Here is a 288,358-nt window from a genome sequence, read left to right on the forward strand (position 1 = left end):
TCCCTCACTACTTCATCTTTCTTTTTTTATGTACATTTCATGTCATTATTACATTTTACAATCATTTTTAAAAATTAAAATAATTAATATCCACATTAATATTTCAAGACACAATTATATTATTTTGTTGAAAAAAAGTGCTTGCGAAAATAATCCTCCTGTTCTTCAAGAGTGAAAATTGGTGAAAGCACTACTCAATATAAATACTTTTAACCCATTTTCTCTCTAGTAGATAAGGAGTATTTTCCTTTATTACACAGTATATTCTCGAAAGCTTATTTATTTTACATTTTTCAATCATTAAGAAATACTTGCATACTAAAAAAAATATATACTCGGTTGCAAGTCATCCAACTCCAGTTGAAGGATCATAAAGTTATATATAAATTAAAATATACATTAACAATATGATCCCTCTGTGGAAATGGAAGATAAATTGAAGATCATGACATCGCTCCTAATCATTACTTTGCACGTAGTAATTCCTTAAATAACCTTTATTTCTTGTAATGTTTTTTTTAACTAAATTCTATTTAAACGTAATTATACCACATTCTATAATCATTTAAATATTTTTGCTTTATTTTCTTAAATATATAAAACATTTACCCATTAAGATAATTTACCTCTCTTCGCTATTCTTTCCTTCCTTTCATAATGTTTTATGTATTTTAAAATATACATTAACAATATGTTCCCTCTGAGGAAATGAAAGATATTGTCTAGATGCTTCTACAGTCCCGAATCATTACCTTGCTCGTAATTTTTTCGCCGTATTGATTCTCTGAAACAAAACTATTTATCCAACGGGTGTGGTTTATATACTTTTTGGTTACTTAACAGTCTATGGGATCAAGTTATTGTTCCTCCCACTTTTAAGTCACATTTTTCAGTTGACAGGTGTTCTCATTTGCACTGTTTTAGTGCGTCACGTGTTTATGTAAACGTGCCTCTTTCAATACTTTTTAACTTTCGTTTAATTTCTAAAATGCTTTATTTAAACTCATTTTTCTTATTAAAGCATTTCTATAGGTTACTTTTTTTAATACGAGTATTAACATTCATTCCCTTTTTTTGACTTATTATTCTAGTAACTTCCCCTTTTTTGTAAAACTATTTTTAAAATTCTTCATTACTCTAAACCCCTATTTTACCTACATCCTGTGTAAGAGATACTTTCTATTAAACTTTGAGTATTCTAATTTATATCCGAGTATTAATTTAAATAATTCCATTACTACGAGTTTTAATACATTTATTTATCTAATATTTTTAATATTTCTTTATAGACTGCAAGGGATACTGTTATTTGTGTAGAATAACACTATGAATCGGTGTCCATTTGGAAAATTGAGAGAGATTGATTTGGTTGGTTGATGTGTTTGCAGTTAAATAAGTATATATACTCTTGCAGTAAGCCAGGCTTCAAGGTATGCAGTACTTCAAACTCCTATGCATTATGCATGTAGTTGTGTAACCACCATTACATTTGTGCCTCAGGACTACAATTCCACCAGTCAGTATCTATATACTCCCTCTAACATAGTGTGACTGCTGTTGCAATTTGAAAATGACTCTTTTGGTACCATGTAGTAATTCATTCAGTAAAGTAAAAGTGAACCAATTAAGAATTCACTCAGTGTCTTTAATTATATTAATGTAATCATTCACTCACTAAGCATGTACTCGTGCAGTGAGGCTTTAGGGAATGGCGTGCTTTAAAGTGCTATGCATTATGCATGTAGTGGTGTAATGACCTTCACATTTGTGCTTCAGGACTGCAATTCCCCACTCACTATCCATACCAGGGGTCTCCAACTAGTAGCTTGGGAGCTACTGGTAGTTCATCAGCACCTTGAAAGTAGCTCTCAGAGGTGAAGCTAAACCAAACCAATCGCAGAGATTCTGTGTATATTAAAGAAGATACCAATGCTCATTTCACTACCCTTAAGAGTTACAGACAGCCAAACAAAAGGCAGGGCCTGTTGATAACACTCAAACACACACTGTGGTGGCGTATCAGTCAATCAATCAGGGATGTATAGAGCGCACTACTCACCTGTGATGGTTTCCAGGCGCTTGGGAAGTTTGTGGGGGGGGGGATTTGTGCAGCTTTGGTCATTCAAAAAGCGAGGTCTTACCAATTTTCATTTCTCCTCGTTTTTTTCATTCAAATATACGCTACAATGCACAGCATACATTGTAGGAGAAAAATGCCTTTACTGATTGTTTATGTGCAGGAAGGTGTGTCTTCCTGCACAAAAAGAAACTTCACACGAGACAGATATTCTTGCACCATGGTGCAAAGGTGCCTGTATCACCCACCACATGCGTGCAGTTTAAGCAGCAGTGGAGAGGGAAGGACAGATTTCCAACATATTTATGTACATATGTTGCATCTGTGTCCTTCGGAAGTAGCTGAGCACACTGTAGCTAAAGAGCTTACAGTGTCATGGTACAACACTTCCTTCTAGTTCTGCAGTTATACAGTCATCATATATGACAAATGCATTCTTTAGTCAATTATGCAGTATGTATACATTTATGAAAATGTTCACACACTAGCATATAAATTTAGCTCTTTCTTTAACCAGAGTAGTTAATTCTGAAAATAACTTTTTTTTGTTGTTTGTACTTTTATATATATATTTTTTGATTTTTTAAATGTTTTTTGTTTTTTTTGTTTTTTTTTAAAGAAAAGAAAAGTGAACAGGATGAAGAAAACCATGAACTTTGAGGGAATTAAAAAAAAAACTAGCATTAATGGTTATCAATTGCTCTGCAAACTAGGTCTACTGATTGCTCCCCATAACAAATTAAATGAAAGCACTTCACGCAGTGCATTCTAACTTTCCCAAATTGGGGACGTATGTCTGGTGGCGATGTTAGAGGTGATGCCTCAGAGGTACTTGGTATTGCCTGTGGTGGAGGTGTATTTTGGCGCAGTCTTCTACATTCTTCATGAGCATAGTTTACAGGATGCTGGGATTGGAGGTGCTTGCGCATACTAGCAGTGCCACAGGAGTATTTCTTGTTTGGATCTCCTCTGGACAGCACTGCCTGGCAAATCTTGCATGTCACCTTAGGGGCATTACATTTCTTTTGTCCCTCCAGAAAAGTAAAACATTTCCATACAATGAAAGTGTATCTTTTGGGAGGGTGAGGGTCTGGTAGAAATTGTTCAGTAACAAAATCATCAGAACCAGATGATTCTTGTAGTGGTGTAGCCATTTTCGAATCAAAAAAAGAAGTTCAGGTTTGCAATGACGAAAAAGTGAGGTTTTTCTCAGAAAAGGTATTCTCCTAACACCTTGGCTGCTAATGGTTTTCCCCTCCTGTGCTGATCCTCATCGAACCCCATTGTTCTTGACGTGCTGAGCTCGTCATAAGCACAGCTCCACTGTGCCTCATGATGAGCTGAGCTCGTCATGAGCATGGAAGGGGTTAAGGAAGGTCTAAGAAGAGTGATTATAATAGGTGGGGTTCTACAATAGTTAGAACAGTAAGTATTATAAATCAATGAAATCTCTTTTTTTTTTGGTTACCTGGGATGCGCTGGGTGCACACATCTAGCGCGACTTCTCAAAATTGCATTTAAATGTAAGATACGTTTATTAAAACTAAAAGAATATTATTTTTGTTATCCTTAATATTTATATTAAGTGTGTATGTATATATATATATTCACTGAAAAAACCATAGGTTTCACACCAGTTATAGTTAGCTGGAAATTTTACTGATATAAAACCATTGAAATTCCCACGTTATAGTTAGATGGACTCACTATAACTTGCGCGTGCAATGCACTGCTGATGACATCACATATTACATCACTCATGACATGGTCAGTGACATCACTCATGACATCACTGATGACACCATCCAGTGAATGTGTGTCTTTCTGAAAAATAAATATATTTTATATATGTATATGTAAAAGTTGATGGAAGAATAAATGTTTAAATAAGTGTCTAAATGGATGGTTTTTAAAAATTGATTGGTTAACTGGCTTAATAAGACATCATCAGCAGTGCATTGCACGCGCAAGTTATAGTGAGTCCATCTAACTATAACGTGGGAATTTCAATGGTTTTATATCAGTAAAATTTCCAGCTAACTATAACTGGTGTGAAACCTATGGTTTTTTCAGTGAATTTAATAGGTTTTTTAAATGCTAATTCCTAACTATAACTGGTGTGAAACCTATGGTTTTTTCAGTGAATTTCATAGGTTTTTTAAATGCTAATTCCTAACTATAACTGGTGTGAAACCTATGGTTTTTCAGTGAATTTCATAGGTTTTTTAAATGCTAATTCCTTTGTATATCGAGTTTCTAACCTTTTTTTTTTTTACAATTTGCTGTTTTTTTTTAAGTATTCATTTTTTTTAATAATTTTTTTCTTTTGCGCTCTGGGTGCGCGCTCCGGGAAGCTTTCAGCTAAGCTCTCCTGTAAGCTTCTCCGAGAGCTCATCTGAAAGCGCACCCAGAGCGCAACTGTCGTTCGTGAAAAAAAAATATGAATGAAAAGTTAATAATAATGCAAAACATTTCGTACCATACAAATAAAATTTGTTTTTTTTAATATGGAAAATGATTATGCATTTCTATAAAAGATTGATGACGTCACTTCGGCGCGCAACGTAAGTGCCCTCGGAAGCGCATACGTGCGCGGCGCCGAAACGCACGGAAAAGCGCCTACGATCGCGCCACGTTTGCGCCCCGGAAGCGCCTACGATCGCGCTGCGTAAACGCACCCGGAAGTGCTCCGGAGCGCGCAGCGTAAACGCGTCGGGTCATGTGACCCTAAAATAACACTTTTCATTGGTTGCTAACAGTTTTTTTTTACAATGAATGAAATCCCCACCCATTTCCTTCACTTCTTCTTTCACTTTTGTGACTGAAAGACCTGCCTTTTTTGCTGCTCCATATTCCTGGATTCATCATGGCTGCCAGACCATCCAGCAGTGAAGATGACTCCAATGATTTCATTGATGAAGAGCCTCCTACCCCAAAGGTGAAGGAACATTTCATCTGGAAATTTTTTAAGTTTCCAGCAGGCCAGAAGAAGGTGAATGCACCAAAAGTAGAGTGCAGGATCTGCAAACAGGTCCTGTCACGGGGTAACCCCCCAAAAAAATACTCTTTTGGCAACTTCACCATGATTCGCCATGTGGAGAGGAGGCACCCCCAGAATTTTGCCCGGGAAAGTGTCAGGGCTCTGGCACAGGAGGTTCCCAGAGATGGGGCCTCTACATCAACAGGAGGAGCAACTTCTTCTGGAAGAGAACAATCTCAGGGGCAGGTAGCAAACATTCAACCTGCATTCAACCATGGGGTCGTCAGATGCAGATACTGCAATCAACTCCTCACCTATGGGGAGCAAAGTGTCCTGCTCATGGTTCGGGCATTGGAGAACCATCACTGCCCTTCCCACCCCTAATTTTTTTCTTTTCTTTTTGCTCCTGTTGAGCAGTTTCTATTCCCTGTTTTTGTTCCTGTTCAGTTAAAAGAAGAAAACCAAAAGTTCTTTTCAGAACTACCTCCAATTCTCATCAAAGAGCTATAATCTTAAAAAATGAAGAGTAAGTGAAATATAGTGCATTGATAATTGAAAGGAGAATGAGTAAGAAAGAACAGAAAGGTATGAGAGGTGAAAGGAAGTGAAGTAGGAGGAATGAAAGAAGGTGAGTGTTAGAAAAGAAAGTTATGACACAGTGAATAAACTGGAGGCCTCATTTCTGAAAAGTGACGCATCGCTACGTGAAAATAGCGATGCGTCACTTTTCTGGATGCACTCCTTATGACATTCCAGATATGTCATATTTAATATATGACTAATCAATTCGCAAGGAGTTACAGATATGTCAGTATTTCTGACATATCTGTAAACACAAAAGTAACGCATTGCAGGAGTGCGTCACAAAAGTGACGCAACTCCAGTAATGTGTCCTTTCACATGGAAAAAGCACCATGTGAAAGGTTTGCTGTGAAGCAGGCGCAAGATTTTGGCGCAACTGCATCCTAAAAGTGACGCACTGCGTCATTATTACCAAGCTTTTTGCAAGGAACACCCCCTCTGCATGCATTATACCTGACACTATTTTTTAAAAAGTGACGCATCTAGGTACATGGGTCACTTTTTAAAACTCTGCGCCATATTGTATCTGCATCAGGTATAATGTATGCAGAGGGGGCAATCCCTCGCAAAAAGCTTGGTAATAACAACGTACTGAAATCTATGAGATTTCTCTGCGTCACTTTTAGGATGCTATTGCGTCAAAATCTTGCGCCGGCCTCGCATCACTTTTATGTTTACACATATGTCAGAAATACTGACGTATCTGTAACTCCTTGCAACATGATTCGTCATACATTAAATATGACACATCTGGAATGTCATAAGGACTGTGGACAGAAAAGTGACGCATCACACCAGCAGTGTAATAAAATGTGCCTCGTTGCACTATATTTAAAGGATGCAACAGCATCCTAAAAGTGACGCAGTGAAATCTCAAACATTTCACTGCGTCGCTATTACAAAGCTTTTAGTGGGAGAACACCCCCTCTGCATGCATTATACCTCACGCAGATATAATGTGGCGCTTGATTTTAAAAAGTGACCCATCTACCTAGATACCTCACTTTTTAAATATAACGCAACGAGGCACATTTTTTTACACTACTGGTGCAATGCGTCACTTTTCTGTGCGCACTCCTTATGACATTCCAAGTAACGCATTGCTGGAGTGCGTCACAAAAGTGACGCAACTCCAGTAATGTGTCCTTTCAAATGGGGAAAGCAGCATATGAAAGGTCTTGCCTCAGTCTAACACCTGCTGTAAAGCAGGCACAAGATTTTGACGCAACAGCATCCTAAAACTGACGCAGTGAAATCTCAAAGATTTCACTGCGTCGCTATTACAAAGCTTTTTGCGGGAGAACACCCCCTCTGCATGCATTATACCTGACGCTATTTTTAAAAAGTGACGCATCTAGGTACATGGGTCACTTTTTAAAACTCTGCGCCATATTGTATCTGCATCAGGTATAATGTATGCAAAGGGGGCATTCCCCCGCAAAAAGCTTGGTAATAACGACGTACTGAAATCTATAAGATTTCTCTGCGTCACTTTTAGGATGCTGTTGCGTCAAAATCTTGCACCTGCCTCGCATCACTTTTATGTTTACAGATATGTCAGAAATACTGACGTATCTGTAACTCCTTGCAACATGATTCGTCATACATTAAATATGACACATCTGGAATGTCATAAGGAGTGCGCACAGAAAAGTGACGCATAACACCAGCAGTGTAATAAAATGTACCTCGTTGCACTATATTTAAAAAGTGACGCATCTAGATAGATGCGTCACTTTTTAAATATTGCATAACAATGCGCATTTTTTTACACCGCTGGTGCGTCACAAAAATTGACGCACAGGAAGCGCAAAACTAACAGCGCAAGGCCTTCATAAATATGGTCCTGGATTTTCCCCGTGCTTCGCCGGTGCGCGTACCATGCGCTTCCCCCGCGCAAAACGAAAAAAATTTTTTAATGCCCTGCAGGACCCTATTTTAGTCCCTACATCAAACCTAGGGGGTCAGAGGGGGTCTACTCTTCCCCCTTATGGTCATTTGCCCCTTTTTTTTTCAAACCCCTTGTGTCTCGATTTTACCGAGACACAAGATGGCGGCTGCTCCGCACTGTTTAGAATGTTTACAGACAACTGAGAGCCAATCAGCTTCCTGCGCGCAAGTCGCGTGTCGCGCCTGGAGCGCACTCCGGTGCGCGCACGGGAGAGCGCCTATAGATATATATATTTTTTTGAACCTAAATTACTCAAAATCCACTGGAGCACATATCTTGAGACATAGCAAAGGCACATCGGGCTACCAGTCCCTACAATTTTGCCAAGTTTGGTGGAAATCCATTCAGCCGTTCGGGCTAAAAGTGAAATGGACCGCCCTATGGAAATTAACATGGGGAAAACGCGTTTTGGGACCCCCCTTTTATCTCGGCCCCCGCTTGACGAATCCCCCCCCAAACTTTCAGGGAAGGACCGGACCGCCATGAGACCATTTTCCTGAAAATTTCAGGCAGATTCGTCAACCGGCGCCAAAGTTATTCAAAATAGAATGTTGAGATTTAACATTGAAAATTATCCTAACTATAACTACCTACTGGCGACCGCCAGTAGGTAATATATATATATATATATATATATATATATATATATATATATATATATATATATATATATATATATATATATATATATATATATATATATTACCTACTGGCGGTCGCCAGTAGGTATATATAGTTAGGATTTTTTCTCTATGGAACTTTTGAAAATTCTATGTCTAATAACTTTGGCGTTTGTGGACGGAATCGGCTGAAATTTTCAGGAAAATGGCACATTTTGTTTCTGATCAGCCCCTGAAAATTTGGGGGGGTTTCGTCAAGGGGGGGGGCTGAGAAAAAAGGGGGGTCCCAAAACGCGTTTTCCCATTCATTTTTCCATAGGGCGTTTGGCCTCACTTTTAGCTCGAACGGCTGAATGGATTTACACGAAACTTGGCAAAATTGTAGGGACTGTTAGCCCGATGTGCCTTTGCTGGGTCTCAATATATGTGCTCCAGTGGATTTTGTGAAATTAGCGTTTAAAAAAACAGATATATCTGTGACAGCGTCCCGGATAGCGCTCCAGTTCGCGTACTTTTCGCGTAACGGAGCTTTGCAAAGCGAAGCTGATTGGCTCTCCGGTGTCTGTCAACATTCTAAACAGTCCGTAGTGGCCGCCATCTTGTCTCTCGGTAGGATCGAGCGACAAGAGGAGGCCAAAGCGAAGGGGCAAATGACCATAAGGGGGCATAGTAGATTCTCCCTGACCCCCTAGGTTTGATGTGGAGGCTTTAAAAGGGCCCCGCGGGGCAAAAAAAAAAAAAATCTTTTTTTTTCATGGGGTGCGCCCGGTACGCGTACCGGAAAGCAGTCTGGGGAGCGTACTATAAGGAAACAAGAATGATTGACTTCTAGAATTCTAGTAATTTTTCATAAAGGGAAGGTAGTTCTTAAAAGAACTTTTTTTATTATTTTTGTTGTTTTTAATTTTTTTCATTATTTTTCTGAACATTTTTATACTTTTTTGTATTTTTTGAACGGTTTTATATTTTTTGGGGTTTTTGTCAGGGGGAAGAACGAAAAACAGGCATTAGAAACGGCTCAACAGGAGCAACAAAAAAAATCACTTTCTGGGGCGTTTTGAGCACTTGTGATTTTCAAATGCTCTGTTCAGTAATGGAAAGCTCATTTCGCCGTGACAAAGCAAACCCCCACAATAAATGCACACCAGCTTGATATGTTGAAAATTAGTTTGAATAGCGGGGACCATCTCCCTCGCCTCTGGTCCCGAAAAACTTTCATACTTTCATGGGATGAGGTGGTGGCCACAAGAGTTGGTGGATTTTCACTTAGGTTACGCACCTCCGCCATACTATAATTTATAGGATGCCACCTTTGCATGTGGCGATGCATTGTATAGTTTCCAAAGCTATACTTTTTATCCGTGCCTCCAGACAGAGGTTCTTTAAATATCAGGCATGTAACATAACGTGCATTCACCTTTTTTTGGCCTGCAGGAAATGAAAAAAACTGCCAAATAAAATTGGCCTTGCGGTGTGATTTCCGGGGCTCTTCAGGGAAAATTTTTATTTGATGTACATCTTGTTCTTCTTCTTCCTCCTCTTCTTCAGGGTTGGGAATAAACTGGGGAGGTGGTCCATCCTTCCTAGGAGGTTGTGGTGGTGGTGGGGGTCCACCAGCTGCAGCTACAATTGAAGCCATCTTCTAATAATGATAATAGTTCTTTCTCTCACAAAGTTGAAAGTCAGAGTGAGAAAAATAGGAGGGGGCTTTCATCATTTTGGAGAAAAAAAATGTTCTAAACCAATGAAAAGTGTAATTTTTAGGTCACATGACCTAGCTTTACATCATTCAGAAATAAAAAATGAAATCAACCAATAAAAAGTGTTATTTTCAAGTCACATGACCTGTTATGCTTACGTTACGCATCCCGTAACGCGACCCGGATCGCTTTCGAGTAGCTGCGCTTCGCTCTTTGGTTCGCGTTCCAGAACGCTTCCGGGTGCGCTAATGCGGCGCGTCATAAGACGTATTACGCGGTAACGCAATACGTCGCGCTTACGAGACGCATCACGATATCGTTTTCTAACGCGGTGGTTGCGCTAATGGAACGTTTACCGGTTCGTGGAGCGGGTCGCGGAACCTTATTAAGCTAACAAATAAATAAAAAAAATATTACAAAAATATAAAATATATTTTTGAATTAGAATAAGAATACATTTTACAGCTTTTGATATTTGCTATTAAAAAACCATTGAAATTCACTGAAAAAACCATAGGTTATAGACCATATATAGTTAGGGATTAGCATTTACAAAACCTTAATTTACTCGCACAAAACCATAGAAATTCGCATATATAGTTAGTTGCAATAACTATATATCGCGCACCGGCAATCCACTGCTGATGATGTCACATATTACATCATTCATGACATGGTCAGTGACATCACTGATGACATCACTGATGACATCATCCAGTGTTTGTATGTTTCTGTAAAGTTAAAATATGTCTTACAATTTGAAGAATGAGTGGATGTATAAGTGCCTGGATGAAGGATTTAGTAGGTGCATGACTGACTGTATGAGAGAGTGATTAAATGTGTTTCACTGAGTGCATGGGTTAGTGACTAAACTGTCTTAATTTGTGCATCATTATGTCTGTTGTTCTGTAAACTGCTGCATGTGTTAATCAGTACCTATATGAGTAACTGTATGGGTTAATGATTGGTTGCCCAAGTATTTGTATGGGAGACTGAGTATGTGTGTGGGTGGCTGGGAGGTGTATGACTCTGTGCATAGATGTGTGAGCAGTTGATTCACTAGATGTATGGGTTCAAACGTGCATGTGGAAACAGCTGTATGGGCAGTTGACTGTGTGCATGAGTGTATTGGTGAGTGAATGGATATCTCAGTGCTACATGTCAAAGTAAGTACATATGTAAAACACAGTACATGTGAGAGTTGACATATATAAATAACTGAGCATAAGAGCCAGTGAATGTGAGAGTGGCTGTATGAATCATTGTGAACTTGTATCAGAGATTGTATAAGAGAGTAAATATGTGTTAGAATATGTTTGAATTAGTAAGGTGTGTATAACTTTATAGTTGAGGAAATGGAGGAGTGATTGATTCTTTTCATGACTGACTAGATGTGTGAGTAACTCCATGGATGAGTGACAATCTGTGAGTGTCTGTTTACACTGATTGTATCTAAGGTTATATTAGAGTTTGAAGAGGTTCATCGTATTATCACATGAATGATATTATCAGTGATGTGATCAGTAATGTCAAATGAGATGTCATCAGTGATGTCATCAGTGATATCATTTGAGATGTCATCAGTGATGTCATCAGTGATGTCACTGACCATGTCATGAATGATGTAATATGTGACATCATCAGCAGTGGATTGCGGGTGCGCGATATATAGTTATTGCAACTAACTATATATGCGAATTTCTATGGTTTTGTGCGAGTAAATTAAGGTTTTGTAAATGCTAATCCCTAACTATATATGGTCTATAACCTATGGTTTTTTCAGTGAATATATATATATATATATATATATATATATATATATATATTCACTGAAAAAACCATAGGTTATAGACCATATATAGTTAGGGATTAGCATTTACAAAACCTTAATTTACTCGCACAAAACCATAGAAATTCGCATTATATATATATATATTCACTGAAAAAACCATAGGTTATAGACCATATATAGTTAGGGATTAGCATTTACAAAACCTTAATTTACTCGCACAAAACCATAGAAATTCGCATATATAGTTAGTTGCAATAACTATATATCGCGCACCCGCAATCCACTGCTGATGATGTCACATATTACATCATTCATATGTATATATATATATATATATATATATATATATATATATATATATATATATTCACTGAAAAAACCATAGGTTTCACACTAGTTATAGTTAGGAATTAGCATTAAAAAAAACTATGAAATTCACTGAAAAAAACATAGGTTTCACACCAGTTATAGTTAGGAATTAGCATTTAAAAAACCTATTAAATTCACTAAAAAACCATAGGTTTCACACCAGTTATAGTTAGCTAGAAATTTTACTGACATAAAACCATTGAAATTCCAAATTATAGTTAGTTGGACTCACTATAACTTGCGCGTGTAATGCACTGCTCATGACGTCACATATTACATCACTCATGACATGGCCAGTGACATCACTCATGACATCACTGATGACACCATCCAGTGAATGTGTGCCTTTCTGAAAAATAAATATGTTTTATATATGTATATGTGAAGGTCGATGGAAGAATAAATGTTTAAATAAGTGTCTAAATGGATGTTTTTTTTAAATAAAAAATGATTGGTTAACTGGCTTATTAAGTGTATCTTAGTGAATACATATATTAACGAGTAATGTTTAAATATTTAAATGTTTGTATCAGTGTTTCACTTTGTGTATAAATGGCTGCATGGGTTGGTGAGTAGCTACATGTGTGTGTATATGGGCTATTAGATGCTTTTTTTAGTATCAGTATGAGTGTCTGTATGGTTTGGTGGGAGTGTTACTTAGCACATAGATGCATCAATGACTGATTCACTGTTTGTATGGGTTTTGAAGATGGCATATGTGCAGGACTGTATGGGTGGATAGGTGTGTATATGCGTGTGTTAGTGAGTGAATAACTGTCTCATTAGTGTCTTTATCAGTAACTACATATGTTTTAATCTAGTATATGTGAGTATTGATGTATATGAGTGAGTATATGTGAGAGTGAGAGATTGAAAGAGTTCTTGTTTAAATAAGCATGTGTTTCTATAAGTGATTGTTTAAGAGAGTAAGTATGTGTAAGTTTCCTTAGAAGTAAGGTGGTAGTGTGTGTATAGCTTTATATGCAAATAAATGGATGTTCAATAGTTTATTTGCATGTGTGAGTAACCTTTGGATGACTGTCGGTGTGTAACAGGATGTATAGGTGTATCACTACATATGATGAGTGAGTATATGTATGAGTGACTATATAGAACTGTTGGTGAATGAGTGAATGTGTATATAGATGGTGGAATTATTGAATTGGTTGTTGTAACTGGTATGGGTATCTCCATTAAAAAAATAATAATAATTTATATTTTTCAATATGTGTTTCATGGGTTACATTACAGTGAAAGGAGGTCTGTCACTCTGTCACAAGGATGATGTCATCAGTGATGTCATGAGTGATGTCACTGACCATGTTATGAGTGATGTAATATGTGACGTCATCAGCAGTACATTACACGCGCAAGTTATAGTGAGTCCAACTAACTATAACGTGGAATTTCAATGGTTTTATGTCAGTAAAATTTCCAGCTAACTATAACTGGTGTTAAACCTATGGTTTTTTTTAGTGAATTTAATAGGTTTTTTTAAATGCTAATTCCTAACTATAACTGGTGTGAAACCTATGGTTTTTTCAGTGAATTTCATAGGTTTTTTTAATGCTAATTCCCAGCTATAACTGGTGTGAAACCTATGTTTTTTTCAGTGAATTGAACTATAAGTCTCACTTTATGAGTAAGACTGTTAGCGCTCTAGTTGTTTAGAACACTCTGGTACATTCTGTCATTGGGCTACAGTTGGGCTACATCTGGCTGATATTTGGGCTACATTTTTTTTGTCTCTGGTGGCCATCTTTGGGCTACATTGGGCTACATTGGGCTACATTTGGGCTACATTTTGGCTCTAACATATATATAGCCCAATGTAGCACAATATATATTTTTTCAAAGTTAATTTTCGTAAAAACCACTTGAGAATAGGGCTACCAGTCCCTATAATTTTTCCCATTTTTAAAAAAAAAAAATTATTTTATTTTTTGCTTTGGAGCGCTCCCGGTGCGCGCCCCGGGGAGCGCCCCGAAAAGCGTACTTTTATAAAGCGCCCCGGGGCGCGCTCCGGGGAACGTCCCGTAAGCGCCAATATCTCGAACGAAAACATGATCGTGACGTATCGCGTAGCCGCGTCTGCGTGATACGCACGGCGTAAGCGCACCCGGAAGCACTCGAGTGAATACGATCACGCAACGTAAACATCCAACGCGCTTACGCGGCGCGACCCGGGGCGCGCCCCAGCACCCCGGGGCGCCTAGCGTAAGCGCGTCGGGTCATGTGACCTGAAAATAACAATTTTTATTGGTTCATAACAGTTTTGGTTTCATAATGATGAAGCCCCTGGTCATGTGACCTGAAAATAACACTTTTCATTGGTTCAATACATGTTTTTTTTTCAAAAGGATGAAAGACCCCAACTTTTTTCCTTATTCTGACTTTGTCCTTTGACTTAGGAAGACCTGTTTGTAGCTCTCTCTACTTTTTTGCTCAAAATAATGGCTTCAGTAGTAGCAGCAGCTGGTGCATCTGCACCACCACCACAACCACCAAAAGGACCTCCTCAAGATATCATTGGTGGTCTTCAAGAAGAGGAAGAGGAGGAGGAGGAGTAGGGGACTTCAAGATGGCTGGAAGAACACAATACCCCATACCAGCCAAGACCACACATTATTTGGGAGTTTTTTACTCTCCCAGAGGGGAAAAAAAAAGTAAATGCACCCAAGGTCAGTTGCAAAATTTGTGGCATGGAACTTTCCAGGGGAAACCCAAATAAAAAATATTCATTTGGGAACTACACAATGATACGCCACATGCAGTGCAAACATCCTATAAACTATTCTGCTGCAGAAATGAGGAAACTGGCCAGGAACCCTCCCCGATCAACAAGAACCAGCTCAAAAAGGAAACAACCCACTGCGTCTGCGCCAGAGGAAAGTGAGACGATGCTGTGCATTCAGCCCCGATTTGCAGATTTCAGAATTATCTGTAAATATTGTGGGAAGACCATCTCCTATGGAGAACAGAGCGTAAAGCTCATCGTCCTTGCTGGGGACAGCCATAAATGCCCCAATCAACCCTAATTTTTTCTTTTAGTTTTTTGCTCCAGTTGAGCCATTTTCAATTCCCTGTTTTTTCGTTTTTCCCAATGAAAAATAAAAAAAAATCTAAAACTGTTCAGAAAATCCAAAAAAAGCATAAAAATGTTCAAAAAAACAATATAAAAAATATAAAACAACAAAAAGAAGAAAAAAACAGTTCTTTTTAGAACTACCTCCAATTTCTAAAAAAAGGCAAAATTTTTTAAAAACTCTATCATTCATTTTTCCTCATGGTATGCTCCCCGGTCCGCTCCCCGGTGCGCCTACCGGGCACGCCCCCGCGCCAAACCAAAAAAAAAAAAATCTTTTTGCCCCGCGGGGCCCTTTTTAAGCCAGTAAAACACAAACAATTGAAGAAGGGTCTGAGGGAAATTTAAAGACCTGCCCAGTTCGTATCCCCCTAACTGTAATCCTAACAACAACAGAAGCTCGGGTCCTGCAATGAGACAACGCCGGACAGAGCGGGCCTCCTTTTTCCTGAGCTGGGTTCCAGGAGAGGTGAGGTACACTCCCTGTACTATTCAGATGTAAGAGACACCGTTTGGTACAGAGGAACACGATTTTGGACTATTTATGTATATCCTTTACAGATTGTCGTTACGTTCACTTTATGTATGCAGTAGCTAATGCTTAGAACTCTGGCCCTGAAGTAAGCCATGGGATCTTGTCCCTACCGGCTGAAACATGTAGGGCCATTGGTATACAACACATATATATATATATATATATATATATATATATATATATATATATATATTGTATACCAGTGGCCCTAGAGCTTTGGGAGGGCTCACAACAGCATTCTACCAGCAGACAGTGTGATGCAGCCTGTCTTCCTTCCCCACCTTGCATTAATCTGGCTGACACGTTTCAAGGAAAACCTCTACTTCAAGGGCCCCAAACTTCACAACTCAGGCTTGTATTACTTTCATTTCTGGTTTATTTAAATTGAATCCAGCCCCCAGTGGGCGGCAGTAAAGTGCGCAATATCCTGATGCCTTATGGGACACATAGTACGTAATACGAGAGTCTATGTTTCATTTTAGTAATTGAGTTGATAGTTTGCTTTTAAAACTTAATTCTCTCCTGTAGTAGCACGTGAATCAGTAGGACAGGTTAAATTAGCAGTTTCTGCGTTTGCCTTTATCAATTTACCACCATTTTGTTTTCAAACATATTTAAGTCCGTATTTCATGAAAGACGGACCTAAATATGTTTGAAAACAAAATGGTGGTAACTTGATAAAGGCAAACGCCGAAACGCGTCGTCCTTGTTCCATAAGTGCACAATAAAAGGATTTGTGCTGGATTTTCCTGGTGTGCCGTTTTCTGTGTCCAGCTATTGGAGGTGGATGGGAAGCAGGTTCAAATAAAGTGTGGCGGCTGCTGCCATCAACGGCGCCAGCGTTGTGAGGTTGAGGATCATTTTTGCAGCAACTTGGTGATAATATATATATATATATATATCTTTATTTTGTACCAAACAATTTCGCGGAAGTCGTGCGCCCACCGCACTGAACACGTATATGACGTCATGCTGAATGATCAATACTGTCATACTGTCAATGATCAATAGAACACTATCAAATATACTTATACACCTATATCGACATAAACACTCCCACACATCCTATTCACTTATGCAGTCATCTTACTTACTTATGCAAAGAATGGATCATACTTACATTTACTCAGCTACTCACAAACACCACTTAATTTATTAATTTAGATAGTAACTCATACTTACTGTGTTATAAAATCACTATTACAAGTATACAATTATCCATACAGTCAGTCATACAAACATTGAGTCTTATGTATACTTTTGTATATAAAAGAACTGTCACATACACTGCCTTTTATTTTTCTAGTTTGTTGGACATGTACCATTGACAGATATATTTGCTCATCACCACACTCATAAAGATAATCACTCACCCAAACAATTGTTATAACATGTAGTCTTAACCTCAAATACCTGCTGAATCAACTATTCACACATCTTTCTCAGGTCACACTCTCCCCACCGAACCACACACACACATTCACTCTCCCATCCAAATACTCAGTTAACTAATCAATAACTAATATAGACTTTCACACAGCTAGTAGCCAACTTGTGCAGTAGTTTACACAACAACTGACAAAGTGATACAGATATTCACACAGTTCAGTCAATATCCAATATATTTAGTGAGACACTATAAATTAGTCAAGTAAACAGTTTATCACACTGCTACTAAATTCCCCATCCAGATATTTATATTTATATATCCGGTCATTCTTCAATGCAGATTGCTATATATATAAAACATATTTAATTAACAAACCAAACCACATTCACTGGATGATGTCATCGGTGCTGTCATCAGGGATGTCATTTGATATGTAATCAGTGATGTCATCAGTGATGTCACTGACCATCTGATGAATGATGTCATATGTGACATCATCAGCAGTGGATTGCGGTCACCGAGTTATAGTTAGTGGAACTATTTATAACAGAGAAATTTCATTGGTTTTGTACGAGTGAAATGTCATGCTAACTATAACACTTATATATATATATTGCTTCACACAGCAGGCACTTCTTTGGCTTACAAAATGAAAGGCACACTAGCGCCATGAAACCGCTGGGTAAAAGTGCGCTGAATAAATGCTTTTAGATTCAAATTCAAATACACACGGAGCAGATTTTAAAGCTTAAGAATGCTTTATTCGGTGCATTAATCTTCTCCCCCCTATCGACAGACGCGTTTCGCCTCGCGGCTTTTTCAATGTCGACTACCATTGTGTAACACAACCATTTTTAACCCTCCATGCGTCATCATAGCCATGAAAACAAATGATGGACATTTTACCAACCCTAATGATGTAAATTGTACGGTGGCCATCCTGTAGTGGGTTAATATAGTACAAACAATATATTCAGTTCGTTTTTAAAGTGCAAGTGCAAAATCAAACATAAATTTAAACCAAAATTAAGGAGTTAAAAACCATTTCATTAACAGGCATGTTTTGGTATGCAAAAAATTCATTGCTTGCCATATAAGCTGCCTGTTATAATTCTTGACCACAACAGGGACTGAGAAAAACCTGGACAGTATCTACACCATTCGTAAATAAAGAACAATTTTTCTGTCACAAAACCTGTTGCTGTAGCAAAATTGTGCCCTGGATGGGCTTGTTATTTTATCTATGTCTGGAAAAAACGTTCTGCCTATAGAAGTCTCCTATTTGATTATTTCATATTAAGCAGCAGTTTTTGTCGTAAAGGAATTCCGGGAGTGAAAATATATATATATACACATGTACATTTATGCATAATTTTTACAATGAAGCTGTGTCTTTCATCTTGATATAGCCTGACACTTTTTACTCAAGGTGAGTCCAAAGTTCTTCCTCATTATTGAGTCCAGCCGGACTCATACTTTGGAGCTCTATAATGTAACGGGACTCTTTAGCTCTACGTTTTTTCAGCCTGTCTCCACCCCTTTCATGCTTTTCTACCCCATCAATACAGTAGTATTGCAACAGATCCCTGTTACTTTGGTGATATAGTTCAAAGTGTCTTGCGACGGGGTAGGTTGGATCTTTGTTCGAAATGGCCCACATGTGTTCTAGTATTCGTTTTTTGGTGGGGTTCTTTGTGCTGCCAATATATATTTTTTTACATGGACAGATGAGACAGTATATGGTGTATTCAGAGTTACAGTTATAAAAATGTTTAATTGTTCTTATAGGCCTAGGGTCCCCTGGCCTACCTTCAAAAGTGGTAACTTTTTTACTAAATTTACAGGCTTTGCATTTCTGACATGGAAAGAAGCCGTTTATCCCCAGTTTATTCTGTATTGTATTGGGTTTACTAAAATGGCTATGTATTAGATGGTCTCCGATTGAAGGACATCTTTTATATGTGATGGGAGGGCGTTGTGGAATGTGATCTTTCAGTATGTTATCGGTTTGGAGGATGTGCCAGTTCTTTTGAAAATTTGAATTATTTGGGCAGATTTGTCATTGTACATAGTAATCATGCGTACAATGTTTTCATTGGTTTTGGTTGTTTTATTTTTGGAGGACAATAATGTTTTCCTCTCAATGTTCTGCACCTTTAATTCAGCAGTTTTTAAATATCCTTTTCTATATCCTCTGTCTTTAAAGCGTGTCAATACATCATTTTTAGCACTTATATAGCTTTCCTCGGTGGTACGGTTGCGCTTTAAGCACAACAGTTCCCCGTAGGGTATGCTTTTAATCAGGCTGGTAGGGTGATGACTGCCTGCGTGCAAAACTGCATTGCCCGCAGTCGGTTTTCTGAAAAGATGGCTTAGTAAGGCATTATTTTCAATATAGACTTGAAGGTCCAGATAATTGACCGTACTATTGCTGATATCCACTGTAAAAATCAGGCTCAAGTCGTTATTATTTAAAGATGCGATATACTCCTCCGCTGAGGGTCGATCGCCTCTCCATATAATAAACAGATCGTCAATATATCGCAACCAAAGTGCAATCCTGTCCAACCATTGATCAATAGCCTCCCCCCAGGCTAAGTGCTTCTCCCAGCAGCCGACGAAGAGATTCACGTAGCTGGGGGTGAAGCACGTACCCATCGCTGTGCCACGGTTTTGTAGGTACAGTTGCCCACCAAATATGAAAATGTTATTATGCAAACAATATGAGACCATATGTAAAAGCATTTCATTGTGTTGTGTACATTTTGGATGTTTTTGACCCAAAAACCATCTTATTGCTGTTAAACCATCCGAATGACTAATACAGGTGTATAAACTTGTGATGTCCAAGGTTATAAGCAGTAGATCTTCTTCCCATCTAACCCCTTCTATGTGTCTGAGAAAGTCCTGTGTGTCCTGTATATATGACGCCAGATTTCTCACAAAAGTAGATAGAAATTAGTCTACATAAATCGCCGTGTTCTCCAAGAGGCTGTTGATGGAGGCCACAATAGGTCTTCCTGCTGGATTTTTGTAGTGTTTATGAATTTTTGGCAAATGGTAGAAAGTTGGTAAAGTTGGTTCATCACAAAACAGGAAGAGGTACTCATCGTTGCTTAACATGCCTTCCCCTTTCCATTGCCCAAGTAGTTGATGGTATTTGGTTATGCTTTTCACATATATGCTACGGTGGATTCGGGTGTAACATTCAATATCTTCCAGTTGCCGCATTGCTTCCCTTTGGTAATGTTCTTTATTAAAAATCACCATGTTTCCACCTTTATCCGATGATTTGATCTCAATGGTTTTGTCATTTTTTGATGTTTGTAATGCTTCCCAGTACTTCCGAGGGATGTTGTAGTGTTTAATACCTTTATTTGTATGTTTGGCCAAGGTTTTTAAATCAGTGATGACAGCCTCATTAAAAACGTCTATAGCATCAAAGGATGTATGTGGTATTTTCCTCGATTTTCTTGTGAATTCACTGTTTCCGCTTACTTGTCTAATGCCTGCCTGTTCTAGATATTGCTGAGTGCTGGGTACTGTTGATTCTCCTGCGCCCAGACTTTCCAGTGCTTGCATAGTTGACAGTGCTCGAAAAGTATTTACTGTAGATTGTGTCTCCGTAAATTCCTCATCATTAGTAGCGGAATAAGATGTTAATGTCTCATCCTTAGGATTAATCAGAAAAATCTTTTGAAATTTTTATTTCCGTATGAACTTGAATAAGTCTATGCGAACATTGGCGTAGTCATATCCTGTGGTTGGACAAAAGGTGGGACCTAGTTCCAAGACTTTCTGTTCTTCTTGGGTTAATGTTCTATTAAAGAGATTGACCACGGTTTGTGCCGATTTTTTATTTAATGTTTGTTTTTGGCTTTGTTCCGTTGACTCCTGGTTTCTCTCTGTGTTGGCACTTCTTCTGCCGCCTTTCTTGCCCCGCCTTGTTTTCCTCCTTTTTGGTTTTTCGATTTTTGCTGTACCGGGGTATGCGTCTGTTGTGTTGTTCTTTGACGACTTTCCCTGATAAGTTTGTATTCCCGAAAAAACGGGGGGTCTGTCTCAGTCTCCACATTCTGTCCACTGGAGCCAGCTTCTCCAGTTGGTCGTTCATCTTGAGATAGCTCTACTTATGACTCAGATGTTTCCTGACCCTCGATCTCAATTGCGCCAGCTTTGTTTAGTTTTTTCCGCGCTGTCATATTTTCGTGCGAAAGTCAGTATGCGCCCTGTTGCATAATCCTGTTCATCTCGATCAAATTTACTTTGTTTTCTCCGTCTGATCGTTTGTTCATAGTGCTTCAATCTTTTGAGCATTGTGGTTTTTAAGTCAGCTGCGTTTTCAGTATCCTGCTCTTTTCCGATTAAATCCTCTAGTCTTTCAATTTCAGCGAGAGCTTTCTTCCTGTCACTCCAAGCATAGTGAATTAGCATTTTCACCATGCCCTTCGCTGATTCAGCAGTATACACAGCCCAGTCTTTGAGTAGTTGAGGGTCCGGGTTTTCATAAGCCAGTACTGTGTAGATTCTAAGGCCCCTTGGTATTCGGTCACAGTCTACATAACCTTGTAAAGAGGTGGCCTCCCACCACTTTCTTAACTCCCTCTCGTGGGCTTTTTCCAGTGCTTAAAAGAGTATTGTCAGGTTACTGGCCAAAGTCGCTGTAGTTTGATTAGTTGTAGTTTGTTTGGGCCGCCCTCCGGAGTTTGGTTTAAACATCCCCGTGGCAATTTCCTCCCGCTCCATTACGCTAGACATATCGCCTTCTATTTCGGCGTCGTTCGGCGTGATTTTAATTGCCCCCTCAGTTGCACTTGAACTGGTTGTTGGAAACAAGGGAGGGAGAAGGCTATCATGCACCGTTTTTTCGCTCCTCGGAATAGAGGCTTAGAGCTTAGTTATTAGCAGTCATACAAACACGTGTTGGAGGCAAAAACTCACCAAAGTTCGGCGCCGCAGCTCCTTCACGGAAGTCGTGTCACTTTCCAGCTGGTTCGTCAAAAAATATATATATATATATGAATTAGCATTTAAAAAACCTTTGAAATTCACTGAAAAAACCATAGGTTTCAACCATGTTATAGTTAGGAATTAGCATTTAAAAAACCTTGCAAATTCACTGAAAAAACCATAGGTTTCACACATGTTATAGTTAGCTGGGCATTTCACTCAAACAAAACCGTTGAAATTCCCCCGTTATAGTTAGTTCAGTTAACTATATCTTGCGCGCCCGCAATGCACTGCTGATGGAGTCACATATTACATCACTCATGGCATGGTCAGTGACATCACTCATGACATCACTGATGACATCTCAAATGACATCATCCTTGTGAAAGAGTGGCAGAACTCCTCTAACCCTAATATAACCTTTGATACCCACATTCAAAAATAGAACCTAAAATTTTCAAAAAAATGGAAATACCAATACCAGTTAGAACAACCTATTCAGTAATTCCAAAAGAATTACTTTTCAGGCTCAGTAGTGCGCTCAAAGATGCAGCACTGACGTTTCTTGTGATAACAGGTGAGTAAATCGGAATTCGTAGGTCGGCTGATTTTACTGGAATATTTTGCTCAATAGTGAAGGAAGGGGGCGGGGCCTGAGGTAATATGTGTGCAAACAAGCCCTGTGGCGTGTTTTAGATTAGAGAATTATTTCCTCTTCAATCCTGAGGTCCCCTGTGAGCCAACTAGCCCACCAGGTACATCCAGTATGCGCCAGGCAGCTGTGTTGCAGAGGGGTGTTCAGAGGACATGCCCCCTTTTTACAACACTCTGCAACACAGCTCAGTGGCATTTACTGAAGATACCTGTTGGACTAGTTGCCCCCTAGGGGACCTCTGGATTGAAGAGGAATTAATTCCCCAACTTAAAACGCGCCACAGGGCATGTTTGCACTCACATCACCTCAAGCCTCGCCCCCTACCTTCCCCACTGCACAAACGCACCCTGTAGCATATTCTAAGTTGGGGGATTAGGTTCTCTTGCATACTGGGGATCCCTGGGGGCCAACTAGCCCACCAGGAACATCCAGTATGCGCCAGGGGGCTGCGTTGCAGAGAGGTGTAAAAAAGGGGCATGGCCTCATTACACCTCTGGCGCGTTTGCAGAGGGGGAACTAATTCCCCTTGCTTACTGGGGGTGCCTGGGGGCCAACTAGCCCACCAGGAACCTCCAGTATGCACCAGGGGGCTGTCTTGCAGAGAGGTGTAATGAGGCCACGCCCCTTTTTACACCTCTCTGCAGCGCAGCCCCCTGGCGCGTTTGGAGAGGGGGAACTAATTCTGCTTCAATATTGGGGGTCCCTGGTGGCCAACTAGCTCACCAGGAACCTCCAGTATGCACCAGCGGGCTGCATTGCAGAGAGGTGCAATGAGGCCACACCCCTTTTTACACCTCTCTGCAACTCAGCCCCCTGTCGCGTTTGCAGAGGGGGAACTAATTCCCCTTGTATACTGGGTGTCCCTGGGGGCCAACTAGCCCACCAGGAACGTCCTGTGTGCGCCAGGGGGCTGCATTGCAGAGAGGTGTAATGCGGCCACGCCCCTTTTTACACCTCTCTGCAACGCAGCCCCCTGGCACGTTTGCAGAGGAGGAACTAATTCCCCTTGCATACTGGAGGTCCCTGGGGGACAACTAGCCCACCAGGAACTTCCAGTATGTGCTCAGGAAGGTACAGAGTACGGTACATCGTACCCCACGATTTTTTGAAAGAAAAGGGGGTCAGGGTGTTTCTACCCTGCCCCCTTCACGTGTTTTGCACGTTTGTTTCACTGCTTTCTTGTACTTCCTGGTTTGGAGTGTTGACAGACAGTTGACAGCCAATGACCATGCAGCTCGTGCTCGGGAAGGTACAGAGTACAGTACAGAGTCCGGTACTTTGTCTCTAGATATCACTATGATTTTACTTTTAATTTTCTCAGGAACTACTGAACGGATTTACACCATTTAACAAAAAGCACAATCTGCTAACTGAACTCTATCTTTTTGCCACATTTGGTGTAATTCCGTTCAGACGTTCGGGCTGTAGCCCTGGCTAAAGATCCTATGGAAAATTGCATGGGGAAAACACGTTTTGGGACCCCTTTTTTCTCAGCCCCCACTTGACGAATCACTCCCAAACTTTTGGAGAAGGAGCGGAGCAGGCCATTTTCTTAGAGAATTTCGCGAAGATTCGTCCACCAGCGCCAAAGTTATTCCAAATAGAATGTTGTGGATTTCCTATGGAAACTGGATCCTAACTATAACTACCTACTGTGAATAGATTTGATGTGATATATATATATATATATATATATATATATATATATATATATATATATATATATATATATTCACTGAAAAAACCATAGGTTTCACACCAGTTATAGTTAGGAATTAGCATTTAGAAAACCTATTAAATTCACTGAAAAAAACATAGGTTTCACACCAGTTATAGTTAGCTGGAAATTTTATTTATATGGATGGTGTCATCAGTGATGTCATGAGTGATGTCACTGACCATGTCATGAGTGATGTAATATGTGACATCATCAGCAGTGCATTGCACGCGCAAGTTATAGTGAGTCCAACTAACTATAACGTGGGAATTTCAATGGTTTTATGTCAGTAAAATTTCCAGCTAACTATAACTGGTGTGAAACCTATGGTTTTTTCAGTGAATTTAATAGGTTTTTTAAATGATAATTCCTAACTATAACTGGTGTGAAACCTATGGTTTTTTCAGTAAATTTCAAAAGTTTTTTAAATGCTAATACCTAACTATAAGTCTCAGTTTATAAGTAAGACTGTTAGAGCTCTAGTTGTTCTTTAGAACACTCTGGGACATTCTGTCATTGGGCTATATTTGGGCTACATCTGGCTGATATTTGGGCTACATTTGTTTTTTTTGTCTCTGGTGGCCATCTTTGGGCTACATTGGGCTACATTTGGGCTCTAACATATATATAGCCCAATGTAGCCCAATATATATTTTTTCAAAGTTAATTTTCGTAAAAACCACTTGAGCATATATCTTGAGACATAGACATCTAGGCACATTGGGCTACCAGTCCCTACAATTTTGCCAAATGTTTTTTTGTATATTGTTTTTTAAAAAAAAAATTTGCCTTGGTGCGCTCCCGGTGAGCGCCCCGGAAAGCGTAATTATATGAAGCGCCCCGGGGCGCGCACCGGGGAGTGCCCCGTAAGCGCCAATATCGCGAACGAAAACATGATCGTGACGTGTCGCGTAAGCGCACCCGGAAGCACTCGAGCGAATACGATCACGCAACGTAGGCGTCTGAAGCGCTTACGCGACGCGCTCCTGGGAGCGTAGCGTAAGCGCGTCGGGTCATGTGACCTGAAAATAATACTTTCATTGGTTCATAACAGTTTTGGTTTCATAATGATGAAGCCCCTGGTCATGTGACCTGAAAATAACACTTTTCATTGGTTCAATAAATTTTTTTTTCAAAAGGATGAAAGACCACACCTTTTTTCCTTATTCTGACTTCGTCCTTTGACTTAGGAAGACCTGTTTGTACCTCTCTGTACCTTTTTGATCTTTATAATGGCTTCAGTAGCAGCAGGAGCTGGTGCATCTGCACCACCACCACCACCACAGCCATCAAGAGGACCACCACAAGATATCATTGGTGGTCAACAAGAGGAGGAAGAGGAAGAGGAGGAGGAAGAGGGGAGGAGAAGATGGCTTGAAGAACAAAATACCCCATACCAGCCAAGACCACACATTATATGGGAGTTTTTTTCGATTCCACAGGAGAAGAAAAAAGTAAAGGCAGCCAAGGTGACTTGCCTAATCTGTGGCATGGAACTTCCTAGGGGGAACCCTAATAAAAAATATTCATTTGGAAACAACAAGATGATTCGCTACATGCAGCGCAAGCATCCAATAAACTATTCTGCTGCAGAGATGAGGGAACTGGACAGTAACCCTCCCCAATCCACAAACACCACCTCAAAAAGAAAGCAACCCACTCCGTCGGCACCAGAGGAAAGTGAGACGATGCCTTGCATTCAGCCAGTATTTGCAGATTTCCGAATTATCTGTAAATATTGTGGGAAGACCATCTCCTACGGAGAACAGAGCGTAAAGCTCATCGTCCTTGCTGGGGACAACCACAAATGCCCCAATAAACCCTAATTATTTCTTTTCTTTTTTTTTTTGCTCCAGTTGAACCATTTTCAATTCCCTGTTTTTTCGTTTCTCCCCATGAAAAATACAAAAAAAATATAAAAGTGTTCAGAAAACCCCAAAAAAGTTTAAAATGTTCAAAAAACAATAAAAAAATATAAAACAACAAAAAGAAGAAAAAAACAGTTCTTTTTAGAACTACCTCCAATTTCTAAAAAAAGGCTACATTTTTTAAAAACTCTATTATTCATTTTTCTCCATGGGACGCTCCCCAGTCCGCTCCCCGGTGCGCGTACCGGGCGCTCCCCCCGGGGCAAATAAAAAAAAAAAAAAAACTTTTTTGCCCCAGTGGGCCCTTTTATGGCCCTCACATCAAACCTAGGGGGTCAGGGGGGGTCTATCCCTGCCCCCTTATGGTCATTTCCCCCTTTGATTTTTCCACCTCTTATGTCTCGATTTTACCGAGACACAAGATGGCGGCCGCTCCGGACTGTTTCGAATGTTTACAGACACCCGAGAGACAATCAGCTTTCTGTGCGCAAGTCGCGTGGCGCACCCGGAGCGCTCCCCGGTGCGCGTACCGGGGCGCTGCCATAGATACATATATTTTTTTTAACCTAAATTAATCAAAAACCACTGGAGCACATATCTTGAGACATAGCAAAGGCACATCGGGCTACCAGTCCCTACAATTTTGCCAAGTTTTGGTGCAAATCCATTCAACCGTTCTGGCTAAAAGTGAGTTCGACCGCCCTATGGAAATTAACATGGGGAAAACACGTTTTGGGACCCCCCCAAACTTTCAAGGAAGGACCGGAGCTCCGCGAGGCAAATTTGAGGACGTTTTCAGGCAGATTCGTCAACCGGTGCCAAAGTTATTCCAAATAGAATTTTGAGATTTTGCATTGAAAAAAATCCTAACTATAACTACCTACTGGCGACCGCCAGTAGGTAATATATATATATATATATATATATATATATATATATATATATATATATATATATATATATATATATATTTTTTTTTGCGTAGATTATAGTGGTGTAGAGTGGAATAACAGAGTGGCGTAGCATAGAGTGAAGTGGTGTAGAGTTGAGCATTGTAGAGTAGTGGTGAATAGCAGTTCACAAAGAGTCTATGTTCTCACAGTTGTTTAAGTAGTTTTCCTAGGCAAAAGGATATTGAGAATCTGATTGCTAGGTTGGTCTTGCCTGTTCTTGCTTGGGGTCATGGGTGTGGTGCCATGGTAGCTGGTGTGGGGTTGATGTGTCACTTCAAAGTTTTCTTCAGCACCATGACATGTTATAACCTGAAAGTCAATTATAGGTCTCCAAGGACCGCAGCTGCTGAAACTGTTGCATTCCTTTAGAAACTCCCCTGACCTCTCTTTTGTGACCTGTTCTTTCAGAACACACACAGGTTTAAATCAATGGAAATCGAGGCTGCAAGACAGCCTAGATTTCCCAGACAGGATGCTAGCTGGCCCTCAAAATTCATTATTGCAATTGTTTGCTGATTAATTCAAACATGGTGTGGAGGAATAGAGTATGGCTGGGAAGAGGAGTCAGGAGGTCTTGGTGTGGGCTATAGCACTGACTTGAAGCCTGGATTGGTCTGGGAATTCCAACAGCCGAATGGAGATCACACCAGCATCAGCAACTGGACACACAACCATGATTTTAAAATCTGTGTTTTTAATTCTGCGCTGTACAATTTTCTAAATAAAACTTTTCAGGCACCCCAGTCAGACTAAACCCTGTATATTAATGCAGATGTTTGAAATGTACATAATGTGTTATACAATGCACTTTCAAGCACCCCACAGCCATCCCCCTGCTGCACACACTCTCGTATTCATTTGGTGGAGTAGTTGAACAGGGAACATTTGCTGGACACAGGTGAGAGCAGGAGTGGCGACAGGTGAAAGTAGGAGAGAGCTAAAGGACATGAGATGGTAAGAAATTGTAGTTTTGTAAGAAGTGAGGGGGGAGGAACAGTGGGCTGTAGCCTGTGAGCGAAATGAAAATGGAGGACTGCAGAGGGCAATAGGTGACAGAAAAAGAAAGGCTTTAGGAGAAAGAGAAGGAACGTCTGCAAAAGGTGAGAAGGCGTAGCGTTAGAAGAGAGGTACTTGGCTAGATGAGCAAATAAACAATAGAGCTGCAGATGAATGAACAAAGATGAGAGAGGGCAGAAGTGGCTGCAGTTCAGAGTTGAGAGGAACAGAGAGGAGAAGAAGAACAGCAAAAAGTGAGATGGGAAGTAGAAGGTTGGAATGCAGAAGATCTGAGTGACAGAAAATGGAGGGCTTCAATGAGTGAGGGGAGAAAAAAAGGGGCTGCAGCGATAAAGTATATTTGTAGCATGCAAAGCTGCAGAAGGTGTGAGGAATAGTGAGGGGAAGCTGAAAGAAGTGATGCGATCAGTTGGAAAATGCCAGCCTTTGACACTGTGTCGCACAAAAGGCTGCTCACCACGTTAGAAAAAAACGGGATCCGTGGTGATGCCTTGCAATGGATTAGATCCTTCTTGGACCAACGGACTTTCCAAATAGCATCATCCGTTGCGTGCTCTGGACCTTTCAACTCCCCCCATGGAGTGCCGCAGGGCTCTATCCTCAGCCCGCTTTTCTTCAACCTTTATCTTAGACCCCCTGGCGGATCTAGTGGAGAAATCAGGACTTACCCTTATGACGTACGCAGATGATTCACAGATTATCTTCTAGTTGTCATAATCCCATCCATTATCTCCGTCCCTCCTCAAACAAGGTCTCCTGAACATCTTCAGCTGGATGACCACCACCAGTTAAAATTAAATGGAGACAAGACGGAGATTCTCCTTCTGGGTAAGCAGCCAGATCTTTGGATTGCTTCACACTGGCCTTCCCAGATGGGAAATCTCCCAACACCAGTCACCATGCAAGGAATTTGGGGGTAATTTTGGACAGTTCTCTGTCCATGAAACAACAGGTCAGCAAGGTGGTAGGCCTCTGTTTCACCATCCTAAAGTGGCTCAGAAAGATCCTATGGATGCTGCCCATCTCCATGCAGAAAACAGTAGTCAATGCCCTAGTTACATCTCGGCTTGACTACGGGAACATCCTGTACCTAGGTGCAAACCAAAGCAGTTATAAAGAGGTTACAGCTTGTACAAAACTCGGCTGCCCAACTTCTATGTAACATACCAAAAACCACCTGCGTTTCCCCCTACTTGCGTGAACTACACTGGCTTAGGGTGGAAAACCGCATCAGATTCAAGACCCTGAACTATATGTTCAAAATCAAAGCAGGCACAGCACCTAAATACCTTCAGGCATTAGTTCATCCCTACATTCCCAAAAGAAACCTACGGTCACAATCAGCAGAAAAATTCTGTGTGCCCAGATTCAAGCTCTCCAGGATGGGAGGGAGATCCTTTGCCCACCAGGGTCCATCCGTCTGGAACGCAATTCCACCCCATATACGCAAGGAGGGGAGTTACTCCAGGTTCAGAAAAGAAATAAAAACCTGGTTGTTCGATCAATAATCTTGAACGACCTCAGTGAACGCTTTCCATCTTCTGTGCTGTGTTCTAGGCACCGGGAAACCCTTTTTGGGTAGCTGTTTGCGCCCTACAAGTTTAAAAAATAAAATAAATAAAATAAATAGAAGACGCAAGAGGAGGTAGTTAAGGAGGGTCTGCAGAAGATGAGGTGGTGCAGACCAGTGGCTATTGGCGATGAGAGGGAAATATACGGCAGGGCTTCTGTCACAGGTCAGAGTCTGAGAAGGGATGTCTGTAAATGCTGGGGTAGTTTTGGAGAAAGAAAGGTGGAGTAGAGAAGAAGTAAGGGCTGCATGTGGAAAGAGAAGAGGAGGCAGCATGGGGTGAGAAAAGGGACACATGAGTGGAAGGAACAGGCAAGAGAACTAGCAGAGATGAAAGATTTACTGTTGAGAGGGGCATCATATGAAAGGACTAAAGGGATTCTAATTGCTAGTGAGAAGTGAGTGATAAATTAGATGGGATGAGCAAGAAAAGGAGGGCAGTGGAGGCAATCATCGCCAATAAAGACAATTGCAGAAGAAGCAAATAGGGATACTGAAGGAAAGGGTGTAAGAAAAATGATGTCGTCAAAGAAGGGAGTGTTTCATGAGTTGTGAGTGGTGTAAAGCGGATCATCTCTCATTTGGAGGTATTTGTCCATACACATGTAGGCCTCCGCCAAGGTGCTAGGCGTAGAGTGTATGCTGTCTAAGTAAACAGATGGAGAGGCCTCACTTTGACATCATGGTGGGTATCTGGACTTAAATTTCTATCACTAAATTGCATTCCTGTAATTCAATGTGAATCTCTCAATGTTAGTGTAACTACTCAATACCAGGTGTGCCCTTGTAGGTGTCTTCATGTCACCTGTCTGGGCCATCCAGGTGACTTTTTGTAATGTGCCAGCACACTGCTCATAGCCCTAAGCACCTATACACCATCTCTAGTGTTGTAGTTGTGAATAGTGAGAGGTCTTTCTTCATATTTGTAACCCTCAAACTCACACATGACTTGAGTGTACCATGCTGCCTTTATTTAAACCATACTGTAGCATTTTACAGTAGAACTGCTGCTCTGTCTAGACTCAGTATCTTTTTGGGCCTATGATGGCTTTAGAAGACAACAGTGGGCTTGTGAGTCAGTCAGTCAGTCAAAAATTAACTTTATTTGGTTTATCACAACCATAAAGTATACATATACAAATTTCAATTTAGTAGAAAAAGGATAAAATTAATTTTCTTAAAATATATTTTCCAATTCTTAAAAAGTAAAACATTATTTTCCAGACCCCATTTTTAGGTTGTTTCGGCTTTTAAAAACAAAGTCTCTACTATTTTCATAAATTTTACCCCGCGACATATTAAAATGTTCGAACCCGCTCCCATCCAGCTGATAACAGCCTGCCTGCAGGTGTGGATCTGAAAGGCATTTAGGACTGGTTTCAACAAAGTTCTTCTCTCGTCTTTTATTGACTCGCACGTACACAGTAGGTGACACAACGTTTCCGTATGGTACCCGCATAGTCTACATCTTGACCCCTAGTGTGTATCTTTCCATGACGGAATCAAGTCTTTGGAAGAATGGTCGCCCAGTCTAAAAGCCTGTGAGTCATAAATTAACAGTTAACCTTCTAGCCCTCATTCGACATTGGTAGGTGTTTCCATTCACTCCTGAGTTCTCCGATCGATTCACAGATTTCCCCACTGACAAGTTGCAACAGTAGTGGGTCTGCAAAACATCGTCTAAGTTCCATGTACACTTCAGAACCAATAGGTAGCTTTCTTTTCCGCAATTAGCTCCTCATGAATGGGGTCTAATGCATCCTGTTTGGGTATTTACTCTTGGTTAGTTTGTGAATGTTAAGGAACTTACATTATCGTTCTCCCCTGAGCCTGATCTGGGCTAGGCATTAGAAAACCCAGTGCGTTCCCCCACTTAGACTACTGGTCTGACTTCTCTCAAAGTGTCATAGTTAAAAAAAAAAGCTCTGTGAACGGTAAGTAACTCGATCTGTTCCGAGTCGTGGTCTGATACTGTTTAGGAGTGTCATTTCTTTGAGCCTTTGGGGCTCCAAAACATGTTTTGAGTTTTTGGACACTTTACACTATTATATTATCCCTCCTCTTCTCAGGTGCTTCACCTGAAGCGAATGCTCTGTAGCAAAGGAAGCGCTATCCTACTCCAGTGGTTCTGTGTCCTCATTGCCTAGGACTAAATTGCGCGAGACTATTTTACATCCATTGAGGTGGTAGTAAGTCTGTCTGTAGTTTCTACCATGAAAATGAATTGGATGCTATAGTGCCCCGGCCCCTGACAGGGAGCGATCCACCTTTATTGACACCTTCAAGCCCCATCCCACGGCCTGTCAGTTACCAGTGTGCCAAGGAGCTCACTGAGATAGCGATACCTATGATGGTGCTCATAGAGCACCTTGAAGCTTAGGCTTCCAGGGGCAGATTTACAATCCCTTTGCGCCACTTTTGCGTCACTTTTCCCATGTTAAAAGTGGCGCAAAAGTGGCGCAAGGGCTTGTAAATCTGCCCCTCAGTGTTTGCCTCACACGGCTGGCCATATCCTATGCCAAGGAGTGGCTCTTCAGCTTTAGACCTGAACCGAGAGCTAGCAAAGGGGCCCTTTTAGTGGTACCTACAGGAGGGGTGCAAAGGAGTGCTTTAAGGCAGGGATTTCATTCCTAAGAGACTACCTCCCTTTGAGAAACCAGTTTTAACTAGCCTCGGCATTCTGCTGTCACATAAAACGCACTGGCCTTTGTGAGGGGGTTAGATTATCAGTTAGTGTGCACTGAAATATTACATTCTAGCACAGTCATACTACAGCCATCCTGGCCCAACCCTAAAATAAAGCATTTTAGGCTCATACCAGATGTCCTCGAAACAAACCATACGGTGGCAAATGTACCCATGGTTGGACTAAGTATGCTAGTGAGGCCTCGAGGGCTTGAGTTGGCATGGATTGGTGCCTGCATACCATGACGGCGAGCATGTGACAGAGGGAAGGGCTCAGCTGGTTGCAGGAGGTGAAAGGACTAAACAGAGAACTGATTGGATAAAGGCAGTTGACAAAATGGCGTGCTGAACAACCTACCTGGCCGGGGGGGGGCGGTTCTATTTAGATGAGAGAGCGAAGGTGAGAAATTGAGAGTTTCGGGAGGTTACAAGAAAAGGAGAAAGGAAAGGATGCTCTACAGGAAAGGCTGGAAAGGTAGAGATATAATATCAGACTCAGGGGTGTCCATTTCACTGATTTAAGACATTTCAAATTTTTACATGCGAACGTTATGCCGATTTTACTGGTGTAAATTATGTAGTGTAGGTCAAAGTTGAAGTTGTATCACTTCCGGTGACATAATTAGGTCAAATGTCAGATGATGATATTTCCTGTGACGTAACTGGAGAGGGTAGTTCATGTAAAGGCACTTCTGCTACTCTATACTTTTGGCCGCTGCTGTTTCACACAGCAGAAACGAGGGGTTGATACAGTTGTATCCAGTAGATGCTGGGCTTCATATGACTCTCGGACTCTCCCAATTTGCTGTCAGGCTCCTCGCACGTTGTAGTCTAAATTTACAAAAATGTGAGGTGGGCTGGTGCTGCTGTATAAAACAGCAAGAAGTTCTTACTGCTAAAAAAAACACGCTGAAACATCTGGAAGCAAACCACAGAAACGGTAAAGACAAAACATCTGAAGGAATAGGCTCTTGCAGCTACCCACTCTGCCAAAAATACTCCCAGGAATGCATATATAAGGCCAGGGCTTTACGACACTTTAGACTTACTAACCTTCTACTTCTCCGACAAAAATATTGGTTTTCCAAAAATAATTCCGTAGTTTCCAAAAATAACACTAATAAAATTTAGCGTATGTGGCTAAATTGCAAAAATGTTGCATTCACACGTATTCACTTCATAAAGAAAAACAGCTTGTAAGACCCTAATGCACACACATGAACTTCATATTCTTTGTGAAAATCAGAAAAAGCAAAGACCTTTAATGTTGACATATTGATAACAGTTTGTGCGATAATAGCATGGAGTCTGAACAAAACGACATGTGCCTGTCTGGGGATTAAGCGCTGTTTTAAGGAACGGTTTGGTAAACAACAATGGTGTTAATAACAATGACCGGTCCTGCAATGGCTGTGATTGGTGTGACATTATTGAGTGCAGGCTGGTGTTAAAGCCGTGAACCTGTACTTTGTTTAATTGGTGCTTTGCTGACACACGAATATGTATTTTGGAAGAATTCGATGATCTAAGTAGAAGCGACAGGCACTTTTTGCCCTGGCCACGAGAAGTAAGTATAACTTACTGTGCGCCTAAATTATATTTTCCTTCAGACGTGGCCGCTCTTATGAAAACAGCTTGGGTGTGTCCACATGCTAAACCATTTGGAAACATGAACCTTGCACATGTGTTCTCACTTATTCTGTGCAAGGTCTGCGGGAATGAATGGACCCGTTCAAACACAGCGCCGGGACTGAATTATTCAGTGGAGAAAAAACTCAAGGGGCTCACTCTTTCAGGTGAGTTCGGCGTCTTGTACAATGAATGGGCATAAACATTTGAATATTCTTTTAGGTGGGTTCTTTTCTGCAGTTTCAATATTTTAACTTTTCCTTCGTATGCCTTTCCGCTGTATTGTTGTGCTGGTATTGTGTGTTACAATAGCGTGGAAATGCACCGTTAAGTGGTTTTCTGTGTGTGCAGCTACTGTGTGCTTCCTGAATTTGCTTCAGTTGTTCGCCGAGAATGGTAGCGGGAACTCAGACTTACGAATTGAGACAGCCAGAATGGAAGCGTTGTGTTTACGGTTAAAACAAGTTCGCTATAACATGAACTAAAAAAGGTGCCTTTGAACTCTACAGTTGTTTAAATGCGAACTGAATAGCATTGTCACTGGAGAGCCCAAAGAGCTGTGTTTATTGACGTGCCACTGTGCCCTGACGCCCTTTGTGTTGTCGGTGGTGGGGCGCGTGCCACCGAGCGCATCCTAGTCGGTAGCAGTGTGTTCTAGGGGGATGCTTCTTGAACTTCCGGGATGCTTCTTGGACTTCCGGACCATTAATGACAAGAAACAATACATCAGTGCAAGTAACTGCTTATCTATAATTCAAGCAGTGCCTCTCCATCGGTTATCTGTGTATTTTTTTTATTTAAGAGATATTAATTATATGAAACAAGTTTACACCCGTAATTACTTTTAACACGCTTCATTTACTGCATAAACAGAACGGAACAAATGAGCGTGAGCGGGGAGCAGTGGGTCTGTTCCTTGGCCAGACTAAGGTGCATATTTACAAGAACTGACGCATCAACACCATTGCATCAAATTTCTTGCACCTGCTGCAAATGCCCAAACTACGCCATGGATGCACTTTTTTTGCAATAAAGTTCGCCATGGTGCAAGCATTCATGGATATGTTAGAAATTCTGATGCATCTTTTGGCGCTAAAGTGATGCATTGCTGGAGTTGGTCGTAAGACTGATGTATCTTCAATAATGCGTCAGAACACAGAGGATAGAAGGGCGGGACCCACCCCTCTAAGGGGCAGGTGCACAGCACTTGGCGTAGGATACCCAGTTGCGAGATGCAAACCAGATGGTGTTCCTCCCTTAGGGTTGGGAAGGTGATGGGGGAGTCCCATGTTAAAAGTCCTGCATCAATCCTTACACCTGGTTTGAGAAGGCGCAGGGATTTTTACGCAGTCAACTCGTAGAGCAGTAGCGGCCCGTGGAGGGAGTTCCGTGGGGCGGCGAGGCAGGGGCAGGGTGGGGGGTAGTAAGTACCGGAATATGGATGAACGGAGGTAAGTAAACAATTAAATAATTAAAATGAATTCATTGCACGTGCTGCATCGCATTTTGCACAACAAAATTTGTTTTATTTATATAATTGTTTACTTACCTCCGTTCATCCATATTCCGGTGTTTACTACCCCCAACCCTGCCCCTCCCCCACCCCGCCTCACCGCCCCACGGAAACCCCTCCACGGGCCGCTACTGTCGTAGAGTGACGCAGTGAAAAGGTAGTCATTTCACTTCATCAGTTCTACGTGGCTTTTAATAGGGGAAAGCCTACCCTGCATATATTATACATGATGCAGGTATAATTGATGCAGGCCTCTACAAACTGATGCATTGGGCCCTATGAGTCAGTTTGTAAATATGGAGCAGTGAGGAGCACTTATTGTGCCTTCTCTTCGTAAAAGAAAATATGCTGCGGTGATGCTAGCTCCTTAGAAATATGCCCCTGAGTATTTTGTTCATACAATTGCCCATAGTTTGGAATTTTCAGTGGACCTACACATTTCAGGCATCTATGTATCTGCCACCTAACTCTGAGCATATGTGTTTTGGCATTTTTAGGGCAGGAGTCAGGCCATTGACATGTAAGAGCGCTGCATAGCAGCCGGAACCATAACAAAAGCTACTATGATCACTTAGGTTTGCAACTACAGTCTGTGAGATTAGTGGATGTACCCAATTAGGATGTTGGATTTAGCAAGAGTCTGCAATCTATTTACCAATATGACATCACAACAAATAAAGTTGATGTTTACAAATTGTGTACCAGATGATTGCCTTCACACATCAGAATAAATTAATTTAGTCTCCCAAGGTATAAAGCATTACCATTGCATAGAATATCATATTTGATTCCAACATTGGTATTGGGGTTCAACAACATTTCTTTAGTAAATAATGTGCACAATGCAATAGGCCCATGAATTGAGAAATAGGTTTACTGCATGTCAGGTTAAAGTACAGTCACCCTGGTACGACAAGGGTAACATTGCAATTTGTGTATCATATAAATATCATAGAAACCCCAGGGTATATTTTTGGGAAATGTGTTTCCTATTACATGTCTTTGTCCTATTAACAACAAGAGCAATATGTATGCATGTATGTGGCATTTCTATAGCGCAAACGAGCTAAAAGGCAGTGAAATGCTGTACACGGTCAAAGACAAGAATTATGCCAACAGTAAAAGGAGAGCTAGCTGGTTTGTGGACTGTCAATGTATTGTGCTGTGGTGTTCTTTGAAGAGTTGTGTATTTAACTCTTCCCTAAATTGGAGCAGCTTTGGGTTGGTCCATATGGATATAGGGTGTTGTTCCAGATCCTGAGTGCATTAATGGAAAAGGCCTCTTACTTGTTCTATCATTGTTAATATTTTTAGTCTGCAGTTTGATGATGTCCTGGCTGCAAGTTTGCTGAGAACCTTTGGAGATGTTAAGCTTGTCTGCATGATAAACGGGGTGCTGGTGATGATGGCTTTGTAAATGATGAAGCTGGTTTTGAATATGGTGCAGGACAGAAATAGGAGCCAATGGAGTTCTATCAGGATTGGGGGTAATATGATCATATGAGATGTGCTGCAGTGCATGGGATGCCTGTTTGGAGTGCCAGTGTAAAATCTGGGAGGCCATGGAGAAGGGCATTACCATCATCCAGATGTGAGATTTCGAGGGCTTCAGCGTTACTATCTGAAAAAAAAACTGATTCACATTCTATAGAAGAGAGAGCTGGTAGAAGGTCATCTTTTTTTGGCAGTGTGTCCCTTGAGGATAAGGTTCATGTCCAGAGTAAATACAAGCGACTTGGCATTCCGTGAAAGTTGGGCTATGAAGTTGTCAAGCATGTCATTGAGCCAGGATTGTACTGTTTCTTGTTTGCTGTTCTTTACAAATGACAGTATTCTGTCTTGGTCGGGTAGCACTTCATGTAGACACTTGATAACCAGATCTTGATGATGTGCAGTCCATGCTTAAGGTGGTCGATGTCTGAAACAGGGAAGACATTTAAGCAGAGTTGAGAATCAATAACCTTAAGGTATGTCTTAAAGACAGTACAAATTTAGCTTCTTCACTAGATAATATTTATTTGATTAAAACAAGAAAGCATAGGTAGAAAGCCATTTTGTGGTAGAGCATTAAGCAGATATTGTGAGTGTAGGTCACAAGGAAAATATATAAATTCACTTTTTTCTTATCCTGTCGAGATAGCTATACGTAAGATCATCAGATCGATCCTGGAATTGATGCCTTCAGTGTTTGGTGGTCTCTGGTCCTCAGAATTTCTGGAAAAATCGGCATTTGCTGAGAAAAAAGTTGTCACTGCTTGAAACCGTGAAATATTTTTCCCAAATAGTTTGGCATATTCTGGTGTAGGACCTTTTAGGTTAGATTAGGCAGGCTATCTTTAATATGGGGAGCAAGGGGAAGGGCTTGGCACGATGTGTCATGAGATCATTTGGGCATGTACCCAATGTGACTCATGCTGCTGCAGTCTGTTTGACTTTCAGAGCTGCTGTCCTATTTTTCGGAGACCTGCAAATTTCCTATTTCTGTTGAGGATTCTAGACAGGATTTGTACCTGCATTAGCGGAATGCCCATAGGGGCAGTAGGGTGCTACCCTGTTAACATTTGCCTGCTCTGCAACTCCCTCTATAAATACCTGCTCGAGGTGATGGCACAACTTTTACATGAAAGCAAATAATCTCATCTATCTTTTGTTTTGATGTAATAGCTGCAATATCATGTCAACATAAGAGAGGGCCCCACAAGCTCCATAAGTGTTCTGCATCTGTGAGGGTGCTGGTTGGCATAATACAAAGCTGACATGCTGCACTAGTCTCAGGCACTGCAACATGCCAGCTAATGCCTGTCTTGTCAGTAAAAAGCCCTGAAGCTTTATCAAAAGGTAGGGTAGAGAAGGAGAACCTGTCTCCAGCCCTATGCTAGTTTGGGATTGTGCAGAAGCTTGTGGACCTTAAAAGGACCCTACTGAAGCTGTCAATTATGGTAACTTCCGCTTGTTCCTTCCGGTGAACCGTATGACGCAATCAGGAGGCCCTTAGTCTGGGAATCCGGAGACTGGAAGAGTGGGCCCTGGGGAGATTACTGAGTAAGAGCCAGGGCAACTTTCACCCATCGTGTCCCATGGCAAGTTTCAACACAACTTGTGTGTTTGTGCATGTGTGTATGTGCGCACGGGAGTGTATGTTTGAATATCAGTGGCAGGGGTGTCCCGGAAGGTCGTGTCAGGTGAAAGCATACTTCTGGTATGATTATAAGTGAACCAAATGTATTTTAGGCAGCAAGCAGATTCTTGTATGAAAACTATTTTTTTTTTAAATAACCTTTATTGAATTTTGTAACATAAAGCAGCAATCATGTTAGCATGTACACACAGGTATTTTTGTATTATCCCTCCACAATCCTCACTCATTCGCACTGTAATGTTTCTCCTTCACATTTCAAGAGTTACTGCTGCCTCTTGTTATTCACTATTCTCTGGATAATTCATCATTACCAGATTATTTCCTTCTGTACAACAACCAATTTTACATTTATTGGTGTAAGGTTGCCTATTGTTTGGACCTTCTTTTAACCCAGCAAGCATATCCCCCATTTCATCTTGATCCTCAGTCAGTTTCTCATCACTCCTTGTATTTTTCAGGCGTTGCTCATCCGCTTATGCCCACTAAGCATATCTTTTTTCCATGCATCATGTCACAGAGCTCTTGCAGACACCCAGTGGAACGCAATTCTACACTTGTACATCTAGGGGCGCAACTATACTCAAACTTGGGAATTTCATCAGGGCTGCAAAGATACATTAACAAGTAGCCCTGATGAAATTCCCAAGGCACGAATGGGAATGAAACGCGTTGGCTGTGCCGCTGTACATGAAAATAAAGAACACTTTTTTAAATAAGAACTGAAGATCTGAAACTCCTTTTGGACTCTCTTATAATCATTGACTTCATTGTGTGCGCCTCTCTGCTCTTATACAACCATTGGTCTGAAATACATCCTTGGCAGCGGATGGTGAGAGTAGCCGCACCGTCTAATAATTTTGAAACAGATGAAGTGGATGTGCGAAACCTTGGTCAGCTGCTGATTGCTTCTGTCCTATATTCTGAATATGATGTTACTATAGTAAACAGCTTGGTAGCTGTTTGGGAGAAGCTGCCACACATCCTAGCTCTATAGCACAAAGAATGTTGAATATATATTATTTGGTACTCTGTGACAACTCTCACCAAATGTTTTTGAATTTGAAATGCTTGAGTAGTCATTTAACAAGATGCACAACCCATGTTTGATAAGATTTGCTCTAATAACATACCTTGAGGATAGAAACTAAGCACACAAGCTTGATTATAGATGATACACACACATCACAGATAGGTGTCAATCTGGAATTACCAAGGGTAAGAGATGTTGACCTAGTTTTCCATTTGGTACCCATCGTACTGCACTCAGCACCCACTGTCTAACTGAAAGGATCAGAAAATAAACAGAGCTTTAAAAGTCATATGTATATATACATTCCAGTCCCTCTGTCTAGCCACTGGGCAGCAAATAAGTAGTTATTGTAGCACTAAGCATGGTCAAGGGTTCAATCTTTGATGCCCTACAGCTATTGTTGCCATTTAGGTAAATAAATGTGAATGGGTAGGCGGGGTAGTTTTTAGGACTGGGGGGTCGGGGTAGGTTTCGGGGTAGTGGAAGGGGTTGGGGTAGTTTAAAGGACAGCATGGGGTGGGGGGTAGTGTAAGTAAGGGGCAGGGTTTTAGGCCTTAGGGCAGTGGGAGGGGAATGGGTACTCAGGGTAGTTTTAAATGCTGAGTGTTGGGGGTAGGTTTCATGGCAGTGGAAAGGGTTGGGGTAGTTTAAGGGATAGTGTGGGGTGTTGGGGGGCGGTCGGGGTAGCATAAGTAAAGGGGCAGGGTTTTAGGCCTTAGGGCAGGAGGAGTTGAATGGGCAGAGTCAGCACTGGGTGGGGAAGTCAGGGTAGTGTTGGTAAAGGGGCAGGGTTTTAGGAACAGTACGTGGGGTGGCGGGGCAATTGGGGTATGTGGGGGGGGGCAGTCAGGGGAGTGGGGGTGTCAGAATAATGGTGTTGTTAGCCACACATACCCCTTTACCATTCATGCCTATCCACGAAAGTGTGTGGTTAAGGCATGAGTAGTAAAGGAATGGATGGTTAAGAAGTGTTTTTGGCTTGGGCTGTGTGGTAGAGGCACGCATGGTTTAACCAGGTTGCTTCTATCACAAAACCTGTATTTGTTTTAACTCATGTTGTACTGCACTGTATGATTGGTCTTGGGCCACTAAGAGAATAAAAGACATGACTACAAATATGTATGTTGTAATGCCATGCACAATTCTAATTACCTGCAAGTTTTCTTCCCAATCATAAATCTTCAGGCATATCACTATCTTTGTCTAAATTGCCCTGTGAGTAGGCGCTTGCTGTTCAGCTTTTATTGCAATGAGAGCGTTAAAGGGCACCCCTGTTGTTTATCTGGGGACGGGGCAGAGTCTGATAACAGTTGCTTTGATCACTGCTGCTGCTTTCGCACCTCCTCCATGGACCCATTAACAGGATGTGTTTTAAGGCAAGGTGAATGCCTTGGAGTGACCGATTTGAAGGCCAGGCTGGAAGGCACTAACCCCAGTCTGGGAAGCACAGCCTACGGAAGCTGACGGGGGTGGGGCGGCTGAAGCCCATTCTGCCCTATGGGTGTTACGCGCCTGTGGCCAACACTATATCCAGTGATGCCATTCTTACCTTCATTTTTGATGTGCATATGATAGGGATATGCTGGGAAGCATTGTTTCATTGAATGTACTGGTAAACCATTTGGCATTAACTACAATTGTAAACAAATGCATCCTAAAATTCAGCCACCCGTGGCCAGTCCCAAACCATATGCAAAACGTCTGCCCCTGAACGTGATATCTAGAGCATGCCAAGGTTCTGCCTGAGTAGATACTGGCTAGTTTTTTTGGGCTTAAGGTAGTTTATCTGAAGGTAATGAAAATGAATCAATTTAAAGTGTGCGTATAAAAACGTTGAGCTGACGCCCTACTTCGGCAGAGAAGGGCTGTTCCTGCCTTGTTACCAGAACACATGTACTGGTTTTCTCTGTAATGACATGCGGGTAAGCTCCTTTTAACCCATTAACTGATTCAGGAGCCCTATAAATGTGCCTTCCACTGACAGCCTCTTTTCCTCCATTAGATGAGATCCCACACCACTGCTTGGTTGCTTACTTTAGTCCTGATGAAGACCCGCAGGCCAAGGTCCAAAACACCCTCTGCGTCACTAAGTCGGGTCAAAACTTCAACGATCATACCCCTGTACTTGGACCCAACATACACCAATCTGTGACGTGCCCCCACAAGATACAATCTGTGATTGCAAAATGTTGTAAATAGGCCATGTAAAGTTTTTTTAAGCCAGGTCACCATTGATTGATAATTATTTATCAATCCAACTATCTCAAATCCGAATTCTTTCTCTTTTCCATCCTACACTTGGGATTACTCCCACTCACCACCTTTGAGCACTCTCTCCTTTGCACGTTCGTTTAGAGCAACCTTCTTTTGAAATTGTTTCTTGGATCGCTAAAAAATCTGAAAAAACCTTCATATAACGGAATAAAGTTATGATTCTCCGTCTATATTTGGCTGTTGCACAATTTTATTTTCTCTTGAGCAATTGTTTTAACACCCGGAGCTGTGTAATTGATTAGCTCTGAAAAGTGTAAATAACATAATTGACTTATATTTGGTAAAGGATTGGTTTAAGGACCATTGTTTTCTATATAGAATTTTACCCAGGTCCTCAAACTGTTGGGTTACCCCATTGCTTGTAATGGCCTCATGTTCTCATTGATCATCTCTGTAGGCCTCCTTCCTGTCCTGTCCATCTCCAGACCACCATATTTCACCTGGGGTGTCTCCCCTGAGTGACCCCATGCATTTCAGAGCTTCAAGTTTTCTATTTTAGAAAATCTAAGTAAAAATTGTTCTGTCAATTTCAGTTTTGGGCCCTGTTTTTTACATTGTCTTTGTAGAGTCCCTCGATTCATATAAAGTAGGCCTGGATCAATTGCTTTGTTTACTCATTGTAAATTAATGAATTTATTTAAACCCCATCACTCTCAAAATTACTGCGATGTGCGTTACTGAAGTGCACAGCCGGGCCCCTGTTTGATACCTCCAAGTTCACGAGAGAAGCATGAAATGCTCCTCAGAGCCAAGCCTCAGTCTCTTCTTGTCCCACACTTCCTCCTTAGATTGACCGGCAGCCCCACTACTCGAACTGAGTCCCTTATCCAATTCACAGCCAGATGAGAGCAGGTGGCAAAGGGGGTTAGAAATGATGCTCCCCATGTGGTTCTGACCTGGTAAAAACCAGCTTTGCTTGTTCCCCTAACTTGGAATAGACACATTTCGGTGTGGGGATACTATGTGGAATTATACATTTCTCTCAGCTCCGAGCCCCTTTCACCCATATGAGGTAATGAGCCTGAAACGATTTTTGCTGCTCAAAAAGCCACCCTCATCGATTAATCAGTTTGGCCCCAAAATGTTGTGGCTCTGCATCTGTAAATCTGAATGTTCCATAATTCCACTAGTTAATGTTGTGATGCCATTTACCTAGTGGCAATTAGTGACTCCCTCAACACCATTTTTAGTGAGGGCAGCAGTGCAAGCATGCCTTGGTTTGTTTTAGTGCTCTATTGTAGTGGTCTATCGGCATTGAGTAATTGTATTTAACTTTCCCTAGTCTCAGTGTGTTTTGTAAAATCAACTAGTGCTTCCCCACTTTGTGACTCCTTCAATTTTCAAGGCATACTATAGACCTTTGCCTTTATGGTTTTGCAAACATATCACCAGAGCATAGTGCTCTAGTGTGAACACATTGGACCTACTTAATAAATTCTTGACCCTTACTATTGAGAACAGAGATTTTTTTCTTTGAACATACATACATGGGAACATTAAATGACTATACACCTACCACAAAAACCATTCCCTAAGACGGACTTCTCTCGGATGAAATCAGCAACTACTCTCAACCATCTTGAGTGTGCGTTTTTTTTTAACGGACCGATGACTGTGAGGTCAATAATACATGCCTGGTTCATGCAATGTACAAGTGACAAAGCCAGGTGCACTCCTAGCAAAGTTTGATTCATAATTGGCAGAATATTATGTTTCAACTGATAAATGTTATAAACCACAATATGCAGCAAATCTCATGCACTCTTGATTAACCAGATCATGTGGATCAGGTTTAATGGTGGAACAGAGTCTTGTAATACATTTTATTCATGTGTTACATTTGAAAGGGGATGTGACTGTGTTCCCATAGAGTAAGCATGCAATTTGGCGCTTCCATCCAGCCGCCCCATCCAGCAGAATCTTTAATTTTTTTCCGTCTGAGGGAGCTTATGAGTGAGGGGGAGCCTTTCCTCACCTCTGTAGTGCAGTGAAGGTGGCTTAACGACCACGGAGACTCTGGATCAGAACTTGCCAACGTGACCAGAGACCACACAGCCGCACTGACAAGATGACGGTTGAGCAGATCTGTCAAGTCCTGAGGGACAGCGCTGTAAAACAGAGTAAGAGGCACTCCTGAACTGCTGACCCTGGGGAGAGTGGTGGGGCACAGCGGAATGACCACAAAGTCAGGGAGATACCTGGGGCGTGTCGCAGGAGTAGCGGGAGTGACGAGGGCCCGGGTGCAGCACGACTGAATTGCGACATTCCCTTTCTGTGGGCAGACTTCCGAGTGCAGCCCAGACCCTCACAAAACTCCTGCAGCTCTTACGTTGGGGGTGTGAGGCTGAACATAAGGCCCAGCTTGATCAGCTCTGACCTCAAGCAGCGGAGGGGAAGACGGTGACCCCCTGGGCAAAATGAGTTGTGATTTGAGACATCTGGAGGCAGAGACCACTCTTTTTTGAGGAGATAGTGGCTACCTTATGGAGACCTCCTTGAAATATAGGTTTTGTGTCCTGGAATGTCTGGGGGTTGAACAACATATCTAAATGGTACAATATACTTTCGTACCTTAAGAGGAGGGGGGTCCAGGTAGCCCTACTACAAAAAATGCATTTCACTGCTAAAGAAAGAATGGCATTCCGCAGGCAGTGGCATGGCCAGACCTTTTTACACTAGATATCCTTTGTGAAGGGTGTACTTATCTGGTTGTATCTTGGGGTTCCCTTTAAAAAAAACAAGGAACTTATGGAGCTGGCAGGATGCTATATGGTGGTGACCGTGAGGTTGGCAGGGCAGGACCTGGCAATAGAATCTATGCCATGAATACAGACCAGGTATTCTGGAGGAACTGTCACAGGTTTTGACACCCCATGCAGTGCACTTTGTACTGATTGGGGAGGACGACAACTGTGCCGCTGACCGAACTCTGGATATGTCACATCTACCATTGGGGTACTTGCCAGTCATCAGGGTGGCCCATAAGTTCACAGGTTGGAAGCTACAGAGGGGCCCGGCAGACTTGTCATGTCGCACACACCCAGCCATGAGAAACTATTTCATTTGTTTTGGCCTCCTCAAGTTGGACATGTGCCTCAACACCTTGCTTTGTTTTCCTGGGGCACCCGGGCAGTACATGATGTTGAGTACTTAACAAGAACTCTTTTTGATCATAATCCGGTGCTATAATATTTGAATTGGGAGGTGGAATGTTCTACATTTCTACGTGGATGGTGAGGGTGGAGACACTGGAAGACTCATTTTTTTAAAATCACTCAACTGGGGAAAGTATCGACCAGTATATCGAGGTTAACAAGGACACGACATCCACACCACAACTTGAATGGGACACCTTCAAGGTGGTGATTCAAGAGAGATGTATAGCAGAGGTGGTGGAAGTAAGGTGTGCCCTGCTGAAGGTGTCAAAATCCTGCGAGGTAGAGTTGAGCAATGTGGAAAAGTGAAGTCGTGGGTGCCCTAAGCTGCAGCTGACGCTACTAGTGTCCAAGGAGCTCCTGGCAGGCGAGGCTGGGAAACACAGATATTTTGACTATGAAGAGTGTATGGTCTGGGTGTATGCTGATAGGATCTCAAGAAAAGGCAAGTTCCTCCTTAGCCAAAGGTGGTTACTAAGGGTTTAACCTAATTGACTAATATTCCTGTCGCAGGAAGACCTGTAGGTCAGATCTTGGTGCCTCACACACCCGTTAGGGTGTCATGCTTCATCATTGGGCGCTCCTCTTCTGGCCGGCCCTGCAATGCCTGTCAGGCCTCAGGGCTCTTTGTCGGAGATCTTTTAGATCTGAGGACGCCGTATTGAGTGAGTGGGCTAACGAACCGTGTAGGTACTAAAGTGAGTAAGTGGTGGCTAAAATAGGCTCTGGTATCAAATGGATGAATTTTTATAGAAAATTGATGCCAGGTCTAAATAAAAATAGTGGTGCTATCATGTGATCTTAAAGTACCAGGATAGCTTCTAGGGTGAAATGGTCAACATGCGTCATGCATCGAGAGTCCATAGTGCGGGCTGCACTTTGTCAGAACCAAGGGTTAGTGAGGTATGCCCTTTCCTCGGGCGTCAGGTCTCCCTCTAATAGGGGATGACCCAGGAGGTTGACCTGCTTACCCCTGAGTGTATGCCGGCCTATTGTTCCACCTAGAAGAGAGAAAGACATAAGGTGGAAAGATACATACGACAGGTGATTAAAAGCTAAATTCTCAGTCACCCTAGCAGTACTCAGGTGAATCCATCCTAGTATCAAGGGAAGGTGACATGTGTCTGATCACCCATTCAGTGAGGTGACCAATGCTCGCTGATCGAGGCTCAGTGATTAAAACTCAGAAAGCATGGAGTACAAATCAATATATCTAAGTAAAAAAGGATTGCGTGTGTTGATCCACTTGTAAAGGAATCGCAGCTTGCTTCATCTCCCCTCCAGAAAATTATAATGTAGTCAATGTAGCAATGCCAGATCAGGATGTTGGATGAGTAGGGATTGTTATTATGGACATGTATTCTTTCAAATTCAGCCACGTACAAGCAGGTCAGAATATGGGCAATGGTGCTGCCCATTGATGTACCCTGGATTTGGTGGTATATGGTGTTCTGGAACAAGAAGGAGTTCTCACGGATTTCTATGGTGGCACAATATATGATGAAACTTATTGGAGTTTGAGAGGTCCAGCTTTCTGCTGACAGGTGACAGGCATGACTCTACAACAGTCAATGTGGCTACCTGGGGGATGTTGGTGTATAACGCCTCTAAATCAAGAGCCATCAGCAAGTTGATCTCATTACTCATTTCGATCCCAGTGATCATATTAAGGGCACCTATAGTATCTTGAAGATATGATGGAATCCTCTTCACGAGGGGTTGCAGTAAGTGGTCCTGAAATTTGCTTAAGGGTTTCAAGAGGGACCCAATGCCTGGGACGATGAGACGGCCTGAGGACGGCAGGATTCCCTTTGTGGATTTTGGTAAAATGTAAAAGTAGGCGGTCCTTGGATCCCTGTTAATAAGAAACCCTGTTTCATTTGGTGAGATCCATCCTTGAGCCTCGGCTGAGTCCACCAGGGACTTAATCCTTGTAGACAAAAAATCAGTGGGATCTATGGCGATGCGTCTGTAGTATTTGACTTTGGACAGCTGACATAGGCATTCATTGATCTAGTCCGTGGCCTGGAAAAACGATTGCTCCTCCTTTGTCTGCTGGCTTTATTGTGATTGAACTTTTATGCTCAACTCACAGGAACATTGATGGGTTTGTCGGGAGCACTTGTATATGCCAACATTTTTATGGCACAGTTTGAAGACCTTTTTTCAAAACAACAAAAGAGCGTCAAAAAGTTCCATAAAAGACACTACTCCACCAGCAGATCCACCCGGAACACAGTCTTACCAGGAGGAAAAAAGGAGGGGAGTAAAGGAAAGACACAGTAGGGAGAAATGAGATAAGTGGTGAGAAAAAGAACCCTCAAACACCAAACAAGTAGGTGTTTATTCTCATTATTGGGTTCTTCAAGTATGAAAAAGAAAAGGGCCAGCCATAAGGCCCACAGAGAAAGTGCAAATTTAAAAGGAAGTATAGCAGTTCCTAGTATCGATTTTAATAAAGGGATAGCTTACTTCCATTAAAAACAAGTGAAAAATCGGACATGATAAGGAAATAACAATGAAACCCTAATGTCCTTTACAAAAGAAAATTAAAGTGTGGTCAACATGTTTCTGCTTAAATTGAGAATCATTCACTCAAGCATTCGTCAGGACCAATGAAAAGATACCAAATGAAAAGGTGTAGACAGCCAAGCATAGGCACACAATCTAACGTGAGTCCATTCCTTGCTGTCCTAAAAGGGTTATTCACCCAGTCACGGTTCTTCTTCCATGAGTTTCCTTAGTTGCTCTTAATACGCCTGTATCTGTAAAGAGAAAAACAGATTTCTAATAACAACATGGCCCGAGTAAGGAGTAACACGAGTCCTTTGGTGATCTACTCATGTCAATAATCGATGAATTGACTGGGTGCTCACTTATAACTAAAAATATTCCTCATTTCTTAAGGGCCATGCTTCAGTATTCCCACACACCACATCCAAAAGTCACAACACCAGTTTGAAGACCAACATATTGTGAGTAACTCACGGTGGCAGACAGAAATAGCCTTGCACTTTAGGTTAATTGATGAAACATTTGTAATTTGGACCAACACAAGAGATGAACTGAAAATATGATATCATTTTTGAACACACAGAACCCCAGGATACAGTTCATGCATACCATTGATGATAAACAAATACATTTTTTGATGTATTATTTATGAAGAAGCTAACATGAACAGATCTTCAAAACCAGATATACACGAAGCCCACTGATAGAAACAATGCATCAGTATTCATCAGTTTTCACCCAAGAAGCCTTATTCACAACTTACCATTCTCACAGTTTTTGAGAGTCAAAAGGATTTGTTCGGATCAAATCATGAGTACGCTAAAAATCGCAGAACACAAACAGAGGTATGTTGGAAGAGGCTACCCGGAAGAAATAATATAGGAATGCATTATGAGGGTGGACAAGAAAGAAAGGATGGAATTATTCGCCACATCCAGCAGACCTAAGAAGGGCGCAGTGGTGTTTGTTTCTAAATTTTTCGACATGCTCGCAAGCCATCAAAAGAATGATGAATGCAAGGTGGGAACTTCTAGAAAATTAACCTGATTTCAACAATTTATTCAAAGAAAAGCCATTACATGCTTACACAAGAGGAAAGAACTTACGTGAACTATTGGTGATACGAAATAAGCAACACAACCTGTGTGAATAAAAAGGGAACTATCAAATGCCTTAATTCCATACATTGCAACAATGTCATCATGGGGAATAAGTTGAAACACCCTATTTCAGGAAGAAATATACAGTTAAGGCACACAGCAGAGTGCATTACCCCCAACGTCGTATATTGCATCAAATGCCCATGTGGCAAGGCCTGTGTAGGTAAAACAGAACGCAAAATCAAAGTAAGACTCACTGAACGCAAAACTACGATAAGGACAAAGAGTAAGACCTCTAGTCTAGCAGCACATTGGCAGGAATTGATCAATTCTCTCTCACAATTGAGATATCAAATAATTGAGACTGTAAATATAATACAACAACAAGAGGCTGCTCTAACGTGAGATCTATTGTATACATCAATTGGATACATTACTACCAAAAGAACTGAACAATAGGATTGATATGACCTTTTTCATATGAGTATTTGGCTGTTTCAACAGCCAAACTACATAAGGAATTTGATTGGGTAGACAAAGACCATATGAGCTATAATCACTATAGTGGACATATACCATATCTATATAAAGTACATAACTCACTACACCATTAACACATTATTTAGACTACAACCCAGTTGGTTATATTTTGGTGGAGGGCTCTGTCATCACATTTCTCTGACAACTTGACCAATAAAGTTCATTGACATTTTTTCAATGTTTCAGTTTGTCACTATTGTGCAAACCGGGACACAGTTTGAATAGAGGACAGCACACGGTGAGGCATGTCTATTCCACCTACTGGATCATGGCAAGTAGATAGCAGGCGTAATAGCAAGTCATACTGATGCACTGCGCAGGAACGTACATTCATGTGTCATCACGATGTGTACTACATTTGTTATCAGCCCACACATCATTGGCACTGTGGGTAAATAGACTATCAATGACACCATTGGATAGTAGTCATTTGCATTTATTGCACTGTATGGTGGATTTTCATGCTATTGTCACATAATGATTTCTAATATAGTCGGATTAATTAGGTCAATAGTTCGGGAAGTTTCATTATAGAATTTATTATTATTCCCTTTGATTTCCGATAGTTCGCTATTATCGTGTTTATAACAGTCAGCATATGACCCCCTGAGGCATCTTGCACTCGGGTTGTTGGAGCGTTCAACTTGTAATGTACACTCCAATATGGCGCCCGTTATCAGGGTAGGGACTTGATTAAACAGATGAAGTTGCCCAACTTGATTGTTTACACCAAGGACTTACTTCAACGCAGTTTAGTAGTAGTAATTTGCATTTATTGCACTGTCCGGTGGATTTTCATGCTATTGTCACATAATAATTTATAATATAGTCAGATTAATCGGGTCTATGGCTCGGGTAGTTTTATCACATTAATAATTATTATTCACTTTGATTTCCAGTAGTTCGCTATTATCGTGTTTATAACAGTCAGGATAGATCCCCCAGAGGTCTCTCGCACTCAGGTTTATGGAGCTTTTAACTTGTAACGTACATTCCAATATGGCAGCCGTTATCTGGCTAGGGACTTGGTTAAGGGTCAAACGTTGTCCGTCTTCATTGTTTACACCATGGGCTTACTTCAACGTGGTTCAGAACCCACAAGACACTTCGCCGGTCTGAGGTGAATCGGCTCGTGGAGACTATATATTGCTAATACTGGTAAACGGGCAATGGGCAGTTTGCCTTTAGGCTTTGTAATGTTTATTCACATTGATAGATTTGCATACAAACTGAGTTGCTATTGGTTAAGCATGGGTTTTGTTTGTCTATTGGAGAGACAGAGACTGAGTAAATACTAGGATAACTTCTGATTGGAATACGCTCACACTTTGAAGGTGAGCAAGCAAACATTTACTGTGACATGGCTGTTTTTGGAAACTCTGTTGCTTGAAAGAACCTTTTTCAGCAATGTTGAATCACCTTTTGGCATATTTTGATTATAGATTGTTTTATACTGATGGGCACCGCTATTATCACTGATCTTCCACTGAGTAGTATTACATGAGGTAGGATTGGTTAGATGATAAGTAATTTCTTTAAAATAAGAGTGACATACACTGGGTGATTTAAAATAACGCTAGCTTATTTATGGTCACTAAGGCATGATTGTTTTTTTGCATGAATGCCTAACACATAACTGACTGTGCATACCTGCAGGCTTGAATTGATCGGGTGAGGCATGTACCAAGAAGTGAGATGAAAAACAGTAATGATTCATGAGAACCTTTAGCACATGAAGGGTTGTTGGCCGTATGTGATACTCCATGTATTCTATAATTGTTTAACCTCTTCGACGCTGATGATGGCTCCCGGCCGTCATGAGTCACGGTGAGCCTGTGCTGATGATGGCCGGGAGCCGTCATGACAATGCCCGCGATCGGAATGTTCAGCACTGCGGCGGAATTCGGGCCACAGTGATGAGGTTAAACAGTGATATTTTGTTTGGGTTTTCAGATATGCCCCCGAGGAAGGGAACTCATCCCAAAATGCATCGGGCAAGAAAATTAACAGAACATAAATATTTTGTGTAATGCATAAAATGTTAATATTTCACATTTCTGTCATATTATGTATCAAAGAAATTCATGATATAAAGATTTTTTTGTAAGGAATAAGTATGAGGTACTAGTAGTACGGTACCAAATGCAATGAAACAACAATATAAAATTAACAAATAAATAGATGCTTTAGAATGTAGTAACAAGCCGATTGTATTTTATATTGTGATTAACAAATTCATGAATTTGGTTCAAAGTGAACAGTGCACACTGCATCCAAGTCTGTGTACTTTTTATATGTTGCTAGTTTATGTACTGTTTGTCGACAGCACACGTAGCGTTGCAGCACCACTTGATAATCTAGAAAAAAAATTAATTTGAGAAGGCATAGGATTAGAAAATAGGAGTGCACCCCTCAACAAAACACTGTTTATCATGATTTAGTCACCTTCCGTCAATTGTTTAATGGCTCTCCTTTCCTGGGATTCGAAGGAACTTATGACCTTGATGACAGCTTGTTCAAATGTCAAGACCTCATGTGTCATCATACCTTCATGTGGTGTGAACTTTATTGGGGCTCTTAGGCCTGTGTCCTCATTGGGGCAGGATTCTTTGTCCTGGAAATATGCTATAAGTCACAATTTTCTGAAGAACCTGTGGAAATATCTGTCGAGTTGGAAGCGATCTTCTTGGCGAGTTGGTACAAATCCAGGCCTCTTTCCAGAACTTTTTGTTCAATCGAGGTCAACCCTTTAGGTGAAAGATGCACCAATAGCTTATTTGGTTGTTCTTGATCCTGAATTCCATTTGACGAGATGATTGCAGTCCCGGCGGTCTTCCCACTGGACACGTTTGTATCCTCCTCTTCTTCTGCCTCTGCACGACCTCTTCCTAAAAAATATTGCTGTTGCGGATTGTGTGGGTACATGGGGTATGTGTGGTTGGGGCATCTGGAACATCTGATTCCACAGTGGTTGTTGGCCAAAGAAGGCACCCATTGGGTATCCAAACATTGGTTGCCTCTGTGGTTTCTGTGACGGTTCCAGCTGTCATTACTTGAAGTACTGTTGAATGACCCTTATGTGGGTGACTGTTGGAGGAGCTGTCATCTGAGGAGCTTTCACCCACTGAGGCTTGAAAGCAATTGGCCAGGGTCCAGATCATAAGTTGCCACCAAGTAATTTGATGCATAGGGATAGACTTTCTCATTGTCAAACCTTTTGATGTCTTTCTATAGCTTGTTAATCTTCTGATGCATCAGATGGTCTGTGTGTTCTTCCATCTCGGAATTGATTTCGGCTAGTCTGCTCTTGAAAGTGGAGATATTAACTAACCACTGGGATCTGTATTAGTAGGTCATCAGAGAGGTGTGACTGTGCTAATGATTAATATCAGCCAATCACGGGTACACTTCCATGCAATCTGTGACCACTCTCTTCTAAAACCGATATCTTCCAAGAAGATGTGTGGTGCTGTGGTGACCAGGAGCCCATTCGGAGCTATTTTCGCTCTGAGATATTCAGTCATCATTGCGCCATGGAGTGCTATCTTAGTTTGTAGCTTCTTTTGTGCTGACACTGAATTCCAATAGTCGGTTCTGAAACCTAACGGATCATTTCCTTCATTGTTCAGTAGTGATAAACAACGTTCATGCTGAGTGGGACACGTACATGTCACTACTAGCTTGGCTGGCCAACCCTGCTAAGAGAGGCTCTATTATTTTAGAGTTGGAAATAGATCAAGGGAAAAAGCTCTATAGACAGGATGATATTAATGATAACCTTAGGGAGTATTACACCACCCATTATACAAGGCCACCTACCCACTCTCAACACAAGGGGGATACCTTTTTGGATCCACTCCAAATGCAAGCACACATGAAGGATGAAACTGTGGACTTGGGGGGGTGACATTACATTGTTGGAAGTTTGAAAGGATGTCAAAGTAGAAACCCTGGGACGGATGGGTTGCCAGATGTTTTTATGCAACGTTTGCGGAGGCACGAGAACCCAAGCTGGTAGAAATGTACAAGGCAACACGAGATTTCATGCATCTACCATTCATTTTTACTGAACTCAGTTGTTTTTTTTAAAAAGACCACAAAGTCCATAATGCGTCATTATTGTAAATGTAGAGCCATGTCCCTTTACATCACTGATTGGCATGTTATTGTTATTATCGCTTTATTGTGATTCTCGCTTATCATTCAATACTTCCACAGCGCCTTTAAAGGATTAAATTCCATCTGTGGCACAGTCGTATGCCATTATATCGGTATCAAAGACTTTGTAGTCTTTCAAAAAATGAACTGAGTTCAGTGAAAATTAATGGTATATACAAACAACATTAAATGAAATTGATTAATCCATTCATCAAATTTAAAAGCAAGTGTTCACTGACTTCGATTTAAAACCTCACTACTAATCTACTCGGATGACTATTTCTATCATGAGTCGCTCTTTGAACATTGAGGCATTCTGTGTCCGTCTTTACTGTTGATAAATTGTTTGCATAAATATTGAACAAAATACCACCCTTCTAATTAGCATATGATTAAGACTTGTGTTAAGTTGAAACGTGTTATGCTACATACTCTGCTGCAATTAAAGAACTGTGACTAATGCTTAGCTGGAGGGCTTGTTTTCACAGTACAGGAAAGTGCAGTGCATGTTTTATTTTGGAATATAGATAGATAGATAGATAGATAGATAGATAGATAGATAGATAGATAGAGATAACCAGATAGATAGATAGATAGATAGATAGATAGATAGATAGATAGATAGATATTTTATGTGTGCGTGTGTCAAGGACAGAATTCAGTAAAGGTCTGTTAAGTTTACTTCTTAATTACTTCAATGAAAGGCCAATTCCTTCCAGCAGTAGCGGTCAGTGGTAGGAGTAGCTGCCGGGCGGTGACGTGGGGAGGGGGAGGGGCAGGTTAGGGGTAGTAATCTATGGATTACTGAGGATTACAGGTAAGTAAACATATAAATAAATAAAACAAATTTTGTTGCATGCACTGCATCGCATTTGGGGACGCAGTGCACGCAATAAAATTTGTTTTATTTATTTATATGTTTACTTACCTGTAATCCTTCGAAATCCATAGATTACTACCCCCACCCTGCCCCTCCCCATGTCACCCCCAGGCAGCTATTCCCACCACCAACGGCTACTTCCTTTCCAGTAGTCTTGGTGTCGCCCTGGACAGTAATACACATGTGAAAGGTTCCAGGTGTCGCCTTTAGAGGATCCCAGTTAGGAGGAAAAAAGACATTAAGGTAAAAAACCTCCTTGGCAATCTGATAATGTTTTATTGATGATAGAGAGTTAATTTGTAGTAAATAAGCCAAGTGCAAAACTCCCCCTGATATCAGAAAGAGAGAAGAGAGCATTTTCTTCTAGTAATAGCCTCTGAATCAAACAGGAAATGCTCATGCAAAGGCTAATACTTCAACTTGGATTGGGAACCCCCTATGGCCTTGGTAAGGGTATGCCTTGCTTTTAATATCTTTATTTTTTTATCATAGTCTAACGTGCATATCACAATAGAAGCACTGGTGCATATACAGTAGGTGGCATAAAGTATGACTGATCATTTCATCTACCATTTACCCCCTCTGATTACTGGTGTACATATCCCCCATTTGAGGAGTAATCAACCAGGCACATTATATCAAAGAACAAAACAAGAACTCAACTATCTGCTGCCCTTCCCCCAACTGCATTCCTGATATATGATTAGTGTACGGTCCCCTCCAGTATCACCCTTACTCCTCCACTCTGCGCCATGAAACACATTCCCTGAGCATAGCACATGGCAACTTCTCAACCCGCAGCATGCCATCACCCAATTCTTCCCCAGCCCCAACTGCATCTAGGTGGCAGTCACACCACTCCTTTTGGAATACCTACGCGAGCTGGCTGTGTGCCCGGTATTTGGTACAGTCTTGCGACATAAACTTCCCTCTGGTCTATTAAACAGAACCTCCCATCTCTTGCTATGTTGTCTGTCCGTAGCGCTAACACACTTGACGACTACCTCAGCATCTTTGTGCCACAAGTGCATCAATGGACCTGTAGAACATTTTCACATCATTCCACATCATTCTATTTGGCACTTAGTGAGCACTAGAGCCAGGCTCTGAAAGCCGGCAAGGTCCCTCGTCTTCTCAGCACGCCCACCCACATTAAGCAAACGGATCACTGACATAACATCGACACACAAATATCGATAACATAAATATCATATACTGTACTTATTAAAAAAATACACAATTATCGACACAAAAATATCGTCAAACATTAAGATCAATATCACTAATATCGATAAAAAAATATTGTCATAACTAATATCGCAAATATCAAATAAACATACAAAATGACATAAATATAGAAAACAAAAAATAGAACACACAATTATCACCCCCCAAAAAAATTAGCAACACCTTAACCCCTTGAACACTAGTGGAACTCCCCCACGGTGCGGGCGAATTCCACATGTGCGCGATTCGGACATCTCCCGGCCATCCGATGCTCATGCCCTAAGTGACGTAAGCATGGAAAAGGTTAAAAATATTTAAAAAAACACAATACATAACAAAAAATATAAACAATATCACAAACACACACAACATATTAAATAAATAAAAGAAAACTTAAATGAATTATCATTAAAATAAATAACTTTAACTTAAGTAAATCCACCCAATTAGTTACTCTTTAAAAACGAAATATATGAAATAAATAATAATTATTATACATTCAATATAATATAAATTACAATTTATATACTATTATACTTTTAAATAAGGTAAGAATAAAAAAAAGTTCAACTAAACTTTAATTAGTGTTTCCCATATAAGGAAACAACTGCCAAAATAATTGAAACCATTAGTAACAACCAATGAAAAACACCTACAACTTAAATAACCCAATAAGATTTAAAAAACAATTAAACAAACACTATAGAAACTGAAGAAAATGTAACATTTTCTTCTACAAAACAAAACCAAGAATAAGGGGAATCACTGCCATAATGGACTTCCTCACTGAAAACACTGATTACAACTTCACAAAGTAAGTAAAATATCAATTTATTGTTACAACTGAATAAAATCTTCATAAAGCACTTTTTAAAATAAATGAATAATTAATGTAATATTTTTTTTAATTATATCGCCGCTATAGAAAGTACAAAAGACACTCAACTAACTACAAAAGTCATCAAAAAACCACCTTTCAAAAAAAGTAAGTATTCATTACAATTAAACTAATACAACAGCTAAAAATCCCAACCCAAAGTGCCCACTAACCACACAAACCTCAAAATACAGAAAATGCTGTTAAACAAATTTATTAAATTAATATGTTTTTTCTGCAGAAAATAAAAAGAAACATTAAAGCCACAACTCATTGTCAAAAATCATCTCATTGTCAAAAAACAGAAACATCTCATTGTCAAAAAAAGTTCAACATATTGAAGCATGTAAGTATAATTTTGTGTATGGAAATCTGTATTACAATCTGTATTACAATCAAAACAATTACAATATTTTTCACATACATTTATCATAGCATTTCAAACATCACCGAAGGTGCAAAATTCATTACTTCCCAAAAAGGCAAACATTTATTATGCTATATGGGATATGTCTACACACCAGAAAAATAGACAGGCAACAACATAAATTGGAAATGCAGCAAATATTCAGCAAATGCATGTTATGGGAGGGCTACAACAAATACAACTACTTTATTACATGTTAAGGAACATAATCACCACCCTAACAAAGCTGAAATAGAAGTGAGAGATGCTTTAGAGACAGAAAGAAGCTAGCACTAGCTCTCAAAAACCTACTACTGAAAAATACTAAAAGACAACTGGCCAATTACACTATGTCTCAACATCAAAAAGGCTAATAGCTAGAACAAAAAAATCAACTTTGACCACCCCACCTGCCCCAAAACCTTCAGAGAAATTCAAATACCACCTAAACTCACTGTAACTCATAATGACAAGCAATTTCTTCTTTATGACAATAAATCTAACTAAAAAAGGATTTTTATATTTGCAACTCCCACAAACTTAAACTACAGAATTGGGAGACATGGATATTGGATGGAACATTTAAAATGTGTCCCAAACTATTTTACCAATTACACCCAATCCATGGACTGTATCAGAATAGCAGCATCCCCTGTCCTGTTACAAAACAAACAAACCACTACCTATGTAGAACTCTTAACAAAAGTAAAGCAAGAAACTAATAATGACTATCCTCAAAAAATTATCATAGACTTTGAACAGTCAATGATACAAACCATCCTGAAAACCTACCCCCACCCAGCAATACAAGGTTCCTATTGCCACTTTAATCAATCCATATGGAGACACCTTCAAAAATCTACACTTAGGGGCCAATTCAGATCTCGATTGGCAAGCCATCCATACAAATCGGACCAGGATGGCTTTCCAAGTGAGACGCGCTGTCCGAGTCCAACCGAGCGAGTATGATACAACCGCATGGTTACAGATTCGGTTCGGCCGGACTCCCATAGCACCCTATGGGAGCTTGTGTACGGATGCGTACACAGGCTCCCATAGCTAAAAAAGGTGGGTGGGGAAAAGCGTACACACAGTGGTGGGCACCACATTTTACCCGCTTACACTCGCTGAAAAGATACAGCTGTCCTAACCGTGCAGTGAATTAATCATACATCAGGAATGCAGTTGGGGGAAGGGCGTTTATAATCTGGCACCATTGCGTGCCAGGATTTGGCTCCATACGAGTCGTATGGAGACATTCGGGCTCGTAAACGATTCGGTCGGCGCGGACGCGATCTTTGCATCATACTTGGTTATTTGCAGGAGGGATGATTCAGACAGAAAGATATACTCTGAATCGAATTTGCTCTTTTCGAACCTCGTTTGCAGGCTTTCCTTACCAGATTGGAATGGGCCCCTTAGGGTAGAAAATGCAACTAATACCAATTTTGCATATGAAATTAAAAAGCTAATTGCACTAGCATACGTCCCAACAACCGATGTAAAAGAACACTACAAGTTATTAATAGAAAGCCCCTACTACCAAACAAATGAACATAAACTAAGTCCCCTACTCAACTATTTTGAGTAAGGGTGGGCGTAGTTCGCGAAGTAGCACTACGCGAAGCTACGCAAAGTGCACTTCGCACTACGCGAACTTCACGTAGCACTACGTGAGCTGCGTAGTAGCATGTTCGCACTGTGCAAGATGTGTTTTCAATGATTGCACAGTGCGGACAAGCATCCGGTACTGTGCAATCATTGAAAACGGCATCTTGCACAGTGCGAGCTGTAGTTTTCTGCTGCTCGAGTAGATTATTACTCGAGCTGCAGCTTTCTCAACGCGAACTGGTAGTTTCTCATTGAGAATGGTCGCGAGCATGCGCAACCACTCACAATGAGAAACCTTACCTCCCCGCGTTGAGAATCTCGCCGGGATGTCATTTTGCTTGCTCGCGGTCGCGAACATGACGTTCAGGACCGCGAACAAGCAAAAAATGACCGATGCACTACGCTACGCTACACTACGCGTGTTCGAACTGTGCTACGTGCAGCTAGCGTAGTGCGAAGTTGCGCAAACTTCGCAAACTCCGCGAGCGTAGCGTAGTGTTTCGCCCAGGCCTAATTTTGAGGATACCTGGGTGGGATGGCAAAACAGATCTGGACACAGGAGTCAGCCCAAATACGTGGAATGCATACACCAGTACCCTAAACAAAGAAGCACCAAGCATTTACAATGCAACGGTCTCGCCTTTGCAAAAGTCAGAGCTATTGGCATTGCAAATGACAATTTGTTTTATTTATGTGTTGGTTTTGAAAACATAAATAAATGGCATTGTCATTTATTATGCCAATAGCTTAATCTCTCGCAAATGTGAGACCTATTGCATTTGCACCCACACACACACACACACACACACAGCCACACACACATACAGAGCCACACACACACACACACATGGATGTGGTGGATGTGGTGGATCTGGTGGTGGTCGTAGTGGATGTGGTGGTGGATGTGGTTGATGTGGTGGTGGTGGCGGCTGTAAATGTAAATGTACATGTATTTATATAGCGCAAACCGCCCACATCGCAGGCATCTAAGCGCTTGCTTAGGGAACCCGTCCTGGTATTCCCCTGTGAGATAACCCCGGCAGGGTATCCACAAGGTGAAAGCCAGGCATCCCGCCGCGAGGGGCCGTTGTGGAGATTAAGCAAGCTATTGCCCAGAGTCGCAGAGTGTGAACCCGTGAGTCGAGTAGGCACCGGAGCGAGAATTATCGAGTCCGTGGAATTATTGAGCCCAAGACCCGTCGAGGCGGGGAATTGAACCCTGGTCCAGGGCCGATCTCAGCTTCCGGGTCTGCCGCCTCTAACCCCTGAGCCACACTTCACCTGTGGTGAAGGTGGATGTGGTGGATGTGGTGGATGTGGTGGTGGTGTATGTGGTGGTGGTGGATGTGGTGGTGGTGGATGTGGTGGATGTGGTGGTGGATGTGGTGGATGTGGTGGTGGTGGATGTGGTGGTGGGGGTGAAGGTGGATGTGGTGGATGTGGTGGTGGTGGATGTGGTGGTGGTGGATGTGGTGGTGGTGGATGTGGTGGTGGTGGATGTGGTAGTGGGGGATGTGGTGGTGGATGTGGTGGTGGTGGAGGTGGATGTGGTGGATGTGGTGGTGGTGTATGTGGTGTATGTGGTGGATGTGGTGGATGTGGTGGATGTGGTGGTGGTGGATGTGGTGGGGGTGGTGGATGTGGTGGATGTGGTGGTGGATGTGGTGGTGGTGGATGTGGCTGTGGTGGATGTGGTAGATGTGGTGTGGTGGATGTGGTGGTGGTGGTGTATGTGGTGGTGGGTGTGGTGAATGTGGTGGTGGACTTGGTGGATGTGGTGGTGGATGTGGCAATGGTGGTGCATGTGGCGGTGGAGGTGGATGTGGGGATGGTGGTGGATGTGGTGGTGGTGAATGTGGTGGTGGTGGTGGATGTGGTGGTGGTTGATGTGGTGGATGTGGTGGAGGTGGTGGATGTGGTGGTGGATGGGCTGGATATGGTGGATGTGGTGGATGAGGTGGTGGTGGTGGATGTGGTGGTGGTGGATGTGATGGATGTGGTGTTAAAAAAAACTTCTATCTTTAAAGTAATGACTGTCAAAAGAGCCGTGCAAACCATCATCATAAAAGCAGGGAACATGTTTACAATGAAAAAAACGTCAGAAACAAAACAAACCTCATGCTGCACCCTTTATAAGGCCCAGATCATAGGGATGCGTAGACTCCGCATTTTATCCAGAAGTGAATACCGTTTACTGCTAAGGCAATGGAGAGCGTAGAGCGCGCTGTACACAATTATTAATACTTTGACATGTCCTAATCTCCCAGGCGCTTAATGGCTCATGTTTTGTTGTGACCCTAGCTGCTCCCTTTGCTCAAATGGAGACGGTTGAGGAAGTCGGGTACCTTTGCAGGTACGCAGACTGTTGAAGAGGCCTTCTCAGCTTTCCATCCTCCCGAGGTCGGTAAAATGAGTACCATTAAATTGGTGAACATTAGCACCCGGAATTTACAGTGATTATAAAATGCATAAGTGCAGCAAGAGGGGTAAAATTAAAAATAGAAATCCAACAGCTTTTCTGTATGCTCAGCTTCCGAAGTTAAATGAAAAACAAGCCTGTGACGTTCCACCTCTTATCTCCAAAGCTGGGGGAGGGGTAGTGAACAGCACACAGACCTCTGAAGGAGCATTGTTATGACAATGCTCCCGCTCAACTTACCTAGCACTGTTTAAACTCAATACAAGTTAAAAGTTATGACTGTCAACAGAGCCATGCAAACCACCATCACAAAAGCAGGGAACATGTTCACAGTGAAAACAAGGCAGGCCCGTCTGGGCACCAATGACCCTGCTGGCTTTCTTTAAGAAAACTCCTCCCTCGTTAAATTAGGCTGCGCAACAAATTAACAGTCGAGCCACATAATTTTATTAGGAACGGGAGAATAAGTGCTTTGCCCAGAATCACAGGATGTTGAGCGTCCCTGCCGAGACTCGAACCTGGTTCCCCAGCTTTGAGTTCCACCGCTCTGGCCGTTATGCCACATCCTCTCCCTGAAATCATTACTTCAGGTGCAACTATCCGGCCGTTTAAATCTGAGCAAACCATACCCATAGCTCCTGGGGTGCCGTGTGCTGGCTGGACAAACCGGCTTCTGTCAACATACAAGCCTGGCACCCTGTCCTGGCAGTGTTTAATGCCACTCTCGCACTGACCACCACCAGAGTCTCGTTCGCCTACTTAAAGTGCTGCTGACCTGTGCACTCGTCCTCCAGGCGCTGTGCAAGCTCCTATTACATGCCCGGTCTGTTAATGCTGGAAGGGGGTTGGTGAAGCTGCTCCATAGGTGCCCGTCACTCATGAGTGTGGTGTGACCTGAGGTCCGGTATTTGGGAACCCATGTGAGTCGAGAGAGGTAATTAGAACGAGTTAATGCCCAAGGCAGGCTCGTCTGTGCACCCATGCCCCTGGAACATCAGGATGTAGCACACACAAAAAACACACCTTAACATTGCCGCCCTAACACGTTTATTACTTTTCCTCTAAAAGGGTCCGTCTGTCACGGGCTGGTGCCCTCCGGTAACATCTGTTAGAAAATGAAAGCACTCTAAGGGCCCCATTAGCCATCCTATCAGAAATCGGGACTGCCCGCCCTAAGGGCGGGGGTCCTGCACGCACCATTAGGATGTGCCCGCCACAGTGGCGGGCACATCCTGTATCTATAGTATTCGGGCGGGCGGAGCTCTCTGCTCCGCCCGTCACAATACTAACAATGCTTTGCATCATTTACATAATCAAAGCGGCAGGCACCGCGCGGTGCCTGCCCTTTGAATATGCAAAGTCAGGGGGGTACCACAGGTACCCCCCCGTGTGCCACCCCCCTTTGGTCTTCACTCCGGGGGCCACCAGAGTGAACACCGCCTGCCTTTCCGTGGCGGCATTGCCGCCGCGGAAAGGCATTGCACTCTTGCCATTGTAATATGGCTGGCGGTGTCTCATAGACACCGCCACCATATTAATCATTTTCCGCCCCAGCCGCAATGCGACGGGGCGGAAAAGTGACGGATGCCGGTGTTTCCCTCCGTTGCAGTCTCCCTCACCATTGTAATGTGGCGGGGGGAAAAGGGTGGCGGGCGGGCATTTCTGTCGGGCGGATCGCCACCGCCACCATGGCGGTGGCGATCTGCCCGACATCGGAATGGAGCCCTAAGTGTGGCCCTCGGGTAACATCTGATAGAAAATGAAACCGCTCTAAGTTTGGCGCTCGGGTAACATCTGATAGAGAATGAAACCACAGCACGCAAATTTTCAGGTTTTTGTGGCAGGTATGTATAACCTATGCAATGACTGTTCGCCAATTTTAAGTCAATCAATTAATCCTTAAAGCATGGAGTGTTTATGTTTTTTAAAAAAGATATTCCAAAAAAGTCAAAGTTGGAAATCCACTTCCTCTCTACCAAACTTCCCATCCAGGCAGGCTGTATTCAGTCTGAAAAACGAGACTTTTACAAAACTGCATAAATGTTTCATATTTTTAGCTCTTTTCTTTGGAGGCTCGGCGATGCAAATGTTCAGGTCTTTTAATTTTGAAGTAAAAAAACCTCATATCATTATATACTCAACCTACTGAGTTAATTCCCTTGAGCTGCAGGAGCAGACTTGGACAAAGAGGTGCAGCACACGGTGCACCTTATCTATCGATCCATTACAAATCTCAGTGTGCGATGGTCTGATGGACACTGGGGTATGTCAAGGGAGCCTTCAAGCCCTTTTGCCAAACATTCTATGCTGACCATGCATGTATCAGCAGGTTTCAAATTTGAATCTCAGTAATGCAGACTCAGTTCTCCATCATTCAGAGGTCGATAAATTAAGTACGATTCAAACTGGGTAATACAATGTACCTATTATTTAGAGCGCTTACAAATGTTGAATTGTGGTATTAATCTCTTTATAGAAAATTATTATTATTATCCATAACATGGGTGTAGGTTTCTGCAGGACGTTTCAAGGGGCTGCCCCATTGATGCACTCTAAAACCTGAGGATCGCTTTGACACAAATCTGCTTAGCTTCATGCAGCATCTCTGAACCATTCCCGTCTCTGGAGTTGAGAACAAAGAAGAACTGCTGGAAACTAAGACATAAAACACACTTAATTACCACCACGGGAGGAAAAAAACAGCATGTGCATAAAAAGGACAAGGAATCCTTCATTGTACGGAGTTCTGTGACAACACAAGGAGCAGGCAAAGCATGCACAATGGAGAGAATAACAAACGGTGTGGCGGCCCATGAAGCAGCACAGGAGTGGAGAACACAGAAGAAGGGCTGGAAACTAACACAAACAAGCGCTCGCCATGACACAGCCTTTTGTCTCTAAGCCCCGTCCTTGTCAGACTGGGCGCCCCGACTTCCTGCTGGGGTAAAAGGTTCCTTATCTCCTTTATGGGGCCATCTGGACCCATAAAGAAGATAAGAAACCTTTTACTTCAGCAGTAAGTCAAGGAACCCAATCTGAAAAGGACGGGGCTTAAAGAAAAAGAAGAACATCACTAGGACCTCTTCTCCAATGGCTGGCCATCGTTTAGGAGGCCAGCCAATGCAGAAGAGGGCCAGGGCTTAACCCTCGCTAGTGAAGTTCACTCTGAAACATGAAATCCCGCGAGATCGACTGGGCATGTGCGCAGTACGCCACGCGAGACCTAAAAACGAATAACGCTATGGAAGAATGGCATAATGCTTTCCAAGCCACAACAGGCAGAACCCAACCAACCCTACATAAATGATTACAATCAATACAAAAAGAGCAAAGCTACCAACAACTAAGACTTGAACAGTCTGTAACACAGCAAGGTCCAAAACTAACTAAACAAACTAAAACAATGTTCGAGCACCTACAATACAAAGTAAAACTCTACCCAAACACTAAAGTGCTAGAATATTTAGAAACAATAGCTAAATCCCTACTTTAAAACAGTAATACATAAACATTAAAAAAAAATAATTGTAAACTGAGTTCTTAACGAAACATTTCTTTTCGAACATCTAAAATATAAATATTATATCAATTAATTTAAACTTTAAAAAAAATATTTGACATAAATATATTTTAGATATCCCAAAACTTAGTTAAGAGTCCACCAAAAAGTTTTTTTTTTAAATATCGGAGGCAAGATGGCGACCGGCTAACCAGCACCTTCGTGATGCTCCGCTGAGCATCATCCAGTAAAATCAGAATTCAGCTATAGAAAAGAAAAACTCTATACCGATCGAAGTCAGCCTAGCCATGCCGCAAATATCACAAGCCAAACTGCAGGCAAAACTCTTATTCTTTAACCGGATCTGGTGGCAGCAGGGGGGGAGAGAAGCAATCGCCAGACCTCGAGGACCTTGAACGGGCTCTGACATCCCGGATTGTCGCTGCCCTGCGCATCTGACCTGCGAGATCGGAGAAACTGGAGAAACCTGCAGCTATCGGCGAAGCTCAGAGGGACGCAGAGGAGATGCTGCCACTCGCTGGATGTGCTTGGTGAGCCTCAGGAAGGTTCCCCTGGGGCAGGATCACTCGCTGGGCCACCCGTGGGGATTGTCAAGGAGCACCTGATCAGGCCTCAATCTCCAAGGTGCTAAGAGGGGACATCCAAAATCGACAGCGCTGAAGCACCAACAGACTTCTCTCCGTGCCAATACTCCCTCTTTGCAGTTTCTACTAATTATTCAGGATACTCAAGTATGGATGGCTAACAAGGGGAGCCACAGCGCAAAAATCAAAAGTGCCTTAAATATCACACAGGGAAGCACAACCCTGGCAGCCCTACGTCAAAGGAAGCCAGAACTCCCGGGGTCTAAAGACAGGAGTGTGAGTGCTAAATGCGGGGTGAAAAAAGATGTGGCGGAAAGTCCTGAGAAAAGTGATCTTGCAAATAATACTCTGGCGAAAAGAACACCCGCCCGCCTTACTAAAGAGACAGACTGTAGTCAGCCATTGATTACTAGCAGCTTTGGCTCAGTGGCAGCCTCGAGTGGGGAGGTAAGCGATCCCAAAACAGGGTGTGGGTGCGCTGATGTAACAACTGCTGTGACGAAGTCAAAGGAAGGGGTAACCACAGGGCACCCCAATCCGGCCAATCCAATGCTGTACTACTTCCCGAGCCTCCCTTCCCCCCTATCCTGGCTACTACAATTGGGCCAGCACCTCGCACTCACCTAGCAAGCACTCCCTTGGACAATAATAGTGGCATCAATAACAGCGCTCTCCCATGGGACATGCCCAATGATATAGGGATAGATGGCCCTGCTGCTGCAGCTGCACGATCACCTATGGTCCCAAACACCACCCAGCATGAGTTCAAGCCAAGAACACCTGATAATCAGGATCAATTCTATTCACTCACAGATGAATTTGAATTATCGGATGTGAGTATCTCTCTGTCAAGTGGAGAGGATGAAAGCAAATAGGGGCAACAGCTCTAACTCCTAACTCCGAAGCACAGAGCCACAAACATCGCTCTAAGAAAGTGCAAAAGAAGAAGATAAGGATCATCATAAGAGGACAAATGAACTTTCTGATAAGGAGGATATCAAGTTGAAATCGGATTATGACACATCCTTAACGATCTGTTCCAACGCTTCCGGAATCTCAAGTGACAATCAAACCACTATTGACGCTGGCACTGGTGCTGCCCATGGGGGGGCACAAAAGAGCGTACCCGCTTTAATAGACATTTTACAATTGATTAAAGACTTTCAAGCTGAAGTAAAATCAGACAGCCGCAAATCTCGACTTGCAGCTAAAAAATTGCAAAGGAGCAGTTAGAAAGGTGGGGAAAACATGTGCCGAAATTGTTGACCGTATGGCATTAGTGGAAGAGAGAACTGAACAACTAGAGAAGGATGTTACCTCTCTGAAAACAAAAACAGAGGAACAAGAGGGGGCAATAAAAGGTTACCTGTGGAAAATGGAGGAGCAGGAAAATCGACAAAGGCATAACAACCTCTGCTTTTTAGGGATTCCAGAAGGTGTCGAGAAGGATGACCCCAGAAAGTTTATGGTCTCTTTCCTTAGGGGAGCATTCCCTGAATTTCAATCATGGGATTGGGACAAGGAAATCCAAAGAGCACATAGATTTCCTCTAACCTCTGGAAAGCGCAACACCTCAACACAGCCACACCCCGCGCGATGCTGTTATTTTTTGGTAACTTTTTGCTTCGGCAAGCCCTGTATGATCTTGCCAGACCTACAAACAAGAGAGTAGTTTGAAGGACTTACGTTCTTTACCAGGCCTGATTTTGCACACGCCACAGTTGAGCGCATTTGGAGACTTAGACAGCTCTTTAACCCCTTTCAAAAACTTGGGGCTACAGAATATCTTCAGAGCCCGGCGAGACTGAAAATTGTTCACCAAGGGAACACTCGCAGTTTCATCTCTGAAATACAGGCCAAAAAGTATTTGGATGAAATCTCAGGACATAAGTAAAAGGGCTATGTAAAAGGTGTTGGGGATATCTTGTCTAAATGACATGTATTGTGAGCTTGTGTTGCCGAAGATAATAACTACAGTGCTAGGGCAGGGCCTGGTGTATATTTGGCAAGGTGTGCAGTACCCTTTAATGTTTTGATGTTTTGGCTTTATGAGCAGTGTCTCAGACTCGGGTTTTTTTGGGGGGGTACCTTTTTATTGACGTTTGAATTTTTTTTTTTTTATAGGCACTACTTACGGGCTGGCCAGGTAACCTCCAGTACAGGTGGGGTGTGGGGAGGAAGGGGGTGACGGAGGAGGTGGGGATGGCTGAGGGTCAGGCAAGTTCTCCATACAAGTAAGAAGCAAGAACAACCAAAGCAGGGTTATTCGGTATGCTGGAAATATCAGAGTATGGCACGAGGAGGGGTCTGTGCTAGATCTAGAGTTAGCAAATGGGGTAGACGGAACTTAAAAAAATGGGGGCACTAAGGGTGTTATCCCTAAATATCTGCGGTTTAAATGATGTAAAGAAAATGTTGCTATATGTTTACAAACAATGAGTGCTAATGTTGTTTGTTTGCAGGAAACCCACATTGAGGGCTCTCAAACATACCTCTTAAAAACACTAGGCTATAAATTGGTGTGTGCAACGCAACACGGGGCTCGGGTGAGGGGGGTTTCTATTTTAGCCAAGGGTACAGGATACACTTTTTCCCGATGTAATAATGACAAATTTGGTCGTTGGGCAATTACAGAATGCCAGGATGGAGAGGGGCAAAACCTAACGATTTGTGCCATTTATGGGAGCAATAGTGATGACCCGTCTGTTTTCAATGGCATTTCTAATGAGCTCTCGCACTGGCCGTTACCCCTATTGATCTGCGGGGACTTTAATATAAATCTCCTCAGCGACTGGTCTAATAAGGATGATTGGCTGTATAAAGTCAGAAAGCCCAAGGTGTTTAAGGCGATAAAACACATGTGCTATACACGACTGGTCTATTATGGATGATTGGCTGTATAAAGGCAGAAAGCCCAAGGTGTTTAAGGTGATAAAACACATGTGCTATACACACAGCAATATAGACGGGTGGCAAAGTTCCAATTCTAATGATCCTGGCTATACTTTTTTTTCCAATCCACATCATACACACGTTAGAATAGATTTTTTTTGGTTGTCCAACTCATTGAAATCTAGTCCCAAATCATGAAATTGCCTAGAAATCTTTCAGATCACAATATCCTTATCTGTACACTTAATTTTGCTCAAAGCTACTCCACACCCAGATCATGGACATTTGAGAAATCCCTGTTGTCGGATCACTTGCATTGTACACAAATGCGAGAATGGATCCCCAATTTTTTAAAAGACAACCTCGGGAGTGTCTCGATAGATGTTATGTGGGATGCCCTAAAAGCAGGGATTCGTGGTGAAACGCTGCAATTTTAATTAAAGGCAAATAAAATTGCCAAAGAAGCTATGAGGGAGCTACAGGAAAAACTTAGACAGGCCGAGGAAGGGTTAATAAGTGCCACTAGGGGGAGCCAAGGGATAGAAGAGATTAAGAGAAAACAGAACCTAGTGGCCATCGCAAGGGCTACTATCACCGATATCTTCACCGCTAAAGCAATAAAAAAAGCGACAGCCAATAGAGAGATGGTGTATGAGGTTAATGAGATTCAAAGCTGTTTAGATAGCAGCAATAGTAACCATAATTACAAATCTACAGAGAGGAAAAGCAACAGGTGTAGATAGTTTACCATCTGAATTCTTTTTAGTTTTTTTTGACCAGTTGAAAGGTATTTTACTTTATTTATTTGTCTACATTTTCAAAGGAGAGCAACCCCCCAATTCATGGTCTAGGGCAAAGATAGTAATTTAAAACTATGGAACGTACCTTTTCCAGTTTCATGTGGGCCTACGCACAACCTCGGCGCGCCTATACATTTCTGACCCTTGCAAATCTTAAAGCATATGATTGGGCCTCTGTACTGCTCTATAGCTAGGAATTGTTACAAAATACGAGGGATGAGTGGAGCCCCGGGCATGGCCAGCCTCCTATCTATCAACTAATTATAGGAAATCAAAATGTCGGATACTTATGGCGACTTCTTCACGATAGTTATCATAAGAAAGTGAAGTTCAAGACGCTATTTAGTGGATTTAAAACATGGAAAACTATGAGAAGAATTCTGGGCATTGGGCGAGTCTCATTCTATACCCCTTTAAGGGATAGCACTGACCTGCCAGAGATTTTTACAGACAACTGTATGAATAAGTGGGATGCGACCGGAATAACACATTTTGGATGTTTCTTCTCCAACGCTGGGTATTTATTGTTTGAACAACTAAGAGAAAAATTCCAGGTGGACAGGCGGGATTTTTTTTAAATATCTCCAAATTCGAGACTATATTACACGAAGAGCGGCGGGAGGGGCTACATCCGAGAAAATTGCACTAGTAGAAACATTGAGTCACGCTTTACAAATGTGGATTATAGTAATAAAAACACCATTGGAGGGATATACTCCCTTGAAAATATGATGTTTCCAGATGATCTAGAGAAAACCGCCCAATAGTGGCAGGGGAAAATAGGTATATCTCTGGAGGAATTCAATAATGCCTATTCTATGTCACAAGCATGACTTATGTCAACTAAACTTCAGGCGCAATTTTATAAAACCTGTTTTAAAAAAATTGACAAATGGGGGTCTGACAAAGGGACTTGCTGCGCTAGATTTCAATTTTTCAAGGCTGATTGCGTACATATTTTCTCTACATACGACGGATTAAACCTGCTGAAACAAGAGATCTAGAAATTTCTGTCCACTGTATTAAAAAGACCTATGATTTTGTCTAATGAAGTAATCCTATTGGGGGCCGCAGATCCTAGCTTTCCCTCCTCAGGGGCAGAATTTATTTTTATTTCCATGGCTGTCTTAAGGATTTGCATAACCTCAGAATGGTTGGATCCGATTGACCCTTCATTTCAGCAATGGCTCGCAAAGCTATTGGCTATCTTTAAATTGGAAATTGCTATTTTTAAAGGAAAGGGCAAGAAAAGACTTAAACAGGGGATGAGAATTTGGGCCCCGCTAATAGATTGGTGTCAAACCCAGAGTAATAATTTATGATTTATGAAGAACATTATCTCACTGCATACATTGTTTTGGTAAATTTGAACAGTAAATGTGTAAATTGCTTCTGACAATACTTTTTGAAATGATGAATTGTGGACTCTATGACTATGTATAACATTTAATGTATGTCCACTTGTCTGACCAGGAGGGAGGGGGGGAGTGTGCTTATTTTGACAAAACCAAATAAATATATTTTAAAAAAAAGTCCACCTAAAAAGTGCATAATACAACTGAATAAAATATAATCCGCCGTCAATACATCCATAGGGTTGAATCCATAAAAAAAATCTGAGAAATTTTATCAAAAAAAGAAATGCTCCAGGAATACTAAAAATATATAGGAAATGTAAAATAATTCTTAGTTTACTAGGAACTAACACACAGTTCCTTAAATAAAACATATTTCTCCCAACAGCAACTTCTAGGGGGCAATTCCGATCTCGGTTGGTAGGGCACTGAATCGGGCTTGGCATAGCCGATCCGATTTGGAGGCTGAATTTCCGTCCGAGTCGTACACGGGTCCGGACGTCAAAGTACGATGCAAACACGTGTGAAATCTCCAACCGAATCGTTTCAGGGTCCGAACCTCTCCATACTACTTCCATGGCGCGGAAAGGAGACGTTTCACGACCGAGCTAGTACGATGCTCGATTCGGACAGCTGGATCGACTCGAAGTGTCTGGCTCACAATAGCTCCTGGAATTGGACTTCAGGGATCCACGTTGGACCCCTTGTTACCCGCAACCTTACGACTTGCACACAGGCATGTACGGTACAGATGGCACCGACGCCTACCCACTGTAGGGGGCGCACTTGTGTGAGACGTACCCATTCAGTCAATGGGAGCGCTTGTACAGGTCGTACGACCGGCTCCCATTGACTTCCGACCGAACCGAGTCCGACAGCATACAGCCGCATCATACTCACTCGGACGGACTGCAGGAGTTGGAATCGGTGGAAAAACACCCTGGATCCGGCTCGGTCGGAGTGCTTTCCAGATTGGAATTGGCCCCTAAATGTCAAAAACCTGTGGAAAAAACATTACAATCCCTCCCGCACAAATATACTGTAAAATCATTAAAAACACACATAAACAAACTAAGAACACCATACTCTAAACATAATTAAGCATAAATAGCAAACCCTAACACCGACCTATCAAAGAAGCAACCGCATTCCGCATACACAAAACTACAAACTAAACCTCACAAAAAACACAAAATCCAAACATTACATACACTATATACTACCTAACTACCTATTCCTAAATTAAGCCTAAAAGCAATTAAATTAAACTTACCTTAACCGATGCGATGCAGCTTCCAACTGCGAGCTTCTCCCCTCAGAAATGACCTATAACAACACAGATAACAAAATAGTACTAAGGTTAAAAAATGGCTGCCAAATTGAAATAATAAAAATACTTTTCTACAACAAACTCAATGTGCATTACAAATTTAATACAATTTTTTTTCGAAAATACTAATTAAAATTACTAATGTGCATAATGTTTTTGCTTTGCTGTTTAAAATTGTTACATTATAATAGTAAATATTAGAACACAAATAATATGTATTATTATATGTTGAAAATAACTATGTTAACTTACCAATGTAAGAAAAAAAACTGTACTGCATGCTAAAAATGTGAAAAACTGTATTAATGTTAAAAAATATTTTTCTTTTACAAAGTGCTTTCTCACCTTTATAATATTTACAGAGACAGTTTAAATATTATTACTCAAATTATAATTTTATTTATTAGAAATTATGCAAACAATGTAAAAAAAGTATACATTGGAACATTTGAAACTAAGGGGTCAATTCTGAATCGGGAAAAAACCGTCCGTACGATTTGTATACGGAGCCCTCTCCGTATGAATCGTACCCGTCCGTCCGGGTCGCGTACTACGATCCGTATTCCGTGAATCCGTCCGAATCGTCGCGATCCGTACGTATTGCAAAGCTGAAACCGTGAACCGTACGACTCGTACACATGCCGTACGACTCGTACACATGCCGTATGACCCGACGAGTATGATCCAGACCGGGGTATGAGTACGCGATTCGTACGGTCCACGTCAGGTAAGTGCGAGTCATACGGAAAAGCACACAAACACATACACACCGTTCGGTCCGTACCCCCCATGATTACAGGGGTACGCACCGTACCCCTGCGATCATGGGGTGTACGAGCCATACCCCATGCACGATGGGTGTATGAGCCGTACCCCATGTACGATGGGTAAACCCATCGTACATGGGGTATGGCTCGTACACCCTATGATCGCAGGGGTACGGTGCATAAACCTGCGATCATGGGAGGAACACACCGTACCCGGGGGGGGTCGTTCCGTACCTGTTTCGGTGCAAACTTTGCTTTTATGGCTGTTTTCAGCTCCCGTAGAAAAAGGGTCATGCGGTGCGTACCCGACACGTATCGTACTTACTGGGTCGTAAAAACCAGCCGCGAACCGTACAGATGTCGCGTACAGCGGGTTCCGAGGGAGAATCGTACCGAGATTAGAGTCGTACTGACCTCTGTATGACTCGTAAGGAGTACGGCTCCTGGTACGAATCGTACTTCGTCGTACGTACAGGGACTTTGCAGGGTACGATTCATACGGGAAAACGCTCCGAACGGCTATTCGGAGCGGTTTTTCCCGAATCGGAATCGGCCCCTATATGTAATTATATAATGCATGTTTACAAATATATATATACATATATATAAATAAATATTCTACAACTGTATTCATTTTTTTTATAAAAAACAGTGGATAATTGCATCTTTTATTTGTAAAAAATGTACATATTTAACAACTTCTCCATTATATAAAACAAGAAAATGTTTCATACTTACTATACTTAAAAATTGTATGTTTATGTTTAAATATGTACTAAATATGTAATGTATCCAAAAATAAAAAAATATGATTCCTCTTTATAACAATATATATATATATATATATATATATATATATATATCAAACATTGTAAATTATAAAATGCATATTTTTTTTGCTTAATTTTTTGAATGAAAATAAAGACATAAATAAAATATAAATATTGTTCTGTATTTAATTCCTGCACTTTTTTATTTTCTATATTAACAAAAAATAATTATCTTTCATTAACTTTCTGTTATAAATCTATTTTTAATACACATATATAACATACTATTACCACTCAAACATACATTTTTATCATTAACATTGCTCCAAAATAAAGAATTAGATTTTACTATTCCCACTCCAAACTGTATTAACTCAGGAAAAGTGCTGGACACTAAACTTATATAATTTACTATTCCCACTACAAAGTACTAAAGGTCAACTATTACCTCAACATCCCGCTCCTAAAACACAATTTTTAATTTCTTTAATATTAATAAAAACATTGAAATTCAAAAAACTTTTTTTTTAAACACTCCCCTTATCCCCTACAACACGAACATCCTGCTCCTAAAAAATAAATTAAAATGTATTTAATAACAACTAAGAAAAGTCTTTTTTTTAAAAACACTCACCACCCTTATGCCCTATAAACCCAATATCCCACTCCTAAAACAATTTATCAATAAAACATCTCCTATTTATTAGAAATTATAATTACATTTACAAATTGATATTTTTGAAAAACAATATTTTCAAAATCAATATTTTTAACAACAATATTTTATACAACACACTAAATCAATATTCTTGACATTGATATTATAAACCACAATATTTTTGACTATCGACATTAAAAACTCAATATTATAATACAATGAGATTTAAAACTCGATATTATGTCTACTTACCTAAGCAAACATCTAAGTGGATTCTTCGGAAATCTCCCTCGTACATTTTTCCTATCCTGTCTGGGGATAGATACTTATGATGTACATATTAGAACTGGGTGAAGCAAAAGCGAGCATTCCGAGATACCATCTTAATCGACTCCAAACTTTGCTCTCACAAATCTCTGGTATTTCATCTGCTAGTCAGTTTTCCCACCACTCCTTGAGGGCCCGGGTTTCCATGATAACAGACCCTTTCAGCAGTGCCTAGTACAATCCTTTGATCACTTGCCTTGTCCATCTCGAATCACATATCATCTTCAGCTGAAATGCAGCCTGGGGTAGCTCATGCTCAGTCCCTCACATCTTACCCACAGCCTCACAGAGTGTTGAATACAAAAGCAATTGGCCAGGGTCTAGATCACAGGTTGCCACCAAGTCATTTGTTGTTTGCAGTATCCTGCCTTCTACCACGTCCCCCCACAGCTTAAGCCATGCAGCAGTCCAGCCCTCTGTGTGGAGAAATTCTCCTAACTTCCTGCAGACAGGCAGGGCCCATAGCGGAAGACTGGGGCACTACCTTCGCACCAGCATGCACATATTTTTTCCAGCATCATACAGCCACCCTCAGCAGCACATTCTGAATGCCTCTCGGAGATAATCTGCTCAGAAGCCAATTCAATCAAGTCCGATTTGGACCATAGTATGAACTCAGAAAATCCCCCAGCCACTGCATCGGCCACTGGAGTTACGATGCAACAGAATTCTTAATTAGGCACCCCAATCCCTACTCCTGGAGTGGAGCGCACAGAGTGGTAATTACCACCCTAAGTCGCCCAGTGCCCTATCTAAGGGATGTGAGTAATTGCTGAAGCTCTTTAAAAAAGGCTATGTTCAGTATGACTGGCAAAATAAGGAAGTCTAGGAAGGACCAACATTTTTGCTATAGACACCCTACCCATGGTGGACAAAGGTAACTGCATCCAAAAAAAGCTTGGACTATCTTATCGAAGTCAAAGATTTCTTTAGGTTACCATCAATAAAGTTGCACTCTGTGTGATAAATTTGGACTCCTGAGTATTTAATAGTGTCAAACTTCCACCACAACGGGTCCTCCAGACCCGCATGGCATTGCATTCTGGGCATCTGGAGAAGTGGGAACAGGCATGATTCATGCCATTTAATATTAAGACCAGATACTCGTCCAAACCCATCCTGTACGTCCATCACATCGGGCAGTAAACTGGGGTTTGGCCCCAGTTATATCAATGTCTGCATACAGAGGCACCACTTGAGGTTGCCCTGAAATAAAGATACCCCTTAAATGCAGAAGGCACGCCAATGACTCCATGGTCAAAGCCAACAGTAACACCCCTACTAATAAACGACCTATGGTACATTTTTGGGAGGGGGTTCAATGACATTGCCTCTGCACTGCCCAAGACAACCGGACCAGACCCCCAGATCTTCCAATCACAAAACCGAGAGTACAGACACGAGCAAGGACAAAGGAATTACACAGCACACCAAAATAAGGCTAAACAATTGGTGATTATTCTTTCATTGACTACACTAACTGATACTCATGACCAAATTTTAAATAAAGGATTATCCTTCTGTCCTACAGAACGCTGGGACCTTGTTCAAACAAAAGTTGACTTGTTTAAATTTACAAGGAAGTTAAAATTGAAAACCTTCTTCACTGACAATCCTATTAGGCACACTTCAGTACCTAGAACACAACAAAGCAGTGATCTCACTGCATGTGATCTTGAAAATATTAACCTTTTGGCAAATCTGTCAACGGACGTTAAACCAGATAATTTGGAATCTTTAACCACAACTGCTGAGGAATTAGGAATAAACAACTTTCACTCAAGACCTAATCCTCTAAAAAAGAAATCAAAATTCACTCCATCTCTATCAATTCAATAGATATGTTTTTTTAATATTGTCAGCAAAGGCTTGGATTAACAATTTGAATAATTCAAAAGAAACAGAAATACGTACCAAAAAACATAACAAACCATGAATGAATGAATGAATGAATGAATGAAAATGCATTTATACAGCGCGATTGCTGCCCTGGGGCGTCCAAGCGCTAGGGAACCAGAGGGGGGTGTAGTGAGGCTGACAGAGACTGGGAGGAGGGGAAGGGGGCTGAAATGATTACGGGGATTTGAACAGATGGGTTTTAAGTTGCTTGCGGAAGGAGGCAAGGTTGGGGTTAGATCTCAGGTGAAGGGGAAGGGAGTTCCAGATTTTTGAGGCGTTGAAGGTGAACATTCTTCCGCCTGCTCTAGACCTTTTAATTCTGGGGACTGTTGCCAGAAAAGCCTGACTAGAGCGTAGTTCTCTGCCTGGGTGGTATTGGCTAACTAGGCTACGCATGATTTTTGGGCCCGAGTCCCAAAAGGCCTGATGGGCGATACACATTGCTTTGAAGGTGACTCTTTTACGTACTGGCAGCCAGTGAAGGCTGGTCAGTGCCTCTCTGGCTGGGGTTCTTCGAGGAATTTGCAGTAGGGTACGGGCCGCACAGTTCTGCACCAGGTGCAATCTATTCAATGAGTACTCTGGGGCTCCCAGATAAAGAACGTTATTTGAGTCCAGGCGTGATTGTATTATGCCCTGAATAGCTGTTTGTTTAGCCTCCATTGGGAGCAAGGGGAGGACCTTCTTCAGTGTCCGGAGGAGTCCAAAGCAGGTGGCGGAGAGCTTTGTGGCCTGAGTGTTAAGAGTAAGATTCCTGTCCAGCCATACCCCCAGGCTTTTGATGTTATCTTTCGGAACCGGGGGGGCCTAGACAGGTGGGCCATAATGATTTGAAGAGGGTCGGATCGGCCGGGCCTAACAGCATGAGCTCCGTTTTGTCCCCATTCAGCTTTAGTGAGGACAGCGTCATCCAGGACTTCACCTCCTCCAGGCATTTGGTTAGGCCCCCCGATGGAGAGTGTTGGGCTTCCTGCGCTAAGGAGACCACCAGCTGTGTGTCGTCCGCATTGGAAATGATCTTAACTCCATACGGACGAACTACCTCAGCCAGTGGCCTCATATAGATATTAAAAAGCGCAGGGCTTAGAGAGGAGCCCTGGGGGACTCCACACTTGAGGGGTATGCTGGAGGAGACTGCTTGTCCGTCAAACACCTGGAACGACCTTTTGCTTAGGAAGGATTTTATCCAGAGCCAGGCCTTGTCCACGATGCCGACGTTTGATATGCGGTTCAGTAAGGTGTTATGACTGACCGTGTCAAACGCCGCACTAAGATCAAGGAGGGCCACTGATCCTCCTTGATCAATGATTTTCCTGGACTCCTCGACGACCATAAGGAGGGCAGACTCTGTTCCATGCTTAGGCCTGAATCCTGTCTGGGTAGGGTCTAACAGCTGATTGCTTTCCAGATAGTTGACCAATTGGAGATTGATGTATTTCTCCGCAATTTTGCTCACCCAGGGGAGTATTGAGATCGGGCGGTAGTTGGCAAAGTCCGAGGGATCTAGATGAGGCTTTTTTATTAGTGCTCGAACCATTGCCCGTTTCCAGGCAGGAGGAACAGTGGCAGAGTCAATGGATGCATTCACGAGATTCTTGATGATGGGTAGAACCGTCTGGGATGCAAGTAACATTGTCTCTGGGGGGGGCCGGGTCGGTTGGTGAGCCGGATTTCACTTTCCGAGCTGTAGATTCAACTGCTTCTAGGTCCATGCAGGGGAAGTGGTCAAGTGTGGGTGAGAAGGTTAGCTCAGGGTCTGACCCTCCGTTGTTGTTATGAGGTAACGGAGAGGCAGTGCTGGTTGGGAAGGAAGTGTATATCTTATTCACTTTGGCCGAGAAGAATTCTGCCAGGTCGTTACATTGGGCGGTTGATTTCTCCTCGTGAACACTGGAAGGGGGTGGTTTGATCAGGGTCTGCAGAGTTTAGAAAATTTCCCTGGGTTTGGAATTTGAGGTTAGGATCTTATTGGAGAAGTATTTTGTATGGGCAGTTTTTATCTCCTCTTTATAAGTTTTTATTTCTTCCCGATATCGGGTTTTGTCCTCCATAGAGTAGTTTGAGCGCCATTTTCTTTCTGCTTTTCGGCAGTGTCGCTTTTTGTCTCTGAGGGCTTCCGTATACCATGGAGCTGTTTTGTGGGAACGTTTAGCCGATGATTTCTTGAGGGGGAGGATGGTCTCAAGGGAGTGCAGAATCCAGCTTTCGTACTCCTGGTTTGCCAGACAAGGGTCTTCGTTATTTGAGGGGAGATTTTCCAATAGTTTGTTTGTCCATTCATCCACTTGTATCCGTGCCCACGATCTCGCGTATCTGGTCGAGGGGGTAGGGAGAATGGGTTTCTCAGTAAGCCAGGTGAGGGGCACCAAGGAATGATCAGTCCAGGGGAGGGGGAGAGGGGGTTCGGTTGAGAGCTCCGCGCAGTTGCTAAATACTGGGTCCAAGAGGTGTCCCTTCGTATGGGTAGGAGTGTTCACTCGTTGAGTAAGTTGTAGTGCGGCCAGGTGGTCAGTCAAGGTAGTGGCCGTTGCGTCTGATGGTGAGTCAAAGTGTAAATTAAGGTCGCCTAACACAATGAAGTTGGCAGCAGCGCAGATGCGAGGTGCTACTGTTGCTAAGAGACCACTATGAAATTGTTTCGGGGGGCCGGGTGGGCGGTATATCAAGGTGCCCGAGAGGCAGTGGTTGGGGGAAAACTCCAGCGCGAAAGCTAAGTTTTCACAATCTGGAATGTTTTCCATGATGAGTCGGCAGCGATATTGGTCTTTTACTATGATTGCTAGTCCTCCCCCTCTGCCGTCTGGGCGGTCTTGACGAGTGATTTGATAACCAGCGGGGAGAGCAGCAACCACATCAGGGTCGGAGTCAGACGTTAACCATGTTTCAGTAAGAAACAGTGCGTCTGGCTTGCGTTCTTCTAGTAAGAGGGATATTTCCAACCTATGTTTGGGGAGGGATCTACAGTTTAAAAGAAGCATGCGGTATTCATGGCGTAGGGGTTTTCTCTGCCTTGTGGGGAGGGGTGCGCTGCATTTTGGACAGGTGGCTGGAAGGGGTGTGGTGTCAAGAGCATACCTTCGACAGTCATGTTCCATGGGTCTCAGGTCGTGGAGGGCGGCCGAGCTGTAGGCTAGGGTCTGGTTTGCCTGGGTTGTAAGTGGTGTGGCCCCTGGCCCGGACTCGGCGCGGACGAGCGCAGACGAGCTTGCCTTATGCGCGCCTTCGGCGCGCATTCGTCGCGCCCGCTGCGCTCATCCGCTGCGCTTCCTGAATGGACACATTTTTATAGGCAGTAAATCGGGAAGTGCGTGAGGGGGCGTGGCCTGTCCGGTGGGCGTGGCCTATGTGGTCACAATGGCGGCGAAAGTAAACAAACACGCTCCGGTGGCAGCGTATTGCTCAGCTGGCTTCCCGGGGGTTTGTGCAGCGCAAGGTGCTCAGGGGGGGTAAGTGCAGCGGATGGTGTATTAAAACACAAGCAAATACAGTTTTTAAAAAGTGGTCAGCCTTTCCGCTCTACTCCCGGCTCAGGCCTCAGGAGGTTCCAATACAGCACTGGCAGAACTAAGAAACAACCCTGACCTTATTATAAAGGAGGCAGATAAAGGGGGAAATGTGATTGTCTTAAACACCACTGACTACTTAGAGGAGGCCCATCGACAACTAAGTGATGCAAGCTGTTATCTAAAAACTGACCACAATCCAACAACAGAAATTCAAAGCAAACTTCTCCACCTACTGTATGAAAAGAAACTTCTAACTCTGGAAGAAAAACAACTTCTATATATTGATCAATTATTTCAACTCTATACCTCCTTCCAAAAGTACAGAAACCAGGAAGAATACCTAAAGGTAGCCCAATCATTGCTGGAATTGATTCAGTTTGCTCAAATGTTGGTGCATTTATTGATGCTGAGTTACAACCCCTTATGCGTGATCTTCCCTCCTTTATTAAGGATACCAAAGATGTGCTACAAAAACCTGAAAATATTGTCTGGCAAGAGGACTATATACTGTCTTCAATTGACGTCACTAGCCTTTATACCTCAATAAAACACACGGATGGGATTGCAACTACAAGGAACCAGATCAATTCGCCTAACAGCCAGAAATAATATGATCTTGGAATTGCTTGAATTTTGTCTCCATAACAATTACTTTCAGTTCAATGGCAATTTCTACATTCATCTCCAAGCTACGGCTATAGGAGCAAAATTTGCACCACTGTATGCTTGTCTCCTAATGGGAGAGGTAGAGAGATATTGGTTATGGGCTGAAAAAATTATCAACTTTACTAGTAACATCATACTGTGGGGCAGATACATCGATGACATTCTGCTTGTTTGGCAGGGCCCCAAAAGCCTACTGAAACAGTTAATTGATTCACTCACACCAAACAGATGGGGAATCGACATCACCAATACCATCTCAACAGCTGAAATTGAATTCTTAGATCTTACCATCTACGTTGAGAACAATCAGTTACAAACTAAAATACACAGAAAACCAACAAGTGCAAATTCGATTCTGCACGCTTCTAGCAGTCATCCACATCACACCATCGCAAATATTCCAGCAGGAGAATATCGTCGAGCCAGAATGAATTGCAGTTCTACTGAAGAAGATATGATCAATTCAAATGAAATAACGAGTTGACTAAAAAGTCGAGGATACAAGACAAGAGTTCTAAATTCAGCTCAGAAGAGATATGCTAATACCGAACGACAACAGCTGTTACACAACAGCCGAACTGAAGAAAGCAGACCGGTGGTTTGCTTTTGCACACATATAACAATGGTCACCAACATATTCGCAAAATACTTAACAAAAACTGGCATCTTCTAAAAGAGAATCTCACAATATCGGGAGTATTACATGAGAAAGCTCAACTTAGTTTCTCCAGAAGTAGAAACTTGAGGGATATCCTATGCCCCTCCTTTTTGGATATAAAACAAGAACCCACTAAGCTTCTACAACAGCCAAAGGGCTTCTATATCTGTGCCAACTGCTCAATATGCAAGTTGGGTAAATCCAAAACAAAAGAAATTGATATCAACAACAATATGTACAAAAATAAATGAATTTATCAGCTGTGAAAGTACTAACACAATCTACCTGATTACTTGCCATTGTAATCAACACCACATTGGGAGTAGGATTAGGCCATTGAAAATTCACATCCAAGAACACTACCGGAATATCCATAAATCTGATACCCGACAACTGCTGGTGGAGCATTTCCTGAGACACCATTACCATCAACGCAATTTCACTTTTGTTGATTTAAAAAACTGAAGCAACATAAACGAGGTGGAAATCTGGAATTACACCTTTGTAAGGAGGAGAGAGCACTCATAATAGGTTTTGGAACAGTGGAAAGAGGTCTGAATATTAAACATTAATGGCTTCATTGGCTCTGAGATAACCAGAGGAATCTCCTGTACGTTACAGAGACTGTTATATACCTACAGGCCATCTGCCCGGTGTTAATTTGATCTGAACCAATGATGAACACTAAATTTACTTATAGCTTCATAATGTTTACTAAAATATATTGATAATATAGAAAAGAAATTCTGGTTTAAGAGACTTTCAAAGGTTTACACTGTGTATATTTTGAAATCCACTTATTCCATTTAGCTATGAAAATAGAACAATTTCTGTCAAAAGCGTTATCACAGGTATTAGATACAAAATAATAAATCATAATTACTTTATGGAAATATACTTTGTCTCACACTGAGTGACAATTAGCATCTAGCTTTATTCAAACTATAAGGCTCAAAAAGACATATGAACTACATTGACTAAATTCAGAGTTTTAAAATTGCTTTGGAACACAACACACACTTGGCTGAGACTTAAAATCCATTTGGGTAATGACCATCATGCCCATTCTAACATGGCGGCTGCGAATACACAAACTAGAGAACCTTTTTTATTTCCTGTAACTTTTTAAACAATGTTTCCAGTAATTAATTCATTTATGACTATCAACTTTTTTGAGAGTTTTAATGAATGCATAGATGCTGAATACGGTCTATATTCCATGTTATTTGTGATCTATAACCAATTCCAGTCAATCTTGACTCCTCTTTGCCTGTTTAATCATGGCGGGTGTGAAATTACCCTCCATAAAATTTTCTTCGCAAACATCGGGATCCCAATATTTTGTCTTCCCATTCGATTTAATCATGTTTTGTTAAAAACGCTTTTGTTGACCTGTAAGATTTAATGAGCATAAGATGGGGCTGTGGTCTTTTCGCTTAGTTTTGCTCTTTTGCATGTTTCTGAGATTAACAAACTACAATCACGTGGTTGAGTTGTTCCGGTTCAATGAGGTCAATTAGGGTATTTAAAAAGGTCACCACAAAATTAACCTCAAGCTCAGCGGATTTACCTGTAGATACGGAGCACTATTCTTCTTTGACCATGACTTAAGTAAGTGACTCGTCGTGCTATTGAGATTTTGAGAGGTGTATTAACACAACTTTTAACTCATAAGACCAGTTTATGTGGTACACACCCGTGGCAGTAGTGCTATGCCTTTTGTAACAATTTTGTTTCGTTAATAATGTATTTTACGACCCTCGGCTTTCGAACACAGCTCTAGCGAATATCATCTTAATATGAATATCATCTTAACAAGAATACATATCTTTTCGAATATTGACGTTTCACTCAAGTGCCCTCTCGACACAAAATGCTGAGCCCGGCATAAACAGTGACTAATGGGCTATACGCCACATAACAAACCAAGACAAAAGCTGGTTACCGATCCGTGTTGGATTCTGGGTGTTAGAAATTCTGCAATATGTTTGAAAAAATTCCTTCTTTTTGAAAACACTTTGTGGACTATTACCTCTGTCATAGCATAAAGCACAATTACGCCGTATGTGCTTACATTAAGATGTTTATTTTTCGCATGCTTGGATATAAGTTCTTGACTGAATATGTGGAAATGTTAGAAAATATCGCTGACAAACTGCAAATTGGATGATTTAAACTAGGTAGATCTTACCTTGCTCGGTGCCCCTCTCTATGCAAATCCTGTCCGAGATAATCTTGCCCCTATGAACATTATCTAAGGGACACTGAGACATGATCACAATCCATCAGCGGAACTCCGACCTCACACGCATTTTAGTCAGGACAGTCTGTAGCTACACCCACCCCAGAGTATCGATTGTCTTTTCAATGTCCGGGGACACCACCTAACACTGTGTGTCTGTCTTATGTGCCCAGTCCATAATCTAAAACAAGCAGCGTGAGTTCAGAAACGTCTTCCTGTCTGGGAAAAAAACTGTTTTGATCTGGATGCACTGTGGTCTGTACTAGTGGTTCAGTCTAATGGCAAGCACCTTTCCTAGGATTTTGTAATCGAGGTTGTGTAATGACAGGGGACAGTATAATGCAACGTGAAGCGGGCCATGACTCTGTTTCAGGAGTACCATTCTCATAAACTTACAAAAGACTTGAGGCCAGGCGAGTCTGGTACATGGTATAAAACTCAATGGGCTATACATCTGTGCCTGGGCACAGCAGATCTTCTCAAAACTTGATCTCCTCAGAAGTAAATGGGGCATCCAAGTCCTGTCTCTTCAGCGGGTTGAGGTTTCATTGAATTCTAGGTAATCTAATACAGTTGCCTGATCCCTTTCCCCATCAGACTGGTAGAGGGCCCTAAATAGTAGGTCTTGAATTCTCTACTTTTGTCCAATTGACTGTTGACCACTAGCCCCCTACTAGTCCAGATCTCCCTTATGGGAACGCATGAAGTCTCCTCTCAATAACTGAGCCAACAGACTGCTAGCTTTATCTCCATGATCATGTTGGTGTTTAATGTATTCGTTTTACTCCAGCGAAGATAGACCTTGAAGCTCCTTCCTACACTCCACCTTAAGGTCCAGTAAAAATGTGTTTGTCTCCTGGTTAACCATCTATTCTCTTTCTGCTGCTTTCATTTGATTCTCCAGGCCCAGTATTTCCTCCTGCAGTCCCTTCATCATACCATACTGCATTGTCATACACAGCCCCTGAGCTCCACTTCAAAGGTGTCCCATTCCACCACAGTATCCGATACAGGATCTTTATTGTCAGCAAAGTATCAAGTATCAAGAAATGTGATAACCTACATGAGTCTTCACTAGGCCATCAGTTAAAGTCAGAGGTTGCAAGCGCCATGTAGGGATTACCAGGCATTGCCGGCCCCAGGAGAAGGTTACTGTAGTACATGGAATCGGGATTGTTATCGCTCTAGTCTTTATGTAGAATGCTTCATATTAAGAATGTATTCACTTCAATGTTCTTTGTATTCTGATGCTTGTGGGTTCTGCTCTGTGGCAGTTTACTGGTTGCTGCTGGAGAGAAGTGGTTTGAGTTTCAATGATGCTTCCGATCTTTCTTCTTCCACTACCGTTGGTTATCTTTTGGCTGCTTATTCTCCTATGGCATGTCAAACTCAGGTTTCTAATCCTGCTGGTGGAGATGCTCCTGTGATCTTCCCTGTACTCAGGATCTATCTGTTTCTGGTTTGCCGAGTGTACGCTCTTCAAGGTCCCGCAGACCACCTGTTTATTTGCAAGATTTTGTTTGCTGATTTGTTTTTGCTTTTCTTTTATTATTTGTTTTTTTTCTCGTTATCTTTTGAAAGAAAGGAAGAAGATGTGTAGTACATGGTATGGGGTTTGTTATCGCTCTAGTCTTTATGTAGAATGCTTCATATTAAGAATGTATTCACTTCAATGTTCTTTGTATTCTGATGCTTGTGGGTTCTGCTCTGTGGCAGTTTACTGGTTGCTGCTGCAGAGAAGTGTCCGCTCTTGTTCTTCTACTCAACTAAATAAATAACCTGCTTACCTACCTACTTCAACTTGGGAATCTATTTTACCAACAAGGGTGTAGTATGGCCTAAGGCCTGCTTTGTGCGCATGTTATGTTAGCATGGCTTATTAGAAGTTTAAACTCCAGTTTACCTTTTGCAGCTTTTGCACATGATACCGCATTGCTGTTTTTGTAAGTTAGCCTTCGTGAAGGTCTACACATGAGAAAGGTTTTTTTTTCGACATCGCTAGACTTACATCATGCCCCCAGTCTGCACAGTGAGTGCTGAAGCCGTCAAGGTTATCAAAACATGTTAGCATGTTTTCGACATGTTCAAGTAACGCTTTCCAGACACAACAATTTGGCAGCTGTGAGCCAACAAAGATTCTGGCACCCTTATTATTGCACACTTGCCATGATTTCACACACTTGGAAGATTTTCCGTTTCCAGGGATGCAGAGAGCTTTGGCTGATCCGAATTTGATTTACTCTTACTGAGCGGAAAGGTAATGGGGTCCCCCAAACAAGCCTAAGAGACCTTCTTTAGTTTATAATACATAGTTCCTATATAGGGAGTGTGTTAAAATTAGGCTCTATAAGACCTGTTTTCACCATCATTGCAATATGATTTCTCCTTTTGTATTTTATGGAATTGTAACAATGCTGACCATATTATTTTTAATCATATGTCTGCTTATGTTGGCTAAGATACTGCATTTGAGATCACATTGTTAAAATAAATATTTTAACCTTACAGTGCCTCTTCTTTACTCCTGTTGTGGACTGGTATGAGAGTATAACGAAAGAGTGTTCTCACTTCCCACCATTCCTGAGTTTGTACTAAGTTGCATGTTCTAGGTTGTCTAATCATTGGTTTCTTTGCTATATGACAAAGAGCTAATGTGACACTGATGCTAGCTATTTGGGGTTTTTCTAGGTACTGAGGTGAGTTTCTGGTACACCACAATTCATTGATGTCCTAGGTCTCTGTGCAGAGTTCTGTGTATGAGCAGGATCCTTGCAACATGGTGCCCAACGATTTGGTCTTGTTGTGAGACTCTTGAGTAGTGCTTGTATCAGTCCACAACCCCCTCACTATTGTTTCTGGTTGACAGTGGTGACGGATAAATCTACATATAGATACATAGGTCTTTTCAAGCTTAATAATATAAAACGATTTTCTATTGAATTACTACCCAGTTGTGCTTTTTCTATTGCATTCTACTTATCTTTCACTGTGTCGTTGTGGCTGCAGTGGATATCCCAGTACACAGTTGGTTGGCTGTGCGCAATCATCTGCTGGATTTCCTAGTCTCTTTGGAAGGACAGGCAATGGTTTTTGTTGTATCTGCTGATGCAGCATACCCGTTTGAGCTCTTTTACTCATGGGTCACTGTTCCTGCGGTTGATGCTGGTACTGGTGTGTTTCACACTTACACTCCATCTGCCGTGCCTGCAGGGTACGCTCCATAAGACACAGGAAGTTCCGCTTTCTGTTTGGCAGCATGCTGTTTGGTTTAAGGGTGCCCTCCCACGCGTAATAACAGCGGTCAGACAAGGACCGTTGTTGATTGCAGACACTTCTTAGCCTGTTTTAGATGCTTATACCCCGCATCCTATTGCACCAAGGTTGACAGCTCCTGAATTGAGCCCCCTTTATGCCTCTGATGTGACAGTTATAAGGGGTCTGGTTCCTTACATTTCCCGCAACCTCCCGGGTGGTGCGGCGCATCCAGTTCGGACAAACGGGCTGAAGCTTAGTTCCGTTATGGTTAATGCGGTTATGGGCAAGCGTCCCCAGGATAAGGATAAGATGCCTTTTTGGCTTGCCGAGAAATTTGATCAACTGGAGGTAGTATTCCTGAATACTTCTCCTGTGGAGAAACACAGGATCCTTACCATTAGTTTGCAGAAAGACTTAGTGCCGGATGTAAATTACTGTGCCACTTGGGGTGTGATTTTTGCAGCAGTCTATACTAGGTGCTTCGGCACCCCGTCAATGGCTGTTTTGGCCTCTGTCATTAAGGGTGTTCAGGATGAGCATGGGCCGGAGGCGTCTGTGGAGTTGGGAATGCAACTCGTGGGAGCGTTTGACATGGTTCATGATCTCTTCCTTGGAAGTGTTAAGGCGGATGCAGTAAGTTTCCAGGTGTCTAATGCTTTGCGCGATATTCCCAAGGCTGATAAACCCTGTCAGTTACCGAGAATTATTACAGAAGCTTATAAGACCGTTGGCCCTAATAGTTTGGATGTTAAGCCTTTTGCTAAAAACAAACACAGCAGCAGACTCAGCAGGCGTCATCTGATAAAGATGATCGCCAGAAAGTCCTGAAACAAAATTGGAGTAAGAACAAAAAACAGGGAAAACAACAACAAAAACAGGGGTCCCATCCTGCTTCACTGACACCTGCTTCTACTGAGCGTACATATGAGTTGCGCGACCGCACTACAATTAAGTCACCTGATAGATTTTAGGTTCCTGAACAACGTTCTCCTCGCTTTTTGCAGGAAACATCGGTCTCACCCACCGGTGGAGGAGGCGGCGGCAGAGGTCAAGGTGCCCAACAGAGCTGTGAGCAGCCAGCGAGATATGCCACAGATAGTGAGAACGCAGCTTGGGAATCTGGCATGGCCACTGACACTGTTGGACAGCGCAGCGGAGATTACCATATTTCGAGAGGCGTTGCGTCCACTATGAAGGTGACAGTGAATGACACCTTCGTTGTAGTTGAGACAGCGGACACTAGAATGTCTCCCTCTCAAAGACTTTATGAAATTGTCCTTATAATTAAAGGTGACATAGAACGTACCATAAAAGTTTTTTTTGGGGGAAAATCTAACTACTACCTATGATATTTTGTTGGTGGAGGTCGATTGGCCCCCACCCTTTGTCTTAGCTGCTCCCCAAGGTGAGGAGGTAATCCTCCCTAGTTTCGCACACACAGTCCCGAAAGAGCAGGCGCTGCATTTTGCAGAATATTGGGCTAAGGCGCTTGCGCCAGCTTTGTACCGTACTCACTGTGGGTGGGACAAATTTTCCCCTAGACATGAGATTCCTTTGCGGTCAATGCCACAGCCTCAACCCCAATAACCCATGCGGCGAGAAGCAAAAGCTTCCATTGCGGAAATCCTTGAAGAATTAGAATATCAAGGTGTAATAGATACGTATGTGTTTCCCTGTTGAATAACCCTCTTTTTACTGTTACCACACTAGATGGCTCGTACCATTTGGTGTTGGATTACCGCCACTTAAACTCACATTGTCGTGCATGCGCAGTGCAGAATAATCACAGTTCTGCTCTTGTGGATAGTCTGGTGCATAAAAGGTTCAAAACCACTCTTGACAGAAAGGGCTCGACGCAGATGCATGTTCATATGAGGATGACATCTATCTCACAGACGTCGAATTATGGCCGCATCTGTGCCATGTGGACCCCCTAATTTGCAATTTTGCAGATTTTAGTAACAAGTTTAACTTTGCAAAATCTCACATTGCAGAGTACACAGTGTTGTTCCTGGGCTACGAGCTCAACAATGAAGGGCGAGGTTTGGCTCCTCACTTTCTGGAGAAATGCGCACTTTTGCGCTCTCCCACAACACTGCCGAAATTACAATCTTTTCTGGGCTTTTTGAATTTCGGGCATACATATATTCCCAAATATGTCCAGGGTATCAAGCCTCTTTACACTTTGATACAACCTACTTTTTCCAAATCGTGCTGGCTGACTGAACATTCAGCCATCTTGCAATCTTTGCAGGCTGATCTTCTAGAATCTAAATTCTTGTTGACCAGTGATAACCACACCAACCTGGTGATAAGAATCGTACCAGGGGGGGGTGGTTTTCACGTACCTCACCTTTAATGAGGGTGACACAGTCCCTATCACTTACAAGTCACACTTGTACACTTCGGCTGAGTTGCGGTTTTCCACTGTGGAAAAAGTTTTAACAGCAGTGCAAATGGCGATTCTTAAGGAACGTGCACTGTCGCAGGGAAAGCCCATTTTGGTAGTTACTCCGTATCCTGCCTTGGATGCAGTGACGAAAGCCAGTGTACCAAATTCCAAAGCTTTGCACCCGCGGTGGATACAATGGGCCACGTCCTTGACATCTCTGAATGTCACGTTCATTTTTGATTCTTTTCTGCAGACTCAAGAGTACTTGCAGTATGAAATTGTTCTTCCTGCTGTTCTGCACCCATTGGAGGATTTCTGTTGTAATAATTTACACTGATGGAAGTGCGCAAGCGGCTACGGGTTCAAAGCACGCATATTCTTCGGCCTGCGCAATAGTTGTTGGTACTATGGTGGATGGTGAATTCAAGTCTGATGTCATAAATACACAGACATTAAGGGACTGTACAGCCCAATTGGCTGAGCTTTGTGCTCTGATGCTTGCATTGGAGTACACTAATCCCAGTGTGTCTACTCTTAAGTGACTCTTACTACTGTGTTCAATCATACAAGGGTTGCACAATAAAACATAAAATGATCTGGGTTTGAGTAGCTGAGCTTAAAGAATCACTGCCACTTGTCTTTGTAATTCATACTCTGTGTCACCAGCGTGTTGGAGTTCACGCTGTTGGCAACTGTCTCGCGGACAAAGCCGGTAAGATAGCAGTTGCAATATATGCAGTAGCAGTGGTTACACGTTCCAAAAGTAAGACTGATGATGACATCTTAGCAGCTATTGCTACTACAGAGAAGGGAGGTAATTACCATAGAGGTTTCCCTTCTAAGTACTGTTATCATTTAAGTCCTGATTAAGTTCCTTATGTGAGAATTAACGGCGTTGGTGACAGGTTAATACCCAACGCAGACCGCAGGCTGACTTTGATTACAGCGACCCACACTGGGATGGCCTCATCGCATGCTGGCGTGTCAGCCACTGTATCGCTTCTCCAGCAACGATATTGGTAGCGGGGTTTGTACAAACAGATGCGTGATTATGTCCTTCAATGTGGCATTGGTCAGCAAATTAAACCTTCTACTGCTGTAAACCCGCCCTAAACTCAGTTGTACATATCTAATAAACCACTTGCGCGTGTTTATTTAGATCACTGCCATCCTTTCTCATCTGATACTGCGTATAAGTTCATCTTAGTAGCAGTTGATTCTTGCACGCGCTTTTTGTGATTGTGGCCGCAACGTAGTGCTGATTCCAGAACTGTCGTAAGGGATTTGCGTGACTTTGTGGGAATTTTTGCTTGGGGTACCTTCCATTCGGTACAGGGTCCAGTGTTTCCTCTAAGGCATACAAGGATGCATGAGTTCTTTGGGGGTCCAGGTAAAATGTTTGTCTCCATACCGCCTGAGGGTAATAGTGTTGTGGAGCGGATGAACCGTGATTCAAAGCAATCCATGACAGCTAAGGTATTAGGTACTGGCCGAGACTGGCTGACCCATCTCAATAGCATACAGCGTGCACTAAATAATCTCCATAGAAGGTCACTAGGTGGGCAGACCCCATACGAAATGCTCTTTGGCATCAAAATGTTTGTTCCATACCTTGAGAGTCTAGACATGGTGGCGACAGCCGCATCCTTTGACGTAGATGAACATTCTGATGTTTTACAGAACCTACAAAAGACCAGAGACAGTCTTGCAAAGGAACATTTGCCCTCCACATCTGATGCTGCGTTGCAGATTCCGGTAGTCGGCTGGCTACCCCAAGTTGGAGAACTGGTCCGAGAGAAGATCGAGAACAAGAAGGAATTTGGTCCCTCCTATCGAGCTCCAGTTCCTATGCTTGGAGTGCAGGGTACACGAACAGTCATTTTACCTCATCTTCCTGAGTGAAAGGGGAACAGGTACATCTCCATTGACAATGTCAAACTACACAGGGTGGTCGATTCTTCATAGTATGACTCCTGCCGTTTCGTGTCCAGCAATGGTGCTACACTCTGTTTTGGTCCCGGATCCTGCCATCAGGCCTGATATTGTCATTGAAATTAATACAGTTGTGAACACTTTATTGAATTCAACTGCTGGTGATCCTCTTAATGATACTGAAAAAACTTACCCCACTGACTTGTCTATGCCTGATTTGGAGACCCGTGTGGCTAATCAATCACGTTTTACATTTGACATTGGCTCTACAACATCTAAGGCCCCTTCAAAAGTTTCGATTTCTTGTTACCTGGTTTAAAAAACATTTCTTGATTCCCCCTTGGACTTACATTTGGCTGGTGCTTTTTTCAAATTTTTTGATTCATGTCCATCAGATTTGTGGTGTATTTTTTTCGGTTTGTGCATGGACACTATGTTCAAGAAAGAACTTCAATTACACTAATTGATTGAACTTTGGCCCCCCACTCCTCTTCGCACATCATGAAGAGGGACCAGACATTTGGCCCTTTTGATGCTGAAGATTTGTATCTAGATTCTGCTAACTATGGCGATTTGTTCTGTTACCAACATTTTGGAAATCACTTTCTGCATAAGAAAAATACATTTAGAAATGTGGTTTACTACACACAGTGGGAACATTGTCCCACACCTGTTGAAGGCAGTTCTAACACTCTTTTGAATTTTTTTTCTTATTTTACTGACTTTGATCAATCAAACCCTGATGCTTTTTATTTTAAAATGACAGAGAGGTCCTCTTCCAAGGTTAGACTTACCCACACAAAATTACTGTATTCAAAGTCCGTTATTGACCAGTTGGTTGTTGAGGGCTATGAGCTGTGGAAAGATACAGTTGATCTTAAATCAGTTTGGGGTTGGCAAGTGCAAGGCACAGAGGCTTTGCATCGCGCATGTCTCATCCCGAACCATATGTTGTTTCTGAATGTTACTATTTCACAAACCACCTGCTTTGGATTGGCTACTTCTAAAAAATTAAATGCTCCTTCATGTCCTGATTGGGATGAATACCGACATTGGAATAATTACACCAGTACTTCCCTTAGTGATTCACAAGCCTTGTTGAGAAATTCCTCTTCTAATGTTTCCAGCATTAATCCCGAAGGCTGGTTGCTCTGGAAAAAAAGTGCAGATTCCTGCCAGCACCGTTTTCTGGGTCTGACCCCTGGCTACACAGAGGTTAGAGTTGATCCCCATTTTCAGAGTCAACATTCAGTCACCACCTACTCTGTAGGCAAATTGTGTCGGAGTTGGCTCAAACACTATACCTTGGCATTAGATAAATCGCATTTGTCTAAACTGACTGACGGCGTTGTTTGAATTGTTTTGTGAAAGGTCCTGCCGCAGGCAGATCAAAAAGATGGATATAGGCGACTTACAATGAAGTTCGGAAGCTGTCCCAAATTGAAGCTGCTTCTAGGCTCAGGGCTATTGATCAGGCCAATTTAGAAAAAGTGCTTGATGTTGTAGATAATAGCATTAACACCTTTTTTTCCCGTATTTACACATTAGATAATATTGTTTAATCTGTTGTTGATATTGTATAAGAAGATGTTGCAGTTCTGTACCATGGGCAAAATCAATTACGCTCTATAATGCAGTTTGCTTGGACTCTTCAAATGTTAAAATTTGGGAAGGTGCCTTGGGATTACATGAACACGACATCTTTATTTTTGCCTTTTAATTTGACTGTTAAAGAACAATTTATGTCAATGAAAGATGCCACGTTTTTACTGCTGTATATTGAAAAACTGGAACCGTTACCTTTTTTAGTAGCCGAGTCCAATTCTGCAGTTTGGCTCATTCATGGGTTAATAACTCTACCTTTCCCCCTGTTTAAATTTGAGTCATGCATGAAACACTATGCCATAGGCAGATTTGAACCTTTAGGTAATGCCTTTTTACATGAAGTGTGGAATCTCCAATTTACATATGGGTGCTTGAGAGAAGGAAAATAAGTTTATTTGAAAGGTGAAGACTGCACTTCCACACCAGATCATTCTTTAGTTTGTAGAATTCTGCAATTGCACGGTTCATTTTTTTTTACAGCACCGAATCTTGCGTGTGTTTTGAAAGGCACCCCCATCCCGGCTATTACACCAACTTTCGAGTTGCTTGCAAACAGTAGTTATTTGTTATTAAATCATGAAGATTGCTGTGGTATACTTGCTGGTATTCCGTATATTGTTACAGTTTCCCAACGTGTAGTTGCTGTAGGAATGTCCTGTTTCCTCCTCCACATGGGAGGCTCGATGTTTCCATCTGGCCTTCTATTCCGACCCTGAAAGCAGAGTTCAACAAGATGAGTAGAATAAGAGTTCTTTTGTCCCAGGAAGAAGTCGCCCTACAGCTGCGCGTGAAACATTTGTCCTTCATGTTGCAAACACTCGTACTGCGGGACATGCCTTATCAAATACTGATCTGCCCCTGCATTTTGGTGCTTTGATTAACACTATCTTTAATGCCTTGTCTATAAGCATGGGCGAATTTTGCGAATCTCACGTTCGCGAATTTTGCGGATTTGCGAACTCGCAATCCGCAAAATCTGCGAATTCTCGCGAATTTGCGGATTTTTTTTTGTGTTTGCGCGGGTTTCTGCCAGTTCGCGAGGGTTTTGTACAATTTCGCAAATTGCGAACTTACCTGTCGGGTCGCAAGTTTCGCGAACTTGTTGTTTCTACGTGTCCAGCCTGTTTGGGACACTCTTCTTCATCACTGCCACTCTCTGTCACCACTGCCACTCTCTGACTACTCATGCCACCCTCTGGCCCACCCATGCCACCCTCTGTTTCATCACAGCACCCTCTGGTTGTCCAGGCAGTGTACATTATTGTGGCAACGCAAGGACACCTTCCCTGCCTCAAGTGACCTGAATTAATTTGGGGCTGATTAATGTGTCACAGAATATTTTTTTAGCTGGCACCTGCTTCCTTAGTGCTTCCTGATTAGTGATCTTTTGCACTTGCTAAGTGCTTTCATTGTTGCAAAATTAGTTACAACACCTGCCCTGCCCCAACTGACAATAATGAATTAGGGGCTGATTAATGGATTTGAACTTCCAGCCTGGCTCCTGCTTGTCTCCCTTAGCTGTAATTCAGGACCTTTGTGGCATATGTGTAACTATTCTGAGGTTCAGAGCAGGGTCACATAATAGTTGCAACTGGCAACTGAACTCTGGAGGGGCCCCTCAGGAAGCACTACAGGAAATGGCTACTAATGATGAGCCTGAACTTTTGAACCTGGTAAGTAGTTTCAGTTTTGCTAAGATCGTATTTCTGCAATTTTGCACTTATTCGCGGGGCGCGAAGTTGTACTGGGAAGCCGCGAACTCACGCGAACAGTGCGAGCAGTGCGAGCAAAATCCACTGCTCGCGGATTTACGGATTTTGCGGGAGATTCGCGAATCTCGCGGATTGCGAATTTACCGAAAATCCGCAAAATCCGCGAGTGAAACGGATTTTCCGCCCATGCTTACTTGTCTACCACGGGCCTGGCACACTTTTTTAAAATAGTAAGTTCTGGCCTTGTGACCTCATTCCAAACTATATTTGGTGTGATCCCAGCATTTTTTCATTCGATTTTTTTGAGTGTCTTCGGCGGTTTCCCGTTAATTCTTGTCTTGGGAGCGGGTGTGCTGCTGTTAATTTGTTTACTTCAGAATGGATGCATAGTCTGTGCCCCACGACAATCTGTCCCGGCTGCTCCACCTTCGTAACCGGATGCTAGAATACTATGGATCGCTTCCTCTGGTGACCCTGAGTGTGGCGTATGATTTATCTTTCCGGTCGTTATGTTTTACTTGCTTTCAGCCTGTTTTCCATTGCCTGGATTGTGGATTTGAATGGGCCCTGGATTTGTGTCTCTGCAACACGGTGTCTCCTGACCTGGATTTTAATCTACTAAAGTAATGAGTCCCTTAGTTGCTCATGAAATTGATTTTTCTGGTTTCGGGATTATGGCTTGTGCAGTGGCTCATGATGTTCTAGGCAATTGGAACATATGGACTACGGCCAATGACTTGCTGGCATGCAGTTATCTTGAAGAAAGCCCGAGTTGTCCTGTGATGGTACAGTCCCCGGCTGTTGAGGAACATGTATTTTCATTTCCGTTACTTAATTGGATGGCTGAAACAACTTCCTATTGCAGGCGGTTGCTACGTACGGTGCATACACGCTGTTGAATTGAAGTGTGAATTTTTCTGCTTCATAGACACGTATTGAACTGATGAAAAAAAAATTCTATAATGCCTTAATGTTTTTCTTGATTTTTTAGGTCTTTTTCACACCATGGCCACCCGTGATTGTTTTCACTGAATTGGTTTCTTTTTTAATTTGAATTGTTACTCCCAATTATCAAGTTTGGCAAAATTCCTGATCTTGGTTCTGTCTCATTCGAACTTGAACTCTGCTTTCTATGAATCTTTCCCCCTTTATTGTGCGTTCCCGATCAAGGGAGGGTGTGGTATGGCCTAAGGCCTGCTTTGTGCGCATGTTATGTTAGCATGGCTTATTAGAAGTTTAAATGCCATTTTACCTTTTGCCGCTTTGGCACACAATACTGCATTGCTGTTTTTGTAAGTTAGCCTTCGTGAAGGTCTACACATGAGAAAGGGTTTTGTTTTCTACATCTCTAGACTTACATTGTGCCCCTAGTCTGCACAGTGAGGGATGAAGCCGTCAAGGTTATCAAAACATGTTAGCTGTTTTCCGACATGTTCGAGTAACGCTTTCTAGACACAACAATTTGGCAGCTGTGAGCCAACAAAGATTCTGGCGCTCTTATTATTGCACACTTGCCATGATTTCACACACTTGGAAGATTTTCCCTTTCCAGGGATGCAGAGAGCTTTGGCTGATCCGAATGTGATTTACTCTTACTGAGCGGAAAGGTAATGTGTTCCCCCAAACAAGCCTGAGAGACCTTTTTAGTTTATAATACATAGTTCCTACATAGGGATGGTGTTAAAACTAGGCACTATAAGACCTGTTTTCACCCTCATTGTAATATGATTTCTCCTTTTGTATTTTATGGAATTGTAACAATGCTGACCATATTATTTTTAATCATATGTCTGCTTATGTTGGCTAAGATACTGCATTTGAGATCACTTCGTTAAAATCAATATTTTAACCTTACCATGTCTCTTCTTTACTCCTGTTGTGGACTGGTATGAGAGTATAGTGAAAGAGTGTTCTCCCACCATTCCATATACTTTTACTGAATCAGAACTTGGGGGCATAGCTCAACCCACTGAGCAATGATTCCTTTGGGAGAGGTATCATTCAGGGGAGCGTCTACCATTTTTATTGTTACATCTGCCCAGTGGATTCCTGCTTGGGGATTGCTACAGACGAGCGCTCCCCAAGCAGGGATCCACCCACTAGCCATCAGGGATGGGGGAGCAATCCCCTAGACAGGGCTTATGATCCCACCGTACAATTAATTACCCCAGTCTTTCTGTCCATCCAGGAGGGCAAATGGTGGTAATTACCTTCATCTGCCCACCAGAAAGCCCACCAGACAGCAGAGAAATATATTTTTTAATATAGGGGTGGGGGCTGCACAGTATGGGCATGTCCTTGCCCCTGAAAATGGGACATCAGTCCTTCTACCACCTCCCCGGGGAGCAGATGGGGAAATTACCTATGTCTGCCCCCCGATGGGAGGACATAAAGCTCACTAGACTCCAGGGAAAGCGTATTTTTAAAAACATATAGGGATGTGGCTGCCCACCATGGGCATGGATTCCCCCACCTCAATTAATTGGGGCATTAGTGTTTCTGCCCCCTGGGGGGCATGTGGGGATAATTTCCTCCGATTTTCTCCCCGGGGCAGAAATCCCACTAGAAGCCAGGGAAAGTTTTTGTTTTTAAACATAGGGGTGGGGCTCTCCACTATGAGCATGGCCATGCCCCCACCACAACTAAATGGGGCATTGGTCTTTCTTCCCCCTCCAGGGGAGATGGGGTATTTACACCAGATATGCCCTCAGGGGGGTAGAAAGTGCACTAGACACCAGAATAAATGTTTTGTTTTCAGTATAGGGTGGGGGCTTACCAATATGGGCATGCCGATACCCCCACCCCAGGGCAGAAAGTCCACCAAACACATGGGAAAGCATTTTAAAGAAAAGATATAGGGGTGGGGTTGCCCACCATGGGCAAGCCCATGCCTCCACCCCAATCGAATGAGTCCTCATCTTTCTGCCCGCTTTGGGGGGTAGAAAGCCCACTACATGTCTAGGAAAGATGTTTTTCTAAATATTGGGGTGGAGACTGTCCATGCCTCCATCCCAACTAAATGGGGCATCAGCCTTCCTGCCCGCCGGGGTGGATGGGAGGAATTGAAAGCCCCCTAGATACCAGGGTTTTCTAAATGGCAACAAAACAAACAATAGAATGCAGCGATCCACTCTGGCATCAAGCCATATGCCTGCCTCAGTGGGGTCAATAGTGTCTTTCTGCCCCCAGGAGGGCAGGTAGAGGTTTGTCCAAGTTAGCGGGTTGCCCCAAACTTGGGAGGGAAGAAAATCCACCTGACACCAGGAATTTTGCCTTTGGGGCAAAACATAGTTCTTCGACTCTTGCACTCCGGCATTGGCCATACATCCACCCAAAAAAGTACAAACCAGCCTTTTTTCTACCTCAGTGTGCTTCCAATTTACTCTAGGGTCAGAAAGTCCACTGTATGGCAGGAATATATATTTTTTAATAAATGAATGTGTTAGATCAGGCCTATTCTAACATCAGGCTCCACCCTTACCACTATAGCCTCAAAAGGCTTTCAGCTCCTCTGCGGACTAAAGCATTTCATCCCACTTTTGATTATTTTATTTATTTGGGTGCTGTTTTTACATATGGACCAGGAGAGTGCAGCTGACTCCAAAATAATGAATGGCTGCATGTTTTAGGTGGACCCAGACAAGTCTGAAAAAGAGACAGGGTAGTCCAGGGTGGTGTGCTTATCAAGGGTCCCAAACCATGTTCTTACCGACAGTGCCTTACACACCTCAAACCTTAGCTAAAAATACAGATTTTCCTCACATTTCTGTGAGGAAAATGTCTGTAATCAGTTGGGAGCCACAAACTTCTCCTACCACACAGCATTCCCCTAAATCTCTCCATAAAAATGGCACCTCACTTGTGTGAGTTGGCCAAGAGACCTTGTCACAAAAGGCCCTAATGCACTACAAGGAGAGATCAGCATTAGGGGTGGCTGAGAGATTTGAGGCCTTGCTTGGCTGCCACCCGTGGAAAACCTATCAACCAGAAACATTTTGGAAAAGTAGACAACCAGGGGATTCCAGAGTTAGAGATTTGCAGAGCATTGTGGGTAAAAGACCTCATGGGATCCACGCAATACACACCCTGGAATTCCCTGGTTGTCTAGCTTTCAAAAATGTCCATAGTTCACAGGTTTTCAAAGGTGGTGCCACAGCATGGCCTCAAATACCTTAGCTACCCCTATTGCTTATCTATCAATGTACCGCTGTAGGGACTTTTTGTGCCCTGGTCTTGTGGGCCACCACACAAGTGGGGTAACGTTTTTATCAGGAGACATTTGGTAACTAAGGGCCCGATGTAGGTCGCCAATTACCGGTCGGTAACGTTACCGACCGGTATTTGGGAATTGACATGCAGGTGGCATTTAATTTACAGAATCGGTATATTTACCGATTCAGTAAATTGACCGATTCTGTAAAATACCGAATCGGTAAATTTACCGAACAGGTAAATACAGATGTAAGTGGCACTGGAAACAGTGCCACAGGCCATTACCGATTCGTTATTTACCATGTAATACTATTACATGGTAAATAACGAATTCCAGTGTACATGCACATCTGTGCATGTACACCTGTTCCATGTGGCACACAAACATGCCCTAAGGGCATGTATGTGTGTCTTATGGAACACAATCCAGTAACAGGGGTGCAACAGGGTGTCAAAGTGACACCCCATCCCCCTTGTAAAATCGGTAATTTTACTGATTCGGTAATTGAATCTTACCGATTTGGTATTTTTTCTGAATTTTTTACCTACATAGCAATTACTGAATAGTAAATACCGAATCGGTAAAATTCGGTCTTTACCATTCGGTAATTTGCTATTACCTACATCTAGGCCTAAGGGTGGTAGGAAATGTGTGGCTCTCTGCAGATTCCAGAACTTTCTGTCACAGAAAAGTGTGAACATTTGTTTTCACCAAATTTTGACATTTGCAAGTGCTTTTGGGTAAAAATACTTCCTGTAGGACTCATCAGACGTGTACTCCTAGACTCCCCTAATTGTTTCGTTTTCAAAAATGTGCAGATTGGCTAAGTTTTCCCAGGTGTCAGCTGAGCTAGGTCCCAAACTCCACAGCTAAGGAAGTGTGTGGCTCCCCCCAAACTCCAGAAGTTTCCATCACAGAAATTTGAGGAGAATATGTTTTTTGTCAAGGTTTGAGGTTTTCAAGGAATTTTGGGTACAAAAGTCTGTCGCGAGCCACTCAAGTCACCCCACCTTAGATTTCCCCAGGTGTCTAGTTTTAAAAAATTTGCATGTTTGCTTGATTTCTCTAGGTGGTGTGAGAGCTCGAGCCCAAAATCCACAGCTACCCACTTTGCGAAAAAAAGGTTTGGCTTTGAGTGGAAAAATTTATGTATCCATGTTGCATTTTGGGTGGTTTCCTGTTGCGGGAACTAAGCCTAACCAGACAAGTGTGGTACCATTTTTTGGAGAGACTTGAGGGAGTGGTGGGTGGAAAGAAGTGTGTCCACCCCCCCTGTGAGAAGTTGGCCTGGTATATAATGCTCACTAATTCTTAGTGATCACTTTGTACCATGCCAAGCAACCCTTATGATGATTGATTGTAATTCAACCTTGTAGACCAGTTATCCTAGTGGTAACGTGGACAAAGCAGTCTTAGGCTAAACTCTGAAAGGCATGTGAAGCCAGCTGTAATACCATACACAACCCCCTTGAATACCAAATGAAAGGGACACCACACAGATATATATTTAAAATATATATTGATTTATTAACTATCAAATCCCCTGGACTCTTTATGAGCACAGAAGCACAAGCGTTAAATCACAAGACAGTTTAAAATACACAAAAGTTGCACAATATGGATGAGCCCTAGGGGCCACCTAAACCATATACTAAGAAAGTGGTATAAGAAAGGCCCGCGGGGCTCGGTGCAGTGTTCAAAGTGCACGCACTTTCCAATGTAAAGTCTATGGTGCGTAAAAAGTACAAAGTTAAAGAGTTAGGAACCTTCCGAGTGACCTAGAACGCTGAAACTTAAGACACACGCCCTTGAGATGTGTACCAGTGTAGGAACACTGGCGGAGCGTAGTTACCTCACCCACAGGAAGCGGGTGCACAGGGTCGAAGTAGTGTCGGGTTTCGTCTTGCTGGTCGATGGTGCTTGGAGCTGAAAATGCTGCAGGCGGCTCGATGGGAAGAGTTCCGGTGGATCCAAGGGTGGATCTGAAGATGTGAAGACCTGAAAGCAGAGGGGACAATGCTCAAAGTCACTAGCCAGTGACTACCGTGGAACCAGATTGGAGCCAGGCGATGTCGGGTGCAAACAGGCGTTGTTGGGTAGCTTCTCTCTGCAGTCACGTGGACACCAGGGGTCGAGGATGTCCAGGAGTCGGTCACGAGCTGTCCCACGCAGGCTTCTCGCTGTTGGCGGTGTCGGCGACCTGATCGGAGTAAACAGGCCTTGGCTAATGCAAGCCACGCAGGAATCAAAAGATGCTTAACACTCGGACCAGCAAGGTCAGAGCGAGTGCTCCTTTTCACAGGAGCTTGGGTGAGTCTAGAGCAACCAGACCCACTGTGTAGTTTGTCGGTTTTGTCGCCAAGATGGCCGCTGACCACGTGGCTAGTGGCCGGGATGGCGCGTCGAGTGGCACAATGCAAAAGGGCCCCACGCAGATCGTTGAGATGCTGGGGGGCTGATCTTCGGTGCAAGGGCTGCTCGATGGTGGGGGTTCTCAGTCCCCAAAGCACAACGTCGAGGATACCTCAGAAGCTGCGCAGTCAGCTTTTGGAGTGTCTTCCAAGAGGTCCGGTCCCACGTCACTCGGTGCCTCCACGGTCCCTTCTTTGCAGGGACTGTGGATCGGGCTCTGAGAGGTCTGGGAGTCTGGTTCTTGTCGGGCTCTGGGCTCGGGCTCGGGCTCTGGCAGGAGGCGGCGGCAAAGCAGACGTCGAGTTGCTGGTTGGTGCCTGTGTTCACAGGGTGGCCACTCCTAGGCCACAAGGGAGATTCTCTTCAGTCTTCTGAGCAGCAGAATGTCGAAGTCCAGTCGTCTTCTTAGTTTCAAGTTGATTCAGGATGATCTCCTGTGCAATGGCACTGCTCCCACTCTTATTCCCAATCTGAGGGGTGGATCACCTACTAGGTCCCTCCTCTGGGAGGAACCAGGAAGGGGGCGGTTACACCCCCTTTCCTTTGTCCAGCTCCTCGCCAGCCCTGGGTCTGGAAAGTCCCAGGACCGGCTTGGACTGGCCTATGCACGGCACACACTCGACCCAATCTTCACCTCCAGCAACCATGTCTCCTTCAGCCACACCACGGACCTCCTCTGGACTGACCACAGCTGCGTTCACTTCACCTACAACAAACCAAAACCCAACATACTCCTCCAACCTACCCTGCAAAGAAACTGGAACAAAATCACCACGGACCAAATCTCCGCATCGCTCCTTCGAAACCCCCCAGCCCTATCTTCTGACACCAACGAAGCCGCCGCCAACCTCACCCTATGGTTATCCAACACCGCCAACACCTTAGCACCACTGAAAAAACGTCAAAGCAAACCTGGCAGCAAGAAGGCCTCATGGTTCAACGATGATCTCAAGAAGTCCAAGAAACTCTGCCGTTCCCTTGAAAAGACTTGGAAAAAAGACCCAACCACCAGCACCAAGGACGCCTTCAAAAGCGCCACCCGCACTCACCACCAACTGATCCGAAAAGCCAAGAAAACAGCATTCAAAGATTGACTTGACAACAACGCCCACAACAGCAAGGAACTTTTCAACATCGTCAAGGAATTTTCCAATCCCTCGGCCAACTCCAACGACATCACCCCATCTCAAGCCCTCTGCGACTCCCTAGCCTCATTTTTCCACAACAAGATCGCAGACATCCACAACAGCTTTGACAACCAACCCAGAAACCAACCCACCCCACCATTTGCTGTTCATCTTCCCCCCGTGAACACCCTTAACAACTGGAACCCAATCTCCACTGAGGACACCATCCGGCTGATGAATTCCATCCACTCAGGATCCCCCACAGACCCATGTCCTCACCACATATTCAACAAAGCAGACTCCGTCATAGCACCACACCTCCGAGACGTCATCAACTGCTCCCTCAACTCCGCCACCTTCCCGGAAGACTGGAAACACGCTGAACTCACCGCCCTCCTGAAAAAACCAACAGCAGACCCCACCGAACTCAAAAATTACCTCCCCATCTCGCTTCTTCCATTCCCGGCCAAAGTCATCGAAAAGGCTGTCAACAACCAGCTCGCCGCCTTCCTCGAAGCCAACAAATCCCTCGACCCCTCACAATCTGGCTTCCGAGCAAAACACAGCATTGAGACCGCCCTCATCGCAGCAACAGACGACATTCGAACTCTACTGGACAATGGAGACACAGTCGCCCTCATCCTCCTTGACCTCTCTGCAGCATTCGACACAGTCTGCCACAGCACCCTTTTACAACGCCTCAATAACATCGGAATCCAAGGAAAAGCACTTGAATGGATCACCTCGTTCCTCACCGGAAGAACCCAGAGAGTCCGCCTTCCTCCATTCAAGTCCGAGGCCTCTGAAGTCATCTGCGGCGTACCACAAGGATCCTCACTCAGTCCCACCCTCTTCAACGTATACATGAGCCCCCTCGCGGCCATCGCACGCCAACACAACCTCAACATCATCTCTTACGCGGACGACACTCAAATGATCCTCTCCCTCACCAATGACCCCAGCACCGCCAAAACTAACCTACACGAAGGAATGAAAGAAGTTGCCGAATGGATGAAACAAAGCCGTCTGAAACTGAACTCGGACAAAACAGAAGTCCTCATCTTAGGTACATCCCCCTCTGCTTGGGACGACTCCTGGTGGCCAGAAGCCCTCGGAAAAGCACCCATCCCGACAGACCACGCACGAAACCTAGGCGTCATCCTGGATTCTTCACTCTCAATGAACAGACAAGTCAGCGCCGTTTCCTCTTCTTGCTTCAACATTCTTCGCATGCTCAGGAAAACATTTCGCTGGATCACCTCCGAAACGAGGAAAACAGTCACCCATGCTCTGGTCACGAGCCGACTGGACTACGGAAACACCCTCTACGCAGGTACTACCGCAAAACTCCAGAAGAAGCTCCAACGAATCCAAAACGCCTCAGCCAGGCTCATATTAGACATCCCACGCAACGAACACATCTCCGGTCACCTTAAAGACCTCCACTGGCTACCCGTCAATAAGAGGATCACTTTCCGTCTGCTTACCCACGCACACAAATCACTCTACGACATCGGACCAGATTGCCTCAACTCACGACTGTCCTTCTACACCCCCCCCGCCAACTACGTTCTTCCAGCCAAGCCCTCGCCACTGTACCTCGCATCAACAAGACCACCATGGGAGGCAGATCCTTTTCTTACCTGGCTGCCAAAACATGGAACTCACTCCCCGCGTACCTTCGCCTTACCCAGAACCACCTAGCATTCAGAAAGCAACTTAAAACATGGATATTTGACAAGTAACCCTCCTCTCCTTCCTAAGCGCCTTGAAACCCTCTGGGTATGTAGTGCGCTATACAAATTCCATGACTTGACTTGACACCTTGTGTGCCCCGGGCATGTCTGATTCTATTCAGCCCTGTCCTACCCAATACACAAAACCCTGTCTGGGGTGGTGCTCGCACCTCCAAAGGCAGGAAACCCTTTGTCCAGGCCACCATCTGCCGAGTTTCGGTCAGCAGCAGGAGGCCAGACTCGTGTCTGTGGTGGCAGCATCCATTTTGTGATGCTGAGGCTCTGGTTAACTTTAACCGGGGTTAAGGCTACGCACATGTCGTGTCCCTCTAGAAGGGTGGAATGCTATCCCCGTCAACAGAACTGTCCAGGGGATAGTATTCCAATTCGTATGACACCTTACTCGACATGTTTTGATAAAGCCAAACCAAAGATAGCATTTAACCACGAGGATTATAATGCACTTAAGAGTATATGGTATGGCAATATCTCGGAACAGCTTAGGGAGTGGTTCCCGACAGCTGCAGACAGGCTCAGCTCATGCTAGAGCACCATCCCACATATTCCCAAGCACTCTGCCTCCAGGATTGATGAGGCCTTCCATAGGAGTGGCTGATAGGAACATATGTGTCCAGTTTAGGGTTAGGCACAGGCATACTGTACCTAAGCAAGAGGTGATTACACCAACTTACCCCAGCTGAGTGATCAGCCAGTTGTGTCAAATATGGAGGCCCGGCCAGGGGTGGCACAATACATGCTGCAGCCCCTGGTAGGCCTTGGAAGGTATACACCTGTTACAACGCAACTTTTACAACTACCTACTATTACAACGCAACTTTTACAACGCATACCATTACAACGCATTGCGCTGGGGGGCGCTCTAGGATAGGGAATAAGTATAATTTACTATCCAACACCTTCCCTAGTGTCCACGGGGACTGGAGTTAGAATTGTAAATTATACTTACCACTATCCAGCACCTCAAAGCGCTATGCGTTGAAATGGTATGCGTTGTAATGGTCGCGTTGTAATAGTAGGTAGTTGTAATGGTATGCGTTGTAACATGGTACATCCGCCTTGGAAACACCTATGCCCTGGGTACCTAGGGTACACTACTACAGGGGCTAATAAGGTGAACCAGTTCCAATTCGTAATGCACCTAAAGTGCATTGGCAGTAATTTAGAGAGAGAACAGCAGGCTGTGGGTCTGATTAGCAGGCCCACAGCCACATTAAGTCATAAACCAGTGAAGCAAAAAGCAAAAATTTGGGGTGACCATAGGATACCAGACCCTACTCTCCTACACCCCCCCCCCGATTCCAGAACATTCTATCACAAAAATATGAGAACATTTTTTTAGTCAAGGTATCCGGTTTGCATGGGATTCTGGGTAAACAAAACTTAGGGAGAGCCACACAAAAAACACCCTACCCTGGATTTCACAGAGTGTCTAGTTTTCAAAATTGTGTAAGTTTGCTAGGTCTCTCCAGGTGCCGGCTGAACTAGGGCCCAAAATCCACAGCTACCCACTTTTTAAAAAAGGGCCAATTTTGAGTACACAAATATATATATCCAGTTTGGGATTTCAGCCGTTTCCTGTCATGGGCACTAGGCCTACCCACACAAATGAGGTACCATTTTTTTTGGGTGACATGCAGAAGCATTGAATAGTAGAACATGTGTTATTACCAAGTGGATTTCCCTGCATTTGTGCCTTCCAAATGCAAGCACGTGTATATGAAGGAAGACATTTTGAAAAACACCCTCTAAATTACATGCTAGAATGGGTACCCACAAATTCAGAGATATACATAACCACTCCTCCTAAGCTCCACATCTTGTACCCTTGGACCCTTGACCTTGCCAGGTAGGTGGTTCCCCACCCGCTGCAGCTCCACCAGCGCTGTGCCCTGCACCCTTAGTTGGTTTTCCTGCCTATCCCTGGGCACTGTTTTCCTCACCCCCCTATGCCCACTGCTCTCTCTTTGCCCACCACTGCTGCCCCTGTGGCCCCACCACCCCACACCCATTCTCTTTCCCCTGCCTCCCGCCTCCCGCCTCCCAGCTGCTCCTCCCTCCCAGCCTCCCAGATGCCCTTAAGATGGCGGCAGCTGTGCGGCTGCACCGCTGGCGCGCCGTAGGCGTGCCTAAGGCAAGCCCGTCTGCGCCCGTCATGCCAGGACCACGCCCAGTGCCAGAACCCCTGGACCCCGCGTACGTCACGACACCAGATTCCACTATGACGCAAGCAGCCTCCACGCACTCAACGCCGGCCGAAACCACACCTGCTTCCAAGCCACCCCGAAACGGACCCATAGACCCTTCTTCTGCTTCCCCTGCGACAGAACCACCAAACCCCCAAGGACTGGACCCAACTACCTCCGCTGTATACTCCTCAACGCCCACACTGCACGCAAACACGCCATCGAGCTCTGGGATCTGCTCGACACCTCTGCCCCTGATGTGACCTTCCTGACCGAGACCTGATGGAACGACTCCTTGGCGGCTGACATCGCCATAGCCATCCCGGACGGCTACAAGATCACCCGCAAGGATCGCGCCAACGGAACCGGAGGAGGAATAGCCATCGTCCAAAAGTCCACCATCGAGGTCGCCACCCACGCAGACTTCACCCTTCACATCGCCGAACACCTGCACTTCCGGATCCACACCGACCACCCTCAGAGGAACACTCATATACTGAACCCCCGGACCAGGGGCTCAGTTCAGCGACTCCATTGCCGACCTCGCCAGCACCCACGCACTCGACTCCACGGACTACATCCTCCTCAGGGACCTGCAATTCCACCTCGAGAACAATAACGATGCCAACTCCGCCACCCTGAACGACAACCTCGCCAACCTCGGCCTCAAACAACTCATCCCCGCACCCACCCACGCCGCTGGCCACATGCTGGACTCCCTCTTCTCCACAGGCACCCACGTCGCCTTCAACCACACCACAGAGACCACAGAGACTCCACTGGACAGACCACCGCAGCATTCATTTCACCTTCAAGAAACCAACCACGCACCACGGCACCGAACAGCTGCCTCGCCGCTGCTGGAGCAAAGTCACCGAAGATCGGCTGATCACCACCCTTGCCCAGAACCCACCCACTGACCCCACAAACCCAGACGCCGCAGCCCGCAACTTCAGACAGTGGATCGAAGACTGCACAGACACCCTCGCCCCGCTCAAGAAACCCTCCAACAGCCATGCCAGCAAGAGAGCCATCTGGTTCACCGACGAGCTCCAGACCTCCAAACGCGCATGCCGGAAACTGGAGAAAATATGGCTCCACGAACGCACACCGGACAACCACGCAGCCCACAAGGATGCCACCCGCAGACATCACCACCTCATCATATTAGCCAAGAGATCCTCCTTCAAAGACCAGTTGGACAACACCGCACACAACAGCAAAGAGCTCTCCAGCATCGTAAAGGAACTCTCCAACCCCAGCGCCAACGCCAACGGCATCCCACCCTCACAAGAACTGTGCGACTCACTAGCCATCTTCTTCCACCGCAAGATCGCTGACATCCACAACAGCTTCAACACCACAACCGCCCGACTATGGCAGACTCCACCTCCCCTGTGAACACCACCAGCGCCATCCGCCTGACCTCTTGGTCCAACGTCAATGACGACGAGACACACAAGATCATGAACTCCATCAACTCAGGATCTCCGTCAGACCAGTGCCCACACCACGTATTCAACAAAGCAGACTCAGCCATCGCACTCCAACTACGGAAGGTCATCAACATCTCCTTCAAAACAGCGACATTCCCGGAAAGCTGGAAGCACGCCAAAATTAACGCCCTCCTCAAGAAGCCCAAGGCAGACCCCAAGGACCCCAAGAACTTCCGGCCCATCTCCTTGCTCCCGTTCCCGGCAAAGGTCATCGAGAAAAATGTCAACAGGCAATTGGCCCGCCACCTGGAAGACAACAACATCTTGGACCCATTCCAGTCCGGATTCAGACAAAACCACAGCACCGAGACAGCCCTCATCGCCACCACAGACGACATCAGGTGCCAACTAGACAATGGTAAAAACATCAGCCCTTATCTCCTGGACATGTCGGCCGCCTTCGACACGGTCTGCCATTGCACTCTAAAGACACGCCTCCTAGAAGCCGGAATTCAAGAGAAGGCCCTTGACTGGACCACATCCTTCCTCTCCGGCAGAACCCAGAGCGTCCACCTCCCACCATTCCGATCCGAAGCCACCGACATCATCTGCGGCATCCCCCAGGGCTCATCCCTCAGCCCGACGCTGTTCAACAACTACATGGCCCCCCTCGCACAAGTCACCCACCATCACAACCTCAACATTATCTCCTACGCAGACGACACCCAGCTCATCCTCTCCATCACCAAGGACCCACACACCGCCAAAACCAACCTCCACAGGGGAATGAAGGCCGTCGCCGACTGGATGAGGAGCAACCGTCTGAAGCTGAACTTGGACAAGATGGAGGTACTCATCCTCGGACCCACCCCCTCAGCCTGGGACGACTCCTGGTGGCCGACCACACTGGGACAGCACCAACACCCACCGACCATGCACGCAACCTAGGATTCATCCTCGACTCCTCCCTCTTCATGGCTAAACAGGTAAACGCTGTCTCCTCCTCCTCTTACAACACCCTCTGCATGCTCCGTAGGATCTACAAGTGGATCCCGACCGAAACAAGAAGAACGGTGACACAGGCCATCGTCAGCAGCAGACTGGACTACTGCAACGCACTCTACGCAGGAATCCCAGCCAAACACCTATGACGACTACAACGCATGCAAAACGCCCCTGCCTGACTGATTGTCAACGTCCCCCGCCGCAGCCACATCACCTCCACCTGAGAGACCTACACTGGCTCCCCATCGACAAGAGGATCACCTTCAAGCTCCTCACCCACGCATACAAAGCTCTCCACAACGCCGGACCAGCCTACCTTAACAGCAGACTCAGCTTCTACACCCCCACCCACCAGCTCTGCTCTGCCAGCCTCACCCTCGCCGCTGTCCCCCGAATCCAACGAACGACCTCCGGCAGCAGATCCTTCTCCTACCTCACCGCCATGACCTGGAACACCCTCCCTACCCACATACGGCAGACCCAAGACCTACTCGCCTTCAGAAGACTCCTCAAGACCTGGCTCATCGAGCAGTAGCAGCACCCCCCCCCCCTCCTCCCCTCAGCGCCTTGAGACCCTCATGGGTAGGTAGCGTGCTCTACAAGTACTCTGATTGATTGATTGATTGATTGATTGATTGATTGTAGAAATAGATAAGATTCCTTGATACCCATTTTCCAGTGTACATATTTAACCATATGAATTGGTCTATACTCGGTACACAATAAAACAAATATTGCCTGATGCAGCTCAGTTGTTTGCTTGGGTACCTTGAGTTCTTGGAGATGTACCAATCCTACATATCTCTGTAACTGAATGTGTCTAGTGGGATATTGCTTTTGTAAATCAGTCATCATGACAAAAAGTTGTAGATGAAAATGTTGTCACAAATGGCTGTTTTTTCCTACTCAATTTCAATATTTATTTATTTCACAAGTTAGTTTCTTTGGGAAACCCGGAAGGGATCTACTCATATAACCCATTGCTGAATTTGCAAGTCTATCTACTTTTCTGAAATCTATAGCTTCCCTGAATCACTCATTGGTTGCAATACAAAATGATGATGGGCAGAATGTTGAACATTGTTAAACATCACCACCAGTCACAGAACTGGATTTAATCCATCGTTATTTTGCTCATCACGCCATTCCAGTTTGGACCCAGGCATATGCAAATCAGCCTTGACCCTGTTCCCCATGGGAATAGTCCAGCCAGAACTACCAGGCCAGGTCCTTCCCACTTAGGGTAAAAATGCAACACAAAAAGATGCCGGCCAGGTCGTCCCTGGAGCAGAAAACCACCATCCTGGGTTTCACACTGGTTTCCACCACAAATTGGAAGTAAGTTGAGAGCATAAAAAATAGGAACAATTGGCTACCTCTTTGAAAAATGCTAAAACTTAAGCAGAAACTTTTTTTTTATTTAGCTCTGCATGTTCCTAAAAGCTGGGAAGATGATGACTTTAGCACAGCAAATCGTTTATTGATTCATTTTTTAGGAAAAAAAACAGACACTTTTATTTTTAGTATATTTTCTAATTTTTCCCAAAAAACTCAAAATGTGCCTGCATTTTGCCTATTTTCTGTTTTTTTTCCATGGGAATACACAAACCCTGGGTAATTTCAGAATCCCTCTGAGGTTGGAAAAAAAGGACAACATTTTTGGGGTGGAATCCTTATGTGGAAAAAAGTTATGTAGCTCTGAGCGTGAACTACCCCAAATAGTCAAAAAAAGGGCTCAGCACTCGAGTGGGGGCAGCTAAGGGGTTAAACATGTCTGTTTAAAGTCAAATTTGTATATGCAGTAGAAAATATTAAATGCCATAGGATAAAATACCCCCTTTGTACATTATAGGGATATTGCTAGTCACAAAGGAGTTCAGTGACCACATGGAGTCTTTGATGGACGGTGTCCATCCATTCCTGCAGGCTGTCTTGGATAGCTTGCATTCCTTCCCAGAGACACGGAGCGAACCTGGAACATTGCCCCAAGCACTATCTCTTTGAAGTGACAATTTATTTTAAAAACTGCTGCTACGCGCATAGTGCTACATTCAAGCTCAGTTGCGTCATTTTCTTTTTATACGTTCGTTCTAACATCAGAACCTGGCTATAATAAGAAAAAAACAATATATTATAGAGTGATTACGAGCTCTCTTACATTGTAAGAAGCATTATATGTCTATTAAGGTTGCACAACAGCCTACTAATATGTGCACACATTTTTGGTTTGAAATGTTATCCTTTATCTAATGACTTACCTTCCTTTTAAAATGTCAGAATGTGAACAAGCAGAGATGAGGAGACATGGTAACAACAAAAGAAAATATTTGTGCATTTCGACGCAGCTATAACATACTTAGCCAGTGAATGCAGGAAGCAGTACACTATCAACCAATTTTATCAAGTAAACATACTTAATAAAATTGTTCATAAAGGTTTTACTGCCATAACCTATCCATTAAATCTATAGTGCCACGGCGGACACGCCCACCTCAGCTGGCCACGCCCCCTCTTGACACTATAAAGTGCGCGCAGCTGGAAAGCGCGTCACTTTAATCCGGGAGTCTCCTGAGGCGGAAGCCGGGAGTGAATCTGTTCTTTTTAAAAATATTGTTGTGTGATACCTTGTACTTTTAATATCACTTCCCTGTGCACTGAAACAGCGCTCCTAGCGCTGCAACGAACGCTACCTTTCGCCATTACTGAGGGCGAGGCGCCACGGCGGACACGCCCACCTCAGCTGGCCACACCCCCATGATTCCTCTCACACTGACATAAAAAGATGTGTCTTGCTAGGAAGCGCAGCGGACGGGCGCAGCGGGCGCGCCGTCAGCGCGCCGAAGGCGCGCCAAAGGCAAGCCCGTCTGGGCCCGTCCGGGCCTGGACCGGGCCCAGGGCCAGTCCCCCTGCCTCCTCCACTAGCCCCGTCCGCACCTGCTGGACCCATACCCAACTTCACCTACTTAATACGCGCCCTTGCTTGACCAGCTCTCGCTGCATCCCAAACCACCTGGAGACCGCTCATTACCATTGCTCGCAATGCAATTTCACTCTTCCGCCCTGCCAACCTTGTCTCTCTCCATGTCCCCCGCTACAGCTATCCTCCTCTAATCAGCGCACCCTGAAAGCAGGTTTGATTAATTGCCGTTCTCTTCCCCGGCATGCCAATGACATCTGGATGTCCATCTCTTCTGATGAATGGGATATTCTCTTTCTCACCGAGTCTTGGATCACAGACTCCTCCTCTCCGGATATCTATCTGGCTATTCCCCCAGGATATGATATAAAATGCTTGAACCGGGCTGGTGGTAAGTCTGGAGGCGGTCTAGCCGTCATTTTTAAATCCCTTTTCCAGCTGACTTTTACCAAACTCACCAACATTGGTACAATTGAAGCCATGTACTTCTCCATTTCCGACTCTGCGGCAGTTATCCTGGCTGGCACATTAGTCTATAATCCCCCCCCCGCCACCTCCCCCTCCCTCACTGCCCTCGTCCACCAACTGGCTGACTTATCTCTTAAACACCAATACTTCATTGTCCTGGGCGATTTTAACCTCCACATAGACAATCCGCTCTGTGTGAAGGCAACCAACCTGTTGGAAACTATGGATAGCCTCAATCTCAAGCAATTAGTTGTAGGTCCCACTCATGTGGCTGGCCACACTCTGGACCTCATATTCGCCAATTTTCCACTTATCACTGTCCTCCCGCCCCTCCCTCTTACTTGGACTGATCATTACCTCATTCCCTTCTCTCTTACCCTGGGACGAAAATCTGCCCCTATGGCCCCAAGGAAGGAGTTGGGAAGAAAGTGGCACAAGGTTACATGTGCCACCTTGGACCCGTTATTCCATTTTCAGTCGGAGTACCTCTCCTCGGACATTGATGAAAATGTCTCTAGGCTGAATACTACCCTCGTTGAAGCGATTGATTCTATCGCCCCCCAGAAAATCATCACCTCCACTAGGTCGCGACCCTCTGCTCCCTGGTTTTCCACCTCTCTCCGGGAGGAGAAAAGCAGATGCAAGGCTCTCGAACGCAAGTGGAGATTAAACTATGACCTCGAAGCCAAACTTCTATATAGAACTGCCCTAAAAAAATTCCTTAAACAAAAAAAAAGCGCGATGAAAGACCACTTTGCCTCTCAAATTAATAAAGCTAAAAACTCATCTAAAACGCTCTTTAGCATTGTTAAAGATTTTATTAACCCTCCGGCCAGGGCTCCTCAGAACACCGCGAGTCAGGCTCTTTGCGAGGGACTCTCAGACTACTTTCTCGAAAAGATTAACAAACTCTGTGTCTCCTTCCCCACAGGGCCTGTCACCTTGCCTTTTCCCACTAGTCCCCCAGAGTCACCGTCCTTTCTTTCTTTTAACAAACTTAACCAGGACGAGGCTATCAGACTACTTATTCACTGCAAATCCGGTGCCCCCTCTGATCCTGTCCCCGCAAAAATCATCGGAGAACTGGCGCCTTCACTCGCCTGCCCCTTCCTCTCCATCTGGAATGCCTCCCTTCACCATGGCTTCTTCCCTACCACCTGGAAGGAGGCCTTGGTGATCCCTATTCTAAAAAAAGCAGACGCTGATCCCACTGTTTTTGCTAATTATCGTCCCATTTCCCTTCTTCCTAAACCCGCCAAAGTCCTGGAAAAAGCCGTGCAGCTGCAACTCACGGAATACCTAGAAAACCATTCTCTGCTGCATGGATCACAATCCGGATTCAGAGCCGGATTCAGCACTGAGACGGCCCTGCTGGAAGTATCCGAAACAATTCGAGAATGCGTGGACAGGGGCGAGGAGGCCATGTTGGTTCTCCTCGACTTGTCCGCAGCATTCGATACGGTCTCTCACCCCATCCTCCTTGACCGACTTAAGCAGATAGGCATTGGTGGCACTGCCTTCAGCTGGATCGAGTCCTTCCTCTCATCTAGAAGTCAAAGGGTACTGTTGCGTCCCTTCAAGTCTGAGAAAAAACCTCTGTCATGTGGGGTGCCGCAAGGCTCCGCCCTCAGCCCCCTGTTCTTCAACGTCTATCTTGCCCCCTTGGCCGACGTTGTGGAGTCCTACGGAGTCAGGGTGGTCTCTTACGCTGACGACACACAGTTGGTGTTCTCCTTCAGGGACCACTCGGACTCCGCATTCGTCAATTTTCGCCAATGCCTTAACAACATCAGTGTCTGGATGACCGCGAATCACCTCAGATTGAATGCAGACAAAACGGAGGTTCTGTTTTTTAATCAGAAAACCTCCACCCCCTCCTCTTGGTGGTGGCCCACGGCGCTTGATCCCGCCCCGTCCCCCGTTCACTCGGCTCGGAATCTAGGTTTCCAATTTGACGACTCCCTGTCATGCAAAACCCAGGTTAATAAAGTCACCTCCGCCTGCTTCATGAAACTGCGCATGATCAGAAAAATCCTTCCCTATCTCCCCCTGGATTCCCGCCGTACAGTCACCCAAGCCCTCATCACGTCCCACTTGGACTATGCCAATAGCCTCTATGCTGGTGCCCCCCAGTACCTGATAGGCCGGCTGCAGATTGTCCAGAATGCTGCAGCCAGACTGATCGGTAATATCCCGTACCGTCAATCTGTTTCTGCTTATCGGAGGGAACTCCACTGGCTTCCAGTGGCTAGCCGCATTCAGTTCAAGGTCCTCACCCTCACCTATCGAGCCGTCAACGACTGCGGACCTACTTATCTGAAAAAACGGGTTTCGATATCCCGCTCCACCAGAGCCCTGAGATCTAATGACCTCCGCCTCCTGATCTCGCCCCGTTTTAGATTATCTAGAACTGGTGGCAGAGGGTTCAGTGTCATTGCTGCCAAATTGTGGAACTCCCTTCCAATTGAGCTGAGATTCTGTCCCTCTGAATCCATCTTCCGAGCCAAACTTAAAACCTGGCTCTTCTCCGGACTTTAGTCTCTCCACTGCTCCTCCTGCTTCACTCCCCCTTTCCCTTGGTAACTCTGGATTTTAGCGCCGGGACACCCCTTCGGGGGTAGCTGCGCGCTCTACAAACTACATAAAATAAAAATAAAATAAATAAATAAACATATAACGTGATACAAATCATCCCCTTTTGTATCGCTTTGTTCTCCCTAAGTTGGCAAGGTATGCTCATACGTGAGTCCCTTGCTCACTTTGCCACTGGATTCAAGCTAGCCTGGCTGATGACGACTGAAATGCGAGAAACCGGTCCCAGGTGCTTGTTTCTGGTCCAGGGAAGACATGGCTTTGGCAGTTCGGGCTGGACTGTTCCCATGAGGCACAGGGTCAGACTGATTTGCATATGCCCATGTCTGAACTGGGGTGGCGGAGTGAGCTAAAGAATGGTGATGGATTGAACCCAGATCAGTTGACAGGGGGTGAGCGTTTGATTTGCTCAAACGCTCCATCCATCATCCCCTTTTGTATCGCAGTAAACATATAACAGCGGCATTTCCACACTTGGGAAGTGAATGTATACAGATATGTTACTTTCTACGAAGGTTTTCAAATAGTAAACAAGTTGGTAAACGAGGTCCACATTAGCACAGGATACCAATCAGTAATAAAGCATCAATCCTAGACAGTGCGGATTCACTTTATCTCCACCCTTAGCCAATCTATCTCCTGCAGTGCCCTAAATATATGTTACAGATTATGGAAAGAGCACAACAGGCCCCTTTTACAAAAGCACATTTATATGTGTAGATTTACTCACATGTATTCCTTTCTAGGAGTCATTTAACACATTGCTATTGTCATTTGTGAGTGTAAAGTTAATCCTGAGTGTACTCTTCCAAGTTCCCGCCCCGTGGCAGAGTCTTTTACACCAAGATTTATCATTGCAAAGCTACTACTTGGAACTTTTCACATAGACTGAGGTCTCTTCTACCGGGATGGAGATCTCCATATGGTAAAGTTTAGGAAAATGTCTGAAAGTTTTATTATAAAATATTAATGAGAAATCAATATATATATATATATATATATATATATATATATATATATATATATATATATATATATATATATATATATATATATGTATATATATATATATATATATATATATATATATATATATATTTCAAATTTATAATTAATAAAATACAATGTTTTGACACATTAGGCTATAATGCGGATTAAATAATAACATTTTAAAATATATTTATTTAAATTAAAAATAAAATTTCAAAAACTAAATTTAAAAAACAACCATCTGTATTAATATTTTAAAATGTTTTAAATGCTATTGAAAGTAATGGATATTAATAATTTAAGGAATTAATAATTAGCAAACGCTATAATTTTAGAGCTAGAAAGAGGATAGATAGATAGATAGATAGATAGATAGATAGATAGATAGATAGATAGATAGATAGATAGATAGATAGATAGATAGATACTGGCCTCACAGCTCATCTCAAGGCCACTGTTGAGAGTGGTAAGTGCACATGTGTGAGACCCTGTTATAATCCATAAAGCAATCTTCAGTAGCTTCCTCAGTTAGAAGAATTACATATACTCATGAAGTCACGATAAATACTTCTTTTTAATGGAAAGCTGGCTGCATGTTTCAAGGTTTATGGCTTGCTTCTTGGTCATGAGTCTGACAGTCAAAATATTCTGATAGCAAAGCAGAAGGGCTTTATTCTCTTACCTAGCGCTCTTACCCGGAGTAGGATTATCTTCCAAACCCAGCAAATTCAGCTTCCTAATTTCAATCCAAGAAACATTGAAAATGTGGACTTCTGCTAACGCGAAGTCTACATTGGTGTTTACATTTTTTCATTTTGATTGGAGCATTTTCAAGCTTTTTTGACAGCAACCATAACTTTTTCTCAAACAAGCCGATTCCCAATGTTTGACTTATGTGGTTATTCCCAAATTTATCTAAAGAGGTTTGATTTGGTGCAAACCTAGATCTCATGATATTCTTTTTTTTATGAACACTCCTCTCTCTACCTTCTTTATGTGATCTCACTCTCCTGATCAGATGGTTTCACTAGTTTATTAGCTTGGAGTAATATAAAGTGGTCAATATCCACTGGTGGACTGGTGGCAGAGGTCTGTTTGTGGTCCTCCACAGAAACGGAGATAGTTAATAACCAGTGGTAATTTTATTACTGCTGAATAGTATGTTTTCCTTATTTAGGGCACGATTTATACTTTGATGGATGGAGTAAAGGCAATCAGGACAGCACCTGGATTACATCCACCACCCTGCCTTTACTCCACCCTACACATTTAGAGTTAACCTCTGACCCTGTAACTGTCATCATGGCAGTTCATTAAAAACATTTAAAAGTTTTATGCGCATTCATCAATCATGATGGATACCTACACCAAACTTTTGAAATGTTTTTCTTTTCCAAAAACAACTGTAAAAGCAGGAGTTTGCTTTTCAAAAAGAATAGAAAATGAATGGCCCCATAACCTTTGTCTTGCTCTGCCTTTCAGAGAATACAGAATCGCCCACACAGTGGCTCAAACACGGCGAAGCAGGAGACATAAAACACAAAAACACCTAGAAAAGTGTTTTAGTTTACAAAATTGAAAGACTCTCTTTTTAGACTAAGGCGTGGGTTTTTAATTTAAGCAATGCTCTCTAACAGAAAGGCTTTCCCAGATGCCAAAATGAATCACATTCAAATACACATAGAGATATATATTTATTAACAAGCAATAATAACACACTTGGTAAATGCAACAGTTAAATGCATGGATATGAAATACAAGCTGCAAATAATATGAGATAAGACTCAAGCAGAGCAAGAGATAAGGAAGATATATTCACTGACTTCTTCAAATTATTTCTTTGGGTGTGCACTCTGACTCATTTACACATCACAAAGAAAACACCTCGAATTATCAAAGCCACTTGCCACACATCACACTGGCATTAATCAAAACTCAAACACCTCAAATGATCACAGCCACTGGAACCACGCATCATAATGGCAATAATCAAAACTGAACACTTCACCTGGTGCAAACACTGCATCATAGCCCACTCCTGACCGAAGGATTAAACAGTCGGGAATAAGAGCCTCAGTAACCAGGGTTCCACTGTACCGAAGTAGACACGTCCGTCCCCATTCGGTTTCCAAAATCCCAGTTTCTAAGTTAACAATCCTCAGCTTTTTAGACTCAAAACACACACTAGAAGGTTCAAGAGTCTTCCTCCCTGCCCAAGGAAACTTACTGGGACTGGCCAGCTTCCAAACAAGCATTCCACAGCAGGAAGGAGTTCCCACGTCCCCTTTACATTCTCGCATTTTCCTGCCTTTATCTTAACGAAGCTCACAAAAGCCTTCAAGGGTACATTAAACAATCTCTCACAAAAGAGTCCTTGAACATGATTAACCCAAACAACTTGCAAGTGTGTCTGTGCGTGCAGATAAAGCTCAAGCCAGGCAGAGTCAGAGTTCAGGATGACAGGAGACCATGTCACACCAATAGTAAGAAATTAACAATTCTTCCCAGGGTACAACACAGTGCACATTCGTACAACACTGCTTATAGCATCACATACTTCATCTCTCAATGTACAACACAATGCACATTTGTGCACCACTGCTTATTAAAACTGCACTTTGAGGCCTACCAATACATTTGACACCTCTCTCTAGCATGCTTTCAAATGCACATCCCTCACATTCTGATCTTGACAAGGCGGTCCAACCCCATGACAGCCCCCACTGAAAGACTGCAAGATTAAAAGAAAGAAACCTTTAAGAGAAACAAGGCATATGCAGGACGTTGCACATTCAGGCTAGGATAAAATAACACACCAAAAAATCAATTAAAATAATGGTAGCCAAAGGTCATCACAGGGTGTCAGACCACAGGAGTGCCTCTAGCACTACATACCTTAGAACATTTGTATTGTGCTGTATGGGTAATTTTTCATGTTTACTGCCCTCTCTGCCAGGATAATCTGGGTGATGACAGACAGTAAGTCATCCAATCACCCACTTCAAATAGGGTGGACAACCATATGGTTTAGTTCCAATGGTCAGTACTCCCTCAGGTCATCAGATGAAAGTTTACACAGACTGAGTAATTTTAATCTGTCGGCATAAACCTGGCTGCTTAGCCAACTCAAAATAGGACTGGAGGACCGAGAGTTTGTATAAGCCAAACTAAATCGAACCCCATGTCCTACTCTCTAAATATCCATTACAGTTTAACAGTTCGGCTATAACTGGGATGAAGCTGTTGTGTATTGCAATAAGGTTTTGTTAGTAATGGCAGTGAAGGTCAAAAACAAGGAGGTAACCAAAGAAAAAATCTGGAGTTTTACTGTAGGAGAATGGACTTTTACACATTCTATAGAATGCGTAATTCATTCTCCATAGCAGCCAAGCAATATCTTTCCTGCTCACCATCAGCCCACTGTTAGCTGTTCCCTAAATTGTCATTGTGTGCATATGAAACCTAATGTAGCAGTTTAACAACAGACCTTCAGTGTCACTTCTGTATCACCACAAGATAGCACAAGTGTTCATTACTGCTTCAACAAATATACACAGGAATTTCAATGACACAGGTTGTAATGTCACTATTTAATATTATTAGACATGTGATTCTCAGGGTGGCATTTCCACAACATTTTTCCTTCCTCCTACATATTTGCTGAACTTGTTTTTCTTGGACTTAGGACTCTGTGCACTTTACCACTGCAAACCTGTGCTAACGTGCCGGTGACAACTCCTTAAAACATGGCGACATTGGCTTATCCACAATCGGCAAATGGAATTTACTTCTAAGTCCCTAGTAAAGTGACACTACATCTGCCTAGTGCCTGTAATTGCTATTGCAGCATGTGTATACACTTTTAAACTGCCATGTCAATGTGGCAAAATAAACCTTTTGCCAGGTCCATACCTTTCCTTTTTATACATATAAGCAGCACTATGGTAGGCACTGGACAGCCCAGAGGTCAGGGTGTTGGAGCACTATTACCTGAAACTTACTAAAAGTGGCATTTTCAATCATGCAATTTAAAAAAACAACTTCACTAAGAGCTATATTGCTAAATTGTGAGTAGATGGATCCCACATTCCAAATCTCTATCTATTCCCAATTGTAAGTTACACTTGCAAGAGGTTACAAGTCTGCTCCAATGATAGTCTATGTGGGAGATAGCTCTTGCAAAAGTGAGAAATGAAATAAACACTATTTCAGTATCAGGACATGTAAAACACACCTGTACATGTCCTACCTTTTAAATACACTACACCCTGCCTTGGGGCTACCTTGGGTCTACCTTAGGGTTGCCTTGCATGTAGTAAAAGGGAAGGTTTGGGCCTGGCAATGGGGTTCACTTGTGAGGTCGACATGGCAGTTGAAACCTGTACACACAGACACTGCAGTGGCAGGTCTGAAAAATGTTTTCAGGGCTACTCCTGTGTTTGGCCTAATCAGTGCTGCAGGCCCACTAATAGCACTTGATTTACGGGCCCTAAGCACACACAGTGCACTTTACTAGGGACTTGCCAGTAAATCTACTATGTTAATCATGAATAAACCAATCACAGTATAATTTACACAGGGATCATAAGCCCTTGACCCTGTTTTCAGGCAGGTCGCCCCCCACGACGCGCAGCTCCACCCGACTGCGCCTGTGCTCCTGTGCCCAGCTGCTCTGCTGAGGGTGTTCGAGGCCCACCTCCACCCGCAGGCTGCCACCTGCGCCTCATCCCTGGTGGCCAGTGGTTGGCCCATAGGGTTGTGTCTGCCCGCGCTACTGTTTTTCTTCTCTGTTACTCTGTGCTGTATTTTGCTTGTGCCTGTTGCTTAATGCCCTGATTTGTTGCCCGTATTTCAATTGTGCCTGTTGCTTAGTGCCTGATTTGTTGGCTGCTTTGTTGCCTTTGCCCGTGCTTGTTCCCCCCTCGCCGGTCCTGTTCCCGCCACTGCGTCCCGGCGGCCTCGCCCCCCGCTCCCATTGGCCTGCCCCCCCCACCCAGCTGCTCCTCCCTCCCACCTCCCCTTATTATGGCGGCCGCTGCACAGCCGCGGGCAGCAGGCGCGCCAAAGGCAAGCCCGTCTGCGCCCATCCGCTCCTGGACCTCGCCAGCGCCAGAACCCCTGGAACCCGGAGACACCCCTGCACCTGACTGCACTATGGCGCCAGCACCCTCCATGCACTCAACCCCGGACGAGAACACGCCTGCTACCGGGCCACACCGAAGCGCACCCATGGGCCCTTCACCTGCCGGAACTGCAGCTTCACCAGCATCCAGCCCGCCAAACCGTCAAGCAAAGCTCCCAACCACCTCCAATGCATCCTCCCCAATGCCCGCTCCGCTCACAAACATGCCATAGAACTCTGGGACCTCCTCGACTCAGCCGCTCCGACGTCACCTTCCTGACGGAGACCTGGCTGAACACCACCTCAGCATCAGACATCGCCATCGCCATCCCAGAAGGCTACAAGATCTCCCGCAGAGACTGCACCAACGGAGTGGGAGAGGGGATCACCATCATCTTCAAGAACACCATCAGAGTCTCGACCAACACCGACGACACCCTCAACACCGCGGAGCACCTGCACTTCCAGATACACACCGACCCCAACACCACCCTCAGAGGACACTCGTCTACAGACCACCCGGACCCCGACCACAGTTCAGCGACTCCATCGCCGACCTCATCGGCACCCACTCCCTCACCTCGACGGACTACATCCTCCTCGGGGACCTGAACTTCCACCTCGAGGACAACAACGATGCAAACACCATCACCCTAATTGACAACCTCGCCAACCTCGGACTCCAACAGCTCGTAACAACACCCACCCACGCCGCTGGACACGTGCTTGACCCCATCTTCTCCGCAAGTCTCCACGTCTCCTTCAACCACACCACCGAACCCCACTGGACTGACCACAGATGCGTCCAATTCACCTTCAGGAAGCCCACCATGCAGCACCGCACCCAACAGATGCCATGCTGCTGCTGGGGCAAGGTCACTGAAGACCAACTGATCACCACCCTCGCCCTGAGACCACCCCCAGACCCATCGACCCTGACACCGCCGCCCTCAAACTCAAACAGTGGATCAACGACTGCGCCAACACCCTCGCTCCACTCAGGACCCCCGTCGCCAACCACTCCAGCAAGAAAGCTGGTGTGTTACCGTTACAACGGAACTTTTACAACGTAATGCTGTTACAACGCAGCTATTACATCGTAAATACCATTACAATGCATGCCATTACAACGCATGGCATTACATAGCAGATGGTATTACAACGCATACCATTACATCGTAAGTATTGGTAAGTATTTAATTTTTATTTTTATTTTATTTAATATGTTATTATTGATTTAATTATTATTAATTATAAAAAAAAATTATTTCGTTTTTAAATATTATAAATTAAATATATTAATTTAAGTATTTTTAAAAATAAGTATGAGTATAGGAGTATATGTTTTGGGGTACTGATGTATATGTTTTGGGGTGTTTGGGTATTTTTAGGTTTTAGGGCAGTGTTTGGGTTTTGGGGTACAGGGGTGTTTTTAGGTTTTAGGGCAGGGTTTGGGTTTTGGGGTACAGGGGTATTTTTAGGTTTTAGGGCAGGGTTTGGGTTTTGGGGTACAGGGGTGTTTTTAGGTTTTAGGGTAGGGTTTGGGTTTTGGGGTACAGGGGTGTTCTTAGGTTTTAGGGTAGGGTTTGGGTTTTGGGGTACAGGGGTGTTTTTAGGTTTTAGGGCAGGGTTTGGGTTTTGGGGTACAGGGGTGTTTTTAGGTTTTAGGGCAGGGTTTGGGTTTTGGGGTACAGGGGTGTTTTTAGGTTTTAGGGCAGGGTTTGGGTTTTGGGGTACAGGGGTGTTTTTAGGTTTTAGGGCAGGGTTTGGGTTTTGGGGTACAGGGGTGTTTTTAGGTTTTAGGGCAGGGTTTGGGTTTTGGGGTACAGGGGTGTTTTTAGGTTTTAGGGCAGGGTTTGGGTTTTGGGGTACAGGGGTGTTTTTAGGTTTTAGGGCAGGGTTTGGGTTTTGGGGTACAGGGGTGTTTTTAGGTTTTAGGGCAGGGTTTGGGTTTTGGGGTACAGGGGTGTTTTTAGGTTTTAGGGCAGGGTTTGGGTTTTGGGGTACAGGGGTGTTTTTAGGTTTTAGGGCAGGGTTTGGGTTTTGGGGTACAGGGGTATTACGACTTTATAGAAATTAAATTAATTAAATTAATTTTATTTAATTTAATTAAATTAATAACAATATTTACAATTATTAATTTAATTGTATTAAACGATTACAATTAAATTATATTATTTAAAAATGTTTAATTAATTAAATTCTTTTAATTTTATTAATTATAATAATATTATGTATTATTTATAACTTAATTAAATTATAATTATATTTATTGTAATTAATTACATTATATTATTTTTTATTTATAAATTTTTTATATATCATTAATTATATTATTTTCAATTACTATAATTAAATTAATTACTGTTGTAATAATGTTATATTATTTTTATTATTTTAAATTAATTTAATTAACTTTATTACATTTTTTTAAAAAAAGATATACTTACCAATACTTACGATGTAATGGTATGCGTTGTAATACCATCTGCTATGTAATGCCATGCGTTGTAATGGCATGCATTGTAATGGTATTTGCGATGTAAAAATCGCGTTGTAACGGAACGCGTTGTAAAACATCGCGTTGTACTGACACCAATCCAAGAAAGCTACATGGTTCACCGAAGACATCCAAACCTCCAAGGGCACCTGTCAAAAACTGGAAAAGAACTGGCTCAGCGAACGAACACCAAACAGCTACACAGCCCACAAGAACGCCACCCGCAGACACCACCAACTCATCAGGACCGCCAAGGGGACCGCTTTCAAGGACCGCCCAGACAACAATGCACACAACATTGTGAAAGAACTCTCCAACCCCAGCTCCAACACTAACGACATTCCACCATCTCAAAACCTGTGCGACTCACTGGCCAACTTCTTCCACCACAAGATCGCCGACATCCACAACAGTTTCACTGCCACAACCCTCACATTTACCGCCGAGCCCACCACCCCTGCGACCACCATGCCACCAACCGCCTGATCGCCTGGTCCAACGTCAGCGACGAAGACACCATCAAGACCATGAACTCCATCCACTCCGGATCCCCGTCTGACCCATTCCCACACCATATTTTCAACAAAGCTAGCAGAGCCATCACCCCCCATCTCCAGAAAATGGTCAACATCTCCTTCGAAACTGCAACCTTCCCGGAAAGCTGGAAGCACGCCGAGATCAATGCCTTACTGAAGAAACACAAGGCGGAACCCAAGGACCTCAAGAATTTCTGTCCCATCTCCCTGCTCTCGTTCCCGGCGAAAGTCACAGAGAAAATTATCAACAGAGAACTGACCCGATACCTCGAAGACAACAACATCCTGGACCCATCCCAGTCCGGCTTCCGCAGGAACCACAGCACCTAAACCGCTCTCATTGCCGCCACCGACAACATCAGGACCCTGATGGACAAAGGAGAAACAGCCGCCCTCATCCTTCTGGACCTTTCAGCCGCCTTTGACACGGTCTGCCACTGCACCCTAACAACTCGCCTCCATGGCGCTGGAATCCAAGAGAAGGCCTTGGCCTGGACCACATCCTTCCTCTCCGGCAGAACTTAGAGCGTCCGCCTCCCACCCTTCTGCTCCAAGAACACTGAGATCATCTGCGGCGCATCACAAGGATCCTCTCTCAGCCCAACGCTGTTCAATATCTACATGGCTCCACTCACCCACGTCGCCTGCCAGCACAGCCTCAACATCATCTCCTACGCTGATGACACCCAGCTGATCATCTCCCTCACTGAAGACCCTATCACCGCCAAAGCCAACCTCCACAGGGGAATGAAGGCCGTCGCCGAATGGATGAAAGACAGCAGGCTGAAGCTGAATTCTGACAAGACGGAGGTCCTCATCCGTGGTTCAATCCCCTCAGCCTGGGACGACTCCTGGTGGCCCACCTTGCTGGGAACAGCCCCAGCACCCACCAACCACGCACGCAACCTGGGGGTCATCCTCAACTCCACCCTCTCCATGACCAAGCATGTCAACACCGTCACCACATCCTGCTTCAACACCCTCCGAATGCTCCGCAGGATCTTCAAGTGGATCCCCTCCGTAACGAGAAAAACCATCACCCAGGCCCCCATCACCAAGAGGCTGGACTACGGAAACACCCTCTACGCAGGAACAACAACCAAGCTCCTGAGACGGCTGCAACGCATCCAGAACACCTCGGCATGACTGGTCCTCGACATCCCCCAATGCAGCCACATCACCCCCCACCTGAGAGACCTACACTGGCTTCCCATCAACAAGAGGATAACCTTCAAACTCTTCATCCACGCACACAAAGCCCTACACAACGCCGGACTAGCATACCTCAACGGACGACTCAGCTTCTACACCCTCACCCCCAGCCTCCGCTCAGCAAGCCCCGCCCTCGCCACGGTCACACGCATCTGTAAAACAACCGCCAGCAGCAGATCCTTCTTCTACGTCGTCACCAAGACCTGGAACACTGTAATAAAGATGAGTACTTCCAAGTTGAAGGTAATATAAAGGTAGTTTATTTGTAAATGTATACACTCAGCACCAAGAGTCCTGTCTTCTCCAGCTCCAAGCTTGCAATCCTTCTTCTAGCCCTAACATTCTATATGACCTAGTAAGAATTCTATCTATGTAAATTACAACACATCTCCCTTACATACATAATAAAACAAAATAGCAAAATAATAACTATAAAATAAAACAACAAATTAACAGATGCCAAAATATCTACAAAGAAAGTTACCTCACAAAGATATAAGGATTAACATGGAAGCTACCACATGAGGTATAAGAATTAACATGAAACGTAATCTTTAAACTTCAAAGGAAGATAACGTTTCCTTTGAGGGAGAATTCTTTGCTTCTCCATAACAACATTTCTGCTAGAACAACTCTGAGGATCTTGTGTATCCACGGAATTCCTCAAACACTTAACCAATCTTGACATACTCCACACACATCCTGTGTTCACCTTCACTACATTTTTCTTAATGGAGACAATTGTGAAAGGTCCTATGAAAGTGTTTTTCCCTTTCAATGTATGTCTGGGATTCTTGACCAAAACTCTGCCCCCAACATTCCTTTTTTTATATTTAACACACTTCTTGTCATCGTAATCTGATTTATACTTCTGTTGATAATTAAATATTCTTGAGCGTCTGTCTTCATTAGAAAACTTTGAACCAGCACACACTGGTAACCATATAGGATTCAATTTGAATACCGCCTTCTTCCCTCTTAAAGCCTCAAAAGGAGAAATCTTGGTGACAGCATTCGGTGTGGTGCGATGTGCCCACCACATATCTCTCAAAACACTAGCAAAAGGAAGTCCACTCTCAAGAGCACTTTGGACACAATCTTTGACAAGACGATTCATTCTCTCAGTCAATCCATTTGCCTGAAGTGTATACAACACAGTTTTCTGATGAACTACATTGTGTTCACAGAGAAATTCCCTCATCTCTTGAGATGCAAATTGCACCCCATTATCAGTAATCAAAAACTTAGGTACGCCTTCATAAGAAAATACATTTCTAAGAAACTCAATGACAATCCGGGTATTCACTGAAGACGTACATTTCGTAACCACCCACTTTGATGTATAATCAACTGACAAAATGACATACCGTTCACTGGACGGTAAAAGTTCAAAAGGTCCCATTATGTCCAGGCCTAACTTAGTCCAAACTTGCTCAGGAACCTCAACAGGAGAAAGTGGTGCACAACTAACAACATGTGATTTATCACTGGAGATACACAGCACACACTCAGTAACTATGCCTTCAACCATGTGATCCATTCCTGGCCACCAGTACCTCTCTCACTCTAGCTTTTGTAAGACTTCGACCAAGATGTCCCTCATGAGCTGTATTTACAATCCTCTCTCTAAACTCAACAGGTGGTACCACCCTGTCTCCTCTCATAAGGTTCCCACCAATGAATGACAATTCATCCTTCACAGTCCAGTATACTTTGAACTCATGACTTAAAGTACTATAGTCAGGCCAACCTTGAAAAGTCCATTATCTGAGTGACAATAAAAAACACTATTCTTATTCACACCTTCAGTCCACTCCTTATCAGACAACGTGGACTCAGCCACCCAACACACATTCTCAACACACTCAATTCCATTCTCTTCCTTCACTTCTCCCAAGGGCAATCTTGAGAGACAATCTGCTGACCTATTAACAAAACCAAAAATAAATTGCTCACGGAAATTAAACTCCTGTAAACCCTCACTCCAATGTTTAATCCTCGGTGTAACATGTTCACTCTGTTGACAAGAAAAAATGTGTACCAACGGGCGATGATCCGTCCTGACAATAAAGGGAATACCCCAAAGATAGAATTTAAAATGTTGAACAGCCCAAAAAACGCCTAAAGCCTCCCTTTCGATGCAAGAATAATTAGACTCAGCCACCTTGAAAGCCCTAGACGCAAAGGCAACAGTCCTTTGTTCACCATTCACCTCCTGAGAAAGCACAGCTCCCAAACCCTTGAGACTGGCGTCAGTAGTTAGTACAGTCTTTTGTTTACATCAAAATGTCCTAACGTAGGCATACTTCCAATCTCAATCTTAACGACAACAAAAGCCTTTTGACAATCCTCTGACCACACAAAATGAGAACCTTTTTCTACAAACTCTCTCATAGGCTCCACCACACAAGCAAATCCCTTAACAAATTTAGAATAAAACTCAGTGAGTCTCAAAATTGACCTCACTTCCTCCTTATCCTTAGGTATAGGAGCATTCCTCACACTCTGCGCCAACTCCAATTTTGGCTGAATCCCCGACCCAGAAATTACATGTCCAAGATACGACACAGTTTCAACACTTATCTTACATTTTTCTTTCTTGACAGTTAGACCGTTCTCAGCTAATCTCTCCAAAACTTTAACCAAAGTTTTACTATGTTCAACCTCATTCTCACCATAAATCAAAATATCATCTTGAAAACACATGATGTTAATTATATCACCCAATACCTTCCTTATGACCCTCTGAAAACACGCTGCCTCCGAGGCCTACCAAAAGGCATCCTCAAAAAACGATATGCTCCCAATGGTGTTACAAACGAGGTTAAATGTCTTGAGTCCTTATGCAAAGGAATCTGATGATACGCGGATGACAAGTCCAACACACTAAAAATTCTAGCACCTTTCAAAACACTCAAAGACTCTGAAATATTTAGCAGCGGCTGTCTATCGACCCAAATCCATTCATTCAGGCCTCTCAAATCCACACACATTCTAATGGCCGTGCCCCCATCCTTCGGGGCCAAAACAATGGGGGCCAACCATTCAGATGCCTCAATTTCTTCAATCACCGCTAGCTTCAACAACCTTTCTAGTTCACTTCTGAGTGGTTCCATCATCATGTGAGGTACTTTCCTTACTTTGTACACACAAGGTACTGCTCTCTCTTTGAGAGTAATACGGTGTTCAAATCCCTTTAGACAACCAAGTGTGTCAGAAAAGACTTGGGGAAATCTTTCAAAATATTCACAACTTCTATCCTTGAACACCCTTTCCTCATCTTTGCATTCTACTAACATCACCTGACCTTTGGGATCTTTGGCCTTAGGGAGCATTATACCAAGATCTTGCTGATGCCTCCAGCCTAATAAGTTGTCTCCCCTCATAGCCACATACACTTTTCCCACAGTGTTTCTGTCCTTAAATTGAATACAAGCCTCAAGATAACCAAGAACTTCGATCCTTGCTCCTCCATAACTGACAGGATTTATATCTGGAGGAGAAAGCATTAGATTGTTCAGACCTACAACTTCATCCCATTGTTTGTTCCCAATCATTGTATACGGGGAACCAGAATCCGCTAAAAGAACAAATTCAAAATCATTTACAAGTATATCACATTCAGGCATAGATTATTTGTCCCTATCCACTTTCCCATCACACTCATTGAGATTTAAAATAATAGTGCAGACAACTTCTGTCTTCTTTTCAGATCCTTTTGTTGACTTACACACTCGAGCATAATGTCCTTTAATTCCACACTTCATACAAATTGATTCCCTGGCATAACAATGTGGATAATTAGAGTAATATGAAAAACTCCCACATCTGAAACACTTAGGTTTTAAGGAATCTTTAGAAGTTTTATCTTTGGAACTAGCGTTCAAAGAAGAAAAAGTGGAATAATCAAGTTTTAACTGGTAATCCCTTAACAGGATTAAGTGTCCGTGAATCCTTGTCAGTATCCTCACTCAACATGTGAATTTCATTAGGTTTGTCCTTTTTATCATCGTGATTTTTCCTCATCTCCTTCACCCATGAAGACGTGTTCTCCATCCCTTCCACAATTGCAACAGCTTCCACCACGGTGGGATTTTTAGACAAAAGCTTTTCTTGCACACGAGTACTATTAGTGCACCTCACTAATTGGTCTCTAACTAAGGAATCAGAGAGATCGTCAAAATCACACGTGCGTGCTAGTGTTTTGAGAGAGGCCACATAACTCTTCACATGTTCATTTGAGCCTTGGATTCTTGTGAAAAATTTATGTATCTCCAAAACCACATTGATGCGGGGGCCAAAATATTTTTCTAACATAACCAGAGACTTTTCATACACATCACTGGGTTCCCCATCACCAACACCCACGGGAATGAGATCTATGCTATAATAAATATTGCGGCCTTCTACAAACAAGTTATGCAACAAAATAGCTTGTCTTCTGAATGCCGAAAATTTCTCCCCACCTAAGGCCACAATATATGAATCAAATAAATTTTTCCACATTTCCATGGCAGGATGGGTTTTCCCTTTTCTGAGAGAAAAGCTGGGGGTTGGGACATACTAGTGGAAGATGCCATCGTAAATTGTAAAAAAAGAGTAAACTCCAGATAAACTGGATAACAAGAAAACTCCTAATGATAACTCAAAAGTGATTAAATAACACTAGAATAGTCTTGTAAAGTTAACTTGAGTCCTGGAGTTAAATCAACAATTTAAAATACATAAAATAATCCCCCAAGTATTTAGTTACTCAATAACGGTAAATTGAAAACTGCAAGTAAATTCTTTAGTTGGTAAATCAGCGTAAAATTGAAACCTGCCAAGATAAAATAACAATTTAAAATAAATAAAGTAGTCACCGCAGTCTTTTAGTCAGTAAATCCCTGTAAATTGAAAACTGCAGAGCTAAAATAACAATTTAAAATAAGTAAGGTAGTCACCACAGTCTCTGTAAGTTGAAAGCTCTCCAGTTAAAACAACAAATTTGAATAAATAAAGTAGTCACTGTAGTCCTCAGTCAATAAATAAGTGACTGGCAGTTTCATCAAGTTAGGCAATAAAGGTAATCCTTACCATGATGCCGATCAGTTCATAAGGAAAACGCAAGCCAACAGTACAGTTTAACACTGTAAAAACAGTAAACCGGAATATTGTACAAAACTTTACTGCCGAGATGCCGAACTTCAATACCGAGATCCCGAGATTACCAAGATGACGGTCACGCAAGGTCACGTTGCATGACCCCACGTGATAACGTGGTTCCTGCGATGACGTGGTAAACTAGAGAGAAGAAAGCAAGATGACTCCTCGCTCTCGCTTCTCGCTCTTGGCAACAGGTCCAGTGGCTCGAGCAACATGGAACACCACCGCTGCCCAAAAAATGCAGCCGATGGCAGTTAGAGGCCGTTGAGTAATGTGGTATCAGGTAAAGATTGCGGTCCAAAAGTACATGAATATTGGAAATACAAGTATCGCTATGGTTGCAGTAAATAGCGAATCTCGTCAAAAATCCAATTTAAGGTGACGCATAGATTAAAGATAGTAAAGCGTCAGTTCAATAGAAGAAATCAGTATCCAGAGTGTGGATAACATCCCCTGCAGAATATGTTTGCTTGGTACTCTGCATCGCGGCCCCTCCGCTCCTCTTCAGCACAGTTACTTGTAGTCCCGAGGTTTCAGAGAGTTAGGATGGGTGGCTGCTCATTCAGTGTTGCAGCGGCCAAACTTTGGAACTCCCTGCCTCTCTCTTTGAGAAACCACAGGGATTACTTGCCGTTCAGGAAAGCGTTAAAAACGCATCTCTTTCCTAAAATTGCTTGAGCAGTGAAAAGTGCAACCGCCTGAAGTTCAAAGCGCCAGGATGCCTCTGGGTGACAGGACCGCGCTCTACAAGTACACTAAATAAATAAATAAATAAATAAAATAAGCATATTTACATAGGAGAAAATGTAAATATAATAAAAAGACAACTCACAAATCGTAGAAAGTCCAAGTCCAAGTGATATAATAAAGTCCAAATAGTCCAAATTCAATTAAATCTTGAAATAATCCTGTAGGGGAATTGATGCTGAGAATGCTTCTCCCCAATCAAGCAAGGTCCCTCGTCGCTAGTGTAATAAAGATGAGTACTTCCAAGTTGAAGGTAATATAAAGGTAGTTTATTTATAAATGTATACACTCAGCACCAACAGTCCTGTCTTCTCCAGCTCCAAGCTTGCAATCCTTCTTCTAGTCCTAACATTCTATATGACCTAGTAAGAATTCTATCTATCAACAAACACCCTCCCCACCAACCTTCGACAGACCCAAGACCTGCTGGCCTTCAGGAGACTTCTCAAAAACTGGCTCTTCGATCAGTAGCGGCTCCCCCCCCCCCCCCCAAGCACCTTGAGACCCTCACAGGTATGTATTGCGCTTTACAAATTCCTTGATTGATTGAGCTCTTTCACACTGGTTAGCAGTGGTAAAGTGCACAAAGTCCTAAAGCCAATAGAAACAGGTCAGAAAAAAAAGAGGAAGAAGGCAAAACGTTTGGGGATAGCCCTGCAAAAAGACCAGATCCAAAATCTACTTCTACTACACAATCAAACATCTATTCAAAAACAAGTAGTGGATTGATTGAACTTCTGGAACCACACAATACAGATGCCAATGTTTAGGAAGGGCTTCAGTGACATCATTGGGATGCCATGCAAAGCACAATACAATAACATTTAAATCCAGGCTAAAGCACTTATAACATAATTACCTATACTAAAATAGCAAGTAGAAGCCTGAGCAACAGTTGTGAATATAGCAGCACAAGTATATTCACGACTCTTCAGTGGATTAGCAGTTTTTCTTATCCTTTATTATTCCATTCTCATAGCCTCTTCAATGGTCACAATTCTTGTTGGAAGATGCTCAAACCACAGGTTAACCACAGAATTGCCAACACGTGTTTCGTCAGGCCATTCAGACAAGACTTCATCAGGGCTAAAAACAGATACAAACTAGCCTTAGTGTTACATAAATTACCCTGCCGGCCTCTGCAATGGTGAGGGCACATTACATGCTCCACTGGTGATGCTGCAAGAAGGGTAGGCCTTACCTGGCACTGTGTGTGCATGGCAGAGCTAATCTGCCTCAGAAATGCCAGCAAGCCCATTGCTAGAGCTCTTGTCCCCGAGCTGCACTGCCTCCCCACTCTCAGACGGAGCTGGGGATATTGTGTTACATGGCTGTCTTCAGGAGGACAGAAAGCCGCTTATGTGGCTGCCCCCCCCCAATGATTACATAACGTTGTATGTATTAAACCTGCAGCAGTTTTTCCCAAGTTAACACGTGTGTGGAGTGTTGTTATTTGCGGGATGCATGCTAGGAGGGGTGGGGGCCTGTTGCCATGATGGTACTAAGCGGTACTTGCTCATATATGCACCCAGAGCTCTTCCATTTGGACAGTTGTACTTCCTTCTCAGTGCTTATTCCCCACATAACTCATCTATAAAAATCGTTCTGCAACATGCCTTCACATTTCCCATCTATTTCGGTGCTGTTTCTGATGACAATCAGCCCTCATCAGAAGCGTCGTTCACATAAAATGACATCATTTGGAACCCGGTGCTGCATTCAGGAGCTCTGGTATTGGAAGAGGCCGAAAATCTAATTTACCCTCGCCGTTAAGCAGAGACAGTCCTAGTTAAGTTATGAAAACAGAGCTTCTGTCGTAAAAGTAGAAGTATTGTGTGGCAGCAGCATGCCTGCCCTGTTTGCTGACCTGTTAAGCATCTTATTGTAATCGAATATACAAACTTGTTTTTTTATGTAGCTCCTTGTGCTTCATGTGCGCCTTTACAACACTGCGAATTACAAGGGTAAGGAGAAGAAAGTAACGCACGTCACTTTTTTTTTGGTCGACTGTGATTTAGGCTCTACTTTATAAAGGGGCGGGGTTGTTGCAGGGGTCTTCAAAGTGCGGGCACCCTTTGGGTATGTGGCACAAGTGCCAATATATGTGGAGGGGTGGTAAGGGGCAGAGACTGCGCCACTAGTAAGACTGAACTGAAAGTGAAAACCCGAGCACCGATTTGCAGAGTAAATCGATAGTCTCTGGGAGCTGGACCGAGGCAGCAGCATCTGCTTTACCTCAGCACCAAAAGCGCTCTTGCAATGTGTTTGAAAAATGTGTCCATGCCGGCCAGCGTGCACTCTTAACATACATATTTGATCGTTGTGATTTAAAAAATATCCTTGGAAAAGCATCATGCTGCCCCGCCTCTTAGCATCTCTGGAACTTTGTACCTCACTCATTCTGCACGTGGTTCACAAGGTTATAACGTTCTTATTTATTTTGATAAAATTAGCATTGTAAAACACCAGTGTTTTACTGTATTTGTTGGAGTTTGCCCCACCTCATTTCCCAAAAGATGTTTCCATTCCTTACATTAAAGAAACAAAACCACCTATGAAGCGGTCAGTGCTGGCTGCGTCATAGCGCTCCCCCCCCCCCCCCCACCCCCCCCCCCACCCCCGACTTTAAGCCATGTTGCACAGCAGCTTGTGCTTCTGTGCAACTTGTTTAAAAACAAAGACAATAGATCTCGCAAAGACGAAACCTTTTGGCTCTGTCAATGTTTGTTTATTTGACTGGCTTGTGGTCAGTGTCTGGAGGTGTACAGTATGAACTGGGCCATGTCTATGGAACGAAAGGAGGGGAAAAATAATTGTTTACAGTATTTTGGATGTGAAAGACAAACATTCACTAATTGGACTGATCCATTTGCCAAGTGCGCATGAAAGAATGGGAGAACAGAAATAAAGGCAACACAACCTTAATAAAAAAATATGCACTTTGGGTTTCTAAAACAAAATCCAGGTTCATTGTATTTGTTTAATGCATCCTTGAATATATACAGTTGTTCCTATAGCTATATGTTCAATTACTGTTTGTCCCAATCATTCATTCAAACTACTGTCCCATATTAATAAATACACCTCAAATACATTATTTACAGCTACTGCCAATAACCTATGAATGATTTATGAAAGCCACATAAGATAAATGCACACATATCTCTGCTCAATCACTCAATGTCTGCCAATTCAACCAGGGATTGCTCTCGGGTTGGCTACTGTCTTCACGGGGCATTGGATTGATGAGCAATTCTATGACGTGATCCTAGAGATGAAAACCACGATGACCACGGAAAAGCCAAGGAAGCCCGTGTAAAATATTAGCATGCCTTCTTCTGGTATGTTGGTCTTTTTTATATGTCATCCATCACCATTTTGAGCACTAATGCATACCATATTTTATGGCTAGCAAGTCTTCGTTTATATTTCTTAGAATTAAACCAGAGCTTTTATTCACACGACCATCATGAACTAAGAGCATTTTAGGTCTGGATATTGGTATCTTTTTATCCCTGGCAGAGCTGATGCATTTACTTTTTAAACAATGTCTGTAATGTGCCAGTCCGCCTTGGGATGACAGAGCCTGAACATGCATTGAAGAAAGCGCTGAAGACCTGGCTATTTGCCTGCCCCTAATATGCAGCTCTTACCTCCCCCCCCTCCCCCCACCCCCCACTGCAGGATCCGCTGTCAGCGCCGGGACACCTCCGTTGCTTGCCGTGCGCTTTACAAGTGGCCATGACTTGACTGACTTGAACACAGTGTAGCATATTAAGCCTTTCATTGGGCCACTGTATAGTGGATTTCTCAATTGTGAGATAGCATATTGTGTTGTGTGTGTGTTAGCCAAGCACACAAACTCCCTGCCAATTGTACTAGCCCTCCAATCTAGCCAGAGGAAGAAATGGTAACCAGCTCTAATTTCACAATTGGTTTATGTGTGTGGCTAGTGCAGTGAACAGGTTCTACTACAATCAATCAAGTGGTGGCCACCTCCAGTGAGAACTGAAGAACTGCTTCTGAATATCTGAGTAGTGGCCCAATGGATGGAACTGCTCAATGGGTGTCACTCGAGATACTGAATGTGCTATCAGGCTGCTTAGCATGTTGCTAGGTGTCCAATGGAAATAACCCATTGGAGGCATGAGTAGATGATACAAGAGAGCCAGGATAGGACTGGTCGGAAGGGTTGCCCTGACAGATGTGTGAGTGGACTGTTCTTTTTGTCTATTTATGCGTCTTGTTTATGGACTGGTAAAAAGATTTTTCTTGTTGATTTCCCTGATATTACGAAAGAGGTAGCAAAACACATGCACAACATGTCTTTTCCAGTACTAAACTTGCCTGATTTGCAAATGTGAGTGAGACGTTTCTAGCTATCTGATTCACTAGTGGAGGCCACTTCTATTTTGGTGCATTAAATTGAGAAGATGACTCAGATAAGACACCCGGGAAAGCAAAAAAAGAATATATATATATTTTTTTAAATTGAATGTCCTCATTTTGCCCAATATCTAGATGGATTTTACCTCTAGTCCCTCCAGGTCTTATCTTATCTTGGGGGCCCTAGTCGTAGACCCTGGAACCAGACTCAGAAGAAAGTAACCCACAAGTATACAACTGTTTCCAGTTCCATCTCCCTATTATAACTGTGCCAACCGGGATGCCAGGAGATAATATGGGCAACAGAGTACGTGGCATAATCATTGGACTCACATTACCATCTCTCTCCACTTTACCAATGGTTAAACAACAAGGGGTGGTGATGGACAGAGTTTCTGAATTAAGCAGAATACTGTCACCCAGTCAAGAGATCAGGGCTAGACCCAACACCATTTTTTAGCTCACTGCACCATCCCAGCTCAGAACCTGGCTATATGCAAATTAGTCTGTTCCTGTCCCAGTGCATGATGGGAACAGGGCAAACCAAAACCAAACTACAAAGCCAATTCTTTCACTGGGAAGGAAACAAGCTTCCGGGGACCGGTTTATGGCATTACAGCTATCTTCGGCCCGGCTTGCTTGAATCCTGATGGTGCAATGAGCAAGGGACTCACATCTGAGTATACCCTTCCAGGCTTACGGTGGACAAAATAATTAAACAACAAGGGGTGGTGATGGACAGAGTTTCTGAATTAAGAAGAATACTCTCACCCAGTCAAGAGATCAGGGCTAGATCCAACACCGTTTTTTAGCTCACTGCACCATCCCAGCTCAGAACCTGGCTATATGCAAATTAGTCTGTTCCTGTCCCAGTGCATGATGGGAACAGGGCAAACCAAACTAAAAAGCCAATTCTTTCACTGGGAAGGAAACATGCTTCCGGGGACCGGTTTCTGGCATTACAGCGGTCTTCGGCCCCTCTTGCTTGAATCCTGATGGTGCAATGAGCAAGGGACTCACATCTGAGTATACCCTTCCACGCTTACGGTGGACAAAATAATTAACACCATCGATGCTAGTGTTATTTTCCTCCTGTGCTGGAACTTGAGATTCCCCATTGTTCATGACGATCTCAGCTCGTCATGAGTGTATGGAGGTGTACATCATGAAGAGCTGAGCTCGTCATGAGCGTCCAAGGAGTTAAACAACAAGGGGTGGTGATGGACAGAGTTTCTTAATTAAGCAGAATAATCTCACCCAGTCAAGAGATCAGGGCTAGATCCAACACCATTTTTTAGCTCACTGCACCATCCCAGCTCAGAACCTGGCTATATGCAAATTAGTCTGTTCCTGTCCCAGTGCATGATGGGAACAGGGCAAACCAAACTACAAAGCCAATTCTTTCACTGGGAAGGAAACAAGCTTCCGGGGACCGGTTTCTGGCATTACAGCCGTCTTCGGCCCAGCTTGCTTGAATCCTGATGGTGCAATGAGCAAGGGACTCACATCTGAGTATACCCTTCCACGCTTACGGTGGACAAAATAATTAAACAACAAGGGGTGGTGATGGAAAGAGTTTCTGAATTAAGCAGAATACTCTCACCCAGTCAAGAGATCAGGGCTAGATCCAACACCGTTTTTTAGCTCACTGCACCATCCCAGCTCAGAACCTGGCTATATGCAAATTAGTCTGTTCCTGTCCCAGTGCATGATGGGAACAGGGCAAACCAAACTACAAAGCCAATTCTTTCACTGGGAAGGAAACAAGCTTCCGGGGACCGGTTTCTGGCAATACAGCCGTCTTCGGCCCGGCTTGCTTGAATCGTGATGGTGCAATAAGCAAGGGACTCACATCTGAGTATACCCTTCCACGCTTACGGTGGAAAAAATAATTAAACAACAAGGGGTGGTGATGGACAGAGTTTCTGAATTAGGCAGAATACTCTCACCCAGTCAAGAGATCAAGGCTAGATCCAACACCATTTTTTAGCTCACTGCACCATCCCATCTCAGAACCTGGCTATATGGAAATTAGTCTGTTCCTGTCCCAGTGCATGATGGGAACAGGGCAAACCAAACTACAAAGCCAATTCTTTCACTGGGAAGGAAACAAGCTTCCGGGGACCGGTTTCTGGCATTACAGCCGTCTTCGGCCCAGCTTGCTTGAATCCTGATGGTGCAATGAGCAAGGGACTCACATCTGAGTATACCCTTCCACGCTTACGGTGGACAAAATAATTAAACAACAAGGGGTGGTGATGGACAGAGTTTCTGAATTAAGCAGAATACTCTCACCCAGTCAAGAGATCAGGGCTAGATCCAACACCGTTTTTTAGCTCACTGCACCATCCCAGCTCAGAACATGGCTATATGCAAATTAGTCCGTTCCTGTCCCAGTGCATGATGGGAACAAGGCAAACCAAACTACAAAGCCAATTCTTTCACTGGGAAGGAAACAAGCTTCCGGGGACCGGTTTCTGGCAATACAGCCGTCTTCGGCCCGGCTTGCTTGAATCCTGATGGTGCAATGAGCAAGGGACTCACATCTGAGTATACCCTTCCACGCTTACGGTGGACAAAATAATTAAACAACAAGGGGTGGTGATGGACAGAGTTTCTGAATTAAGCAGAATACTCTCACCCAGTCAAGAGATCAGGGCTAGATCCAACACCGTTTTTTAGCTCACTGCACCATCCCAGCTCAGAACCTGGCTATATGCAAATTAGCAGACCCCTGATATGCACTCTTTACTATGGGCCGAATAACGACTTATAATGAATGAATTGAGCACATATGAAAGAGACCTCCTACAAAGAGGAACATCATTTGTACCAATTACAACTACTGATGCATTGGAACTGGAAGTAAGTTTCTTCAAACTTATGCGTAAACTAAGGTTAAGACATTTTTTTGAGAATGTTCTACCAAAAAGTGATATACAGGCATAGGATCAACTATTGTGTTTAAGAACAACTAGCACTTTTCAAGCACCAGTCAGTCATAAGACTTTAGATCTTTTTGAAAAACTGGTAAAACAAGATCTGCCAAAATTCAAATACGGGGTACGTACCAAAAAAAAACATCACTTAAAAGGATCTAGACACCCTAAGAAAACTAGTGACCAATCAGGAGATCACGTGCAACAAAGCAGATAAAGGTGGCGCGTTAGTTATCATGAACACCACAATGTATGAAGAAAAAGTCAAAGAGCATATAATGGACACAAACACATACATGAAGTTCGATAGTAATCCAACTGTGGAATACACGAGAATCTTAAAGGATATCATTGAGAAAGCTTATGAAATGGGAACAATCAATGACAAAACCAAGCATTTTTTGATCAAAACCAACCGCAGGAGTCCAGTATTGTATATGATACCGAAGATCCATAAAAACCTTTGGGATCCACCTGTACGTCCAATCGTTTCAACCTGTGGGAGTTTGCACGAACCAGTTGGACAACTACTTGACAGATATCTCCAGCCCATAGGTAAAAATATGAAGACTTATGTGAAAGATACCACTGACTTTCTATTGAAGCTTGAAACAGTCCCAATTGAACCGGGTGAAAAACTGATCTTATGCACAGCTGATGTTCGCTCACTTTATACATCGATACCCCACTCATTAGGGATAGAGGCAGTGGAAAAGGCTCTACTCAACTTGGACTTAGATCCATCCTTTCAGATGTTCCTTATGGAATTGATGTTATTTACTTTGTACCAAAGTTACTTTCGCTATAAAGATGACTGGTATCAGCAACTGATTGGAACAGCCATGGGCAATTCAGCGGCACCTAGAGACATGTTTTGATACCGCAGGGTTCTAACCCTGCGGTATCAAAACAGATACCGCAGAGAGGTGTGGCTCACTGGTTAGAGGCGGCAGACCCGAGTGCAGAGAACGGGCCGGGACCAGGGTTCGATTCCCGACGCGGCAGGGTCTTGGACCAGGATCAGCGGACTGATAATTCTCGCATCGGTGCCTACTCCGACCAGGGAGCACACTCGGCAACTCTGGGCATTAGCTTGCCTCATCTCCCCAACGGCCCCACACAAACGCCGGGGATGCCTGGTTTCACCTTGGAGACCCCCAGGAGGGACTATCTCACAGGGAAAGCCAGGACGGGTTCCCCAGCGGTCTATAGCGCTACGAGGCCTCCGGGTAGCAGTGCGCTTTACAAGACACAACAATTAACCCCCAGGCCGTCTTTATCCTCCTGATATTTAATTTTTAATTTTTTGATTAGCATTGGAATTCTTAGTGCGTAATTTAGTAGACATTGATATCTCGTAGATGTTAGCATGTATACCAATAGATTGGAGTTTTTGTACTTGATGATCGAGCATTGAGTATGCCTTCTATCTCTATACCACGTGATCGGAACTCTGACCAATGATTGTTCCTATGGATAAAAACAAGATGGTTACTATGGAGGGCTCTTGAAGGTTTGGTTTACACTCAAGAAAGCTTTTTACGAGCGAGAATGCATCAGGTTAGTTGCGGAAATGGATTATTGATAGTATACGCATAGAGTGGTGATAACGGAATCTTTGCCATTAGAGCTTTGCTTTTTAACGCTTTTGCTTACTGCTTTTGCTTTGGATAGCTCTTGACCACACGTTGAACGTTACGCGGCAGAACTGTCATGTGAGTGGGCTACATGGCCAAATTTTGAATTCACACGGGATATAAGGTTATAGAAGGTGGCAGATTAAACTCACTGTATTTATTTTGTTCGATGGGATAATATTTGCAGTTTTCAGAACTTAAACTGAATACGTTGGTTTCTAATGGACAACACAGAGGTTCAAAACATTAGGATATAGTGTTTGGAATTAGCAGATCGTACAATGTTTCTGATTTTGTTTCACTTTTATTTTTTTCATTGTAGTATTGTTCCCTGAAGAAGGGCAGTCTGTAATGCCCGAAATGCATTGGATGGATTAAAAATAATGCTGCATTGTGTAAAATGAAGTGAATACATTGAGAATGAACAAAAAACAGAACTTTATTTTACAAAGAGCATAAAAGAAATTTGAGCTGATAATATGTGAATAAAACAGGGAAAACATTCAACTAACATGGTGATAAGAATCCTCATTTCTCTCTGAGGAGAGCAAGGTGTGCCCGCGGGGATGCTTCTAATGTCACATTAGAAGCACGTTCTTTTTCCGAATAACGACAAACCAGATTCTTTGGAAAAATTGGAGTCTTGTCTATTGGAGACAGCAGCCCTCATTGTATAAGAAATGAAATGAAATGAAAAATTCCACTTGTATAGCGCATAACCACCCGGAGGCCTCGCAGCGCTTTAGACTGAATTGGTGTGTCGGTCTACTGGGTGAAAATTAGTACGCCTTTGAAAACAAGTAGGTTTTTAAATCTCTCCTAAATGACATTCGGTTGCTGTTTTGTCTGAGAGTTAGGGGCAGGGAGTTCCATAATTTTGCCGCTGTATGAGTGAAGGAGCGTCCACCCCAACGGGCTTTCTTGACTTTTGCCATAGCTGCCAAATGCAATGAGGCCGAGCGCAGGGCTCTGGATGGTGAGTAAGGCCGCACTAGAGGGCGCAGGACTGCCGGGCCAGTTTGATGGAGAGATTTGTGCAAAATGCACATGGCCTTAAACTGTGTCCTGGCAGCCACTGGAAGCCAGTGGAGTTCCTTTAAAGCATTCCTCGCTGATTGCCAGCGGGGGATGTTGAACAATAGTCGGGCGGCACAGTTTTGGGTGACTTGAAGTTTTTTCGTCACTGCTACCGGGGCTCCTAGATATAAAACGTTTCCATAATCCAGGCGAGAGAGTATCAGGGCCTGGACCATGACCCTTCTTGCCTGGAGTGGAAGTAGGGGGAGCACTTTACGGAGCATTTTCATTAGCCCCATACAAGTAGAGGCAGTTTTGGTGGCTTGAACTGAAAAATCCAGCGCTCTATCAAGCCAGATTCCCAAGCTCTTTATCTGGTCCTTAGGAAGAGGGGGGACACCGAGGCATAAAGGCCAGCTAGAAGCTAAGGAAGTAGGGGAGGGATTACCTAGCATCATGATCTCAGTCTTCTCCCCGTTGAGTTTGAGGTGGGAGAGTTGCATCCACCTAGCAACAGCCTCCAGACAAGGGCCCAAGGTGTTAGACGAACCCTCATTGTGGTCCAGAGAGACCACAAGTTGGGTATCGTCTGCGTAGGTGACAATCCGCACACCAAAAGGGAGGACTATCTTCTCTAGAGGCTGCATATAGACATTAAAAAGTGTGGGGCTCAAGGAGAAGGGGAAGGGGAAGATTTCAACTTAGTCTTAAACAAGGGATTATTTTCAGGTAAAGCAAAATATTTTCCCTATGGGGAATACTATTTCCTGATCCTAAACCAGGACTCAAAACGTCATACTCAGTCTTCAACAATCATTCAACTCGCATTTTGTTGGCTTAGGAAACCACTCACCAGAAGGGAAGAAAAACAGTCTATTTGTAAAAATATACAATTAATTTTAAATAAAAAACATATGAATTCCTATGTATGGCTAATTAAAAACATATAATACACAATTAAAAAAACCACCTAATGTGGAAATGAAGAGTTTTTTGGAAAAGACACTACTATCTGTCTTGATCATGTCATTTCGGGCCCTCGTTTGGCAACAATGGGAGAAATAGTCTTTCCTTATAACCAAGTTATTTGTTGACAACACCGAATATGACTTGTTGTAAGTGCGTCGACGCGTTTCGGAAGCCTTAGTTGATTATGGCTTCCTTCTTTAGGACAGTCTCTATATGTTTCTCCACAAAACTGTATCACACCAATGCAGTTGTATTGCAAGTAGTAGTCTACGTCGTTCGTAGTGTTTCAGTTGGGGTCGCGCTCTAATATTCACGATCTACCACAGTCCTCAATATGTAAACCCTCGAAGTTCAATTCAGGTGTTTATTTCAGATTTGATTTCAGTTATATCTTCAAAATCCTTGCACTTTCCTCATGGGGCGTGTATATATTGACTCATTATGACTCATTATACGAACGATGATCATAAAGACGCCACGCTTGCAGCCCGGGGAAAAATAGCCGTGTGAAATAAATAGCCACAAGCATAAAACTACCCGGCTGCGTGAAAGGAACCTTTTCCAAAAAAATATCATTTTAACATTGTATCACTACAGAACGGATACTCGCCTGAATGGTGGCATTAATATATACACGCCCCATGAGGAAAGTGCAAGGATTTTGAAGATATAACTGAAATCAAATCTGAAATAAACACCTGAATTGAACTTCGAGGGTTTACATATTGAGGACTGTGGTAGATCGTGAATATTAGAGCGCGACCCCAACTGAAACACTACGAACAACGTAGACTACTACTTGCAATACAACTGCATTGGTGTGATACAGTTTTGTGGAGAAACATATAGAGACTGTCCTGAAGAAGGAAGCCATAATCAACTAAGGCTTCCGAAACGCGTCGACGCACTTACAACAAGTCATATTCGGTGTTGTCAACAAATAACTTGGTTATAAGGAAAGACTATTTCTCCCATTGTTGCCAAACGAGGGCCCAAAATGACATGATCAAGACAGATAGTAGTGTCTTTTCCAAAAAACTCTTCATTTCCACATTAGGTGTTTTTTTTAATTGTGTATTATATGTTTTTAATTAGCCATACATAGGAATTCATATGTTTTTTATTTAAAATTAATTGTATATTTTTACAAATAGACTGTTTTTCTTCCCTTCTGGTGAGTGGTTTCCTAAGCCAACAAAATGCGAGTTGAATGATTGTTGAAGACTGAGTATGACGTTTTGAGTCCTGGTTTAGGATCAGGAAATAGTATTCCCCATAGGGAAAATATTTTGCTTTACCTGAAAGTATATTGGTGCTCTATTTCCCTACGGGTTACTACGAGCCCCTCTCTTTTGTTTATAATTATAATTAAACAAGGGATTAGAAAGGACGTCAAAATCAAAGTATAATAGCCCCCTAAAAATGTTTTCCAGACTGACTACCATGATAAGAGAATTTAACCTAACATATATATGGCGTAAAATTGAAAAAGGATAAGAGAGAATTCACCTTCTATAGTAAAAAGTAAGGACACCGCTCCGGTGTAGATTACTTTTTGATTAATCAGGAGCTATGTGGAGATGTTCTGGATGTGAGCCATATCCCAGCAATAGTATCCGACCATTCTGCATTGATACTATCCTTAAGATATCACTAAGTAGAGGAGTGTAGAAGTTGGAATCTGGATAGGGCGATTCTCTTAGATGAAAGGTTAGTAGAAGAGTTAAGGGAGAAATCGGAGGGCTTTTTCATCACTAATGAAGGAACAGCTGAAGAAGAAATAGTCTTGGATGCTTTCAAACCATATTTAAGGGGTACCTTAAAATTTAGTATGATAGGAAAAAACTGAGTAGAAAAACAGAATAGAGAAGGTGCGATCCAAGATATTAAGAATAAAGAGGGGGAGCTACAGATGGCATCTATAGAGGGTCCAAATAAAGTGGGTGCCTTAAGTAAGGAGCTAGAGGGGTTACAAACTGCATTTCGGGCGAAGATGAATAAAAAATCTATAGACAGGTGGAAGGCAAGCAAACTCCAGCACTTCGCCTAAGGTGAGAATCGTGGGGCACTTTTAGCCTGGAATGTAAAAGCGGATAGGGCAAGAAATACTATACGAGAATTGATCAGCAGAGAATCAGGTGCCCTCCTGAATGTTAATTCAGATTTCTGTAAGGAGGCCTGTAGATATATGAAAGAACTGTATAGAGAGGATATAGCACCGAGTCAGGCAGACATAAAGGATTGGCTTGAGTTAAAGAGAACTATTTTTGAAGTGCTTCTACAATTGGCATGATATTCAATTTTTTAATTTTCCTAATTTGTAGGGGCCTTCAGATAGGACAGCCAGTACCTGTCTTAAAATATGTGATTTCTTTAGATCCAAAAGTGATTTCACCAACCACAACAATGCATAACTGATTAAGAACACTCATTTTCAACAGGGTTTGGTGCCAGGATACAAGTACCAAAGCCCTCAACGTCTCTCTTTAGGTCTTTCAGTAGGGTTCCCCAAACACAGCAGCTTGTGATACCGACAAAATTCCAGCTGACAGACATCTAAGTGGACAATTGCTTTGCATTGAACTAGTCCCTCTTTTCAGAAATCTTAACAGGATCTTCACCTCTAGTAAAGATTTGCAGGTGCCTAGCATGTGGGATCAAAGGATGACTTAATAACAAGAGGTTGAATCAAGGCCCACTTTGAGATGGCAGGCAAAACAACTTCAAAAAGATATCAAGCGACTGCTTCTCACATAAATGGCTGAGAGAGATCAGCATAACATATATCAGTAACTTACTTGAGCAGGTTCACCATCGAGAGTCTCTAACCTTTTCTTTAAGATAAGCTACATATGTTCAGTGACAATCATCCAGAGCTAGTAATATTATTAGTGTTGTAATAGTGAGCACATCAGATAAGATTACATTAGTGGCCACTCCCAGGCTAGTCTTTTTTGTATTCCAGAAATAAAGTCCCCTTTGGGAATTTAGCTGTGAAAAACAAAAAGGTTTGGTGCATAACAGCCTAAATGTCTGAAGACTGAGCAGCAAACTTTCAGTGCCTTCAGACGAGCCACCATGGTGGCTGCTCCTCTAAAGGCTCAGAAATCACTTTAGGGCTGCCGGTGATCGCGCAATTGAGCCTGACTGGGGTAGCAGAGAAGATGACCTTCCTCACTCTGTAGCGCCACTCACCAGGTTTAAGCCAGGCCTACATTTTTATTATCCTCAGATGGCAGTGTACCTTCAGATACTGGATAAAAATTGAATGTTGGGAATGACACTGATCATAAGTTTGACACCTTTCAGATGCGACCATCTTTGCAGTCGCTTCAGTTGTATATTTTATTAATTTAATGTCTGCAAAAAGTCCCCAGATTTTATTTCACACCTCTCCTGTGGGTGCAGTGGAAAGAGAGGTGTCCAATTGTCTGCTCAGTTCAGTTCAAATAACTTTATTTGATTGTAGACATTACAATCATAAAAGTACATATCATCAACAAACAATTAAAAACAGTCCGGGTAATTCATTTTGACAAGTAATAAATCCAATACACAGTAAAAGGTAAAAAAGAGAAAGCAGCGGGCAACATGAGCATAAGCATTATTAAAAGTACATTAAAAACATAAATAGATTCATTATAAAAATTAAAAGTGCCTAGAGCATTAGCAGCATAGTTATCCATCCATACTTTTCCAGAAGGTAATGGCTGATTTTAAAAAGTTACAGACAAATAAAGTGCAATCATAATTCAGCAATTGAAGATAGTAAAGTGCGGGTTTGATTTGTGCAAAGTTCAGTTTTTTAAGGCATGGTTTAAGATATAATTTCCGTGGTAAAGTGTAGTAAGGGCAAATGAATAAAAAGTGTGCCAGGTCTTGCAGAGACTTCCCGTCGCAGCCACAAGCTGGCAACTTCTCACCCCGATGAGCCCCACTTGGGACCGCCAGTAAGAGATGGAATAGGTCAAAGCGAAACCTTGTTAACAGGAAGCGTTCGTAGCCAGTCATATGCCATGACAAGTAAGGTTCCATTTGTGGACAGGTTTTGAGCAGTAGGTGTTTCCTAACACTGTCCTTCTGTAGCTCAACCTCTTCTCTGTCTGAGCATCTTAGTATTAACATAGCATTTTTTACAAAGATAACATCGGATTTCGTAATCAAGTTGGGAGCAAAGAACAAATCAGACCGGCCCATAGCCGTCAAACAGTCCTTTATATACTTTAACCACGGAACTTGAAACCTCCCATCAAGTGTTATGGCTTCTTTTAACTAAGCTTGGGTGAGAGGTATATCTTTGTTAAGCCAACAATTCAACCAGCACAGTACCAGGTTCATTGCTATTCTGTCACTTAAATAAGGGACACCCAGCTCCTCATGTACCGAGAAATTCCCAGTGCCCCTTGGTAGCCTCAGTATCTTTTTCAGAACATTATTTTCTGTAACCTCTAGGTCCTTTATCTTGCAGTAGCCCCAAAGCTCGCTTCCAGAGCTGGCGACAGCAACACTTTTTGCCTGGTATATTTTGAGCAGGGCGGCCGTTGGACAATTTCCGATTTTTTTCCCAAAGCCAAGGATGGCCGCATTTACACGTGTTGCCTCACCCTTCTTTTTGATAACTGCGGGACCCCAGGATAATTTATGATCTAAGAGAACTCCAAGGTATGAAAAGGTGTTGGTGGTAGGGATTTTCTCCCCATTTATACAAAAAGAGTTAGTTTTCCGTATACCCTGACCTATTTTCATAACGTAGGACTTGGCGTTGTTTATACTTAGTCCACGGGACTCCATGAACTTAAAGAAGGAATTTAGTAGTTTCTGAAGGCCATTTGCTGTTCTAGAAATGAGTACAGCATCATCTGCATAAAGCAGCATAGGAACCCCTTTGCGCTCTACAAAGAGGTAGTCTGCTTCAATTTGTATAAGAAATTCCTCCAATTCGTTGATATACAAATTGAAGAGGAATGGGGCCAGGATTCACCCCTGTCGTACACCCCGATTTATTCTAAATTCACCCGTTACTTTTAGGTCTTGGGTGTAACGGACATTGGCTCTTGTGTCCGAGTGCAGATCGGCCAAAAAGTTAACAAGATTCCTCTCTACGCCCATTTTTATCAGGGTAGCCCATAGTGTGCCTCTGTCCACGCAGTCAAAAGCGGACGATAAGTCCATAAATGCCATATAGACTGTTCCTTCTTTGGCCAGGGTATATTTACTTAAAATCAAATACAGGTTCAGACACTGTGTAATTGTCGAATGACCAGGTCTGAACCCGTATTGTATGGGTGATAAAATATTATTTTCTTTAGCCCATGTAGATAGCCTGTTCAGGATTATACCTCCTACCACTTTAGCTACTGAATTTATTAGAGATATCGGCCTGTAACATAATGGGCTACTACGGTCGCCCTTTTTAAAAACAGGGACTATGGTCGATAACCCCCACGCAATTGTCTGCTCCTTTTCAGGTCCCACTCAAAAAAGGCTGATTTTTTCTAGGCCAAAAATGCTTAAGGACTGCAGTAGGTCTCCTTTTGTTCGAAGGGGGATTTGAGGTGGACTTTAATGTGCATGGCATATTGTCATTTAACAATAATATACAAGATGTTTTGTCAGATTTGCCCTTCCTGTGTTCATTCCTTCGTTGCTTTTCATTTTTTTTTTTTTTTAATTTTTATTTGGTGATTTACAATTGCAGATACATAAAGAGAGAGAGAACAAAGATTTAGATAAAAAACAACAACAAGTAAAAGAAAAAAAATACAACAGTATTATAACGAGGGTTGCTTTTCATGCGAAGAAAATTCCAGTGAAAACAGAAGTGAGTTCAGAACGTTTTATAGTGCCCTGTTAATAATGACTCTCAGAACTAGGCCAGGCCAACAAAATGTTTACACAAGTGTTATTTCACCGAAATGAAAATTATTGGCTTTCACTTATTTGGCTTATATCAGTATTTTTTGCGCTTAAACTTTTAGCATAATTTTTGTTTGTGGGACACTGTTTCGATTAGAAATCGGTTTGTTGAAACTGTAAAACTAGTTTTGTACCTAGGCAACATGTGCTGTGAGAGTAACTGTATTGAATATAGATGGAGCAGATATCAAGTTTTACTTCAGTACACATAACTTGGGCACAGTTTTCAAGCTGTTGACAGCACGAGCGTATTTTTGCATAATATGCACAATTTTCACAGTCTTGCTAAGCATGGAAAACGCAGTGCAATTCCCAAACCCATGCTAAAAATCCTGGTCAAGCTACTACCCCTACCCCCATTTGAATGCAATGATGAGAAGGAGGGGTGTAGGTGTTGAGGGGCCGTATACGGTCACAGGCAATGTTGGCTTGTAGCTAGTCACAATTCTCTAGTCACTTCCAGCCAGGCCTACGGCCTTTAGCTAAAGTTCGCAGCATTCATTAGTGCTTGCATTTCAAAAGCAGATACTTTGTGAGTCAATACTGCTAACTGAATTACGATTCGGAAGGCTGTCTAGACCCGAATACAATGTTCCTCTTGCATTCCGGAATTCAGCTACAGAAAACATATTTCTCTCGAGTCCAATTAAAGTAAACTAAGCCAGATTGGACTTCTAGATGCTATTCCTCAATGTTTAAAAAAGGCAGTTTATAAAGGCCTACCAAAAGTAGGAAAATGAGTCAAAATTTAGAGAAGGAAACACCTGTGTTAAACAAAAAAGTTAACACATTCCAGACATTGCCAAGCAGCCTAACTAAACGCTTAATCATTTTACGAAAACATACAGATCTCGTGTACATTATGCATAGCATCCTGAAAAAAGAATCCCATGCACAGCACATGGATGGATGCTGCGGTTCACACGTGGTGCCGGTGGGACAGCAGAGGCCGAAATAGGTGCAGATTACGAGATGGAGTCTCGTCGCCACCCCTCATTAGCTGTTTCCCTCATTTGCATGTGGTCTCCACATCAAAAACAATGCGCCATGTGGAGGCTCCTCGCGTGACTCGCGCCCCGGGTCAAAGCATTGAGGTTTTAGCAGAGGCCTCAGTTAAAGTTCCCACAGTCTGACTACTATAGAATTTGGGGCCTAACAGCAGCGTTGTAAAAATATTTCCGCTGCGAGGGGAGACAAAAATAGAATTATTCCGCGTCGATTTGGAGTGCGGCCTAGCTCAGGCTGCGCAGGGCTTGACTGGCAGAAAGATGTTGTCTTTTGTGGAAGCCGAGGTCTGTGGCCTTTTCGTTCTTTGGAATCAGTTGAGTGCGCGAAAGGCCGGAGCAGGAAGAGCAGGGACTCGAATGTCGCCCGGCGACTACTTGCACTAGCCTGTGTAGCCTGACTGACACTTTCTGCGGAAATAAAAGGGACTACATCTTGTGGCATCAACCGCAACCTCTCAGGCGGCTTCATCAACCGGTAAGTACTAACTGGATACTTTTAATTGAAAGCATTTGTCTGGGCTTTAAAGCTCTTTAGCTCAAGACCAAAGTGCGCGATCACGCTCTACCGTTTTATTACTACACGGTCTTACAGAGCGCCAGAGGATGCACAAAACCACTAGCTTTTATCATTAAGTTTAGTCTGATTTGAGGAAAACATCAATTGCACTGTGGGAAAGCGTCCGCTGTTAGTGGCAAAACAACGCCGTTAAAACAAGCATTGTGAACACACTATGAACAGAGTTCACGAAAAAGTTGTAAATCTGCAGTCGCTGATGTCTTCTTGCGGTTGCAGATGTACTACTGCTTTTTGGAATTCACAAACATTTCCATATGAATGTCTGGAAAGCTGAGCCAGGTGCACATTTGCAAATGTACTTCTGGGAATGCTATGTGACTAATTCCGAGGGCTCCTGGTTCTTCTAGTTCTCCATAGTAGAGCAGTCTGTTTAGAGGGAATGGAGCCCTCTTGCATTTTTTGTTCTTTGTTTCATCTGTGGACAAAACGTTTTTGCCCTGGAGAAAGCTAACACATTTGGGAACCATCTATTCTCCTTTCCACCCCAGAAGGGGGTAAACTCCAGCCCTTGGCAGGAGTAAAATCTCCAGTAATTTCAGAGTGGTATAGGGTCAGAGAGGAGATTGGGAATATTCACAAACATACAGGTCTTCGAGTATTCCCAAACTAAAAAAAAGGCAAAGCATGGCTAGAAAGGCCCTCCAGTGGTACTTACGTACTTACGAATGCAGATTTCCATGTACTAGCTGTGCCAGTGAGATATGCTCCCATATATCTATTTATTACTTCCACCTGGATTACCGGTGTGGATTCTTGGCAGGCCCAAGCAAGGTAAATTCGATCATAAGCTTACATTTACAACCAAAGTTACCTTTGTGATTTCTGACCGGTGTAAAACAATAATTGCACTTCATAATTCTCTGTGGTGGTGGATTAAAGAGGTATGAGGTATAATCAAGACTGGGCAGCCTTGGTCTTGACCTTCGACAGGGCTGGCTTCACAACACTTAGGGGTCAGCTCTTCATTTTTTACAAATCAAGCACTGGATCCCAGGGAATATGATACATGACATTCTTAGTCGTATGCCAAACACAGTGGTTGTCTACGTTTTTCAGGCTTACTGCGGGGAATGTGAATTTTCGAAAAACTATAAATATGCAGTCAATAGGGATAGGGAATCTATGAACGTATTTTTACACTTTTTTGTGACTTTGGCCACATGCCTAACTACTATGGTGCGTTGTTAGTTTTGTACTCTGATAAACCAGTGAGAGAGAATTGTGTGAACGTGTGTTTATGTTGTTTATTTATTATGGGCAATATGTCAACAAGCCACCTCAATAATCGTTGAAACATTGAAAGACTGTTCAAGTCCATTCTAAATGTTCAATAATCCAGCAGGTGAGATTGGGGTGGTGGTTCCCGCCTTAGAAACAATGGTGGGCAATACAGCCCTTCCCAGATTTCAGAATACATTTAAAGAGCTGGTGACTCTGTGACGGTAAGTATGTACAGTGAGTCAACTCTGTGAGGCAAACCTCTTTGATCCTTTCATACAGACCCTTGGGACAAAAGAGCCTGAGAGGGAAGTAAAAGGTGAGGTCTTAGCAACCCTAACAAAAGGTGGCTTTACAGGGACCATTCAATCTTCTATCTGCACTGATTCAACTGTTCAGATCATTATTGACAATGCATAGACATTATTCCTAGACATTGGCATTCAGTAAAAAAACTTGCTTTTTACAGATGCCACTGGACTGAATTTACATGGCAGGAAGGCAGGCATCACTCCGGAGTGCAGCTACAAAACCACGAAACTCAATAAATGCTGCCACCAGCCAGTTCTTGGTCACAGGATTGTGAGGCATGCTTTGGAGGCTATTGCACAGAAAACACTAGATTTCTGCCCTGTCTTAATGTACACCAATGGTTTTCGTAGAGAGCTATACAATTATACTTTATCTGTCTGTTTGAGAATGGGTTATTGGTAGGGGTAAGTGTTCACCCACCACTAGCAATAGTGCTATCCAGGCAATATAAGATACAGACAAGGTCTCTATACATTAGCCCCGGCTCAACCCTTAGTAGCTGGATGTGAGAAGTCAGGCTTAACTCAGGAAACAGGTATGAAAAGCATTTAAGTACACCAATACATTAAAAAAGTAAGACACAAGACAATAAAAATCTCAGACAAATTACTAACAATAGGAAATATCCTCATCCTTAAAATTACACCAAAATGACAAATATTCAATGTAGGGAACCGGAGATAGGATTTTTTAAAGAGGAACCAATTTATAGTGCTAAAAAACATAGAGCTCCAACCTGGGACATCTGGTCACGCTTGACTGGGACAAAGTCAAAGTTTGAGGATGACCGCGATGGAGCCCTGGTCAGATGCACTAAGCAGGAGACCCCAGTCAAAATGTTACCTTCGGACTTAAAAACTTTTCTGGTGGATTTACTTCCAATATTGTGCGGTCCCCTATAGCAGGCTGTTTTCAATGTGACTTAATTGGATTTCTTTTCCACAAGGCCTAGGTGAAATCCTGGAAGTCTGGTGCTCTGGAACTTTCAGTGGCACGAACCTGAAATCCAGGATGGGTCTCGGTTGAAGGTAGTCGTCTTGACTCTTAACGTCCGACTGGTCCACTTATGGAGCTTTTTGCAAAAGTTCCTCCAAACTTATGGGACTTCTTCCTGAAGTTCCTCTTGAGGGTTCAAAGTGTCCAAACACAAATCCATGGGTCTAGAAGATCTGAGATTCTCCTTGGAATTTTGGGCTACAGTACCCACAATGCATCTGGCCAAATCCTCAAAAGTCCACTAGACTCACTCTAGGATGGGGTCGTCTTGATGAAGATGGTGCAGGGAAGCTCTGTTTTTTTAAAACAAACTTTATTGAGCCATTATTCATGGTGCAGAACATCCTAACAAAAGCTCTTGGCGTTTTCCATTTTACGTTGTGGTGTAACATGATACATCAGTCACTATAAGTAAGTATACATACTTCGATTTTGGTTTCCATCAATTCCACAATACAAAACATACTATATAATAATTACAGCACGCAGACTCATCCATATTACTTACTAATGTCTCTAAACATACCGTGACATAAATATGTAGTTTCTCATCCCCAAACTAAGTCAACTACCCCCTCCTTTTCCCTCCCCCCTTCCTGGTCTGTCGGTGTGTTGTCATCTATACAGTCTCATATACATGCGTTATCGTGGGTGGCAACCTATACCTTTGGTGTACTAGGAGCCTTTCTTCACAGTCTACTCTAGTTGCCTCTGGCGACGTGATGAATGACCGCGGATCAGGGTGGTGCCTCAAGCAATGGAAGTGGGATATCCAATTGTGTGAAGTCTTCCAGCATAACGTCCCATTCCATGGAGATGGGATGCCTCCGCAACCCTCTTGCCTCCTCCCGTCTAAGTGCCGCACTTTCCGCATTACCCTATCTGATTACCTCCTCTCTCCATATATGTAGTGGGGGACTCCTAGGGGATTTCCATCTCATAGTAATTGCTCTGATCGCTAGTATAAGCGCTAGGTCTAGAAATCTCAAGTGTACCTTCTGGGCTTTGGTGCGCATGCGTAGACCCAGTAGGCCTTCCAATATGTTGTCTGACATTGGAAGGTGTGTGATTTCTCCCATCATGTTGCGGATGTATCCCTAGTACTCCCGAGATGCGGGCAAGCCCACAGCATATGTACAAAACCAGCCTCCTCCTCCCTACACCTTGGACAATGGTTCTGGGCTTCCGGGAACATGCAGTGTATCTGTTTCGGGGTAAGATGCGCTCTATGGAGTACCATATACTGTATAAACTTGAGTTTTGCGTTACGGGAGACCCCCTTGGGGTGTTCCAAAATACCCTCCCAGGCTTTATCTGAGATTACCATATCTGTAGTTTCTGCCCATTTCCAACAGGAGGATCCATAAGGCAGGCAGGGACCTGCGTCCGGATGCCGGTGTATAGCCACTTAACTAGCTGTCCACCTTTCCCCATATAATAAAGAAGATGTACCATGTCATGCTGTGGAGGCTCACTACGCTGTGGTGCCCATGTAGTCCTGATGTAATGCACTATCATTGCATGCAATAAGTAAAGGCGATCAGAAGCCCCTGTGGTCCACACAAATGTGTCATGACCCAGAAGTACCCCATCCCCAAAGAAGGAACACACCTCTATGACTCCCGCGGCCTCCCAAGCCTGTAGGCTTGCCATTGTGAGTCCACAGCCCATGACTGGCAGCCCCAATAGTGGGATATTGGGCGGGTAGGGGATCGCATCCGATGTGTACTGCAGTGCCTTTTTCCAGCAGTGCAGCGCCGTTTGTAATAGCGGAGGACCATCCGATGGTATCTTCACCCTTGGAAGTAGCATACTATGTAGTTTACCCCTTTCCAGATCCTGTGTAGTATAATTTATCTCTTGCAAGTTCCTGCCTGAGGTCCAGAAAGACAGCCATTGCAGCTGGGATGCATAATAGTATGCTCGGAAATCAGGAACTCCTAAACCTCCCCAGTTAGATTTTAACTGTAACTTCTTGAGACTTACCCTGCGCCTACCACTGCCCCATATAAGCTCCATTAAGAGTGTGTCTAATAAGCGAAATGTAGTCTGAGGCACCATCAGGGGCAAATTTACAACAAAATACAATAGTCGGGGCAACATCACCATTTTGGAGATGGCTATCCTCCCCATCACGGACAGAGGCAGGGATGTCCAGAAGGAAACACTAGGGCACAGCGAGGCGATGGCCTTCATCAAGTTGCCTTCTAGTTGGTCTGCAGGGGTCCCTTAGATTTGGATACCCAGGTACTTAAATGTATCCTGTGCCACCGGTATCTGAAATGTGCCAAATTGTATTACATCCGGATGAAGACCCTCCCGGAAATACAAGGCATAGGACTTCCCGGCGTTAACCTCCAACCCTGATATGTTTTCGAAGGCGGAGAATACCACAGGGAGCGGGCTCGCCTCGCCCTCTAAGTCTCGCAGATATATGAGGATGTCGTCTGTATATATTGAGATGAGGTGTGTAACATTCAGTATAGGAAATCCCAAGCCTCGGATGACCGCCTCAAGGCTATGGCTACCGGTTCCACCGCAAGCACAAACAGGAGAGGGGAGAGTGGGCACCCCTATCTGGTGCCCCTATGCATTGCGTATTCTGAGGAGATATACCTCCCAGTACGCGCCCTCGTGGTAGGGCCAGTGTAGACTAGGCCCACCCATCGCAGAAAATCTTGGGGGAAGGCCAAAACGTGACAGGGCTGCGAACATGTACCCCCACATTATGGAATCGAATGCCTGACGTAGGTCTAATGCTAGACATCCCACCCCGTCGTGCTCGCTGGGAGTAGACCGCATTACATGATTTAGTCTCCTAGTGTTGAGTGAAGTGCTGTGTGCAGGGAGAAACCCGCATTGGTCACTGTGTATTAGAGTGGGGGGAGCTGGGACCGATCGGTTTGCTAAGGCCTTGCTGGGGATTTTGTATTCGGTGGCCAGTAGTGACTGTGGCCTATAATTAGACATCTCTGTGATGTCCCGTCCTAGTTTAGGGAGCGACACCACCATAGCTTGCATCGTGTTGTGCGGCAGTCTACTGGTCTCCCAGGCTTTCTTATATAGTTCCGCTAGTTTAGGTGCTAAGACATCCGAGTATGTTGCATAGAATTCCACGGGTAGGCCGTCTGGTCCCGGGGTTTTATTATGGTTAAGGCCCTTTATCGCTGCTCTTATTTTCTGTTGGGTAATGGGGCCTATAAGGTCTTTTCGCATGGCCTCTGTGATCTTGGGGAACTGTAGGCCATGGAAAAAGGTCTCCATGAGACCATCATCTGCTTGCGGTGGTGTCACATATAGGGCAGTGAGATAAGTGCACTGGGAAGCTCTGTTAATCTGTTGCTTTCAGGGAGTTCACTTGTTAATCCTTTTTGAATCAAAACAAAGTCCTCATTTGTATAGTTCCAAGTGTGCAATTGGAGCAGTCTTTCAGAGAGCTATCCTGTGTGGTGCAGACTAGAGTTCCAGCAGGGCAGACCTTCTTATTGTATTTTCGGGCAGTGTAACCAAGTTGCTATGCAGCTCTCACATATTTATTGAATGATTTGGGTTAACAAACAGGGGGGCACCCCTGTTCAATGAAGTGCTGGGTGCCACCCAAAAGCATGACCGCTTCCTTGAAAGTGTGGCATATACTTATCCCGCAAAGCACTGCACTTTAAAATTCAAGATGGGGATTTTCTCTCATTTGAAGTAAGAGCTGGCTAAATCACCCTATTCGTGTGGCTCATTTCCATTAAAACTCCCCCTCCTTCAAATTCAGTTTCCAGGCCTGCTATTAGGTTTGGGTTACAGAAAGAGGGGGTAGGCCTTGCTGGCATTCTTTACTATCCTGCTCTCTTTGAAGCCCAGTTTGATTTACCCAGCCCAACCTGGCCTGCTTTTTGCCGCTGCAGAACTCTCCTCATCACATAACCTCTGCTCTGTGCGGCCACTTATCACCTCATCAAAGCAGCCTGGATAACCATGTTGAGGCTGACCAATCGGGGAAGGCTACTTGAAGGTTGGAGTTTGGCTTCAGAAAAGAAAGTTCTATAACTTCTTTTGTTTACCAGTTATGATAAATTCAACAGTGCTAAGTTGTTGGATTTATCATTGCCCATCTTTTAAATATTTGAATGATAATTATAACCCCTTCCTAACAATATTTGTACTTATATAAAATATTCCAATGCTAGCCTATGGAGCTAATTGTCTTTAATGGGGGGGGGGGGGAACACAATTGGCAGTTTTTCCCTCACCAGGGCATATAAAACATGTTTTATAATGTCCCTACTTATAGTTACATGGCACCCCACCCTGGGACACCTAGGGGAGAACGTAGGGGTGACTTATATGTAAAAATAAAGTAGATTACTACTTTGGAGGTGTCTTTAATTCCAAAGTCGAATTTGCAAAGAATGTACCTTTTAAAGTAGGTCTGCAAAGCAGGGCCACCTTTAAAAATGACAGTAGGCCCATAAAAGTGCACACCCCAGTGCAAGAAATGTACTGGGCCTTAACCCACCTTGCCCTATTATATACTAGGGACCTTTAGGTAGTTTGAATCCCACCTGTCCTATTCTATACTAGGGACTTACAGGGTCTGTCACTGCCAATTGTAATTATACCTAATTCTCATATAACCTTTTCATTAGAGCACTGGCTCTGGGCCTGATTAACAAAGCCCAGGGCACAGTCAGAGTCAGTTACCACCAGTATCAGTCACAAAATGGGAGTGAACAGGGCCCAAAAGTATGACTTTCTCACACCATCCTAATATTAAATAAACAATGGATATATGTGATGGAAGTATGAAGATATAACAGCAAGGTTCAATTCAGGGGTGTTAAGATGTGCAAGTATTGGTGAGATAATGGGAGACATTTTTGTAGCCATAACACCATCTGCCTGTCACAAAATACAAAAGCTCTCTACTGTAACAGACAAACTATTCACTGACACTGCTGGTGGATTCTTAGCAACAGATACTGAAGTTTTTGAATGAGATCCATGGTTCTCAAAACCGCCTTGCTTTAGACGTGCTTATTGCAAAAGAAGGCGGAGTTTGTCAAATGCTAAAGGTGCAACATTGTTGTACTTACACTTCAGATAAAAGTAAGGACTTGAAAGGATACATTAAGAACATTATACACCTTGACAAAGATTTAAAAAATGTAAAGGCTGATAATGCTTGGGAATCAGTAGGGAAATGATTTTCCTCCATAGACAAATGGTTTGCAGATTTGGGAATGCATTTTGGGGAAAAATCTTGAAGCCCGCCTTGGCAACTGCTATATGTATAGAAATCTTTATTATTATCTTCAAGATTTATAGGCATATGAAAACAAAGAAAGAAAGAAACCAGAGGTTTAAAAAGAAAAAGAGCTAACATAGAATTGGAAGACAAGCAAAATAGATTCTATGATGAGATGAAGACTCTAGAAGAGTCTAGGCTAAAGATCATGAAGACTACAGAACTCTCAGATAAGAAAATGTGATGGCTTAATTCGCCATCAAAGGGGGTATGGATGCAGCTGAAAAGCTGTCAGAACCCTTGCTTGACATACAAACAATTATGAGGAAAAAATGGTGCGCGCAGCAGAGGCGGCGAGCGAAGATCTGTAAATCTGTGTCACGAGTGACGCGGGGCATCGGCTCGGAGCGAAGTGTGGCTCCGGTCCAGGCCCAGCACTACACCCCACCTAAATCCGCTGAACTGCTACCGCCAAGGGAGATGAAGTAAGGAGCGGGTGGGAGGCTCAACGATTGGGTATGGGAGTGACCAGACCTATTTATACCCCCCACCCCATCTGTGAGACGTGACTGGCGATATACACTTGGGCGAGGAGAAGAGGCCTATAGCAATATAGGCAATAAAGATGTTTTTCCGCTAACCGCTGAACTCGGCCAATGTATACCTGCCTGACCCTAACATGGCGCCCGATCTTGATTGCTAGAATGGTGGTCGATCAAGAATACCACAACGCTTCTACTAAAGTCTCTTGCTGCTATGTAGTGTTAGTGGCTGTCATTTTCTCTGCCTGAATGACTGCCTGCTGAGAAATCCATCGCTCTATCAAATCTTCACTAAGATCACTCACCTGTCTCTGGACTCAAGACTTTTCGGTCTCCTCCCGATCCTTTCTCCTATACGGTGGAATCCGAACCTTATCTGAACAATTATCCAGCAGCACGTTGCATGACCCTAAGATGGCATTTACTTTCTGTTGTAGTAGTATTCACTCCCGTCATGCTGACTTAACATCACCGTGCAAAAGCGTGCCTCACCATTGCTCTTTTGCTATCAAGGGAAACCCACATAATTTTACCATTGTTGAGTGGTTCAAGCTTTTGCAACTACCTGACTTCATAATGGTGCCTGCATATCTGCATATCTGTTTCTTGGAAGCTTTTCCACCGAGCACACAACAACCATCCAGCAAGGCTCTACCTGCTTCCATTCTACACGAGAGCCCCACAAGTCAGAAGGGGAGCTGCGCACTTAGCAGGACAGATTCATGCCGCAGCCCTTACGCCACTAAGGTCTCCAACTATTGAGACACACTGCCTGGACTGACAAAGACGCTTCCCCATGGGCGGATTCTAAAACTGTTACACCTCGCAATACATCATTATCCCTAAATTTACCACCATTGTGTGTGCCCTTTACCAAAGCACTCCTTCTCCCCTTGTTGGGGAGGGATCCAGCATTCATAACCAGGAGTCTCAGAGATCCCCCTGAGAGAGTCCACAGCGTCACGGGAGCCACACACAGCGGAGGTGTGGCAATGGCGCCCTTGCCAAAGCACTCCTCCTCCCCTTTTTAGGAGGGATCCAGTATTTATGCCCAGGAGTTTCAGAGACCTCTCCGAGAGAGTCCACAGTGCAAAGGGAACCACAAACAGTGGAAGTGTGGGAATGATACCTCTTCCACTGGGATCACAGCCCACTGGATGTCGGACACTGTTTCTCCTCGTCTCCCAGTTATTTTTTACTTCACCCTCCCCCTCCTCTTTCCCCCCTCTAATTTTTGGTCTACTCCCCCCTGCTCATATTCTCTCTCCCATGAATCTCTCTCCCCTTAACTGCTTTTTTCCTTACATCTATGTTCTTAACTCTTGTAATTTCGCTCCAGTAACTCAAGTAACTTGTAACTATGCTCTGAAACAATGTTCGTCCTCATGTAAAGCGCTCTGATACCTCCGGGTCTAGCCAGCGCTATATAAAACTTTTCAAATAAATAAATAAATATCTGCCTGTTAAAATATAATAAAGTGTTGCAACTTTATTTGGGTAATTTTATATGGGATAAAGTATCTTTGTCATACATTATAAGGTTATTGCAAGTCCCTAAGGAGTTCCATGACCATATAGAGTGATACAGCATTTTCTAGGCCCACTTGCTTACCATTGATCCTCCGATAGACCCTTTGAATCTGACCGAGAGGTGATGGAAGTTAGTCTAGCATGCAAACAAAATTTCATTTCACAGTGCAAATCATTTGGTTACACAATGAGGACCAGGAAACGATAGCCAGGATTAAAAAGGTTTATTACAAGTTAGTAATCAAGCTCAAATACACTACCCTCGTTACCATGCTATGCTGTAAAGATACAAAATAACAACTAGGAGTTCAAGCCTCCTGAAGAAATTTAGGCGGACCAGTATCAAACAAACAAGCAGTTCTGTTGTTGCAAAGCAAAATAACAATATAAATATTTGATGTTCAGAAAATAATCGTAGACTCTCTCATCTATACATTAGTAATCTAAATCTCCAAAATCCAAAGGATAGGCCCTAAGGAAACTCCCACTCCGGGAATTTCCATGAAGGAAAACTAGAACAGGACAAAAGGAAACTAAGTAGAAAACATTAGCATTTTCAAACGGGAAGGGGGTGGGCGCACACTGCCTCACACTCCAGCACTCAGTTTGCCCCGATGCATCATAATAAATGCAGTGCATGATAACACTTTCTCCGGTGTTGGGCTTTAGTTTTTCCCCCTTGTTGGTGCAGCCAGTGCTGTGTATCTCTAGACACGTGTTTCAGGATAATTATCCTTCTTCAGTATAGAGCAACACTTTTTTGGTGGGTGCTGGAGATGCTGCCCAAAGTCTTCTCAGGTCTCAGTACCACTCCTGGGCGCATCAACTAGAGCTCGTCAGCTCGTTAGCTCAAGGGAGCCTTTTCAAACGAGAAGGGGGTGGGCGCATACTGCCTCACACTCCAGCACTCAGTTTGCCCCGATGCATCATAGTAAATGCACTGCATGATAACACTTTCTTCGGTGTCAGGCTTTAGTTTTTCACCCTTGTTGGTGCAGGCCAGTGCTGTGTATCTCTAGACACGTGTTTCAGGATAATTGTCCTTCTTCAGTAGAGAGCAACACTTTTTTTGGGGGTGCTGGAGATGCTTCCCAAAGTCTTCTCAGGTCTCAGGCTGGGCGCAGGTGCATCAACTAGAGCTCGTCAGCTCGTTCGCTCAAGGGAGCCTTTTCAAACGGGAAGGGGGTGGAAGCACACTGCCTCACACTCCAGCACTCAGTTTGCCCCGATGCATCATAATAAATGCAGTGCATGATAACACTTTCTTCGGTGTGGAGATGCACCTGTGCGTATGTGAGAGGTACTGAGACCTGTAAGAATTGTGGCAGCCTGCTCATCAAACCCCAGAAGAAAATCGTTTGATCTCTACTGATGACGGATAAAATCCAGAAACACATGTGTCTAGAGATGACAGCACTAATCTGCACCAAGTTTGGTTGAACACTCCAGCAAAATACCAAGTAAGCACGCACTGCAAACTGCATTTACTATAATGCTAAGGGGCGAACTGTGCTGGGAGGTCAGCAGTGTGCTCCCACCCCTTCCTGTTAGAAAACAGCATCTCAGAAGCTCGATCAAGAGTCTTCTATGAATCAGAAATAAGTGTTAGCCTGAACCACACGTGGGAAGGAATCAAAAAAACCCATTGAGGTCTAAACCTCATAATGTCCATTCAGATAGTAGAGAATCAGGGTAGGTGTCTGCAAGAGACTTGCGTAGTGGGTCCTGTTAATATAGATGGCTATAGGTCATATTATACCCCTGCTATTGCCTCAACGGCTGGAAGGGCGAAGGGTGGGATTGTGACATTTTTAAAGAACTCTTTGTGGTTTGAGGTCTTACCTTTTTTTAATGAATGTCAATATTGTAATATTTTACTCCTGAAAGGTTCCGATGACAATTCCATTTTATTGATGAATTTTTATAACAACCTATTTGGGGGTGAAATGTACAAAGTTGTTGCTACTGTGGAGGAAATTATGAAATAGCCTAATTGGTTCATGTAACAGAGACCCCACAGTTCTGTGGGTGGATGATTTTAATGTGTACCCCTGTCCTCTGCTATCATTCTCCACTTGTGGTTTAACAGATGAGGATGGAGGTGGGAATGCACATTTTGTTCACAATCAATATGGCAATGCTCTTAAGAAACGTATTGTTGTACACGATTTGGTGATTATGAACCCCCGGTCACAATTTAGTGGCCTTCCGAGTGATACTTTTTGCTCTACCCTGCATAGCACAGTAATAGATTTTATAATAGCCTAAGCCACATTGGTAGGAGCTTTTAGCAATATAAATTTTGAATCCTTGGGTTTCAGTGACCATGCATCTCTAACGTGGATTATGAAATGGCGAGGTATTCATGGTCCCAACCTCTCACATATAAAGTCGGTCGTATAAAAAAAGAATGGGATAACAATTAAGTGGGAAGGTATTGATAAGACTGTCCTTATTCCCCAGATTGTATCTAATAGAATGAAGGAAATAGTTATTTGTTTAGACCCAAATTAGGATCCACAGCCCACGATAGAGGCCTTCAAAACTATTCTGCTAGAAGCGAAAAATAATCTTTCGAAGAGTGGTGGGGCACACAAACCTAAAGGACCAAAATGGTTTGACCATAACTGCACTAAGGCACTTACATCGATCCCTCAAGTGTGTTCCAAATGAAATACTGCCCTGGTGAAACAGGCCAGGTAGAGTTATTTTAAGGCCAGGAATAACAGGTTAAAGATATTAAAAGAAGGGATAAATTACTGAAAGCTACAGTTACAAATAATACGAGGGACTTCTGGTTAATGATTAAGGGGCCATTTCTAAAACAAAACTCCGATCCTAATTTGGACACACATGTGGATGAGGATTCATAGGTGGAGCGCTTAAGTAAAATGTTTAACAGTTTGAGAATGGGCCCACAAGCGATGGGAGATGAGCTTGACCAACCATATAGTATCCCCCTTACTTTTGATAACACGGAGATAGGGGCAGTCTTAGCTAAATTTTCTATTAATAAAGCTCCGGGCATAGATGGTACCACAATAGATTTTTTTTACATACTGCCCAGACCTGTGGGGCCCTTTGCTCACTAATACTTTTAATGCCATAGCCAAAGAGGGACCCCCGGCCTCTTGGCACATAGCAGTTTTAATCCCAATTGATAAAAAAGGGCAAAAACGAGACCCCAGAAACTATAGGCCAATTTCTCTCCTTGACAGCACGGCCAAACTTATGGGAAGAGTGCTATTAAATAGATTGGAGGCATGGGCTTTGGCAAATAACATCCTAATAGCGGCACAATATGGATTTAGAAAAAGTAGAGGGACCCAAGATCAGTGCTTGAACTTGAGCCTGCTTGTAGCGAAGTATACCCAAGCTAAGCAAAGCAATCTCTACCTGACCTTCATGGACCTTAGCGTAGCCTTTGTCTGTGTCTCTTACTCACATTTATGGAAGATAATGAGGGATACGGGGATAGATAATGGAATAATTACCTTCATAAGACAACTATATGTGAGGAGTGAAGCTTGCGTAACGTATGGCTTCCAGGGTGAATGCACCAGATGTTTCCCAGTTACGAGAGGCATTTGCCAAGGGTGCGTTCTCGCCCCCTTTCTGTTTCCACTTTACACTAATGGGGTGGAGTCTCGACTGCTTGAATCAACAATAGATGTACCTAGAATAAATAAGATGTGTATTCCAATTTTATTGTATGCAGATGATGTAGTTTTAATGGCATGCACGGGAAGATTGCTCCAGATACTGTTGAATAAATATGTATAATTCATGTAAAGTCTGGCTCTTCATACTAATGAATCTAAATCATTCGTATTAATTGCAGGAAAAAAGCAGAAAAGTCCTTCTCCTTTCTTTATTTCGAAACGTAAAGTGGTACAGACAGTTCTATTCTCCTACTTAGGGGTGACCTTTGACTATCGAGCATCTTGGGGGAACATGGTGGTAATTCAAGGGATGATGCTGGAAAAGAGTACTAATGCAATACGCTCTTTTAAAAAAAATTGGGAACAAGTATCCCAGCTATTGTAAGGAAAGTCTATGGGGCTAAATCTAGTGCAGTAGCAGCATATGGGGATGGAGTGTGGGGCCATTTAAAAGTAAAGGATCTACAATTAATAGAGGATATTTTCTGGAAATCTATGTTGAGTCTTCCCAGTAGTTGTCCCAATTTTAAACTATATGAAGAGCTAAATATCCCCTATATAACTGACCAGATCAAGGTAGCCCCTATCCTTCTCTGGCTGGCACTCAGTATGGTCCAGAGATACAGTGCCCCTCTCCCAACAAATAATAACTGACTGTTTAGCCTTGGAACACAAAGAGAATATTCTATGGTTAAAATGTGTAAAAAATACCCTATACACTCTAGACTCTGGGAGTTTGTTTGAGTCACGGGAAATTGTGTATCTGTTTCAAAAAAGCTTTAAAAAACTCACTTTTTAGCCTTTTCTAATGATGCAAGAATGAATGCACTTTATAATAAACCTACCCTAAAGGAATATTTGGAGGGCCCACTGCAGGTGGAAGGGATACCCTCCTATTTGGAGGTTGTTACAATCCCTCGGCACAGATTTATTCTGTTACGATTTCGCCTAAACTATATCTCATGTATGCTGGGCTACCCGGCTGGTATTTTTTCTAGTAATGATCTCCCGTGCTGCCCTGAGATGATTCCTCGCTGCAAACTGATTTGCACATTTTCTTCTTTTGTAAATTTGATTGTAATCACCAGTTCTTTACTCCTCTTTCACGTAAATTTGATTTTAGACAATGTCGCCCTGCTTTACATTTTTTATGAATGTTGTCCGATCCTTTACTCTGTTTTAGTGTCACCTCATATTTTTATGTGCGTCTCTGAGAACAAGGAAATTGACCAATTGCTGATATGCTGATATGAATTGTCTGGTATTTTAGAAATGTTATCTGTGATGTGTGTCTGTAACTTTTATGATTAATACTGTATTAATCGAATAAAGTAATTTTGAATTGAATTTGAGTGCAAAATAGTTGCTAAAAATATCTCCTTTCTACTGGTCAAGGCTACAAAAACAGGGCAGAAGAAAGAAAAGCCATGTTTGGCTTTTGTTCCTTAAACAGCTGCTTTCATTATGCTCCATGACCTGACCTGCCTTTCCTCTCAACTGCTGGTTCTGTGAGCAGGCATTGTGATGTCAGAACTTAATGGTGATAAGTTACTACAGTTGAGCGGCTACGTAATTGTTTTTTTATAAAAGGTGACAGGATACATCACATGTCATCTATTAAGGTCTTTATTATTGATTTATAGGTAAACAACAATAGTGACCACCTACATCCAACAGCCGATGGGGGTAACAAAACATTATAAAATAAGTAGAGAGAGAATCAAACAGTATGAGTAGATAGAGAAGCTGTAAGGAAAGGAGAGTAAAGATAGTTCCTCAACGGTTTAGTGAAATATTCTCTCAAGAAGATAGAGTATGTCACATATAGGTGCCATGCATATCATAGTGAACGACCCTCAGATACCTTGGGCGAGTTAGTTTGTTAAATTAGTTTGCTAGTAATTATGTAGTGTCCTATCAAAGCGTGACAGTGTACATCTATTACTCACCATCTGCTTTTCCATGCTCACCACCTCCCATAATTTGTGCAGCCAATCCAATCTAGATGGGACACTCTCAGTACCCCATCGGGAGAGCAGGACCTGCTTGGCAGCCCCCAGGGCCAGTGTGATAGCTCTCCCTTGGCAAGATGAGAGGATAGGCCATTGCATTTGGCAGTCCCAATAATATGTAGCTAGGAAACCAAGGTAAGTCTGTGTTATAGGTGTTGTCTATGTCAGACAGTACTACCGCTCAGAATTGCTAAATTTTTGGACATTGCCACAACACATGAGTAAGGGTGCCCTCCTGTCCGTAGCACCGCCAGTTTTGTGAGTCCCCCCCCCCTGTTTTCCAGCAGGCCACCCTAGCTCGGGTATAGTACCAGCAGTAAGCTATTTTAAGAAACATTTCCTTTCCGGCAGTGCTACAAGAAGAAGCCCTGGCCCTGTGTATAATGTCCTGCCACTCCCTAAGGGAGAATACACACGCACATTCGGACTCCCATCTACACTGCACCGGGTGTAAGGAGCAAGGAGTATATATCTGAGAGTAATTGTTTGTCTGATTGGCAGATGATAAACCACTTTTCAAAATTTGTCAGTGGGCGGCTATCATGCGGGTGGATGTGGGGTTGCGAGACCCAGTGCCTCAGGACAATGTATTGCCAATAATCCTCAGTGTGGAGGCCTTAACCAGAGTGGAGTTGGGCAAAATCCATCATCCCTTTGGCATCAAAGAGGTCTCCAATTCTTTTATAGTTAGCTTCTTGCCACCTGATGTAGTTATGACCCTCCTTTGCCGGTGGGAACTCTGGATGGCCTATAAATGAAGTCATGCGTGCTGTGCATGTGGAGGGGTGGTGAGACTCTTGTACCCAATCCCACACTTCCATTGTGGCCCTAGTAATCAGTGAGATAAACACCCCACAGGCGAGTATTTTTTAGGTAGCTGGGATACCTGCCAAAGATGGATACCCTAGACAGCTTGATCAATAAAATACCAATGTTTTTCAGAGGCAAGTCTGTACCATTCGATCATATAGTGCAATTGGGCCACCTTTTAGTATCTATCTAGCTGTGGGATCTCCAGTCCACCATCCTTCTGCTTCAGGTATGTCTGAGTGCGGGCCATACATACTTTCTTCCCGCCCCATAAGGTGTTGCAACTTCGCTAGCACTAGTGTGGGAGGCTGAAGTGGCAGAGTTTGCATCACATATAATATACGAGGGAGAAAGGTAATTTTAACCGCTGCTTGTCTAGAAAGTAAAGAGGAGCAGGGAATCGAAACAAAGATGCTCTCGCTGATTCTCCAGAATCTTAAAAACCAAAGAGAAGAGACTAGAGAGCTCTTTGCCCAGGCGCGATCAGATACCCAGGGTATTCAGCAGTCTCTAAAAGAAGTAAATACCAAAGTAGGATCACTGGTGGGTGAGATGGCTGAACTTCAACAGCAAGTGGCGGATTCAGAAGAAAAAGCTTCAAAAACTTTTAGCATAAACGAGAAGCATGACCACGCTACTGCAACTTAAGCTGGAAGATCTGGATAATAGGCAGCGGAGACAGAATTTGAAGATGTTTGGCATTCCAGAAGGACAAGAGGGTATAGACCCTGGTGGGAGGGCCAATCTCTGGTAGAGATTGGGGGAGAGGGAGGGAAGGGTTCGGGGTATAAAGGAGAAAAGGTCAATGATTGGGTAAAAAGCAATGATAAAAGTATTCAGATAAGTAAGGCGGTTACTAAAAAGAGTAGGTATCTTATTTTATATGGAGGGGGTTAAATGCTTAGCATGGAACGTTGCAGGGCTATATAGCAGGATAAAAAGATGATTGGTGACAGAAGAGCTAAAAATGTATAATCCTAGTGTTGTTATGTTAACAGAGACACGTCTTTCGTATAAAGACCGGGGATGGTTAAAACAGCTAGGATTTGAGGTTATAGTATGCACTACTCAAAGTGCTTCTATAAGTGGAGTTGCAATATTAAAGAATAAACGGCTTAGGGCAACAGTATGTAAGACAACATCGGATAAGGGAGGTCGCTGGGCTATCTGACAGCTTATATTAAAAGAGAGGAAATATGTGTTCATCGTAGTGTATGGTCATAATAATGCCGATTCTACGGTGGTTGATAACAGAAATATGAGACTTTTGAACTGAGAGGGGGATCGGGTGGTGATCAGTGATTTTAATTGTATTATGGATTATGGGATTGATACTACAAGGAGGGGGGCACATCAGAGGATGCAGAAAACATGTAGGGCAATCTGGGAACTGGGTCGACTACAGGCTATTAGCGATACCTGGAGAGCATTGCACCGAAGCATACCAGGGTATACCTATTTCTCTGCCCCACATAAATCCTACTCAAGAATAAATATGGCCTGGGTGTCTGCACAAATATAGTCTGCAGAAATAGATATATGCCCGAAAGTAACATCAGACCATAATCCTATTCTTCTTACTCTCAATACAGAAAATAGGCCTCCAAGATCTTTGTCATTCCCTAGGTATCTTTTATCAGATGCGGATTATGTAGCTAGTACCCTGGAACAAATCAAAACTTTTTTAAAGAGAATAAGGGGTCTGCTACTCCCATTGTGGTGTGGGATACAGTTAAAGCCGTTATTAGGGGGCACACCTAACAGTATATCTGGCACTAAAATAAAATTAATCGAGGGATATTGAAGGAGACAATCTCTGCAATACGTAGGGCAGAAGATTTACATGCGGAGGCTGTTCTGAACGGGGCGGGTGAGTCAGAACAATTGGGGTTTGAGGTAATTAATCTTAGATTGGGTCTCAAGAAAACACTTAAAGAGAAGAGCATGGCCACATTTATTAAATATCGTCAGATACAGTATGAGTATGGGGAAACAATCGGGAAAATTCTGTCCTATAAAGTAGCTGATAACAGAGCTAAAGCCCATATTACAACTATTAGGGGGCCTGCAGGTAGACTGTATGAGCATCCACTGCAGATTTTAGAGCAATTTGTGAGGTATTATCAAGCACTGTATACTTCATCAATAAAGCCAAGGCAGGCAGATATTTGTGAGCATATTCAGGGATGTTTCTTGCCAAGTATAGGGGAGGAGATCGCTGAGTCCCTGGATGTAGAGATACTGTGGGAGGAGATTGAAATGGCAATTGGGGCTTTTACTTCGGGTAAGGCTGCGGGGGAAGATTCTGTTCCCTTAGAATTTGATAAAATCTTTAAGGATGATCTGAGGCTGCCTTTTAGCCAGACAATAAGGTTTATCAGTGTTAATGGGCAAGTACCTGATTTCTGGAATATGACGAAAATCGTCTTCTTCTTAAAAAAAGATAAACCAACAGAGGAATGCGGGTCATATAGACCAATTTCGCTCATTAACACTGATGCAAAAACTTTTGCAAAAATACTGTCTAACCGGCTTGCTCCGGTGATGCCTAGGTCTGGATTCTCCGCGACAACATGGGTTTATCCAAAATAGAGATACAACTACTCATGTAAATATGGCAGTGACAGCGTTCGATGTGGCAAATATTACATCTACCCCACTTGGTATGATTCTATTAGATGCTGAGAAAGCATTCGACCGAGTGGGGTGGGAGTTTCTCTGGGCTGTAATTGATGCTTTCGGAATTGGAAGTCACTTTAAGAAATGGGTACAAGCCCTATATGATAAGCCCAGTGCTAATTTAGCGTGTTTAGGTTTATTATCATCTGTTTTCCCGGTGTCCTGTGGCACGCGCCAGGGGTGCCCTCTCTCACCCCTATTATTTGCTCTATATATAGAGCCATTCATCTGTGCTTTACAAACCAATCCTCGAATAAGTGCTTTTAGTAATAGAACAACTTCTTTAAAGGTCACCGCTTATGCGGACGATTTGGCAGTATTCTTCACAGACCCAGGGCGAGCATTAGGGGAAATAACAGCGGCGGCTGTCGGGTTTGGTCAGATATAAGGGTATAAACTAAATATTAATAAGACCCAAATATTAATTAATCACAAACCGCTAGATGTTATACAGGGGGTATGTCCAGTCTTCACTTATATAGGGGTGCGGATATCAGCACAAATAGAGAAAATGATCTCTCTGAATTATGAGGAGCTGCTGAAGGATACAATTAAATCATTTAAAAATTGGCACAAGCTACTGATAGGCATTATAGCTTGTATTAATATAATTAAAATGAAAACCCTGCCCAAGTTTTCTTACCTTTTATGCTTCATTCCACTACGGGTCCCCAACTCCTTCTTCAAATGATTAGAAGGGGCAATAGGTAGCTTTATATGGGGATACGAGAAATCTCGGCAAGCGATAGAAAGATTAAAATTACCACTTGGTCAAGGAGGCTTGGAGTTACCAGATTTTAAGATTTATTTCTGGTCATCTTTCTTTAGTCGCCTCCGTAGTTTGATTAATCCTGCGAGTATTCTATTTTTTCATGCATTTATGCTGGGAGAAGAAAGCAAGATGTTTTTGTATAGAATAATGGACACTAATTATTTTAAAAGGGTTAAATTCAAGACCGCTCGGGACAACATATATATTTGGTGGGTGATTTTGCATAAAGGCAATGTATCTCCATATCATGATAAATTTCCTCTGTATTCTAACCCTGCCTTACCTAATATATTTCATGATGGGGTGGGGAAAAATTGGGGCAGATTGGGAGTGGGATGCTTGGGTGATCTCTACGATTATAATGGTATTATTGCTTTTGAAAGACTACAACTTATATATAAATTACCAAATCATATGCTGCTAAAATATTATCAAATCCAACATTATCTTCTAAAGCACCTGAAGTTGATTAATATAACTGGGTCTGAGGTTTGGGATTTTATATATGATGAAGGAATCTATGATTAACCAGGTTCATAAATGGCTGAGTAGCAACAGAGCAGATTATTGTGAAAGATTGGAGAGTCCTGTAGGGGTTAGCACTATAATACAGGCATTGGGCACTATAGAAGAGGTAGTGCATTCTACTAATTTGAGATTGCATCAACATAGGACGATCTGTCTTCTCTATTACACACCAGAGAGGATAGCCAAGTGGGCGGTTAACAACATAATTAACGATAGGATGAAGTGCCCAAGGTGTGACATGCATAAGGCAGATATCAAACATATGTTTGTAACCTGTTTATGTCAAGACCACGGGCCCTCCTCCAGATCCAAGCGATGCTCAACGGGGTCCACCTCTCAACATCCCCAACTCTAACTTTAAAGTTACGGAGTAATGAGGCGATCAAGTGAGGGATAGGAATTAGGGAGGGAACAGCTGGGAAAAGGAGACCTGTAACCAAAAAACACATAGATTACAATACGATTGTATAAAAACTACTCTCATATAGTCTCGTTAGAAAGGAAGTATTACCTGCAATACAATCACCACCACTCTTGGTGTTCCTCAAACTCACTTCTTCAAGCGCGATTTGTCTCGTACAGAAGATAGATAACCCTACAACATAAAACACACATGTTATTCCATATTCCCCATTCTCTCCTGTTTATCATATAATCTCCCATTACTCATACATACCCTGGTTGTTCCATTCCTGTCATAACAGAAGTCATCAAAATCAGAAGTGCCAATAGCATCAAGGAAGGGAGAAGAAATTAGTTCCTAGGACAGTACTGCTTCCAGTATGACAAGGACCAATGTCTCTGAAAGTCTTAAAATGAACAGGTAAACCTATTGCCTCATTAGCTCATGTGCAGGATCCTCCCCTCCGACTCAATGCTACAAACAGAAATGTATTCCTTTAAATTTAAGGAGTAATGGCCTTGGGAAATTATAATCACAGTCACTATTGCCAAATGCTTTCAAAAGAAAAACGATTGTTCCTAACGTGAACTGTCTTTGTTAAAGAACATATTGCAAGCTCCTTGGTAAACTGTTGCTTCACGGAGTCCAAAGAAGCGAGCACACAGCCTACCCGAAAGTGCCAACGCTGCCAGGAATCAGATCGTCTCAGAACTCCTTTGTCGGCGAGGTATACTGGACAGACTCTGGTGTGGAACAGAACCGCAAGTCTACTGAAGGAACGGCTCAGAGACACAGAAACGGCAGCTCCAGACACACGATTAACCGCTCCAAACCATGGGATGGACGAGCACTTCCTCGTACTCAGAATTTTGCACGTAATGTGCTGCTTGATTCTTGCTCTTAACCTGGATGGCTCCACCCTTTCTGGAATACTGGGAGTTGTAGTCTTTATGTACAAAACTGACTGATCACGGCCTGTGAAGCAGGTGCGCACGTCAGACCCTGACAGTTTAGAGCTAAAAACATTTTGGCAGGATGTTCAGAATATCATCCACCAGAAATTGGGGTTAGAAATACCTTTGACAGTAGGGGAAATTATGCTGAGCTGTAGCAATGTTGGACTTAAAAGCAGTGGCCTATTAACTATTTTGTTAGTCTCGGCAAGGCGGATTATTGCTCGAGAATGGATATCGCCAAAGCCTCCAAATGTAATGGATTGGTGGCTTTTAGTCCAACAGACATATGATATGGAACAGGCATTGGCCAAGTCAAGAGGCATACACTCAGTTGCTAAAAGTAATAAAATATGGGGGTCTTGGCTTTAGATAATCTTCTGGAAATTCGAGGATGCCTAACGTGGTGTAAATAAGTGGGTCCTAGTATGTACTTTGGTATTTAGTTTTTACGTCCTCCTTGTTTAATTACTTTATCTGTGATATTATGTTTTGATATTGGCTGTATGCAGTATTGATACTGCTTTGATGTATTTGATTGTACTTTACATTACCCAATCATTGACAAATAAAAAAATAAAATAAAAAAATATATATTTATGATGATTCTTTCTCTAATTAAATACTGTTTAAAACTAAACTAAAACTAAACTTGCTTTTTATATAATTCGAACCTCAGTCTGTGTTCATACTCAGCTTATTCCTGAGGCAGAAATTAGTTAATGCATGTAATTTTTGTTATAAACTTACCGGTTTGTAATTGAGTATGGCTAGCTCATCAAAGAAATTGGAAATAATATGCCTGTGGCCTGCCTTGGGGGAATGCATTTAGTCTTTCTAAGAGCAACAAGGAGATTGGCCAAACATAAAGTCACTCCATCCCTGATTTAAACTATTATTCATTTTAAACTTATTTTTTAATCCTCCATCACTGTTAACTCAGACCAGCGCCCAATTATTTTGTTGCATTGAATTAAAGAGAGAAGGCTGGGAGGTATGCCTTTCAATCCGAATCTACCCCACATGATGCCTTTATTCATTCTATAAACAGCAGCTTAAAAGTCTTTGAAGTAGCAGCACAACCTCCCTACAATCAAAGTGGACTTCTAAAGTAACAACATAAGACGAAACAGCCGGTCGCAAGTACTGTAAACTTGATTAAATCCAATCTGTGCCCCATGGAATAGCTTATTCTCTTCAGCTATATTTTCAATTATCCATAAAAACAGCTTAGCAAACAATGTTGAAATAGTGTCCAGCAATGAAATCAGTCAATAAGTGTAAGAAATTGGGCTTTGGGTTAAGGGGTGAGAACCCTTCTCAAGTAACAATTACCATCCCTGTCAGGGTTAACCTTAAAATGTCACTAAATTAACCAGTGCTTAACTATCAAGGAGCTCAGCACAAAGGCAGGCAGGCTGCCTTAAATTAGAGGCAATGTTTAAAGTATAAATGCAGCACTTAAACAGTAATACCATGAAAACACTACACAAGAAAGTCCCACAGCAATTTAGAAACTAGAGTAAAATTAAGTAATAGTTTGTCACTAAAATGACAAAAATCCAATCAGTAGAACCGGAGATATGCAGTTCCAAAGATTTAGATAGGTGCAGCGCCTAAAAGTACAAAGTAACACTCGCAGTCATCGGGTAGCTCTAGGCCGTGGGAAAATCATAAGTGCAATTGATGGAGAACGGGCTGGATACAGGGGCCAGGTTAGTACCACTCAAAAAGTTACCATCTCAAAGCCCAGAATGAAAAATCCAGTTTGTGGTGGATGAGGGAGCAAGGAGCAGGAAGAGCATCCCGGATCTTTGTTACTGTATCGCCAAGACTAAGCCGAATGTCGCCGATGGTCAGTGCTGTAGCATGACGATCCCCTCAGACATTATGGACAGTCGTTGCTGGAGCTTTGTATTGGTGGTCAATGCAGGCTATTGATGCTGTAGCACGTAGTACAGATCTCAAATTGCTGGACATTGCTGGCAGTCACTGTGGCCCAAAGAGTCGGGTTTACCTCACCTTCATATTGGCAGTCATCGGGTGGCTGGATCGGGGAGTGAACATGCCTATTCATGGTAGGCAATAGCACTCTGAGGCCAGCTAAGGGGACAGTACTTCAGGAGACCCTTCTGGCGGAGCAGCCTGTTTGAAATGTAATTGGAACAGGGAACAGCTGCACCCCTGCCATCCTAGCAAGATGCTTCCATAGTCATGTAACACAGGCTGCAGGCACTGAATGGTTAGGAGAAAAAAAATGTGTAAATTTCAGAATTGTGACTTACAATCTGACTGTACCATTAAAGAGCATTCAAAATTACAATCCTTTAGAGAGCAAACATGACATTTTTACCTGTTCCCCACTAATCGTTATCACTTATTGCATATAATATTTGTTATCGGTAATATTGCCCCGTGCAGACCAAACAGTACTTTAATTAGATGAAAAGGCACTAACTCAGGTGAAATATTAAAAAATATTGTCCTTGAATGTGGGAAAGAGATTTATGATACTTTAGAAGTTGAGGTCGAACCAGCCAAGACACTAATTAACTTTAGTACAATCAATGATTCAATCTCTAAATTACTTAATGCACCACCACGCAGGAAGGATACACAGATCAGGGTTTGGTTTAATCATTCCTGTACCGACTCAATGAATCAGTTGAAACTAGCACTCTCCAGCAGACCCAGGGATAAGGCATTAGTACATAAACTAAGACTAGAATACAAATCAAACTTAAAACGCAGGAAGAGGGAACTCCAACAGGAGGCATAGGATAATCTTGCACTGGCTGCAGACTCATCTAATAACTTGCTCTGGGAAACTTTGAACTCAACATCCCTAACAAAAAATCTATCCCAGAACTTCTGTGCCACGTCAGCTGCGACGAGTGGGTGGCACACTTCACTAGCATTTTTATCCCATGCTATGCAGTTGTAAATGATCCTGCTAACCCAAGTAAATGGCCCACCATTCCTCTAAATATTACCCTTGATGAGGTGGAGCTAGGTATCGGAAGCAGCAAAGGGGGAAAAGCACCAGGCCCAGATGGTGTACCCATCAATGTTTCTAAAACGGTTCCTGAACTATGGGGCCCGATACTAACAAGAGTTTTTAATGCTGCAGTAACAGAGGGATCTCCCACTACCTGGGGTGAATCTGTTATTATCCCCATTTATAAAAAGGGTAACAAATCAGAGGCCAATAGCTACCGGCCAATTTCCCTACTTGACTCATCAGTAAAGATCATGAGTAGGGTTTTACTAGTAAGACTGGAAGAGTGTGTTGTGGATAACGGTATATTGTCACAGACCCAATACGGTTTTAGAAAGGGTCTGGGCATGATAGAACAGTGTATTAACCTAGAGATTTTAATTGCAAAATATACAGGTGCTAAACAGGGACGGCTATTTTTATGTTTTGCTGATCTTAGCAGCACTTTTGATTTAGTGGATCACACTATTTTATGGCCAGTTTCACTTAATCCCGGTGCCCCGGAGCCCATCATTTACTTTTTAGCGAGGCTGTACGAGAAACTAACGACTAAAGTACGGTATGGCCAAAGGGCGAATGCACCCCTCATTTTTATGTAAAACGTGGTATCCGCCAAGTCTGCATCCTGGCACCATTGCTTTTTACCCTATTTAATAATGAAGTAGATGCAGCACTTAAAAGGATACAGGCGGACTCTCCCCAAGGTGAGGGCCAGGATGTTCCAGTCCTGCTTTATGCGGACGACGTTGTGCTCTTATCCAGAACACCAGTAGGCCTTCAGAGGTTAATTGATGGGTTTGCAGATTTTATTAACGGGAGAAAACTGTTGATTAACAAGGCCAAAACATACACAATGGTCTGTGGTTTGAAACCCAGGAATATGAAATCCTTTTTAATTGATGGTAAAAAAGTGCAAAATGTAGATAATTTTTGTTATTTAGGGTTATCTTTTGCCAGTGATGGTCAAAGGAACCATGAAATGTCTAATGTCTGGGCTATGACGACCAAAAGTGTGTATGGGGTCTTTGAGTTTGCAGCTAAATTGGGGGACTGCCGCTCTGAAGACATGGCCTATATCTATAAAGCCAGATGTGCCTCTGTTGCATTATATCAGGCAGGTGTTTGGGGCCACCACCCCAGCCAAGAATTTCAAACCGAGAAAAACTCCTTTTAAAAAAAGCTTTTATGTCTACCGGCCTCAGCATCCTCTGAACTAATCCATTGCGAAGTGGTGCTCAATTACTTGTCAGATCTGATCACACTGAGACCCCTACTGTTGTGAAGATCAACATGGCCAAAAGAGGAGACTATGGGCCCGATGTAGGTGCCCTAATACCGGTCGGAAACGGCCGAATTCGGCCGTTTCCGACCAGTATTACGGTTTTCAGATGTAGGGCATGCATTTACAGAATCGGTATTTTACCGATTCTGTATTTACCGATTCGGTAAAATTACCGAATAGGTAAATACAGACTCAGTAAAATACCGATTCTGTAAATGCAGATGTAGCTGGCACATGTCAGAGTGCCACAGGGCTTTGAGAATCGGTATTTTACCACCCAATCCAATTGGGTGATAAAATACCGAATCCAGGTGTGCATGCACATCTGTGCATGCACACCTGTGCCATGTGACACACAGACATACCCATAGGGCATGTATGTGTGCCACATGGCACACAAGCCTGTAATTGGGGTGCTAGAGGGTGTCAAAGTGACGCCCCCTGCACCCTTGCAAGAATAGGTAATTACCAAATCGGTAAATACCGATTCGGTATTCCACATTGATTCCTATGGGCTTCAAGGCCCCTAGGAATCATTGGGGGATACCGATTCGGTATTTACAGAATCGGTAAATACCGAATCTTACAGATTCGGTATTTACCAAATAAGATTTACCTACATATCCCCCCCTCTAATTTACCACTTCTTAAATACCGAATAGGTATGATTCGGTATTTTAGAAGTGGTAAGTTAGATTTACCTACATCGGGCCCGTCATTTACTAAATCTATTATTAATGACTGCCTGCGACTGGACAACTGTTTAAAGATTCCCTGGCTTAAATTTTTAGCTAATATCTATAGAGCTCTATTCAATCTGATGATCCTGGAAAACCCAAATGATGTAACAGGATTGTCTGAACAGAAGACTAAGAATACCTTCCTGTACCATAAGAAAGAGTGCATCTGCATATAGATACCAATGGCTTTTAAAGCTATCTAACACTTGTCACGAGACCTTTCCACCGTTTTGTCTTAACAAGAATGAGATTAGGCCTTGTCCACCACTTAGTAGCGTTCCCCACAATGAAACAGCGACCAGTCTCCCCTTGTCCATTTGATGGGATACTGATCAGAGCACTTTTTGCTTTTTACTTTTATGTGACCTGTACCTGAATTTTAGAATTGTCTATCAAACCATTGTTCAAAAAATATAACGCCAAAACCACTAATGCTGCTATGAGCTTATTGTTCACTCTAAGTGAGCCTGAGATTTGTTTTTACGCTGCAACATTTATTTTAGGTTCAATTAATGCTAGGAAAAGTATGATGTTTTAACCCGTTCCGTGCTTCTGTCACGAGCCACGGGCGCGCTGTGCTGATGACGGAGTGGTTCCGTCACACCACAACCACCCCGCCCACGCTGCAGTAATTCCACGCCTGCGTGGCGGAATTAATGAGCGGGCGGTGCCGTGACGGAACCACTCCGTCATCAGACCAGCGTGCCCGTGGCTCGTGACAGAGTGGTTCCGTCACGAGCATGGTGGCGCCGCACGACCTCCCCTCCCCCCAGCGTCGTGGCGGAATTTCCGCCGCGGCCAAGGGGTTAATTAAATTTCGAACTGTAATTGAATTTTTGCTGCCTGTAATGAATTTGGAACAGCATCCAGTCTCCCCATGACTATGGGATGGGCATACTAATAGAGCACCTTGCACTTTCTACCTCCAAGTGACCTGTACTTGAATCTTAGAATTGTCTATTTGAAACCATTGTTAATGAAATATAACACCAAAATCACTAAGCATGCTATGAGTTTATTGTTTACACTAAGAAAGCCGAGATTGCTTTTTGTGTTGCGACATTTATTTTTAATTAATGCTGGGAAATGTACGATGTTTTAATGAAATTCTGAAACTCTGATTGATTTTTTGTTGTTCTTAATGATTTTAAACTTTGAATCTGTATATGTACATTTGCTTTTATGGATGCTACATTTTAACTGATTAAAGCTTATTGAATTGAATTGAATTGCATATAATAAGGTAACCAAATGTTGGAAGGCCTCCAAGTAGTGAGAAACTAAGTTGGAGTTTTTCACTATCTGGACACATAAAATGTAAAAGTACATGTCCAACTTTTTTAATACAATGCGCCCTGCCCTATGGGCTGCTTACACCAACCTTAGGGGTGATTTATGACAATTCACTACAGATAAAACTTTACTTTATTCAAGAAACTAGGTTATTGGTTAAGGGGGCTGGAAGCCACACTCAGGCAACAACGCAGTCAGGGTGAACTACAAAAGTAACTCAATTAACCTGTGTTTAACCCGCTGGTAGCTTGGCACAAAAGTAGACAGGTAAATGTAAATGTACAGGAATTTATATAGCGCAAATCACCGAGCGGTTTCTAAGCGCTTGCTTAGGGAACCCGTCCTGGTATTCCCCTGTGAGATAACCCCGGCAGGGTATCCACAAGGTGAAAGCCAGGCATCCCGCCGCGAGGAGCCGTTGTGGAGATTATTTAACAACAAGGGGTGGTGATGGACAGAGTCTCTGAATTAAGCAGAATACTCTCACCCAGTCAAGAGATCAGGGCTAGATCCAACATCGTTTTTTAGCTCACTGCACCATCCCAGCTCAGAACCTGGCTATATGCAAATTAGTCTGTTCCTGTCCCAGTGCATGATGGGAACAGGGCAAACCAAACTACCAAGCCAATTCTTACACTGGGAAGGAAACAAGCTTCCGGGGACCGGTTTCTGGCATTTCAGCCGTCGTCGGCCCGGCTTGCTTGAATCCTGATGGTGCAATGAGCAAGGGACTCACATCTGAGTATACCCTTCCACGCTTAGGGTGGACAAAATATTTAACAACAAGGGGTGGTGATGGACAGAGTCTCTGAATTAAGCAGAATACTCTCACCCAGTCAAGAGATCAGGGCTAGATCCAACACCGTTTTTTAGCTCACTGCACCATCCCAGCTCAGAACCTGGCTATATGCAAATTAGTCTGTTCCTGTCCCAGTGCATGATGGGAACATGGCAAACCAAACTACCAAGCCAATTCTTACACTGGGAAGGAAACAAGCTTCCGGGGAACGGTTTCTGGCATTTCAACCGTCGTCGGCCCGGCTTGCTTGAATCCTGATGGTGCAATGAGCAAGGGACTCACATCTGAGTATACCCTTCCACGCTTAGGGTGGACAAAATATTTAACAACAAGGGGTGGTGATGGACAGAGTCTCTGAATTAAGCAGAATACTCTCACCCAGTCAAGAGATCAGGGCTAGATCCAACACTGTTTTTTAGCTCACTGCACCATCCCAGCTCAGAACCTGGCTATATGCAAATTAGTCTGTTCCTGTCCCAGTGCATGATGGGCACAGGGCAAACCAAACTACCAAGCCAATTCTTACACTGGGAAGGAAACAAGCTTCCGGGGACCGGTTTCTGGCATTTCAGCCGTCGTCGGCCCGGCTTGCTTGAATCCTGATGGTGCAATGAGCAAGGGACTCACATCTGAGTATACCCTTCCACGCTTAGGGTGGACAAAATATTTAACAACTAGGGGTGGTGATGGACAGAGTCTCTGAATTAAGCAGAATACTCTCACCCAGTCAAGAGATCAGGGCTAGATCCAACACCGTTTTTTAGCTCACTGCACCATCCCAGCTCAGAACCTGGCTATATGCAAATTAGTCTGTTCCTGACCCAGTGCATGATAGGAACAGGGCAAACCAAACTACCAAGCCAATTCTTACACTGGGAAGGAATCAAGCTTCCGGGGACCGGTTTCTGGCATTTCAGCCGTCGTCGGCCCGGCTTGCTTGAATCCTGATGGTGCAATGAGCAAGGGACTCACATCTGAGTATACCCTTCCACGCTTAGGGTGGACAAAATATTTAACAACAAAGGGTGGTGATGGACAGAGTCTCTGAATTAAGCAGAATACTCTCACCCAGTCAAGAGATCAGGGCTAGATCCAACACCGTTTTGTTCAAATCTGTTTTTATTGTGAACACAGTGATAAGCCTACAACCCCGTTTCGGGGCCGGCCGCGCAGAGAAAAGCCAGTAGGTAGTACCAACCAGGGGAGGTGGAACCATTAACACAGCGCCCTGCCTACAACCCCCGGAGGGGGCCGGCCGCGTGGCTTAGGGGAGAGTATGGCAAGAGGCGGCCATATGCTGGCAATGTGTCGCTGTGCGGGGGAGGCGCGTATGTGAGGGAGAGCAATGGTGTCACATTTTCAAAGGCCCAACAGGGACCAAACTGCCCCAAAGAGGGGCGGAAGCCAGAGTGGCAAGTAGGAAAGAAGAAAAAGTCGGAAGAGGAGTGAGCAGTGGCGAGGTGGAGAGGGGTCTGGGGGGTGCGTCTGCGGTCGCCAATAGGAGATGGAAAACGCAAATCGGCACTGGGGGAAGTGACTAAGAGCCTAGTCTGCTCGGGTCAGCAGGGATGAGGGCATCCTCGAACAATTGCAGAGCGCGGAGCCTGGGAGGCATGTGGCGGGCATAGCTGATGGAGCACAGGTGACGCACGAGAGGTTCCCACACTGCCTTGAAGCGTACCCCCCTTGATTGTATCCGCGCCGTGAGCAGCTCCATAGTCAGGACCTGCCAGAGGCGCACGAACCAGGATGCTATCGGCGGTGCCTCAGCCCGCTTCCAGTACAGAGCAATGAGTTGCCTGGCAGCACCTAACATGTGAAGGGTGAGGATCCAGTCGCTGCGCGTGAGGGCCCTAAGTGTGGGGGGTCGAATGCCCAGCAGGAGTGTGCAAACCTCTTCAGGGAGGGGAAAACCCAACACCTTCTTAATGTGACTAAGGACCTCCTTCCAAAAGACAGCTAGGGTAGGGCACGACCACCAGATGTGTACGAAGTCACCAGTCGCAGTGCCACACCTCCAGCACAGCGGCGAGGAAGTGGGGACCATTTTGCTGAGTCTCAGGGGGGTGTAGTACCATTGCGTTAGCATCTTGTACGCGTTTTCCCTCTGCGGGATGCTGCGGTAGGTTTTGGGGATGTCGTTTCAGAGCCGAGTCCATTGAGATGGCGTGATATCAGCGCCAGTCGCCGACTGCCACTGCCTCTGATAGGGATGTGCGGGCGGAGCGATGGGGTGTTGCAAGATGTTGTAGATCTGGGAGATGAGCCGTTTCATTCCCCCGAGGGAGCGTGCCAACTTCTCAAATGGGGTATATGCCCTGGTAGCAGCCTGATACATGTCGTCTCCCGAGATCCAGTGGCGCAGCTGCGCATACTGTAAGCTGGCGGTTAAAGGGAGGCTAAATTCTTCCCTTCAGTCCAGCCATGATTTAGGCGACCCACCAAGAAAAAGATCTCCTGCAACCCTGCAGTCACCTTGTGTCCAGCTCTCGAAAGCTCGGGTCTGGGCAGCAGGGGGAAAGTGCGGGTTACCTGCAATGGGGGTGTGTGGAGAGGGGAACGTGGTTAGACCCTTAGACACTGCCACTCTGTCCCATACTTCAAGAACCGTCCTCGTGGGGACCGCCATATATGCACTTCTGGAGCGCGCCACACGCGGTAACCAAGGTAGGTCCCATATGGTGCGCCCCGTGACCACTCGGTCCATGTGGAACCAGTGCTTGTCGCTTTCGCGTGCACCCCATTCTATCACGAACCGGAGATGCGCCGCCCAATAGTAGTGGAGGAGATTCGGGCAGGCAAGGCCACCCCTGTCTCTCGGTTCCATGAGGACTTTCTGCGAGAACCGGGGCCGTTTGCCCCCCCATATGAAGGACGTGAGGTCGCGTTGGAGGTTTCTGATGCAGTGAATCGGGATTGGGGTGGGGAGGCACTGGAAAACATACAGAATGCGGGGGAGGACCGACATCTTGACAGCGTTGAGCCGCCCCAGCCAGGAAATCATCAAGGGTTTCCATTTCCGCAGGTCTGCCAGAACTTCCTTGCGGCAAGAGGCCCAGTTCCTCGAGGACCACGAGTCAAGGTGGGGTGTGAGGTCCAGACCCAGGTATTTAATGTGGTCATCCGCCCAACGGTAGGGCGTGACCCCCTTCAGGAAGGAGACCTCCTCATCGGGGATGGTGAGGTTAAGCGCCCAAGATTTGGTGTGGTTAATTTTAAGGCCGGACGCCTGCTCAAACAGTGAGAGGGCTTCGTGCACCGCTGGGAAGCAGACCCGAGGGTTCGTAAGAGTAAGAATCAGATCGTCCGCAAACAGCGCTACCTTGTTAGTGCGCCCCCCGTGGGGGATACCATGAATGTCAGGAGCGCGCCTAATCAGCTCCGCCAGCGGCTCGACCGCAAGAGCGAACAGGAGCGGCGAAAGCGGGCATCCCTGCCTCGTGCCCCTGTGAATCGAGAGCGGCGATGTCAGTTGGCCGTTGACCCGAATTCTGGCCTGCGGCCCAAGGTAAGGGGCCATGCACCTGGAGATCATGGTAGGGCCAAGACCTAGTTTCTTGAGGACCGCCCGCAGGAAGGTCCAGTCGACCCGGTCGAAGGCCTTTTCTGCGTCCAGCGAGAGGAGGCAGGCCGGGATTTTCCAATGGTGCACCTTTCCCACTAAGTGCGCCACCTGCGAACATTGTCGGCTCCCTGGCGGTCCCGTATAAATCCCACCTGGTCCGGGTTCACCAATCCCGGCATGTGCGGGTCCAGCCGTTTGGCCAGGATCTTAGTGTAGATCTTGAGATCGGTGTTAAGGAGGGCGATGGGGCGGTAGGAGGCACATAGGTCGGGATCCTTCCCAGGCTTGGGGATCAGGGCAATTTCCGCCAGGCCCATATCAGGGGACGGGCCAACGGAGTCAGAGAAGGAGCTGTAGAGCCGCAGCAGATGCGGGCGAAGCTGGGTCAGGAACAGGCGATAGAAGGCCAACGGTAGGCCGTCCGGCCCCGGGGTTATCCCCACGGGGAGGTCTTTGACAGCTTCTGTTATTTCCTCCTCCTGCAAGGGGCCCTCTAGCGTAGCTGCACACGCCGGGGACAGTGGAGACCCCTAGAATTCCGCGAGGACGGCCTCTCCTGCCTCCGCAGAGGTGGGCTCCTCAGCATACAGGGAGGAGTAGTAAGCGACAAATGCGGCCTGCTTGGCCTTCTCAGAGGTGGCACAGGTGCCATCCTGCCGCTTGACATTGGCAATGTGGGCCCTAGCGGCACGTGCCCGCAGCCTGCCGGCCAGTAGACGACCAACCTTGTCCCCTCCCTCGTAATACCGTTGCTTGAGCGCTAGTAGGGAGTGTTCCGCCTTGTTGGTGCGCAGGGTGCGGAGTTGCCCCCTGAGATTGGCGAGAGTTCTCTTTGACGCCCGTGAAGGGGAGTCCCGGTCCCGGGCCTACGCCAGTTTGATCTCGCTAGCCAGGTCGGTTTCCATCTTGAACGCTTCCTTCCTCCGCGCCGCCGCCAGGGAGGTGATGTGGCCCCGAATGGTGGCCTTGAAGGCATCCCAGACCGTGTGAAAGGGCAGGTCAGGGGTGTCGTTAACGGCGAAATACGAGTCTATGGCGTCACGGATGCTGGCGACGTCATCCGGGTCCCGGAGGACCCTCGGCGGGAGCGCCCATCTGCGTTCACGAGTGGTACGGGCCAGGGGGTCCTGCAGCAAAAGCTCCACGTGAGCGTGGTCCGACAGGGAAATGTCGGAGATAGCGGCAGCTAAGGAGTCTCGGGCCAATTCAAGGGAGGTGAAGAGATAGTCGATTCGGGAGTATGTCCGATGGGAATGTGAATAAAAGGAGTAGTCTCGGGTCCCCGGGTTGTGGTAGCGCCACACGTCCACGAGTCCCAGGTCTGTAAGCTGCGTTCTAAGGGTAGAGGACATTGCTCCCGCGCCGTTAAAGGGGGCTCCCGCACGATCTAGCTCGGGGTCCCAAACAAGATTGAAGTCGCCGCCCAGGATCACATTAGTGTCGCTCGATGGGAACTGATCCCGCAGAAGTGCCTGGAGGTATTTGTCCTGCGACTGGTTGGGTGCATATACACACCCTAGAGTGAACTGTGCACATCCCATCTGTACCGTGGCTCGGCGGAAATGCCCGTCAGCGCTTTTGAAGGGTTTCACGGATCCCCACCTAATGCCAGCCCTGCAGAGGATTGCCACCCCCGCTGTCTTGGCGTCAGAGGATGCCCAGAACTGTGTAGGGTATCTAGGGTGCGCCATGCGTTTGATGTCTCCCCTGAGAAGGTGTGTCTCCTGGAGGAGGATAATGTCAGGGGAGTGGTGTAGGAGGTAGCGCCATATCTGCTTCCGCTTGTTGGGGGAGTTGAGCCCTTTGACTTTGAGGGAGAGGACCTTCAAGGGTGTAGGGATGGTCGCTGTCATAGCACTAAGGGGGAGTGGAGTCGCGCAAGACCCAGCATAGCAGACCCTCCCGCAGACAGGACAGCGGCAGCCTCATCTCGCCTCCAGCGCGCCAACCCCCGCAGGACCCACCCTGCCACCCCTTCGCAGGTGCGGGGAGAGAATAGTAAGAGAGGGCAGTGTAAGAGGAAAGTAGGAAGAGGAGAGAGAGAGAAAAGAGAAAAGGCGCAGAGAAGAAACAGAACCAAAACAGGCCAACAGGGCCAGTGTACATTGTCCCAGGTACCGGACATCCTCTACCCGAGGGTTTGGATGAACTCAGGAATGTCACTTCCTACGGGACAAAGGGAGGGAGCGGAGATCTGGGTAAGTGAAATAGAATCAAGTTGTCTCAGAGCCCATCCACCCCGCTGCCTCAAGGTAGTCCGGGGTGCGTCGGGCCGTGGGGTCCACATGGTCCGTTCAGGCGCCAATGGGGCGCTGGGGCTCCGTGATGCAGTACATGGCCTGGAGGAGGCAAAGGGTGTCGTCCATTCCTTCAGACCCCCGCGGGTGGGGGGGGGGGAGAGCCACGGATGTGGCCCGCCAGTGAGAGGGGGGAGCCCCTCCCCCAAGAACAGTGGGGTTAGGTCACCATGGTGCATGAGGACACATCAAAGTGCGCAGTGGGCGAGCGTGTGCTCAGGGCAGCTGGAGGCACAGTAGCAATGGTCAGCGGCCTTTCAGAGTCGAGGGGCGATCCCCACCCTCAGATCCAGAAGCGATGGGCTGGGAGGCCTGTTCCTCGCGGTCGCCCTCAAGGGAGCGGATGTGTGCGATGATGTCCTGTTTGGTCTGTGAGGCAGAGAGTGCGTCCACCGTCGACGTTTGCGCACAGTGGACCATTCAGAGCGTGGAGGAGCCTTCTCCGAGTGGGGAGGGCGGGTTGGACTGTGATCCGGGGACTCCGGCATGCCTAGCAGTTGTGCCGCTTCTCGGTAGGACCTGAGTGCCCTGCGCTTGCCCTCCCACCTGAAGATGAGCGCAAAGGGATGGCCCCACTGATAAGAGATGTTGAGGGTCCGGAGTCTCTCTGTGATCGGGCGGAAGACCTTTCGTCTATGGAGTGTGGTGGGGGCCAAGTCCTGGAAGATCTGGATCTTGTGGCCTTCGTACCGCAGGTCCGGGTTGTCCCTAGCCGCCTTCAAAATGGCCTCCTTCTCAATAATGAAGCCTGGTGACGATGTCGGGCAGGAGACCCGCTTTTCCTCCCGCTCCAAAGACTCGGTGTGCGCGGTCGAGGCGCGGCGGGCGGGCGTCTTCCTCGCCCCACACCGCTTGCAGGATTGGGCCACATAGGCCATGGTATCAGTCCCCTCTTCTCCAAGTGGCACACCCCGTATGCGGAGGTTGTTGCTGCGTCCCCTGTTTTCCAGGTCTTCCTGCTTGATCTGGAGCTGGATATGTTGTTCTTCGAGGGTCGCCACTCTCTGCCAGATCTGCTCTAGGTCTTCGGTGCGGGAATCTACCGTTTTTTCCAGGCCGTCGACCCGGTCGCCGAGGTCGGTGACTTCCTTGCGTAGTTCTTTGACGCATGTATGGACCTCCGTCCTGAGGGACCCAATCTCAGTCTTTAGATCAGCCATGAAGGAGGACATGAAGGCCTGTGTCACCGGTGGAGAGTCGGCTGGCGGTGGGGGTTTCCCCCCTGATGATGATGGAGGGCCCCCGGAGGATGATGGCGAGCCCGCCTTGCCCCACATGGAAGCCACTGATGCTCCTCTGGTCGTCGTGGGCGGGGGTCCGGCTTGTTCCCCTTGCCGCGGGTCATGGTCCACTCAGGGCGGCAAAGGGCAGTGGGGGGCAGGGTCAGTTACTGCGCACGACCCCTGGTCTGTGGCGGGGGATATTCTGTGGGAGGCCGCGCTGGCGCCTCTGTGATCCAGTTGCCTGGGTCCCACGATCAGGGGCTCAAGACCACGAGGCAGGAGATGGCGGTGCGCGCCGTGGCCCTCACGAGCCCGAAGCCGGATCGGCCGCCAACAGAACGCGGGACACACTCAAGCAGGAGAAGTCCAGGATGTGAAGGGGCCGCTGGAGCGGGGGTAGATGGCGCAACCGGGGAGGCAAGGTAGCGTGTAGGTAGAGGAGGCGCCAGGGAGGCGATGGCAGCAGGTGTTCCACGGCAGGCAGGGCCTGGGGCCTACAGGCGGAGGGCCTCCGATGGCTCGTGGCGTGGCGCAGCCTCCTGGTCCCGCCTGGGTCAGGGCCTACCCCCAGCGCGGCGCCCAGCCGGCCCCGCAGCAGCGGCCGAGGAGTGTCCAGGAGGGCCCTCCCTAGCGTCCCAGCGTCTCAGTAGCAAGAGGCCCAGGGTCAGGGGGTAGAAGATGGCGGAGGCCCCCGGGGTTCCTGTATGCTCGCGGCAGGGTCGTCCAGTCTGCAGCCCACCAGGCTCGGCAGGGCTTAGTTGTAGCGGAGAGGCGGCCAGGGGATGCGTCCTGTTGAGCTGGGGCCCACCGAGGCTCAGGTCTCGCCAACACGCAGCGTCTGGTCCGCTCCCCAGATCGCTGCCTATGTGCCCAGGGCAGCAGGGAGCACTCAAGTAGGGGTCGTCTGCACGTGGGAGTCTGTCCTCCACCGAGGGGGGAAGATGGCGGGCAGACCAGCGGTCGGGCCCCGCTATCGCCGGGCCCCTCCGGGAGATGGAAGGGGGGGGGGCGGCGTGCTGCAGCTCACCAGATGGATCCAACGACGGGCGATGGAGCCGTGGCCAGGGCTCGTGGGCAGGGGGCCTCCGGCGACCCCTCCGGTCTGGGCCTGCTGTTCCCGCCAAAGCCGGGGGCTCTCGTAGATGCGGCGTCCAGGCCGCTGCTGTGTGCCCCGCCGGTGGCAGCCCGGCTCCGGCAGCTTCGGCGCGTCTCAGCTGGCGCCAGGCTGGTTCCGCTGGTGGATTGTAGCCGCAGGCGGGATCAGGGGTGCTCCGGAGCCTCACCCGGGTCGCAGTGCCGGTCCCCTCCTTGAGAGCCAGTCCAGACGTCTCGGCAGCGGACCCCGCAGCAAGATGGCGGCCAGCGGCCGATCTCGGGGATCCCGGAGCTTTGTGCTGCGACCGCGTGAGTTCTCACAGCCGCGGTTCGCCGCCAGGAAGGATCACCAGCAGGGTCGGCAGTGCACAGGGGGTCCCCAGGAGTGGATGTCCCCCGAAACTACGCTGAAACAGGCTTAATAGAGCAGCGGGGCGACGGAGCTTGCTCGAGACACGTCTGCTCACATCGCTGTCTCGGCCACGCCCCCCAACACCATTTTTTAGCTCACTGCACCATCCCAGCTCAGAACCTGGCTATATGCAAATTAGTCTGTTCCTGTCCCAGTGCATGATGGGAACAGGGCAAACCAAACTACCAAGCCAATTCTTACACTGGGAAGGAAACAAGCTTCTGGGGCCCGGTTTCTGGCATTTCAGCCATCGTCGGCCCGGCTTGCTGGAATCCTGATGGTGCAATGAGCAAGGGACTCACATCTGAGTATACCCTTCCACGCTTAGGGTGGACAAAATATTTAACAACAAGGGGTGGTGATGGACAGAGTCTCTGAATTAAGCAGAATACTCTCACCCAGTCAAGAGATCAGGGCTAGATCCAACACCGTTTTTTAGCTCACTGCACCATGCCAGCTCAGAACCTGGCTATATGCAAATTAGTCTGTTCCTGTCCCAGTGCATGATGGGAACAGGGCAAACCAAACTACCAAGCCAATTCTTACACTGGGAAGGAAACAAGCTTCCGGGGAACGGTTTCTGGCATTTCAGCCGTCGTCGGCCCGGCTTGCTTGAATCCTGATGGTGCAATGAGCAAGGGACTCACATCTGAGTATACCCTTCCACGCTTAGGGTGGACAAAATATTTAACAACAAGGGGTGGTGATGGACATGAGTCCCTTTCTCACTGCACCATCAGGATTCAAGCAAGCCGGGCCGAAGACGGCTGAAATGCCAGAAACCGGTCCCTGGTAGCTTGTCTCCTTTCTGGTGAAGAATTGGCTTGGTAGTTTAGTCTGCCCTGTTCCCATGATGCACTGGGCCAGGGACAGACTGATTTGCATATAGCCAGGTTCTGAGCTGGGATGGTGCAGTGAGATAAATAACGGTGATGGATCAAGCCCTGATCTTTGGACTGGGTAAGAGTGGTCTGCTTAATTCAGACACTCTGTTCATCACCACCCCCTTTTCTGAATCGTTGTGGAGATTAAGCAAGCTATTGCCCAGAGTCGCAGAGTGTGGACCCGTGAATCGAGTAGGCACCAGAGCGAGAATTGTCGAGTCCATGGACATTTTAGGACTCAAGAAACCGCCGAGCCGGGAATTGAACCCTGGTCCCGGGCTGACCTCTGCTTCCAAGTCTGCCTCCTCTAATCAGTGAGCCACACTTCTCCACAGGTGTAATGTAGGGGCAATGTGTAAAGTATGTATGCAGCACACAAACAGTAATAAAGTGAAAACAATACAAGAAAAATTCCAAACCAATTTAGGAAGCCAGAATAAGTTTTGATTAATCAAATGGTACCAGAATGACAACAAATCAATTAATAGAACAGGACATATTGCATTTTAAGGTTTTAGGTAAAAATAGAGTATAAAAGCACAAAGTGCTAAATGACGGTATCTGGTTGTGCTGGACTGGAACAAAGTCACAAGCTCAGGCCAACCTGATGCCTTAAAGGCCAGGTGCAAGATCTAGTTTGTCCAGCTGGGAATTATACAGTAAGTCCTTGGTGAGTTGGTGTGAGGTCAGCATGGCATTGCTTTTTGAAGCTTCACGTCCCTCTGTGTTGGTTCAAATGAACCTTGCAAATGTGTGACGAGGCTTTGCAGTACCTAAGGGCACCTTATGGAGATAAGGACTCACTCTAGCAGAAGGGCTTAGGCAGGTCCAGTTGTAGGTTTGGGGAGGTCTACTTGAAGCAGGTCTGCTGGGCAGTTGCAAAGAGGCCTTTGGATCTTGCTGTGTCCCTGTAGCTCACAGTCAGCCAACTGACCCTTGGAGTCACTCGGGATAGCCTGGGATGAAGGCAAGCAGCTCCAAACTTCCTTCTCAGGCTGCAGGGCAGTCCTCTGGCAGCAGGTCAGTCGTTTTTCTGTAATGTCCACAGGTCCAGGAGTGCTCCAATGAGTGGCTCTGGAGGTCCAATATTTAAAACTGGTGCAAGCCTTTGTGTGTGTGTGTGTGTGTGTGTGGGGGGGGGGGGGGTTACGCCCATTCAAGTGTAAGTGGGGCTAGGTACAGCCCAGTCATCCTGTCAGGATAGCCCATCTTGTCCACACCTAGACCCCCTCTGTTTTTTTGTCTGGAAGCAAATCACAAACCCCAGCAGCTGAGCCATATATAGTCATGTGACCCAGGAAAATACAGAAGGCAAAAATGGATAGAACAAGAAAAGGCCAGCTGTGACCTAAAATCCAACTTTACAATTAAAGAGGATTGTAAATTGCAATTCATTTGAGTACAAATAAAAGAGCTCTATCTGTGCCCAATTGAAAGTTAGCACTCATTAAATGTAATAAGGTAACATAGTGGTAGTCCATTGGAGAGCTAGGCCTTACAACAACAAAAACGGACTTTAGGAGTTTGTCACTGCACACACATGTAAAACCTAAGTATACATCCCCTACTTTTTAAGTACAATAAAACCTGCCCAATCAGCCTTTAGTGCCTAGCTTATGGATGACGTATAAACATTAAAAGGAAGGTTTAGTCATTCCAAAAGGTTTATTTTGCTGGTCAAAATGGCAGTTAAATCTGCCTGACAGGTTGCACTGGCAGGCCTTACACAAGGTTTAAAGTGCTACTTTAGTGGGTGGCACAATGAGTGCTGCAGGCCCACGAGTAACATTTAATTTACATGCCCTGGGTACAGGTAGTACCATATACTAGGGACTTCCAAGCAAATGAAGTGTGCCAATTAGGTGTAGGCCAATGTTATCATCTTTGAAGAAGAGAGCAGAAGCACCTTAGCAATGGTCAGCAGTGGTAGAGTGCACAGAGTGCTAAAGGCAACACAAATGAGTTCATCAAACAGGAGGTATGAAGTCAAAAATTTGGGGGAAATACCACACCAAGGATGCTAGATCTAATGGCGGATATGTATAAAAAAAATTATTTCTAGAGTTTTTTGAGTTCATACAAGTTCCAGTGTTTCTTGATGTTTTAGTAGTAAAACTCACAAACAATGATCATTCCAGACATTGCATTCAGATCATTATTCAATTTTGGGAGTAAACCTAATTTATTTTGCACAGGAAGGGGGTCTTTAAAAAGAAGATGAGCTTTACCCATGTAAGCACTCTATTTGATGTAAGTTAATGTTCTATATACCCCGGTTCCCTTTCTATTTTACTTATCTGAAATGGTCTACTTTATCTACTTACTCCGAGAATCTATGTTTTCTAAGAGAATCAACCATGTTTCTAATTTGTTTGAGGAACTTATGTGATGTAAAATGTCATATTATATATTTCTTTAGGTTTGATCTATAGCATGCATAAATCTCCTTAATAATAAAAAGGGCTACCAAAGCAAACTTTTGGTTTTGACTCATCCACTATAGATGAAGTCCACAAATGTCTCCTCAATTTCAGGATGGAGGCCCACAATGTTGAAAGCACATTTTTATGCTGTTCTGGAAAGGTTATATGTCGTTTCCACGAATTCCGTTGCAACGCATGCCTTTTCCACGCATGCGTTACCACGGAATTCGTTTTCCCCTCATCATCTTTACCACGTCGTTGTTACGTCATAAAGAGGAAGCAGAAGTTTATTCCGCTTCCTCTCTTACGACGCTGATTTCTATGGCACGGCGGGATCGTTTTTTTATGAGGGGGGAGACCCCCCCCCCTTTTTAATCCTACGGGTTTTTTTTTTCGTGGTAAAGAAGATCGTTGTAGGCATACGCGTTGAAAAGACCTTTACGTGGTAAGTGCCTCGTTGTAAACGTTACGCGTGGTAATGCCTTCGTTGTTAATGATGTTTCCCTTCTGGAAAGAGTTGTGAAATGGATTAAGCATACTTGTATTTTATAAGTGTACAGTCCAAAGACACTTATCGCATATGTTCACGGCACTTGTCTCAACATTTCTCAAATTCTTAGGTGCTAATCCCGAGGGGTACAACTGTCTTTAAAAAACACATTTTCACAAAGAAAAACACAAATCTTGAACTTTCTACAGATGGGACAGCACTCAAATGTCATTAACTAAATCACTTATTCTTTCTTCTTTTAAATACAAGTCCAACACATCCATAGTTCCTCTCAATTGCGGTTTATAATGATCAGAAAAGTATGTGCACCACATATGCACATTTTAAATTCCAAAGAATTTATTATTCTTTCTTCTTTTAAATTCAGCCTTCAGCCAATGTATTTCGTCCGTGCTGAACTTTCTCAATGCCTAAATCATGTATCCATATTCTGTGAGCATCAAAATGTGTCAAGTATGTAGTCTTTGATAATAAGTATCTCATCTCAAATAGTCCTCCATAATTACATCACTGGCAATACCCTAAAGTGTTCCTGGGCCAAAGTCCTAGTCAATCATGTGTGGCATCAGTATTTATATTTGAGATGATGGGCGACCTCAAGTCTTAGGTAGAACCATAGGAAACATATGGGTCATGCCTCCCGTCTCTGAAAAAAAAACCACTATTTGTCCTACCTATTTCCTTTGTCACAGTCCTCAGGATTGTAGTTAGGTAAATAGTAAAATTGTTATATATGGAAGGGCTGAGAGGCACTGAAGTCACCAACGATAGACTGCAGTAAATCAGTGCCAGAAGTAACACTATAGGATTCTACAACTGTGAGGTAACTCAAAGGTTATACCACAAGAAAGCTAGGAATTTTTATTTTGGATAATGGCATGGAAGCACCCAAAGACACAGCACACAGACTTTGAGTGGCCTAAAAGCTATAGAAGGAAACTTTCATTTGTTAAGTGACCAAGGTGGTCTGAGGTAAGGTATTGCCTCTACCTGAGGCAACGAATAGTTTTAATGATACCTCGTTTTAAATAACTTTTTAGAACTCAGTTTTGATATTTCCATTCTCTTTAAATATTGTGTTCTAATTGGACTATGTTATGGTACTAAATGCATCATTCTTGGTGGCATACAACATGAGAATGTCCTGTCATAACGTGGGATCTGTAGTTGCTCATTGAGTCATCTTACTGGCGTTTGAACATTAATGTAAAGTCAGAAGCCATTTCATGACCCAAACAAAGATGAGCTAGTATGTAACTATTATAATTCTAATATGCGTACACATAATGTGAGCCTGGATTCCTTTGAAATTAGAAATCAGCATAGAACTGAGAGTGGAAGTGTGCTGGTCAGATCTGCAAAATGTGTAATGTAAGCAAGTACCTGAAAATACAAGGAGGAGTCGCTTTGAAACATATCACAGAAGCGGAATAAACATATCTATGGGCAAAACATGAAACCTTTCACAGAGAGAACATCTAGGCCCCCCCATACCATTTTAATTCCAAGGTGCAATTGGCCAAACTGTTAGCCCTTCACTGAAAAGCTTTTAGTACTCAAAGAAAACGAACAAAGCACAGTTTTCTAAGACATATTCTTCTGGTCCACATAGGCATCCCAGCTAAATTGGAGTGAGTCAGATGATTTGGGAATTCAAACTTACTAATGGATAGGTATTGCAGTCTAATGGTTTCTGTGTCACAATCAGGCTTAATGGCCTGGATTAGAGAGACCCTTTGTGTGTAGATCACCATCCACACTGGAAGACTTTTATGAATTGTTTTATGTAGAAAATCTATGTGATACGATACCAGGCCGGTTACAAGGGCCATAGCCACTGGATGCAGACATTCTTATTAGAAAAAAAGTATGAGACTCTGGGAGCATTATGAAGAGTTGTATTCTTGTTCTAGGTTTCTAGACAATACTATTATGGATCTAGACTCTAATGATCACTTAGAGATTGGCAGAACTGTGCACCCACTATAAAATGGAAGATGCACTATTCGGCCATTCTAATGAGTTCCCTACCCTTTAAGATATAGGGAACCACAGGGGTTACAACTGTGGAGCCTCAGTTAGTTCTGCCATTAGAAAACTCTGACTTACAGTCCATCTGCCATAGGGTTGTCTGTTCACAGCAACAGTTGTGCAGCTGTTTTTGGGTGGGGCATCCATTAGTCATTTTTCCTGGACGGCTCTGTGAGACCGGGAGAAGAAATCACACCATAGTAATTGATATTTTTTCTGCTTTGTGAATTAGTTCCTGCAGAGCAAAATACCTCTTCAATTGGATGCTTTAAAAATGTAACTCACTTGGCAAAGGTGGATGCATATGGTGGAACAAACACTGGTGGCTCCACTGAAGACACAGAGATCCCTGTCTTTATGACATTGATCTCTATATTGCTCCACCAGGAGAGAGGGGACTATTGCCTTTATGGCAAGCCTTTTTGATCAACTGCAAGAGTTTGAATGATGTCCTCAGTCATTCTAGGATATCATTCTTTTGATGTTTGAAAAGGGTGTCGTTCTTGAATGACCGGTGGCTGTGCAAGTAGTTGAAGAGCTTCTGATAAGTTTGCGATAACTGTGCAAATTAGATGTCATCCATTGTTGTCATCTTTGAAGGAGATAGCACAAGAACTTTGGCGCTGGTTATTGTTTTGTTTTCTTTATCATTGGTAATTGTTTTGTTTAAAACCTCAGTCTGGTGGGAATGATATAATTCAAAGGTTTTTTTGAGCAGTTATCCCTCAACCCGGGCCTACTTCAGTAAAAGTCTCTAAGCTTTGAAGTAGATGCTCCCTGGAAGACGTCATGCGAAGACCTTGTGTGATATACCTCTTACACCACTTGGGAAGTGCGAGAGGACATTCATACTTAAGACAGTATAGGCATTGCAGTGCAATACAATGTATTGTGTCCTCAGTCTTGTGTTATCCCACCCAAGTATTTGTTCAATGCATCCTATTCAGAACTACAGTCTCTTATAGCTATGCCATGTCTTAAGGGGCCTTTAGTCCTCTCATTAAATAGCCGTCTTTCAAACTTCTCAGGATCTTGTAATGGGATTACATGACTAATACTTTAGTCTGGGAGAGAGTTATGTGGAAGAAATTCTGGTCCATTTTGTCTCATAAGCAACCCCTTAGATTCTATTTGTAGGAAGTGTAATCGGTCCAGCATTTTCATTGTAACTGGGCCAGTCTTTACTTGAGGGGCTTCCTCAAGATCCCAGCCTTCCTCTATTGAGTTCCAGTGGCAAGCAGTGATCTTAGAGACAGAGTTGTATACAGAAGACCTGAGGTGATGATAATCTGTATGGCATGTTCCTAATAAGGGGGATGTCAAGTGTATGTCCTTTTTTTATATTTCTGCCTACCTATCACCACAGGCTTCTTTTTTCGTGTACAACTGTTATTGTTATGTTATGTTATGTTATTTAATTATTTCTATAGCGCGCGGCTACTCAAAAAGAGTGTCCCGGCGCTTTAGCGGAGAAAGAGACAATGCTGCAACATAAAAAACATAACATCAGATAAAAACCAACGGAAGAGTGGGGCAGATATTCAAGGAGGACAGGCTACTGAGTAAACAGCCAAGTTTTAAGGCCTTTCCTAAAAGCCAGTAGGCTGGTGGCTCCCCGCAGGGTCAGAGGTAAAGAGTTCCACAGCTGAGAAGCCAGCAGTCCAAAAGAGCGGCCCCCGAGGCGCGTTTTCTTGACCCGGGGAACAACAGCAAGGTGCAGGGCTTCCGACCTCAGAGACCTGGTCGGGTGGTAAAAGACCAGTCTCTTTTGGAGGTACTTGGCTCCCTCCTTATGGAGAGCTTTGTAGGTCAAGGTCAGCGCCTTGAAGGCAATCCTCTTGCGGATAGGAAGCCAATGTAGAGTTGCCAGCAAGCCAGAGGTCCTGGAGCGCCTACTGAGGCCAAAGATTGCCCTTGCAGCGGCATTCTGTACCACTTGAAGCCGCTGCAACAAGTACTCTGGAAGGCCCAGGTAGAGAGCGTTGGAATAATCCAACCTGGACCCAATCAGAGCCTGGACAGTCAGCGTCCTGTGTTCCACGGATAACAGAGGAAGAAACCTCCGCAGCATCCTGAGGATGCCAAAGCAAACGCCCGACACCCCCAAGATCTGGGATTTCAAGGTGAGCCTGTTATCCATCTTCACCCCCAGATTCTTAGCAACCTGAGAGGAGCAGGACGGAGGGAACATATCCCGTGGCCACCAGGTCTGCCAGTCCGGTTCTGTGTCGCACCCAAAGAACAGAACTTCGGACTTGTCGGAGTTGCACTTAAGGCTGTTTAGATGGAACCAGTGGAAAACAGCCCCAAGGCAATCCCGAATGCTCTCCCCTTCAAAGTCGCCTCCTCTCTTGCAAGAGAAGAGGAGCTGGGTGTCGTCCGCATAGGATACGATCTGGGCACCATGCGACTCCACCAATGCCGCCAAGGGGGTCATAATGATGTTAAAGAGGGTCGGGCTCAAGATAGAGCCCTGAGGGACCCCGACTCCCAGAGGCGGCATCACGGCGGAATCCGGTGGGGCCCAGATCGACTGCCGGCGGCCGGCAAGAAAAGAAGAAAACCAGTCGAACACCGTCCCCCGTATGCCTATCTCGAAAAGTCTGTCGAGAAGACCATGATGGGGAACGGTGTCGAACGCCGCCGACAGATCCAACATCACCAGCATGACTTTGCCCCCAGAGTCCAGAACCCCTTTAATGGTTTCCGAAACCTCCAGGAGCGCAGTCTCAGTACTAAGATGGGGACGAAAGCCCGATTGGGTGGCGTGCAGGATCTCATTAGATTCAAGAAAGTTGGAAAGCACGCCCTGGACGTGTTTTTCCAGAATCTTCGTGAGGGCCGGCAGCAGGGAGATTGGCCTATAATTAACCGGGGCCTTCGGATCTAAGCCAGGCTTTTTAAGCAATGGAATCACCATCGCCTGCTTCCAAGCCTGCGGGACCACACCAAGCCTCAGCGAAAGGTTTAAGAGCGGATTAGCCAACGGGTTGATCACCTCCGCAACTTTCGCCAGAAATTTTGCGGGGCAAGGGTCGAGGGGAGAACCCGATTTTAAGTTGCCCATGAGAGCCAGGGAGACCGGAGCAGAGATAGAAGGAAACACGCTCAACGTCGCCCCTGGCCCGATCTGTGGCGGTGTGGAGGTGTCAGGTTCAGTCTGGCCCGCAGACACTGGTGCCAAGAATGACTCCTGAATGCGTTGGATCTTACTCGTAAAAAAGTCCGCAAGGTCCGTGGCCCAGGTACCAGATGGTTTTTGGTCCGAGGTGTTAGACCAAGGTGAGGTGAATTCTCTCACAATGGAGAAAATCTCCTTGCAGGAGTTGGAAGCCGCATCAATTCTCCTGGCTAGGTAGGCTTTTTTTTCCATACGGATGTCCCGGTGATAGGCCTTAACCACCGTTTTGTAGGTCAACTTGGCACCAGAGTCATATTGTGCCCGCCAGGCTCTTTCGGCTACCTTGCACTGCTGCCGCTTAGCCGACAGTGCAGCGGTAAACCAAGGCGCAGAGACCCGTTTCGGTGTTGGGCGAGATGTTACAACTATTGCTCCAATGAGCGTGACTCATTTAAGTGACAACCATTCAAAAACCCGAACTGTCTGAAGAGGTGGGTACACAATGGTATATGTAGATGTATGTTTGTCACTATGATTACATATGAATTTGTAACACTTCATCATTCTAAGGTTATCAAATGAAGAACATTTACATTGTGTAATGGCAACACCTGTTATTTTTCATGCATACAAATGTCATATATGTCTATGAAGTGCTATAAGCTATTGCCAAATTGACATCTACCACCTAATACTTTAATCTTCCCAGAAACCTTAAGCTATGGATCTCTCACTCACACTTGAAAGCTTTAATAAAGATGCTTGTACTCACCAATCTAGAAATAATGCGCGATATTCCAATTCTAATTTTATTTCTCTAAAAACTATCCTCCATGTTGTCATTTGGTTGGTTATGGGAGCCAAAGTAAATCGTACTAAAACAGTCCTATCGTAAGAATTTTATATTGGCTACCTCATGAAACTAGAACTGAATTCAAGACAACTTTTATAGCAAATAGAGCAATCCACAATTGCCTACTGTCCTACCTGAATGGCAAACTCCAGTTCGTGGGTTCTGAGAGAAACACCAGAAATCGAAAACATCTAATTCAAAAAATTCGGCGATTAGAAGAGGGTACACATCAAAACATGCCTTCTTACTCCGAGCTTCACTGATTACATTAGACTGAATCACAAACTTTATGCTGTCTGAAGGTATCGGCAAACTCACTTCTTCAGACTACTCCATCCAGGTTTAGTGTATCACTTGGTTTCTCCTCCTTTTTGACTACAATTTCATTAAATGGATCTATATTACTTGAGCTGTACAATAGAAATGCTTCAATAATATGTATGTGCCAGCAGAGCCATCTGTCCACATTTGTATCTATTATGAAGCGGAATGCCAAATTCTTCTTTATCTGAGTGTGTGTTGTCCCCTACTCAGTGTGTAATATTATGTGGTTACTATGATGAAGACCAAGTCCAGGAAGCGCTGTAATATGCTTCTGCGTGGCAGCTTTTGTAGTATGCATCTGTAGTAGTACATGTGCGAGGATCTATTTTAGCCTCAGTTATTATAAAATTGGAATGAACATGTGGAGCTCTTTTTTCCAGCCTTAAAACCACAAAGAATTCAGTTCTACTGCCTGTGGGTGGCTGGGGAGAGGGCGGTGGGCAGTTGTGGAGAGAAGGAGAAGCTTCTTTCTAGCAGTGGGGCAGTATACAATGCTCATCCATGTCAGAAAAAAAAAATCGAATGAGGCTTGTGGGTTCATGTCATTAGGCTGCCTGTATGAACCTTACATTTCAGAATGAGGTCTACTACGAGGAAGTATGCACGCACATTTCCTGACATTCACCCATTCATTCACTGGACTAGTCCTGGGGCCTCATTTATGAAAAGTGACACATCGCTGCGTGAAAACAGCGATGCGTCACTTTTCACTGCGCACTCCTTGCGACACCAATGATGCATCATATTTAATGTATGACGCATCATGTCGCAAGGACTTACAGATACGTCAGTATTTCTGACGCATCTGTAAGCACAAAAGTGAAGCATTGCTGGAGTTTGTCACAAAAGTGACGCAACTCCAGCAATGCGTCCTTTCACATGGGGAAAGCCCCATGTGAAAGGGCTTGCGTCAGTCTTACGCCTGCTGTGAGGCAGGCGCAAGATTTTGACGCAACAGCATCCTAAAAGTGACTCAGTGAAATCTCATAGATTTCACTGCGTCATTATTACGAGGCTTTTTGCGGGGGAACGCCCCCTCTGCATACATTATACCTGACGCAGGTATAATGTGGCGCAGGGGTTTAAAAAGTGACGCATCTACCTAGATGCGTCACTTTTTAAATATGGCGCAACAAGGCGCATGTTTCACGCCGCCGATGCGTCACAAAAGTGACGCATCAGCAGCGCAAAACTGACGCAAGGCCTCATAAATGAGGCCCATGGTTTCCTGACACGTAGCTAAGTCTACTCCTCGGGAAATGTTAGCAAAATTAAACGCAAGGCGAGAGCCTGGTTAGAATTTAACTTTTAATATTAATGTAACTACTGTTACTAGTGACCAGATCGGCACTTTTATCCTCTTTACTGTAAAAAGTTGTACCATTTCATGTGTATTTATGTATAAAATAAGGAATGATGAAAATAAACTACACATTAGTCACGACTCGAACAGAAAAGGGAGGTTACAGCATTCTGCATACACCTCTGGGAGGAAGTGGCTACTTGTGAACATTTCACTTTAGCACCAGGACATCACAGGGACGTTCCAAGTGTAAAGGGACTGAGCGTATTCGAGCATGTGAAGTTGCTTTTCATTTGAGTGGCACACTGGCATGTAGTTCCGCTACGCAAGAGGCTTGGAATAATAATTGAGAGCCTTTGAGTATCTTGGCGAAAGATAAAAGAACAAATATGTCAGTATCAATAGCCCCAAGTGCTGTTATTTGGAAATGATGATTTAAGGACGAAGTATGTCAGGTCCAAAAAGTGTTCTGTAATTAGACTGATAAAACTGATGGAACACAAATGACTAGCATACATAAATACACAGATCCAATATTTTGTCAAGTTTCCAGGAAGACATAATTTGTTTAGTGAGCTCATCCATTGCTGAATTGTTTCAGGAAGAGGGATAACTTGTTATGATTTCCTTAGACAGCCAGTGTACAAACAGCATGCTCTGACCGCAAGTTGTCAAACATTCGACATTGCATCAGTGTGCAACTTAATTGATATGTATTATTGATTTATATAAAATCACAGTGCCTGCGGTCAACTCCCCCACCCCACAGGTGCCCACCCACAGACCAGTGAGAAGTGGTAAGATAGGTTAGTAGGAAGTTGGAGTAAAAACTCCTCAAACTCAATATTATGGTCCGGATTTACTAACCTCCTCATACAACTCTACGCTACGTGAAAAGGAGAGAGCAGAACTGTGGCCTATCTACTAAGATATGAAACACGTCTTCTCTCTCGTTGCGCTGGCACCTTCAGACAGCCTAACACAAATGCAGGCACTATTGTGCAAGGGTGCCTGTGTTACAGGCAGTATTGTTTTTGTGCATTGAGGCAGAACTTTCCTGCACAAAAACAGCTGTCAGAGGTATATTTCTTTTTATATGGCAGCACACATTGAAAGAGGCAGAAATGAGGAGAAATTAAGCTGTTCCCCTCGTAACTCCTCTCTCGTATAGGCACACCACTCTGGAGCAAAACTGTCTTTAGTAAATCTGGCTTTGCATCAAAATAAATGGAGAAGTGTGGCTCACTGGTTAGAGCAGGCAGACCCTGAAGCAGAGGTCAGACCCGGGACCAGGGTTCAATTCCCAACGCGGCAGGGTCTTGAGCTCAAATGTCCAGGGTCTTGAGCTCAAATGCCCATGGACTCGATAATTCTCGCTTCGGTGCCTGACCTAATCATGGGTTCACACTCTGCTACTCTGGGCATTAAGCTTGCTTAATCTCCACAACGGCCCCCCGCGGCGGGATGCCTGGCTTTCACCTTGGGGATGCCCTGTAGGGGCTATCTCGCAGGGAAAAACCAGGACGGGTTCCCAAGGCAAGCGCGGAGATACCCCTTCGGGGGCCGATTCTGGCGCTATATAAGAATATAATAATAATAATAATAATAATAATAACAATGCAGATTCAACGTGCTGCAACGTGAAATAGGTCCTCTTTTTCGAATCAGGCCTCTCCTGTTTGATGTCCTACTTTATTAATATTGACAGTTTTTAGCTTGAACTTTCTGTTATTTTTATTGTGTGAGATTGTCTTATTACATTTATTTATGTATGTCTGTTGCATACGTATTATTATATAGATGAACAACTGCACAGGTGCCATGAGTGTCGAACACTTTGCCCAGGAGTGTTTAGTATCATAAGGTTAAGTTTGTAATTTTGGTGGATAAATGTATTTATTTATTTATATATGGGTTGATAATGACTTGATCTAAGAAAAGCATGGTCATTATGCAGAGCATGTGTTCCCATTATTCCTATGTTTTCTACTTTATTAATTGAACTGCTCTTAGTAATGATTCTGGAATCCTCAGTGGAATTCAATTTGCCCGTAACATAGACATATTCACTTTATTAAATGCCGACTAATTTTCTAAATGTTTGCATCAATTTTTCTGTTTGCTTTTCTGAGCCAAATTGTTCAGATCAAATATATTACCTATGGTACCCCTACCCTTGAAAAACCCAAAATGGTATAGAGGTAGAAACGTTCTCCCTTCTACCCAGGTTTCGAGTTGATTGAGAATATTTGCATAAACTTTGGATTCACTACGAAGTTTGGCAATTGTTGGAAGGTTTTGAGGGTTGGACATTTTTACCTTTTTAAATATTGTGTGTAAAATTGATCCCTTCCACATTCCAAGAATTATGTTGCGCTCCAGTGTAACACTGAGTAGAACAGTGAATTGCAATAGCCAAAGGTTAATGTTCCTTAATATCATTGATGGGCAGCCCATTTAGTCCACGAGTATTTGATGGAAATGCTGAAAGGATTTTAACTTAATTATCTCATAGTTTATGTTTAAGTGTAGGCAGGGTGGTTTAAGGGGTTCCCAAGGTGAATGGCCAGGAATGTAGTACAATGACTTAACATAAGACACCCATGCTGACGATTGGATATTAGTGTAGTTCATGTAGTTATCTCTTTTGTCGGAATAAGTGATTACATCCCAAAACGGTTTAGAGTTGTGGCTACATGCTCAGTCTATAATGTTGGCCCATCTTTATACATAAAAACACTACTTCGTCATCCATACTTTTTTTGTTGCTTTTCCTTAATTCTACAATCTCAACCTGTGTCAAATGTTACTAATGAAGTGCTCAATTTCATTCTCAATCTACTGATCTTCAGCTTTTTTTTGCTTCAGCTCTAGTTTATGCAAGCTCTTTTCCTTGTGCTTTCATTCTTCCAGTGGTTTTAGCTTGTTCAAATATGATTTCTTAACAGAAAGGACTACAAAATCCATTGCATATCTTATAAGGTCTCCAATTGTTTTACAGTTTCCATCCCCATATCTTCTTGCAATGTGGTAGATAGATTGTTGCTCATGTTATTGTTCTATAAGATTAATTTGAAAGGATGTTCTTAATGACTGTTTCAGGTTTTTATAATGGTTCTTTATCTTGCAATCCCTATCCTACGGGAACTCCCTTTATTTAGGTTTGCCACAGCGGCTGCTGGACAAACTACAGGGAGTCATGAACGATGCAGCTAGGTTGATATTTAAAAAACCCAGAAATGCCCATGCCTCTCCCCTGATGCAGGAGTTACACTGGCTACCAGTTCGCCAGAGAATTGTCTTCAAAGGGATGTGCATTGCTCACAAGGCTTTGCATGGCAAAGCACCAAAATACCTAAAATCCCGACTATCCCCTTACATACCGGGTAGGACTTTGCGTTCGTCGGACGCCACTCTTCTGGCTCAGCCCCGCTTTAAATTGACCACGGTGGGGGGCCGTGCTTTCTCCAACACAATCCCAGCCCTATGGAACAAATTGGATCCAGAGCTCAGGAAGGAGAGTAATTTACTTTCCTTCAGAAAAAAATTAAAAACCGCACTATTCAAACAAGCATGGAGCAGACCTTAGGTGTACAGCTGGTTTCAAGTGAATATAACATCTATCACGTAAATATGGTCAGACAGCGCTTAGAGACCCCTGTGGTTATAACGCACCATACAAATTAAATAAATAAAATAAATAAAATAAATAAATAAAATCCCATTTGTTTGAATACCCTATGTTTCTTTGTTATTGAGAATGAATTTGGGGTTTATGATCACTGTCATATGGCTCAGCTGTTTCACAAGATTCAATCAATTTGAGGACGGATAACCGTGGATAGTGAAGAAAACTGCAACTTTAGGGCAGGAGTGAGTAACGATAACTGTATTTATTTATTTTAAAGGTTTTATATAGCGCTGGCTAGACCCGGAGGTATCAGAGCGCTTTACATGAGCATCAGAATATAGTTACAGGTTACATCGTTACAAAGATTACACAGTTATTAGAGCATGGCAACATAGTTACTTGTAAGGTCAAGATAAACAATAAGCAAAAATACGAAGGGAAAAAGCAGGCAGGGGGAATGATTCAGGGGAGGGGAAAGGAGCTTGGGAAGTAGACAGGTAGTGAAGGTGGGAAAGAGAAGGGGAGGGCGAAGGGCATCGCATGGAAAGAGGAGAGGAAGGGTGATGGGGACGCAAACCGGTAGATGAGTCAAAGCAACGTCCAAAGTCCAGTAAGCAGGGATCCCAGAGGAAGAGGTATCACTTCCCTATCTCAGTTGCGGGAGGCTCCCTTTACGCAGTAGACTCTCTCAGAAGGGTTTCTGATACTCCAAGGCCTACATACTGGATCCTACCCCAAAAAGGGGAGAGGGAGTGCTTTGGCAAGGGGTGCTATACCATACCTCAGCTGTGAGTGGTTCCCTTGGCGCAGTGGACTCTCTCAGCGGGTTCGCTGAGACTCCAGAGTATAAATATTGGATCTTTCCCCAACAAGGGGAGAAGGAGTGCTTAGTCAAAGGGCACAAAGGACAGGGGGCTAGGCAGACTAGCAAGCAAGATGAGAGATTCAGGGGAGAGGGGATAGGAGCTAGAGAGGTAGACAAACAAAGAAGAGTACTAAATGGGAACAAATATAATTAATGAGTTCTTATATAGCGCTGGCTAGACCCGATGGAATCAGGGAGCCTTACATGAGTAATAATAATGTTGCAATTTACATCAGTTAAAAATATACATAAGTATCAAGAAAAGCATTTAAAGAACATAGGGGACAAGGTGAATGACCAATTGTTGTCCCAGGGAAGTAAAACAACGTGTGTCGGCCACTATGGAAGCCATCTTGGGGTCAGGCGGGGGACTGTACTGTACACTGGTGGCCATCATAAGGTCAGGCAACTGGTCGTTAAAGTCAATATCCAGGACAGCGGCCGCCAGAGAATTACAAATCCAGCGTGCACACACCATCACATGCACAGACATGCCAAAGCACACACAAATGTGAACAAACTCTCTCATATGCGCACTGACGCACATACCCAAGCACATAGAAAACATCCAAGAACACAAGCACACATAAAATCTCATGCTCTAATACAAAAACACATAAATACATGCACACGCAAACATCATCACATGCACAGACATGCACAAGCACACACAAATGCGCTCACACTATTATACATGCAGACACGCACACACACAAAAGCACACATACAGAAACAAAAACACAGGCACCCATACAATCACCAGCAATATTTTGCCATTTGAGATCCTTAATGAAAGTGCATAAAGCTCCTTCAAAAATGACATTCTATTACTCAGCTATTGAATCTTGACTTAATTTCTGGATTGTTCCATGTTGTGCCTGTTGTCAAACTGGTCACCTTGAAGATTATAGACTTCATGAAAGTCTCATCTGCCAATATAACTGGTGTTTATTTCAGTATGATTTTGTAACCTGGTCTTGTTCAAAAGCTGTTTTCTCTAACAGTAAGGTGGGATACACACATTATATATTAAGTTTTTGAGAAAAAGTTTGTACTTAGTTTGTTGGGCCATGTAATATCTCTGTTCTGGATGCAATAAGAGTTTGTTGCCTTCTATGACTATCAAATGCCATTTTGCAGATGTAAGCAAGTTTAATCAGACAATCTTGTCTGTCTTTCTTGTACTTTAACTGTTGGGAATCTCCATATAATGTTGTGTAGTTATGTACCAAAAATCCCTCTTTCCAAAAAGTTTCTGCAGGCAAGTAATGTCAAATGTAGTCAGAATATTCAGAGTGTCCTGATTGTACTGTATTTTACAGTTGCCTGCAATGTTCCACGATATAAGCTTGATCAGATTTTTTTTTAAGTATACGCTTAGTTGCTCATTTTCTCATTTTACTATTCCTAGTTAACATTCACTTTTATGTTTGACCACCTGAGTGCCTTCTTGCAGTCACTAGACCTCATTCAAGTTATTACTATTTAATTGGTGTAATGTTCCATTGAACATGATCTAGCTTGCCCCAACATCATTTTATAGTTCTCTTGTTTGCAAGATCTGTGGACCTGCCCCCCCCCCTTTTTATCTGGCTAAGGACTCTAATAGAAATTTGTTTTACTAGATTTAATACCTGTTGTGTACTTTGTTTCAGAGCATTTTTCTCTTGTCTGAGTATTGAAGAATAGCTTAATTTCATATGTCTATTTAATATAATCCCCACTCCTCAAATAGTTATTTTATTGCCCATACTGTCTCTGTTACTACTTTAGAACTTGAAAATATTTGAGCATCTTCTTGATGTATCCTCTGTTATGTAAAATGCTGATGATTGGAACAATAAATGTAACCATTAAAATATCTTCTGATTTTTGGTTGCTTAGATTTCATATTGACTGCTGCAATTTAAGGATACAGCCACTGTTTAAGATATTGTATCTGCCCTCAGAGTTGTAATTTGGACTATATATAATACCCGTATCGATGTACTGTGGTTCAATCGTGTCAGTTTCCATTATTCTATTGCTATGTACAATATCTGAATCCAAAGTCAGTTTATAATAGCTCCACCATTTCACCCAGATCTTACAGTGTTTATGCTGCCTGCCCCTGGCTTTGCAGATGAGTTCTTTGAGTTTTGTACACCAGTACATTACTGTCCGCTTTTTAGCAGTGGGGTTGGGTGGGGCGATTTCCAAAATTGGGTGATGTCTTATCTTGCCAGCACTGTTGAACTCCCCAAACTGGTACGTGTCCCTCTGCAGCACCCACATCGTCCAGGGTACCCAGGAGTGCAGTGCAGAGGGAATTGCCAATTGGTCATCATTATATGTTGGAAAGGGAGGAGAGTATCTTTGACTAGTATAAAAACAATTCTGCCTGCACCCATACACCATTATGCAAGGTTGCCTGAGTTGGCAGTAAACACCCTAAAGTGCTCCAGAGCCGGATGAGGACAAGAATGCACTGTATAATGTTAAAAACAGTGCATTCCTATCCTTTTCCTCTCATGCAGTGCAGCAAGATGGCTTGCTTCATTGCACTGCGGGAAAGTTTGGTAGATGTGCTCTCAGGTTTTCCTAGTTTCCTTCCTCTGTCTTCTCCTCCACCTGTCTCTGTGTGTTCCTCTCCAGGTCTGACACTGACCCCCAACTTTCCCCCGTGGGGCAAAAGACGGGGCAGAGGGACACGCCCTGGAAAAATCCATCTGTTCCTGGGTCCGCTGGAGACAAAGGGACATATTTTTCATTGAGTTGTATTGCCCTTGCGCCATCAAGGGGGTGCATGGGCAACGCAACTGGTAAGTCTGATTCATCAAGCCACGCAAGGCCACCTTGCATGGCCCTGATTGTCTTGATAAAGATAGAGTAATGAGGAGCGGCAGGTAAAGGTATGAGCTATGAGTATGGGGTGGGTATTGGTGGGATTTCGGCAGATGACAGAGGGAAAATGAAATAAATAATTAATATTTCCATATTGTCGTCTATCAAATCCCCCCCACACCACCCACCACTCTTACCTGAACGGCCGCTCCTGAGAGTAACACATAGCAGTGCAAATTGCTGCTTTGAGTTACTCTGCCCAGGGAGGTGTTTCATGGTTGGGCATTGGGTGTTCCCACGCACCCACTCATGGATTTTGATGCATTCCCCGATTTACCATTGCTGGTAGACCTGGGAATGCATTAAAATGCTAAGCCTCCCCAGGTGAGGAATAATGAGGTGAAATATGTTTATTTTTCCTTTTTTTTTCCACTTTCTCTGTGTGCTGCATTCTGCATTCTGTAGCACCCATAGAAAGAGGAAAACGCCCAAGAGGATTGTTTTTGTGCAGAAAGGTGTTTCTTCCTGCTCAAAAATAATCCTGCTTACAACACAGCCACCCTTGCACCGTGCAAGGGTGCCTGCATGGGCGCTAGTCAACACATTATGCACCAGTGCAAGGAAAGGACCGAATGCACCTCATAATGTTAAGAGCTGCACATTCTTGGACTTTGCCTTTCAAACAGAACTTTTGCAGCAAAGTGACTTGCTCCATTGCAGTGCGTGAATTCTTAATAAATCTGCCCCAAAGTTCTTAGTCCATCTTTGCAGGGCATAAGGTGGCCTCTCCTCCTAGGTGTCTAGGATTCTGCTGCCATTGCCTTACGGGTCCACAGTAAATGTCTCTTCCTTGTGCATGGGTTTATAAGTAGGGGTGGAATGTTCTAAATACCAGCCACTTCTTGTCAAGCCTAGAATGCCACATCATCCCTCCGTACCTGTCCCAACCCTCTTTCACAGCAATAGTCGCAGCATTCTGGGACAATCCAAAATGGCACTGTCAATATTTATCTGTGAAGAGCTCCTCAGATGGCAGCAGCTCCACCTCTTCCTGACTACCTCACATAACTGCCAGATCCCTTCCTACCAAAATCTCAAAGGGCAGCCCACTCCAAATGTCTGGCTTCTTCCTTTTTTCAGTAGGCCTGGGCTGTCCCAGCTCGGGTTCAGTGTGACAGCTAATTATCAGATGCAGGTTTTCCCCATTCCACTTACCTCTCCCAGGAACTGGGTGAATCATTGGTAATTGCTCCCTTTGTGTAGCAAGAAATGTGTTCCCTCTGCTAGGGAGCAGAATGATTAACACTGCCCAGCAAGTGGGATGAAGGAATCTACGTATGAGCTGAGCCAGAAACATATGAAAATCCTTGACGGCCCATGAGAAGTTTATGTATGTTGTTGAAACCTGCAAAATCAGCTCAGCATGCATGTTTTACTCCTGTTTAACACATCACTGAACTGCGTAGGGCGAAGTGGAATGAACCTTCACTTTAAGGCAGATTTCACCTATATGAAGAACACACAGAGAGCACTATAGGCTTTCCAGTAAATTTACTGACCAATCTATGAATGCCCACTAGTATTATAAGGCCTATCCCAGGTCAGAAACCTATCCTTGCAGAGTCCCTTCTGCACCAGGCCACCTGGGCCCAATTACCTGACTGCACACAAAAGTAGTTTCACATGTGTGGACCACAAACCTGTTCACGTGCAGTCAGCCAGTGCCCCTTGCCCTAGCTTAGCCATCCAATTACCAAGACATTACAGTGAGTGAGACTCAGGTAGTGAGACTAACCCACAGTAAAATCATCACCAAAAACTGGGCGATCAAAAGCAAAATATCCTGGTGGATTAAAAGGACAACACATATTTGCAACATATTTCCCATAAAGTGGACCTAATAGGCTACCCTCAGATCTCCATACGGAATGCTCGGTCATCACAACCCTTGTTCAGTCACTTGTTTAATACCTAATTTGGGATGCACAATATTAGAAATGGAGGCTGGCCATGCTTATACCCCCATTGTAAGTGGATTGGGTACACTTGCTGAAGGTGAAACGGAGACTGAGGTTCACTCAGGAGCGCTACTGATGCCAGATGTCCTGGAGGGCCGCTGAGGGACTGCTCTGCCACCGGCAGACTACCTGGGTGAGTCGAACCCAGAGAACTGGATGGGGAGCGGCTGCTCTGAGTAGAGGTGAAAGCCGTGGAGAGGGCCCAGGGTTAACTGCTACTGCGGATTCGATCAAGGCACAGACAGTGACCTGAGGGCTGTGTATAGGAGCTACCTGGAGAAAGGCGGCTCCAAGAAAACGTGATCGCTGTCATTTGAAAGACAATGGCACCCCGGGGTGTGTCATAAATCCAATCAAGCCCAGTTCTCTGCCATATTGGACCTGTGGGCTTCCATTGTGGGAACGCAGCATGGGGATTAAGACGTTGGAACAGGAACTCAGCAGATTTGAGATGAGTGGACCGCCGGCTGGCTTTGGGAAGCAAGAAGACCCAGAGGTGCGGCCGTGAGATGCCAAACCTGAGAGGCAGACATCAGTGAATTGTGCTAGCAAAGTGGCCATGGCTCAGGAGCAGAGGGGGAGCGGCAGAGTCAGGGACCGTCTATTGGAAACCCGCCATAAAGCACAGAAGGGTGGAAGGTGGAAGCACATTGAGGCTGACGGGCGAAGATGCTTGACTCTAATATGTCCCAAAGTTCTTAGTCCATCTTTGGAGGGCATACGGTGGCTTCTCCTCCTAGGTGTCCAGGATTCTGCTGCCATTGCCTTACAGGTCCACGGTAACTGTCTCTTCCTTTTGCATGGGCTTATAAGTAGGGGTGGAATGTTTTAAAAACCAGCCACCCCTAGTCAAGCCTAGAATGCCACATCATCCCTCTGTACCTGTCCCAACCCTCTTTCACAGCAATCGTTGCAGCATTCTGGGACAATCTAAAATGGCACTGTCAATATTTATCTGTGAAGAGCTCCTCAGAGGGCAGCAGCTCCACCTCTTCCTGGCTAACTCACATAACGGCCAGTTCCTTCCTATCAAAACCTCAAAGGGGAGCCCACTCCAAATGTCCGGCTTCTTGCTTTGTTCAGTAGGCCTTGGCTGTCCCAGCCCAGGTGCAGTGTGACAGCTAATTATCAGATGCAGGTTTTCCCCACTCCACTGGATTGGGTACACTTGCTGAAGGTGAAACGGAGACTCAGGTTCACTCAGGAGCGCTACTGATGCCAAATGTCCCGGAGGGCTGCTGAGGGACTGCTCTGTCACCGGCAGAATACCTGGGTGAGTCGAGCCCAGAGAAGTGAATGAGGAGCGGCTGCTCTGAGTAGAGGTGAAAGCCGCGGAGAGGGCCCAGGGCTAACTGCTACCGTGGATTCGAGAAAGGCACAGATAGTGACCTGAGGGCTGTGTATAGGAGCTGCCTGGAGAAGGGTGACTCCAAGGAAACTTGAGCGCTGCCATTTGAAAGACATTGGCACCCCCGGGGTGTGTCATAAATCCAATCCAGCCCAGTTCACTGCCATATTGGACCTGTGGGCTTCCATTGTGGGAACGCAGCATGGGGATTCGGATGTCGGAACAGGAACTCAGCAGATTTGAGGTGAGTGGACCACCGGCTGGCATTGTGAAGCAGGAAGACAAAGAGGTGCGGCCGTGAGATGCCAACCCCGGAGAGGCCGACATCAGTGAATTGTGCAAGCAAAGCGCCATGGCTCAGAAGCAGAGGGGGAGCGGCAGAGTCAGGGACCGGTTATTGGAAACCCGCCATAAAGCACAGAAGGATGAAAAGGTGGAAACACATTGAGGCCGACAGGCGAAGATGCTTGACTCTAATATGGCGGCCGTACCACCACAGAAAGAGGAGGCGTTTGGCACAGCACGAGGCCCAGTGAATAGAGAGACCCATCGGTGCCCAAATATAAAGCCAGGACTTTAGCCATGATACTAGTGAGCAACAAAGGAACTAGATGCACTGGCTCTTCAAGGGACCTGCCTGACCTTAAGATGGCGGCTGGGGGAGTACGAACACACTAAAGTCCTCATTACAGAGTGACCTGGTACAGCGCAGAGAGGAAGACACCCACTGGGGCTGCAAGAAGTGAGCAAGCTGGGAGGAAAACCTAGACAAAGAAATGAAGTACGAGCCAGCCCCAAGCATTGCCGCTCGGAGTTGTTGCTCCGTGATGCACCCTCTTACCAGCTTCCTGAGAGACATTCTGCCACACTGTTATCCCACCCAGAACCACAATCCCTCAACGGGATTGCAGACAGATCACCTGAAGATCAATATTACCCTGCTCTGATCTTACATTGCTCAGAAATGAGCTGTGATGTCCCTGCCAATGAATTTGCTAAGGTGGCACCCGGGGAGCTGAGAATACACCCATTGCCAAAAGAAGTGCACTGTGATGCCGCTGACCTCCGTTTTCTCCAGCAAACAACACAATACGAGATGGAGGACGAGGCGGACGGTGCCGCCCAGTAACACCGGAACTGATGCCTTCTATGGAACTATGACGATGCCCCACGTGCTGAAACTAAAATTGTTTGTACTTACCATTGAGCTCGAGTACCCTTGGTTGCTGCCCAGTGGAGCTGTCCTATGCAGCTATAGCAGAGTCTGGCTCTGGGTCACCCCATCGGCCGTCACCTACCCAGCCGGACATCGGACATTATTTTTCACGGTTCTCCATGGTTTTATCTGTCTCTCTTTTTGACTACTTTGACTGCTTTATTCCCCTGGAGTACTTTCCCCCTTCAGATCTATCTGACTCTGTCTGCTTGCCTCTCCCCCACTACCTTTCATTTCCCATATGATGTGTGTCTTGGATCTGCTACGCGCTAATTTCTTGTATTATTGTGTAAACTCACGTTTTTCTCCCTAGCATTTACTGGTAACTGCAACTGTAACTGTAACTGATGTAACTATGTAACAATGTTCTGATGCAATGTCCTATCGCAAGTACAGAGCTCTGATACCTCCGGGTCTAGCCAGCATTGTATAAAACTTTTCAAATAAATAAAATAAATAAATAAACTGGAAGGAAGGAGCATACTCTAGATGTCTGGTGAAATAAGCAGGTCTTGGGGATTGTAGCACCATCATTTTAAAGAGTGCCACTCTGCCAAGAATACTGAGGAGGAGTTGAGACCTCTTATTCAAATCCTTACACGTGGGGTGAGGTTGAGTCTTCAATTGAGCCGGGGTTCTAGTGCAATCCATATTCCCAGGTATTGGAAGCTGTGCCTATGGAAGGGGAAGTGGGTTTACCAATCCAGCATCCCACTTTCCAATTGAGCAGAATCAGAAACGATTTTAACTAATTAACATTTAGATGGGAATTTTCCCCCTAGGACTCCTGCATATGAATTAGACACGGACGGGTGACATGGGGCTCGCACAAAATGAGGAATTTGTCATTGGTATAGAGAGTGATTTGGTCTTCCATTCCATTAGACAATAAAATCCCCACACCTCAGCATTGCAGTGCGTCCAAGATGGCAAGTATTTGATGGCCAAAGCTAATATGAGAAACAACAGGGGGCAGCCTTGCCCGGTTTCTCTGTAGATTGAGAAGAGAGGTGAGAGGATGCTGTTTACTTTCACTTTCACATGAGAATTGGTGTTTAGTTCTTTCACAAGTGCAATCAAATGTGGACCTAAGCTCATGGAGTAAAATGGTTTGAATTGGAAGGACCATTCAAGGGAGCTGAATTCCTTTTCAAGGTCTATGAGCATGAGTGCAGCAGGGTCTCGAAGCCTGTGTTGCTGAGCGTGAGCAATGTATACCTCATGAATGGAGTTTTGCAGGGGAGCAGTAAGCCGCATTGAGTTAGGTAAGCCAGCGAAACTAAGCACTCGGAGGAGCCTTTTCGCCAGAACTTTGATGTAGATCTTGGTTTCTGCATTAACGAGCAAGTTCGGGCTTTATGAGGAGCAGCGATGTGGGGGCAGCACCGACTAAAGGATAGCTATGATGGTGGCTAACGGAAACCCACCTTACTCTACGGCTTCCAGATACATATTCAGGAGATCAGGAGAGAGGATAAACTTGAACTTCTATAGTATTCAAGTGGGAATCCATTCAAGCTGGGCGTCTTCCCAGCTTCCATGTTGACAATGGCTTCCATAATCTCCTCCAGTGTTATGAGTTGGTCTACAGTGTCCCTCTCTGTGGCATGCAGGTTCTCCAGTTGAAGATCCTCAATAAAGGGCTTGAAATATTTCAGGGCAGATCACAGTTGATGGGCATACAGATCCCTATATTACGAAACAAAGGAGGAGGTGATCACCTGTTTCATTTTGTATAGCTAGAATCACTCTGGAGGCAACTTTCCGGGTCACAAGCCAATAGAGTAGTTTATCAAATTTGTTACACCATTCATAAATGTGTCTATTTTAAGCACACAAACATTGTTGGGGCTCCTCTGCACAATTGACAAAGAGAAGCCTGGTCGATTGTCAATTGGCATTGAATTCTCTCTTTCTTTTTGACCAGGTGTCAAAATCGTGTGTGAGGATCCTTGCCTCCAGAGCAGTCAGATGGAAGGTTTTGGCCTTGCCGTGCATAGTAGCTTTGCAAGCTGCTCCAAGCATCCCTGCGTTTTTCACTGAGCCCATGTTGAGATTAAAATATGCTTTCAGTGCTTGACATAGTTATTCCATGCATTGTGCATCAACACATACACCAAGCATTCTTCTGACCAATTGGGTGACATCCGGGGCCTGAGGTCCCGATACACAACATAACCAGGGGGTGATCTGAGAATTGTTAGGCCAGGGTTATTGCTCCAGTTGTGTAAACCACATCTGTGGCTGGGAGGAAGATAATTGATTAAAGACTTATGTCCATGCACGGCCAACAGGTGGTATTACTTGCCTGTTCCAGGGTGCCAGATTCTCCGCACATATCATATGCCCGGAGTACAACCATTCAGCCAGCATGAAAGTCTGTTGTAGTAGTGCTGCCCTAGCTCTGGTAGTTTTCTGTGTTGGGTCGGGTTCCATATTGAAGTTTCCATCAATGATGGTGAGCCCCTGGGGGACTCCCAGGAGTGCCTTGCATAGGTCTTCAAGAGACGATCTGACCAATTGGGTGGGGGTAGGGGACATTGTTTCTCGCCCAGTTGACCCACCATCACAATATATCTATCCAGGGCATCAACCCTGGCCTAGGTTGCAATCAGTGGGAAAGCTCAATGCAGGTGAACTACAGTACTTTTGTAGTGCTTATTGTTCCCAGCATGGAAGAATATATTGTGTCAGTATCAGGCGAGTGCGGGACAATGCTACCCAAGGAGATGTTTTAATGGAGGGGCAGTACTGCCGGGCGATGGAGTCTGAAGAATTTGAGAACTGCGCCTGTCTTTATGTGGTCATTGAGGCCATTTATTTTCCATGACATCACCATAAAAACCATCCCACAGGGTTCTTAGTGAATGTTAGAACATGTGGGTCTTGGAGGTTGGCTTTGGAGCCAGGCCTGAAGCCTATGCACAAGAGTTGCGCTATATCGTGTATATCATACAGTAGGTACACCGTGTGTAAGAACCAAACCTAACAAACATACAAATATGTAATCTATCTGCCCAAAATCCCCAACTCTCTTCACCCCACACTTCTGCCCCAGCAATCCCTAACCTGCCCCATTCAACACACTCAAACTAATGAGTTTACTGAGGGGAACATCTTCCCATTCACCCTGCAGTTTGAAAGGATATGATGCTGCTGGTGAGGAAGGAGCTGGGCAAGACAAGTAATGGCAGAGAGTAGTTAAGCAGCTTGGTCTAGGTGGCATCTAAGTTATACTCCAGAGTGGAGACACTGGTGATGGGTGATGCGAGATAGAAGGGACCCTCCATCCGGAATTTGGTTGGTTTTCAGCTCTTCTCTATCTCCAATGAATCTGGCAGACCTGTATGGGGGTCCCCTCCTGTGACATCTGCATCTCTGCCTCCAGGGTTTATCGGTGCTAGTGCGTTTGGTGCCTCCAGTGACCTTGACCTCATTTCCCATGAGGATGAGAGATTTATGTGTCCGGGTCATCCTTTCAACCACCCAGCCCCAGTCACCTCAGGAGATTCAAAAAAGAAAGAGTGCCTGTTTTGCTGGAAAAATGAGCATAATCATAAGGTTCATCACTACCAGTTTTTACTTCACAGCCTCAAAGGAATTCCTTTGCTTCTGAACCAGGCGAGTGTAATCCAGGAAAATGAAGATGCAGGTGGATTGAAAGGAGAAGGGTTTCACTGACCTTGTACCATTTAGGTTCATGCGTCTGTTTTCGTAGTCCAGGAATTTGATAATGAGTGGTGGGGTGTGGCGGCTTGTATCAGGCATCGGTTCGATGCAATATGGGACCGCTTCAACATAAAGCAGGATGACAGGTTATATGTAGCAAAACATTATGAAAGCCAGAACTCAAGGACCTTCTCTGCGGAAGACCCTTCCACTTCCTTTGAGAATCCAATGAATCACAGGTTATTCCTTTGTGCCTTTTTCAGCATACTTTGCATGTTCTTCCAGCATCTTGGACATCAGTGTAAGTCATGAGGATATAGATTTCATTATGGTAACTGCATCTTTGAGTTTAGTAATGCAGCTCTCCATTTCTGATACTGTGCCTACCAAATTGCAAAGCCCTGCTGCTGTAGGGACACACCCATGCCCACTTCTCCTGTTTTGGTCTCAAGGGCCACCAGCTAGGCTTGTATTGCCTGAAGTATAGCATCAGTGTCAGATGAGGCTGAAGTTTGTGTTCCGACAGGTTAGGATGTGTCCGGAGGCAGAAAAGGACGATTTTGGTTTTGGACTTTCAACATGATAGGGGATCTCTTCAGATGTCTGTAGCTTCTGGTAGCAACCTTAATAAATGGTATGCGTTGCTGCGGTGAGACTGCAGGGAGACTCTTGGGCAATATACTAGTGACGAGAAGAAGTTGAACCTTGATTGCCATCATTGGACTGACCTCTATCTATGGTGTTCAGTACCTAGGGCAGCATCCTGGTGAAGAACAGCAGTAGAGCGGGCATGTAGTGACAACATCTAGCACAGGCATCCAAGGCAGCCGACCTCCAAGACAGTGCTGATTGGAGGAGTCAGAGGATTCCACAGCCACTGTACTCTGCCATCACGCATCCAACCTGGGTGCCTCTTGTGCTTTGGAGAGAATGAAGGTGTACAACGCCAGCCTGCTTACACCGCTGGCATGGGGGTTTCCATGGGTAGCACATTCAGGTGGTTCCTCGAGCACATCAGGTAAGGGGGGGCCCAGAGTTGTAGAGTGAAGTTAATTTTGTCAGGCATTTGTATATGGTGCTCATGCATGTCCCAGGCTCATGTCCCCCCTGGAGGTCACGAAGTCATATAGTCATGCAGTGGATTGTGTCTAGGGCCCCTCAAGGATTCGCCCATTTGAGCTATAACAGGCTTCCAGTTCAAAACGCGATGCCTAGACCCATTTTCTTACTTTACTCATACTGAAATGTGTGCTTGTACAGTGCAGCACACATGCAATGTTTGAAAAGTTAGGAAAAATTGAAATATTTCTCCAACGTAAAGTCTTTTAAGAGTAGGCATTGTTTTCTGGCACAAAGCCCTGTCTAGCATTGTTAGTAGATACGGATTTTTGTAAATAACCATGGGTGGTAATATCGGAACGCCCTTGTACCTCCTACAGCACATACCTCCGACGCAAGGTGGTGCAAAGTAGCACAAATAAATATTTGCATTACTTTACAAGCTACTTTCCAGTGCAAATTCGCTGAAACGAAATTACTTTAACATCACGTTGCACCTGTTAGCATCAGTTTTTATGATTTTGCAACAGTGCAAAGTGTTGATAAACCTCCTCCGAAGGGTCGTTTATTAGTAATATTGGTAGTTAAATAAACTACATTTGTGTCACTATGCATGCATGGAAGATGGAATCAGAGGTGATTCAGTAACATAAAGAGTGAGAGAAAGAGAGAGAGAGCAAAAGAAAGAAAAGAGAGCATAAATAGGTTGTTCAAAATACTTTTCGTCGCAGTGCCTACTGCACTAACCAATTCTGTTTTTGGTTTATTTATGTCTGTTTGAAAACTAGACCTAATTTTTCGAATTCGAGTCTACCTTGGGTATTGCAGTCTACAATGGCGTATTCTTAGGACACTCTATTCTGATTATTACTTTCTTTTACACTATAGACTATGAGAGCCAGCTATATAAATAACGAGACGTGCCAATTTCAGATCATACATTAACTGGTGACGTTTTTAAGAAGATAGTTCAGTGTACAACAATTCTTTGATGTAAGGTTTTCATTTACGTTCACTCTGCTAGAGCTCTTGGTGTTATTTCACTTGAGGGAATCAACAAAATTTATGTTTTAACACTGAGTTTTTATTACTTATGATTACGTACAACTAAACCTTTCTAGGTGAAAGTGTATCTGCCACACTGTTGCACTGTGATTCACAAAATATATCAATGTTTTCTTTATAATGTTTCGTATGTGCCTTTTGTTACAAAAACGAATACATTTTTAAATAATTTGCCCCATTAACGGCTTTATTGAACGCGGTGTGTTTACATTTTAACATTGAGAACAACTACTTTATTCAAACCTTAAAGAACACAAAATTGTTTGAACAAGAATTGCAACTAGTTTTAGAAGATTATTGATTTTCAACATATTGAATGCTGATTTGTTTGTATAGCACAGTGTGGCGTGTGCCTGGGGATTTGTCGCTTATAAACAAGGGCCTAATTCTGATTATTGTGAATACGATTAATATCATTAAGTCCAACCCCCAGATTTAAAAGGGTGGACTAATATATCTTTGGCGACGTGGGGGAGGGGGAGGAGGGTTATTAATAAGAAACACAAATGGGACCCTGACGTTCCACTAGGAATTGAGGAAATTTAAAGGGAAATGGTAATTCCAGGTTGAAGTCCTTATTATTCCCCCGACACCTGGAGATTTTGCCTGTTGTCTGATTCCGCTCAGTGAAAGTAAACAGATCTGGGGTGTTTCCATAGATCTCATTATAGGTCTTATTATGCTGTTACTGGTCCTATAAGACAAAATTATCAGCAAAGCGTTGAGGATCCTAGATGTTCCTACAGTTGCTAAATTGAAATCACTGAGCGGTGGGGCCCCTTGTACATCTTTGGTACTGCCTCCTAATGCAAAGTCCTGCAAATAGCTCTGCTGGGCGTCCCTCACAGGAAACATGGACTCTTCCAGTACATCATTTGACATGAATAGGATTGTAAGGGATGAAAGGATATGCTGGGTGTATGCTGTAAAAGACTATTGAAATCACAGAAAGGTGTCAAGGGAGTTTTATTTTAAATAATCGAGATAAACCGAGAACACTAATTCTGAGGTTTGCTTGAGCATTAATTTTGCTTAGTTTTGATACTTCAAAAAGACATTCATAAATCAATTGAACATGTCTTTTAAAAGGAAACATCACATTAGTAAATCACACGATTGCAACACATTTGTATGCGTGATTTAGAACCATTTCTTTTGTGAGACAATATATGCAACACATACATAATACCAAAACGTGATTTGTGACAAAAATATTTAGGTGGGCCAGTCTGGGGAGTACAGGACCCAAGCCTTCCCTGTTTGCAAAAGACTATGACACTGACGAAAGTGGAATGGCTAGTTGTGTGCCAAATTCCATCTCACAAATAGTGTTGCTACTGGTCAGGTGACCAACGGTCCAGGAATCACAGTAACGAAGGAGGACAGGGCAGTGGTGCAGTAGGCCGTTAGGGTGTGTCTGTGACCATTGCTGAGTTTTGTTCAGTTCACTGGCTTCATGGCTGATGACAAAAAACATCCCTTAACCCACCAACTCCAAAAATCATTCTGTTTGGAAGGAGACCACCGTGTGCTAGATCAATGTGTTAACGCACAATACATGGCACATCCTGAAAAGTTACCTTTATGTGTATCTCCATGGGTTGAGTATTGCTGCTCCCACCCAAGTGATTTTTTTCCCTTGTTGACTCACACCAATTATGCAGGTAATTCTATTCGCACCTGGTAGCACTGAGCTTTCAATGTGTGCATGCTGGTGTATGGAGGGCCAACATGCATTTGCGAAATATGTTGTCTTGGTTTGGTAGATTAGGTACAAAATAACATTTCAATGTTAAATCACTGTCTTTTGAATGTGAGTAATCAAGTTAAAGCCAGTGGCTCATTGTAATGAAATCTGATGGTGATTCTTTGCTCTGTTTGTCTCGTGTGTCTGGTTTTTTAAGATTGTATTTTCTTGCATACAAATAAATCCTTACAGTGTAGTAATCTCTCTCATATTTTTTTTCATTGTATTACACATTAGGGAGTGGCTTACTTTTGGCTTGAATATGAAATTAATGTTAACCCTCTAGTTGCTCAATTGAACTCCGTAGTTAAAGCTGCAGTTGATTACTAAGGAGTTAACTGACAGGCTTTTGGTAGCACTGAGATTTCAATGTGTGCATGCTGTTGTTTGCAGGGCCAACAAGTATTAGTAAAAGATAAATATGTCATCTTGGTTTGGACGATTAGGTACAAAATTACATTCCAGATTTAAATTACTGTCCGTTGAATGTGTGTAATCAAGTCCAAGTCACTGGCTCATTGCAATTAAATCTGATGATGATTCTTTGCTCTGTTTGTCTCGTGTATCTGTTTTTTTAAAGATTGTATTTTCTTGCATACAAATAAATCCTTCCAATATGATACTCTCTGGCTTATCTTTTAAATGTAGTTATTACTTTTGTTCTTGACATATCTCCAGAATCTCATGAACAACTGTAAAATTATTCTTTTCCACCTCCTCCATGTTGATGTTCTCAATTTGTTTCTTAATAATTTGTATTTCCTTTTGTACATTTCCATGTTTTTCTCAACCTTAACATTCGCATGAGATTGATGATGTCTCTTTGAGTGCCGTTTCCCATCTCCCATTTATAATCCTTTGCCTCAATCATGTCTTAAGCTGATGGAAACGTATTAATTCTAAGAAGTCTAGGTGTCATATTTTGTCTAAATATTGACATAAGCTTTTTGCTTCCCACCACTCTGCAGCTTTTTTCATCTTCAAATATTCCAGTTTCAAGATTAAATGGACTAGTCCTTAATTTGAGCCTGTGGTTGTTGCCAGTGGGGCCAACTGGCACTCCTTTCTGGGGGCACACACTTATTTTTCTTCATCAGACATTGACCGCAACCAAGAGAGGAAAAACCACACACAGGGGAAGGAAGCAGGAAGAGAAAGTCAACAAACTTCGCAGAGGGAGAAGGCAGGAACCTGCAAGACAGATTTACAGGGGCAGGGCGTGTCCGGTAGTGGATGGAAGAGCCATGAGGCTGATTCAATACTACATAGCTTTGGTATTCTGTGCTCCGATGTTTAAAAGCACTGGACGTGGGTTTCTAATAAGAGCTTTAGGCACCAACTGTTATTTTATAACAGATTCAGGAGTGCCTCACCTTTGTATTTAATACAAAAGCCCTCGATGCTCAATAGGACTCTGTTGTAGGAAGTTAACTGACATGCAATTGCTGATGTTAACAGTTTATGTTTCATGTGCATGTCAGAATGTGTTACTGAAACGAATGAGGAACATATTTGAGAACTCATAGAAAACGAAAAGAAATGAAATGAGAATATGTGTCTCCATTTTAGCTTCTGGAGCATCTTACATAATCTCTTTGAGAAAATGACGAGGGAAAACAGTTTTCTCTCAAACATGGTTAATCCGACCCCAGCATAGGATCACCATTTTTCACAGGGGGGAATCACCTTAGAACACACCACAATTCCTAAAAATAGCATGGTACTACCAGCAAATGATTTATATTGTGACTAAAATAAGTCATCATGCTTTATATGTGCTCCATTTTGGCAAAATTGTAACAGGCTGTCAGTACATGCACTTCAACGAGGACCATGTCCCCGAGTTCTGTAATGGCTGCCACAACATATTGTTCATGTTGTGGCCAGCCAATCAAGGGAATGTCCTAGTGTTAATGTCTGGTCCCAGTGTTAATATCCAAATGTTAATTATTCCATGACACGGTCCATGTGCCAATGTCAGCATCTAATATTAATGTTACTCTCCCCATGCTAACTTCAGGGTGTCTGTGTCAATGTCCTCTTGGGCCAGATTCAGTGTCTGTGTACCTAGGCCCTGTTGCTGTGGCAGTAACGGCAGGCAATTTTGCAGTGTTGTATATGCATATTAATGAGTCAATATCAATATCAGTGTCCTTATTTCAGTGTGTCCACGTCTGTGTTCTTGCATCAGTATCCCTATGTCAGTGACCTATGTCAGTAAGTCAATATCCAGGTGCTGTATCCCTTGTTAGTATACAAATGGTGTTTCTTAGTCCTGAGGTTGTGTCTAAATGACTGTATCATAGTGTCCCTTTATCTATCTTCCCAGTGTCACTACAGCATCAGTGTTTGTGTCCTCTGTCATTATCCCTTGTTCCAGTGTCACTTTCCCAAAATCAGTATCCCCCAGTGCCGAAGTGTCAGTGCATATATGTGTGTGTTATTGTGTAATTGCTGATGCTACTGCCAGTGTCCTAGTGTCAGTATCCTGCAGTAAATATTTTCGATCTATGTCAACATTCCAGTGACACTATTCCTATTTCATCATGTTCATGCTGTTTGTGCTATTTCTGTCGGTCTCCTTTTGCATTTGTCCCAGTAGCAGTGTCAGTGTTTCCATACCAATGTCCTAAATTAGTGCCCCCTGTCAATATCCACATGTAAGAACACTAGCACCACCCCTCCCTGCCCTGTCAGTGTCTTTATGTCATGTCACTGTTCTGGTACTGTGTACTACAGTCATTATCTTAGTTCCAGTTTTTGTGTCTACTATTATCTCAGTGTCAGTGTCCCAGTGACAGTGCCTATGCCAGTGTCCCAGGGTGTGCACTTCTACTTCATGTCAGTGTCCTAGTGTCACTGCTTCCATGCCAGTATTGATGCTCTGGTTTCAGTGTGACCAGGGCCAGTGTACTAATGTCACTGTTCATTTGATGGCATCAGTATCCTAGTACAGTGACCATTTGCCAGTGCACTGAACTAGCTTTTCCTTGTAAGCGTCCAAATGTTAGTGTTTCTTTGTGGCTACCCACATCAATGTCCTCATATTAGTGTTGGTGCTCTTGTGGCAGTTTGCCATTAATGGTGTTAGTACCCTTTTTTTGGTTCCCACGTCATTGTTGGTGCAATGGTGAAAGTGTTATAGTGTCAGTGTGGGTCTCCCAATGTTAGACCAGTAGACTCAGGGCTTGATTCAAATGTTTGGCAGAGAGGGAACTCCATTGCAAACAGCAACTGGGTTCCCTTCCTGCTAATATTATGATCTGCCCACCCGATTTTAGAATTGAGTGGAACATAGGTTTGGCGACAACAGAGACTACTGACCTACGAAATAAGGGCTGTCGTAGGTTTAGCTATATGTCACCCACCTAATTTAGATGAGCAAATGAACAGCCAATATTCAATGTCTGTCACTGTCAAGAAAAACCTGTTATTAAGGGGCACTAAAAAGTGCTTAAAACCCCTCTTGCATTGGAAGTACGCTGCCATGGCGAGGATGGAATTTTCTTTCTTTTGTCAAAAGGGATTTTCTTTTGAAAATAAAAAAACATTGTACGTTTGATGTATGGCTGTAATTTTGAAGGAGCCATCTGTCAAACTTACAATGCATTAACAGGAACCACCATAATGGTGGTTTCTGCCAGTGCTCGAAATGTCCACTGGGCAGTGCCTAATTTGAGCCTGTGGATTCCGCTGCTCGTCACTGGCACTTAATTGTCAACACCAGTGCTTGACAGTCTACCACAAGGTGGTGCTGTCCGGCTAATTTAGAGATGACCACAACAACAATTAATTAATAATTCAATCTACATTAAAAATGACTATTATGTGCTGCCCAAGCCATTGTTTAGCTTTGGGGGCCTGATATAGTCAAAATTGTCACGCTTGTAGGAGTGTGAAGGTTAGTAGTTGTGTTGTTACTAACCATTGGCGAAGTGGGCATAGCGGGGCTAAGCCCAGGTCCATGGAGTTGCGAAAAAACTCCGTGGACCTCCACTCCTCTACGCCACCTACCTCCACCCCCATTAACAAGTAATTCTACATTAATTGAAAGTAAATTAAAAACCACTTACCTGTACTGTTGTGTCCCCGGGCTGCCCTCCTCCTCTTCCTCGCTGTTTGGGTAATCCTTGAGAAAACGTTGCATACATGGGCGCGTGCAGTACAGGTAAGTGGTTTTTATTTTATTTTTAATTAATGTAGAATTACTTGTTAAATGGGCGTGTGGAGGCGGGGGCTGGCCAACTCCGCTCCGCTGTGGAATGTGTGGAGTTTTGCCTTCTCCGTGGAACGTGGAGCAAGCAAATCTCTGCACACTGTTTGGGTGGAGCAGAGTTTTCCGCCCGGGCTAAGTTGTTACCATCATTGGCAGCGCTGGGAGGGGCAATGTGTAGTGCAAGCTGCAGTGGCCTCCTGAAGAGAGCCCTGGCACTTATTTCTTTACAAATGATCCACAGCCGCTGGGGCATTTCCAAATGTAGCAGGCTGCACCCCAAGCATGGCGATAGAGTAATTTGCTCCTTTGCCCAAGCGTAGAAATGAGCAGCCTGTCAATATTTAAATCAAGCTCTCAATTGCTCACATAATGCCATTGCTTGATTGTAAACTACTTATGCCATCCAAAGCCCACATTGAAACAGTAAAGGGATAGGGAAAAAGATGAATAGGAGATCGGACTCATAATATAAATACTGCACACTGTTCCAATTTGCTCTACTGGGTGCTGACTGCAACAGTATGCTGTAGTACATGGAATGCACTATTTCAAGTGGAAGCTAAAATGTGTGCCACATTGGAAACAGCACATTGGTGAAAGACGGCCTGGCTGTTTGAAGCTGCCAGTCTGTGTATTGCCTTGTAGCACCATCCGACCTGCATTTCAAAGGGGGACAGAAATTCCCTTTTATGGTAGGTGAAATGTGCGGCTATATCTACCAGCAAGGCAATATCTAAGAGGGGTTTGGAATCTCTTCTTCCCTTTTCAAGTGGTGCCCACTCGGAGTGTAGTGACTGTGTGACTACTTTATGTGGACTCCTGACAGCTCCTTTGCACCCACAGATGTTATATGATGCAGAGGCTCAGTGTTTCCTCATTTGATTGCAGCCACACTCCCATGCATATGAGGGAATGCCCCCTTGTGATCCCAGTGGTACAAAATGCACGCTGGTAAGATCAGGATCATAGAAGGGGCTTAGACTTAGTTGCCAGTCCTTCCATAAACCAAAGTGACCTAGAGGCAAAGGAAGCAGACACAAAGACCCATTTACTGTAATATGGCTCCTGTTGAGCTCAATAAATGTATCAAGGATGATGAGTGTCCTCACTAGTCACAGAGTGAGATGGGGTCAGTGAGATTGCTGACCCCTCCATGGTCTTTTGAATGTAGCCAGGCAATAGGTTTTGATATTTTATGTTACTGCCTTTCTGTTACTTGTTTTGCTGCTGCTTATGTTGTACTAGCAGTGGTGCTGGTAATTAGAGCATGAGTGTCTGGGGAACATTCACACTCACGCTGCTCCCTGCTAAAAGAAGTGGTATCGTAGCGCTTCTGCCAGACTGCTCACTGCCACTAATTCGAACTGCGCACTGCTCGCTCTGCTTACTGTATTTATTTATTGTGCCTGAATCGCACTGCTCTCTCTGGTTACTGTATTTATTTATTGTGCCTGAATCGCACTGCTCGCTCTGTTTACTGTATTTAATCATTGTGCCTGTATCGCACTGCTCGCTCTGCTTGCTGTATTCAATTATTGTGCCTGAATCGCACTGCTCGCTCTGCCTGCTGTATTTAATTGTTGTGCCTGGTGATATCGACATCGTAGCTCCGTGCTCGTAGACTGCTCTGCATTTGTTTAGGAGCTGTGCACTGCTCGCTTTGCCTGCTTTGGCTGTTTGTGCCTGTTTGTGCCGGTGCCACTGCCCATTTCATAGCAATTTCAGGTGGTGTCCCAATCTCGTCCTGTTTCGCTTTTGGGCTTGCTGCCATTTTGTTGTTTGTTGTTGTGCCTCCCAGCCCGGCTCTCCACACCACTCCCACCTCCCAGCTGCTCCTCCCTCACCCCTCCCCCCTCCACTTTCTACATATGACAAATGCTTTTGCGTGCAGCGGACGCGCCCCATGCGCGCCGAAGGTGCGCCAAAGGAAAGCCCGTCTACGCCCGTCCGCGCCTGGACCGCGCCCAGCGCCAGATCCCCTGGTCCCTGCAAAATCCTCTACACCCGCATAACGTACGACGCCGCTACCATCTCAGTACTTAATCCCGGCCGACTCCCAAACTGCTACCAAGCCGCCCCAGGACACACCCATGGACCCTTCACCTGCCACTCCTGCAAGTTCGACTGCATCAAGACCCACATCAAATGGATGTATGACGGTACCACGCGTACTTTTACAACGCGTACCATTACCACGCTACTTTTACCGCACAAGTCGTTACAACGACTTGCGTGGAGGGGCGCTGGATAGTAAATTATTTAATTTACTATTCCAACTCCAGTCCCCGTGGACTCTAGGGAAAGGAGTTGGATAGTAAATTAAAGTATTTACTATCCTGGAGCGCCCCCCAGCGCATTTCGTTGTAACGACATGCGTGGTAAAAGTAGCATGGTAACGGTACCGCGTTGTAAAAAATGCGTGGTAACCGTTGTATACCACATCAAATCCACTAACTCCAAACAGAACTCCGACACTAACCACCTGAAATGCATCCTACTCAACACCCGTTCGATCCACAGACACGCCATTGACCTTTGGAACCTCCTCGACACTACATCGCCGGACGTCGCCTTCCTTACGGAAACCTGGATGAACGCCTCATCAGCTCCCGACATCGCCATAGCCATCCTGGACGGCTACAAGATCATCTGAAAGGACCGCACCAACCAAATAGGAGGAGGCATCACCATTGTCCACAAGAACACCATCCGCATCACAACCAGCTCCGACGACAACCTTGCCACAGCCGAACACCTTCACTTCCAGATCCACACCGACCCCAAGACCACACTCAGAGGCACCCTCATCTACAGGCCACCAGGACCCCGCACACAATTCAGCGAAGACATCACTGACTTCATCAGCCCACACGCCCTCCCCTCTGAGGACTACATTCTACTGGGAGACCTCAACTTCCACCTGGAAAAGACAAACGACAGCAACACCACCACCCTTCTGGATAACCTCGCCAATCTCGGACTCAAACAACTTGTTGACACCCCCACCCACTATGCCGGGCACACACCCGACCCAATCTTCACCTCCAGCAAGCACATCTCCTTCAACCACTCCACAGCTCTCCATTGGACGGACCACAGCTGTGTTCACTTCAACTACAAAAAGACCACAACCCACAACCTCCCACATCCAGTCCCCCGAAGAAACTGGAACAAAATTACCACCGACCAGCTCTTCACATCGCTCCACCAAAACCCTCCTGCTAAATCACTGGACCCAAACCAAGCAGCAACCAACCTCACACAATGGATCACCCACAGTGCCAACGAACTAGCATCCTTGAAAAACCATCAAATCAAGCAAGGTAGCAAAAAAGCCCGCTGGTTCAACGATGACCTTAAGAAATCCAAGAAGTTCTGTCGCACCCTCGAGAAAGCCTGGAGAAAAAACCCCACTACTGACAACCTGACCACCTTCAAGAACGCCACCCTCAAACACCACCAACTGATCCGATCCACCAAGAAATCAGCATTCAAGGATCGACTTGACAACAACGCCCACAACAGCAAGGAACTATTCAACATTGTCAAAGAATTTACCAATCCCACCGCCGGCACCAACGACATCACTCCCTCCCAAGACCTCTGCGACTCCCTAGCCTCATTCTTCTACAACAAAGTCGCCGACATACACAACAGCTTTGAAAACCAGTCCGGAGACCAGTCCACTCCACTAACATCCGAACCAAAACCCCCTTCTAACAACCTTTGCGCCTGGAACCCAATCACCACTGAAGACACCATCCGCCTGATTAACTCCATCCACTCAGGATCACCAACCGACCCATGCCCCCACCACATCTTCAACAAAGCAGACTCCATCATCGCACCCCAGCTCCAAGACGTCATCAACTGCTCCCTCAACTCCGCTACCTTCCAGGAAAGCTGGAAACATGCAGAACTCAGCGCCCTTCTGAAGAAACCCACTGCAGACCCCACTGAACTCAAGAACTACCGCCCCATCTCGCTCCTCCCATTCCCTGCCAAAGTCATCGAGAAAGCCGTCAACAGTCAACTCGCCGCCTTCCTCGAATCCAACAAATCCCTCAACCCCTCACAGTCCGGCTTCCGAGCCAAACACAGCACCGAAACCGCCCTCATCGCAGCAACAGATGACATTCGAACACTACTGGACAACAGTGAAACAGTTGCCCACATCCTACTTGACCTCTCCGCAGCCTTCGACACTGTCTGTCATAACACCCTCATACAACGCCTCAGCAACGTCAGAATACAAGGAAAAGCATTGGACTGGATCATCTCGTTCGTCGCCGGAAGAACCCAGAGAGTCCGCCTCCCCCCTTTTAGATCAGAGGCCACTGAAGTCATCTGTGGCGTACCACAAGGATCATCACTCAGTCCCACCCTCTTCAACGTATACATGAGTCCCCTGGCGTCCATCTCGCGCCAACACAACCTCAACATCTCATATGCAGACGACACCCAGCTGATCCTCTCCCTTACCAAAGACCAAAACACCGCCAAAACAAACCTTCATGAAGGGATGAAAGAAGTATCCGAGTGGATGAAGAACAGCCGTCTAAAACTGAACTCAGACAAAACGGAAGTCCTCATTTTAGGATCATCCCCCTCCGCTTGGGACGACTCATGGTGGCCACCGGCCCTAGGAAACGCACCCATACCAACGGACCACGTACGTAACCTGGGCTATACCTGGACTCCTCCCTCTCGATGACCAGACAAGTCAACGCTGTCGCATCATCATGTTTCAACATCCTACGCATGCTCAAAAAAATCTTCCATTGGATCCCCACCGAAACAAGAAAAACGGTCACCCACTCACTGGTCACAAGTCAACTGGATTACGGAAACACCCTTTATGCCGGAACCACAGCCAAACTACAGATAAAACTCCAACGCATCCAAAACGCCTCAGCCAAACTCATACTAGACATACATCGCCAAGATCACATTTCCGGTCACCTGAAAGACCTCCACTGGCTCCCCGTCAATAAGAGAATAACGTTCCGTCTCCTCACCCACGCACACAAAGCCCTCTACGACCTAGGACCCGAATGCCTCAACACGCGCCTGTCCTTTTACACCCCCACCCGACAACTAGGGTCATCCAATCAAGCCCTCGCCGCAATTCCGCGCATCCACAGATCCACCATGGGGGGTAGATCCTTCTCCTTCCTAGCGGCCAAGACTTGGAATTCTCTCCCCACCCACCTTCGCCTTACACAGAACCACCACTCCTTCAGAAAGCAACTCAAAACTTGGATATTCGATTAGTAGAGTACCCCCCCCTCCCTCAAGCGCCTTGAGACCCTCTGGGTGAGTAGTGCGCTATACAAATTTCTGAACTTGAACTTGAACATTCATATACACGCATGCACCAAACATTAAATAAAAACATAAAACGTACCTGCTGCAGCATCTCGGGGAGAGAAACCTTGGTGATGCCAGAAGTGTTGGGACTGCCGGTTTCTCTCATTGGCTAACGGTAGATTTACCAATGAGAGGAGGCAGCAATCCCTCACTTGTCTCAGAGTAGGATGAGTGTCAATGAAACTGCTGACCCCACCCCAGTCTGTGACAAAGTGTGACTGAAAGACACTAGGTCTAGGGGCACTTCAGGTCTTAAAAATAAAGTGCCCAGGTCCAGGGCTATGAGTTACGATCCCCCTCGTTCTGAGGGGCAGAGCCTTAGAGGCACTTTGCTGAGTTGGTCAATCAATCAATCATAGCATTTATAGAGCGCACTACATATCCGTGAGGATGGGGAGGGTGTTCCATGTCTGGGCGGCGAAGTGGGAGAATGATCTGCCGCCGGCGGTCACTCTTTGGATGTGGGGGCAGTGGCGAGGGCATGGTCTGTGGAGCAGAGCTGGTGGGTGGGCGTGTAGAGGCTGAGTTGCCTGTTGAGGTACGCTGGTCCGGTGTTGTGGAGTGCCTTGTGTGGTGAGGAGTTTGAAAGTTATCCTCTAGTTGATAGGGAGCCAGTGCAGGTCTCCCAGGGGGGTGTGATGTGGCTGTGGCGAGGGATGTCGAGGATTAGGCATGCTGAGGCGTTCTGGATGCGTTGGAGCCATTTCAGGAGTTTGGCCGGGGCTCCTGCATAGAGTGTGTTTCCATAGTCGAGTCTACTGCTGACAAGGGCCTGGGTGACCGTCCTTGTTTCGGTGGGGATGAGGTCACACCCACAGGGCTTAGCCATCTTCAACTGGCAAGGATCAGCTCAGGCACCCCAGCACCTGAACATGTGGACCATTTACAATGCTTGGCTGCCTAGCCTGAACACAAAATGAGTCTATCAAGCTAACCTTTGCTCAGCCTGACAGACAGTCTTCATGTCGGGTAAAAAGGTGCGGAGGGCCATGGCCCCTTTGCCCTTAAGCCCCCTTTGGCCATTGTTGTGAACTAAGCTGACCCTCAGTAATTGATTATTTTTTCAGCAGATTGGTTTTTCTTCACACATTACGCATTTATAAAGCAACTTGGAGGCATATCTCTTTGTGGACTTCAGTTTTTGCAAGAAATTAATATTTGCCTGTCGGTCACATAGTTTATCAAATTGATTTCTGCTTTCTGTTTGTAAGTGTGGTTAATTTTTCTATTTTTCGTCACGGTTTTTTCTGTTTTCCAGATTTTTTCATTTTCATGTTAGTCTTTTTCGTGATTACGTTGGATGCGTTTAATTTTGCAATGCACCATGTGTGATAGTGCTATACCAAAAACAATAAAAATCTGATTTGTTCTGCTTGTTATAACTCACTGTTAAGTTGTCCCCAACTCAAGTTTTGAATACACATTGTTAAATTAGACGTTCACATGTCCATTATCAGGGCCTTAGAAGTGCCAAACTTGTGTTGGTGTCTACTGATGCTGGGCACCCGCACATATTTCTAAACACCTGCACTTATTTATCAGAGTCTATCACATGGTCACATTGTCTGGCCTTTTTTGAGAATAGCACATCAGTAGATTATCATGTAAAAATCAATGCACTTTAAACAAATAATAGAACTACAACTTTCAGGCCATCAATACATCTTGGGGAGAACTGCCATAGTTCAAAATGCCACACTTGTGTGAGTGTGAGAAAGTCAATGCTGGCACTTGCATTTGGTGGCAATGGCATGAGCTGTGGGTGTTGCTAGCTGCAGTGGAATCATAAGAAATATGTTGGATCTTGACAGATATTTTTGCTAATGAAGCACTGGGTCATAACCATTTAGGCAACACTTAAGATTTTGGTGAAACTACGCCACTGCTGAAAACTATTTAACATACAAGTAACCCATATAAACATTGAAAAAACACATTAGAGGAGTGGTGTGGCTCACTGGTTAGAGACGGCAGACCAGGAAGCGGACACCGGCCCCTGACCAGGGTTCAATTTCTGACGTGGCAGGGTCGTGGACCAGGGTCAGTGAACTTGATAATTCTCGCCTCGGTGCCTACTCTAACTAGGGATCACACTTGGCAACTATGGGCATTAACTTGCCTCATCTCCACAACGGCCCCCCACATAGGCCGGGGATGCCTGGTTTCACCCTGGAGATACCCAGTAGGGTCCATCTCACAGGGAAAGCCAGGACGGGTTCCCCAGCGGTCTACAGCGCAGAGATACCCCATGTGGGGTGATTCATGCGCTTTACAAGACATCATTACATTACATTACGTGTAGTTTTTCTCTACATCATGTCTAAACACAATGGCAGCATTAGGGACATACATAGAGTGAACGTACAGGCATTAATGCACTACAGGCAATTATATTGGCACACAAGTACACACGGGCAAGTCATATAAAGGAACACAGATGGGCATATGCAACACAGACAATATTTAAAGCCACTTATCCCCATTATGCATTAAGTCTCATGCATACACTCAAACAAAACACACACACACAATTCACATATGTGCACACACATACAAAAAATCCATTAGAGCAAACACGCACAATTTTACACCGCAGAAAGAGTTAAACATTTTACACTGAGAAATCGAGTTAGGGAGGTCTTGGTCGAGACATACCAGGCACTCGGTATACAACAGCTTCTCACTTATGCTACACATCAAGCAGCTCATAATTTGGATACTATCATCTCAACTGTGTCCCTCTACTGTGGTCTAACCACTATCTGCTGCCATTCAGCTGGGATAGTGGTTGTCTGGAGTGTGATTTACGAATGAAGAATCATACTGAAGCTACAGATTGGAGCAAAGCCAGCCCAAACGATTTCTCTAAATTTCTAGAGGATGCACAACCCATCCTGTCTTGCAATATTAATTAGGAAGCTGAGGAGTTGAACTCCTGGTCCACAAGGCTAGTTAAACTGATGCTCCGATCAAAAATATTTCTACTGAACGCAGAGGTTCTTCTGCCCCTTGTTTTATACTGGAACTCTTGTCACTTTGTAACAAACATCTCATGTATAAATATCGCTCAAATTACAGCCAGACAAACAAGGAACTCTGCAAAACAGCCCTGAAAAGCTTATCATAAGGAATTTTAAATTGCCTAAATCTGTGAGGCTGAGAAGTACTCCCGGAACATCTTCAAAATTACTAAAGCTTACATGAATCCCAAAGACGCAATCTGATAAACCCCGCTTCTGTGGACTTCCATGAAAAGTAAGCCACTTTTTCTAAAGAAAAAATCCTCAACATTTATTTTGGCATTTTCACTCCATTGACTCTTAGGCGCTTCCCCGCAGTAGGGGTAGCACATGCACCTATCTCTGCAGTTGCATCCCCGGATACATGTTGACCTAATTCTCTCACCCACACTGAACAGCCAATTTGCAATGCAACTAAGGATTACCCCTCGATCCCTGTCCTCTGTGCCTTCTTGTATGTTTGGCAGAAGTTATAGTGCCTATTTTCAACCAGCTTAACAGTTCATCAGAAGCTGCTTTAATGTCTTCTAGCTAGAAAAGAGTGAAAGTAATTCCCTCAACTGAAGAAACCATTGGCCAACCATTCCATTTTGTCTAAATTTCACATCATCCACCTCCTTCTTGCTCGTGCAAACATGCTGGAAAAGATGGTCAATACCCAGCTTTCCAGCAATTTAAGGATAATAATATCCTCCATCATACTCAGTTGGGCTTCAACCCACAGCATAACATTGAAACTGTCCTGCTTGAGGTAGCAGAGGTCCTCAAGTTTACTCTCGATATAGGTAAAGGCGCTGTGTTACGTTTGCGTGATCTATCTGATGAGTTCGACATGGCCTCCCATTCAATTCTGTTTCAGCGCTTGACAGAGTTAGGTATTGAACTGGCAATGGTTAAATTTCTACCTGGAAGGAAGAAAGCAAGACATTTGGCTGACTCCAAAAGTCTTGCTTAGCAAAGAGTTGAGTTTGTGCACCGGTGCCTCAAGGTTCTTCTCTCAGCCCAACTCTATTAAGGATATATACAGCCCCCCTAGGTAAACTAATTGGAACCTATGGGATGGTCACCATCTCTTATGCCGACGACAGCCAGCTGCTCTTACTTTTGACCCTGCTTCTACAGATATACCGTCAACCTTCCATCTGTGTCTGTAAACATGCTGCATTTGCCCTGAGAGAGATGTCTGAAAAGCAATACAGAAAAATTACGATTATTTTATTTGGACACGTAAATGAGCATTGTGTTATGTCCTGCTGTCCCAAAGCTCTCCCTTCTTCACCTATGGCTACCTTAGTAGCCAAGAAGCTGGGTGCCGAGATTCTGATGTATCAAGAAACTGCTTTTCTCTGCTGCACTCCAAAAGGAAATGTCTTGATCTTCTCCCTCAGGTGGCCCTTAGGACAGTTGTCCATGCTATGTGGATGAGTTATGCCAGTGGCTTTGGGAAAGGGTGGATTGTATCCATGGCACAATTACCACTGGGCTCAGATTAACGTTTTATGCAACAACTTGTGGTGTAAGAAGAGAGGAGGTGTGGAATAGGGCCATGTGGATAGGTATGCCATGTAAGAAGGATTATGGTGGGGAAGGCAGCCACCTCCTTGATGGCCTGATTGGAAAAGGCTGTGTAGAGTGGTTGAGTTTGGAAGGCTTCTCTTGGAGGCTTTTCTTGCTTAATATGTGATGGCTCTGCAAGGTCAGTCCTGAATGCAGCTGAGGCGTTTTTCCCTTGTGAGGTTCCAAGATACATCTGCACTAGCAGGATAAGAGTGGGTTTGGTTGGTGTCCTTCGGGTCTTAGCATTCCTGGGGTTGTTGTTGCAGTAATATGGCAGTCATTAATTCATAGTGATCTGATAAAATAGAGGGGTTTGGAATGAAAAGTCTAAGTGAAAGGTGTCTGCATGTAGCACAAAGATCGCCAAGCTGAACCAAGTGAAGGGAAAAATTAACCATAAAACCACCACCGGCTCCCTGGTTCACGGAAGCTCTGCGTCTAGAGAAACAAAGTTGTCATAGACTAGAAAGGTGTTGGAGAGTGAACTATGAAGACAAGGAAAAAGAGAGTTACAAACATGCGTTAGCTAATTACAAAAATCTTTTAGCCACGGAGAAAAAGACTTATTTCACTAAAGAAATAGAATCATCTAAAAACTCAGTAAAACAACTGTTTCAGGTTGTGAAGAAGCTTACAACTCCGATTAACAGCCCACTATAAAAGAGCAGTCAATCTTTATGTGATAGTAAAGCTAGCGTTTTTAGGAATAAAGTAAATGATATATACAGTATCTTTACCACTACTTCCAACAAGGCAACTGAGAGACACCCCATTGTTGTGCCCCACAGAAAAAATGGGCTGCTGACTTTCTCACAGGTATCCAATGAGCTTGTGGACAAACTTATTCAGGATACCAAATCAGGATCCCCTTCATGATCCATGCCCCCCGTCACTTCTTAGACACATTGCAGGGGAAGCAAGCACACTCTTAACTAACATTTTTAATAATATGTTTCTATCAGGAACTTTTCAAGCAGTCTGGAAAGACACAATTATTCTCCCTCTGCTAAAAAAAGCTAATCTAGAACCTTTCTCAACCAGCAACTATCGCCCGATTGCAAGACTCCCTTTCCCTGCTAAGATGGTTGAGAGAATTATGAATAGCCAACTTACTCAATTCATCCAGGAGAATGAACTACTCGACCCATCCCAGTTCCGTTTCCGTTCTGGGTATAGCACGGAGACAGCCCTCATCAAGGCCACGGAGGAGATCAGAGCAGTAATGGATAAGGGTGGTGCAGCTGTTCTGATACTCCTTGATTTATCAGCTGCCTCTTCTCGTACACCTTGAACATCTAGGGATTAGGGACCTCGCCCTTATATTACTTTCATCCTTTCTGAAGAACAGAAGGCAGAGATTTTCCCTTGACCATTATCAGGCAACTCCCTATGTGCTACCATGTGGGGTCCCCCAGGGCTCGTCGTTAAGCCCCACATTGTTTAATGTTTATGTCTCTGAACTTGCGCCTTTAATTCAGCAGTTTGGCTTCAATTTGAAATCCTATGCCGACGATACACAGATGGTCGTTGCGGCTTACAAAAACACTTTATCCCCGGCAGTGCAGTTTCAATGCTGCATGAGGGAAATCAGCCTCTGGATGGGTGGACACTGTTTAAAACTCAACTCGGATAAAACCGAAGTGGTTACCTTTGGCAATTTACAGCCAAATGGGATGGGCTATGGTGGCCGGCCGAACTGGGACGGACTCCGGAACCAGTGAAGAAGGCAAAAACCTCAGAGTCCTGATAGATAACGGTCTCACTTATGTGCATCAAATTAATGCTATAGTTTCTGCTGCTTTCTATCTGCTGAAGAAACTCAAAAAGGTCTTACCATTTATCCCTCAGGATCTTAGAAAAACAGTGGTGACCACCCTGGTGCTGCCTAAGTTGGTCTACTGTAACGGTTTATACCTTGGGTACCAGAAACAACATCTAAAGAAACTCCAGATGGTACAGAACGCTGCAGCCAGGCTTCTACTGAAAATCCCTAAGTACCAATCGATCAAAGAAGAGATACGGAATCTCCACTGGTTGCCTGTGGTGCAACGTTCCAAGTTTAAGGCTCTCTGCCTTGCCCATAAATCATTGAATGGGACAGGACAGGTACCTTTTAAACATCTCTTCTCATGGTACCACCAAGGTAGGCAGTTAAGATCGACCAAAGCCAGATTAATGCAGGTTCCTAAGATCCGAACCGCCAGCTGGGGAGGTCGGAGCACGGCCTATTGTACAGAAAAATTATGGAATGCTCTCCCTGTAACATTGAGCGGGCTGAACTCCCTCTCTTCCTTCAGAAGACAGTTAAAAACTTGGCTATTTTCAAGTTAACCGCTTTGCTACCTCCCCCGTCCACAGGTTTTAGATTCCGATCTAAATGTTGATGTTTTTGTCAATTAAATAAAAAAGAAAAAGTAAATGATCAAGATTTCGAAAAGGAGCGGCAACCCAATACAGCATCTTCTTATCATTGTATTTCTGTGTGGAAGGCGCATGACAATTGCTATATACAAAACCTTTCACTGTATCTGTGGTGGCCAAGACTGAGTATGACACTACTTGGCTTTGCACTTTAAGCTATTTGCCAAAGAGACGGAAGGAGCCGCTAGGTACTGCGAAGATGCAAACTTCTTTAATACGTTGCACCAATCGCATTCTTTCCACAACTTTATTTAATCAATTACCCTAAAACTTCAAAACAACAAACAAAAATGTATGATAGTTCTGTGGTTCTCTATTTTGTGGTGAAACAATAGTAGTGGCAACAAAAAACCTTGCAAACGAAACCCCAGTAAAGAAAGAAAAGTAACATTCAATGCAAACTATAAATGACGAGATAACTACCTGTCACACAATTCGTGTCTCTAAGGAAATTCAGATTTGTAGATTCCCAGTATAACTTTGCACTCATAAATCGAATTAGTCGTGCATGTTATTATACCATCAGGGTGTAATAATAAATGAGAGTTCATGTTTTCGAAATGAAGGAGGTGCATTTGGATAACATTTTTTACTTTTTTTGTGAGTCGGTCTCCTTACATTTTAAGCAGGGAGCTTAGCTTGTTGGTCAATTTCTTCTGTTTCGGTTGGGTATCTCACAGTAATGTTAGTGGTAATGCTATGACACGTGACGTCTCTGTTCTAGTGCCAGAGAGATAATTGTCTGCTGTCTCTTGCTTTGGTCAATAAAACCCGAATTCTGTAGCTTCCAATTACATTTCATTTTTAGGTATGTACAATTATCTAACTTGTAGGTTGTTTACACAGTCAAACGATGTGATATTTATGACGGGGCTTGTTGTTAACCACATGGCTGCTGGGCGTTTTCCCCCCCTGTGCTGGGAAACTCTTGATGCCATTTATTCATGACGAGCTCAGCTCGTCATCAGCACACGACACCCGTGGGTGATGACGAGCTGAGCTCGTCATCAGCATCGAAAAGGGTTAAAGAGTGTTACGTTGAAGACTTCTGAATCACATGTAACTTTTCATTTAGACAGTGAAGGGGCCTTTAATGATAGATTGAAGTCACCAAGTACTTGGAAGGCAGGGGCAGCCTTAGACTTGTGCAATCTGTGCTCCTGCACAGGGCCGCCAAACCCCAGGGGCCGCCACGCCAATATATATCCTTAATATAATAATCCTCTGAGGAGGGATACATATTTGTGTGGCGGCCCCTGGCAGGGATTTAGCGGCCTCCGGCTCTGTTCCACTTCCAAACACCCTGACCCCACCTCTTCACTGGCCTCCGCGCCTGCGTTCCGCCAGGAAATAAGACATTTTCGAGAGGCAGAGCCAGCCACCAGCGCTCCCTGGCCAGGGCTGCCATGAGCCTATAGCCGCCCTTGTGGGAGGTTGGGTATTTCCAGCGTCATGTTTTGGCAGATTGATTCAGCTAAGCCGGATAGAATCATTGGCCCTTAATACTAGTTGCCGGAGTGGTATCAACTGCAGGGTATCACTTCTGGCATCTACAAGTTTTTGATGTCTCCAAGCCCGATATTTTTTAGCTCTAAAATTGCAAACCTAGTAATTCTTGGCTCAGAGATACCAGACCTGAGCACTCTGAGGGCTTGAGGTTCCTGCAACCAGCTGCTACACCCGGACCCTGCCTGACCTCATACTTCAACATGGGGTAGCATAAAAAGCTCCCTCTGGCAAAAGTCGAAGAAACTGTGCCCTTCCACCACCTCTGCTCCCTCCAACACCACCAGGCAAATACAAAATCCCCACAACATATACTGTCTGCTCCAAGCATGTGCACATGTAGCCACAATGTTTCTAACGGGATGGGGAAACATTTGTAATTGAACCTGGCACCACTGGGTCCTCGAACTATTCCCCATGCTTGGTGACAAAAAACTGTAATCTCTGTTATCTCAGGGGAGAAATCAGCCGTATAGAATATTCTTACTGTGGTATCTCTCTGCCGGTATTGAATCACTTTTATCCGGTATCTATTGTTCCTTTACCACTCATCTTGACTATCCTAACAATTTGAAGGTCAAATATTCACAAAAGCTGCAATGATTTTCTTTTAGCGTACTAACAAAGCTTACTTGGATTGCTTAATACAATTTTTTTTTGTGCTACGAGTTTTGTATACACAAGACAACATTTAAGTAAAAGGATCTTCTTTTTCTCTTAAAAGCTCTGCCCTTGAGTTGATGCATTATCCAAGGCTATATCAGGACCTGGAGCTGCCAGTACCTCCAGGGTGGAGTCCAGACCAGGTTATTTCTTGCCTGTGAACACTGGAATATGTTCAGAATAGAAGTTGATGCTAATGTATAGAACTGTGTATGTCACAACATTGTTCACTGTGTGATTGCTAGTTGTTTTACTGTTCATTGCTGCTTCCACACCAAACTCATAATGTTTCACAGGATACACCTACAAAAGCCTATTCCAAACCACTGTGTCGAATGAAATTGAGCTTTTAATTTTTGGCATCACTTAGTTGTGACAAGTATGTATGTACATGCTTACATGTTCTCATACTGGTCACATAACGTGTTCTTTAAAACATTTTCGCATGTGTAATATTTGCTCAGGAAGCATAGAGTATTTCTGAAATGGTGCTACAGATACCCTTTAAAACTGTGTTGTGCAGATTATGATGGATTGTGGTGTGATTGCGCAAACCTATCCTTAAATCCATCTCATGGGGACACCCCAATGACTAGGACTGGGAGCTGTGTAGTCCCAATATATTAACTTCGGTGCTCCCTGACTAAAGCCATCTCCCCAAGGACACTACGCTCATTAGCAGGTGATAAACATTCTTGTAAGAATGACAGACAAGGATGATCATTTCAATGCTTTATATGATGATTAATATGAAAATCACCAAGGGCATGACATAAGTCAATTTAGTAGCAAAGCATACAGATACCGAGACGAGTACTGGTTATAGTTCTAAATTAAATCCTGCATAGATTTGCCTTCTAAAGGTGGGGATAAGGTTGCCTCTACATAGAAATCTACATGTCCTTTTATAGGACTTCTACCAAAGATGTCTATACATTCTACATGAGTACAGCTTTTGAAGGATATGCACCAATAGGGAACAAGCGAGAAGAAGCATTTTAATACATTCAAAGTTTCTCTCATAGTAATAATACTTTGGGTTTTCCAGCATTCTTACAGTTTATTTGAATATTCTAATCAATACATTCAATTCAATTGATGTATGGTATACAGGTCTTGTGCCAATTCTCGTTCACGCTTGCCTACTTACCTTTGGTGAGCCGCAGGCGACAAAAAAACTCTACCACGCGGTGGTTGGTGGAGTTTGTTCGGAACTCCGCTTACAAATGTAAAACGGAGTGGCCAAAACTCTGCAAACTCTACCGGCTGAGAGGAATTTATTGCCCACCCCCAGTTGTTTCCAGAATCCTCCAAGTGCACTTTACAGGTTTAACTATTTCAAGCTATTTAGTTCCCTTTCATCGAACACTTACCCATACAAATCTATTACCCCCCCTATCCAAATTAAAATATAGCTTTAAATCCTACGGCCTGTATCTAGAAAGTCCAAGCCAATGAGTAGTCTACCCTCCCCATCATCAACAAACCGAACATTTATAAATACATATGAGGGTGTAAATGTTTTATATTGAAATGTCAATGTTGTATTCATATTCCTCATAAACTGTATCTTTGACATAAAATATCTTATCAATTACTACTTTTATGTATATTAGTGTGTGAACCAGCTCACAACTTCTCTCATTTTAAACAATTCTAGAATGTTGCTAATTGTGGCACTTCTGAAGGTGGTCATGCATTGCTTTGGAAAGTTTCTAACTACTGCTCAGGGCCAACAGCAGTTGCTTACTTCTGTAATTGAGGGGGGGGGGCTCTGCTCAGTCTTCAGTGGTAGAAATGTTGTTTCTCTGCTGCCACTTAGGTGATAGTGGTAAAGTACAGATGCCTGCAGCACAATGTCCTATCCATCCAGGGCAGGTGAAGTTAACTTACCACTGATGGCAAACTATGGAAACTTTTCACGGAAATAAGACATTTTCGAGAGGCAGAGCCAGCCACAGAGCAAGAGGACCGCTTTGTAAACTACTCCATCTGATACCACCACCATCCTGGTTGACTGTTATGTCTCAATGAGTCCCCAGGGGCAATAGAAGTATTTCTCCTTCTTCTGAATAATTGATGAGACTAATAACCTACCTATATATTCAGTGATAGCCACGCACAGGAACCTCTACTCTGATCCTAGCAACCACTGCATAGTGGCAAAAAGAGTGACCAAAGCTTATTCCCAGCATCTCCGGGAGTAACCTCGACTCGGCAAACCATCCCTGTCAAGAGGACAATGGTACCGGCTTGAGAGACGGTCAAGGTGGAGGAATTGCATGATGGAGTAGCTTGACTTGACTATGCAGTTCACCCTGGAAAGGCAGTCCAGCCCGGACGGCCTGGCAGTGCTATACTGCAGGTACTTGGGGACACAGCGTGGGGAAATTTGTGCTACATCAAAGGTACCTCTATAGTCAGCACTGACAGGTGACCCCCCCTCCAGGCATCACACTGATCATTACACCATGGTTGTGACCCCTACCAGGGATAGAGCAGGCCAGACTGAACACAAAGGTCATTAAACGATCATTGCACACTCTTGGGAGTCGCATGATTGTACCACTGGCCATAGACACCCGTCATGCACACCATATGCACAGGTGAGACTTTGCACCAATAGCAAATAACCACAACCTGCAGTATCTGCATGAGGCCAGCAGTACTCCATCACTATATGGCAAACATTGAGGCACCCGACTTCTCCCAGAGAGAACCTGATGCAATCAGGGCAGATCTTACATCCAAGACAATTATAATGCACAGAACAGGGCTGCCTTGACTGATGTCATTACAGATCATCACCTGATAGTTGAATGTCTCCTTGCCCATCAGAGGGACATGGACTACACCTTCCTCAGTCGCAGTACCTTATTGAGGCTCAATCTCTTTCTCACTTGGGGGGTCCACTGCTTCAACTGGCATTTGGGAGCAGACATACTTCCTGGGAGATTATGTGACAAGTACCCAGTTTTGCTATCTATTTCCCTGGGTCACCAGAAACCAATGTGGGGACATTGATGGATGTCCACCCCATCACAAAACCCCAAAAGAGATTCACACTCTGAATGAGCATTTCCGTACATATTGTGTAGAACACTCACATTTTGTCACAAGCCCGCAAATCATATGGGCATCAGGATAGGCGAGCTGGAGAGGCTTGATGATGACGAATACTGCGATCAAAAAAAGGGAGTCCAAGCTGGAAAGGAAACACCCAGACAGCAATATCACAAAACTGATGGTGGAGTACAATTCCACCTCTACCCCTAACCTTCAGCACCAACTCAAGGCAGAGAAATGTCCCCTCTATGCTCACTATACCAACAAAGCAAACACTCCCTGGCAAAATTATAATGGTGTTATTATGAAAGGGGGAAAAGTGGCAAGGATGCTCGCACTTCAGCTTCAACAGAGAAAGGCAAAGGTGGAAATCCAACAGTGCTGGGCGGTCAGAAACACCTATTCTTGCACCCAGAAGATATCAAAGACACATTTAGATCTTACTATGAATCCCTTCCTGCAGCATCATATACAATGTATCATGTTAAGGAAGATAGATTCCTTGTGTCGCTAGGAAGGTGCCATTACAGTGGAAGTGATTAGTGAACCATCTCCAACCTCCCGACTTGCAAGTCTCCTTTGAAGGATAGATTCCAAATTGAATTTTACAAGGCCTGCAAGGCCCATATTGTATCCATGCTTTGTGATGTCTTTAAAGAAGCAAACGAGACACAGGGGCATATGTACAAGCCCCTATTGCCACCACATCATCACCCATAGTTGAAGGACTGGGTTCTTTAAGACCCAGCGGTGCCAGGGCACAACACCTGAAACCTTCGTGGGTAACCTGCTCCGGCGTACAAATGACAGAGACACGGGACACTTCCTTCGACGTCAAAGATTCAAGGTTTATTTGCTGCAGGGAACACAGAGGTCACGACAAGTACACCACGTGCAACTTGGGGAGACTGCTTCAAATTGGTTCTGTGGATCGCTCCTTTTATACAGTTTTTACCCATAGAGTTACATTGAACACAAAAGTTTACAACCCGGTTCCCATCATTATCCCCCAGAGGGGTCGCTTTGGTCACTTTGAAAAACATCAGGTCCGGAACATAAGTGCGGAAACATTTGGCGGTTCCCAACTGTAAAAACCCATCTTCCCAACATTAGCGAATTCCAATCAGCAGTAAAACAGATCGAAAATAGGAACAAAGACAGGTGCAGAGGAAGACGGAGACAGTGGGGAGATCGGAAAGGGTGTAAAAGGGGAGGTATCGAGAAACACGAGATACAGGCATCAAAGGGACGTGCCTAATGAGATGCACGGCTGAGACAATAAGTCCGTGCGGCAAGATGAGCCTCGAGCAGCGCCATCTGCCTTACAGTAGCATCCCCCTCGTCATAAAGACACTTACAAAGAACATGTGTCTTCCACAAATATCTTGGGAGTCCCAGGGTCGCGAAGCGGACATCGTCCGTTCGCTGGCTACTTGAGGGCAAGAGACAAAATGGATGCCGTATCTAAGATGGAACCCGTGGGTACGGATGAAAAACCCACATAGCAAACGAACGGTTTAAGTTAGCACAGCGAAACTGCGCACACTTACTAAACTCGTCATTTGCGGTTCATAGATACCAGACTCGACCATATTCGTATGAGTCGAAAACACCACTTACAATTGTCACGGAACCTCAGACGCTCCTTTTGCCCTCATGTAGGCAAGCACTAGTCGGAATCATATTCGATATTCATCAGACCATCAAGATGTTGCTGTAGCATTGCTCTGTCCAACCGAGTCCCCTTGGTAACAGGTGGTTGTCTCATACACGTTGTAGCACAGAGGCCACATAAGGCAGGACCACACTGCACACAAAGGCAACACGTGAACAGGAACACTACAACGACTCCGATGATCATCAGAATCTTCCAACCCCAAGTCGACATCAGGCCCCAAAACCATCCAAGTAGCGTCCAATCCCCTACATCCACGTGTATGGATTCGGAGATCTTATGCAACCTCGAGATGGCTTGATAGACAGTAGGAGCATTATCTGGAATGAAAATGCAGCAGCTCGAATGGATCACCTTACATACCCCACCTCGATCTGCTAAGATGACATCTAAAACCATACGGTTTTGTAACGTCATAAGTCTCTCCGCCTGAAGTTCTGTGGTGATATTACCAAGGGCACTGGCAGTAATATTAGCTGTCGATTCTACCACTCGAGTCAACTGTCTCAGGTTCCTACTATTGACCATAGGTCCCCAAAACGGGAGGAAACCCTTGAAAAAGTCTCCTGCCTCTTGACCGGCAGTATCCTCTTCGCTAATTACGCCTCGCACAACTCTAGTCTTATGATAATCGGCATCTACAGTGAACGTCGGATACCTAGAAAGGCACGCACATCTCTTTGGGTTTTTGGCACAGCCATTCGCGCAATTGCTGCAATTCTCTCTGGGGTCAATCTCCTTCCCTCCTTTGACAATAAGTGACCTAGATAGGTTACTTCTTGACAACAATATTGGAGTTTAGAAGGTGACACCTTGTGATTTAACTCACAGAGATGTTGCAGCAACGACACCGTAGCAATTTTGCAAATGTCCTGAGTGTCAGCAGCCACCAATAAGTCGTCGACATATTGGATCAAGGCTGCACCGACCGGCAACCTAAACGCATCCAGTTGACCCTTCAAGGCTTGGCTGTAAATAGATGGACTTTCACAGTAGCCCTAAGGAGCGCGTTTGAACCGGAAGCTGCGTCCACCAAGAGAGAAACCGAAAAGGTCCCTGCTCTCCTCGGCAATCGGGATGCTGAAAAACGCATTTTTCAAGTCAATCACCGAAAACCATGATGCAGAAGCTGGAATCAGAGTCAGTAGCGCCGTGATGTCAGGCACAACGGGAAATTGAGGAACCACAATCTTATTTACCTCCCGTAAATCGATAACAAAGTGATAAACAGGTGGTTTTGAAGGATCAGTACGTTTAAGAATGGGCAGCACAGGGCTGTTGCACACGTTTCCCCGAGTCTCTTCAATAACATCTTTCTCGATCAAATCGTAGATGATCGCTAACAGTGCTCGTTCACCATCAAGGGAGATACGATATTGGGGAATACGTGGCAATCGCACATTAGATTTCAGCTGTACAACATAAGGGGAGATATCAAGTAGGCCCACGTCATTTGGACCTGTTGCCCACAAAGACGCAGGAAGAGAACTCAATTCCGGTGGGAGCTTATCGAGGGACAAATACATAGGAGAGACAACCCTCTCTCCTAACGTAAGCTTTACACCCGCAGGAGAACAATACAACGTTGCGTACAAACGTTTAAGCAAATCCAGGCCCAAAAGATTTTCGCCACAACCCGTGGTTAGAATCAACGGAGCTTCTAGCTCACGTGGCCCAATTTGAAGGGGCAAAGGGCGCGAAACTGGATTGCTAACAGGGGCGCCAGAGAATCCAACGGAAACATTTGTTAAGCCAGACAAAGGTGCGCCAGGGAGTTTCGAATGCATGATAGAACTTTTCGCTGCACCAGTGTCCAACAGAAAAGGCTCAACGACGCCCGATGTAGCAACTGCGACGTAAGGCCCTCTCTGATCAACCGGAACTGATACCACTCCCTCTCCTTGTCTTCGGCTGTCCTAGTAGTTACAGTCGTCAGTTCCCTGATCGACGTAATAATCGTCTACATTGTACTGCGCAGATCGTCCTTGCGATGATCCGCGTTGATCGAAACAATTATTAGAATTAGACGAGTTGTCTGAGCGATCATTCTGAGCACCACGACCCCTACCACGTGATGTTTGCTGCGAACCACCACGACCTCCTCTAGATGAATTCCCACTATTACGTTCATTTAGAACAGGACAATTGAATTTAATGTGGCCCTCCTGTCTACAATAAGCACATTGATTGTACCCTAACGAAGATCTTTGGGAGGAGGAGTCATTACGAGTTTGGGATCTGTTCGATTGCGGCTGCGATCTATTCTGTTGGGAATTATTCTGATTCGAACGTGGAGGATACGCTTGCTGAAGCAACACTTTAGTTTTCAGTTCCTTCGTCTTTTTGTCAGCACGGTCGCTCTCTTCTTTCTCTCTATTCTCATAGTATTGTGCCGTAGCCAATATCTGAGCCGAAGTAGAAACGGCCCATGCACTTTCCGAATTCCTCAATTTATTACTCAATGATGATCATCAGAATCTTCCAACCCCAAGTCGACATCAGGCCCCAAAACCATCCAAGTAGCGTCCAATCCCCTACATCCACGTGTATGGATTCGGAGATCTTATGCAACCTCGAGATGGCTTGATAGACAGTAGGAGCATTATCTGGAATGAAAATGCAGCAGCTCGAATGGATCACCTTACATACCCCACCTCGATCTGCTAAGATGACATCTAAAACCATACGGTTTTGTAACGTCATAAGTCTCTCCGCCTGAAGTTCTGTGGTGATATTACCAAGGGCACTGGCAGTAATATTAGCTGTCGATTCTACCACTCGAGTCAACTGTCTCAGGTTCCTACTATTGACCATAGGTCCCCAAAACGGGAGGAAACCCTTGAAAAAGTCTCCTGCCTCTTGACCGGCAGTATCCTCTTCGCTAATTACGCCTCGCACAACTCTAGTCTTATGATAATCGGCATCTACAGTGAACGTCGGAGGCAACAGATTTGCAATGAAGCATGAGCCCATGAAGTCAGCGGGCAACCATGCGTATGCACGATCATAGCAGATAAAGTATGTACCCTTGGCAGCCAGAAACACAGGGGACGAGACCATCGGCAGTATGTAATTTTCAGTGCAAGCACTTGCTCCAAGTCGGGCTTGCGATCTTCGACCACGACCCATGAGACAGAAATTACCAGTGTGGGGTACGACCCATATCGGAGGCGAGCTTTTAAGCTGCTTTTCGCTAGTGAACGCACTATATTCGCCTCTACTTAGGACCCTATAGGCTTGTATCTCTTCTTCAGGGATAAGCGAGGGATCATAGATATCACTATCTAAATCCTCTATTGCTATCGACAAAGGTTTTTGATACGAAGTAGGACCAGAGTAGGGGGAACGTGGTTCTCGAATGGGGTGGAAACCCAGTGCGCTTCGAAACATTGTTTGAAATGCTCGAGCTGACCCTTGGGAACTATACGGTAACACCAGATATGGGATTCCCTTATCCGTAGTGTGTGGCATCAACCCACACACCCAACAATTAGTAGTGTTAACCACTAACTGATGTTGATGAAGGAGCTGAATAAAGGAATTGTTGCGGAATTCTACACGTCTAGCCTGCTCGTGCTCCGGTAACATGTGAAAGGAATGAGGAGAGACAGTAGAGGTAAGATTAGGGTCAGGAGTAGGAGTAGGTGTAGCAGGTAAGAAGTGAGACATCATGTAATACACCCCACCCGCCAATAATGCAGAAGCAGTCAAAAACAATACAAACAGTTGGAACATAAAACATTTGGTACGACTGAGTTGCTGCAGCTTGAATCTGTGGACTTGAGCTCCCTCCAAATCATTCAGCTTCGAGAATGCTATTCCCTACGACCGTCCGCAACGTTTCTTGACGCACTTCGTTCTGTGCAGCAATAGTCAATCCCTAGGAGTTCCCAGGAACCGACGGCCTTTAACCTAGCGTCAAGACCTACTATCCAGAAGGAAGTACGCGCGCGGCCCTACGGCCTTCAATGCACAATATGTATGTATGCAAAAACAAAGTCTCTCAGCTGTAAAAGCAAAAGTATAAGGAATGAAGCTCAATATATATATATATATACAAAATAATCACAGTAATACGAAAGTTCAAAACTGATCACGGAAAACGGGATAATGCACTTGTCAATACAGAAAAGCAAGATCTTTTTATTTGTCCTTAGTGCGAGATCGCAAAAAATATCGGGTTTTCCCAGGACGTGTCTGCTCGTCAAACAAAGGATCCGTTGAAGAGACAGCGTCCTGCTGATCAGTTGAGTGTTCTGGTCTTGAGTCTTGCGATGCTAATTGTTCAACGGTGTCTTTCTGCTGCGCTGAGGATTCTTCAACAAGCTGTGCGTCGCTAAAAGGCACAAACGCCGGCAATGTTTCTGTTTCAGATGACGCAATGCCTCTCCTTACCCACGGGTCTGCTGGCAAAGGGATGGGGACTCTTTTGGTGTGCGTGGCATGCACCCAATTCTTACGTCCCTCAAGACGAACAGCAGTCCTCGTGGCCAGGAGCACTTGGTAGGGTCCGGTGAACCTCGGGTCCAGGTTATTTTTGCGTGAAAAGTTTCTCGTCACCACCCAGTCTCCGGGCTGGAGCTGGTGGCCTGGACCCTCCGTCTGCGTCGGCAATGCGTCGTAAACCTGTTGGTGAATTAACCTCAGTTTAGCAGTCAAGTCATGTAGATAATCGATCAACATTGGGTACTCAAGATCAGAAAACATTCCTGGCCTAGGAACCCCCCACACATTCGCAGGACGGCCGAACACTATCTCATAGGGACTAAGCCCTACTCGGGAGTGTACAGTCGCCCTAGTTGACAGTAATGCTAAAGGTAAAGCGTCAGGCCACGAAAGACCAGTCGTAGCCTGAATCTTTGCTAACTTTAGTTTAAGGGTGCCATTGTACCCTTCAACCAATCCAGCTGACTGGGGATGATTGGCGCTGTGGAATTTCTGGTTAATTCCAAGGCCCTTGCACACACTCTTCATCACACTTCCAACAAACTCACTTCCGTTATCTGACCACACGACTCTAGGCATTCCATACCGAGGAAAATATTCCTTCAGTAGGATTTTCGCAGTGGACAAAGCAGTATTGTCTTTGAGAGGATAGGCCTCAATCCATCGGGAGAATGCGCAAACCACAACTAAAACGTATTTCAGGTTATTGCATCGCTCCATATGGATGAAGTCCAATTGAATCACCTCAAAGGGATACGAAGGGGGAGCAAAACTGCCAGGAGGAGTTGGGGTTCCTTTCCCAGGATTGTACATTATACACACCATACAATTCTTCACCAGACGTTCAGCACATTTCGTAATACCATCATTCTTCCACACAGGAGACAATAATTTGCAAATACCTTTCGCGCTAATATGTGCTAACCCATGCGCCATTGTCACAACGGCCAGCACATACGCATCAGGCAACATCCATCTTTTCTGATCGGACAAATCAATCCAACAACCATTCGCATCCAACTTTCCCGTACTTTCTTTCCACTTCATCTTTTCAGTCTCGGTGGCCTCATTCTGAATTACTTTCACACTCTCGATAGTGTCTTCACACATACTCAATTCTGTAGGCCATCTAACCGAACTCGTCACATACATTCGAGTGCTAAGGTTCCGGGCAGTCTCCTTAGCAGTCTCATCCGCAAACGCGTTACCACGACCAACATCATCCGTCACCTTACGATGCGCACTACACTTAACAATCGCAACTTGCGTAGGCAAAGTCAATGCATCCAAAAGATCATTCACAAGCTGGCCATGCTGTATCTTCGTACCATGCGACGTCAAAAAACCTCTCTCTCTCCACAATCGTCCAAAACTGTGAGCGACGCCAAACGCGTATTGGCTGTCGGTAAACACATTCACACGTTTCCCTTTCGCTAACACACACGCTCTAGTAAGAGCAATCAGTTCTGCAGCTTGAGCAGAATTTTGATTCAACCTTGCAGTCTCAACAACAGTATTCAATGTTACAACAGCATAAGCAGTAGTCACATCGCCATTCGGCAACTTAAAACATGACCCATCCACATACAAAGTACCATCCGGATCTTCCAATGGGGTGTTTTTAAGGTCCACTCGACCTTTTGTTTCCTCTTCAGTCCTCAAGTAGCAGTCATGTTCTGCTACTTCATCTGACTCTGTGCTAAGTGGTAACAAAGTTGCCGGGTTCAGAACGTTACAACGTTTTATCTGAATGTGGCTTGCCAAGAGCGTCAATTCGTACCCAGACAACCTCGCACTCGTCAAGTGCTGAGTTTTCGTTCGGTTCAAAAGAGTATCGACTGCATGCGGAACCATCACCGTAAGCATATTATCCATGACCAATCCTGCTGATTGTCGGATGGAGACCGCAGCTGCCGCTGTTGCTCGTAAACAACTCGGCAATGCTCTAGCTACTGGGTCCAAGGTCGAGGAAAAATATGCACATGGACGTTGCTTACCACCAAAAGGTTGCGTTAAGACACTCAAAGCACAACCTTCCCTTTCGTGAACATATAATGTAAACGGCTTACTGTAGTCAGGGGTACCCAACACAGGAGCCGAACACAATGAATCACGCAATTCAGAAAAACTTTTCTGACATTCTTCCGTCCATGGTAAAGGAGTCGAAACATCCTTGCACGTAAGAGCCACCAATGGTTTCGCTAGCAATGAAAAATTTGGAATCCATTGCCTGCAGTACGACGTGATACCTAGAAAGGCACGCACATCTCTTTGGGTTTTTGGCACAGCCATTCGCGCAATTGCTGCAATTCTCTCTGGGGTCAATCTCCTTCCCTCCTTTGACAATAAGTGACCTAGATAGGTTACTTCTTGACAACAATATTGGAGTTTAGAAGGTGACACCTTGTGATTTAACTCACAGAGATGTTGCAGCAACGACACCGTAGCAATTTTGCAAATGTCCTGAGTGTCAGCAGCCACCAATAAGTCGTCGACATATTGGATCAAGGCTGCACCGACCGGCAACCTAAACGCATCCAGTTGACCCTTCAAGGCTTGGCTGTAAATAGATTGACTTTCACAGTAGCCCTAAGGAGCGCGTTTGAACCGGAAGCTGCGTCCACCAAGAGAGAAACCGAAAAGGTCCCTGCTCTCCTCGGCAATCGGGATGCTGAAAAACGCATTTTTCAAGTCAATCACCGAAAACCATGATGCAGAAGCTGGAATCAGAGTCAGTAGCGCCGTGATGTCAGGCACAACGGGAAATTGAGGAACCACAATCTTATTTACCTCCCGTAAATCGATAACAAAGCGATAAACAGGTGGTTTTGAAGGATCAGTACGTTTAAGAATGGGCAGCACAGGGCTGTTGCACACGTTTCCCCGAGTCTCTTCAATAACATCTTTCTCGATCAAATCGTAGATGATCGCTAACAGTGCTCGTTCACCATCAAGGGAGATACGATATTGGGGAATACGTGGCAATCGCACATTAGATTTCAGCTGTACAACATAAGGGGAGATATCAAGTAGGCCCACGTCATTTGGACCTGTTGCCCACAAAGACGCAGGAAGAGAACTCAATTCCGGTGGGAGCTTATCGAGGGACAAATACATAGGAGAGACAACCCTCTCTCCTAACGTAAGCTTTACACCCGCAGGAGAACAATACAACGTTGCATACAAACGTTTAAGCAAATCCAGGCCCAAAAGATTTTCGCCACAACCCGTGGTTAGAATCAACGGAGCTTCTAGCTCACGTGGCCCAATTTGAAGGGGCAAAGGGCGCGAAACTGGATTGCTAACAGGGGCGCCAGAGAATCCAACGGAAACATTTGTTAAGCCAGACAAAGGTGCGCCAGGGAGTTTCGAATGCATGATAGAACTTTTCGCTGCACCAGTGTCCAACAGAAAAGGCTCAACGACGCCCGATGTAGCAACTGCGACGTAAGGCCCTCTCTGATCAACCGGAACTGATACCACTCCCTCTCCTTGTCTTCGGCTGTCCTAGTAGTTACAGTCGTCAGTTCCCTGATCGACGTAATAATCGTCTACATTGTACTGCGCAGATCGTCCTTGCGATGATCCGCGTTGATCGAAACAATTATTAGAATTAGACGAGTTGTCTGAGCGATCATTCTGAGCACCACGACCCCTACCACGTGATGTTTGCTGCGAACCACCACGACCTCCTCTAGATGAATTCCCACTATTACGTTCATTTAGAACAGGACAATTGAATTTAATGTGGCCCTCCTGTCTACAATAAGCACATTGATTGTACCCTAACGAAGATCTTTGGGAGGAGGAGTCATTACGAGTTTGGGATCTGTTCGATTGCGGCTGCGATCTATTCTGTTGGGAATTATTCTGATTCGAACGTGGAGGATACGCTTGCTGAAGCAACACTTTAGTTTTCAGTTCCTTCGTCTTTTTGTCAGCACGGTCGCTCTCTTCTTTCTCTCTATTCTCATAGTATTGTGCCGTAGCCAATATCTGAGCCGAAGTAGAAACGGCCCATGCACTTTCCGAATTCCTCAATTTATTACTCAAATCGGGCAGTAAGTTTGAAACAAATTTATCCACGAACAACCTTTGACCGCCCTCAGTACCCATATCCTGTCCACTATGGTCAATGAATGCCTCCTCGAACCTCGTAAAGAAGTCGGAAACACTCTCATCTTTCTTCTGCTTACAGGCTGACAATTTGTCCCAATTTACCTTCATAGCTGGCATAAGAGTTTTCATTAGCGTAATAATTCTTTGAGGAAGGTCAAGAATCAACTGATCGGGTTTAGTAGCAGCCACTTGTCCGGCATCTGCCGCTACAATGGCAGCCCAAGCACCACCTAATTCAGCCGGATGATTTTCCTGGCGAATCTTAGCCCATACCGGTTGCGGTACGACATTGCCGAACAACATATCGATATCGGCAAGATTCATTACCGTAGCATCTACGAGCTGCGATAGTTCTTTGTAATACCCTGTAGGATTCTTGCGTGGGTCAGGCAAAGATTGCTTCACCTGTAACACTTCCGAGCGTTTCCATGGGAGATGTATCCATACTCTCTGGAAGTGCGCCAGTACCGGAGGTTGAGCATTAGGATTTGCCGGTTTCCAAACCGGTGGGACTTCACGCATAGGGAATTGACCAGACTCATCTGGCAGTCCTTCGACATCCTCAACAAACAAAGCTTGAGGTATAGGAGCGGGACGAAAAGATAGCAACCGCTCGACAGCACGTCGAACGTTAGTATCCACTATCAGTCCATTTGCGAACTGAAGCTGAAGATCAGACAGAGCGGTGAGCACCTCGTCAGGCGCATCAGCCGCTATCTGATCGTGAAGGAACTTACACATTTCATTAAACACATATCTCTGGGTTGGTACATTGAATTGACAAAATGTTTCGAGGACAACACGGGGTGGACTTCTCTGAGGATTTACCATCCAACCCATCGCCATATTGTATAACGAAGCACGTTCTCTATTACCAGGAAGCTGACTACGTCGCTGGGGACCATCGGAACCAGCGGACCCATGAACAGGTCCGAGCGAATGAAAGAAACTAGCCGCAAGAGGAGAATTGCGACTACGAGTAGAAGGAGAAGAATAAGACACAGGACTAACAAGAGAAGGAGTAGAAACAGTAGCAACAGCAGGAGTTAACAAAACAGGAGCAGTAGCAGGAGCAGTAGCGGGAACAGGAGTATGTGGAAGCGGAGGAGCAGTAGGAATAGAAACAGACAAAGGAGCAGGAACAGTCGGAAGAACGGGTGCAGGTTGAGGAACAGGCACAGGCGGATTAGGTGGAAGAATAGGTACGGCAGGGACCACAGGAACTGCGGTACCCTGTACGTACGGAGGTGGTGACTTCATAAGATAAGACATTAAGGGATCCTCAACTGGCTCTTCCTTTTTTTCCGACTCCGTAGGCAAAGCAGGATAACATTTATCTACAGTCATACGCTGTAATCGGTCAAACACTTCCTTATCCTTAACCTCCTTATCACGCTGAAATTGCTCTGCTTTCTTCACTATGGTAGCAACATTATCTCGCTGATTACGTTTAGTCTGTCTGATTTCTTTCTGTCGGGCTTCTTTACGCCACAACCGAAAGGCGTCAAACATGGCCGGCCTTGACTTTCTTTCGAACAATTTAATCTCTAAGTTATCTAGGATCGGGGCCTCGAAGCTACCATGAGGTGGCCAACGAAGGTCGCCGTCCTTTTTTGTGTATTTAATCCAATAATCGTTAAAGGTAATTGGGCCTAGCCCATGCTTACTATAGAGCTCATAAGTGGGAGTTCCAACCGGAGGTATCGGACACGAGTCCTCCAGTCGGGAATCCATACCACAAGGTCTGAAACAACGAAACAAAGTACTGCGACCAGGCATTCTGCACACTAGCCGGGTTTCACAAACTTCAAGGGTTACGGGATTTACCAAGTCCCAGCAAAGAACAAAACCCTCGGTTTTTGGCGGCTGCAGTCGTCAAACAACACAACAAAGTACGCTAGCAAAGTGTCACCGACAAAAACACTCACACAGCGTTTAACAACAAAAACACTCGCTAAAGTGTCAACAACCAAGAACTATGGGAGCGACCCACAAATACTTAACTCAAAAATCGATGGCGTCACCAGGAAGGCCCGTCAATCGTCTCGCTATACCAAGGTCTACGCCAGGCGCCAAAACAGGTCTACAGTCAGGGCAGCAGTCCGTCGCAGCCATCCGGAGGCGGGAATCTTCGCGGGAAAAGTCTTCGGGCCACTTATTTCGACAACAGGATCGATGAAGCGGAGTGCACCTTCCCTTGGAGATTTCACACGAAGTTCCTCACGATCGTCGGGCTTGGACCGGTACCACTGATGCAGCCCCACGTTGGGCGCCAACTGAAGGACTGGGTTCTTTAAGACCCAGCGGTGCCAGGGCACAACACCTGAAACCTTCGTGGGTAACCTGCTCCGGCGTACAAATGACAGAGACACGGGACACTTCCTTCGACTTCAAAGATTCAAGGTTTATTTGCTGCAGGGAACACAGAGGTCACGACAAGTACACCACGTGCAACTTGGGGAGACTGCTTCAAATTGGTTCTGTGGATCGCTCCTTTTATACAGTTTTTACCCATAGAGTTACATTGAACACAAAAGTTTACAACCCGGTTCCCATCATTATCCCCCAGAGGGGTCGCTTTGGTCACTTTGAAACACATCAGGTCCGGAACATAAGTGCGGAAACATTTGGCGGTTCCCAACTGAAAAAACCCATCTTCCCAACATTAGCGAATTCCAATCAGCAGTAAAACAGATCGAAAATAGGAACAAAGACAGGTGCAGAGGAAGACGGAGACAGTGGGGAGATCGGAAAGGGTGTAAAAGGGGAGGTATCGAGAAACACGAGATACAGGCATCAAAGGGACGTGCCTAATGAGATGCACGGCTGAGACAATAAGTCCGTGCGGCAAGATGAGCCTCGAGCGGCGCCATCTGCCTTACAGTAGCATCCCCCTCGTCATAAAGACACTTACAAAGAACATGTGTCTTCCACAAATATCTTGGGAGTCCCAGGGTCGCGAAGCGGACATCGTCCGTTCGCTGGCTACTTGAGGGCAAGAGACAAAATGGATGCCGTATCTAAGATGGAACCCGTGGGTACGGATGAAAAACCCACATAGCAAACGAACGGTTTAAGTTAGCACAGCGAAACTGCGCACACTTACTAAACTCGTCATTTGCGGTTCATAGATACCAGACTCGACCATATTCGTATGAGTCGAAAACACCACTTACAATTGTCACGGAACCTCATAGTGACGTGGTGGTGATAGGGGCTGCACCTTATGTACAAGGCAGCGTTAAGCCACTTAAAGTGGGTTAACACTGTCTTGTACATGCGGCCCCCTTTCACGCTATGGTTAGTGTGAAAGGAGTGGGCAGTGGGTGTTGGGGGTGGCGTTCCACCGCAACACCCATTCATTTTGATGCTGCCCCTATGTACAATGGTGGCGTACATAGCAGGCAGCACCAAAATTAAGACCAGGTAAAAACTGGTCTTAAGATGTCAAAACAAGGAGAAATGCATTATTTTTCTGCGTTTTTGTTTTTTCCATGCATGCTGCCTTGTGCAACACACATAGAAAAAGCAAAATGCTATTGTTGTTTATGTTCAGGAAGGTGTCCCTTCCTGCATAAAAACCAACTTTAAAAAAAAATGCAATTTTGTCACGCATGAAAGTGACAGAATGGCATTTCTAAGATTGTTTATGTGCAGGAAGGGACACCTTCCTACACATAAACAATCCTCCCCTGCACGCAGACGCCCTTGCACTCTAGTGGAAGGGTGCCTGCGTTGGCGCTAAGTTGCTAAACTTAGCGCCATGGCGGGGGAAATGCACAGCTGCACCACATTCTTGTAAATATGGGGCAGCCTTGCGCTTCAGAAGTGGAGGAGAGAGGCGTTAAGCCAGGAAGATTAAAAACTCTCTCCCCCACTTCCTTGTCATATCAGCAACAATCCCTTGAAACTCTCTCTTATAGATCAATTATCACTGTACTGCCAAAAGCGGATAAAGACCCACTGGACTGAAGGAGCTATCGTTCTATATCTCTAATAAATGTGGACATTAAGATATTGGCCAAAATATTAGTGAATAGACTGGGTGAAGTTATTCCATTCATAATACGTGCATCTCCAGTCTGCTTTGTCCCCTGTTGTTATTCTACGAATCTCAAGAGAACCCTGGTCCCCCCTTTTAAGAATCTCCAGGAACTCAGATCGAGAAACATTGACTGTTTCCATAAATGCAGAAAAGGCCTTTGACCAGGTTGAATTGTCAGACCTGTTCAAGGTCATAGACAGATTTGGACTGGGCTAACATTTTATCTCTAATGTCCGATGGTTGTATCAGACTGGTTGTAACAAGTTGTAACTCAACTGTGGTGGCTTCCTCTTGTGAAGCTTTCCCATAAAACGGGACATGAGACACAGTTGTCCTGTTTCCCGACTCTTGTTCCTTCTCACCCTGGAACTGCTGGCTACAGCACTCAGACTTTCACCTCATATTAGGGAGGTGTTGGTCAAAGCAACTATGGTAAAGACTTTTCTCACTGCCTTCATTGACCTACTAGACAAATGTTCTCGGTTCTCCGCGTACAAGGTGAACCGGGGTAAATGCAGAGCAGTGTCTCTGTCACGAGTCATCACCAGAGCATGTATTGTTCCATAATAACTGGATGCCTTAGGGGATGACGTACCATAGGATCCTCCTTTACAGAAGTCTCTCCAACATAATAGAGGACAATCTCCTACCCCTTTTAACCACAACATGAAATGCCATTGACTGGTGACCACCCTCCAGTTATCCCCATGGGGCCAAATCCAGCTTTCAAAATGTTATTGTGCCAAGATTTAACTTTGTCTTTGGAATGCATCTGATCCTATTCCCCAAAGTACTACTGGTAAAAATGGTCTCAGTCATAAACTCCTTCAAATGGGGGCTGGGTGGACTAGCTGTGCCCAACTAAAAATTGGCACTCCATATGCCCACGCGGAATCTGAGGGACTGAGACTGCCCCACATGGCCTCATACTACATGGCCCATGACCTATCACAACTGGCACATTTGGGGATTTTTGCAGCCAACATACTTAAATCGTTCTATGACTTTCAATGGTAGTTCAGCCAACCCCACTCGCAAGGATGATCATACCACTAATTGAGCATTACATACAGGGGCAGTTATCTGAACTTGTCCAGGAGCTACTACGTTCTCCAGTTTGCCATTACCTAGAGACTTGGGGTGCCTCTAAAAGATAATCCCAGACCTTTATAACCTACTGATTGATAAACAATTCACCACCCTTCTAATGGGAGCTTGTCAGGATGCCCTGACATCCCAGGTTAAAATGGGAGTACACACTGGAGGCCTCAATAGACCTCCTGAACATGATTCCTGAACATAATTCCTTACTCTGAGAGGCAAAACTAAAATTCCCATATTTTAAGATCCTCCACAATTAGTACTTGGCTCCTCAGTAACTTCACGGGTCTGCCTTTCACTGCATAACACCATAATCTCCAGTGGAGTGAGGTTGCAGGCTGTGGCAAACTAGCTCCCCATAAGGCTGGATACCCCTCTGTAGAGGAAGGGCTGAACAGGATTTGCTACAGTGGAGAAGAACATAGAGGGAGACACCACAAAGTCAGGCCGAACAGCGATGCACCAGAGGTGGTTGGGCAAGCAGGTAGGTCCCAGTCACCTGTCGGTTCTCTGGCCACTTTTTGTCTAAATTTATTTTAAATCCCAAGTTTGGGTTTTTTGGTTGTTTTGGGCACCTTTAGAGCTACTTCCTAGTGTTAAGGACTGGTTTAGCACCACTTCAAGGGCAGAACTCACCACAGGCAGGGTTCAGATGCGGGATCAAAGTTGTTGGTGCTTTTATGTCCCTGTAGCTTAGAGCAGCAAGCCAACCAAGTAGCCCTTGGAGTCACTTTGCGAGTCTTGGGATCAAGCAACAAGGCAGGTTTCAAGCAGCAGGGTAGTCTTCTGTAAGCAGCAGGGCTGTCCTCTGAAGCACAATGCAGGCCTCAAATAGCAGGGCAATCCTCTGAAGTACAAGGCTGTCCTTCTGGAGTGCTCTGAAGGTACGGAAGTGAACTGAAGAGTTTGCCTGAGGGTCCAATATTTATACTTCATGCCAGCCTTTAAAGTGGGAGAAACTTCAAGGCCATTCTACATTTGGTTTTTGGAAACTTTCCCTTCTACTGCCCAGGCCCCAAGAGGTCTAGGGTGACAAAATGCTGGTGTGAAGATTTTTTTGAGTGTGCTAAGGCAGCCCCTGTGAAATGTAAGTGGTGCAGGAAACAGCTCCACCTGACTCTTCCTGACAGGATGGCCCATCCTCCAGAGATTAATCAACCTTCGTCTCACTGTCTGGGAGGAATACACAAAGACCAACTGCCATGCTAATCGCAGTCATGTGACCCAGGACACAGGCTACAGGCCAAAAGGTTAGAACAAAAAAAAATGCCAACTGTCTAAAAGTAGCACATTCAGAATTAAGTTTGACTTTACCATCAAAGAGGGGTTTAAAATACAATTATTTTGACCAAACATGACATTTGTACCTGTTCCCAATCAAAATGTATCACTTGTTAAATGTAATAAGGTAACCCAATGTTTTCCTATGGAAAAGGTAGGCCTCACAATAGGGAAACACTAATTTTGGAGTTTGTTTAACTACCAGGCCACGTAAAACTTAAAAGCACATGTCCAACTTTGTAAATACAATGTAGCCTGCCCTATATACTGTTTGGGGCCTACCTTAGTGGTGGCTTATATCTATTAAAAAGGGAGGTTTAGGCCTGGCAAAAGGTCAATTTTGTCATGTTGATTTGACACTTTAAAACTGCACATAGAAGCTTCAATGGCAGACCTGACACAAGCTTGAAAGGGCTATGTAAGTGGGTGGCGCAATTAGTGCTGCAGGCCCACTAGTAGCATTTAACTTACAGGCCCTGGGTACACGTTGTACCACTTTAATAGAGATTTATAAATACATTTAATGTGCCAATTGGGCATATGCCAATTTTACCATGTTTTAAGGAGTGAGCACATGTTAAAGACTTTTTAGCAGTGGTAAAGTGCATAGAGTCCCGTAGGCTAACAAAAAAATATTTCTGAAAACAGGGGGGGAGAAGGCAAAAGGTTTGGGGGAAGACCTCCCCAAAGGCTGTAGGCCAAGGGGACCAGCTGTACCACTGATCCTTCTTGCCCTTTTCCACAATATGGAAGACTATATAGTCCCTAACAAACATTCTCAAAAGTGCTTTGCAACGACTCTGGCCATTGCCAAATTGCACATATTGCGCCACTGGCCAGAATCAACCCTTCCTACCATTGCAAAGTGGATGTCTGAGCTGGTCAGGGTTCGGATGTGAACAGGCTATATGTAGGTTTAATGGTCAGATAGCACACTTCAACATGAAGTGGAAACCTTTTATTATGCCACCAGTTCGTCCAGGATGATGCATCCCTAACTGGCGCCTGCTGCGACCAGGGGGTTGACAGCTTTGGGGTACAATACCCCACACTCCCCCATTTTCAGTTCAGAAGGTGCTACTTTGGTGCTCCCTTTCTGCTCCTTGATGCTGCAGTGTGTATATATTCATCTGCATTGGTCTAAATGCACTGGGTATAGCCTTGAGGTGGAAATTTCTTCGCAGATTACCTTGTACTTACTCATTGCGGTACTTCTAAGGTGCGGCAACCATACAGATAGCATTATCCTATTTGTCTTCTCCCCCCTGAGCTCTCCCACAGAGGGTCCTTCTGAAGTTCATAAGAACATGGACGCTATGCTGAGAGGGCATAGAAATACAGACATGTAAGTTTGTTTTAGATCTGGCCTTTGTTGGCATGATCTCCCCTAATCTTTTTGGCTACCAACCTCATGTTTTGACTTTGTTTTGCTAGCCTTTGGACTGTTGTGCAGTGTCAAAGTGCTGTGCTCATCATATACAAACTGTGGATCGGTGTATATATGATTGGCTGATTCGAGTTATCTGTACGCTCTATGCCTTTGGGTGAACCCTATACCAGGGACATGTATATCTAATGTGCCTCCGTGGGCCTGCCACACTGGTTGTGCCATCCACTGAAGTAGCTCATTGATTGTCCAAAAGGTTTGCCCTGGTTGGGCCTATGTGCACAGGTTACCGTTACTTGGATTAGCATTTAAAAAGCTATGTGCCAAGGTTCTGCATGTCTCTTTCCATGTCAGAGTTCTCCCTGGTGACAGGGTGCGGTGTTGGGGAGAGGTTGGGCAGGTGTGCGTATGCGTTACCTGTAGGATTTGTGAATTACACCTGATGGTGTGTTTAGTACCATGGGGCCAGCTTCTCGCACTGGATTAGCATGAGGGGTTTGGGGAAAGGCTGTTGAGCGTCACTTCCTACAGGAAGAATAGTAATAGTATAGTGTTTGGAATCTATGAGTTTGTAATGACAATTCTTCTCCGGTAGTGGGAGGTGGATTAACATTACTGTGATGGAAATGTCACTTTGGGAAAGAGGTCATTTCTATGCTTGTGGCTCTGTGTGCCTGTGGCCTGTCTCCTAATTTACAACAGGGTGTTAGGGGGGCATAAATGGAGGGGTTCATGGGAAACTACGAACCTTTGACTCTGTAGGGCCTTTCTGGGATGGTTACGTGAGGCAGGGTCTTGGCCCACAAGAGATTATGATCAAACCCCCTGGGTAGGATGGCAGAGAGGACACAATTTAGAGAGGGCCTGTGCATTTCTAAGGTAGCCTTTTGAACTGATTGTATCTACAAAGCCCATGGTGGATATAACTACTGGGGCTTCTGTCTCCGAAAGTAGAGACACCTTTGGATTTGGAACAATACTACACTGGTTTGATACAGGGACATTGAAATGAGGAGTCATTAGGGCAGGAGGGACTGTAACTGGACTATCCACAGACTTGTGGTGGCTTGAAGCTTGTTGTGCTCCAGGAAGGGGACTATCACTTGGTGGATTTTGCCTGGACGTTGCTGACCTGCATCTAAGTGCCGACTTTCGTGGCCTATGTCTCGATATACTCTCCAAGGGCCAGTGAGCTGGCCTACTGTCCACGAGATCCCAGGGACACAAAGGATCTCACCTTCAACATGAGATTGCAAGGATAGCACTGGGTGCGGCGGAGACAGGTAGAAGTGATTGTGATGGGACAAGGACTGTCCTGACATACACCATCATATTGCTGTGCAAGAGGAATCTATGTACCAAGATCTGCCGCCATCTGAGGTGCGAGGACATGAGGATTTCAAGCAGTGCAGGGGAACCTTACAGAGTCTGAGGGACTTATGGTTGCAACCAGGGGACCTGTGCTCTCTTGTGCTCCACAGTGTGTGTGTCCAAGTGGTGGTAGGGGAACCTGACCTGGGACCTGAGACTGTCTTTGGCCTCCAGATCGGGAGAATGACAGTGCCTGACATTGCAGCCTCTGTCAGAGATCGCTGGCTGTCTCTCCCTGGGTATTATGCCACAGGGTGCTTTGTTGCGGAAAACACCATGATGACACCCAAAGGATTCCATGTGCCTTGTGGGCATCTGCAGCTGACTGTAGAGGGTCTACGGCAGGTCACACTTCTGCTTGAGCCGTAAACATTTCTCCAGATGGGGAAGCGTGCCACATTTTTTTTCCTATGGGGATAGCAAGCCCACACTCGCGCAGGTGCCGTCACACTCCTTGAGGTCTAAGACGGATGGATGAAACTAAGTAACTGGTTCTTTCTTTGTTAGGTAGTTCTGACTGTCTAGTGAACAGGGTTCCAGTAACGGCAATGTATATAGTTCGCTGGTGGAGTTGAAGGACTGAGAGGCAGAGGCTGGTGACTGTTTGACCTTTCTGCAATGGGAAAGATCAACAACTGCACATCATTTTAAAGTGTATATACAATGAGTGTTTTGTTTTGATTTCAATAGAGAAGTTTGACAAGTGGTTATAACTGTAAACAATGTGTATCTCGTTTTGATTTCAGTGTTTTTATACATGTGGTGTGGTATATTTGTGGCGAATGCAGTGTGTTGTGAGGGGGGGGTTCTATGCCAATACTTTACACTCTAGCCTGAGGACAAGCCTGACTGCTAAATGCCAAGCTACCAGAGGGTGAGCACAGGTTATCGGACAAGTGTATCGTACTCATCCAATTTGGAACAGTGAATTCTGACTAGCTTCGATGTGTCTTAGCCAGCCCATAACCACTGGGTATAACAGTTTGTTTGATAGCATTGTTTATATGCCTCTATAACTCAGCAGCTGGCTGTGCCGTTAATGCTGCGAAGACTTGTTGTAAAGGATTTACACATTAAAATGTTAATAAAGAATTGTTTAAAAAGAATTACTTTCCCACATTTCTTCAGTTTTGCGGTTGTAATTTAACCTTAGCTCACCCCAACCTATGTAAAGCATGTCTGTTACAAGGTCCCCTGAATGTCCCTAATGCAAAACAATGCTCAGACGAATTACCTGGACCACAACTTCTATTTAATTTATGCAGAAAACTGAAGAAATAATTTTTGGGGTGAGAAATCAATTATTATATACAATAGCAATTTTCTAATTATTTAGATTGTTTATATATACTTTGGACCAAATACCTTATTTGTTTAAAAAAACAAAAATATTTTCATGCTTTGCATTTCAGAATTTAATAACTTGATTATAAAAAAAGTCATTGAGTTATTTGAACAAATAACGCTGCTGTTTGAATTTATGGGAGAATCAGAAGCATTACTCCAACATTTATTTATTTTATTTATTTATAAAGTTTTATATAACGCGAACTTGACCCAAGAGGGTATCAGAGAGCTTTACATTTAGGATTGTTGCATTACAAGTTACATCAGATACAAGAGCATAGTAAGGTACAGTACACATAAACAATGTTTCAATAATTCGTAGGAGGGAGGGGAGGAAGGAGTAAAAGCGGGTAGACAAGGAGGAACAATGCCCTATGTCCGGCTGGGCAGGGGACGGTCAAGGGGGAAAACCAGGGCCAGACTCCTCATTAGCTGTCAAGCAGCTCCACCGGTCATTCGCCATGTTGTTCAGGTCTCAGCGTTCAGGAAAGAACAGTTTTTCGTTTATTTGAATTTGTGAAGGTTATATAGCACTATCTAGACCCGGAGGTATCAGAGCACATAACCAGGGGAACGTTGCATTAGAAGGTACATCAAAAGGATTATAAAGCGCTGGCTATACCCGTAGGTATCAGAGCGCTATAGCAGAGGAACATTGCGTTACAAATTACATCAGTTACAACAGAGTAGTAAGGTACAGTAAACAAACAACGCGGTTGAGAAAATTGATAGGAAAGGAGGGGAGAAAGGAGTCATAGCAGGGAGAGGAGGAAGAACTGTGTCAAATGTCCGGAGAGACAAATAGAGAGGGAGAGGGGAGAGGTGGTGTGAGAAGGGAGAGGATGAGGTATAAGACGGAAAAGAGATAAAGGGAAAGTCAGCCCAAAGACCGAGTGGGTAGGTGACAGCCAGGGAGATAATCCAAGGCCAGTCTCCTCTATAGCTCTCTTGGAAACTCCAATGGGCATCGGTCAGAAAAATGGAAAGAAAGGAGACAAGGAAAAGACAGAACAGCAGAAATATGCAGGGGAAGGGGATGAGACAGGGAGAAAGGGAGAAACTGTCCAGGGTCCGGCTGGGCAGGTGACGGTCAGGGGAAAAACCAAGGCCGATCTCCTCAATTAGCTGAACAGAGCAGCTCCACCGGGCATCAGACAGAATGCTCGATATAGCGCTGGCTAGACCCAAAGGTATTAGAGCGCTTTACATAAGGTTCCACAAAATTAAACAGTACATTAGAATCAGGTAACATCAGTTGCTAGAAAAATATTTCAAGAGCATAGAAGCAAAGAAGGGTAAGGGGGTAGGGAAGGTGAGGAAGGGGAATATAGGACAGGGACACTAAAGGAAGTCTGCCCCGAGTCCGGCTGGGTAGGTGACGGCTAAGGGGGAAGTCCAAAGCCCATCTCCTCTTTAGCTATCAGGTAGCTCCACCGGACCAGGGCCAAACAGCAAGGTCTCGGTTAAGAAGCAAAACATTTTAAAGAGTATAGGAAGACAAGAAAAGGGGAGCATAGAGGGGGTGGGGGAAAGGAAAGGGGTAGGGAGAAAAAATGACAGAGAGACGACGGAAAGTCTTCCCAACGTCCAGCTGGGTATGTGATGGTCGTGGGGGAAATCCACAGCCCAACTCCTCTTAAGCCAGCAGATAACTCCACTGAGCATTGGTCAGATAGATAGGTCTCAATGGTCGGAGGAAGGTCCCAAAGTCAATATCAAGGTGGGTGAGCCAGGGTTGGAAGGTGGAGGGGGAGCACCTCCAGCCTCGCTAGAGTAACCTCAAAGTGCCAGTCCAGGGAGTCCAGTGTGGGTGGAGGGGGTTCCAGGGTGAGGAATAGCAGAATAGAAGGTGGGAGCCTAGGCGTTTAGTCTGGGAAAACACACGGGCCTCCTGTAAAAAGGATAATACCCTAACAAGGAAACAACTTATTTGGAAAACAAATTTGCACTGGGTGTAGTGCACAATAATAAACTGTGTAGCAGTTAGACCTTAGAACCAAGATCAAATTATACAACCAATACTGCTGTGATACAAAAATATTCCTTTTTTATTTAACTTCTTTTATTTTCTTCTTATAATTTACTTCAAATATTATAAAAAACATACATACATATGATCAATGATTTTTTCCATAAAATACACATTCTAGATCCTTCTCTATATACATTTACACCACAAGTTGTTGCAAAGTATGATATACCTGTGAGGTATAAATGCCTTCAGCTAGTAAGCAAAAACAGTCATCGTTGATCTAGTACAATATATCTAAATGTTTTTCAATCAGACACAAAACATATGTCAATTTCAAATAAACTGATGGCAGTTGTTGATTGCCAGATACCACATATGCACTGATTTTCAGAAGACACTGGTTACAGATCTTTACTATCACCAATGCGTTTCGGCAAAAACCTTCCTTAGGGTTTTCCTACCAGTGGTTTACTAGAATGGAAAAATATTTTACTTCAATTTATTGTGCAAAATGGTATAATGGTCTATGGTACAACTGCAAACTACAATAATAGCATTGAGATGTCTCATTAGAGACTATCACCCTCCCCTATATACATGGTCAACAAGGTTCAAAGGTTCCAGTTCCGCTGTAAAGTGCAACAGTTTTTATTAATACAAAACTTGTGAACATATAACATCCACACTCTTATAACACCCCTAATTTGATATTTGTCCAAAAGTTGATACTACACAGATGTAAATTAGTTCTTAGTTTTTCCCTTTTGGGTTTATATACCTGACATAGATGTTAATCATCAGTTCAACATAGATTCTATTCTTCTAGACTAGATGTTATTTCTAACTCATGCTTTCAGTCATCTTTTCTAGGTTGTTGGTAATTTAATGTTAGCGTGGGATCTTATTTTCCTAGGTTTCTCTTTATACCTCTGCTCCAATATGCTGGAATTTATGGGGCAAAGAGGTATGTTTCTATCTGTAGATATACTCCATTTCATTTTCTGATGAGCCCTGACATCTTTGTGCTAACATTTGTATACACATGGTTGCATTTAATGGCTCCTTACCAGATCTATTTCGTTCACTTTCCTCACTTCAATATATGTAACTACTGGATCAAGGAACTTCACTCAATCAATATCGGCATGCCACTGCAATGGTAAAATAATGTATATTAACAAATGTTTCTATATATGGAATCCTGATTATTATACCTATTAGTTAGTTACCCAATCTATCGTTATTATGTCCTTTGATTGCTTGTGTTCCAACATGGGATTCAACATAAAATCAAGTGAATTGGTTCATGGAATTTGAAGAATATATAATATTGCTGTAACAATAAATTAATCTCTATTACCTATAGAAACTTATAATTTTCGAAATCTAACTATACTACAAGGAGACTGTTGAGGGGACAAACAAAATACTCACCTCTTAAATTATCGGCAGAACCTTGAAGAATCAAGTAGTAACATTCAGATATTTAATTGATATATATGTCTGAAATTATAATAAATCGGACTATATTAGATTCAATAATTTGCATACAAATCTCTCCTAAACATCTAAAAACACATGGTGGAGAATATACTAACCTCGATAGCTGAAATCAATCTATGTTCACTGGATGATATTCTAAATCTCCATGTCTCAAAGCCTTTAGAGTAGGTAGGAGTGAAAAATGATATATCCTAGTGAAAAGAGAAAGAAAATAGAGCTGATAGATACAGCCATGTGTCTATCCTATATTTTACTTCTATCTTTTCTTTTACGTTCAATTGCGGCCACCTATTTTGGAAATCATGGTCTTTCTGTGGTCCAGCACTATATCTAACATGCATCAAGTTTTCTTACTTTTTTGACTTGGATTCAACTCTCTGTCTGTTCTATACTGATCAAACCTTATACACTAAGGTCGAACAAGCCAATCAAAATGGATTGCATGACACTATGTATTTTTTGTCTACCGTGTGACCTTATTAGTCGACCAAACAAGCTGTCAAATTGCAAAATAGGGATAAAGATGGAAACAACTTTAATTCATCCACTACAATGCTCAATCACTTAGGAATTCACCATTTGCAAAATGTAGGGAAAGAATTCTACGTCTACTTCTCCTCGGATGTAGTATAGTGTATAGCTCTCCTATCGGTAAAAAATTGCATTACAAAAAATAGGGGCAATAGACTAATGATTATAGATTCAACGACCTAGTATTTAAAGATAACAACATATAAACATTTCAAAAATGGGGGAATGTATGCTCGATATTGAACAGGTGCGCCGTCAAGAATCGCTAATTAAAGTTTTATTTTCTTAACTCCTTAAAAGATAGTAGCGTGTAACTTGTATATTACAGCCAGTGACTTGTGCGATAATATTTAAGTGAACGGTCAACAGGCTCAAAGTTAACCGTTCTCTTAACTTACTACCTTTCCAATATTATGCAGGCGCTTCGTCAAAAATAGCTAATTTAAGTTTATATCCTTTAATTCCTTAACGAATATTGGCGCCTAACTTATCTATTGCAGCCAGTGACTTGTGCAATATTATTTAAATAAACAGTCAACAGGCTCAAGGTTAATCGCTCTCTTACCTTCCTAGCTTGACGCCGATTCTTGCAGGCTCTCGTACCTCACGACGATATTTTAGAATACAAACTTCGCCTGGCCAATTTCTCCATTAAAATAGCCTGACGTAGCGTGTATACGTTACGTAATGACGACACTATTGTGCGCCCTATTAAGCTGCAATATGTAAATGGATCCACCATGTTGGGTATACTAGTTAGCAATGAAATATTTATTATCTACGATAGTTGTTGTTTTGTGCGCATTTCTGCCCACAAAACATTCCCAAGTGCCCTACCTCTCCTCCTCTGAAAGTCATATCCCTGCTACCTAAGAAACCTAACCACCTGTGGCTCATCCATTATTCCTACCAACCATGCGCCTGTGTCACGTACCACCCCCACTGAAGATCACAAATAACTTCTATTAATCTAATCAACACAATAAACTGGAGTGAATGGGGACTTCAGACTATATCCAATAGTCAACAGAAACCAATAATACTTGCAGTTATCACTAACCTTGGGTTCCAGATCAGCGTGCTGCCCGGCGTAAAGTACTCCAGTGCCTCGTCAGGGGTAGAAAGCGCTATATAAGTGTAATTACAGTCTGTGGTCGACACCATTAAGTCCAGACGGTCGCATATCTTGCAAGAGAAAATAAAACAATGCTTGCGTCCTTACAGATTACATTCTTCTAGATGTGAAAAACGACACTGACTAAAGTAAAACCACACTGAAGAGGCCTGTGACTATTATCAAACTTGTCTCCCGTGTAAAGTCATTGCAGAATGTAATCTGTAAGGCCACAAACATCGTTTTACTTTTCAGTGTACTGTAGAAATAAAAGGGTGGATGTGCGTTTATAAGCACTGTTGTTCTAAATAACATATTTTATGTACAATAACACACGCACACATTTATATCATGTATGCGTGTCTGTAAACAACATTGCATTCAGTGCAAATATTTTTTTTGTGCTACAATCCAGAGAGTTTATAAAATATCTTTATAAAGGATTGCCAATTACCGTAATACGTGAGGGACCTTAGTCCTCCAGCACCCATCAATACCATAAGTTAATTACATAAAGTCTATCGTTGATCAATGTAAAGCGTAATTGGTTAGAGCAATCATGTTCTAATTAATTTGCTTCCTTTGAGGGATCTTTTATAAGAAGAGTTCTTCCCATGGCCTTGCAGTTCATGGAGGCTAGCTGTGATTTTGTCCAGTTAAGCGGGTGACTTGAGTCCTAATCGTCGCTTCTCTATTTGAGCCCAATGTTTAATTTGCAACAAATAATTTACCTGCTCTTGCCACAGCCCCGCCTTGAAAAAATTGACATTGTTTAAGAACTGGTCATTTACGTATAAAATGGGCGAAATTTCACATATATATATTTTCTGTGCAGATTCACTGATCAAATTAATTGCCATTGTTGAAGGGTGGGGGAGCGTAGCTCAGGAGATGCTTGTTTCGATGCGTAAATGTTATAAACACGTTATTTTATTCGTTAGGTTCACTTGTAAAATGGCTGCAACATGAAACCCATAAAGGAATGAGAGGTGATTTCTCCATTTTAGTAAAATTGTACCATGATAAGAGCAAAGAATTTGTGCCTTTCATTCCCTTATAAAATGTTTGAATGCAGGGATATTAGAATGAATGTTTCCAATAATGCGTTCTTTTTTTTCTCGTATTTATAACACCATGAGTGGTTATATTTTTATAGTTATATTTCTCTCCCCATAAGAATGATTTTTTAATTCTTAGCTACTTTTGAGACAGCTGGCAAAACTGCACAGAACTGTCCTTTTTTGATAGCAATTATTTATTAAGTTTTCAAATAAAATGAATACTTTTCCATGTTCACAATGAGTAACATAAGAGAAAACAATATCCAGCCATCAAATTCCAACAGAGATGCAATGAAGTGCACACACAATAATAACCAATCTCCCTCCTCCCACTAGTGCTCATACATCAGTCTCGATCTAGAGGAGTGTCACCCGTCCACAATACTTTCACATTGTGCCAGAGTGCAGAAGGAAAAATATAGACCAATGTGTAAGGTGAGGGAAAAAGATGACAAACAATACCCACAGGTCGTGCATACTCATTAGTACAGAAAGCACCACCAGATTTCTTAAAATGTAGACAGATTATCATTAACTTTATAAATCAGTTTGATTGTAGCACTACAATACATATCCTCAAGACAATGTTTGCGGATTGTTACACTAGTAGATTGCCAGAATCTCAGAATGCCCACTTTCATTTTGCTTGGGGCAATGACAACCAGAGCCTTGCATGTAATGCCAATTCAGAGAGGGTAGAAAAGTCATGTAAGAGAGCAATTCTATCTGTGAGTAGGGGTGGGTGGAATTTGCAAAGTTTCACTCCACAGAATTCCATTGAGTTACCTAAAAACTCTGCAGGATTCTGCGAGCGGTGCAGTTCGGTACATCGCTCTGCTCACGCTGAATTTTAGTGCTGGGACTTTGTCCTGCGCTGTAAAATCTGCTCGAATGGCAACACACGGCAAACCAGAGGGTGCTGCTTCGTCCTGCCACTCAAGTATATTTTGTACTTGAGCAGGAGCTTTCACAAATGAGCGGTTGAGACCTGCTACAACCGCCCGCGTTCAGAAATCTTGCTGGGAGGTGGTCTAGTGCCTGATGCTCTCGCGAACACTCGCCAACTTAACGTTGGCGAGCCGCATCAGAGAAAAGACTCTGGGGCTTATGATCAAGAAACGGCGTTAAAATTATCGCCGTTTTAGTGGCAGAAAACTGCTGCTAAAGCAGCGATAATAGGCTTGATAATATGAACTTGAGAATTCCCATAGAAGCCCATGTTCTGGTGTCAACATGGGCTTCTATTGGAATTCTCTACGGCATATTATCAAGCCCATTATCGCCGATTTAGCGGTAGTTTTCTGCCCCTAAAACAACAATAATTTTAGCACCGTGCTTCATAATATGTCCCCATGTCACGTGGCTGTTGGTGACCTTATCCCAAAACTCCACACTCTAAGCAGGTCAAAACTCCTCGAACTTCACTGGAAGAGCAGAGTTTACTCTCTAACCCTAGCTGTGAGGTCAAGTGTCACATCTAGTTGTTCCTTTAATGTTTCCAATAGCTATCTTTAGTAACCCTGCACCATTTGCACAATCCGAGAGAAGGTGGACAATATCATCCCCTTCTCTGCCACATCTCCATCATCTAGAATGCACACACCGTTTGGCCATTTGGAGTTTAACAGGAAACCAGTGCCAGCAATGGAGCTCCTTGATTCTTTTATGGCTTTCTTGATGCTTGCCCGATTACGATCCTGGTTGGAACTCGGCTACAAGACCATCGCTGGACCACTGCCACCACCAAAACTCCTGCTACCACATCGACAGTGGGAAAGCCAGAGACAGGACTTGGAGGCAGTCTCGCCAAGGTACCCACCATCTGGATTACAATCTGCTTTTCCTTTGAAAGTAGATGGAAAGGCACAAAAAGTGATGAAAACTCACCTTTTTTAAGGGTCCACTTCGGAATCTGTGTCGGACGCTGTAGTCCAGGTCCCTCCTGTGCTGCTGCCACCAGATCACAATGCTCTTCAACCCCATTGTTGTTAAATGCAAAGGTAGGCTTCATCATCTCTTCTCCTATTTAGTGCATTGTAACAATTTGTTATATTTAACATGCCATAAAACATACAGTACACATGACCTACATATGCATTGTGACACATACACAACATATAGTTGTGTTTCAGATATACACATGTTGAACACACCTGTCTTTCCAGTAGCAAAACATCACTCCTTTGGGACACCGCTGCCAAAAGACCACCAGCCAATTGGGAACATCGTAATACCGTGGGTGGAAGACTGCCGAGTCGGCGATCTTCTTCAGACAGCCGCCACTGTGACACGACAGTGAGCCTGCCAAACTCGGAAACAGGCCCTTTATTCAGTCTCACCTCCCTCAAAACCCAGTTTTGGTCCTCCAAAAGCATCCTCCAGTCATCATCGTCAGAGGTTATTGTGAGACGGAATTCCCAAAATTGCAGCAGCTCAATGGATGTATTTTGGGAAAAAGCATGAGCAATAAATACTGAATACAACCCAGAGATGGTACCCCCAAAAATGTTACAAGTATTTATGTATGACTGGAGTGGGGAGAATGTCAATATGTGCATCCTCTTCCCTAAATGCAAACGCGGTGCCCCAACTAGTTGCATGTACCCGCTATCTTTGCATGTTTGGAAGGTTCTGTTGGTGCTGTAGGTCTAAGAAGGTTTAAAATTCCCTGTCCTTGATCGAGTTGGTCACATGGTGTATATCACAACTGTTTGACTTGGCCCTTTTTGACAGGTTCATCCCTAAACATTTTTCCTTTACTGTGACCTGGTGTTGGTGGTTTTAGGCCTCAGGGCACTTTAGCACGCCTGTCCAGTGTAAAGTGTGTGCACTCTCTGTGTTACATTGGTGATATTGGCCTGCCCTCCTATAGGAATGCATTGGGGATTCCCTGATCAGTGTGTCAGTGGTAATTCCTAATATGAGAGGTGCAGAGTGGTCGAGTTTAGTATATTTGAAATTGTAAAAATAAATGCGGCGCAATGGTGTGCGCATATTTATTATGGCTAGTTGAGAAATGCCACTTTTAGAAGTTGCAAAAACAGCAGTTGATGGACAGAATGCAGAACAAAACGATGGATTTAGGCCCAGATCTCTGTACTGGGGTGAATGTATGACATTGTTCTGCATTCTGTCCATCAATTGTTGTTTTTGCATTTGTTTTTGCACTTTTAGAAGTTAACATTTCTGTGTGCTCTGTGTCTGCCTGCCTGATGTGAATTGCATGTCTGGCTTGGGAGATAGATAATACTTTTGTCAAGACAACCATACCGACCCACATGTTGAAGTGAACGCAGCCTTGTATTTTACCCAATTTTCAATCGCTGGGCCTTGATGAAGTCTCTGTGGGAGACGAAACACGTGTTGGCGATGTTTATGCTGAGAGAACCTTTTTTTAATGAAATTTGAATAAAGGAGAAAACATAAATAACGCTATCTGAAGAGGACCTTTTTTGACTCTACATTGGATTACTAAGTCACCCTTCTGCTGTTTAAATTTTGCGTCGTCTTGTAAACTCTACTGGTGACAACAGTTTAAATCTTCATTTGTGCAATACGCATATAAAGACTAAAAGAATTTAAATTATTTGGTGTGCAGTAATTAGAACCTCACTTCTTTAAAAAAAGGCTATTTTTATATATAACCTTGTGTGGAGTAAGTATGGGCTAATTTTGCGGATTCGCGGTCTGCAAATTCGCGCGAAATGGCAAAAAAATTGCAAGTTCGTGGATTTTCCCGCGCACTCGCTGATTGTTTTGCCATTTGCACAAATAATGTGACACGTGTGTCTGTAACTTTGCCACCGCGCCGAAAGGCGCAAAGGTCCCTTGAGTGAGATCTCCATCATACTGAGGAAAGGGCGGGAAGACGTTGCATACCCTAGTGTGTGTGGCGGGGCCAAACGGGTGGGGCTTCTATGCAAGTTCACATGCCTCTTGTTTATAAATGGTCAGCGACCGATCAGAGCAGCAGATGAGAAGAAAGCAGCCCCCTGGTCACAGGATGTACACAGGGATTGCGCTCGAGAAACTTGTGGATGCAATGACCTCCATCAAGGATTACATCTAATTGTAGGCGGTAGATATGGGGAGGAAGCACACCTGGATCTTGCTCATTAGTTGTTTGGACTGATTATAAAGTGCGACTGAATTTGAGCTTCAACTCTGGCACGTTGCATACCCTAGTGGATGTGTGTGGTGGGGCTTCTATGCGAGTTCACATGCCTCTTGTTTATAAAGGGTCAGCGACCGATCAGAGCAGCAGATGAGAAGAAAGCAGCCTCCTGTTCACAGGAAGTACACGAGGATTGCGCTCGAGAAACTCGTAGATGCAAAGACCTCCATCAAGGATTACATCTAATTGTAGGTGGTAGATAATAGGGAGGAAGCACACCTGCCTAGCCTAGACCGTGCTCACTAGTTGTTTGGGCTGATTATTTGAGCTTCAACTCAGGCATGTGCAAAAATCCGCCCGCAAGCGAATTTGCGAATTTTTTGGCAATTTTGCGCGATTTGCGGATCGCGAAATTGTCGAAAATTCGCAAATTCCGTGAGTGGAACGGATTTTGCACCCATACTTAGGGGTCGAATAGGATCGCGGACGGAAACATGTTCCGTCCGCCAAGGAAGGTGGCAAGATACTCCGGACCGGTCCGCGGATAAACCGCCATAGCGATTAGGATAATATATGAACGAAACTCCGATCGCGGCAGACGGAGCACACCAAACTCCGTCTGAGGAGGTCGGAGTACACCTGAGACCGCCGCAAGCGGACGGAACCGAAGAAACACCGGCCGCCGCGTACGCACATGACCGCGTGAACATCCACATCTCCCGCTATACCTGCGTAGGCTCCGTGTCCGCGATTAGGATAACTCCGCAAGTACCCCGGTAGGCACCGCAATCCACGTCCGCTGCGGTAACAATGCAACGAGAAACCGTGCATCACAGCGGAAGGCCAACACGAACAACATCCCTACCATCAAACCAATGACAAACAGTGCGACGGTAGTAAATAGCAAACACAGGAAACAGAACTACCACCCACCTGAAACATCAAAACCAATCACAAGACACAATGACCCACCCCCAAGTACCACATAATGCACACCAGTCAACACACCCACCTAGCACATGACTGCCAATAACCATTGAGACAGGACCAAGACACAGACTATAAAAGAACTCCTACCCACTCCCGAAATCCTCTGCATCACAGCATAGCTGCTAGCAAGAGACACAAGAGTACCTACAGCACACACCGATAGAATACACACAACCACCACCCAAACACACCCACAACACAAACACCCACCACACCATTCCTACACACCACACACCTGCACCTCCCAACTCACTCAAACCCACACCCTGAGCACCACACACCATGGCACCAAAAAAGAACCCCAAATTCACGGACACAGAGTTAAAGGTAACGGTGGATGAAATCATCCGTGTAGAACCCCACTTATTCGGGGCCCTAGTCCAGCAGACCACCGTAGCCAGGAAAAATCACATGTAGGACAGGATAGTTACTAGGGTGAATGCGTCCGGGACCATGCCGAGGACCAAGCAGGAGATACAGAGGCGGTGGCATGACCTCAAAACCCGTGTTAAAGCAATTCGTGCCAAAAACCATCTCCGGGCACATCACACTGGCGGCGGAACCCCCCGGAGCCCTTACCCTACACCGACTGGGAGGACAAGGTGCTGAGCATACTGCACCCAGAAACCCTTGAAGGAATTGAGGAAGGAGAAGAGGCTGGTAAGTACAAACCAAGCACCACGAGCACAACGACATGGCGTGCCTCACACAACTCACAAGACACATCTCCCAGGCCCCAACCCATGCATGCAGTCCACATACTCACCAACGTCTAAACCACTCCAACAGGCCCCCATGTCCATAGGGATGGCGGTGGTGGTGGGTGGGGTGTGTGAGAGGTCACTAGTACAACTCCCAACAGGCCTCCATGTCCATAGGGAGGGCGGTGGTGGTGGGTGGGTTGTGTGAGAGGTCTCTAGTACAACTCCCAACAGGCCTCCATGTCCATAGGGATGGCGGTGGTGGTGGGTGGGGTGTGTGAGAGGATGGCACTACAACTCCCAACAGGCCCCCATGTCCATAGGGAGGGCGGTGGTGGTGGGTGGGGTGTGTGAGAGGATGGCACTACAACTCCCAACAGGCCCCCATGTCCATAGGGATGGCGGTGGTGGTGGGTGGGGTGTGTGAGAGGTCACTAGTACAACTCCCAACAGGCCTCCATGTCCATAGGGAGGGCGGTGGTGGTGGGTGGGGTGTGTGAGAGGTCACTAGTAAGACTCCCAACAGACCTCCATGTCCATAGGGATGGCGGTGGTGGTGGGTGGGGTGTGTGAGAGGATAGCACTACAACTCCCAACAGGCCTCCATGTCCATAGGGAGGCCGGTGGTGGTGGGTGGGGTGTGTGAGAGGTCACTAGTACAACTCCCAACAGGCCTCCATGTCCATAGTGAGGGTGGTGGTGGTGGGTGGGGTGTGTGAGAGGTCACTAGTACAACTCCCAACAGGCCTCCATGTCCATAGGGAGGGCGGTGGTGGTGGGTGGGGTGTGTGAGAGGATGGCACTACAACTCCCAACAGGCCCCCATGTCCATAGGGATGGCGGTGGTGGTGGGTGGGGTGTTTGAGAGGTCACTAGTACAACTCCCAACAGGCCTCCATGTTCATAGGGAGGGCGGTGGTGGTGGGTGCTGTGTGTGAGAGGTCACTAGTACAACTCCCAACAGGCCTCCATGTCCATAGGGATGGCGGTGGTGGTGGGTGGGGTGTGTGAGAGGATGGCACTACAACTCCCAACAGGCCTCCATGTCCATAGGGAGGGCGGTGGTGGTGGGTGGGGTGTGTGAGAGGTCACTAGTACAACTCCCAACAGGCCTCCATGTCCATAGGGAGGGTGGTGGTGGTGGGTGGGGTGTGTGAGAGGTCACTAGTACAACTCCCAACAGGCCTCGATGTCCATAGGGAGGATGGTGGTGGTGGGTGGGGTGTGTGAGAGGTCACTAGTACAACTCCCAACAGGCCTCCATGTCCATAGGGATGGCGGTGGTGGTGGGTGGGGTGTGTGCGACTGGACACTGAAATGTCATCAATTTGAAAATAACACGTAATGTCCACAGTACTGATCTGCACAATTTTATTTTCCAGGTGATCGTAATCTTACTGGTGGAACCACCATCCGGCCTCAAGACTCACCTCACTCAGGACTCTCTGGGGACGATTCCACAGCCAGCTCCGGTGCGGAGGATGGTGCGGGCCCAAGCAGCGAGCCAGGGCCATCTGGCTCCCAGGGTGATTCCGGCCCGACTACTACGGCCTGTGCAATTCCTGATACACCGGCCACTGTGACCTGCACAGCCACCACCACCACCACCCCACCTCCACCACCACCAGTACCACCACTCCTGCCTCTGCCACCCTGCCTAACTCACCGCACGACGCCGGGCCTGCGCCATCCCAGCCACGCAGTGTGCGGCAAACCAGAGAGCCGAGGCCACATCAGCCAGGCAGGAGTACTACGCAACGACGTGCAGAGGAAGGACACCCACCCAATCCCGTGGCACAGTCATTGGAAGCCCTAGCCAGGGTCCAGGCAAATTACGAGCGCGGGCAGGCACAGGCAGATCGTGCCCACCAGGACTCAGTGGAGAACACCGACATGTTGCGGGCCATTGAGAGCCGGCTTGGCCAAATTGTTGACATCATGTCCCAGAACACAACCATTTGGAGGGGATGGATAGCCCGCAACACCTCCACCCCCACCCCCCTCAACCAACGCCACGGGCAGCAACACCACCGCCACCGCCACCTGCGTCCCTGGCGACGGATGTGGAACCTGAGCAGCCTGCGCCCCCAGCTGACTCCGTCACGCCTCCAAGACGGAGGGGCCGTCCGAGGCTGGAAGTGGGCGAGAGCAGTGTGGATGCTCCTTCCACACGCTCCAAGAGGGGCCGTCAATGACTGAGACACTGCCAGAGCCAGCCATTCACCCAGCAAACTATCCTGTCCCACCTAGCCAATCATTGGCACAGGTCTGCTGGACTAGGCAGACACCACCCAATGTGGTGTCAGCACGGACATTTCATCTGCCATTACCTTCAACTCACACTCCCCCACCCCACACTTATTTGTAAATATGCACCAGCACCAATGCACAATCTGTAAATAAATACCACTTACTCACTCAATGATGTGTTGCCTCCATGTTTATTCACATGATTGTATCAGAAACAGACGTTACCAGGTTCAGGGATCCAAGTCGTACATAATCATGCCGCAGCGGGAGTGACCTAGGGAAAAACAGAGACAGCAAAGACACGTCAGGAAACAGAATCACACTCATCACAACACACTGCAGTGAAACATTCCACAAACCACACTCATCACAAAATGATTGGATGAGAGGACACACATCATGGAGACTTGCATGTCCAAAGAAATAAACACACACACATGCATACATTACATAGCAGAACACACAGATGATGCACACCACAATGACACAACACCAGCAAACATACAAAGGGCATACACAACCAGCACAAGAGGTGCTCACTCACATTCAAGGGAAGTAGCGATCAATGAGCTGGCGCCTCTGGTCCACACCTTCCTCCTCACCACTATCCTCATCAGTCGACATGGGTGGGTTGGGAGGGCGAGGAACTTGCTGTTCATCAGGGTCCAAGAGCAGTTCAATGTTATTGCGCACAGCCAGGTTGTGGAGCATGCAGCAGGCAATCATGACCCTGCATACTTTGCCTGGTGAGTAAGGCAGGGCCCCTCCGGTCTTATCCAGGCACCAAAACCTAGACTACAGCAGTCCAAAAGTATGTTCAACCACTCGACGTGTCCTTCCATGGGCATCATTGTATCGCATTTCACCCGCTGTAGTCGGATTACGTATGGGACTCCGCAGCCAAGGCCTGTTTGGGTAAGCCGAGTCGCCTATGTTGGGGGAAGAGAGAGACAGAAACATCACTACCAGAATTGGTGGGCACACCATGCCACACAGATATCACTCCTGTCACCACAGCATACTCACCAACAAGCCACGCTTGTGCCGGACGCAGATTTGCCATCAGTGGGGGGACAATGCTGCTCCGCATGATGTGGGCGTCATGTGCAGAGCCAGGAAATCTTGCACACACATGGGATATGATGTTGTCGCCCTGGCACACCACCTGCACGTTGAGGGAATGGAAGTGCTTCCGATTCCTATACACCTGCTCACGTGCCCGTGGTGGAATGAGAGTGATATGTGTTCATCTTTCCACTTTTTCCGCTCCTTACACTTCCCTTCCTTGTGGTGTACCCCAGGGTTCTGCACTTTCCCCTCTCCTGTTTAATTTGTATCTCCAGCCACTTTTAGCCTCCCTTCGAAACGCCCCAGTCACAATCCTTAATTATGCTGATGACCTTCAGTTAATTTTTCCCATCACTTCTCATCCGTCTTCCCGCATCGATTTTCAGTCCACTATGCTGTCCATTGCGGAGTGGATGTATCATAGTCATTTAAAGTTAAATCCTACAAAAACAGAGCTTGTCCTGGTAGGAGGACCCTCGCATCCTTGGAATGCCACCTTCTGGCCCACCACTTTGGGGTCAGCACCCAGTCCGGTGAGCTCTGTCAAAAGCCTGGGGGTGATCATCTCCAATGATCTCTCCATGAAGCCGCACATTAACGCGGTGACATCTGCCTGTTTTTTTCACCTCAGGCGAATTCGCAAGATCAGTCGTTTCCTTACTAAAGAAGCACTAATTCAAGTTGTCATCGCGCTCATAACTTCCAGGCTTGACTATGCTAATAGTTTGTATGCTGGAATCCCCGCCTGTCACCTCCACCGACTTCAGCTGGTGCAGAATCAGGCTGCCCGGCTGATCTTTCGTCTGCCCAAATATGAAAATGTCACCCCCCTTCTCCGTTCTCTTCACTGGCTCCCCATTTCGAAGCGTTCCACTTTCAAACTGGCATGCACTACCTTTAAGGCACTTTCGAACGCAGCCCCTCTGTTTATATCCTCAACTCTGTCTCGTCACATCCCTTCTCGAGCTCTCCGCTCTGCGTCACTCAACCTTCTGGATGTCCCCCGATTTAAAAGGAAAAAACACGGTGGTCTGAGTTTTTCGGTCCTGGCCCCATCGACCTGGAATTCCTTGCCGCCTTTTCTCCGCTTTTGCCCTAAATATGAGCTGTTTCGAAAATCTTTAAAAACTTTGCTTTTTCAAGCTGCTTTCGACTAACTCCCCTCCCTAGGTCACTGGTTACTGTTTTAAGCGCCAAGAAACCTATGGTGATAGCGCGCGGTACAAATAATTTTAATAATAATAATAATAATGTGTGCCATCAATGGAACCCACTATGTGTGGTATCTGACCCAGTGCATAGAAGTCTGCTTTGACCGCTGCCAACTCTGCCGGCTGTGGGAAATGTATATAGTCATCCTTGTACAGCATCATGGCTTTCAGAACATCCCGAAGTACCATGCTGAACATGGACTGTGACATTCCCCCGGCATGCCCAACTGTGTACTGAAAGGTGCCTGTAGCCAAAAAGTGTAGTGCCGCCATCACCTTTGCTGTGGGTGTAATGGAACCTGGATAGGTTCTTCGCGGCTGCAGGTGAGGAGACAATTGGTCTACAAGCTCCATCAATCGACGTCGATCCAGCCGGAATTTCCTGATCACCTCCTCGTCAACCATATCCTCCAGCACAGTGTATGGGCGATGGACATTTGGAGCCCTCCTGTGTGGAAGTGATGGAATGGAAGTCAATTCACAAACAGCGCATGGCTGTGCAACTCAATCACATGTCAACGAACTGTCCCAACAAGTAAAATGTAGTGTATAATTGTCATATGTGTGACATCTCTGATTGTCACTACAACATGGATTGCCGTAGCAACAATGTGCAGCCACTAGCAACATGATGTGTCTCAACATGTGCAATGCAACTTAGTCTCAGGTCAACATTACTGCCAACAAGAATTGTGACATGACACAAATGTGTAGGAGCCACATCACAGACTCACATGCAAGTGCATGCACACAAACGATAAAGATACACACACCATCTCATCATGCACCAATGGCAACACCAATAATGGTGGGCATACGTACATGACATGCATGGTGACACAATAGGCAACACACATGCACTGAACACATGTGTACCCCCACCATAGTCATTACCTCACATATACCACACACTGACAATTGAATCAGAATATGCCGATACATCCGGGATGTACTGTGTAGATGTGAAGAACTAGAAACGTGTGTAGGGAAATACCCGACGTCGACATGCACATGTGTTGCACATTGTTTGCACACCGATGGGCATAGTATGGACACACATGGAATAGAGCATGACATATGAAGTCACGCAATCACGCACACAACCGTCATAACGCAACTGCAGACAATACACCACGGTGCATCGTCTGAAAAGATCCAATCATTGGCGCCGCCATGGCGGTGCACTGCTTCCGCTGTTTATGAATGGGCATACGGGGGCTGCGTTCCCTCTTCCCATTGGCTGCATGTGCACGGACCGTCACGGTCACACATCGGCAACCGCATGTGCTAGCCTCCGGGACGGATGCTTCACTTGCAACAATGTTCAATCACTGGCGCCAACATGGCGGGGCACGTATTCGGCGGGGGAGGTGCAGGCCAACACATCCTTTAGCTGATGTCAATGGACATGGCAGGTCATGACCCCCCTTACAGTCACATAGCATCATCCACCTTACACCGGCCGGCCCAGCCCGGCCCAGGACCGGCGTGCCGGCCATGTCAACCACCGCCGTGCCAGGCCCCGTCCACTACCGCCGTGTCAGGGCCGGCCCAGGACCGCTGTGCCAGGCCCCGTCCACTACCGCCGTGCCAGGTCCCGTCCACTACCGCCGTGCAGGCCATGTCGACGTTGGTGGTTGACATGGCCGGCACGTCGGTCCTGGGCCGGGCCTGGCACGGCGGTAGTGGACGGGGCCTGGCACGGCGGTAGTGGACGGGGCCTGGCACGGCGGTGGTTGACATGGCCGGGATGCCGGTCCTGGGCCTGGCCTGGCACGGCGGTAGTGGACGGGGCCTGGCACGGCGGTGGTTGACAAGGCCGGCACGCCTGTCCTGGGCCGGGCTGGGCCGGCCGGTGTACGGTGGATGATGCTATGTGACTGTAAGGGGGTCATGACCTGCCATGTCCATTGACATCAGCTAAAGGATGTGTTGGCCTACATCTCCCCCGCCGAATACGTGCCCCGCCATGTTGGCGCCAGTGAATGGACATTGTAGCAAGAGAAGCATCCGTCCCGGAAGCTTCCACATGCGGGTGCCGGTGTGTGACCGTGACGGTCTGTGCACGTGCAGCCAATGGGAAGTGGGAACAAGGCCTGTGTATGCCCAATCGAATGTAGCGGATGCTGTGCACCGCAACACCAGGGCCAGTCATTGGCCCTTTTCCAAACACGCATCCAGGGCTGACCAATGGCTGGCGAAGTATGCCACTGACATGGCCTCAGGGCCCTATATATGTGTGCTTTGCAAAAGCACACATTCAACAATGACCACCGACTGCTGCCTGTGACCATCACCTCGACCTGCTGCTGCGGAGCTGACCACCGACTGCTGCCTGTGACCATCACCTCGACCTGCTGCTGCGGAGCTGACCACCGACTGCTGCCTGTGACCATCACCTCGACCTGCTGCTGCGGAGCTGACCACCGACTGCTGCCTGTGACCATCCCCTCGACCTGCTGCTGCGGAGCTGACCACCAACTGCTGCCTGTGACCTGCTGCTGCGGAGCTGACCACCGACTGCTGCCTGTGACCATCACCTCGACCTGCTGCTGCGGAGCTGACCACCGACTGCTGCCTGTGACCATCACCTCGACCTGCTGCTGCGGAGCTGACCACCGACTCCTGCCTGTGACCATCACCTCGACCTGCTGCTGCGGAGCTGACCACCGACTGATGCTCTAGTGCTATACTCCGTGAACTTGCCATGTCGAGAGTCAAAGAGATCTGGTCTCGTCCCATCACCACCGCGGAGCTGGATGTCCTCGTTGACGGTGTGCTCCGCAACTTCGGACGGCTGTACGGCGCCCCCGGACAGGTGGTAAGTGCAGTGGGGGACATGTTGGTGTGCATGAGGTGGTCAATTACACCTAGCCTCTACAATCTTGGCGGTGTGCTGTGGGCCCAACACGATTGTCGGAATGTGCATGGCTGCTGAGGGATACGTGTTGGCCCTATCTGTGTGACTGGCCAACTCTCCACTGACTTGCACCCTTTTGTCTCCCATCATGGTAGGTGAAGCTGCACCTTCGCAAGGACGTGTGGAGGAGCATTGCACGTGATGTATGGGCAGTGGGGGTGTCCAATAGACGACATACACACTGCCACAAACGCTGGGACGACATTTCCAGGCTGAGCAAGAATGTAGCGGAAGTGACACTAGGGATGATTCCAAGAACGCCACGTCTGGCCCGACGCTCAATGACCCCTCTCATGCACCGTATCATTGCTGTGACGCATCCTGACCTGTCCGACCGGCTGCGTGTGGATCAACAGCAAAGTAGCAGTAAGCATACTGTCTGTGTATGTTGCATGGGAGTGCAATGCATGTATTGTTGCCAAGACACATTAGTGACTTCAGTGTAGCGTATGTATCGTTGCAATGGCATGTGGGTGCCATTGGCGGAGTCAAATGTCACTTCCAGGTCCGGCATGTTGACACGCCACTCGCTAAGCAGTTGAGTGTAGATGCACATGCTGTAGTGGTCCATCGCCCCATGGCAAGACATGTGTGCAGATGTACGTGCTCCTGCCCTGTCCGCATGCTGTACAGGTTTCACGGCCAACAGCGCTTATTTCATGTGAGGATGACTGGTAGGGGTGGGCCGTGTGCAGGTTGGGGGCTAGATGTACTTTGTCAGCAATGGCATTAGGGATTCCTTGTCCTACTGTACGTGAGTGTGCCCATGACTTACACCTCTTTTCTGTGATTTTCAGCTTTGGCAGAGGCCACTCAGCCACAGACGGCGGAGATGATTGGAGGCAATGCATCCGGATCAGACTTCGCGCACACGCAGACTGACACAGAAGAGGGCAGCGCCGGAGAGGGGGACAGGACCGTCCCTGAGGACTCGCATGTGGAGACAACATCGTCCTCATCTTCCGACAGTGTTGGTGAGTCTGCACTGTTGTCACAGACGGGGAGTGGCCAATCAACACCTTCGGTCGGGACACAGCACACAGGGCCCACACTGCCGCCAACTGCACCATGTACTGTTCGTGCACACAGGAGTAGTGGGAGCAGAGTGGCGTTTGGTGTCGGCACCGCTGCCCCAGCCTCGGTGAGCCAAAATGCACTTTGTGCTGAGGCTGTTGATCTGCTGCGACAGCTGTGTGTGGGGCAGACCAATATGATAAATGCATTCCAAGACCACGATAGGAAGTTGGGGAAGGTGGTGGCATTCATGGAATGGATGCATGGCGATCTTGCTGATCTACACAGGACAGTTCAGTCATTGGCTAGCAGTGTGTCGTCTGCCATTGTACAGTCGCATGGACTGGGTGCTACTTCTGTTTCCCCATCTACCACACTGGATGTCTCAGGGGGGAGTGAATATTCTGACCAGGACTCAAATACAGGTTATTGCACTAGAAGCAGAGTCAGCCAGCACGTCAGGGCACGGAGGGCTCAGACACCATCCCCTAGGTCAGCAAAATCTGTTCGCAAAGACAACGTCAGATACACTGGAGTACACACACGGGATCCACAAGTGGTGTTGGGGGAAATGCCTTCACATGCTACACAATTTACAAAAGGGGGTGGTGATGAACAGAGTGTCTGAATTGAGCAGACCACTCTTACCCAGTCCAAAGATCAGGGCTTGATCCATCACCGTTATTTATCTCACTGCCCCATCCCAGCTCAGAATCTGGCTATATGCAAATCAGTCTGTCCCTGGCCCAGTGCATCATGGGAACAGGGCAGACTAAACTACCAAGCCAATTCTTTACCAGAAAGGAGACAAGCTACCGGGGACCGGTTTCTGGCATTTCAGCCTCTTCGGCCCGGCTTGCTTGAATCCTGATGGAGCAGTGAGAAAGGGACTCATGTCTGAGTATACCCTGCCACACCTATAGTGGCCAAAATCGATTTACAAAAGGGGGTGGTGATGAACAGAGTGTCTGAATTGAGCAGACCACTCTTACCCAGTCCAAAGATCAGGGCTTGATCCATCACCGTTATTTATCTCACTGCCCCATCCCAGCTCAGAATCTGGCTATATGCAAATCAGTCTGTCCCTGGCCCAGTGCATCATGGGAACAGGGCAGACTAAACTACCAAGCCAATTCTTTACCAGAAAGGAGACAAGCTACCGGGGACCGGTTTCTGGCATTTCAGCCTCTTCGGCCCGGCTTGCTTGAATCCTGATGGAGCAGTGAGAAAGGGACTCATGTCTGAGTATACCCTGCCACACCTATAGTGGCCAAAATCGATTTCACCACCCCTTGTTGTAAATATTTTTGTCCACCCTAAGCGTGGAAGGGTATGCTCAGATGTGAGTCCCTTGCTCATTGCACCATCAGGATTCAAGCAAGCCGGGCCGAAGAGGCTGAAATGCCAGAAACCGGTCCCCGGTAGCTTGTTTCCTTCCCAGTGTAAGAATTGGCTTTTGTAGTTTGGTTTGCCCTGTTCCCATCATGCACTGGGACAGGAACAGACTAATTTGCATACAGCCAGGTTCTGAAACTGGGATGGTGCAGTGAGCTAAAAAACGGTGTTGGATCTAGCCCTGATCTCTTGACTGGGTGAGAGTATTCTGTTTAATTCAGAGACTCTGTCCCTCACCACCCCTTGTTGTAAATATTCACATGCTACACAGGCATCCCACACAAAAGGTACTCCCAAGGCAAGGGTTACTCCCAGTTCCATGGACACTACCTTGGACAAGGACAGTCAGAAGACAAAGGCACCTCTGGAGAGCAGGGACACTCCCAAGGACAGGGACACTAGTAAGGAAGGGGCCACTCCCAAGGGCAGGGACAAGGACAGTCAGAAGACAAAGGCACCTCATAAGAGCAGGGACACTCCCAAGGACAGGGACACTAGGAAGAAAGGAGCCACTCCCAAGGGCAGGGACAAGGACAGTCAGAAGACAAAGGCACCTCATAAGAGCAGGGACACTCCCAAGGACAGGGACACTAGTAAGGAGGGAGCCACTCCCAAGGGCAGGGACACTAGTAAGGAAGGAGCCACTCCCAAGGGCAGGGACAAGGTCAGTCAAAAGACTAAGGCACCTAAGAAGAGCAGGGACACTCCCAAGGGCATGGACACACACAGGGAGAAGGTGTGTTCTGGAGACAGGTACACCAGAGATGACAAGTCTGCTGCCAGGAACAGGGCACCATCCAGGGAACAGGGAAAGTCCAGAGACAACATTCCTCCTATAGAAAAGGAACATCCAAGGGACAAGGCTTCTCCCATGGACACTGGCGCTATCAAGGACAGGCATACATCACCCCTTGCTGCACTAAGGCTGATGTTGTTGAGGGAACGGAATACAGATGTCTCCGCAGTGGAGTCACCCCTTACCTCCACTCCCATTAGGGCCCGTCAGGAGCAGAGGAAGGTGGGCCCTGTTGTAGCATCCCCCACTACACATGTTGCAGAGGCCAGAAGGCAGCCACACAGCAAACGACAAGCATGCTCCAGCACGTCCCCAGAGAGCATACCCCCGGAAGCAGAAGCACCACCCATGGTGGGTGATATTTATTTTTCGTCCGAACCACTTGCCAGTCCTGTCCTGTCCAGGGTGCACTCACATATCCCCAAAAGACGTAGACACACACCATTGACACATGCCCACCCGATATGTCGGTCAAGTCCAACTATCACCAGCTCCCAGAGCCACCCTGCCTCCTGGCCCATACAGCCCTGTGGCTCATCATTTCAGTGGTCCCAGTGGCGCAGCTGCAGTTGACTCGCATGCGTCAGATAGTGGTACTGTGTCTGTTGTTTGCTGTCATGCATCATGTAGTAGCACTGTATCAGTTGTGCCCTCTCCTGTTTCTGGTGCTTGCACTGTGTCTGGGTCTGTGGCGCATGTGTCAGTCACTCGAGCTGTGGCTGTGTCTCACACTCCTGTATCAGGTGCTGGCAGGGTGTCTGGGTCTGTGGCGCATGTGTCAGTCACTCGAGCTGTGGCTGTGTCTCACACTCCTGTATCAGGTGCTGGCAGTGTATCTGGGTCTGTGGTGCATCTGTCAGTCACTCGAGCTGTGGCTGTGTCTCGAACCTCCTGTATAAGGTGCTGGCAGTGTATCTGGGTCTGTGGCGCATGTGTCAGTCACTCGAGCTGTGGCTGTGTGTCACACTACTGTATCTGGTGCTGGCAGTGTGTCTGGGTCTGTAGCTCACGTGTCATTCACTGCATCTGTGGCTGTGTGTCACACTCCTGTTTCTCGTGCTGGCAGTGTGTCTGGGTCTGTGGCCCATGTGTCAGTTACTCGAGCTGTGGCTGTGTCTCACACTCCAGTTTCTGGTGCTGGCAGTCTGTCCGATGCAGGGTCTTCACGCAAGCCACATGATAGTGTTATGTGAGGTGCTGTTCACTTCACTCACATGTCATAGCACATGGTGTGTACATTGTCCATTGTATACAGACTTCCACTGTTGTGGTCCTTGGGACGGGTTGCTTGGAATACGTACTTGTGCTGCCTCTGATGGACCTGTTCAGTGCAATGGACTGTTGATGCACTTAGCCCCTCTCATGTACTGCCTGTGATGTACCTGCTCTGATGTCGACTATGCCCTGTTGGTGTTCTGATACTGCAGTCTCCCCTCTCATGTACTGCCTCTGATGGACCTGTTCAGTGCAATGGACTGTTGATGCACTTAGCCCCTCTCATGTACTGACTGTGATGTACTTGCTCTGATGTCGACTATGCCCTGTTGGTGTTCTGATACTGCAGTCTGCCCTCTCATGTACTGCCTCTGATGGACCTGTTCAGTGCAATGGACTGTTGATGCACTTAGCCCCTCTCATGTACTGCCTGTGATGTACTTGCTCTGATGTCGACTATGCCCTGTTGGTGTTCTGATACTGCAGTCTGCCCTCTCATGTACTGCCTCTGTTGTACCAGCTGTGGTGATCACCATGCCCATGCTCATGCATACACTGTGATTATACCCCGATTATGTGTAATAAAGCAAGTCAATCATGTGTCGTGCTTTGTCGGAGTTATTCCTGCGTGTGTGATAAAGGTGTGTTTTTGCATTTGCTTCAAATCAGTGGGTTCAGATACCTGACACTCCCCCTCCCGACGTCACGACCCTTGCAGGTACTCCCCTTCAGACAGCGAATGGTTTGTAGCGTACCTGCGTCGTCCTCTGTAGTGGGCCAAGACTAGGACATGGTGGATCGCGAAGAGTATCGGGTAAGCGTGTAGTGCTGGGTCCATGTCGGCGAGCAGCTTGTGGTGGGTATGTTCGCTGTGGGGCATCCGCAGTGTTCAGGCAGGTTGTTTTTCCGCAGCGCTTTTATGTTTATTTTCCGGCATCTTGATTTGGGGGACGGTCCTAGACGTCAGTCCGTACGGCGGAGTCTCTGGATTGGTTACGTCCGCCGCGTGGTCGGGTGTAGATGGGCCACGGAGCGTGCTCTTCCGTCGCGGACGGAATTTGGACAATCTTTCCTATCCTGATATGGCGGACGGAGTGACCGCGACAGGCGGACGCAGATAAGGCATGTTCCGCATACTCCAGGGCTGCGGAGGCACTCCCGTCCGCCATCCTAATGAGCCCCTAAGTGTGGAGTTCCTTTCGTGGTGTGCCTAGTATGTTGTTGCTGTGTGTGTGTTGTGCAAACGCTTTCCACAATTTCTTCCAAGATAAGCTTGACTGCTCATGCCAAGCTACCAAGGGGGTGAGCAGGGGTTATCCCTGGCGTGTAACTCCGTTGCCTGACAAGAGTGGTGGTCTCTGCCTGGCTTTGGGGCAAGGCTTAGCCAACCAGAGATCCCATTTCTACAAAAGCCCTTCGACACAGACCAATTAACCTCTTCAAGATCCTACCCTGACTTTTGTGTCATACTACAGAGACACTTTGTCATGTAGGTATTCCGATATTCCTAACTGGGCCTGCGCTCAGCACAACGTTTCCTGAGAGGAGCATATAATGGGATTATCATCTGTAGTGCAATTAACAGGTATAGAGTAGTACATCTCCAAATCGTCTTTTCTGCATGAAAGATGATGCTCTATGGGGAGCCACAAGGGTGCCTCTCGGAAAGTGTTTATCATGTAAACTGAAGGAGTGAGTTAGTGGTGATCCAGTAGCATTTCACATGAGGCGGTCGTGGGTCCCCATTGTCTTCGCCATGTAAAGTTTGGAAGCCTCTAACTGGGGCATTCCCCTCCCCCCCCCCAGTCGATATGGTACATCGAGAACCCCAAGAAGAGATCAATCAAGGCCACTAGCTTCGTGGGTGTGATAGTGTTAAGGGAAAATCATTAGCATAGAAGAATACTTTGTGCTCTGTCATTGCCATTCCTGCACCGGTGACCTCCTCCTCCTGGCAAAGAGCTATAGCCAGAGGCTAGATGGTATCCCTGCTGCATACTACGTGAGATCAGGAATTTGGGAGAAGTTAAGCCCTGGGAACTAACCACTGTTGCAAGTCCTGAGACATACTTTGTACCTACATCAAGAAATTTGGTCTAAATCCCATTCAAACCATAATGGCGAAGTTACCCCATTCCACTCTGTCAAATACCTTTTTAGCGTCCAGTGTGAGGAGTACTTTCTGATCCTCCTAGTCCTTGCCCTGCCAAAGAATATTGAATAGGAGCCTGGGACAGTTGTAGGAAGTACAACTCGGGACAAAGCCCACCTGGCTATTATGTGCCAAGGTTATGATACATTTCTGTGAATCACCAAGATTTTTTGCCACGATCTTGGCATCCACATCGATAAGGGAGATTGACCTGTAATTGGCAGTCTCTGTCTCGTTTGGGAATAAGAACAATCCATGCCTTATTGAAGTCTGGGGAGATCGCCAGTGTTGAGCACCTCCTGGAAGGATTTCCACAGGAGAGAAACGACCAAGGGTTTGGTTATTTTATAAAAGTTCACTAAGAATCCATCCTCCCTCAGTACTTTCCCAGTTTTCAGATTGTCAATCGCTTGTAACACCTCAGTGATGTCAGAGTCCAAAAGGGCTGACTGCTCCTCAGAGAGACTCAGGTACTCCAGATTAGCCATAATGCTGTCTTCCTCCTTTTGTGCAACAGAAGACTCTGACTGATATAATAATTTTAAGAGATTGTAAAACTCCTGAGTACTTTCACAGAGATGGGCCAGAATATCCACCAACTTATTAAGGATAGCAAGGGTGGTTGTGCTCTCTTCCATCTGTTTCAGCTTGGCAGCCAATAAACACCCAGCCATTTCTCCTCTCCTGTAATGCCTCTGTCGAGGGTGAAACGGAGCTTTTCCAGCATTTGATATTTACTTTACATTCTGGTTATATTTGACCTTCATCAATTCCCTACTGGAATTCCAGGGTGGAAAGGCATACATTCTCCAATGTAAGATTATCAATTTTAATTTCTAGAGAATGTTGTGCACTGACTACTCATCTTCTGGCTCCCGCTGAATCTCTCATCAGTGCTCCCCACAAACACACATTCCCTTCACCGACAGTTTCGATGTGGATTAACCCGAACCTACATTCTTGTCTAGCAAAAATGTTGTCCAGGGAGAGCAATTGTTGCTGTGCCTTAGGGTTAGTATGGTGAGGTGAATTAAGTGGCCATGGACCAGGGGGATGGGGGACCATAGCAAGTTCCAGCATGAAAGTCACCATGGCATCCTCAATTACATCCCTGCATGCAGATATACAATGTGTTATACAGGGTGAGTTAACGTCATACACTCACAAGAAATTAATTAAGATCAAAATAACTAGGCCTTTGCGAAAGTTTGCTTCTCAATAGGTTGGGGAAATTATGCAAAATTAGGTTAAACAATTCTTGTGGTATTTTTCATAAACATTGAACGCAATAGCATTTCTTGCATTCAAAAGTCAGATGAGATACAAACAGAAGAACTGATTTAGGACATTTATTTGCTCCCACAAGACAATTTTTCCATAACTAGTCTGCTTCAGAACAAAATTGTGTAAAGTTTTGCAGCAACGAAATTCAAATTTCACAGGTATGATGAAAATTTAGCAAAGACTACAGGTAACCCAACACACTCTATAGGTAATACTGGAGAGAAGGGTTCAGTTACTAGAGTGAGGATGAAGAAGCTTATGCTTGAATACCCGTTGTTACTTACAAATGAGATGCATGAAGATATTTAGAAAATCACTGAAAACACTGCTGTTTGGTAGAGCCCTGAGCGCAACGTAGTCTGGTAGCTGCGTCTCTCTGAGGTGTTGAGCCAAGTTATTGTAATAACATCGATTTCCAAGCGCTTAGAGACCTGCAGGTGATTGGGCGCGCTACAAATCCAAAATAACAATAACAATAACAATATAAATGTACTCAGAAGAGTGTCTTTTCTCAGTTTGGTGAAAAAAACATTCAGTAGTTCTCGAGATATTTGCATTACAAATATTGCATGGCTCTCAGTGGCTAATTTAGGAGCTATCTAGATGAAGTACTTTATTACGAGTTTGGCGGTACCATGGACTTCTGTATTAGCGGTGGTGGTCCAAGCATGGTGAGCTCAGCGGTCCGGCTGCTGTAGTATGAGTTGGTTGGATTGGCTTTGCGAAGACTGCAGCTGGACCGCCGAGCCAACCAGCAGACCACCGACTGCTGGGCTCACGATCAGGGGGAGGCAGGAATCATAGGACAGTACCGGGCAGTTGCACTGCCATGCGTTTTACAAGTTGCCTGTTCCACAAGCGGACTGCGGCGTTCGGACAGCCTGCTTTAGGGTGGCGGTGACAAAGGATTTTGTGTGTGTGCTCACCCCTTTCTTCTTCTTCCTTGCAGATTCCAACTTGGATCACTTTCTCTAGGACACCTTCACAGCAGGATCTTTGCCCTGAGGATTACGAGCCTGTTTGCAGTGATCTTCAGGTAAGTCCTTTTTTAACCATATACCCATTGCCAGGACTGCCCACATATAGCATGAACCCCAGTAATTGGCTAATGATATTTTTTCATTTATAAATATCATGAGTATGTGTGCATCCGACACATATGCAGTCGAAATACACACATAGGCATCAATATATTTGTGAAAAAAACGTACATGCGCTGCAAGATCCCCGCCGCCACACCACCGGCCTCGTGGTAATCTCATAATACTGCGGTATTTGGACCTGGGCTGCTGGCTGCGGTGTACTTGGTCCTACAGTAGTCGAACTGACAAACTCGTAATAAGGCCCTAAGGACTCGGCCCCCATCTCCAATATGGCGATCCACAGGACCGCCAAACTATAAAAAGGCCCTATGAATTATCATGTGCGTTGCGGATAGTAAAAAAGAAATTTCACAGCCTTGCAGCAACTGAACATTATTGTTGTGGCACCCGCTACAGGATGCTAGGCACCAAAGACCGTGTCCTGAAAAAAGTGGCAGATGGGTGCAAAGGGGCTAGTGAGGTGTTTCTGACTCTGAG

This window comes from Lissotriton vulgaris, chromosome 2_1 (assembly GCF_964263255.1).
Source record: "Lissotriton vulgaris chromosome 2_1, aLisVul1.2, whole genome shotgun sequence".
In the NCBI taxonomy this organism is placed as follows: domain Eukaryota; kingdom Metazoa; phylum Chordata; class Amphibia; order Caudata; family Salamandridae; genus Lissotriton; species Lissotriton vulgaris.